Source organism: Bombina bombina, chromosome 10, assembly GCF_027579735.1.
Source record: "Bombina bombina isolate aBomBom1 chromosome 10, aBomBom1.pri, whole genome shotgun sequence".
Taxonomy (NCBI): Eukaryota; Metazoa; Chordata; class Amphibia; order Anura; family Bombinatoridae; genus Bombina; species Bombina bombina.
In genome coordinates this window covers 180,491,959-180,759,458 of record NC_069508.1, presented here as the reverse complement: position 1 = coordinate 180,759,458, position 267,500 = coordinate 180,491,959, and the positions used below count along the sequence as shown (strand labels likewise).

General features: G+C 40.5%; 3 protein-coding genes across 6 annotated transcripts in view; 2 read left to right on the top strand and 1 right to left on the bottom strand.

Annotated features, from left to right (window-relative positions):
• The window catches only part of ZSWIM5 (zinc finger SWIM-type containing 5), a 125,851-nt gene extending 103,714 nt beyond the window's left edge, over positions 1-22,137 (top strand). The window contains exons 12-14 of the mRNA XM_053693562.1: positions 11,373-11,536; positions 13,110-13,191; positions 17,411-22,137. Coding sequence (XP_053549537.1) covers positions 11,373-11,536; positions 13,110-13,191; positions 17,411-18,273 — 1,109 coding nt within the window. The 3' untranslated portion in view covers positions 18,274-22,137. The remainder of the gene's footprint in view (positions 1-11,372; positions 11,537-13,109; positions 13,192-17,410) is intronic.
• A 38,995-nt stretch (positions 22,138-61,132) lies between these two features.
• UROD (uroporphyrinogen decarboxylase) lies at positions 61,133-92,015 on the bottom strand. The gene is made up of 10 exons (XM_053693561.1): positions 91,988-92,015; positions 89,976-90,088; positions 87,973-88,052; positions 85,782-85,844; positions 85,427-85,624; positions 85,184-85,345; positions 84,973-85,110; positions 83,264-83,364; positions 75,246-75,312; positions 61,133-61,577 (listed from the first exon to the last, which is right to left on the bottom strand). Exons 1-10 carry the CDS (start codon positions 92,008-92,010, stop codon positions 61,419-61,421), a joined length of 1,104 nt encoding a protein of 367 aa, XP_053549536.1. The 5' UTR covers positions 92,011-92,015; the 3' UTR covers positions 61,133-61,418.
• Positions 92,016-99,349: 7,334 nt separating this feature from the next.
• HECTD3 (HECT domain E3 ubiquitin protein ligase 3) lies at positions 99,350-255,492 on the top strand. Of its 4 annotated transcripts, none has more exons than XM_053693558.1 (22): positions 99,350-99,401; positions 114,891-115,248; positions 115,564-115,724; positions 120,725-120,817; positions 121,992-122,127; positions 123,170-123,285; positions 125,814-125,927; positions 129,233-129,315; positions 156,097-156,262; positions 168,921-169,002; positions 183,212-183,394; positions 200,308-200,360; positions 205,331-205,395; positions 214,773-214,876; positions 215,157-215,276; positions 233,538-233,627; positions 233,957-234,163; positions 234,991-235,120; positions 243,607-243,681; positions 244,081-244,162; positions 245,265-245,339; positions 252,678-255,492. In XM_053693558.1, exons 2-22 carry the CDS (start codon positions 114,928-114,930, stop codon positions 252,760-252,762), a joined length of 2,541 nt encoding a protein of 846 aa, XP_053549533.1. In that variant the 5' UTR covers positions 99,350-99,401; positions 114,891-114,927; the 3' UTR covers positions 252,763-255,492. The 4 variants fall into 4 exon arrangements, with proteins under 4 accessions (XP_053549533.1, XP_053549534.1, XP_053549532.1 ...); XM_053693559.1 differs by having other exon boundaries at positions 99,355-99,397; XM_053693557.1 differs by lacking the exon at positions 99,350-99,401 and adding an exon at positions 103,956-103,984 and having other exon boundaries at positions 245,268-245,339.
• The last annotated feature ends 12,008 nt before the right edge of the window (positions 255,493-267,500 follow it).

Genomic DNA, 267,500 nt, shown 5'->3' with positions numbered 1-267,500 from the left:
AAAAAAGGGTATTTGCCCTTCGAGATAGGACTGGAGTTTTAAGTAGTCATGTCAACCTCTCAGTGAGAGTGTTGAGGAAAGTTAGAGTCTGGAGATGCAGGGAAAGTTTTTTTCTTTTTCTTTCTACGAAACCATCCAGACTACTGCTAACAGCTCCTAAGTAATCAGTGTTGACGAGTTTCACTGCCTGCTTTCTGTCACTCAAGTCCATGTCAGGAGCGCTGCTATAAGACTGTCACACTTGAGAAGCTGTGTTCTGTTCCACAGCATGGATCCCGGGGGTAAGATTGTTTCAATTTTTACACCTAAAACGCTACAACAGGATCTAGGGTTAATATCCTCTGAAGGGGGTTTATTGAACAGTTGGGGTTAATTAATCAGTGTATTAATTATTTACATGGGTTGTGTGATTTTTTTTTTTCTGGACTCATAGACTGAGTTTTTGGCTGGAACAAACAGGTTTCACTTTTAAGTTTCACTTTCGTTTTTGAAAGTGTTGCACAGCTCCTATTACTTGCTGTACTTGTAATAACAGGGAAAGCACTGTCTTGCACTCCATGTGACCGGGTGTGGTCTATGTTCATTTCCTCCATTCCGTCTGAGACTTGAACCTGAGGAGAGCGTTTCCTCTGTTAACTGTCTGGGTCTAGGAGGTGGTGAGTGCCCCAACCATTGGGAGTATAAAGGTGCAGTTTTCTATGATAAAAAAAAACATTTTTATTTGTGTCGTCCTGTGGGTATAACCTGAGCTATGGAGGACTCTGACATGTTGGAAGGTACTCCTTCTGTACCAAATCATACCTGTTTATATTGTGAGGCCTATGATTTCTCCTACATTGGTGTGTCCGGTCCACGGCTTCATCCTTACTTGTGGGATATTCTCATTCCATACAGGAAATGGCAAAGAGAGCACACAGCAAAAGCTGTCCATATAGCCCCCCTCTGGCTCCGCTCCCCAGTCATTCTCTTTGCCGCTCTGAACAAGTAGCATCTGCACGGGGATGGTAAATCGTATGTGGTGTTAGTATAAATTTCATAAAGATCGGATATTTCTTTGATAGTTTTTCGATCATTCAGAAATAAAGTGTGCTCTTTTTATTATTTAAAGAGACAGTAACGGTTTTGTTTAAAATTGTTTTTATTGCATTAAAAGCCTGCCTAAGTCTGTTTAACATGTCTGTACCTTCAGATAGCATATGTTCTGTATGTATGGAGGCCAAGGTGGTTCCCCCATTAAATGTATGTGCGAATTGTGCCATGGCGTCCAAACAAAGTAAGGACAGTACTGTCACATTTAATAATGTTGCCCAAGATGATTATTTAAATGAAGGTAGTGGGGATAGTTCATCATCCTCTCCTTCTGTGTCAACACCAGCTTTGCCTGCGCAGGCGATACCTAGTACATCTAGCGTGCCAATGCTTGTTACTATGCAGCAATTAACAGCAGTAATGGATAATTCTCTAGCAGCTCTCTTATCCAAACTGCCAGCATTTCCTAGAAAGCGTGATTGCTCAGTTTTAAATACAGAGGATGAGCAAGTAGGCGCTGACGATAATTTATCTGTTGTGCCCTCACATCAATCTGAATTGGCAGTGAGGGAGGGTCTGTCTGAGGGAGAAATTTCTGACTCAGGAAAAATTTCTCAGCAGGCAGAACCTGATATTGTGGCATTTAAATTTAAGCTAGAACATCTCCGCGCTCTGCTTAAGGAGGTGCTAGCTACCCTTGATGATTGTGATACTTTGGTGATTCCAGAGAAGTTGTGCAAAATTGACAAATTCTTAGAGGTCCCAGTGCACGCTGATGCTTTTCCGATACCCAAGAGGGTGGCGGACATAGTGACTAAGGAGTGGGAGAAGCCAGGTGTACCTTTTTGTTCCCCCCTCCTATATTTAAGAAAATGTTCCCCATTGTCGACCCCAGAAGGGATGCATGGCAAACGGTCCCTAAGGTAGAGGGGGCAGTTTCAACGTTAGCTAAGCGCATAACTATTCCTATAGAGGACAGTTGCGCTTTCAAAGATCCGATGGATAAAAAATTGGAAGGATTGCTTAAAAAGATTTTTGTTCAGCAAGGTTTCCTTCTTCAACCAGTTTCGTGCATTATTCCTGTCACCACGGCGGCGTCTTTTTGGTTCGATGAACTAGAAAATTCGCTCCAAAAGGAGACTCCATATGATGAAGTCATGGACAGAATTCACGCACTAAAGTTGGCTAATTACTTTATTTTGGATGCCGCTTTTCAATTGGCTAAATTAGCGGCGAAAAATTCAGGTTTTGCAATAGTGGCGCGCAGGGCGCGTTGGCTAAAATCTTGGTCGGCGGATGTGTCGTCCAAAACAAAATTGCTTAATATTCCTTTCAAAGGTAAGACCCTTTTCGGGCCAGAATTGAAGGAGTTTATTTCAGACATCACTGGGGGAAAGGGCCATGCCCTCCCACAGGATAGGCCTTTCAAGGCTAAGAATAAGTCTAATTTTCGTTCCTTTCGCAATTTCAGGAACGGACCGGCTTCTAACTCTGCAGCCACTAGACAAGAGGGTAACGCTTCCCAGCCTAAACCAGCATGGAAACCATTGCAAGGCTGGAACAAGGGAAAACAGGCCAAGAAGCCTGCTGCTGCTACCAAGACAGCATGAAGGGGTAGCCCCCGATCCGGGACCGGATCTAGTAGGGGGCAGACTTTCTCTCTTTGCTCAGGCTTGGGCAAGAGATGTTCCGGATCCCTGGGCACTAGAAATTGTCTCTCAGGGGGTATCTTCTAGAATTCAAGGAACTTCCTCCAAGGGGAAGGTTCCACATGTCTCGTTTATCTTTAGACCAGATAAAGAGACAGGCATTCTTACGTTGCGTAGAAGACCTATTAAAGATGGGAGTGATACACCCAGTTCCAACAGCGGAACAAGGTCTGGGTTTTTACTCAAACCTGTTTGTAGTTCCCAAAAAAGAAGGAACTTTCAGGCCAATTCTGGATTTAAAAATTCTAAACAAATTCCTCAGAGTTCCATCATTCAAAATGGAAACCATTCGGACGATTTTACCAACGATCCAGGAGGGTCAATATATGACTACCGTGGACCTAAAGGATGCATACCTGCATATTCCTATCCACAAAGATCATCATCAGTTCCTGAGGTTCGCCTTTCTGGACAAACATTACCAGTTTGTGGCTCTTCCGTTCGGTTAAGCCACTGCTCCCAGAATTTTCACAAAGGTGCTAGGGTTCCTTCTAGCGGTCCTAAGGCCGAGGGGCATTGCAGTAGCACCTTACCTAGACGACATTCTAATTCAAGCGTCGTCCCTTTCCAAAGAAAGGGCTCATACAGACATTGTTTTAGCCTTTCTCAGGTCTCACGGGTGGAAGGTGAACATAGAAAAGAGTTCCCTGTCCCCGTCCACAAGGGTTCCCTTTCTGGGAACAATAATAGACTCTGGAAATGAAGATTTTTCTGACAGAGGTCAGAAAGTTAAAGCTTCTAAACGCTTGTCGAGTTCTTCAATCTATTCCTCAGCCCTCCATAGCTCAGTGCATGGAGGTAATAGGACTAATGGTTGCGGCAATGGACGTGGTTCCTTTTCCTCGAATTCATTTAAGACCATTGCAACTGTGCATGCTCAAACAGTGGAATGGGGATTATGCAGACTTGTCTCCCCAGATTCAAGTGGACCAGGTAACCAGAGACTCACTCCTCTGGTGGTTGGCTCAGGATCACCTGTCTCAGAGAATGAGTTTCCGCAGACCAGAGTGGATCATTGTCATGACCGACGCCAGTCTCTTAGGCTAAGGCGCGGTCTGGGGCTCCCTGGAAGCTCGGGGTCTATGGTCTCGGGAAGAGTCTCTTCTCCCGATAAACATTTTGGAACTGAGAGCGATATTCAATGCGCTCCTGGCTTGGCCTCAACTAGCGAAGGCCAGGTTCATAAGATTTCAGTGGGACAACATGACGACTGTAGCGTACATCAATCATCAGGGAGGAACAAAGAGTTCCTTGGCGATGAGAGGGGTATCCAAGATCATAAAATGGGCGGAAGATCACTCCTGCCATCTATCTGCAATTCACATCCCAGGAGTAGACAACTGGGAGGCGGATTATTTGAGTCGTCAGACTTTCCATCCGGGGGAGTGGGAACTTCACCCGGAGGTCTTTGCCCAGTTTACTCAACTATGGGGCATTCCAGATATGGACCTGATGGCGTCTCGTCAGAACTCCAAGGTTCCTCGCTACGGGTCCAGATCCAGGGATCCCAAGGCGACACTAGTAGATGCATTGGTGGCGCCTTGGCCGTTCAATCTAGCTTATGTGTTTCCACTGTTCCCTCTCCTTCCCAGGCTTGTAGCCAGGATCAAACAGGAGAAGGCTTCAGTGATTCTAATAGCTCCTGCATGGCCACGCAGGACTTGGTATGCAGACCTGGTGAATATGTCATCGGCTCCACCATGGAAGCTACCTTTGAGGCAGGATCTTCTAGTACAAGGTCCATTCGAACATCCAAATCTAGTTTCTCTGCAACTGACTGCTTGGAAATTGAACGCTTGATTCTATCTAAGCGTGGGTTTTCAGATTCGGTAATAGATACTCTGGTTCAGGCAGAAAACCTGTGACTAGGAAAATTTACCATAAGATATGGCAAAAATATATCTGTTGGTGCGATTCCATGGGTTACTCTTGGAGTAAAATTAGAATTCCTAGGATACTTTCCTTTCTCCAAGAGGGTTTGGATAAAGGTTTGTCAGCTAGTTCTCTAAAAGGACAGATATCTGCTCTGTCTGTCTTGTTGCACAAACGTCTGTCAGCCGTGCCAGATGTACAGGCGTTTGTACAGGCATTAGTTAGAATAAAGCCTGTCTACAGACCTATGATTCCTCCATGGAGTCTAAATTTAGTTCTTTCAGTTCTTCAAGGGGTTCCGTTTGAACCTTTGCATTCCATAGATATTAAATTACTATCTTGGAAAGTTCTGTTTTTGGTTGCTATTTCTTCTGCTAGAAGAGTTTCCGAATTGTCTGCTTTGCAGTGTACTTCACCCTATCTGGTATTCCATACAGATAAGGTAGTTTTACGTACTAAGCCTGGTTTTCTTCCAAAGGTGGTTTCCAATAGGAATATTAACCAGGAAATAGTTGTTCCTTCTCTGTGTCCGAATCCAGTTTCAAAGAAGGAACGTTTGTTACATAACTTAGATGTAGTTCGTGCTTTCAAATTCTATTTAGAAGCAACAAAGGATTTCAGACAGACATCTTCTTTGTTTGTCGTCTATTCTGGTAAGAGGAGAGGTCAGAAAGCTGCTGCTACCTCTCTTTCCTTTTGGCTAAAAAGCATCATCCGTTTGGCCTATGAGACTGCCGGCCGGCAGCCTCCTGAACGAATTACAGCTCACTCTACTAGAGCTGTGGCTTCCACATGGGCCTTCAAGAACGAGGCTTCTGTTGAACAGATCTGTAAGGCAGCGACTTGGTCTTCTCTGCATACTTTTGCCAAATTTTACAAATTCGATACTTATGCTTCTTCGGAGGCTGTTTTTGGGAGAGAGGTTTTGCAAGCTGTGGTGCCTTCCGTTTAAGTTACCTGACTTGTTCCCTCCCTTCATCCGTGTCCTAAAGCTTTGGTATTGGTTCCCACAAGTAAGGATGAAGCCGTGGACCGGACACACCAATGTAGGAGAAAACAGAATTTATGTTTACCTGATAAATTTCATTCTCCTACGGTGTGTCCGGTCCACGGCCCGCCCTGGCTTTTAGTCAGGTTTAAAATTTTAATTTTTCTGTACACTACACTCACCACGGCACCTTATAGTTTCTCCTTTTCCTCCTAACCGTCGGTCGAATGACTGGGGGGCGGAGCCAGGGGGGGCTATATGGACAGCTTTTGCTGTGTGCTCTCTTTGCCATTTCCTGTAGAGAATGAGAATATCCCACAAGTAAGGATGAAGCTGTGGACGGGACACACCGTAGGAGAAAGAAATTTATCAGGTAAACATAAATTCTGTTTTTCCCGTCCACTCAATTATGTTCCACAAGCCTTTACACCGTTATAAAGTCTAAGAAGGTAGACAAGCCTGCTAAGGCTCTTAGTCCTTCTGAGCCGCCTACCTCTCAGGACTCGTCATCCCATGAGATTACTACCCTTGCTACATTATCCACTCCACATGCAGTTCCCCATAGCACATCTAATCCTTCATCCGGAGGGGGCCTTCTTCCTGCGGACTTTGTTGTGCAGTTACAAACTGCGGTGTCTGCTGCCCTCAATGCATTACCTCGCTCTAACAAAGGCAAGAGAGAGGTTAAACATAGCTCTCCTGACCTGGAGTCATCTAAATATTTATCAGATTTAGCTATTATGTCCCATTTATTCGATGATGAGTTAATCTCTGTATCTTCAGAGGGGGAACTTTCTGGGTCAGAGTCCTTAGCGTCTAAGCCTCCTGCTGCGGAGGAACCATCCTTTAGATTTGAAATTGAGCAGTTTTTTATTAAAGGAGGTTCTGTCTACGTTAGAGGTTCCAGAGGCTGCGCTGCCTAAATAACCTATGATTCCTAAATTAGACAGAGTTTACGAAGACAGAAAAGTTCCTTTGACTTTTCCTGTGCCTGTTAGGATGGCGAACATTATTAAGAACGAATGGGAAAGAATTGGTTCTTCCTTTCCCCCCTCGTCTACTTTTAAAAAGTTGCTCCCGGACTCTCAACTGGATTTGTGGGGCTTCATTCCCAAGGTGCTATCCCTACCCTAGCTAAACGTACTACTATACCTCTTGAGGATAGTTCTTCGTTCAGAGAGCCAATGGATAAGAAAATAGAAACCTTTTTGAGAACGATGTTTCAGCATACAGGATTTTTGTTTCAACCAGTGGCTGCGGTTGCTGGAGTGGCTACCTACTGGTGCGACTCTTTGTCAGAACACATTGAGGTGGAATCTCCCCTTGAGGATAGTCAAGACAGAATTAATGCTCTGAGAATTGCTAATTCTTTTATCTGTGATGCGAACATGCAAATTATTTGTCTAACTGCAAAGGCCTCTGGCTTTGTGGTCCTAGCCCCGCTGGTCGCTCTAGTTAAAGTCTTGGTCTGCGGATATGACTTCTTAGTCCAGACTCCTTTCTCTTCCCTTCAGGGGAAAGATTTTATTTGGTCCAGTCCTGGACTTCATTATTTCTACCGCAAGATAAGAACAACAAGTCTAAGGGACGACAATCTTCTATTTTTCGTTCTGACAAATCCCAATGACAACAATCCTCCTCCAAGCGCGAGCAACCCAAGAGTACTTGGAAGCCTGCTCAGTCCTGGAATAAATCCAAGCAGAATAAGAAGCCCGCTAAAAACAAATCAGCATGCAGGGGCGGCCCCCGATCCGGGATCGGATCGTGTAGGGGCAGACTGTCTCTTTTTTCAGATGCTTGGTTCAAGGACATACAGGATCCATGGGTCCTGGAGGTGGTATCTCGGGGATACAAGATAGGCTTCAAATCGCCAAGGGGAAGATTCCTTATCTCGAATCTCTCTACCAGACCAGAAAAGAGGGATTCCTTTCTAGGGTGCATCCAGGATCTATTCTCCTTAGGAGTTGTTGTCCCGGTGCCTATCGAAGAAAGAGATTTGGGGTTTTATTCAAACTTTCCACCCAATTCTGGATCTAAAGTGCTTAAATGACCAGTAAACACAGTAGATTTGTATAATCGACAAATGCAAGATTAACAAGACAATACAATAGCATTTACTCTGAATTTCAAAAGAGTAGTAGATTTTTTTTTTTTGTAACAAATTTCAAAGTTATGTATATTTCCACTCCCCCTGTACCATGTGATAGCAATTAGCCAATCACAAATGCATATACCTATAGTCTGTGAATTCCTGCACATGCTCATTAGGAGTTGGTGACTCAAAAAGTGTAAATATAAAAGACTGCACTTTTTCTTTTTAATGGAAGTAAATTGGAAAGTTGTTTAAAATTACATGCTGTATCTGAATCATGAAAATTTAATTTGACCTGAGTGTCCCTTTTAAACAAACTTCTCAGTGCCCCTTCCTTCAAGATGGAAACATAAGGTCCATCCTTTCTTTAGTTCAGGAAGGCCAGTTTATGACCACTATAGATCTGAAGGACGCTTCCCTTCATGTTCCAATCCACAGGGAACACTTTCAGTCCCTGAGGTTAGCGTTCCTGGACCAGCTCTTCCAGCCCTTCCGTTTGGCCTAGCTACTCCTCCAAGAATCTTTATGAAGGTTCTTGGGGCTCTTCTAGCCATTGCCAGAACTCAGGGTATTGCAGTAACCCCATACTTGGAAGATATTCTGGTGCAAGCACCATCTTTTCGTCTTGCGGAAGAATTCTCGGAGTCCCCTCTCAGTCTTCTTCAATCACATGGATGGAAGATAAACTTGGAAAAGAGTTCCCCTATCCAGGGTGGAATTCCTGGGTACTATAATAGACTCCATATCCATGAGGATATTTCTAACAGACCAGAGACATTGCAAGCTAACTTCGGCATGTCTTGCCCTCCTTGAGTCCCTCTGTTGCTCAGTGTATGGAGGTGATTGGTCTCATGTTATCCTGCATAGACGACATTCCTCTTGCCAGGTTCCGTCTCAGACCTTTACAACTGTGCATGCTCAGGCAGTGGAATGGCGATCATTCAGATCTGTCTCAACCGATTGTATTAGACAGCCGGTCGAGAGAATCACTCTCTTGGTGATTCTATCCAGATCATCTATCCTGAGGGACATTCTTCTTAAGACCATCCTGGGAGATTGTGACTACGGACCCAAGCCTATCCGGATGGGGAGCTGTTTGGGGTGCCAGGAAGGCAATCTTCAAGGCCTTGAAGGCTTGGCCACTTCTGGGTTCGTCCCAGTTTATCAGATTCGATTCAGACAATATAACCTCGGGGGGGGGGGGGGGGGGGAGCGAGAAGTTCCTTGGCGATGAAGGAAGTATCTCAGATTCTGGAGTGGACGGAGGCCCACAGCTGTTCGCTGTCAGCTATCCACATTTCAGGTGTGGACAACTGGGAGGCGGATTTTCTCAGCAGGCAATCCTTCCATCCAGGGGAATGGTCTCTCCGTCCCAAGGTGTTTGCAGAAATATGCAGCAAGTGGAGGACACCAGAGAGAGATCTCATGGCATCCCGTCTCAATACCAAGCTACCCAGGTACGAGTTGAGGAATCCCCAAGCGGATCTAATAGTTGAACTAGCAGTGCCCTGGAGGTTCAAACTCGTATATCTTTTTCCTCCATTACCGCTTCTTCCTCGAATGTTGGCCCGCATCAAGCAGGAGCAGGTATCAGTATTCCTGATTGCACCATCGTGACCGCGAAGGATGTGGTTCGTGGATCTAGTGGGGATGTCCTCATCTCCTCCGTGGAAGTTACCTTGTCACAGAGACCTGCTGATACACGGTCCATTTGTTCATCAAAATCTAGATTCTCTGAGGCTGACCGAGTGGAGATTGAACGCTTAGTCTTAGCCAAGAGAGGTTTCTCTGGGAGTGTCATTATTCAAGCTCGTAAACCAGTTACTCTGCATATCTACCACAAGGTGTGGAGGGCCTACTTATTCTGGTGTGAAGATCATGGTTTTTCCTGGCACAGAGTTAGGTTACCAGGATCTTATCTTTTCTTCAGGATGGGCTGAAGAAGCGCCTTTCTGCTGGTTCCCTGAGGGGACAGATTTCGGCCCTGACGGTTTAATTGCACAAGAGACTGGCTGAGCTTCCAGACGTGCAGTCCTTTGTTAAGGCTCTGATTAGGATCAGACCTGTGTTTAGATCTGGGGCTCCTCCCTGGAGCCTAAATCTTGTTCTTCGGGTTTTGCAACAGGTTCCGTTTGAGCCTCTGCATTCCGTTGATATTAAATTGTTATCTTGAAAGGTTCTCTTTTTATTGGCTATTGCCTCTGCGCCCAGAGTTTCTGAGATCTCTGCTTTGCAATGTGAGCCCCCTTATCTGATTTTTTTTCTTTTCATGCAGATAAGGCAGTTTTACGTACTAAATTATGTTTTCTTCCTAAGGTTGTGTCAGATGGCAACATCAATCAGGAGATTGTGGTTCCTTCCTTGTATCCTAAACCTCCTTCATCGAAGGAACCCTTACTTCACAATTTGGATGTGTTTGCGCCTTGAAGTTCTATCTTCAGGCTACTAAGGAGTTTAGAGAACCTTCCTCTTTGTTCGTTTGTTTGTTGTCTATTCGGGGAAGCGTAAGGGGCAGAAGGCTACTTTGACTTCCCTATCTTTTTGGTTAAGGATTGTCATCTGCTTAGCTTACAAGACCAGCGGATCATCGTCCTCCTGAGAGGATAACGGCTCATTCCACTAGAGCAGTGGCTTCCTCTTGGGCCTTTTAAGATTGAGGTCTCTATGGATCAGATTTGTAAGGCGGCTACCTGGTCCTCCTTACACACTTTTTCAAAATTTCACAAGTTTGATGTTTTTGCTTCGGCTGAAGCAGCTTTCGGGAGAATAGTTTTGCAGGCTGTGGTGCCCTCAAAATAGGGTCTGCATCTTCCTTTTTTTTCCCTCCCGTTATTCATTCAGTGTCCTCTGGAGCTTGGGTATAGCTTTCCCAACAGTAAGGAATGAAGCCGTGGAATCTCCCTATCTTAGGAAGGAAAACATAATTCATGCTTACCAGATAAATCCCTTTCCTTCCGGATAAGGGGAGTCCACGGCACCTGCCCGTTTTTTCTTGTCTATGGGTGGTCCCCTATTTATTTATTCTTCTAGCACCATTTATACCCTAATGTTTCTCCTACTTTTCCTTATTCCCTCGGCAGAATGATTGGGGTTATGAGGAAGTGGGAGGGATCTTTAAGCCTTTGGCTGTGGTATCTTTGCCTCCTCCTGGTGGCCAGGTGTTGTATTTCCCAACAGTAAGGAATGAAGCCGTGGACTCTCCCTATCCGGTAGGAAAGGAATTTATATGGTAAGCATAAATTATGTTTTTAAAGTTGCCAGAAACCATATTCATTCATTTTAAAATAACTTTGTTGCTATTCCTGCTGCATGATATAGAAAAGGTGCAGGAGACTGTTTGCAACTTAATCTAAGGTAAGACTTTAAGATGACCAAGGTGTAGACTGTCCCTTTAAATTGCAAATTACAATATTATCTTTTTTTGGATACATGAATTTGTTTTGCATTGAATCAACAATGGTCATTTTTTTGTGTAATATTTAGAGTTTAATTCCCTTTGTTTTTATTTGTCTGTACATCTGTTGTATTGTAAAAATAAAGGGAGAATAATCCCTATGTAAATCATTCTTTTGTTAAATGTCATTATCAAAATGAGTTAAGTTCCCCAAGTTAAAGGTGCCCTGCTACTTGCTGATCAACCTTAGTGGTTATTGTTCTGACCTATTCTCTGTCCTTCACGTAGGTGACATGCTGCGTCTGCGCACGGTGCTTGAAGCCATACAGAGAAACATTCATTCCTCATCTCTGATATTTAAACTGGCGCAGGATGCTTTCAAAATTGCCACTCCAGCTGACAGCGCTGCTGATACAACTTTGCTTAACGTAGCTCTAGAGCTAGGACTTCAGGTAAGGATATTTGTGGGTACACTCATGTGAGTGTATACTTATAACTGGGGATGTAGCTGTGTTCAGAATTAAGCAATCACATGCAAAATCATGTTAAATAGGAGTCAGTACACAGCTGCCATCATTTAAAGTGCTTCTGATTAACCTCAAATAAAGCTCAGCTGTTATTTAAAGTGCCTCTGATTAACCTCAAATAAAGTTCAGCTGTTATCATTTAAAGTGCCTCTGATTAACCTCAAATAAAGTTCAGCTGCTCTAGTAGGTCTTTCCTGACATTTTCTTAGTCGCGTCCTACACAAAAGCCTTGGTCCGCAGAGAGCTTCTAAAGCATCAGAGGGATCTCATTGTTAAAAGGTATCAGTCAGGAGAAGGGTACAAAAGAATTTCCAAGGCATTAGATATACCATGGAACACAGTGAAGACAGTCATCATCAAGTGGAGAAAATATGGCACAACAGTGACATTACCAAGAACTGGACGTCCCTCCAAAATTGATGAAAAGACGAGAAGAAAACTGGTCTGAATTATGAACAGTTCCAAATACCAGTCAACATTGGCACAAAACCCTCAGGCTTCTGCTAGAAAGCTGAACATGAAAGGAACTTCATCTTTCAACATGACAATGACCCAAAGCATACATTCAAATCAACAAAGGAATGGCTTCACCAGAAGAAGATTACATTTTTGGAATGGCCCAGCCAGAGCCCAGACCTGAATCCAATTGAAAATCTTTGGGATGATCTGAAGAGGGCTGTGCACAAGAGATGCCCTCGCAATCTGACAGATTTAGAGTGTTTTTGCAAAGAAGAGTGAGCAAATCTTGCCAAGTCAAGATGTGCCATGCTGATACTCATAACCAAAAAGACTGAGTGCTGTAATAAAATCAAAAGGTGCTCCAACAAAATATTAGTTTAAGGGTGTTCACACTTATGCAATCATATTATTTTAGTTTTTTATTTTTATTTCCCTTTACCTAAAATATATCAGTTTGTTTTTCAATTGAGTTGTACAGTTTATAGGTCACACTAAAGGTGGAAAAAGTTCTGAAATGATTTATCTTTGTCTTATTTTGTTACATCACAGAAACCTGACATTTTAACAGGGGTGTGTAGACTTTTTATATCAACTGTATATGTGTGTGTGTATATGTATGTATTGGGTACTTGTAAAGCGCGGCTAATCGCCTGCAAGGGTCTCAAGGCGCTGCTTATTTTATCGACCTTGGAAGGATGAAAGGCTGAGTGGACCTCGCCAGGGATCGAACCTGCAACCCCCCTTGGGTTGCTACAGAGCTCAGCCACAGTGCCTTAGCATGCTGAGCTATCTGATATAGATATATATATATATATATATATATATATATATATATATATATATATATATATATATATATATATATATATATATATATATATATATATATATATATATATATATATATATATATATATATATATATATATATATATATAGAGAGAGAGAGAATGAATGAATTACCTTTTCTGTCAATGATTTTGTAATACTTTTGGTAAGGCTATGCAAGTTCTTATATGCAATGTGTTTTTCATGCTAGGTCATGCGGATGACTCTCAGTACCCTAAACTGGAGAAGGCGAGAGATGGTCAGGTGGTTGGTAACCTGTGCCACAGAAGTTGGTACGTATCCAATGGCTTATTTTATCACCTGTATAACATGCTTTTGCTATTCACATAATCTAATACATGCACTTGTATGTCCAGGCTATATTCTTATTAGACAGAGAAACATGGTCATTTTTTCTCTGAGTGATTAATCTAAACTAAGCAGATAACCCCTTCACTGCCAAGCTGTTTCACGTACTTGTGCCAGAGCCGTTGTTTGGTATCAATTTCAGTGCTTTTTCTGTGTCTGCTTTTTCTCTCTGTTCTGGTGAGATTCTATAAGCTTGCCTTGTCACTATTACGAGGTTCCTCAGGTGTTGTTTTAAAGGTAATTTTTACCCTGGGAACTGTGTTTCTCATTAAGGGGAGATCACTAAAGAGCTTCATGTGAAGGAGACACAATATAATGCTCAGTAAAATAAATGCAATTCATTTGTACTTTGGATAGCTTGAAGGGACACTAAACCCCCAAAAAATCTTTAATGATTCAGCAATTTTAAGAAACGTTCTAATTTACTCCTATTATCAATTTTTTTCCGTTCTCTTGCTATCTTTATTTAAAAAGCTGGAATGTAAAGCTTAGTAAGCGGTCCATTTTTGGTTCAGAACCTGGGTAATACTTGCTTATTGGTTGCCTTAATGTAGTCACCAATAAGCAAACGCTATCCAGGGTGTTGAACCTAAAATGGACTGGCTCCTAAGCTTTACATTCCTGCTTTTTTTTAAAATAAGATAGCAAGAGAACGAAAAATTGATAATAGGAGTAAATTAGAAAGTTGCTTAAAATTGCTCTATCTGAATCATGAAAGAAAAAAAATGGGTTTAGTGTCCCTTTAAGAAACATTTATAAATCACAAAAAAGGTTATAAAATGACACGGTCTCTGACTACTTTATATCGTCGCCCGGCTGGCAAATCTTTGTGTAGAACACTGCGGAAATCAGAAGAATGTCAATTTTGTTTTTTTATCTGTCTTGTTGTTTGTGCAGAAAATGTTTGATTCAAATATCTAACCATAAAAATATATCAGATTGTTTTAAAACTACACATAATTCTGATTTCACAAAGGAGTTACCTCTGCCCAAATTCACTTGGTGAAGAAAAGAAAACAAAATTACCCTCCAATTATAAAATATGTGCACCAAAAAGCATCCTATATAGAATTAAAAAATATTGTATATTTTTACAGTCACCCATTTATTTTGATACCTGATAGATAGATAGATAGATAGATAGATAGATAGATAGATAGTTTAGAGGGACATCTATGAGCCCTAACAGCACAAATGAGGTCTCTCATCCTCTCTTATTAAATCTGTAATAAACTCCATCTATTAAAATATACCTGGTGTGGTGATTACCGTTTTAACCAGTGATCGCCTGCATCATAGAAAGCCATGAAGTTTAAAGGAATATAAAAGTGCAACAAGAAAATGCTCTTAGTTAAACCATTTTATTATTGCACTATTGGTTGTATAGAACTGTGTATTTAACCCTTGCAAATAAACACATAGATTAATTCAGCTCCAGAGCTAGCTGTACACATCTTAGTGAGTCAATGACAGGAGGCATGTGTAAAGCCACCAATCACCAGCTAGCTCTCAGTAGTGTAGGATATGTACGTATCTGTTTTTAACAAAGGATAGAAAAAAAAGTTTAAAATTTACTTCTAATATCAAATTAGCTTTTTTCTCATGCTATTCTTTGTTGAAGAGATACCTAGGTAGGTGTAGCGTGCGCATGTCTTTAGCACTGCATGACAGGAAATAGTGTTGCCATCTAGTGCTCTTGCTAATGTATAACGTTAGTACTACATGACATGAAATAGTGCTGCCCTCTAGTGCTCTTGCTAATGTATAACATTAGTACTACATGACAGGAAATAGTGCTGCCATCTAGTGCTCTTGCTAATGTATAACATTATTACTACATGACAGGAAATAGTGCTGCCATCTAGTGCTCTTGCTAATGTATAACATTATTACTACATGACAGGAAATAGTGCTGCCATCTAGTGCTCTTGCTAATGTATAACATTAGTACTACATGACAGGAAATAGTGCTGCCATCTAGTGCTCTTGCTAATGTATAACATTATTACTACATGACAGGAAATAGTGCTGCCATCTAGTGCTCTTGCTAATGTATAACATTAGTACTACATGACAGGAAATAGTGCTGCCATCTAGTGCTCTTGCTAATGTGTAACATTAGTACTACATGACAGGAAATAGTGCTGCCATCTAGTGCTCTTGCTAATGTGTAACATTAGTACTACATGACAGGAAATAGTGCTGCCATCTAGTGCTCTTGCTAATGTATAACATTAGTACTGCATGACAGGAAATAGTGCTGCCATCTAGTGCTCTTGCTAATGTATAACATTAGTACTGCATGACAGGAAATAGTGCTGCCATCTAGTGCTCTTGCTAATGTATAACATTAGTACTACATGACAGGAAATAGTGCTGCCCTCTAGTGCTCTTGCTAATGTATAACATTAGTACTACATGGCAGGAAATAGTGCTGCCCTCTAGTGCTCTTGCTAATGTATAACATTAGTACTACATGACAGGAAATAGTGCTGCCATCTAGTGCTCTTGCTAATGTATAACATTAGTACTGCATGACAGGAAATAGTGCTGCCCTCTAGTGCTCTTGCTAATGTATAACATTAGTACTACATGACAGGAAATAGTGCTGCCCTCTAGTGCTCTTGCTAATGTATAACATTAGTACTACATGACAGGAAATAATGCTGCCATCGAGTGCGCTTGCTAATGTATAACATTAGTACTACATGACAGGAAATAGTGCTGCCCTCTAGTGCTCTTGCTAATGTATAACATTAGTACTGCATGACAGGAAATAGTGCTGCCATCTAGTGCTCTTGCTAATGTATAACATTAGTACTGCATGACAGGAAATAGTGCTGCCATCTAGTGCTCTTGCTGATGTATAACATTAGTACTACATGACAGGAAATAGTGCTGCCATCTAGTGCTCTTTCTCATGTATAACATTAGTACTGCATGACAGGAAATAGTGCTGCCATCTAGTGCTCTTGCTAATGTATAACATTAGTACTACATGACAGGAAATAATGCTGCCATCTAGTGCTCTTGCTAATGTATAACATTAGTACTACATGACAGGAAATAGTGCTGCCATCTAGTGCTCTTGCTAACGTATAACATTAGCACTACATGACAGGAAATAGTGCTGCCATCTAGTGCTCTTGCTAACGTATAACATTAGCACTACATGACAGGAAATAGTGCTGCCATCTAGTGCTCTTGCTAATATATAACATTAGTACTACATGACAGGAAATAGTGCTGCCATCTAGTGCTCTTGCTAATGTATAACGTTGCAAAACTGCTGCCATATAGTGATGAAGACACGTGCACACTCCTGAGCTTACAGCCCTGCTTTTCGAGAAAGGACAGCAAGAAAACAAAGAAAATGTAATAATAGAAGTAAATTGGAAAGTTGTTTAAAATTTTACTCTCTGAATCCTGAAAGAATTTTTTTGGGTTTTGTGTCCCTTAAAAAGTATCTTAAAATGACATGCCCCGTCTGAATCATGCAATTTAAGACTTTCCTATTGGGGATGTGCATTTGTATCCTTTGTAAAAGATCGAATGCGGAAGTTAGCAGCTGCAGCAGTTGGTGCCCTTCGGATATTTTCGCATTCGGATTGATTTGTGTAAAAGATCCAGACTCTAAGATCCTGTTTTTGCACAGATCTCAGTGTGGGGATCTTTTACAGGAATCAACCCGGCTCGAAAAATATCCGAAGGGCACCAACTGCTGCAGCTGCTAACTTCCGCATTTGGGTGCTCTTAAAGGATACAAATGTACGTCCCTATTTCCTATCCCTTTAACTGCTGGTGCAAGTGGCCACCATTGTTACACTGCTTGTCTGCATTTTACAATATCAGCCCCCTCTTTCAGACAGACAGGGATCCTTTGTCTCGTGGAACAGAAGTAAGGTTCCCTTATTCTGTAACACAACATCCTGACTGTTCACACTATTTTTGTCCTTCTCCTTTGCTTGTTATCTGTGAAATAAGTATGTACAAATAAGTTCTATCCACACGAGAATTGCCAGTCTGTGTTGTCTGAATTCTGTTTTCTCATTATTTTACTTACAAGGGATCATTTTGCTCCTTTCCTGTTGCATAAAAGTAAAAACATAGTGCTTTACCCTAATCTTCCTTTTGTGTCCCCAGGTGTGCGTGCCCTCGTCAGCATCCTGCAGAGCTGGTACTCTCTCTTCACACCCACAGAAGCCACCAGCATTGTGGCAGCTGCGGCCACTTCCCACAGCACAGTGCTAAGACTCAATCTGGACTACCCGCAAAGGGAGGAGTTGGCCAGCTGCGCACGGACTTTGGCCTTGCAGTGTGCAATGAAGGACCCGCAGAACTGTGCACTTTCAGCTCTAACCTTGTGCGAGAAGGATCACACAGCTTTTGAGACAGCTTATCAGATTGCAGTGGATGCAGCATCTGGGGGTATGACCTATTCCCAGTTATTTACAATTGCCCGTTACATGGAGCACCGTGGCTACCCACTTCGGGCTTTTAAACTTTGCTCACTAGCTATGAACCACCTTAACTTGGCATACAACCAAGATACTCACCCAGCCATTAATGATGTCCTGTGGGCTTGTTCTCTTAGTCACTCGCTAGGCAAAAATGAGCTGGCAGCACTGGTACCCCTAGTGGTAAAAAGTGTGCACTGTGCCACTGTACTGTCGGACATACTTCGCAGATGCACCCTGACTGCTCCCGGCCTGGCAGGCATCCCCGGACGACGGAACTCTGGCAAGTTGATGTCAACAGACAAACCTCCCCTACGGCAGCTGCTAGATGCAGCAATTGCAGCCTATATAAATACCACCCACTCCCGCCTCACTCACATCAGCCCTAGACACTACGGGGAATTCATTGAGTTCTTGAGTAAAGCTCGAGAAACGTTCATGCTTGGACAGGACGGCTTGCTACAGTTTGCCCAATTCATAGACAATTTGAAACAGATCTATAAGGGCAAGAAAAAACTGATGATGTTGGTGAGGGAGCGATTTGGCTGATGCGCCTAATTAACCTAATTCCATGCCTCCGTTTCCTGCTCACAATTGTGAAGTACTCCCTCTGCTCCCTTAAGTACCTCAGTCCTACGGTCTAGGAGCCTGAGCCATGACAGCTTTACAAAGAGGTCTCATGTTGCATTAGATCTTGCCAAGCATATACTGTCATTCTTGTTTGCCCTTCATTGCTGGAGAAGGTTGCTGATTCTCTACAATAAAAAGCAAGTAAGGGATTGAAAATTAGTTAGTTCTTTGCAATATTTATGGCGTCTTGTTTCAAGGCTGCTTGTGGCTTGAGTAGTAGTACTAGCTGTTATACGTTGTAGATTATTTCAAACAAAGTGTGGTGGGATTTAGTACATTCTAAAAAAAATGTAGCGTCCTGTACAAGGAATTTGATCTACAGCACACGGTACTGTCCAGGTTACCTATTGAAGGATGTTCACATTGTCTGTAAATGTGAGTAGACTAGTTGTTATTACTTGCTGAAGTGAATGAGTTGGTCTTCTCCAGCACTGAAGACAATACATATATTTTCAACAACAACAAAGAATGTTATTAGGCTAATTTCTCAGTAGTTGTAGTGTTTGAATTAAAATTGATTAAGGTCCAGCGGTCATTTTGAAAACACGTAAGTGAAAAAAAAAAAAAAATCAAAAAGTTTAGAATCTGATTCTAGAGATTGCAGGACCCAAATGGTTTATTCCTATCCATAAAATGTATAATCTATGTGGATGCACTTGCAGAATAAGGATCAGTGCAGTTCTTTCACCAAAAATCTCCACAATTTTTAGACTATTTGTAGATATTAAGGCTTTCACCAATCCATACATTTATATTTGCTTTAAGGTCCCCCTACAAATAATAAAGGAAACACAATTGTTGCGTGTGTTAAAGGACAAAAGGGAGGCTTGCCAGAAAGGAAAACTAGAACTAGCATAGGTTCTGCCAACTATTAATCCAAAGGCAAAGCAAATCCTATCTGTAAGGAGTTCCTGGCACATTCCTTTTACAGAGCCTTCCAGCTAACAAGTGAGCCTGGGTAAACCATTCTTACTTACTACAGATTACTTCTATATTTGCTTTTGACTTCTACACAATAACTTGTAATCACATGACCTACGAGTAGAAATTGATGACCAATGCTTAATCCACCTTTTCCATGTTGTTGGCTTCTTGAGGGCATGAAAAGTCTTCTTGTGCATGATGGGCTATGTTTGCTCCAACGTAGATGAAATCCAAAACAATCTATTTGAATATTTTGCTTTCTGGAAAGTGTAAACTTGTAATGTTCAGATTTACTCTACAAAAAATAATACTTTCCTGAACAACCAGTGAAACTGGTCTCCGGATAAGCAAGAAGACGGTGCTTTTAAAATAGAAATTTTAACAAGGCAATTTTTTTTTATTTTATTTATGTATTTATTTTGTAGAAAAAGACTGATAAGCCAGTGATAATGCAGTGGACCTGAAGTCAACTAAAAGGACAGTGGTTTATATTAATTTAAAGGGACATTAAACTCAGGATTGATTTAACAATAACATGTTTAGTTATGCATAGTGCAAAAAAAAAAATATGTTTGAGGTGTATTTTCATTGTTTATTTTGGCTGCTTTTCCTGTAATTTACTACTAAAGTATTTTTAACTGCCCCCAGAGAGGATGGAGTACATCTTGTTAGATAAAAAAAAAATTGTAACCCTGCAAAATTCTACACGGGTATTACTTGTTCTGAGCAAAAGTTTAGTTATATTTGTCCTTAATTGGACACAGTGAACAAAATAGAACAATACTTAAGATTTTTCACAGAATATGTTCCTGGATTGCAAAACTGTGCAAATTTCACTAATATAACACTTTTAAATGTTTTTAATACATGTGTTCTGTACAGATCTTCTGCAACACTGTTGATAATACTATGCATATATTTTTTAAAAATCACTTTAACGTCCCTTTAAATTATGCGTTGTTTTCAGCACATGAAGGCAAATAGTATTCAGTAACACGTGAACGAGATCTGAGGGGTGATAGAAAATCATTAATGTGAACAATTTAGGTACCAGGTGTGAAATAAAGCTGCCGGTTGTTCTCTTCTCCTGCACAGACTGTACGCAGACTCTTTTGTCAGGGGCTTGACAACCTTGTTGGTAATTATTTAGGCTGTGGTACCAGGCGAAAGCTCTGATATAACAAAGCTTTACATAAACTGTAATGCCGATTCTTTTACTATGCCACTGTTTCTGTAACTTGCATACCCCAAATCTCTGCAAAATAAACTCCCAGAACATAATATGCAGGTCTTTCATGTGCTTGTGCAACTGTATTCTCCCGGCTCTGTTATAACTCTTATTAAATCTGACAGTGGAACATTAACACTTTACAGGAAGGTTCAAATAAATTGTGGTATCCTGCTAATGGCTCCTTACAAATCCCGGAAGACAGATCGATATAGTAATGGCACTGGGGTCCCCTATTCCTCTAGTTAGTTAGTGAGTGTATTTTTGTTAAAGGCTCGGCTGCTATTACCCACACTCAGAAACAGCCTCTCTGGCTTAGTCCAGCCCCTTCCGAATCATGAAGGGAAGCGTTTCCCTCCTCGCTGAACAGACTGCAAGCCAAACTCAGGGAACAAGTAAATTGTAATGATAAAGCATTTATCTACCTGTAAATAGATAATATATGTCGGTTATGTAAAGTTCTAATTATTTATTCTGTCTTTCTTTTCTGCAGGGCGATGGTATACTTGAATGCTTTTTTATTTTTTTTTTGCTTTATTTTTTCCTCGCTTGGCGCAGGGCTTTAAATGTGTTTCTTTCAGAGACCCTTCTCAGGAGGGAGGAGATCATATAGGTGTGCAATGAACATTATCTGATCAGGCAGTAAGCAGCTGTTAACCCTTTAGAGTGAGGAGAGTGCAGCACTGTGTCAAGGAGTTGAGTACAGATAAAATCTGGTTTCCCATCACTTTTGACTATTTTAGATTGTGATGGGAAACAGTCACTACTGCTTTGTCATAATTATTTGCAATAAAGTGTTGTGGTTATATACCGCGCTGATTAGCTCGGCCTATTTCAGGCCTTGTTAGTTACAAACCTTCTAAAACACTCAGATTTTACCTCCTCTGTAAATAAATATCACTTTTAAACAGTAAAAAGACCAAACCGAGCGCAGATCAGAGGAAAGCGGTTTAAATGATGACAGTGACTATAGCGTTTTTTTATTTTTAGCACAACTTAAATCCCCCTTTACCTATAAGGTTTGGCTAATGCAGCTTTAGCAGTTAAGACGGACACTGAGATTTAGCAATAAGCAACGTGTAGCAGAGAGCTGAGGATTCCTGGAGCCCAAAATGAACAATATCCTGTGAATGCTCTAACATTCGCTCCTCTACACCTTTTTTTTTTAACTTTAAAACTTTATTCCATACCGTTGTCCATCATCCCCATATTTACTAGTAAATTGTCCTCTCTGTATTTACTTTCTGTTTGTTGGCTTTACGAATAGGCTGAGTGCAACCCAAGCTTCCAACTAATACGAGGATGTTGGTGTAAGAGCCACATCTCTATTAAGATGTTGACTGTTTCACAATTTTTTTTTCTGTGTATTGTATCTGTGCAGCTTCTCTACACATCCCCAATTTAAAAAACACACCTGCTTTCCCTCAGTATTCATTGCCACATATGTATCATTGTTTTTATTTTTTACAGGATTTAATTTGTATGCTCTCTAATTTGATATTTTTGTGCAACCTTTTAATGTTAATATTAATTAAAAAAAAAAACCCTATTTATGTATTGCTGATACCATTTTATATGAATTGTGTTGAAAATTTCAGTGCTTTTTTTATGAATAAATTGTGGATCACAAAGATGTCTCAATCTGATTTAATCCGGGGACGGGGTATCTGGATAACTGTACAGGCATTGCAGATCATTTTAGAGCACTAGAATCCCAAAACTTTAGACATGGCGATGCGCTCATGACTGTGTACATGTAATTCAGTGGTTTTTAAACAATATTTCTCCAACATAGGTGTGTCCGGTCCACGGCGTCATCCTTACTTGTGGGATATTCTCTTCCCCAACAGGAAATGGCAAAGAGCCCAGCAAAGCTGGTCACATGATCCCTCCTAGGCTCCGCCTACCCCAGTCATTCTCTTTGCCGTTGTACAGGCAACATCTCCACGGAGATGGCTTAGAGTTTTTTAGTGTTTAACTGTAGTTTTTATTATTCAATCAAGAGTTTGTTATTTTGAAATAGTGCTGGTATGTACTATTTACTCAGAAACAGAAAAGAGATGAAGATTTCTGTTTGTATGAGGAAAATGATTTTAGCAACCGTCACTAAAATCCATGGCTGTTCCACACAGGACTGTTGAGAGCAATTAACTTCAGTTGGGGGAACAGTGAGCAGTCTCTTGCTGCTTGAGGTATGACACATTCTAACAAGACGATGTAATGCTGGAAGCTGTCATTTTCCCTATGGGATCCGGTAAGCCATGTTTATTACGATCGTAAATAAGGGCTTCACAAGGGCTTATTAAGACTGTAGACTTTTTTTGGGCTAAATCGATTCATTATTAACACATATTTAGCCTTGAGGAATCATTTTATTTGGGTATTTTGATATAATAATATCGGCAGGCACTGTTTTAGACACCTTATTCTTTAGGGACTTTCCCAAAGCATAGGCAGAGCCTCATTTTCGCGCCGGTGTTGCGCACTTGTTTTTGAGAGGCATGGCATGCAGTCGCATGTGAGAGGAGCTCTGATACTTAGAAAGACTTTCTGAAGGCGTCATTTGGTATCGTATTCCCCTTTGGGCTTGGTTGGGTCTCAGCAAAGCAGATACCAGGGACTGTAAAGGGGTTAAAGTTCAAAACGGCTCCGGTTCCGTTATTTTAAGGGTTAAAGCTTCCAAATTTGGTGTGCAATACTTTTAAGGCTTTAAGACACTGTGGTGAAAATTTGGTGAATTTTGAACAATTCCTTCATGTTTTTTCGCAATTGCAGTAATAAAGTGTGTTCAGTTTAAAATTTAAAGTGACAGTAACGGTTTTATTTTAAAACGTTTTTTTGTACTTTGTTATCAAGTTTATGCCTGTTTAACATGTCTGAACTACCAGATAGACTGTGTTCTGAATGTGGGGAAGCCAGAATTCCTATTCATTTAAATAAATGTGATTTATGTGACAATGACAATGATGCCCAAGATGATTCCTCAAGTGAGGGGAGTAAGCATGGTACTGCATCATTCCCTCCTTCGTCTACACGAGTCTTGCCCACTCAGGAGGCCCCTAGTACATCTAGCGCGCCAATACTCCTTACTATGCAACAATTAACGGCTGTAATGGATAATTCTGTCAAAAACATTTTAGCCAAAATTAACACTTATCAGCGTAAGCGCGACTGCTCTGTTTTAGATACTGAAGAGCATGACGACGCTGATAATAATGTTTCTGAAGGGCCCCTAACCCAGTCTGATGGGGCCAGGGAGGTTTTGTCTGAGGGAGAAATTACTGATTCAGGGAACATTTCTCAACAAGCTGAACCTGATGTGATTACATTTAAATTTAAGTTGGAACATCTCCGCATTCTGCTTAAGGAGGTATTATCCACTCTGGATGATTGTGACAAGTTGGTCATCCCAGAGAAACTATGTAAAATGGACAAGTTCCTAGAGGTGCCGGGGCTCCCAGAAGCTTTTCCTATACCCAAGCGGGTGGCGGACATTGTTAATAAAGAATGGGAAAGGCCCGGTATTCCTTTCGTCCCTCCCCCCATATTTAAAAAATTGTTTCCTATGGTCGACCCCAGAAAGGACTTATGGCAGACAGTCCCCAAGGTCGAGGGAGCGGTTTCCACTTTAAACAAACGCACCACTATACCCATAGAGGATAGTTGTGCTTTCAAAGATCCTATGGATAAAAAATTAGAAGGTTTGCTTAAAAAGATGTTTGTTCAGCAGGGTTACCTTCTACAACCAATTTCATGCGTTGTCCCTGTCGCTACAGCCGCATGTTTCTGGTTCGATGAGCTGATAAAGGCGGTCGATAGTGATTCTCCTCCTTATGAGGAGATTATGGACAGAATCAATGCTCTCAAATTGGCTAATTCTTTTACCCTAGACGCCACTTTGCAATTGGCTAGGTTAGCGGCTAAGAATTCTGGGTTTGCTATTGTGGCGCGCAGAGCGCTTTGGTTGAAATCTTGGTCGGCTGATGCGTCTTCCAAGAACAAGCTACTTAACATTCCTTTCAAGGGGAAAACGCTGTTTGGCCCTGACTTGAAAGAGATTATCTCTGATATCACTGGGGGTAAGGGCCACGCCCTTCCTCAGGATCGGCCTTTCAAGGCAAAAAATAAACCTAATTTTCGTCCCTTTCGTAGAAACGGACCAGCCCAAAGTGCTACGTCCTCTAAGCAAGAGGGTAATACTTCTCAAGCCAAGCCAGCTTGGAGACCAATGCAAGGCTGGAACAAGGGAAAGCAGGCCAAGAAACCTGCCACTGCTACCAAGACAGCATGAAATGTTGGCCCCCGATCCGGGACCGGATCTGGTGGGGGGCAGACTCTCTCTCTTCGCTCAGGCTTGGGCAAGAGATGTTCTGGATCCTTGGGCGCTAGAAATAGTCTCCCAAGGTTATCTTCTGGAATTCAAGGGGCTTCCCCCAAGGGGGAGGTTCCACAGGTCTCAGTTGTCTTCAGACCACATAAAAAGACAGGCATTCTTACATTGTGTAGAAGACCTGTTAAAAATGGGAGTGATTCATCCTGTTCCATTAAGAGAACAAGGGATGGGGTTCTACTCCAATCTGTTCATAGTTCCCAAAAAAGAGGGAACGTTCAGACCAATCTTAGATCTCAAGATCTTAAACAAGTTTCTCAAGGTTCCATCGTTCAAGATGGAAACCATTCGAACTATTCTTCCTTCCATCCAGGAAGGTCAATTCATGACCACGGTGGATTTAAAGGATGCGTATCTACATATTCCTATCCACAAGGAACATCATCGGTTCCTAAGGTTCGCATTCCTGGACAAGCATTTCCAGTTCGTGGCGCTTCCTTTCGGATTAGCCACTGCTCCAAGGATTTTCACAAAGGTACTAGGGTCCCTTCTAGCTGTGCTAAGACCAAGGGGCATTGCTGTAGTACCTTACTTGGACGACATTCTGATTCAAGCGTCGTCCCTTCCTCAAGCAAAGGCTCACACGGACATAGTCCTGGCCTTTCTCAGATCTCACGGATGGAAAGTGAACGTGGAAAAGAGTTCTCTATCTCCGTCAACAAGGGTTCCCTTCTTGGGAACAATAATAGACTCCTTAGAAATGAGGATATTTCTGACAGAGGCCAGAAAAACAAAACTTCTAGACTCTTGTCGGATACTTCATTCCGTTCCTCTTCCTTCCATAGCTCAGTGCATGGAAGTGATCGGGTTGATGGTAGCGGCAATGGACATAGTTCCTTTTGCGCGCATTCATCTAAGACCATTACAACTGTGCATGCTCAGTCAGTGGAATGGGGATTATACAGACTTGTCTCCGAAGATACAAGTAAATCAGAGGACCAGAGACTCACTCCGTTGGTGGCTGTCCCTGGACAACCTGTCACGAGGGATGACATTCCGCAGACCAGAGTGGGTCATTGTCACGACCGACGCCAGTCTGATGGGCTGGGGCGCGGTCTGGGGATCCCTGAAAGCTCAGGGTCTTTGGTCTCGGGAAGAATCTCTTCTACCGATAAATATTCTGGAACTGAGAGCGATATTCAATGCTCTCAAGGCTTGGCCTCAGCTAGCGAGGGCCAAGTTCATACGGTTTCAATCAGACAACATGACAACTGTTGCGTACATCAACCATCAGGGGGGAACAAGGAGTTCCCTAGCGATGGAAGAAGTGACCAAAATCATTCTATGGGCGGAGTCTCACTCCTGCCACCTGTCCGCTATCCACATCCCAGGAGTGGAAAATTGGGAAGCGGATTTTCTGAGTCGTCAGACATTGCATCCGGGGGAGTGGGAACTCCATCCGGAAATCTTTGCCCAAGTCACTCAGCTGTGGGGCATTCCAGACATGGATCTGATGGCCTCTCGTCAGAACTTCAAAGTTCCTTGCTACGGGTCCAGATCCAGGGATCCCAAGGCGGCTCTAGTGGATGCACTAGTAGCACCTTGGACCTTCAAACTAGCTTATGTGTTCCCGCCGTTTCCTCTCATCCCCAGGCTGGTAGCCAGGATCTATCAGGAGAGGGCGTCGGTGATCTTGATAGCTCCTGCGTGGCCACGCAGGACTTGGTATGCAGATCTGGTGAATATGTCATCGGCTCCACCTTGGAAGCTACCTTTGAGACGAGACCTTCTTGTTCAGGGTCCGTTCGAACATCCGAACCTGGTTTCACTCCAGCTGACTGCTTGGAGATTGAACGCTTGATCTTATCGAAGCGAGGGTTCTCAGATTCTGTTATCGATACTCTTGTTCAGGCCAGAAAGCCTGTAACTAGAAAGATTTACCACAAAATTTGGAAAAAATATATCTGTTGGTGTGAATCTAAAGGATTCCCTTGGGACAAGGTTAAGATTCCTAAGATTCTATCCTTCCTTCAAGAAGGATTGGAAAAAGGATTATCTGCAAGTTCCCTGAAGGGACAGATTTCTGCCTTGTCTGTGTTACTTCACAAAAAGCTGGCAGCTGCGCCAGATGTTCAAGCCTTTGTTCAGGCTCTGGTTAGAATTAAGCCTGTTTACAAACCTTTGACTCCTCCTTGGAGTCTCAATTTAGTTCTTTCAGTTCTTCAGGGGGTTCCGTTTGAACCCTTACATTCCGTTGATATTAAGTTATTATCTTGGAAAGTTTTGTTTTTAGTTGCAATCTCTTCTGCTAGAAGAGTTTCAGAATTATCTGCTCTGCAGTGTTCTCCTCCTTATCTGGTGTTCCATGCAGATAAGGTGGTTTTACGTACTAAACCTGGTTTTCTTCCAAAAGTTGTTTCTAACAAAAACATTAACCAGGAGATTATCGTTCCTTCTCTGTGTCCGAAACCAGTTTCAAAGAAGGAACGTTTGTTGCACAATTTGGATGTTGTTCGCGCTCTAAAATTCTATTTAGATGCTACAAAGGATTTTAGACAAACATCTTCCTTGTTTGTTGTTTATTCCGGTAAAAGGAGAGGTCAAAAAGCAACTTCTACCTCTCTCTCTTTTTGGATTAAAAGCATCATCAGATTGGCTTACGAGACTGCCGGACGGCAGCCTCCCGAAAGAATCACAGCTCATTCCACTAGGGCTGTGGCTTCCACATGGGCCTTCAAGAACGAGGCTTCTGTTGATCAGATATGTAGGGCAGCGACTTGGTCTTCACTGCACACTTTTACCAAATTTTACAAGTTTGATACTTTTGCTTCTTCTGAGACTATTTTTGGGAGAAAGGTTTTGCAAACCGTGGTGCCTTCCATTTAGGTGACCTGATTTGCTCCCTCCCTTCATCCGTGTCCTAAAGCTTTGGTATTGGTTCCCACAAGTAAGGATGACGCCGTGGACCGGACACACCTATGTTGGAGAAAACAGAATTTATGTTTACCTGATAAATTACTTTCTCCAACGGTGTGTCCGGTCCACGGCCCGCCCTGGTTTTTTTTTTTAATCAGGTCTGATAATTTATTTTCTTTAACTACAGTCACCACGGTACCATATGGTTTCTCCTATGCAAATATTCCTCCTTAACGTCGGTCGAATGACTGGGGTAGGCGGAGCCTAGGAGGGATCATGTGACCAGCTTTGCTGGGCTCTTTGCCATTTCCTGTTGGGGAAGAGAATATCCCACAAGTAAGGATGACGCCGTGGACCGGACACACCGTTGGAGAAAGTAATTTATCAGGTAAACATAAATTCTGTTTTTGCTCTGGGACACACTTGCTGTAGTTTTGAAATTTATGTGACCCCCTAAATTGGTTTCATTAAAGGACTAGTCAACACAGTAGATGTGCATAATCCACAAATGCAAGGTAACAAGACAATGCAATTGCACTTAATCTGAACTTTAAATGAGTAGTAGATTTTTTTTTTCTGACAATTTTAAGTTTTGTCTATTTCCACTCCCCCTGTACCATGTGACAGCCATCAGCCAATCACATGCATACATGTACCATGTGACAGCCATCAGCCAATCACACATGCATACATGTACCATGTGACAGCCATCAGCCAATCACACATGCATACATGTACCATGTGACAGCCATCAGCCAATCACACATGCATACATGCTTATTCTGTGAATTCTTGCACATGCTCAGTAGGAGCTAGTGACTCATTTAAATATAAAAATGTAATAATGGAAGTAAATTGGGAAGTTGTTTAAAATTGCATGCTCTATCTGAATAATGAGTTTGAGTTTGACTTGAGTGTCCCTTTAATGTAAAATGATGGTAAAACAAAATGCTGAAATATATATACTAGGCTATAAGCCTGCCCAGAGGGCAAAAAAACTACAAACCTAAAATTACACACAAAAAAAAATAAACAAAGCTAACTAAAATAAAAAATTTAAACCTAAACTAATACCCCTATAAAAAAATCCCCTAATCTAATACTAAACTACCAATAGCCCTTAAAAGGGCTTTTGTAGGGCATTGCCATAAGTTAAACAGCTTTTACCTAAACAAATTACCAATTACGCCCTAACAGTAAAAACTAACACTAAAAACTAAACTACTCATTGCCCCTAAAGGGGCATTTGTATGGGCATTGCCCTTAAAAGGGAATTCCACTCTTTTACTGCCCTTAAAAGGGCAGTCTGCTCTTTTCCAGTGGTGGGGCACTAGAAACCACCACTTGAAAAAGCCCCACCCCCAGATGACTCCACCCACTACACACAATTGTTTTTAACCCCTAAAAGCTATGTATGCTAGTGTGTGTGTGTATATGTATGTATATGTATGTGTGTATATATATATATATATATATATATATATATATATATACACATACATATACATACAGTTGATATAAAAAGTCTACACACCCCTGTTAAAATGCCAGGTTTCTGTGATGTAAACAAAATGAGACAAAGATAAATCATTTCAGAACTTTTTCCACCTTTAACATGACCTTTAAACTATGCAACTCAATTGAAAAACAAACTGAAATCTTTTAGTTGAAGGGAAGTAAAAATAAAATAATATGGTTGCATAAGTGTGCACACCCTTAAACTAATACTTTGTTGGAGCACCTTTTGATTTTATTACAGCACTCAGTCTTTTTGGGTATGAGTCTATCAGCATGGCACATCTTGATTTGGCAAGATTTGCCCACTCTTCTTTGCAAAAACACTCCAAATCTGTCAGATTGCGAGGGCATCTCCTGTGCACAGCCCTCTTCAGATCACCCCACAGATTTTCGATTGGATTCAGGTCTGGGCTCTGGCTGGGCCATTCCAAAACTTTAATCTTGTTCTGGTGAAGCCATTCCTTTGTTGATTTGGATGTATGCTTTGGGTCCTTGTCATGCTGAAAGATGAAGTTCCTCTTCATGTTCAGCTTTCTAGCAGAAGCCTGAAGGTTTGTGCCATATTGTCTGGTATTTGGAACTGTTCATAATTCCCTCTACCTTGACTAAGGCCCCAGTTCCAGCTGAAGAAAAACAGACCCAAAGCATGATGCTACCACCACCATGCTTCACTGTGGGTATGGTGTTCTTTTGGTGATATACAGTGTTGTTTTTGCGCCAAACATAACTTTTGGAATTATTGCCAAAAAGTTCAACCTTGGTTTCATCAGACCATAACACCTTTTCTCACATGCTTTTGGGAGACTTCAGGTGTGTTTTTGCTAAATTTAGTTGGGCTTGGATGTTTTTCTTCGTAAGAAAAGGCTTTCGTCTTGCCATTCTACCCCATAGCCCACACATAGGAAGAATACAGGAGATTGTTGTCACATGTACCACACAGCCAGTACTTGCCTGATATTCCTGCAGCTCCTTTAATGTTGCTGTAGGCCTCTTGGTAGCCTCCCAGACCAGTTCTCTTTTCGTCTTTTCATCAATTTTGTAGGGACATCCAGTTCTTGGTAATGTCATTGTTGTGCCATATGTTCTCCACTTGATGATGACTGTCTTAACTGTGTTCCATGGAATATCTAATTCCTTGGAAATTCTTTTGTACCCTTCTCCTGACTGATACCTTTTAACAATGAGATCCCTCTGATGCTTTGGAAGCTCTCTGTGGACCATGGCTTTTGCTGTGGGATGCGACTAAGAACATTTTAGGAAAGACCAACTAGAGCAGCTAAACTTTATTTGGGGTTAATCAGAGGCACTTTAAATGATGGCAGGTGTATGCTGACTCCTATTTAACATGATTTTGATTGTGATTGCTTAATTCTGAACACGGCTACATCCCCAGTTATAAGAGGGTGTGCACACTTATGCAACCACATTATTTTAGTTTTTTTTTTTTTTCCCTCCACCTAAAAGATTTTAGTTTGTTTTTCAATTGAGTTGTACAGTTTATAGGTCACATTAAAGGTGGAAAAAGTTCTCAAATGATTTATCTTTGTCTCGTTTTTTTACATAACGGAAATCTGACATTTTAACAGGGGTATGTGGACTTTTTATATCCACTGTATGTGTGTGTGTATATATATATATATATATATATATATATATATATATATATATATATATATATATATATATATATATATATATATATATATGCACACCACCCAACATTGTGTGAGCCTACACACACACACACATATATGTTTGTAGAGATGGTGTTTATATTTACCTAAAAGGCTTACAGAAATTATTAGTAAGGAGTGGGATAGGCCCGGTGTGCCCTTTTCCCCACCTCCTATATTTAGAAAAATGTTTCCAATAGATGCCACTACACGGGACTTATGGCAGACTGTCCCTAAGGTGGAGGGAGCAGTTTCTACTTTAGCAAAGTGTACCACTATCCCGGTTGAGGACAGTTGTGCTTTTTCAGATCCAATGGATAAAAAATGAGAGGGTTACCTTAAGAAAATGTTTATTCAACAAGGTTTTATTTTACAGCCCCTTGCATGCATTGCGCCTGTCACTGCTGCGGCGGCATTCTGGTTTGAGGCCCTGGAAGAGGCCATCCATACAGCTCCATTGACTGAAATTGTTGACAAGCTTAGAACTCTTAAGCTAGCTAACTCATTTGTTTCTGATGCCATTGTTCATTTGACTAAACTAACGGCTAAGAATTCCGGATTCGCCACCCAGGCGCGTAGGGCGCTATGGCTCAAATCCTGGTCAGCTGATGTGACTTCAAAGTCTAAATTACTCAACATTCCTTTCAAGGGGCAGACCTTATTCGGGCCTGGTTTGAAAGAAATTATTCCTGACATTACTGGAGGTAAGGTTCATACCCTTCCTCAGGACAGGGCCAAATCAAAGGCCAAACAGTCTAATTTTCGTGCCTTTCGAAATTTCAAGGCAGGTGCAGCATCAACTTCCTCTGCTTCAAAACAAGAGGGAACTTTTGCTCAATCCAAGCAGGCCTGGAAACCTAACCAGTCCTGGAACAAGGGCATCTAGTAGGGGGCAGACTCTCTTCGCCCAGGCGTTGGCACGAGATGTTCAGGATCCCTGGGCGTTGGAGATCATATCTCAGGGATATCTTCTGGACTTCAAAGCTTCTCCTCCACAAGGGAGATTTCACCTTTCAAGATTATCTGCAAACCAGATAAAGAAAGAGGCATTCCTAAGCTGCGTACAAGATCTCCTTGTAATGGGAGTGATCCATCCAGTTCCGTGGACGGAACAAGGACAGGGGTTTTATTCAAATCTGTTTGTGGTTCCCAAAAAAGAGGGAACCTTCAGACCAATTTTGGATTTAAAGATCCTAAACAAATTCCTCAGAGTTCCGTCATTCAAGATGGAAACTATTCGAACCATTTTACCCATGATCCAAGAGGGTCAGTACATGACCACAGTGGACTTAAAGGATGCCTACCTTCACATTCCGATTCACAAGAATCATCATCAGTTCCTGAGGTTTGCCTTTCTAGACAGGCATTACCAATTTGTAGCTCTTCCATTCGGGTTGGCTACAGCCCCAAGAATTTTTACAAAGGTTCTGGGCTCACTTCTGGCGGTCCTAAGACCGCGAGGCATAACAGTGGCTCCTTACCTGGACGATATCCTGATACAGGCGTCAAGCTTTCAAATTGCCAAATCTCATACAGAGATAGTTCTGGCATTCCTGAGGTCGCATGGGTGGAAAGTGAACGAAGAAAAGAGTTCTCTATCTCCTCTCACAAGGGTTTCCTTCCTAGGGACTCTAATAGATTCTGTAGAAATGAAAATTTACCTGACGGAGTCCAGGTTATCAAAACTTCTAAATGCTTGCCATGTTCTTCACTCCATTCCGCGCCCCATGGTGGCTCAGTGCATGGAAGTAATCGGCTTAATGGTAGCGGCGATGGACATAGTGCCATTCGCGCGCCTGCATCTCAGACCGCTGCAATTATGCATGCTCAGTCAGTGGAATGGGGATTACACAGATTTGTCCCCTCTACTAAATCTGGATCAGGAAACCAGAGATTCTCTTCTCTGGTGGTTATCTCGGGCCCATCTGTCCAAGGGTATGACCTTTCGCAGACCAGATTGGACAATTGTAACAACAGATACCAGCCTTCTAGGTTGGGGTGCAGTCTGAAACTCCCTGAAGGCTCAGGGTTCATGGACTCAGGAGGAGAAACTCCTCCCAATAAATATTCTGGAGTTAAGAGCAATATTCAATGCTCTTCTGGCTTGGCCTCAGCTAGCAACACTGAGGTTCATCAGATTTCAGTCGGACAACATCACGACTGTGGCTTACATCAACCATCAAGGGGGAACCAGGAGTTCCCTAGCGATGTCAGAAGTCTCCAAGATAATTCGCTGGGCAGAGACTCACTCTTGCCACCTGTCAGCAATCCATATCCCAGGTGTAGAGAACTGGGAGGCGGATTTTCTAAGTAGTCAGACTTTTCATCCGGGGGGAATGGGAACTCCATCCGGAGGTGTTTGCTCAATTGGTTCTCCGTTGGGGCAAACCAGAATTGGATCTCATGGCGTCTCGCCAGAATGCCAAGCTTCCTTGTTACAGATCCAGGTCCAGGGACCCAGAAGCGGCACTGATAGATGCTCTAGCAGCGCCTTGGTTCTTCAACCTGGCTTATGTGTTTCCACTGTTTCCTCTGCTCCCTCGTCTGATTGCCAAAATCAAACAGGAAAGAGCATCGGTGATATTGATAGCGTCTGCGTGGCCACGCAGGACCTGGTATGCAGGCCTAGTGGACATGTCATCCTTTCCACCATGGACTCTGCCTCTGAGACAAGACCTTCTAATAAAAGGTCCTTTCAATCATCCGAATCTACTTTCTCTGAGACTGACTGCATGGAGATTGAACGCTTGATCCTATCAAAGCGTGGCTTCTCCGAGTCAGTAATTGATACCTTAATACAGACACGAAAGCCTGTCACCAGGAAAATTTACCACAAGATATGGCGTAAATATCTTCATTGGTGTGAATCCAAGAATTACTCATGGAGTAGGGTTAGGATTCCTAGGATTATTGTCCTTCCTCCACGAGGGTTTGGACAAAGGATTATCAGCTAGTTCTTTAAAGGGACAGATTTCTGCTCTGTCTATTCTTTTACACAAGCGTCTGGCAGAAGTTCCAGACGTTCAGGCATTTTGTCAGGCTTTAGTTAGAATTAAGCCTGTGTTTAAACCTGTTGCTCCTCCATGGAGCTTAAACTTGGTTCTTAAAGTTCTTCAAGGGGTTCCGTTTGAACCCCTTCATTCTATTGATATCAAACTTCTTTCATGGAAAGTTCTTTTTCTGATGGCTATTTCCTCGGCTCGAAGAGTCTCAGAGTTATCTGCCTTACATTGTGATTCTCCTTATCTGATCTTTCATTCAGATAAAGTTGTTCTGCGTACAAAACCTGGGTTTTTACCTAAGGTGGTTTCTAACAAGAATATTAATCAAGAGATTGTTGTTCCATCATTATGTCCTAATCCTTCTTCAAAGAAGGAACGTCTTTTGCATAATCTAGACGTAGTCCGTGCCTTGAAGTTTTACTTACAGGCTACTAAAGATTTTCGCCAAACATCTAACCTGTTTGTTGTTTACTCTGGACAGAGGAGAGGTCAGAAGGCCTCGGCAACCTCTTTCTTTTTGGCTTCGGAGTATAATCCGTTTAGCCTATGAGACTGCTGGACAGCAGCCTCCTGAAAGGATTACAGCTCATTCTACTAGAGCTGTGGCTTCCATCTGGGCCTTTAAAAATGAGGCCTCTGTTGAACAGATTTGCAAGGCTGCAACTTGGTCTTCCCTTCATACTTTTTCCAAATTTTTCAAATTTTATACTTTTGCTTCTTCGGAGGCTGTTTTTGGGAGAGAGGTTCTACAGGCAGTGGTTCCTTCCGTTTAAGTTCCTGCCTTGTCCCTCCCATCATCCGTGTACTTTAGCTTTGGTATTGGTATCCCACAAGTAATGGATGATCCGTGGACTGGATACACTTAACAAGAGAAAACATAATTTATGCTTACCTGATAAATTTATTTCTCTTGTAGTGTATCCAGTCCACGGCCCGCCCTGTCCTTTTCAGGCAGGTCTAAATTTTAATTAAACTACAGTCACCACTGCACCCTATGGTTTCTCCTTTCTCGGCTTGTTTCGGTCGAATGACTGGATATGGCAGTGAGGGGAGGAGCTATATAGCAGCTCTGCTGTGGGTGATCCTCTTGCAACTTCCTGTTGGGAAGGAGAATATCCCACAAGTAATGGATGATCCGTGGACTGGATACACTACAAGAGAAATAAATTTATCAGGTAAGCATAAATTATGTTTTTGTACCAATACCGTTTATTCTGGAAGCCGCTCCAGCGCTTCCCCCGCCCATCGCAAGTCTCTTCATATGTCACCAATGACGAATCTGGCTTCCTCCAATCACGGTTCCCCTCAGTCAATGTTTGGCTCTGGGGGGGGGGGGGGAGCCGTGATTGGAGGAAGCCAGATTTGTCATTGGTGACGTATGAAGAGACTTGCGGGGGAAGCACTGGAGCGGCTTCCAGAATAAACGGTAAGTATTTGTACAAAAACAGGGAAATGTAAACTTTGATAACTGAAAATGCTGCTGTTTTTAATAGTATTTTTAAAAACAGGGCACTGATTCATCAAAGTTTACCTTCACTTTAAGTAGCTCAGTGCTTTAGACACAGCAATAAAGTGCTGTCAGGGAGGGAAGTATTCAGCTTGCTACGTACAGCTAAATAAACGGGCTGTGAGGGACAGGGCACTGATAAAAACATGGCACTGATTCATCAAAGTTTACCTTCACTTTAACCTCTTCTTATCTGAGCAGAGCTGTATCTAATCGTGCAGTGTGTACATACAGCTCCTGCTCTAACTGGGGAAATACTGTGCACACTTTATACACACTTTAATATCAATTAGACTGCATATAAATAAAACATTTATTTTAGCGTGCATGCTAGAATAAACTGTTTTATTTATATTACAGCAGCGGTGGTAGTAAAAAGCCCTGTTCCTAATAGTGAGAACTGGGCAGGACAGTGAAGCAGCTCTATGATGCGGAGCTGCAGCATGTGTATTGTTTTCCGGGCTGCACTATGAACACCATCCTTGAATTACTAAGTTCAAAATATTACCGGTGCCCCAGGCAGCTCCCAGTTTGCCTGCCACTTGTTTCAACTATTAGGAGGAAATAGATCATAATACCATTACCTTTTGGAGTTCATGCAGATGAGGCGCTTTAGGTTTGGGGAGATAAAAGCCTGGCTGGTGTTACCATCCTGATGATCTTTTTGCTTTCGGTTATACAAAACCCTGCCACTCAAGAAGCTGCCATCCAATGAGAGGAGTCCTTTGCTTTTTGTTTTTTAAGGACTCCTGGGCTTAGACGGCTGTAAGGAAAGTGAATTAGTCATGTGATAAACACCCAATAGGCACAGACTAAGCTTGTGTGAACTGGTCAAAAAACAGGGCAGATTTTTGAAACGCCGTTAGATTTCAATTATTTATTTCTAATGACACCGTGAGTCCACGGATCCTCTAATTACTATTGGGACTATCACTCCTGCCCACCAGGAGGCGGCAAAGAGCACCTCAGCAAAGCTGTTAAATATCACCTCCCTTCCCTCCCACCCCAGTCATTCTCTTTGCCTACGTTAAAGCAAGGAAGTGGTAAAGTTTAGGTGTTTGGAAAGATTCTTCAAGCAAGATTTTATTATTTTTCAGCAGTGCAAGATTGTTCTGCTTTATCTTAGGGTGTAGCCGTAGTCCATATCAGTCTCTTCAGTAGAGCAGTGGTGGCTTTCAAGCAATGGGAACTTGTGGGGTACAGTCCTCACTGCGCCTCCCATGTAGTTAATGCTGCCCTAATACTGAAAGCCTGAGTAAGATTACTCGGTCTTTATCTCTTTTTCCACAAATTCCATGTGAGGGAGAAGACCTCTCAAACCTAGTGAGCTGCTTTGCTGCCTGGCAGATCTATGAGGTAAGTGCTGAGTCTATTTTTTGTGGGCTTAAATGCAGGAAAAATTGGGCACTTTATTTCCATTAATAAATGGGACACAGGAATTTCTCCTATATGTTTGTGGAGAACATATAAAGGAAAGGCAGTATTAGTTATGGCAGGCACTGGGGCTGAGGAGTATTAGATACAGCTCATGTTTGGTGTGGTGTTCACTTCTCCCGGCGGCTTGACTTTATGAAACATTTTGCCGACTGGGAGGTTAATTTTTTAAACGCTCACAATGGGCGGGGCTAGCTGAGGTGGCAATGGCTGTTGCGCGCCTTTTCTCCTTCACTTCCTGATCGGAGGGGCGACTAGGTCAGTTAGCAGAGTTTCAGACAGAGGGAAGCGCAAGATAAACGCTTAATACAGCATTGCTAGACCGGACAGCTTTTCACTGTGCTTCAAGACAAGTTCTAGATTGCTTCTACTAAAGGGAATACTATCCGGTGCCAGCAGGGCAGGTAGGCTCCTCAGCAATGCTAAGCTGAGGTGTAGAGGTTGTCTGGAGTGTTTGTGTTTTTATCTATTTCCTTGCTACAAAAAATAAAAAAGTTGCATTTTAAATTTAAAGAGACAGTAACTTTTTTTGTTTTTTAATTTTATCAAAAATGTAAGTTTATTTAATGGTAATTTGTTCCATTGTGAGTTAAGATGGACCAAGAGGCCCTGCAAAATGTTACTTGTTCTTTGTTTTGATGCTAATGTGGCACCACCAATCCCTTTCTGTTCCTCATGTATTGAGAGAACTTTGAATAACAGGGATAGACTTTTTTCTGAGCCAACATTGTCTTAGGCGGATGCTGTCCAGGAGTCTAATGACAATGTTCAATATATGCTGCAGTGTTCTCAAGTGTCCCAAGTATCGCCCACACATGCGCTTCCTCTCTAACTCTGCCTGGAGTTACGTTGCAAGACATCGCTAGCCTCATGTCCTCTGCAGTATCTGATGCGTTAACTGCTTTTCCCATGCTGCAGGAAAAATTGCAAAAGGAAATGTAAAGAATCTGTGAGTAAGGCTTCTGACACAGTCGTGGCTATTGCGAATGTTCCCTCCCAGAAGTCTGAGGAGGAAGATACTTCGGTAGCATCTGAGGGTGAAATCTCAGACTCAGACAGTGTAACTCCTCCTGATGCTGAAGTTGTATCCTTCAGGTTTAAGCTGGAACACCTCAGTTTGTTACTTAAAGGGACAGTCTACCATAGAATTGTTATTGTTTTAAAAGATAGATAATAGATTTATTACCCATTCCCCAGTTTTGCATAACCAACACAGTTATATGAATATACTTTTTACCTCTGTGATTACCTTGTATCTAGGAACCTTCTTCCAGCCCCCTGATCACATGACTGTGACTGTTTATTATCTATTGTCTTAAATTTAGCATTGTTTTGTGCTAAATCTTAAATAACCCCCTGTGCCTGAACACAGTGTTATGTATATGGCCCACATGTACTTTCTGTCTCTTTGTGTTGAAAAGAGATTTAAAAAGCATGTGATAAGAGGCAGCCTTCAAAGGCTTAGAAATTAGCATATGAGCCTACCTATGTTTAGTTTAAACTAAGATTATCAGGAGAAAAAAAGCAAATTTGATGATAAAAGAAAATTGGAAAGTTGATTAAAATTAAAAGTCCTATCTGAATAATGAAAGTTTAATTTATACTAGACTGTCCCTTTAAGGAGGTTTTGGCTACCTTGGACAACTCCGACACTACGGTCATAGTCAATCCTAAGAAGTCTAGCAAGCTAAACAAGTATTTTGATGTAAACAGGGGAATGGTTCAGGTGTGTGCACTGTTGTTCCTTTAGGGGTATAACGAGTCTTTTGATATGAGGAAATATATGAAAATAATTTAGAAAAGCCGCTGCATGAATATGGCTGTTTAAATATAGAAATGTGACGGTGTTCCCCAAACTACCCTCACAATTCAGTTCACAAGGGAAACACTTTCAGATATCCATATGTCAAGTATTAATATACAAATTGACTCACCACTGCCTTGTCCCTTGGTAGAATACCTCCTTTTATTCGGATGCTGTGTCCAGTGTTGGTGGGAAAGTCAGGCCAATTTTTTTGCACCTCTTTCTTTCATTATCCAGGTATCCTCAATTTTTGCCTGGCGATTTTATTTGTTGGCGCTTGAAAATCCACATAAATCCCTTGGATATAAACACTCCAATGCAGCGTGCTGCAAGCTCACCAACCGCAGTATGTATCCATAACCTGTGCTCACTGTTTGGCCAAATAGCATACAAACTTCAGAAAAAATGTATAACAGGAGCACCAGGTGTGAGGATAAAACTTTAAACTTTATTTGAATTAAAGGGTATCATAACCCCTGGGTAAGAACATACACAAATATTAGTCAAACAGATGAACAAAGGGCTAACCCTTTGTTCATCTGTTTGACTAATATTTGTGTATGTTCTTACCCAGGGGTTATGATACCCTTTAATTCAAATAAAGTTTAAAGTTTTATCCTCACACCTGGTGCTCCTGTTATACATTTTTTTCTGAAGTATTTTGATGTACCTTCCATGGTAGAGGTTTTCCCTGTACCAGATCAGGCTACAGAGATTATAGCTAGGGAATGGGAGAGACTGGGTATCCATTTTCTCCATCCCCTATTTTTAAAAAGATGTTTCCTATAGCAGATTCTAGCAAGGAGTCTTGGCAGACGGTCCCCAAGGTGTAAGGGGTAATTTCCACTTTAGCTAAGAGAACCACTATTCCCTTAGAGGATAGTTGTTCCTTTAAAGATCCTATGGATAAGAAGTTAGAGTGGTTGCTCAAAAAGATGTATGTTCACCAGGGTTTGCAATGGCAACCTGCGGTGTGCATTGCTACCGTCACTAGTGTGGCAGCATACTGGTTTGATGCGTTGAGATTCTATTCAGACAGACACTCCCCTTGAAGAGATCCAGGATAGGATCAAGGCCCTTAAGTTAGCCAATTCTTTTATTACTGATGCTTCCCTACAGGTTATCAAGCTGGGAGCTAAAATTTCTGGGTTTGCCGTACTGGCCCACAGAGCCTTATGGTTAAAAACCTGGTCTACGGATGTGTCGTCTAAGTCTAAGCTTTTGGCGATTCCTTACAAGGGTAAGACCTTGTTTGGGCCAGGATTGGCAAAGATTTTTTCCGACATTACGAGTGTAAAGGGCCATTTCCTCCCTCAGGATAAGAGGAATAAGCAGAAGGGACGTCAGAGTAATTTTCGTTCTTTTCGAAACCTTCCTCTCCCTCTACAAAGCAGGATTAGTCCAAGCCTTTCTGGAGGTCCAACCAGTCTTGGAACAAGGGAAAGCAATCTAAGAAGCCTGCTACTGACTCAGTCAGCATGAAGGGTCTGCCTCCGATCCGGGACCGGATCTTGTAGGGGGCAGACTTTCCTTCTTTGCTCAGGCGTGGGTTCGGGATGTTCAGGATCCCTGGGCAGTGGATATAGTGTCCCAGGGATACAAGCAAGAGTTTAAGACCTTTCCTCCCAGGGGCAGGTTTCTGCTCTCAAGATTATCTGTAGACCAGATAAAAAAAGAGAGGCGTTCTTACGCTGTGTTCAAGACCTTTCCGCTCTGGGAGTGATAGTTCCTGTTCCAATGCAGGAACAGGGTCTGGGTTTTTACTCCAATCTGTTCGTGGTGCCCAAAAAAGAGGGAACTTTCAGACCAATTATAGACCTCAAAAGTCTAAAGTTCCTCAGAGTACCATCTTTCAAGATGGAGACTATTCGGTTCATTCTTCCCTTGGTTCAAGAGGGTCAATTCATGACAACAGTAGATCTAAAGGATGTGTACCTGCATGTTCCCATACACAAGGACCATCACAAGTTTCTGAGGTTCGCATTTCTAGACAAACACTTCCAGTTTGTGGCTCTTCCATTCGGCCTTGCCACGGCTCCCAAAAATTTTTCAAAGGTCCTGAGATCCCTGGTGGCGGAGCTCCGGTTGCAGTGGCGCTTTATCTGGAAGACATCTTGGTTCAGGCGCCATCCTTTCAACAAGCGAACTCCCACACGGAGATGTTATTATCCTTCCTGCAATCTCACGGATGGAAGGTGAATCTAGGAAAGAGTGCCTTAATTTCGGTGTTCTAAAGAAAATGGTATACCGCATAGGAATGTGTATACCACGTCACTTTAGGTCACGTGACTCAGCTGCTGGAGGGGTGTTGCGGTCAATGTGCACGCACAAGAGGCCCAACCTCCTCCAAACAGCTAATGTAAATTAAACAACGGGTCGAGGAAATATATGGCCCGTAATCGCTTTATTCAGTATAATGTAGACAGTGACAAATGTGACAGCATAGTGCTACTGTCATGATACCCACACCACAGACCCTCGCCTTCCCTACCCCACCCCTGGACTAAAATATTGGAGCAGTCACCGGACTTCATAGAAAAATATAGCCTTTATTCCAAACATAAGTTTCAAAATATTTTGGTGTAGTCGGCGGCGATAGTATGTGACCCAGAAGTTACACAGTGCCAGCTATAGATACAATCACTATGGATAGTATGTGACCCAGAGGTTACACAAGTTGGCGGCGCACAATGGATTACGGTCCATAGAATCCTGCGACCGTTATCTAATAAAGCTCCTTAAACGGATGTTTGGAGGAGGTTGGGCCTCTTGCGCATGCGCATTGAGCGCCACACCCCTCTAACAGCTTATTACACGTCACCAGAAGTGACGTAGTATACACATTCCTATGGTATACATGTTGCTTTAGAACATCGGCTACAAGAGTAGTATTCTTGGGAACCATAATAGATTCTCTTTTGATGAAAATATTTCTAACAGAGGTCAGAATATCAAAGATCTTAGACTCTTGTCTGGCCCTTCAGTCCTCTCCTCGGCCATCAGTGGCTCAATGTATGGAGGTAATCGGTCTGATGGTAGCTTGCCATGGACATAATTCCGTTTGCCCCTTTCCACCTCAGACCTCTGCAGTTATGCATGCTAAGTCAATGGAATGGGGATTATGCGGATCAGTTTCCGCAATTACAGTTCGATCAGGCAACAAGAGATTCTCTTCTTTGGTGGGTGTCTCAGGATCATCTCTCCCAGGAAACCTGCTTTTGCAGACCCACCTGGGTGATTGTAACAACGGACTCCAGCCTGCTGGGATGGGGAGCAGTCTGGGGTTCCCTAAAGGCTTAGGGGACATGGACTCGGGAGGAGTCTGTTCTCTCCATAAACATTCTGGAGCTGAGGGCAATCTTCAATGCTCTTCTAGCCTGGCCTCAGTTAGCTTTGGCCCGGTTTATCAGGTTCCAGTCGGACAACATAACTTTGGTGGCTTACATCAACCATCAGGGGGGAACTCGGAGTTCTTTAGCCATGACAGAGGTAGCCAAGATTATTTTGTGGACGGAAACCCACAACTGCTGTCTATCTGCGATCCACATCCCAGGAGTGGACAATTGGGCAGCGTTTTTTTTGAGCAGACAGACCTTTCACCCGGGGGATTGGGAACTCCATCCGGAAGTGTTTTCAAGCTTGATTCTCAAATGGGGACAGCCAGATCTGGATCTCATGGCATTTCATCAGAATGCCAAGCTCCCGAGGTACGGGTTGAGGTCGAGGGATCCTCATGTTGTACTGATAGATGCGTTGGCAGTCCCTTGGAATTTCAATTTCGCATACCTATTTCCTCCGTTCGCTCTCCTTCCTCGGGTCATTGCCCGAATAAAACAGGAGAGGGCGTCAGTGATCCTCATTGCTCCGTGGTGGCCTCGCAGGATCTGGTATGCAGACCTGGTGGATATGTCATCTCTCCCTCCTTGGAGACTTCCGCTGAGGAAGGACCTTCTACTTCAAGGGCCCTTTCTTCACCCAAATATAGTTTCTCTGAAGCTGACTGCTTGGAGATTGAACGCTTAATTTTATCTAAGCGTGGAGAAGGGATTATTGGCAAGTTCTTTGAAGGATCAAATATCTGCCTTGTCTGTTTTGTTACATAAACGTCTGGCGGATATACCGGACCTGCAATCCTTTTGTCAGGCCTTAGTCAGAATCAGGCCTGTGTTCAAACCTGTTACTCCTCCCTGGAGTCTTAACCTTGTTCTTAAAGTTCTTCAACAGGCTCCGTTTGAGCCTATGCATTCCCTAGATATTAAGTTATTATCTTGGGAAATGTTGTTTCTTGTTGCAATTTCTTCTGCCCGCAGAGTCTCAGAACTCTCAGCGTTGCAATATGAATCCCCTTATCTTATTTTTCATTCTGATAAGGTAGTTCTGCGTACTAAGTTGGGTTTCCTTCCTAAAGTTGTTTCGGATAGGAACATTAATCAAGAAATTGTTGTTCCTTCTTTATGTGCTAACCCTTCTTCCCATAAAGAGCATCTGCTGCACAACCTAGATGTGGTACGTGCATTGAAATTCTATTTACAGGCGACTAAGGAGTTTCGCCAGTCTTCGGCTCTGTTGTTTTCTTTGGGAAACGTAAGGGTCAGAAAGCTACGGCGACTTCTCTTTCTTTGTAAGGTTGAAGAGTATAATTCGATTAGTTTATGAAATTGCTGGACAGCAACCTCCTGAGAGAGTTACGGCTCATTCTACGAGGGCTGTTTCCTCTTCCTGGGCATTCAAAAATGAAGCTTATGTGGAACAGATTTGCAAGGCTGCAACTTGGTCCTCTCTTCACACTTTTTCTAAATTCTATAAATTTGATACTTTTGCCTCGGCTGAGGCTTCTTTCTCCAACATAGGTGTGTCCGGTCCACGGCGTCATCCTTACTTGTGGGATATTCTCTTCCCCAACAGGAAATGGCAAAGAGCCCAGCAAAGCTGGTCACATGATCCCTCCTAGGCTCCGCCTTCCCCAGTCATTCTCTTTGCCGTTGTACAGGCAACATCTCCACGGAGATGGCTTAGAGTTTTTTGGTGTTTAAATGTAGTTTTTATTCTTCAATCAAGAGTTTGTTATTTTAAAATAGTGCTGGTATGTACTATTTACTCTGAAACAGAAAAGAGATGAAGATTTCTGTTTGTAAGAGGAAAATGATTTTAGCAACCGTTACTAAAATCGATGGCTGTTTCCACACAGGACTGTTGAGAGGAATTAACTTCAGTTGGGGGAAACAGTGAGCAGACTTTTGCTGCTTGAGGTATGACACATTTCTAACAAGACTTGGTAATGCTGGAAGCTGTCATTTTCCCTATGGGATCCGGTAAGCCATTTTTATTAAATAAGAATAAAGGGCTTCACAAGGGCTTTAAAGACTGGTAGACATTTTTCTGGGCTAAAACGGCTGATTTATAAGCATTTTTAATAGTTTATAGCTTTGAGGAGTTATTTTATTCTTGGGAATTATGTTAAATAACCGGCAGGCACTGTATTGGACACCTTTTTCACTGAGGGCCTTCTCTAATCATAGGCAGAGCCTCATTTTCGCGCCTCTATTGCGCAGTTGTTTTTGGGAAGCAAGGCATGCAGATGCATGTGTGAGGAGCTCAGATACATAGAAAAAGCTTACTGAAGGCGTCATTTGGTATCGTATTCCCCTTTGGGCTTGGTTGGGTCTCAGCAAAGCAGATACCAGGGACTGTATAGGGGTTAAATATAAAAACGGCTCCGGTTCCGTTATTTTAAGTTAAAGCTTTCAAATTTGGTGTGCAATACTTTTAAGGCTTTAAGACACTGTGGTGAAATTTTGGTGAATTTTGAACAATTCCTTCATACTTTTTCACATTTTCAGTAATAAAGTGTGTTCAGTTTAAAATTTAAAGTGACAGTAACGGTTTTATTTTAAAACGTTTTTTGTACTTTGTTATCAAGTTTATGCCTGTTTAACATGTCTGAACTATCAGATAGACTATGTTCTGTATGTGAGGAAGCCAAGGTTCCTTCTCATTTAAATAGATGTGATGTATGTGACACAAAATTTAGAGAAAATGATGCCCAAGATGATTCCTCAAGTGAGGGGAGTAAGCATGGTACTGCATCATCCCCTCCTTCGTCTACGCCAGTCTTGCCCACACAGGAGGCCCCTAGTACATCTAGTGCGCCAATACTCCTTACTATGCAACAATTAACGGCTGTAATGGATAATTCTATCAAAAACATTTTAGCCAAAATGCCCACTTATCAGCGAAAGCGCGACTGCTCTGTTTTAGAAAATATCGAAGAGCATGAGGACGCTGATGATAATGGTTCTGAAATGCCCCTAAACCAGTCTGAGGGGGCCAGGGAGGTTTTGTCTGAGGGAGAAATTTCAGATTCAGGGAAAATTTCTCAACAAGCTGAACCTGATGTGATTACATTCAAATTTAAATTGGAACATCTCCGCGCTCTGCTTAAGGAGGTGTTATCTACTCTGGATGATTGTGACAATTTGGTCATTCCAGAGAAATTATGTAAGATGGACAAGTTCCTAGAGGTCCCGGGGCCCCCCGAAGCTTTTCCTATACCCAAGCGGGTGGCGGACATTGTAAACAAAGAATGGGAAAGGCCCGGCATACCTTTTGTCCCTCCCCCTATATTTAAGAAATTGTTTCCTATGGTCGACCCCAGAAAGGACTTATGGCAGACAGTCCCCAAGGTCGAGGGGGCGGTTTCTACTCTAAACAAACGCACTACTATCCCTATAGAAGATAGTTGTGCTTTCAAAGATCCTATGGATAAAAAATTAGAGGGTTTGCTTAAAAAGATGTTTGTTCAGCAAGGTTACCTTCTACAACCAATTTCATGCATTGTTCCTGTCACTACAGCAGCGTGTTTCTGGTTCGATGAACTAGAAAAGTCGCTCAATAAAGATTCTTCTTATGAGGAGATTATGGACAGAATTCATGCTCTTAAATTGGCTAACTCTTTTACTTTAGACGCCACTTTGCAATTGGCTAGATTAGCGGCGAAAAATTCGGGGTTTGCTATTGTGGCGCGCAGAGCGCTTTGGCTAAAATCTTGGTCAGCAGATGCGTCTTCCAAGAACAAATTGCTTAACATACCTTTCAAGGGGAAAACGCTGTTTGGCCCTGACTTGAAAGAGATTATTTCAGATATCACTGGGGGTAAGGGCCACGCCCTTCCTCAGGATAGGTCTTTCAAGGCTAAAAATAAACCAAATTTTCGTCCCTTTCGCAGAAACGGACCAGCCCCAAGTTCTACATCCTCTAAGCAAGAGGGTAATACTTCTCAAACCAAGCCAGCCTGGAGGCCAATGCAAGGCTGGAACAAAGGTAAGCAGGCCAAGAAACCTGCCACTGCTACCAAGACAGCATGAGATGTTGGCCCCCGATCCGGGACCGGATCTGGTGGGGGGCAGACTTTCTCTCTTCGCTCAGGCTTGGGCAAGAGATGTTCTGGATCCTTGGGCGCTAGAAATAGTCTCCCAAGGTTATCTTCTGGAATTCAAGGAGCTACCCCCAAGGGGGAGGTTCCACAGGTCTCAATTGTCTTCAGACCACATAAAAAGACAGGCATTCTTACATTGTGTAGAAGACCTGTTAAAAATGGGAGTGATTCATCCTGTTCCATTAGGAGAACAAGGGATGGGATTCTACTCCAATCTGTTCATAGTTCCCAAAAAAGAGGGAACATTCAGACCAATCTTAGATCTCAAGATCCTAAACAAATTTCTCAAGGTTCCATCGTTCAAAATGGAAACCATTCGGACAATTCTTCCTACCATCCAGGAAGGTCAATTCATGACCACGGTGGATTTAAAGGATGCGTATCTACATATTCCTATCCACAAGGATCATCATCGGTTCCTAAGGTTCGCCTTTCTGGACAAGCATTACCAGTTTGTGGCACTTCCATTCGGATTAGCCACTGCTCCAAGAATTTTCACAAAGGTACTAGGGTCCCTTCTAGCGGTGCTAAGACCAAGGGGCATTGCAGTAGTACCTTACTTGGACGACATACTGATTCAAGCGTCGTCTCTACCACAAGCAAAGGCTCATACGGACATTGTCCTGGCCTTTCTCAGATCTCACGGGTGGAAAGTGAACGTAGAAAAAAGTTCTCTATCTCCGTCAACAAGAGTTCCCTTCTTGGGAACAATAATAGACTCCTTAGAAATGAGGATTTTTCTGACAGAGGCCAGAAAATCAAAACTTCTAAGCTCTTGTCAAGTACTTCATTCTGTTCTTCTTCCTTCCATAGCGCAGTGCATGGAAGTAATAGGTTTGATGGTCGCGGCAATGGACATAGTTCCTTTTGCGCGAATTCATCTAAGACCATTACAACTGTGCATGCTCAGTCAGTGGAATGGGGATTATACAGACTTGTCTCCAACGATACAAGTAGATCAGAGGACCAGAGATTCACTCCGTTGGTGGCTGACCCTGGACAACCTGTCACAAGGGATGAGCTTCCGCAGACCAGAGTGGGTCATTGTCACGACCGACGCCAGTCTGGTGGGCTGGGGCGCGGTCTGGGAACCCCTGAAAGCTCAGGGTCTTTGGTCTCGGGAAGAATCTCTTCTCCCGATAAATATTCTGGAACTGAGAGCGATATTCAATGCTCTCAAGGCTTGGCCTCAGCTAGCAAAGGCCAATTTCATACGGTTTCAATCAGACAACATGACGACTGTTGCGTATATCAACCATCAGGGGGGAACAAGGAGTTCCCTGGCGATGGAAGAAGTGACCAAAATAATTCAATGGGCGGAGACTCACTCCTGCCACTTGTCTGCAATCCACATCCCAGGAGTGGAAAATTGGGAAGCGGATTTTCTGAGTCGTCAGACATTTCATCCGGGGGAGTGAGAACTCCATCCGGAAATCTTTGCCCAAATAATTCAATTGTGGGGCATTCCAGACATGGATCGTCGTCAGAACTTCAAGGTTCCTTGCTACGGGTCCAGATCCAGGGATCCCAAGGCGACTCTAGTGGATGCACTAGTAGCACCTTGGAGCTTCAACCTAGCTTATGTGTTCCCACCGTTTCCTCTCATTCCCAGGCTGGTAGCCAGGATCAAACAGGAGAGGGTATCGGTGATCTTGATAGCTCCTGCGTGGCCACGCAGGACTTGGTATGCAGATCTGGTGAATATGTCATCGGCTCCACCATGGAGGCTACCTTTGAGACAGGACCTTCTTGTTCAAGGTCCGTTCGAACATCCGAATCTGGCCTCACTCCAACTGACTGCCTGGAGATTGAACGCTTGATTTTATCAAAGCGAGGGTTCTCAGATTCTGTCATTGATACTCTTGTTCAGGCCAGAAAGCCTGTAACTAGAAAAATCTACCATAAAATATGGAAAAAATATATCTGTTGGTGTGAATCTAAAGGATTCCCATGGAACAAGATAAAAATTCCTAAGATTCTATCCTTTCTTCAAGAAGGTTTGGAGAAAGGATTATCTGCAAGTTCTTTGAAGGGACAGATTTCTGCTTTATCTGTTTTACTTCACAAAAAGCTGGCGGCTGTGCCAGATGTTCAAGCTTTTGTTCAGGCTCTGGTTAGAATCAAGCCTGTTTACAAACCTTTGACTCCTCCTTGGAGTCTTAATTTAGTTCTTTCAGTTCTTCAGGGGGTTCCGTTTGAACCCCTACATTCCGTTGATATCAAGTTATTATCTTGGAAAGTTTTGTTTTTGGTTGCAATTTCTTCTGCTAGAAGAGTTTCAGAGTTATCTGCTCTGCAGTGTTCTCCTCCTTATCTGGTGTTCCATGCAGATAAGGTGGTTTTGCGTACTAAACCTGGTTTTCTTCCGAAAGTTGTTTCTAACAAAAATATTAACCAGGAGATAGTCGTGCCTTCTTTGTGTCCGAATCCAGTTTCAAAGAAGGAACGTTTGTTGCACAATTTGGATGTAGTTCGTGCTCTAAAATTCTATTTAGAGGCTACAAAGGATTTCAGACAAACATCTTCCTTGTTTGTTGTTTATTCTGGTAAAAGGAGAGGTCAAAAAGCAACTTCTACCTCTCTCTCTTTTTGGCTTAAAAGCATCATCAGATTGGCTTATGAGACTGCCGGACGACAGCCTCCTGAAAGAATCACAGCTCATTCCACTAGGGCCGTGGCTTCCACATGGGCCTTCAAGAACGAGGCTTCTGTTGATCAGATATGTAAGGCAGCGACTTGGTCTTCACTGCACACTTTTACTAAATTTTACAAATTTGATACTTTTGCTTCTTCTGAGGCTATTTTTGGGAGAAAGGTTTTGCAAGCCGTGGTGCCTTCCATCTAGGTGACCTGATTTGCTCCCTCCCATCATCCGTGTCCTAAAGCTTTGGTATTGGTTCCCACAAGTAAGGATGACGCCGTGGACCGGACACACCTATGTTGGAGAAAACAGAATTTATGTTTACCTGATAAATTACTTTCTCCAACGGTGTGTCCGGTCCACGGCCCGCCCTGGTTTTTTAATCAGGTCTGATGATTTATTTTCTCTAACTACAGTCACCACGGTATCATATGATTTCTCCTATGCAAATATTCCTCCTTTACGTCGGTCGAATGACTGGGGAAGGCGGAGCCTAGGAGGGATCATGTGACCAGCTTTGCTGGGCTCTTTGCCATTTCCTGTTGGGGAAGAGAATATCCCACAAGTAAGGATGACGCCGTGGACCGGACACACCGTTGGAGAAAGTAATTTATCAGGTAAACATAAATTCTGTTTTTTGGGAGAAAGGTTCTTCAAGCAGTGGTGCCTTCCGTCTTGTCCCTCCCTTATCATCTGTGTCCTCTAGCTTGGGTATTGATTCCCAATAGTAATTAGATGATCCGTGGACTTACTGTGTCATTAGAAAGAAAACAAAATGTATGCTTACCTGATAAATTTATTTATTTCTTGACACGGCCTGCCCTGTTTTCTTAAAGACAGTTTTTTTTTTGTTATAAACCTCAGACACCTCTGCTCCTTGTTGCTTCCTTTCTCTCCTTTGCTTCGGTCGAATGACTGGGGTTGGAGGGAAGGGAGGTGATATTTAACAGCTTTGCTGTGGTGCTCTTTGCCGCCTCCTGCTGGGCAGGAGTGATATTCCCAATAGTAAATAGATGATACATGGACTCACCGTGTCAAGAAAGAAAGACATTTTGTTTGTTTTTTATGCTAAAGTACACGGATGAAGGGAGGGACAAGGCAGGTACTTAAACGGAAGGTACCACTGCCTGTAAAACCTTTCTCCCAAAAATAGCCTCCGAAGAAGCAAAAGAATCAAATTTGTAGAATTTTGAAAAAGTATGAAGCGAAGACCAAGTCGCCGCCTTGCAAATCTGTTCAACAGAAGCCTCATTTTTAAAGGCTCATGTGGAAGCCACAGCTCTAGTAGAATGAGCTGTAATCCTTTCTGGAGGCTGCTGGCCAGCAGTCTCATAGGCTAAGCGGATTATGTTTCTTAGCCAAAAAGAAAGAGAGGTTGCCGAAGCCTTTTGACCTCTCCTCTGTCCACAGTAGACAACAAACAAAGCAGATGTTTGACGAAAATCTTTAGTAGCTTGTAAGTAAAACTTTAAAGCATGAACCACGTCCAGATTGTGTAATAGACGCTCCTTCTTCGAAGAAGGATTAGGACACAAAGACGGAACAACAATCAATTGATTGATATTCTTATTAGATACCACCTTAGGTAAAAACCCAGGTTTGGTACGCAGAACTAACTTATCTGCATGGAAGATCAGATAAGGAGAATCACATTGTAAGGCAGATAACTCGAAAACTCTATGAGCCGAGGAAATAGCTACCAAAAAAAATAACTTTCCAAGATAAAAGTTTGATATCTATGGAATGAAGAGGTTCAAACGGAACCCCCTGAAGAACTTTAAGAACTAAATTTAAGCTCCAACGTGGAGCAACAGGTTTAAACACAGGCTTGATTCTAACTAAAGCCTGACAAAATGCCTGAACGTCTGGGACATCCGCCAGACGCTTGTGCAAAAGAATAGATAGTGCAGAAATCTGTCCCTTTAAGGAACTAGCTGACAATCTTTTCTCCAATCCTTCTGGGAATCCTGACCTTACTCCATGAGTAGCCCTTGGATTCACACCAATAAAGATATTTACGCCATATCTTATGATAGATTTTCCTGGTGACAGGCTTTCGTGTTTGAATTAAGGTATCAATGACTGACTCGGAGAAACCACACTTTGATAAAATCAAGCGTTCAATCTCCAGGCAGTCAGCCTCAGAAAAATTAGATTTGGATGGTTGAAAGGTCCTTGAATTAGAAGGTCCTGTCTCAGCGGCAGAGTCCATGGTGGAAAGGATGACATGTCCACCAGATCTGCATACCAAGTCCTGCGTGGCCACGCAGGCGCTATCAAGATCACCGATGCTCTCTCCTGCTTGATTTTGGCAATCAGACGAGGGAGCAGAGGAAACGGTGGAAACACATAAGCCAGGTTGAAGGACCAAGGCGCTGCTAGAGCATCTATCAGCGTTGCCTTGGGGTCCCTGGACCTGGATCCGTAACAAGGAAGCTTGGCGTTCTGGCGAGACGCCATGAGATCCAGTTCTGGTTTGCCCCAACGATGAACCAATTGTGCAAACACCTCCGGATGGAGTTCCCACTCCCCCGGATGAAAAGTCTGTCAAATTAGAAAATCCGCCTCCCAGTTCTCTACACCTGGGATATGGATAGCTGATAGGTGGCAAGAGTGAATCTCCGCCCAGCGAATTATCTTTGAGACTTCTAACATCGCTAGGGAACTCCTTGTTCCCCCTTGATGGTTGATGTAAGCCACAGTCGTGATGTTGTCCGACTGAAATCTGATGAACCTCATTGTCGCTAGCTGAGGCCAAGCCTGAAGAGCATTGAATATCGCTCTTAGTTCCAGAATGTTTATTGGAAGGAGTGACTCCCCCTGAGTCCACGATCCCTGAGCCTTCAGGGAGTTCCAGACTGCACCCCAACCTAGAAGGCTGGCATCTGTCATTACAATTGTCCAATCTGGCCTGCGAAAGGTAATACCTTTGGACAGATGGACCCGAGATAGCCACCAGAGAAGAGAATCCCTGGTCTCTTGATCCAGATTTAGTAGAGGGGACAAATCTGTGTAATCCCCATTCCACTGACTGAGCATGCAGAGTTGCAGCGGTCTGAGATGTAGGTGTGCAAACGGCACTATGTCCATTGCCGCTACCATTAAGCCAATTACTTCCATGCACTGAGCCACCGAAGGGCGAGGAATGGAATAAAGAACACGGCAGGAATTTAGAAGTTTTGATAACCTGGACTCCGTCAGGTAAATTTTCATTTCTACAGAATCTATCAGAGTCCCTAGGAAGGAAACTCTTGTGAGGGGGGATAGAGAACTCTTTTCCACGTTCACCTTCCACCCATGCGACCTCAGAAATGCCAACACTATGTCCGTATGAGACTTGGCAATTTGGAAGTTTGACGCCTGAATCAGGATGTCGTCTAAATAAGGGGCTACTGCTATGCCCCGCGGCCTTAGGACCGCCAGGAGCGACCCCAGAACCTTTGTAAAAATTCTTGGGGCTGTAGCTAACCCAAAGGGAAGAGCTACAAACTGGTAATGCCTGTCTAGGAAGGCAAACCTGAGAAACCGATGATGATCTTTGTGTATCGGAATGTGAAGATAAGCATCCTTTAAATCCACTGTAGTCATGTATTGACCCTCCTGGATCATAGGTAGGATGGTACGAATAGTCTCCATCTTGAATGATGGAACTCTGAGGAATTTGTTTAAGATCTTTAGATCCAAAATTGGTCTGAAGGTTCCCTCTTTTTTGGGAACCACAAACAGGTTTGAGTAAAATCCCTGTCCCTGTTCCTCCTTTGGAACTGGATGGATCACTCCCATAACTAGGAGGTCTTGTACACAGTGTAAGAATGCCTCTCTCTTTATCTGGTCAAGAAGATATCCCTGGGATATAGTTTCCAACGCCCAGGGATCCTGGACATCTCTTGCCCACGCCTGGGCGAAGAGTGAAAGTCTGCCCCTACTAGATCCGTTACCAGATAGGGGGCCGTTCCTTCATGCTGTCTTAGAGGCAGCAGCAGGCTTTTTGGCCTGCTTACCTTTGTTCCAGGCTTGGTTAGGTCTCCAGACCGTCTTGGACTGAGCAAAAGTTCCCTCTTGTTTTGCATTAGAGGAAGTTGATGCCGCACTTGCCTTGAAGTTTCGAAAGGCACGAAAATTAGACTGTTTGGCCCTTGATTTGGACCTATCCTGAGGAAGGGCATGACCTTTTCCTCCAGTGATATTAGCAATAATCTCCTTCAAACCAGGCATGAATAGGGTCTGCCCCTTGAAGGAAATGCTAAGCAGCTTAGACTTTGAAGTAACGTCAGCTGACCATGATTTAAGCCATAGCGCTCTGCGCGCCTGGATAGCAAAACCAGAATTCTTAGCCGTTAGTTTAGTCAAATGAACAATGGCATCAGAAACAAAAGAATTGGCTAGCTTAAAGGGACATTCCACCCACATTTTTTCTTTTATGATTTAGAAAGAGAATGCAATTATAAACATCTTTCTAATTGACTTATATTATCTAATTTGTTTTATTCTCTTGATATTCTTTGATGAAAAGCATATCTAGATATGATCACTAGCTGCTGATTGGTTGCTGCACAAAGAAGCCTCGTGTGATTGGCTCACCATGTGCATTGCTTTTTCTTCAACTAAGAATATCTAGAAAATGAAGCAAAATAAATAATGGAAGTAAATTGTAATGTTGTTTAAATTTCTATTCTCTATCTGAATCATGAAAGAAAGATTTTGGGTTTACTGGCCCTTTAAGTGCTCTAAGCTTGTCAAGTATGTCATCCAATGGAGTCGCTACCTGTAAAGCCTCTTCCAGAGACTCAAACCAGAACGCCGCAGCAGCAGTGACAGGAGCAATGCATGCAAGGGACTGTAGGATAAAACCTTGTTGAATAAACATTTTCTTAAGGTAACCCTCTAACTTTTTATCCATTGGATCTAAGAAAGCACAACTGTCCTCAACAGAGATAGTAGTACGCTTTGCTAGAGTAGAAACTGCTCCCTCCACCTTAGGAACTGTCTGCCATAAATCCCGTGTGGTGGTGGCGTCTATTGGAAACATTTTTCTAAAAATAGGAGGGGGAGAAAACGGCACACCTGGTCTATCCCATTCCTTAGTAATAATTTCTGTAAACCTTTTAGGTATTGGAAAAACATCAGTGCACACCGGCACTGCATAGTATTTATCCAGTCTACACAATTTCTCTGGCACTGCAATTGTATCACAGTCATTCAGAGCAGCTAAAACCTCCCTGAGTAACACGCGGAGGTGTTCAAGCTTAAATTTAAATGTAGAAATATCAGTATCAGGTTGCATTATCTTCCCTGAGTCAGAAACATCACCCACAGAAAGAAGCTCTCCTTCTTCAGCTTCTGCATATTGTGAGGCAGTATCAGACATAACTCTTAAAGCGTCAGTATGCTCTGTATTTCGTCTAACTCCAGAGCTATCTCGCTTTCCTCTAAATTCAGGTAGTCTGGCTAATACCGCTGACAGTGTATTATCCATGACTGCCGCCATGTCTTGTAAAGTAAACGCTATGGGCGCCCTAGATGTACTTGGTGCCATTTGAGCGGGAGTCAAAGGATCTGACACGTGGGGAGAGTTAGTCGGCATAACTTCCCCCTTGTCAGATTCCTCTGGTGATAAATTTTTTAAAGACAGAATATGATCTTTATTGCTTAAAGTGAAATCAGTACATTTGGTACACATTCTAAGAGGGGGTTCCACCATGGCTTTTAAACATAATGAACAAGGAGTTTCCTCTATGTCAGACATGTTTGTACAGACTAGCAATGAGACTAGCAAGCTTGGAAAACACTTTAAATCAAGTTAACAAGCAAATTCACATATTCTAGAAAAAATCTTAACTGCACATACCTCATAGCAGGATAACCTGCACGCCATTCCCCCGCTGAAGTTACCTCTCTCTTCAGTCATGTGTGAGAACAGCAATGGATCTTAGTAACAACCTGCTAAGATCATAGAAATCACAGTCAGATTCTTCTATTTTTCTGCCTGGGACAAAATAGTACAACTCCGGTACCATTTAAAAATAACAAACTTTTGATTGAAGCAAGATAACAGCTACCTTTCACCACTTTCCTCTTACTACCTCCATGCTTGTTGAGAGTTGCAAGAGAATGACTGGATATGGCAGTTAGGGGAGGAGCTATATAGCAGCTCTGCTGTGGGTGATCCTCTTGCAACTTCCTGTTGGGAAGGAGAATATCCCACAAGTAATGGATGATCCGTGTACTGGATACACCTTACAAGAGAAAAGGAAACTGCTTGCTCTGAAAAAATAAAATAGTAACCTGCTTGCCCCACTTCACAATGGCATTTTATTTGTTTGCTCAAAATACTTGTGGGGCACTGCCCATTCTGCCCTTATAGAGCAACCTCCACTGTATATATCCTATATAATAAAAGGCCAGGTATGTTTATCAGGTGCAGTCGAGACTGCGCAAGAACAAACATACCTGGCTTTGAGCAGCAACGATAGTGGGCTGTGGTGGAGGGGGGTGTACCGTGATGGGGGCGTGCGGTATGAGGTGGAATGGCCGGACAGGAGCGTGCGTGATGGGGCCGTGGTCGAAGGGGGTGCGTAACCAGGCTGGAGTGGGCATGGCTGGGAGAGAGCGCAAAAGAGGGGGGGGAGTGAGGAAAAGAGAGGGGAGGAGAGAGGAAAAGAGAGAGGGGGGGAGAGAGGAAAAGGGGAGGAAAAGAGAGGGGAGAGAGGAAAAGAGGGGAGGAGAGTGATGAAAAGAGGGGAGGAGAGAGGGAGAGATGAAAAGAGGGGAGGAGAGAGGGAGAGATGAAAAGAGGGGAGGAGAGAGGGAGAGATGAAAAGAGGGGAGGAGAGAGGGAGAGATGAAAAGAGGGGGGAGAGAGGGAGAGAGGAAAAGAGGGGGGGGGGGAGAGAGGGAGAGATGAAAAGAGGGGCGGAGAGAGGGAGAGAGGAAAAGAGGGGCGGAGAGAGGAAAAGAGGGACGGAGAGAGGGAGAGATGAAAAGGGGGGAGAAGAAAAAAGGTTAACAGGAATGAACCCTAGGTTTGATTTTTAAATCATTGCTTTTCTTATACCTGTAACGGTGCACGCTCCTGATCCTTCCTTGAGAATATCCTCACACTCTGGATGAATAAGGAGCGTGTACCGGTTAAAATCATTAGCACTAATAGGATCTTGGGGACCAGCTGAGCTGCCTGATACATATGAGAGTTTGCTGTGGAGCGGACTGTGCAGGCTGTTATACTGTGCCTTTAGGGGGTTAAATTATACCTTAAGAATAAGTGTGTAAAGAGGCAACGATTAAAGGCCCATTAAACTTGACATTTCAACAATGCATAAAATGTTTCATTATTGCAAGTGCAACATTATTGCAATATACAATTCGTTATTTTGCTGCCTTTTGTTGTAAAATACATCTAAAATTTGTGCTTGTTTTACTTTCTCCCAGGGAGGTTTGGGTTAATACTTTAGGCAATTTATGTAAGCTTTTGTTTACTTCACCCCCCCTCCCCCTTAGATTCTCAGCAGTCACATGTTTGTAAAGGGTGGATTATCAGTATTGCATCACCAATCATGATAGGAAAAACATTATTTGCAATAGTAACTAAGTTTAATCAGTGCTAAACCAAAGAGATAAAGGCAGGCTTCCCCTGTCTCTCTCAACTGAACAAGTGCAAACAGAGTTTGTGCTATATCTCAATATTAGTTTGTGATTGGTTAGCAGGGATTCTTTTGTTCTGGTGAACAGGGAAATCAGTGAAATGAACAAACATAAAACAATAAACTCATTTGTCAAAATAAAGCTGTTTTTTCATTGTAATATCCTCAGATATGAAAACTCAGAATCATGTAGTTTACAATTTGTATTTAGTGATCATTTAAAAGGCTATACCCGGATAAGTAAATGCAATGCTGACTTTCAAAATGTTTACTGCCCCTTTAATTGATGCTAGAGAAATGCAACTTGTACTTGAATTAAAAGATTGGATGAATATATCCCTAGAACCTGCAGGGTCTTATCAAGGACAAACTACAGGACTTGCACTAAATATCTATAAAGTTAATATAATCATTCAGTGGCAACAGAACACAGTATAACGGTGAGAGGAGACCATAAGCACTAAACGTGGATAAAACGTAGGTAGCTGCACGTCTTGAATGACAATGTATGAAATAAGAACGTACAAATGATAGATATTCATATATTAATACGGTGAGAGACAGGGATTACAGAAAACTACACATTAAAGGTAACTAACATGGTGCATCTCTGTAACATTATACAGATCTGATGCAACAAACTGAAGGAAGTGAAACCCTCTGTAGGTGTAAATATTCAAGGGCACAAACTGTCACACAGGTGGCCCATGGCCAATTCAGTTAAAAACAAAACAAATGTATCAAGAATGAAATGTATTGGTCATTGGGTTTTTGGTATTAAATCAAATGTCAAAAGCTCTTTCATATGATGGGAAAATTCTAGTGCCACAGCAGTCTATAGATAAAAGTGGCACAGGCAGGTTTGCAGATTTTGAGTGTATTGTAAGGGAACCATACACTGTAAGACCCAAGTTCAGATTAGTGTGTATAACCCATCAGTAATAACCTTAATGCAAGGGGTCAGGTGGTAAATCACCTGTAAGTATCACATTTTATTTGTTCTTTGGGTATCCTTTGTCGAAGAGCATACATAGTTTCAGGGGCGTCCATGTGCCGTGCCACTCTGGCTGCAGTGTTTGTAACAGTATATAAAATCACTACAAAGACTGTTTCAGACATGTATATGCTTCTGTGCCTATCTCAATGTGTTTTTCAACAAAGGATGAAAAGGGAACAAAGTAAATTTGATTGGAAGATCAATGAGTTCAATCAATCCAAGTGTCTGTTCATTTAAATAGGTCTTGTTTTTTTGTGTTAAATGGACATAAAAGAGCAAAAAGAAAAGGCTCTAATATGTAAGACCATTTTATTGCCGCACTCTTGCTTGTATATAACTGTTTAACACCTGCAAATGGATTAAACACATATTTAAAAACAGCTCCGGAGCAGCAATGCACTACTGGGCACTAACTGAACACAGGTGACCCAATGATAAGATACATGTGTTTAGACAACCAATCACTAGCTAGTTCCCAGTAGTGCACTGCTGCTGAGGATATGTGTATATGCTTTTCAACAAAAGGATAGAAAGAGAATAATGTACATTTGATAATAGAAGCAAATTTATTTTTCAAATTGCATGCTCTGTCTAAATCTTAAAAGTTTATAGGGACGTGAAACCCCAACATTTTCTTTCATGATTAAAATAGAGCATTCCATTTTAAAAAGCTTTTTAATTTATTTCTATTGTCAATTTTCTTCATTCTCTTGGTATCTTTTGTTGAAAAGCAGGGATGTAAGCTTAGGAGCCGGCCTATTTCTGTAGCACTATATGGCAGCTGTTTTGCAAGACTCTTATTCATTTCCAAGAGCACTAAATGGCAGCACAATTTCTTGTCATGCAGTGCTCCAGACACCTAGGTATCTCTTCAACAAAGAATATCATGGGAACAAAGCAAATTTGATAAAAAAAAGTAAAATTGGAAACTTTTTTTAATGTTATGCTCTGCCTGAATAACTAAAGAAAATTTGGGTTTCATATCACTTTAATTTTGTCCCATTTTAAAAGGGACAGTCTACAATATAATTTGTATTGTTTAAAAAGAAACATAATCCCTTTATTATCCATTCCCCAGTTTTGCATAACAAACACTGTTATATTAGTACACTTTTTATTTCTGTGACTAACTTATATCTAAGCCTCTTCTGACAGCCCCCTGATCACATGACTTTTTATTTATTATCTATTGACTTGCAGTTAGTACTGTGTTGTCCTAAATCTTAAATAACTCCTCGGGTGTGAACACATTGTTATCTATATGGCCCACATGAACTAGCAGTCTCCTGTTGCAAATAAAAAAGCATGTGACAAGAGGCTGCCTATAGCGGCTTAGAAACAGGAAGAATTTAAATGTTGGTTGTGCAAAGCTGGGGAATGGGTACTAAAGGCGTCATCTATCTTTTTAAACTATAACAATTTTAGTGTAGAATGTCCCTTTAAGTTTTCCTGCTAGAAATCACAGAGCAAGCATAATAGTGTGTTGTGTGAATATAGAGCTTCCCAAAGTTCCTTGGTTACTTGGGCAAATTCTTGTTAAAAGGATTAAGTACAAATTCTATGCCATTAAAGGGACAGTTCACCCAAAAACTTTCTCCCCTTTAAATTATTCCCAATGATCCTTTATACCTGCTAGAGTGTATTAAATTGGTTGCAAGTAGCTCCTTTACTCATATTTCATTTGAAATAGCTGATTTAGCTTGTGGTTTCCCAACCTATACAGAAAGTTTTGATACTGGCGTATACGCTATTGACAAGCCTAAGTAAACACAGCCAGCAGAAGAGATTACACCCTCAGTGGGGGGCATGATAGTTAAGTAATAAAATGATAATTTTCCATTGTTCTCTCTATGTATTGAGCTTTGGTGTTCCAGACAAATATAAGATAAGGAAGCAAGTCTGTGTACATGAAAGTGATAACATAATGAGATCTGATATTACCTGAAGCTCAACCCATTGTAATAGGCTGTGGTTTCAAAGCACAAAACCAGCTACTTCATATACACAAATAAACCTTACAATGCAATTTCTCAAATATTTTATACTCTGCAGTTGGTATAACAAGTCATTTAAAATACATTTATGGAAAAACAATTTTACAGTGTACTGTCCCTTTAACAGTGCACTAGTACAATACACTAATGCATCAGCGCGTTCCCTTCTTCCACTTTTATGTCCCTTGAAACCTTCTGTGCTGTTCTGAACCTATTAAATCGTGGTATAATTTGTCCAGTTATTTTAAAGGCATATAAGAAAATACTCTCACGCCTCCGCAATGTGCCTGTTGGGGACATTATTAAAGTGATAGCAAACGCCAAAAATTATATTGTTTAAAAATATAGATAATCCCTTTATTACCTATTCCCCAGTTTTGCATAACCAACACAGTTCTATTAATAGACTTTTTACCTCTGTAATTACCAAACTCTACCAACAATATATGGCAGCAGTTTTATAAATGTTATACATTTGCAAGTAGGTGGCGGCAGTGTTTCCCATCATGTGTTGCTTCAGAAATGTGCACGCTTCCTATCAAGATATCTCTTCAATAATGAAAACCATGAGAGTGAAGTAAATTAGTAACTTTAATTGTATGCTCAGGCTGAATCACAAAAAATAATTTTGGGTTTCATATTCTAAGATTACATGAATGTCAATTAAATGTTAGATATTTGCATTATTTCCTTTATTTGTTAATAAAATAAAGCCTGAAAATGGGTGCGGTCAGAAGCATTTGTTTATTTTCTGTGCCAGATTTATTAGATTAAAATTGCAACACACAAATATCTGTGCAAATGAACCGCCATTTTGTTTTACTAGTGAACAGCAAAGCTTGAAATAATGCACATGCCTGTTATATATCCGCAGTTAAAGGGAGAGTCTAATCAAAATTAAACTTGCATGATTCAGATAGGGCACTGGTTTTCAAGCCTGTCCTCAGGCCTCCCCAACAGGCCAGGTTTTCTGGATTACCTTGGATGAGAGCAGGTAAAATAATGTTTACTAATCAGCTGATTATTTCACCTGTGCTCCAGTTCAGATATCCACAAAATGTGACCTGTTAGGTAGGTCTGAGGACAGGTTTGAAAATCAGTGAGATAGGGCATGTAATTATAAACAACTTCCCAATTTACTTTAATCATCAAATTTGCTTTGTTCTCTTGGAATTCTTTGTTGAAACCCAAACCTAGGATGGCTCATATGCCAATTTCTAAAGCCCTTGTAGGCCGCCTCTTATCTCAGTGCATATGACAGTTTTTCACAGCTAGAGGGCGTTAGTTTGTATGTGTGCCATATAGATAACATTGTGCTTACGCCTGTAGTTACTTATGAGAGGGCATTGATTGGCTAAAATTCAAGTCTGACAAAAGAACTGAAATAAGGGAGCAGTCGGCAGAGGCTTAGATACAAGGTTCTGTGAAATAATACAAGTTTTACTATTAAATTATAGTGGAACATCTTGTCTATTTCAGTGACGATTGATTTCTCCAAATAAGGCATGGTAAGTGGTCTTTAGCCATTGAAAAAAACAATTGCATCAAAGTGTAGAACTATTCATACTTGGGTAGTATAGCAATACCTTAACATACCAGCCAAGTGTCTTTGGAGATTGACTGACACTTTACCCTCGCACAATAAATTCAATCTTTATTTCTTCAGATATTAGGTGGGGAAAATAATTGTAGATTTTTTTTTCTCATCCATTAACTTTCTACATCACACGTATAATGATTTTTCAAGTCTTAATATTTTTTATTATCAGTGAGCACAATTAGAGGCGTCACACAACATCAAATTTACATCTGCTTAAAATAAGACTGAAATGTTTTTGTGCAGAGACAGAAGCAATAAGGAAATACAAAAGTCTGAATGATATTTTTAGTCCATAATGTAACTAGGAGGATTTATTGCATCATTATCTGCAATACTGTTTCATGGTACAAAATCAGCACAGAGTTCAGGTATCTCTAATACCCTCTGGAGACAGCAGCGTGACACAGGACCAATCTTGTGCTTAGTTGTCCTTCACCTCAGAGTACTTGTGTACAGCAGCTATAAAGGCTCCAACATGCTCAGGATCCATATCTGGGTACAAGCCGTGGCCCAAGTTTGCAATATAACCAAGTCGGCCAAAAGCTTTTATCATATTCTTCACAGTTCCCTCAATATCCTCCTGCAATAGTCAATGGGAAAGTAAATAGCAGATCACAACCAGCAAACCTGTCCCAAAAGCTCTTAGTGGCTTTAAAACCAGTGATATGAATTCGCCAATACTACGCTTGTGTGTGTTGGGCTGATACATAACATAGGTGACACCTTGTCATAGTGACATTCTCGTTTCATTCATTTTCTAAGCCACCTGTACAAGACAATTACACCCTTAGTATCTTTCCTTAAAAAGTTTTAAAACTCAAAAATGAATTACCGTTGCAAAATACAATTTTTTTTGTCCCACATTCCCTAGAGAGCCCAAAAAGAAAAAAAATGTATGCTTACCTGATAAATTTCTTTCTTTCTGAACATGGAGAGTCCATGACATCATTCCAATTAATAGTGGGATATTCAACTCCTGGCCAGGCAGGAGGAGACAAAGAGCACCCCAGCAAAGCTGTTAAGTGTCACTTTCCTTACCCATAACCCCGTCATTCAGCCGAAGGGAAATGGAAAAAGAAGATAACACAAAGGTGAAAAAGGTGCCTGAGGTTTACTCAAAAAACTCTGCCAAATTATAATGAAAAAAAGAGGGCAGGGTCTTGGACTCTCCATGTCTGGAAATAAATAAATTTATCAGGCAAGCATAAAATTTTGTTTTCTTTCCTATGACATGGAGAGTCCACTACGTCATTCCAATTACTAGTGGGAACCAATACCCAAGCTAGAGGACACAGAATGAACAGGGAGGGAGAACAAGGCAGGAGAACCTAGACAGAAGGCACCACCGCTTGAAGAACATTTCTCCCAAAACAGGCCTCAGCCGAGGCAAAAGTATCAAATTTATAGAATTTGGAAAAAGTATGCAAAGAGGACCATGTTGCCGCCTTGCAAATCTGTTCCACAGAAGCTTCGTTTATGAAAGCCCAAGAAGAGGAGACAGTCCTAGTGGAATGAGCTGTAATTCAATCAAATCAAACGTCTTTAGCAGAGGGAAAGAGTAGTACAAGTGGCCTTCTAACCCTTTCCAGAAAAAACAACAAACAGGGCAGAAGATTGCTGAAAATCTTTAGAAGCTTGAAGGTAAAGTTTTAAGAGCATGCACCACATCCAAGTTATGCAAAAGATGTTCCATATGAAAAGGAGGAGGACAAAAAGACACAACAACATCCTGATTAATGTTTTAATCTGACAGTACCTTAGGGAAGAATCCCAATTAAGTACAAAGGACCTCCTTATCTGCATGAAAATCACACTGCAGAGCTGAAAACTCAAACTCTGCGAGCAGAAGAAATAGTAAGGAGAGACAAAACTTTCCAATATAACAACTTAATATCAACAACATGCATCGGCTCAAACAGAGCCTGCTGCAAAACTATAAGAACTAGGTTAAGGCTCCAAGGAGGAGCAACCAATTTAAACACAGGCCTGAATCTGACCAGGGCCTGAACAAAAACTTGAACATCTGGAAAATCTGCCAGATGTTTGTGGAAAAGAATAGGCAAAGGAGAAATCTGATCCTTCAGAGTACTGACTAACAACTCTTTCTCCAAACCAAACTGAAGAAACAACAAAAATTCGGAGAATCCTCACCCGACTCCAGGAGAAGCCTATAGCTTTGTACCAAAAAAGATATTTACATCATACCATTATGGTAAATCCTGGAGTAACAAGATTACGAGCCTGAAGCATAGTATCAATGACCGCTTCCAAAAAACCATGTCTAGATAGAACTAGGCGTTCAATCACTAAGTAGTCAGCTTCAGAGAAACCAGATTTGGATGGAGAAAAGGACCCCGAGTTAGAAGGTCCTTCTTCAGAAGAAACCTCCAAGGGGGAGAGATAATATTTTCACCAGATCTGCAAACCAGATCCTGCAAGGTCAGACAGGAACTATTAGAATCACAGACCCTCGTTCCTGCTTGATGAGAGCAATGACTCGTGGAAGGAGAGCAAATGGAGGAAAAGTTATGCTAGATTGAAAACCCACAGAACTGCCAGGGTAGCTATCAGGGCGGCCTGAGGATCTCTTGACCGTACTTTGGAAGCTTGGCGTTCTGACAAGACGCCATCAGATTCAACTTCGGAACCCCCCACATGAGGGTTATCCCGGAGAACACTTCCGGATGGAGAGCCCACTCCCTGGGATGAAAGTCTGTCTGCTCAGAAAATTTGCCTCCCAATCGTTCATTCCTGGGATGTGGATAGCACATAGGAAACAACAGTGAGCCTCCAACCACTGAGATTCCACAGAAGCTTCAATCTTGATGCGAGTCACCTCCTTCATAGCCAAGGAACTCTGAGTTCCTCCCTGATGGTTGATTTAGGCAACTGAGGTGATGTTGTCCGATCAGAATCTGATAAACTGGACTAAAGATACTGAAGCCAAGTTTTCAAGGCATAGAAAATTACTCTCAACTCCAAGATGTTTATGGGGAGAGAAGACTCCTTTCCACAGGCCCTGAGCTTTTAGAAAACCCCATACTGCTCCACAGCCTAATAGGCTGGCCTCCGTAGTCACAATAACCCAGGAAGGTCTAGGAAGAAAGTGCCCTGAGCAAATCACCTACTTACATCCACCACAACACCTGTCAACAACCTGAACAGATGACAGGTTTTGCGTGAAATAATAGCAATTAGATTATCTGTATCACCTACAGAACTGAACGCAGTATAGTACTGCACTGAGGCGTATCCTCATACAGCGTTGTGCTGACACATTAACATGGCTAACAGAATTTAGAAACGGCTCCACAAAATAGGACCTTTAGCGTTATATACAAGTATATAATGAACAGCTCGCCAAAGAATACAGCAGTGCGTGCCAAAAACACCGCCATGAGGCGGGAAGTAAAAATGGCGCTGCCAATTATACAAGGGGAGCCCCTGCCATGCTAGCTACTGGGACAACTAAAGTCTAAAGAGTGCACATACCAAGCACTTACTTCATAAAAAACCCATCTATGAGCAATCCCAATATAAGAGCTCTAAGGCTGGGTCAAGATTAAACAGAAGCCTTAACAACATACCTAGTGCCGTTAATCTTTCTGTCTCTCTCATGTGGCTGCCTATAATGGCTCAACCACCAACACAAAGACCCAACGAGCAGTGACCTCCACATTAACAGAGGTGACGTCGCTAAAAAATAAAATCTACCGGCATTAAGAAGCTTCATCAACAAATGCCCTAAGGTATTCTGTTAAAGTACTTGCCCCTACGGACTATTAAATTAGCAAAAATCGGGGGCGGAGTTAACCACCGAACTAGTTGGTCGCATTTCTATAGAGCTCCGGTTCCAACTATTATAAAAGAGACTCATATGACTTATTTCATAGCTCAAACTCATCTGGATTGAGTCCCATTTATAGAAATCACTTTCAGAACGAGCTGGAGAAGCCTTTATAAGCCTTATAATACTTTATTGGACGACTATTGGCATAGTGGATAAGGCTTTCGAGATAATCAAAATAGCGGAGCCTTCGTGTGAACAGAGACTTATAGGTGTATTGGAGGAATGCTTTTCACATTTCAGGCAAGAACTTGCAAGAGTGTTTGGGCAGGAACCGGCAGCTGAAGCGACTTCTAAAGATTCTAAGAGAATACAGTGCTTCTCCAAGGGTAATCTGCAATATTGTTGTGTGACTCACCCTTGCGATATCGGAAGCAAAGCTGTCTTGAAGCGGGAATGGAGCCCTGGGTCTACACTGAACTATCTGATCTCGGATGTGGCAGATGTCCACCTGGATGGACACAAGGTCCGGAATTTGGGGCAGGCCCTGAAGGAGCACATGGCGGGGCCGTATCTAAACCTGACTAAACAACAAGAGGGTTTTTGGCCTAAACATATTTACTTTGAAGCTCGGGAGTCAAGCGTTGGAGAGACTTCAGCAGACAAGGGTAATCCTCGTGCTTTTAAACCAGGGCTCCTGGCTACCGTTCATACCGGAGAGTGACCCGCCCGTAAGTAAACAAAGTGCTGTCCTATCATTGAATGAGGGAAAGAGACCCTGTCCTAATGCACTGGAAACCTATCTTCTAATACTGGAAAGTGCAACACCAGAGAGATCCAGTGGTCCGGTTAGTCGATGGGGTAGAGTATCTATAGACTGGATAAAGGAACTGTGCACTGCAAATCTCTTATTGTTCTGTGGAACCGCTGCTTGGATTCTTGGCATTGGATTAGGATGATTTATAGATGTACCTCCACGCTGCTACTTGGATTAATGGCGTAGTTCAAAAAGTATACCCGTTGTTAATGCTGTGCAATGTTTTTTGTTTGGTCCGGTTATTATGGTATGTTTGCAATTGTTCTATATAAGCTAGTTTCTGAAGTCACTGTTTAGTTGATTTAATGTTTCAGGATTGCGCTATACACCATGTGCACTCATCCTGAGCAGACTGTAATACATTGTTTTGGGACATGATTTCTTTATGCAGTGAACATTGTGCAGAGTCCGGTGCATATCTGATGAGACTTTATGTTATTTTGACAGTTCACCTCAGTTTGCCTGTTTTACAGTTACCGGTACTGTTCTACACATGCTAATGCACATATACCACACGCTAGAGTGGAATTATACTTGCTGACTCTTAACATGTTGCCCTGTTTCTACCAACTCGCAGGGCTCTATATGTTCCATATGATCCTTGCTTTCTATGTCAAGCGACAGCTTAGTCTAATGTTAATGTATATTTACCTCTAGATATAATAGCAAAATGATAAGTGCCAATGTTTTACCATGCTCAGTTTGACATATCATTTTCTATTTACTTCATATGTTAGTTTTAATAGCAAGGTACTGTTGTAATGGCTTATCTTTATAAGTTATAAGAAGGTATTAGCTATACTGGTGCAACTTGGGTATGCAGCAATTAGCCGCCCATATATATTATTTTATATTTTTATTCCCCATACTTGTGGTTAGTTTCCTATTCATACTCTGGCGCGGGCTGATTATTTTCACATTTTTCTTCTTTTTTGATCTATATGTCTATACCGGACATGTCCACTAAATGGGAGTACAACCACAATTCTACATTCACTAGTGAAGTGGGGTTTTTATTTTTCTGTTTATATTTCTAGCGCAGCAGTAAGTTGCAGTATAAAAAAGCTTATGCTGAACTCCTAGAGAATTCTTAGATCGTATGAGACTCTGGTAAGACAGACTAAGTAGTAGCTGATCTTCTTCATTGTAAAATACTACAGGAAACAGGGTTATCCATATAATGTATGTATTTTCTGTAAAGATATTTGTATGTTTTATTTTTCAGAAATTATGTAAGTGCAAGGTTTCTAGTTGTATTATGTACATAAATATATTTCTATGGGTCTTTCTTAACCTATGGGATCATCCAGATTGTTCAACATGCTGTATATATGTTTTGAATTTAGCCTACCTCCTGGAATATTAACAGACATAGTATGGAACACAGCTCTTGCAGGTCTCTGGGTGGTTTCTGACAGGGTTGATAGATACCCAGAGGTTCTTAAGATAGTTAGGTATTTGGGGACTGGGCTGTCAGCGACCGAGATGGCCTAGTCTTGACTATGTAGTAAATGATATTGAGGATTCTCCTTAACATATTAACACCCAAGGCACTCCAGAATATACTTATATAAGTTAACCACTACTATTACTTTAACAGTGTGACCTGGGTTTCCTCATAATTTTCCCCCAAATAGTTCCGTATTTTAATTTACATACCGCCTATTCTTAAACTCTTTGTAGCAGTGATAAACATTTATTCAACATGCTTGCGAGTCATAAAAAAACGTGAGACAAACTGCCTGTAATTTTATTGACTCTTTAATGGGTCCTGTATAAGCAAGGAAGTTAAGCTTCTGTATACCTTTATAGAGAATATGATATACCTCCTTTGAAGACGTTAGAGTACATATGGTATGAGTCCTTTATATTATGACGAACTCTGTTCCCCCATCATATAGCTTAATGATTAAGCATAGGAGCACAGACCCCATATGAAAATCCCTAAACTTTGGTTAAAACTTATTATACATAGCAGTTGTTGATATAATCCCTCCTACCCTTTATGAGGCATGATTATAAATATTTTACATGTTCTATCTGGTATAGTCATGTTCTATTAGTTTCAATAGCACCCAAAAGGTCCATAGGGGACCTTATATTCTTGTAAACCTCCTTATATTCGCTATAATAGATGTGTTAATGGTCTGAAAGAGACCCTATTTTTGGTTAGGAGGCAAAAAACTTAGGATTACCACTAGATAATATTCCTATATTTCTTTTGGTTGTATCAAGTAGTTGTCACTTAGATAGTTGGTAACAATGTTGTACTAATCATATTTCTTCTGTTAAGTGTGATCAGTCCACGGGTCATCATTACTTGTGGGATATTAACTGCTCCCCTACAGGAAGTGCAAGAGGATTCACCCAGCAGAGTTGCTATATAGCTCCTCCCCTCTATGTCACCTCCAGTCATTCTCTTGCACCCAACGACTAGATAGGATGTGTGAGAGGACTATGGTGATATATTTAGTTTTTATATCTTCAATCAAAAGTTTGTTATTTTATAATAGCACCGGAGTGTGTTATTCCTTCTCTGGTAGAATTTGAAGAAGAATCTACCTGAGTTTTTCTATGATTTTAGCCGGAGTAGTTAAGATCATATTGCTGTTTCTCGGCCATCTGAGGAGAGGTAAACTTCAGATCAGGGGACAGCAGGCAGATTAATCTGCAAAGAGGTATGTAGCAGTTTATTATTTTCTGACATGGAATTGATGAGAAAATCCTGCCATACCGTTATAATGTAAACTCAGCCTTGAATGCAGTAGATGTAGCTGATATCAGGCTGTCATGTATGTATATTTTACACTTCAGTTTTCTGGGAAATGGTACTTCTCTGGCTTTTAAACTGTATACATAGACTTAACCTATTTTGCAGGGACTTGCAATAGGTTTTAAATGACAATTAATTATTGAGGTAAAACGTTTTTTTGCTGGCATGTAAAAACGTTTTTTTCTCTGAGGTACTGGGTGAAAAAATGTTTTGGGCACTTTTTTTCCACTTGGCAATAGTTTTGATTTAAATTAGAGCAGTTCACTGATCCCTCTCACTGTTATGTGTGTGGGGGAGGGGCCATTTTGGTGCTTTCACTATGCATCAGAAAAACTCAGTCAGAGGTTCATTTTCTTCCTGCATGATCCGGTTCATCTCTACAGAGTTCAGGGATCTCAAGAGTCTTTTTTGAGGGAAGTAATCATTCACAGCAGAGCTGTGCTGATTGTATTGACTGTGATATAAAAAACGTTTATTTGTGTATTTTTTTTCTGCTGCCTGGGTTAGTTATCATTTGCTGAGGGGAACAATCCTTTGCTAAAACTGTATATTCTGACAAAGATTGATGCTATAACTTAATTATTTTATCTGTTATAATATTTTCTGTGCTTCTTAAAGGCACAGTTCGTTTTCATATTATTTGTAAATTACTTTGAAAAGTATTTCCAAGTTGCTGTTTATTTGCTAGTGTGTTAAACATGTCTGATTCAGAGGAATATCTCTGTGCTATATGTGTTAATGCCAAAGTGGAGCCCAATAGAAATTTATGTACTAAATGTATTGATGCTACTTTAAAAAATAGTCAATCTGTACAAATTGAACATATTTCACCAAACAACGAGGGGAGAGTTATGCCGACTAACTCGCCTCACGTGTCAGTACCTGCATCTCCCGCTCAGGAGGTGCGTGATATTGTAGCGCCGAGTGCATCTGGGCGGCCATTACAAATCACATTACAAGATATGGCTACTGTTATGACTGAAGTTTTGGCTAAACTACCAGAACTAAGAGGTAAACGTGATCACTCTGGGATGAGAACAGAGTGCGCTGATAATGCAAGGGCCATGTCTGATACTGCGTCACAGTTTGCAGAACGTGAAGACGGAGAGCTTCATTCTGTGGGTGACGGTTCTGATCCAAATAAACTGGACTCAGACATTTCAAATTTTAAATTTAAGCTTGAGAACCTCCGTGTGTTACTAGGGGAGGTATTAGCGGCTCTGAATGATTGTAACACAGTTGCAATCCCAGAAAAAATGTGTAGGTTGGATAAATATTTTGCGGTACCGACGAGTACTGACGTTTTTCCTATACCTAAGAGACTTACTGACATTGTTACTAAGGAGTGGGATAGACCCGGTGTGCCTTTCTCACCCCCTCCTATATTCAGAAAAATGTTTCCAATAGACGCCGCCACACGGGACTTATGGCAAATGGTCCCTAAGGTGGAGGGAGCAGTTTCTACTTTAGCTAAGCGTACCACTATCCCAGTGGAGGATAGCTGTGCTTTTTCAGATCCAATGGATAAAAAATTAGAGGGTTACCTTAAGAAAATGTTTGTTCAACAAGGGTTTATATTGCAACCTCTTGCATGTATTGCGCCTGTCACGGCTGCAGCAGCATTTTGGTTTGAGTCTCTGGAAGAGACACTTCAATCATCCACACTAGATGACATCACACACAAACTTAAATTCCTTAAGTTAGCTAATTCATTTATTTCAGATGCCGTAGTACATTTAACTAAACTTGCGGCTAAAAATTCAGGATTCGCCATTCAGGCACGCAAAGCTCTGTGGCTAAAATCCTGGTCAGCTGATGTTACGTCTAAATCTAAATTGCTTAATATTCCTTTCAAAGGGCAGACCTTATTCGGGCCCGGCTTGAAAGAGATTATTGATGACATTACAGGAGGTAAAGGTCATGCCCTGCCTCAGGACAAGGCCAAAGCCAAGGCTAGACAGTCCAATTTTCGTTCCTTTCGTAATTTCAAAGCAGGAGCAGCATCAACTTCCTCTGCACCAAAACAGGAAGGAGCTGTTGCTCGCTACAGACAAGGCTGGAAACCTAACCAGTCCTGGAACAGGGGCAAACAGGCCAGAAAAGGCCCCTAAGACAGCATGAATTGAGGGCCCCCGATCCGGGACCGGATCTAGTGGGGGGCAGACTTTCCCTCTTCGCCCAGGCTTGGGCAAGAGATGTTCAGGATCCCTGGGCGTTAGAGATCATATCTCAGGGATACCTTCTGGACTTCAAATCCTCTCCCCCAAGAGGGAGATTTCATCTGTCAAGGTTGTCAACAAACCTAACAAAGAAGGAAGCGTTTCTACGCTGCGTACAAGATCTTTTATTAATGGGAGTGATCCATCCAGTTCCGCGGTTGGAACAAGGACAAGGGTTTTACTCAAATCTGTTTGTAGTTCCCAAAAAGAGGGAACCTTCAGGCCAATCTTGGATTTAAAGATCCTAAACAAATTCCTAAGAGTTCCATCGTTCAAGATGGAAACTATTCGAACAATTTTGCCCATGATCCAAGAGGGTCAGTACTTGACCACAGTGGATTTAAAGGATGCTTACCTTCACATACCGATTCACAGAAGTCATTACCGGTATCTAAGGTTTGCCTTTTTAGACAGGCATTACCAGTTTGTAGCTCTTCCATTCGGACTGGCTACGGCTCCAAGAATCTTCACAAAGGTTCTGGGCACTCTTCTGGCGGTACTAAGACCGCGAGGAATTTCAGTAGCTCCGTACTTAGACGACATACTGATACAAGCTTCAAGCTTTCAAACTGCCAAATCTCATACAGAGATAGTACTGGCATTTCTAAGGTCGCATGGATGGAAAGTGAACGAAGAGAAAAGTTCTCTCTTTCCACTCACAAGAGTTCCCTTCCTGGGGACTCTGATAGGTAAATCTTCATTTCTACAGAATCTGACAGAGGACAGGTTAACAAAACTTCAAAATGCATGCCGTGTCCTTCATTCCATTCAAGAGACCAGAAATTCTCTTCTATGGTGGCTTTATCGGCCACATCTGTCCAGGGGAATGCCATTCAGCAGGCCAGACTGGTCAATTGTAACAACAGACGCCAGCCTACTAGGTTGGGGCGCTGTCTGGAATTCTCTGAAGGCTCAGGGACTATGGAATCAGGAGGAGAGTCTTCTTCCAATAAACATTCTGGAATTGAGAGCAGTCCTCAATGCTCTTCTGGCTTGGCCCCAGTTAGCAACTCGGGGGTTCATCAGGTTCCAGTCGGACAACATCACGACTGTAGCTTATATCAACCATCAGGGAGGGACAAGAAGCTCCCTAGCAATGATGGAAGTATCGAAGATAATTCGCTGGGCAGAGTCTCACTCTTGCCACCTGTCTGCAATCCACATCCCGGGAGTGGAGAACTGGGAGGCGGATTTCTTAAGTCGTCAGACTTTTCATCCGGGGGAGTGGGAACTTCATCCAGAGGTCTTTGCCCAAATACTTCCACGTTGGGGCAAACCAGAGATAGATCTCATGGCGTCTCGACAGAACGCCAAGCTTCCGCGCTACGGGTCCAGATCCAGGGATCCGGAGCGGTCCTGATAGATGCCTTGACAGCACCATGGACCTTCAGGATGGCTTATGTGTTTCCACCTTTCCCGATGCTTCCTCGATTGATTGCCAGAATCAAACAGGAGAAAGCATCAGTGATTCTAATAGCGCCTGCATGGCCACGCAGGACTTGGTATACAGATCTGGTGGACATGTCATTCTGTCCACCTTGGTCGTTACCTCTGAAACAGGACCTTCTGATTCAGGGTCCTTTCAAACATCAAAATCTAACTTCTCTGAAGCTGACTGCTTGGAAATTGAACGCTTGATCTTATCAAAGCGTGGTTTTTCTGAGTCAGTTATTGATACCTTAATACAGGCTAGGAAGCCTGTCACCAGAAAGATTTACCATAAAATATGGCGTAAATACCTATATTGGTGCGAATCCAAAGGTTACTCTTGGAGTAAGGTTAGGATTCCTAGGATATTGTCTTTTCTACAAGAAGGTTTAGAAAAGGGGTTATCCGCTAGTTCCTTAAAGGGACAGATCTCAGCTCTGTCCATTCTGTTACACAAGCGTCTGTCAGAAGTTCCAGACGTTCAGGCTTTTTGTCAGGCTTTGGCCAGGATTAAACCTGTGTTTAAAGCTGTGGCTCCACCATGGAGTTTAAACCTTGTTCTTAACGTTTTACAGGGTGTTCCGTTTGAACCCCTTCATTCCATTGATATAAAGTTGTTATCTTGGAAAGTTCTATTTTTAATGGCTATTTCCTCGGCTCGAAGAGTCTCTGAGTTATCAGCCTTACATTGTGATTCTCCTTATTTGATTTTTCACTCGGATAAGGTAGTTCTGCGTACTAAGCCTGGGTTCTTACCTAAGGTAGTCACTAACAGGAATATCAATCAGGAGATTGTTGTTCCATCCTTGTGCCCAAATCCTTCTTCGAGGAAGGAACGTCTTTTGCACAATCTGGATGTAGTTCGTGCCCTTAAATTTTATTTACAGGCAACTAAAGATTTTCGACAAACGTCTTCCCTGTTTGTCGTTTACTCTGGTCAGAGGAGAGGTCAAAAAGCTTCTGCTACCTCTCTCTCTTTTTGGCTTCGTAGCATAATTCGTTTAGCTTATGAGACTGCTGGACAGCAGCCTCCTGAAAGAATTACAGCTCATTCCACTAGAGCTGTGGCTTCCACTTGGGCCTTTAAGAATGAGGCCTCTGTTGAACAGATTTGCAAGGCTGCAACTTGGTCTTCGCTTCATACTTTTTCCAAATTTTACAAATTTGACACTTTTGCTTCCTCGGAGGCTATTTTTGGGAGAAAGGTTCTTCAGGCAGTGGTTCCTTCTGTATAAAGAGCCTGCCTATCCCTCCCGTCATCCGTGTACTTTTGCTTTGGTATTGGTATCCCACAAGTAATGATGACCCGTGGACTGATCACACTTAACAGAAGAAAACATAATTTATGCTTACCTGATAAATTCCTTTCTTCTGTAGTGTGATCAGTCCACGGCCCGCCCTGTTTTTTAAGGCAGGTAAATATTTTTTAAATTATACTCCAGTCACCACTACACCCTTGGCTTCTCCTTTCTCGTTGGTCCTTGGTCGAATGACTGGAGGTGACGTAGAGGGGAGGAGCTATATAGCAACTCTGCTGGGTGAATCCTCTTGCACTTCCTGTAGGGGAGCAGTTAATATCCCACAAGTAATGATGACCCGTGGACTGATCACACTACAGAAGAAAGGAATTTATCAGGTAAGCATAAATTATGTTTTTCTCTTGTCCACATATTTGTGCCTTCTTGCTCTAATGTCTCTTCTATGCTAAGGAATATATTATATGTAAATTTTATACTGTTTGATTCGTTATAGTGGATTGTCTGTATGTATATTCTAATCCTCAATAAAAATATTTTAAAAAAAATAAATAAAAAAAAAATAGCAAAAATCCCCCACCCTTAGCCATCAAGCTGCCCCTCACGTAGATCGAGGGATAAGGGATCCAGGGACTCAACAGACTAGCAGCTTTATCAGCAGCCCGTGGTCTGGCAGAAGAAACTTCATCCTGACAGGGACCATGGGCTTCAGCAGCAGGGACAACCTCTTAGGTGTGTCAGAAACACAAAATCAGACAGGGACCTGTAGAACAAGAAAGGACAGAGTAACCAACTCTGGCTTTCTACAAAGGGGTAGCAAAGTGTTAAAAGTAAAGCAAAGACTACCTCGCCGCCTTTTAACTGCTAAAAGCCACCACTACTTTTACTCAAGTTATTGACGTCGACACAGCTAGACCCCAATCCTTGATTGCAGGGAAAAGTAACCATAAAAGGATTAATATCTTCAGACACCAACTTTGCACAACCTCCATTGACAGAGGCAAAAAGAATGACTGGGAATTATGGGTAAGGGAAGTTACACTTAACAGCTTTGCTGGGGTGCTCTTTGCCTCCTCCTGCTGGCCAGGAGTTGAATATCCCACTAGTAATTAAAATGACGTTGTGGACTCTCCATGTCATAGAAAAGAAAGCAAATTACACAACTTAAGTACACTGCTGCAAGTTACCTGAACATATCATCTTCATTTCTGGTGGCTAATTGTACATTGGTCTGTGCACTGCTCTAAGCAATCACAACGTAGTATATGAAGCTGGGTCAGACAACTTGCAGCATATGCAAGTGCAGAATTTCATCTACAGTCTCTCTAGGGAGTGTTAAACAAGCACAATTTTCATAACAAGAAATGTATTTATACACACACATATATTATATGGTGACCTAGACGTGCATTTGTCATTCATTTAGATAAAAGAATGTTGAATCACGGAGCAGCATTCATCATGTTTCAAAACTAAATTTAATTTGTGTAAAAATACAAAACACACAAAGATCTGGATTTGCACAGATCTTAGCGTGTTGCACATTCACACAAATAAATCCAGCTTCAAATGCTGCTACCCGCTGCAATATTCGCCTTTCATTTAAACATGTCTATGGTAAAGTCAGTTCTGAGTATATCCCATTAATGACATGATAATAAGGACACATTCATAGGGCAAACTGCTTAAATGCTGCTACCCACAGCAATCATATCACTGGTCGGACTTGGGTCAGGGCTTTGCTTTTGAGATAAGCACCTTTTCTCTGTTGGCATTATGGATAGCACCAACCTCTTTGATAAGGAGACTACACATCCCCTTGTGGTCAGACTTTGTCACATTCACCTGGGATGGTAATCTAACTCACAGTATTTGTTGCCCACCCAACATCAGAGCTACAACATGTGAATTATAACCAACCTCACTTTATAAGAGGACCAGGAATATTTATAGCATAAAGTAGCTTACCTTACTGGCATATAAGGCGCAAGGATCCATATTGCCTTGAAGCGTCACTCGCTTTTCTGTTCGCTCCCTAAGTAAACAATAAAAAAACTCTGAAAGAACGACTAAATACAGTAAATTTGCCTAATCAGCAAATACTTAAAGGGACAGTCAACACCAGAATTTTTGTTGTTTAAAAAGATAGATAATCCCTTTATTACCCATTCCCCAGTTTTGCAAAACCAACACTGTTATATTAATACACTTTTTACTTCTGTGACTAACTTGTATCTAAGCATCTTCTGGCCGCCCCTAATCACATGACTTTTAGTTATTATCTATTGACTTGCATTTTAGCCAATTAGTGCAGTGTCTGCCATTAGCCACGGGCGTGATCACAATGCTATCTATATGGCCTACATGAGCTTGCTCTCCCGTGCTGTGAAAAGTAAATAAAATAGAGGCGGCCTTCAAGGGCTTAGAAATTATCATATGCACCTTCCTAGGTTTGCTTTCAACTAGAATACCAAGAGAACACAGCAAAATTGTTGATAAAAGTAAATTGGAAAGTTGTTTAAAATTACATGCCCTATTTGAAAAATAAGTTTTTTTTGGACTTGACTGTCCCTTTAACAACAAGACAATGAAATAGCACTTGCTCTGGATTTCAAATGAGCAGTACACTTTTTTCTGTCAAATTTCAAAATGTGCTTATATTTGCTACCCCCTGTATCATGTGACAGCCATTAGCCAATCACAAAATACATATACAGTGGAGCATATGCTCAGTAGAATTTGGTGCGTCAAAGTGTGAAAATAAAAAGACTGGGCAAAATTTGTTAACGGAAGTAAGTTGTAAAGGTGTTTAAAACTGCTGCTCTGACTGATGAAAGTTTAGTTTTGTGTCCCTTTTACATAAAGACAAACCTAAAAGGTTTATTATGAGAATGACCAATATAGATTTCCTACAGTAATCAGATTTGCAATACAATAAGGCTCTCTCTGTCCCACAGCTAGGGTTGCCACCTTTCTTGGAAGAAAATACCGGCCGTGCTAATTAACAAATTTGCATAAATAATTTAACAGCATAACTCAAAAACTAAAGCTGATAGGACTGATTGTAAATGCTTGTTTGTTTATAACTAGTATGACAGGGGCTTTCTTTCTATATTTATTTGCTACATTGACATGAACCTTAAAAATACCGGTCGTGTCGTTAAAATACCGGCTAGGTGGCAACCCTACCCACAGCATGTGTGTACTTTTGTCTAGCGGTTTTGGATTCAGTGACTGCTATTAAACTTACAGCCCAAGCACAGCACATTTTGCAAACTATTAGTATTAAACCAATTCCATCCTTATCATTTTTGGCCCATGTTTAGAACTAAATGTATTAGGCTGCGTTCACAGCTTTTTCGGCTATGTGGAGCAGGTGCATAAGCGAGGCTGCAGCCACATAAGAAGAAACTGCTTATTTTTCCTCTCAGCCACCTCAGAAGTGATGAGATGAATCACCCTGACACTCGCTTGTTATCAGCACACAGATAATATATAGAGCTGCAGAACAGTAATACCCACTTTACTGCACATTTAAAACACTGAAGTTCAGAAAAAAGGTCCCTCTGTGACCCAGGTATCCTTCATTATACGGTCACTTTCTACCGTGCGTTGGTAGCTTTTTTTCCACCCTGATATTTGATATGAGACAAGTTATGAAACGCTATGACTTTCACAAGTTCTTTTAAATCCTACTCAAAATGTACGGAAGCCAGACAGCCTGCTCATAACCCTAACTCTGGGACATTTCCTATATAGGCCCCTAACTCTGGGACATTAGCTATATAGGCCCCTAACTCTGGGACATTAGCTATATAGGCCCCTAACTCTGGGACATTAGCTATATAGGCCCCTAACTCTGGGACATTAGCTATATAGGCCCCTAACTCTGGGACATTAGCTATATAGGCCCCTAACTCTGGGACATTAGCTATATAGGCCCCTAACTCTGGGACATTAGCTATATAGGCCCCTAACTCTGGGACATTAGCTATATAGGCCCCTAACTCTGGGACATTAGCTATATAGGCCCCTAACTCTGGGACATTAGCTATATAGGCCCCTAACTCTGGGACATTAGCTATATAGGCCCCTAACTCTGGGACATTTGTTTTACAGGCCCCTAACTCTGGGACATTTGTTTTACAGGCCCCTAACTCTGGGACATTTGTTTTACAGGCCCCTAACTCTGGGACATTTGTTTTACAGGCCCCTAACTCTGGGACATTTACTATATAGGCCCCTAACTCTGGGACATTTGCTATATAGGCCCCTAACTCTGGGACATTTACTATATAGGCCCCTAACTCTGGGACATTTGCTATATAGGCCCCTAACTCTGGGACATTTGCTATATAGGCCCCTAACTCTGGGACATTTGCTATATAGGCCCCTAACTCTGGGACATTTGCTATATAGGCCCCTAACTCTGGGACATTTGCTATATAGGCCCCTAACTCTGGGACATTTGCTATATAGGCCCCTAACTCTGGGACATTTGCTATATAGGCCCCTAACTCTGGGACATTTGCTATATAGGCCCCTAACTCTGGGACATTTGCTATATAGGCCCCTAACTCTGTGACATTTACTATATAGGCCCCTAACTCTGGGACATTTACTATATAGGCCCCTAACTCTGGGACATTTGTTTTACAGGCCCCTAACTCTGGGACATTTACTATATAGGCCCCTAACTCTGGGACATTTGCTATATAGGCCCCTAACTCTGGGACATTTACTATATAGGCCCCTAACTCTGGGACATTTACTATATAGGCCCCTAACTCTGGGACATTTGCTATATAGGCCCCTAACTCTGGGACATTTGCTATATAGGCCCCTAACTCTGGAACATTTGCTATATAGGCCCCTAACTCTGGAACATTTGCTATATAGGCCCCTAACTCTGGAACATTAGCTATATAGGCCCCTTCTATTGCATATCACAGTCCTTGGACTACTTTATTTTGCAACAGATCACTCCAAACTAGACTGGGGTTCTGAATCCGGGATACGCACTGTGGTTCTTATAAGGCCTGACTGACTGAACACAGCTGTCCCTGAGTACATTATAAAACAAGGTGCTACGAGTAGCAGAGAGGGACAAAATAAAACAATGAGCCCCTAGAGAAGATAAAAGAAAGAACATGAATCCAATGCAAACATAGAGGGGTAATGTAAAAGGTTTACCTGTGTGAAGTTGGCACCCCATGTTTGTAAAAACTGAATATAAATATACCATTTGTTTGTGCTGCAAAAACTAACGTTAGTGCCGGTTTGGTTTAGGAGATATTGCGCATTACTTTTTTATGAAACCCTGCCCACTTTGCACCCCATGTTATTACATTTTAAAAACAAATATACCATGTGTGCCGATTTGTGGTGCAAAAATGAACGTTTGTGCCGGTTTGGGTTCAGAGATATTGCGCATTATTTTTAATCAAACTCCGCCCACTTTGCACCCCATGTTATTACATTTTAAAAATTATTATACCATTTGTTTGTGCTGATTTGTGCCGCAAAAGCAGATATTTGTGCTGGTTTGGTTTCAGAGATATTGCGCATATAGTTTGCACCTCGTGTTATTAAATTCTAAAAACAAATATACAATTTGTTTGTGATGATTTGTGCCACAAAAACAAATGTAGTGGTATGGTGTAAATCATGAGCCAGGGCATTGGTTCCCAAATAAATGCCCTATGACATACTAACCATTTCGCTTTCACACAGATAGCACTTCCTGAACAGCCCATAATAATTCTTTCTGATACAAAATCAAAAAACAAAACTTTTAATAAAGTGAAAATAAAGGGGAGGGAGAAATCCCAGTTGTAGATTTCATCTATGGGTGTGCTGGATAAAATATATAGCAGTGATTGTGAACCTTGGCACCCCAGATGTTTCAGAACTACATTTCCCATGATCCTCAACTAGACTGCAGAGTGTATAAGCATCATGGGAGATGCTGCCTGTAGAAACATCTGGGGTACCAAGGTTCACCATCACTGATATATATTATTATTGGTTATTTGTAGAGCACCAACAGATTCCGCAGCGCTAATAGAGATGGGAGCAGGGGAGAAAAAAGAGTGAAATATATGCAAACACATTTGGCTTGCCAGAGCAATTTGTTATAAAAACATATTCATAATATTATAATAGCAAGAATATTTAGATTTGTCCTATTCTCAGCCAGGGGCGGTCCCAAAGTGATGTGTCGGGGGGGGGGGGCACTATGTTTCCCTACTGACACGGTGCCCATAATCAAAATGGCCGACGTCAGTGAAAGTACTACTGGCTACCATTTTGGTAATGGGCGCCTGACCTTATACACATGTGTACATGCACATTACATCAGGCACCCATTACCAAGATGGCTGTCGGTGGTAATTGCCCTATTGCTCCCCTGGATCCGCATCTTTAGTCAGCCCAGGTTTCCTTGATGTAATGCTCCGCCCCTGTACTGAGCACTGCATACTGTACTCTGGGAAAGGCACGAATAGAGCTTAAGCAACTACATGCTTGATGGTTTGAATTATAAAACTTTTGGGTACACAAAAGAACAGATGTAACTTACACACCAGAAAAAAATATTTAAAAAAAACATATGGGGAAGATTACATCCCTGGCGACAGTTTTCTATGCAGCGCAGTAGTGGTTACGCAGCGCAACAGTCTAGTTACGCTTTATACTAGACTGTTGTGCTGCGTAACTACACTGCTGCGCTGCGTAGAAAACTGGGTTCTTTTTCCCGTTGCTAGGAATGTAATCTCCCCCTAAATGTTTTTAAAAAAGCGACTAAAAAAGTAGTAACTTATATAAGAAAACTTGCTGGAATGCTTTTAAGCGCTTGTTAATATTGGGCTGTCTGTGGTTAACATGAAATTACAGGCGATAAACATGGCAACAAAGAGGTAAAGTGGCTAAAGGAGGTTTATTAGGCCTAATGGGATTGAAGAGGGCTATACTGCAATTTAATTGAAAACTTCCTTTTTCAATTAAGTAGTTAGTTTCGACTTATTTACTTTGCAGTTACATTACTTAAATGACCAATCACCACACACGTGTGCACAAAGTTATAAAACTTTTGAGAAGTACCTGTGTAAAATCCACATAATCTTAGAGAACGATTGTTTTGAATTTTTTTATGTTTTCCTCTTCCTCCCGGGTCACGTGGGTGATGTTTGCAAATGAAAACTGCATATACTGTACGTATATATATGCAGTTTTCCTCCACTACACAAGCCCAAATGATGTCACCTGTAAAACGGGACTGCGCTTCTGCGGTGGAACAGTGCACATAAAAAGATTGTACACTGCCTACATAGTCAGAAAAGCGCCTGCGTGCCGGAATACTGACTGACAGCTCTGGGTCAAGCTGCTGGTGAAGCTGGAGTGTGATCGATACGATAATAAATATAAAAAGTGTGATATAATATTGCTGGGTTTTTTTTATTTGCATAAAAAACTAAATATATTAGTTATACACACACTGATAACGTGTAATAAAATATATCAAGCAAGAGTGACTTGCAAGCATTCCAAAAAACTAATCGCACTATAAGTGTCATAGTTACTGCTAACGGAGATGCAAGTGACTATCATGAAAGGGAACAGCTCTGGCTTTAATGCCTGTACAGTGGAGCCGTTTCCTTTTATGTAGAACTAGTTGCCGTTATTGAGCTTGTGTGCTTGTGGGGGATTAAAGTGTGCATGGAAGTAGACGCAAGTGAGCGTGCACGAACAATAAGAAAAATAATGCTAATTAACGCTTATCCGATTGGCTGCAAAAGCTTGTCCATCACGATGAGGAACCGCCTCTTCAGGACAGGGGCAGTATTGCTGTGGCACAATAGTAGAATGCGGGGCAAATTAAAGGGACAGTATACACTCATTTTCATATAACTGCATGCAATAGACACTACTATAAAGAATAGGATGCACAGATACTGATATAAAATCCAGTATAAAACTGTTTAAAAACTTACTTAGAAGCTTCCAGTTTAGCTCTGTTGAAAAGGTAGCTGGAAAGCCCACTGCAAGTGGCAAATAAGACACTCCCCCCTCCCCCTTCTTTTGCATATGAAAAGACCCTTTACACAAACAGGAGCAAGCTGGAGAAGGTAGCTGACGGTATTCTCATAAAACTTTGGGGCTTGGTTAGGAGTCTGAAAATCAGAGCAATGTTTTTTAAAAATAAGCAAAACTATACATTTAAAAAAAACAAAAAAAACTTTATGGGCTATATAAATAGTGTATAATGTCCCTTTAAGTCATTTTTATCAACACTTTCCATTTTCTACTTTCCTGTACTATGCACAGGTTCTAATATTTTGATTTTGCTTTTTGCAGTTATTGAGTGGTCCTTTAAGCTATGGTTTGGGCTCCTTCACATCCATTAGGCTTCAATAACCCCACGTATGCCGTATAAACTGGCATGTTACATATTAATCCCTTAATGCCCAGGGCCGGATTTACATTTCGGGTGCCCGTAGGCACAGAGCGCACTATACAGAGTGCATTCATCCTTGTTTTCTGTGACCGGCGGCTTCCATGGGGGCAGGGAAGGAACCCGGCATAGGCTGCCCAATGAAATGCCTACCTGTGCTGGAGAGGCGTTTCAATGGGCAGCCTACACTGAGGTCTTTCTCTGCCCCTACGGAAGCCGCCGGTCATGGAAAAGGATGTGCGGTCTGAACAGGAGTTCTGTATAAAGTGACCCTTCCTTGTTGTTGCCTGTGTTCTGTCGAATTAGTTGACAGAACACCAGCAATTAGGCACAGGCACAGCGCCCCTCTATGGAGGGCACCTGTAGGAAAATGCATACTCTGCCTCATTAGAAATCTGGCACTGTTATCGCCACATTAACCTCTCGGGTGCAATGTTAACCATCTTACATTAAACTTTCTGGGGCAGTGTTAAATCACTGTTTTTTTATATTTCTCCTAAAAAACATCCACAAATTGTCTCTATCCAGCACAATAGTGAATTTTTATTTACAATTACTGGGTGCAGACTGAGGATACATGTCCTAACATATGTGTAATATCTCAGTAGGCAAAACTACACAGATGAACTAAAATATTATGTGCAATATCCACCAATTCGGTACTAACAGGGAACAAATGAATATAGTTGTATGTAAAGTGTAAAGTCAGTGGCGATTGATAACATATAATATGCAGTATCTTCTAAACCAAAGCGACACAAACGTTTCTTTTTGTGGCACAAATCAGCACAAACTAATGGTATGTTTGTTTTTTAAATTTAATAACATGGGTGCAAAGTGGGCGGTGCTTGAGGTTACATCATCTAAAAATCTTGAATGTCCATTATCTAAGAAACCGAACCGGCACAAACGTTTGTTTTTGCGGCACAAACAAAATGGTATATTTGTTTTTAAAATTGAATTAACATGGGGTGCAAAGTGGGCGGGGTTTCATAAAAAATAATGCGCAATATCTCCTAAACCAAACTGGCACAAACTTTTAGTTTTTGCAGCACAAATCAGCACAAACAAATGGTATATTTATATTCAATTTTTACAAACATGGGGTGCCAACTTCACCCAGGTAAAAGGAGTTGCCCATCTGAAATAATTTGAGCGCAGTGGAAAAGATTTTGCTTTCATGCTGAGAAACAAGCTCTCAATCAGCAAATGGTTCCTACTGGAGTTAAATAGTATTTGTACAGAAGATCATGCAGGATCTATCACCTCTCTAAAGAAATGTAAAGCCGTATCTGTAGGGGGAATCCAATATGGAATTATGTGTTCAAGTAACGCAGAGCCAATAATCAGACACTAATATAATGTGAGAGAAATAGATGAAGTGTCACCAAGAGTCCCCTCTGCATTTGCTCGAACATGGAATGTAAAAAATACACGGATACAGTGAAGAAATTAGTAACAATCTGCAATACAAACTTAGCTACGGTTTGTAGTTTACCTATGAGATTGCTAAATTTCCTTAAATCCAGCTTACCTTGCCTCCTGTGGCCGAATAGTCCAGTCCAACCCGACCACTTCATACTCTGACTGAGAGAGATCCTCCAGCGCATAGTGTGCGTCCTTAGCAAACACAATCTGCAAGAAAACAGGTGTAGTAGAGCGCCCTCTTGTGATGAATATTGAGAAATGCATTTTTGTTTCTTATATATCTCACTCAAATGACAGATCATACTGGAAACACACAATGGGGCCTAAAAACTTCTACAACAGCAGAGTAGTGCACAAGTTATATAATATGGGATATATCACACACTTGATGGCTGCTGCTTTCTCATTAATATGGCTATAAACTCCAGGCTCGATTTATCAAGCCTTCTTCTTCCCCTACTACTGCAGGTTCTCACAAAGAGAACCTGCAGTCAGTATTTATCAAGCAGTGGTCATCAGACCGCTGCTTCCTACCCTCTTCTCTACCTCTTAGGTGCAGAATTTCAATCTCCCTGGTCTCGCCAGACCGGGGAGTTTGACAGCTCCTGCCGAGAATGATTGGCTTTGCGCGGGAAGGGGGCGGTGTTTCACTCGAACACAAAATAGCACTTGCGTGCAATGGCAAATTCCAGCAGCGGATTGCTGCCCGCCAGTGGCTAGCTGGACAGACAGGTGTGAATATTTACTGTCCGCCCTTGCTTGATAAATCTAGCCCATTGTGTTTAATCCTTCTTACTTATACAAACTGATTTTAATAGCTCACTCTGCTTTAGTTAATGCCGCCCTCTCACACGTGAGGCCACTTGATGAACAGGTCACACACTGCCCATATTATACACAGCCCAAACTTCATGAGAATGCTGATCACATCTGAAGAGCAGCAAACCCGGATTCACTTCATTTCCTGCTAAATCACCACCTACAGGTGGAATCTGCACGTAATACCAATAACTCACACCTCTTGCTAAAGGGACGTGAATGAAAAAAAAACCTGATACCTTGTGATTCAGACCGAGAGAGAGTACAATAAAAATGTCTGACGTCTTATCAAATGGACCTTTTTTCTTTCTTGGTCACCTTTGTTGAAACTTACAGTAGCTCCATTCCATGAGAGCATACCTAGGTAGGTTCAGGAACATACGCGTATATGAAAACTATGTGGCAGAAGTTTTAGCAATATAATACATATAGTGCTAAAGACGTGAACGCTCCTGAGCCTACCTCTGTATGCTGTCATGGAGAGAAACCAAGTTTAAAAATGGACACCAAGATAAAGTAAATTTGCTTCTTTTTTTTTTTTTTTAAATTGCACACTATCTGAATCAAAAGTTTAATTTTTGACTGCTATCACCCTACACTACCACAGATATAATGAAACTATCAGTTTTTTTAATGTAAATAAAATCACACTTATATTAACCAAACTGTGCCATGTCTCATATGGAGATCACCAAAGTCACTGCTGCCTTCTGATTGTGACTCCCGTGCTTTACTCAGCTACTAGCTTTTGATTGGCTGTGATTGCCTGTGGCCAATCAGGAGCTGACACGGGAGCAATGCACTAGAGCCGTTCAGAGGTTAGTGATGGCTTTGGTATTTTCCAGAAGACGTACGGCAGAGTTTTGTTTGTTCTATATGTGAATCTCTTTATGTCCCTATAAATCCTTATTGTGCCATTATAAGCCTGTAGAGAATTGCCTTGTTTAGCATGATGACAGATACAGGAGCTCACTAAACACCCTCTCTATCACTTACCATGGGCACTTGCTCTAGTCCTTCTGCTTTTAGCTTATGCTTCACCCTGCGTGAGATTTCTCTGAGATACGGGAGAGAGAAGTCTTCAAACTGCTGGGGTCCGAGGCAGCCGGCATGAGATTCGAACACCTGAAGAGCCTACAGTGCAAACATAGGGCTGGTAACGTTCATGAGCTTTGTGTACTAAGCCAATCCTAATATCCTTTCATACCTGTGCACCTGCTGCGACTTGTCCCACCAGGTAGTCCACAATGATATCTGTAAGCTGCTGCAGCAGCTGGTGGCTGGCAGATGGGTACTTGTATAACCACCTCTTTGCTTTGGACATAGTATTAGAGCCACCACCCTCAATCATATAGGTCATGAGAGTCCACTGTAAGATAAAAGATTAGCATCAGAATGCGAACGGTGGATCCAAACATTCTTATTTATATAAAATGTACGGAATACTCACCGGAGCCCCAGTGAATCCAATTAGAGGCACTTTGCCTTCTAACTTGTGACGTGTCAATGTAATGGCCCGAAACACATAACCCAACTCCTGTGAAACATCAACAGCATGCTTTAATTTGTCCATGTCCTGTGGGTTCTGCAGAGGTTCTGGAAACACAGGACCCCTCCCCGGCTCCATCCGGATCTCCATTCCTAGTGCCTAGGGGAAATTATAAATGACAATTAGATACCACAGTGAATGTTGTTATTAATTCACAACAGTGATTATTAGTAGCCGGAATATATTCTCACTGCAGGAGGATACACATGTAACACCTGGGGACTTATTAAATGCTAAACTGAAAGTCTGTGCTTACCTGTGGAATCACAAGAATGTCAGAAAAAATGATAGCAGCATCCAGAGGAAACCTCCGCAACGGCTATAAACACACAAAATAAGAATAAACAAATTATGAGGCTGGACGCTTACAGATGAGGTTTGCTGCTAAACGGAGGCCAAATTCAAAGTAAAGGCTGGTCCGACATTTTCATTTTCTCTCTATATTACCGCAATAATCTCTGTATTAAACTTATTCTGTAAATTTACCAACGTTCTGTACTGAGCTGCTCCAAAAATAATCTTGACCTCTACTCTGTAATACACCTGCCTTACTGCCCTTTGTTAAATATCTGATGTCATTTCTTTCCTTCAGACTATCGACATGAGAAAAATGCAAGAATCACTGCGAGTTAAAAGGGACGTTCCAGTCAAAGTTGAAATGCACATAGATGAACTACATATTTGAACAGAAACATATTTGCAATATACTTGTACAGTATTGACAAAAATGCTTCTAGTAAAAGTTATCACCGTTTTCGTGTCAACATTTTTCTCTGCATGTGCATGTAAAACATAGCTAGATATTCTCAGTGCACCAGCACTTTAAATACTGCGGCTGCCCAGAGTGCCAGCAATTAACAAATTCAGTCTTTATAAGATGGTACAAGCACCATAGGCTCTCTGTGTGCTGTGCGGTGTTTAAAATGCTGGTGCATGTTGCATACTTAAATACACTTTTGAAACAGCTATAACTTTTATTAGAAGCATTTTTGCCAATACTTGTATATTACTAAAATGCTTCTGTTCAATAGTAAAATGCATCCTCGTGGATTCCAATTTTGGCTGGAATGTCCCTTTAAAATAATGTCCTTGTAAATCTTGGTCACTGTAAGAGAATCGCAGTTGCTCATCACAGACCTGGTGTGTTTACCTGCAGGCTCTAATTGTGCCTTTAACATAAAATATCCACAAGCAGCACACTCACCTTTCCCACCACTGTTGCCAAATAAATATAAATTGCAATCTTGTAGATGCATTTGTTTCCCCAGTAAAAGGTTTTTATTTTCACTAACAGTTTAACTACACCCCTAATCCATCACTACAAGGCTGCAATACACAGTGCTACGTCACCATCAAAATGCTTAAACCGCTTACAAATGTGACCTGGTGCCAAAACCAAAATGTTCTGTTCATGCTACACCAGTATACTTCTCTGTACACCATCAGTAGCAGCAATCTTTACCATCTTAGCCATGTTCCAAGCATCTTACGCGGCTAATCTGAGTGTGTGCGCCAGGAAGGTAACCCTGTTGGTTTTAATTCTAGGTTGTGTATGTGCTCCCAACACTGGAGGCTGGCGGAACAGCTGCAAATTGCTTGTGCACACAACATGCTTGGCAAGGCAACAACAACAACCCTTCAAAAGCTTCATTAGTGCCAGTTTATGAGAGACAACAGGAGAAAGTGCCCTGGAACCTTAAAGTGAATGTAAAGTTTAATGAAGAAGTGCCCAGTATCTAAAAATACTCCTAAAAACAGGGGCACTTCCATTCATTAAACTTTACATTGAAGCTTCTTTTATAAAATATTTACTTTTGCTTTATAGAAAGCAGACCGGCGATCCTCAATCTGCAGCTCCAGTTGTAGTTAACAGATCAATGACGAATCCGGTTTCTCCAATCGTTGCGTGCCCCCTTTGGCATCCAGCTTGTAAGGCCATGCAATGATTGAAGGAATCCGGATTTGTCATCGATCTGCTAACTACAACAGGAGAAGTGGGAGGAGGATTGTCTGTCTGGTTTCCATAAAGCAAAGGGTACGCGTTTTAAAAAAGAAGCTTCATTGTAAAGTTTAATGAATGAAAGTGCCCGTGTTTTTAAGAGTATTTTTAGATTCCAGGCACTTTTTTATTAAACGTTATATTCACTTTAAAAGTGTTTGCCACACACACTCCATGCAGAAGCTTAGGACACCGATCAGAAAGTGTGAAAACTGACCTGGGGATATCTATGTGTATATTCATACACGGCTATACTTGTGAACCACTAGATCACTGCTGTGTGGGTTTGAAAGGCAATTAAAGAATAAAATCATTGCTAAGAGTCACACACCAATGATTGCCCTGTTACATATAAACACATTTTATATATTCTAAACATAAATAACTAGTATATAAAAACCTAACAATGTCTGGTCCCTGCATTAGCAGCTCTTTATTCCATAATCACCTGTAGGGTAAGTTCACAGCAGATCTCAGGACTACGACAAGAAGCAAAGAAGTCCTGCCCAGCACGGGTCTCCCGAAATTCTGCAAGATATGACAGAGTGCAGTTAAATCTTCATAGATCTGCCATGCGTAAATATCTCTCTACACAGTGATTACTGAAATTACTTTGCCTGCAATTAAAGTGAAAGTAAATTTGGTCCCATTTGAACAAAGTACTGCATTGCCTAACTGTATAATAAGCAAATCGCTTTTTTTTTCTTCTAATAAATGTATAGATTTATGCCTTTTTTTTAATATATTCTTTTTATACAAATATCCTGCTGACTCCTCCCATCCACTTCTTCCTACTTTTTATACAGTGTTTGCGTATAGAGCGGTCCCACCCGCTCTATACGTATTAGAGAAGCGCATTCATATGGCCGATTTCACTTCTACAGGGCGATCAAAGCGCATGCGTGTATTTCGTTCACAACATAGTAATGAATGAATAACAATATTGTATTCATTCATTACTATGCGTTTTTAAAAAGAGACAAGCAGCATTGTTTTCATACCTTTCAAGCTGCTTCAGTTTATTCTCAGTCCGTCCCGAATGTCTGGGCATGCGCGTAAAGGGCACGCGCATTGAAGAAAAAAGTAGATAGTTGAGTTTACCGCATGCGCAGATGCCACAAGAGACCGATGATGTCGCTTCACGGCCGCCTAAAGGCCAGTATTTCAGTTGGCCCAAATAAGAACGTGACCAGGAAGCAATATGCAGCCAAAAAATTGGGTTGCATTTATCGGCAATAAAATTCAGTATTTATTTCAGGAAAAACTTGATTTGCAAACAAGTTATAAAAATTTGATGAATGAAAGTCCTATTCATTTAATACATAATATGTTATAACGGTGAGCAACAGAGGAAACTTTACTTTCACTTTAAAGAGACACAACTAAAATAAGAAAATGCTGATCTGTGTATTATACATTATTGCTTGGATATAAAGAGGTTAAGTACTGGAACAGTAATATAGACATGAACCAGGGGTTAAACACATAATATGCAAATTGCAATATTAGACATATTCTTTTTACACTTTTATGTCATTTTAAATTATGTCTACATTATTTTTAATGACCAAACGGCTAGTGAAAATCCTTAAAGGGACATTAAACCCAAAAAAATTATTTCATGGATTCAGGTAGAGAATACAATTTTAAAACAACATTCCAATTTACTTCTGTTATGTAATTTACTTCATTCTTTAGATATCCTTTGTTGAAGAAACAGCAATGAACATGGAGGAGTCAATCACACGAGGCATGTGCAGCCACCAATCAGCAGCTACTTGAGCCTATCTAGATATGCTTTCAGCAAAAGATATCAAGAGAATGAAGCAAATTACATTATAGAAGTAAATTAGAAAGTTGTTTAAAATTTCATGCCTTTTCCAAATCATGAAGAAAAAAAAATTGAGTTTCACCTCCTTTTAAAGTTACACCAATTTATATATCTGCATTGGACAAAATCTGTATACAACATAAACATTTTAGAATAATTACAACTGCCATTATATTAGTACCATTTACATTAATCTGCAATCTATGGACAAAGCCCTTGAAAAGCCTCTTGCGTATTTTTATCTCATCTTTACTGCGGTCAAATTAGGGGCAGATAAAGATGTATCTATATAGATCACGCAATCACTTTGTAGAATGTTGCAGGGTCAGTTTTTAAATCCTGCCTCTCTGTGGAAGTGGGAAAAAAAGAAAGGACGACTGGCAAAATAAATAATGAAAGCACATTACTAAAGGTTTTTACTACACATAAATATTTTTGTAAACTTACATTTTGAGTTGAATTGCTCTTTTAACCCCTTGGTTGCCTAATATGTATTTCTTTTAAGGTCTCTTCCGCAGCTAAAAGGTTCAATTTCACTAAGCTCCCTTTGGTCACATATGCCCTTTTTTTTTTAAGAAGACCACAAAGACATTTGGAAAATTGATCCACAGTTCACCTACCTGGAAGATACCTGCCTGCCTGCCTCATACACCAGACAGGAACATATCTGCACTCCTCCCCGCGCGCTGCACGCAGAAACGTGTCGTTCTTTAGCTCTGGAAACCCCTCAGGTCTAACAAAAGACAGCAAGAACATTTACACATGGATATTCAGGCACAGTCGTAAACAGTCTAAACTGAGCGCTCTATTTCATAATGAATACAAATTACACCCTTTTTTTCCCTTCATGTTAAATTGACATGAATCTCAACATTAAACATTCACATTTTAGATAGAGCATACAGGTTTAAGTTCCTATTTACACGTGCACACTCCTGAACCTACCTCAGTATGCTCTCATGGAAAGGATCTAACTGAAGTAATTTGGAGAAGAAAAAAAAATGTTTTTACTGTATACTCTTACTAAATCATAAAACAGTAATTTTGGATTATATGTCCCTTTAATTCAAAACCACAGACCATCACTGCACATCTGCACTTGTAGGGTTAGTTTCTGATCTCATATCTTTCTTCTGCACATCCAACTTTTAGAGTAGCTGAGAAAAGCGTGAAATGTCAGCATTTTTTTGCTATGGCAGAAAAGGCACTGCCCTTACATGAAGACAAATATGGTTTACACTTTCATGAACCACATTAAAGGGACATTATACACCAAAATTATTATGGTTTAAAAAGATAGATAACGCCTTTACTGCCCATTCCCCAGCTTTGCACAGCCAACACTGTTATATTAATATCCTTTATAACATTTAAACCTCCAACTGTCTGCCTGTTTCTAAGCCACTAAAGACAGCCTCTTATCACATGCTTTTTTTTATTAGCTTTTGCCAACAGGGGACTGCGAGTTCATGTGGGCCATATAGATGGCATTGTGCTCACGCCCGTGGAGTTGTGGATGACAACACTAATTGTCTAAAATGCAAGTCAATAGAGAATAAATAAATAGCGATGTGATAAGGGGGCAGTCTGCAGAGGCTTATATAGAAGGTAATCACAGAGGTATAAAAACATATTTATAGAACTGTGTTGTGTGTCATTGACAAAACAAAAAAAAAGAAAATAAATATTCAACGATGCAGAGTGTCATTGCCACTGTAGAATGCATCTGTAATCAGAGGTAGGTGGTGGGATACACACACAGTTATCTGTAATCAGAGGTAGGTGGTGGGATACACACACAGTTATCTGTAATCAGAGGTAGGTGGTGGGATACACACACAGTTATCTGTAATCAGAGGTAGGTGGTGGGATACACACACAGTTATCTGTAATCAGAGGTAGGTGGTGGGATACACACACAGTTATCTGTAATCAGAGGTAGGTGGTGGGATACACACACAGTTATCTGTAATCAGAGGTAGGTGGTGGGATACACACACAGTTATCTGTAATCAGAGGTAGGTGGTGGGATACACACACAGTTATCTGTAATCAGAGGTAGGTGGTGGGATACACACACAGTTATCTGTAATCAGAGGTAGGTGGTGGGATACACACACAGTTATCTGTAATCAGAGGTAGGTGGTGGGATACACACACAGTTATCTGTAATCCAGAGGTAGGTGGTGGGATACACACACAGTTCTATGGCCATTCTCTTCCAAGCTCCCTTATTTATCTGCTCTTAGATACACTTCTCCCTTATATTTTACCTGTAATTGTGTGCACTGCACTGTACTCATAGTAACAATTCTGATGTACCGTATATCTTTAGAATTCACAGGTTAGTGAATGAAGAGGATTTGTATGAAGAATTATGTTGTAAAAAACTTGTAAAATAACATTTGTTGTCTGTAACTTCTGTATAATTTGTTGTTTTCCTACGTGAAATTTGTCGATTCTTTAGACTCATTTATTTTCTTCAAAAAAACGTTGGTACCCCATAAACGTAAATAAATGACCCACGACCACACAGAATTGACTTTACGGTCAGTTGGAGTATTTATTTAAGTATATATAAGATGTAGGTAACCTGTCTCCTCTGGCCTCTTACAGTGACCCAGTGACTCACCGCAGCTGCTCCGCCTTCTCCATGCTGTTCCCTGTCAGGAAGTGTTAGCTCTGCGCTGTCACACAGCTCCCTACTGCTTCAAACCCCGCCCCCCACCAGCGCAGCCAATCACCACACAAGTAAAGTCTCCAAAAACTAAAAGGAGGCGTCCAACATGCATAGGTGATATTTTCCATTGGTGTTTCTTGTTCACCAATCAGAATCAAGCGCTGGAATCATTAGTTGTTGCTAGGCGACAGAAAAGGGAACCGCCGGAAGATTCATTCCGGAAGGAAGAACTGCTGGTTTTGTTACCGTATTAAAAGTAAAATGCTGCGCAGTTTCATCAATGGAATGTGTTGTTAAAAGGGTTTTTTAATATTTCAGTATAGGTCTGTGGAATGGTGTTTATATATAGTTATGTAGAGGGCATCCCCCTATATTAAAGAATATTGCCATAAGTCAAGAAGTATACATAAAAAATGTGTTACAGAGCTTTTTTTGTTTGTTTACAAATAATATATATAGCTAAATAAACTTTTATGTGTTTCAGTCAGTGTAGTTCTGTCAACTAATAAATATATATCTTTCTATCTATCATCTATCTATCTATAGATAGATATTTCTGAACCCCAGAAACTGATAGATGAATAAAGCCCAAAGAAGATACCCATAGCCACCTTCAGTGATATTTTTATTAATTGAATTATGTGCTCCACACTGTGCAACATTTTAATACAAATATTTAGTATTACTTAAAGGGACATGACAAATAAAGCTTGTCTTTCATGATTCAGATACATAGTGGAATTTTAAACAACTTTCTAATTCTATTATCAAATTATCTTTGCTCTCTTTGTATCTTTTATTGAAAAGCAAGTAATGTACGTTCAGGAGCGTGCACGTGTCTGGAATACTATATGGCAGCAGTTTTGCAATAATATTAGCCATTTGCAAGAGCAACTAGATGGCAACACTCCTGCCCTGTAATGCTCCATAGACCTATCTGGGGGAATTGTATGCTCTGAAAGAATCACACAATATTTGTTTTGGGTTGCTTTTATATAAACACATTAAACTGTAGTCACATAATTTACCATTTCAGCAACATAAGCTGTTATAGACTGTTAATGTTTTTCTGTACCAGGGCAGAGCGATTTGAATTGGTTTAGAAATACAGACACTAAAAGTAAAATAAATCTGAATTCATCTAAAATGAATGTTTCTTTTTAAGGCTGAAATATACAACTTTATATTTCTTTGTCTTCTTTTTAAACTTGTTCCACCCCAGGGGTAGAAAAAAAGGACGCAAGGGTTATTTTTTTATCTTACAGTATTATCACATTGAAGTAAAGTGAATAATTTGACTACCCACAACAGAGAGATTGATAGACACTCAGTGCACATGGCAGGGAGTGCCTGCACTGACAGTGAATTTGTGACTGATGATTGCTGTTTCTCCTTGATAACCGCTCATATCAATGGCAGCTGGTCTGGGTGGGACAGTAAAAAGCTAACCATGACAAAGACAAGAGAGCTACTTCCATAAACTGGTGAACAGGCAGAAATGTTAACCCTCGCTGTAAGAGAGTGGGTGACAGGTATACAATATATAATGTCTTACTTTTATTAATACATTATATAACAATGGGACAGAAACTCTATTACAGATCACCATTAGTACAGAACACACAAACACATATATTTCAGAAAGCTGACTTATTTTTCAGCCTCCTGGACTAGATTTGCTATACAAATCTAGACAACCAAAAAGCTCCCTGACATTGTTATACGAATATGAGTTTAAACTACATTGCAATGGCACATTTTGGCATAGGCCACTGGTTTTTAAATCAAGCCTTAGGCCTCCCTAACAGGCCAGATATTTAGGATTACCTTGGGTGAGATCCGGTAAAATAACCATGTTTACTAATCAGCTGATTATTTCATCTGTGCTCTAGCTCAGATATCCTCACAATCTGGTCTGTAGGCTAACTACGCCTGTGTGTAAAGCAGCAGGATTTAGTGGCAGCAGCAAATGTTGAAAGGTAGTTCTATTGCATTATTTATTCACACACCTATGTTCGTTCTATTGCATTATATATTCACACACCTATGTTCGTTCTATTGCATTATATATTCACACACCTATGTTCGTTCTATTGCATTATATATTCACACACCTATGTTCGTTCTATTGCATTATATATTCACACACCTATGTTCGTTCTATTGCATTATATATTCACACACCTATGTTCGTTCTATTGCATTATATATTCACACACCTATGTTCGTTCTATTGCATTATATATTCACACACCTATGTTCGTTCTATTGCATTATATATTCACACACCTATGTTCTCCAAATATTTTATTTATTCATTTTAGGAAAAATCAATAATTCCTGTTTGTTTAGTGGGTGTGCGTACCCCTCCAGATTGTTAGAATTTAAAAATCAGATGTCCCTTTAATAATATTTTGCTCACATTGTGTTCTATTTTCGAGAATGAAAATCATATGTTACAGCCATTATCTATTTAAAATAGCATTATAAAATGAACATACTAAAACATGCTCCATCATACAGGAAATCCTTAAAGTAATAGTCTAGTCAAAATTAAACTTTCATGATTCAGATAGAGCATGTAATTAGGGACAGTATACAGCAATTTTCATATAACTGTGTGTAATAGACACTACTACGAAGATGAATATGCACAGATACGGATATAAAAATCCAGTATAAAACCGTTTAAAAACTTACTTAGAAGCTCCCAGTTTAGCACTGTTGAAAAGGTAGGCTGGGACACCCACTGAAAATGGTTCTATAGCAAAAAAAAAATACACCCTCCCTTCTTCCTCTGCATATGAAAAGACTCTTTACACAAACAGTGGCAAGCTGGAGGAGGTATACATCAGTATACTTATAAAACTTTGGGGCTTGGTTAGGAGTCTGAAAATCAGCGCAATGTTATTTAAAAATAAGCAAAACTATACTTTTTTTTTTTTTTAATAAAACATGTATAGGCTATATATATATGGATCATCTACAAAACATGAAAAGAAAAATCTAGTGTACAATGTCCCTTTAAGCAGCTATTTAATTTACTCCTATTATAAATGTTTCTTTGTTCTTTTGGTATCATTATTTGAAAAGGATGGAATGTAAGCTTAGAAGCCAGCCCATTTTTGGTTCAGGACCTGGGTAATGCTTGCTGATTGGTGGCAAGCTTTAGACACCAATCAACAAGCTCTACCCAGGTGCTGAAACAATAAGGGGCCGGCTCCTAAGCTTATATTCTTGCTTTTTCAAATAAAGATACCAGGAGAATGAAGAAAAATGATAATAGGAGTAAATTAGAAAGTTGCTTAAAGGGACACTGAACCCAAAACTTTTCTTTCATGATTCAGATAGATAATACAAATTCAAACAACATTCCAATTTACTTCTATTATTTATTTTGCTTCATCTTTCATATATCCTTTGTTGAAGAAATAGCAATGCACATGGGTGAGCCAATCACATGAGGATTGTATGTACAGCAACCAATCAGCAGCTACTGAGCCTATCTAGTTATGCTTTTCAGCAACGAATATCAAGAGAATAAAACAAATTAGATTATTGAAGTAAATAAGAAAGTTGTTTAAAGTTGCATGTTCTTTCTAAATCATGAAAAAAAAAATTGGGTTTCATGTCCCTTCAAAATGGCATGTTCTATCTGAAACGTGAAAGTTTAATTTTGACTAGACTATGACTTCAAGTTACACACAGGATATTTGCACAATCTGATTGTGATACATTATGATCTTCAGAAGAAACTCCAAATACTGTGTCTCACTCATAGTTAGGGTTGCCACCTCAGCCATGTTTTCCTGGACACTTATAAGTTATACATGCTGCAAGGTGTGCAGGGAGGAACATGTATTGTGTTTCTGGACAGCACTATTCATATTCCTCCCTGCACACCCTACAGCATGTCTAACTTATAAGTGTTCTGTATTTTAAGGGACAGGTGGCAACCCTACTCATAGTGTTACAGCTCTGGGATTATTTAGAAACCAATGAATTTAGTGGCAAAATGTGGGTTGTACCACTTCATACACACGTGAGCATGTAACTGTCAGTGGATCTCGTTTTGTCATTAAACTGTTTTATATAGTTATCTATTGTGTGTGTGGTATGGTGTATGTTTGCTGTTGTGAATTTGCAGTGTGCTATGCATATTCATGTATCTGTTGTGACATTGTGTGTGTGCTATTGTGAGAGTTTAGTGTATTCATGTATTTGGTGTGATTGTGTGTGGTATTGTTAAAGTGTAGTGTAGTCATTTATGTGGTGTGATTGTGTGTGTGGTATTGTGAGAGTGTAGTGTATTCATTTATGTGGTGTGATTGTGTGTGTGGTATTGTGAGAGTTTAGTGTATTTATTTATGTGGTGTGATTGTGTGTGGTATTGTGAGAGTGTAGTGTATTCATTTATGTGGTGTGATTGTGTGTGTGTGTGGTATTGTGAGAGTGTAGTGTATTCATTTATGTGGTGTGATTGTGTGTGTGTGGTATTGTGAGAGTGTAGTGTATTCATTTATGTGGTGTGATTGTGCGTGTGGTATTGTGAGAGTGTAGTGTATTCATTTATGTGGTGTGATTGTGTGTGGTATTGTGAGAGTGTAGTGTATTCATTTATGTTGTGTGATTGTGTGTGTGTGGTATTGTGAGTGTGTAGTGTATTCATTTATGTGGTGTGATTGTGTGTGTGTGGTATTGTGAGAGTGTAGTGTATTCATTTGTGGTGTGATTGTGTGTGTGTGGTATTGTGAGAGTGTAGTGTATTCATTTATGTGGTGTGATTGTGTGTGTGTGGTATTGTGAGAGTGTAGTGTATTCATTTATGTGGTGTGATTGTGTGTGTGTGGTATTGTGAGAGTGTAGTGTATTCATTTATGTGGTGTGATTGTGTGTGTGGTATTGTGAGAGTTTAGTGTATTTATTTATGTGGTGTGATTGTGTGTGGTATTGTGAGAGTGTAGTGTATTCATTTATGTGGTGTGATTGTGTGTGTGTGGTATTGTGAGAGTGTAGTGTATTCATTTATGTGGTGTGATTGTGTGTGTGTGGTATTGTGAGAGTGTAGTGTATTAATTTATGTGGTGTGATTGTGTGTGTGGTATTGTGAGAGTGTAGTGTATTCATTTATGTGGTGTGATTGTGTGTGGTATTGTGAGAGTGTAGTGTATTCATTTATGTTGTGTGATTGTGTGTGTGTGGTATTGTGAGTGTGTAGTGTATTCATTTATGTGGTGTGATTGTGTGTGTGGTATTGTGAGAGTGTAGTGTATTCATTTATGTGGTGTGATTGTGAGAGTGTAGTGTATTCATTTGTGGTGTGATTGTGTGTGTGTGGTATTGTGAGAGTGTAGTGTATTCATTTATGTGGTGTGATTGTGTGTGGTATTGTGAGAGTGTAGTGTATTCATTTATGTTGTGTGATTGTGTGTGTGTGGTATTGTGAGTGTGTAGTGTATTCATTTATGTGGTGTGATTGTGTGTGTGTGGTATTGTGAGAGTGTAGTGTATTCATTTGTGGTGTGATTGTGTGTGTGTGGTATTGTGAGAGTGTAGTGTATTCATTTATGTGGTGTGATTGTGTGTGTGTGGTATTGTGAGAGTGTAGTGTATTCATTTATGTGGTGTGATTGTGTGTGTGTGGTATTGTGAGAGTGTAGTGTATTCATTTATGTGGTGTGATTGTGTGTGTGGTATTGTGAGAGTTTAGTGTATTTATTTATGTGGTGTGATTGTGTGTGGTATTGTGAGAGTGTAGTGTATTCATTTATGTGGTGTGATTGTGTGTGTGTGGTATTGTGAGAGTGTAGTGTATTCATTTATGTGGTGTGATTGTGTGTGTGTGGTATTGTGAGAGTGTAGTGTATTAATTTATGTGGTGTGATTGTGTGTGTGGTATTGTGAGAGTGTAGTGTATTCATTTATGTGGTGTGATTGTGTGTGGTATTGTGAGAGTGTAGTGTATTCATTTATGTTGTGTGATTGTGTGTGTGTGGTATTGTGAGTGTGTAGTGTATTCATTTATGTGGTGTGATTGTGTGTGTGGTATTGTGAGAGTGTAGTGTATTCATTTATGTGGTGTGATTGTGAGAGTGTAGTGTATTCATTTGTGGTGTGATTGTGTGTGTGTGGTATTGTGAGAGTGTAGTGTATTCATTTATGTGGTGTGATTGTGTGTGTGTGGTATTGTGAAAGTGTAGTGTATTCATTTATGTGGTGTGATTGTGTGTGTGTGGTATTGTGAGAGTGTAGTGTATTCATTTATGTGGTGTGATTGTGTGTGTGGTATTGTGAGAGTGTAGTGTATTAATTTATGTGGTGTGATTGTGTGTGTGGTATTGTGAGAGTGTAGTGTATTCATTTATGTGGTGTAATTGTGTGTGTGGTATTGTGAGAGTGTAGTGTATTAATTTATGTGGTGTGATTGTGTGTGTGGTATTGTGAGTGTGTAGTGTATTCATTTATGTGGTGTGATTGTGTGTGTGTGTGGTATTGTGAGAGTATAGTGTATTCATTTATGTGGTGTGATTGTGTGTGTGTGTGGTATTGTGAGTGTGTAGTGTATTAATTTATGTGGTGTGATTGTGTGTGTAGTGTATTAATTTATGTGGTGTGATTGTGTGTAGTGTATTCATTTATGTGGTGTGATTGTGTGTGTGTGTGGTATTGTGAGAGTATAGTGTATTCATTTATGTGGTGTGATTGTGTGTGTGTGTGGTATTGTGAGAGTATAGTGTATTCATTTATGTGGTGTGATTGTGTGTGGTATTGTGAGAGTGTAGTGTATTCATTTATGTGGTGTGATTGTGTGTGTGTGTGGTATTGTGAGAGTATAGTGTATTCATTTATGTGGTGTGATTGTGTGTGTGTGTGGTATTGTGAGAGTATAGTGTATTAATTTATGTGGTGTGATTGTGTGTGTGGTATTGTGAGTGTAGCTTGTTAGTGTGTTTTCAGTTATGTGTTGTTGTAATTGTGTGTGTGGTTTTATGACATTGTTTTGTGTTAGCGTTTATGCTGTTTTGCGTGTTATAGAACAAAAAGGATTAGTTATGGAAGCTGTTGTTTTTAGGACACCCGTGTGCACAGTGCTCTGTAGATGAACGCTAAGGTGAGCACAGCAACATCATGAATGATCTGTCTGTGATTTGTAACTAATTATTCTGATCGCGAATGGCTTTATACTGATGTCAGTCAGTGTGTGAGCACCAGCTCTGAGTCGCCTGCATTATATGAAGCACGCGTGACAGCAGCCTACGGTACTGCGCTTCTACACAAGTGAATACAGTGAACGGCCTGCACCCATTGGCACTTCCGGGATTCCCTCTTCCTGTACTGATCAGAACTAGAGGGGGCAGAGAGGCAGGTAACCGGGGCAGTAACAGCAGGGGGGAGGGAGTATTGGCACATACACGTCTGTTGTACACTGATAGTATACACACAAAGTGACACACCTGATAGTATACATATTATATACTATACTCAAGTCCTACCTGATCATAGTTGCCAACAGTCCCTGATTTCCAGGGACAGTCCCTGGATTTTGTTGTATGTCCCTGTATTTTTTTTGTCCCTGGAAATGTCCCTTAAAATCTCTTTTGCACTACATTTGTTGTTTGTGTGTGTGTGTGTGTGTGTATATATATATATATATATATATATATATATATATATATATATATATATACACACACACATACATATATACAGATAGATGATAAATAGATATAGTGTATTATTTAAATATAATTCATTCCTAATGGAATATTATTATTATTGAATGGGTTCACATATTATTTGTCTTTCTAATTTTGATGCTGTATTGTAAAAATAACCATATGCCCAGAATGTGTTCCAGAGACTGGGTAGGTGTAAGAGCTTGGTGCTGTAATCTATATAATAAACTATGGATAAGTCTAAATTATACTATTACTTTCAAATGGGTGCGTTTTGATTGCAGAACTCAGTGGGCGGAGCAATTGAACAGTAGGTCGTCAATACTCCAGTAACCCGCTTGCTTGCTCTGCTGCAAAGTGTCCCTGGAATTTTTTTTTAAATGTTGGCAACTATGCCTGATATACCTAACATAGACACTGTACACACCTGGTACTACATGCACTGTCATTATACAAACATACTGACACGCCTGACAGTATACATACACAGTCATACCATAAACCTTATATAGACAGTAGACACTGTACACACTTGATACTGCAATTGCATACATACACAACAGCACTGTGTACACTGTCATTATACATACACAGTGACACACCTGATCGTATGCACATGTACCATACACAAATTCATACCTTATACCTTACATAGACACTGTACACACCTGATACTGCATGCATACACACATAGCCCTGAGTGCACACCTGGCACTCCATACACTGTCATTATATAAACATAGTGACACTGTGCACACCTGACAGTATACACATGTACTGTACCCAAGTTATACTTTATACCTTACGTAGATACTGCACACACCTGATAATGCATACATACACACACAGCACTGTGCACACACCTTTATATACTGCCATACAAACATACTGACACGCCTGACAGTTTACACATGTACTGTACACAAGTCATACCTTATACTTTACATATACACTGTGCACACCTGATACTGCATACATACACACACAGCACTGTGCATACACCTGGCACTGTGCACACTGTCATTATACAAACAGTGACACACCTGATCGTATACACATGTGCCATACACAAGTTATATCTTCCAATAGACACTGTAGATACCTGGTACTGCATACATACATACATACATACATACACACACAGCACTGTGCACACACCTGGCACTACATATACTGTCATTATACAAACACAGTGACACACCTGATCCTATACACATGTGCCATACACAAGTCATACCGTATACCTTACATAGACACTGTGCACACCTGATACTGCATACATACACACACAGCACTGTGCATACACCTGGCACTGCGTACACTGTCATTATACAAACACAGTGACACACCTGTTCTTATACACATGTATCATATACAAGTCATAGCTTATACCTTACATAGACACTGTACGCACCTGATACTGCATATATACACACACAGCACTGTGCATACACCTGGCACTACACATACTGTCATTATACATACACAGTGACACACCTGATCGTATACACATGTGCCATACACACGTTATACCTTCCTGATCGTATACACATGTGCCATACACACGTTATACCTTCCAATAGACACTGTACACACCTGATACTGCATATATATATATACACACACAGCACTGTGCATACCACTGGCACTGCATACACTGTCATTATACAAACACAGTGACACACCTGATCGTATACACAAGTCATAGCTTATACCTTACATAGACACTGTGCACACCTGATACTGCATATATACACACACATCACTGTGCACTCACATGGCACTGTGTACACTGTCATTATACATACACAGTGATACACCTGATTGTATACACAAGTCATAGCTTATACCTTACATAGACACTGTGAACAACTGATACTGCATACATACACACACAGCACTGTGCACACACCTGGCACTGTGTACACTGTCATTATACATACACAGTGACACACCTGTTCGTATGCACATGTACCATACACAAGTCATACCTTATACCTTACATAGACACTGTGCGCACCTGATACTGCATATATATACACACACAGCCCAGTACATACACCTGGCACTACATAATGTCATTATACAAACACAGTGACACACCTGATCGTATACACGTGCCTTACACAAGTCATACCTTATACCTTACATAGACACTGTACATACCTGATACTGCATATATATGTACATACACCTGGCACTACATATACTGTCATTATACAAACACAGTGACACACCTGATCGTATACATGTGCCTTACACAAGTCATAGCTTATACCTTACATAGACACTGTTCACACCTGATACTGCATACATACACACACAGCACTGTGCATACACCTGGCACTGCGTACACTGTCATTATACAAACACAGTGACACACCTGATCGTATACACATGTGCCTTACACAAGTCATACCTTACATAGACACTGTGCACACCTGATACTGCATACATACACACACAGCACTGTGCATACACCTGGCACTGCGTACACTGTCATTATACAAACACAGTGACACACCCGATTGTATACACAAGTCATAGCTTATACCTTACATAGACACTGTGCACACCTGATACTGCATATATACACACACATCACTGTGCACTCACATGGCACTGTGTACACTGTCATTATAAATACACAGTGATACACCTGATTGTATACACAAGTCATAGCTTATACCTTACATAGACACTGTGCACACCTGACACTGCATACATACACACACAGCACTGTGCACACACCTGGCACTGTGTACACTGTCATTATACAAACACAGTGACACGCCTGATCGTATACACATGTACCATACACAAGTCATAGCTTATACCTTACATAGACACTGTGCACACCTGACACTGCATACATACACACACAGCACTGTGCACACACCTGGCACTACATATACTATCATTATACAAACACAGTGACACACCTGATCGTATACATGTGCCTTACACAAGTCATAGCTTATACCTTACATAGACACTGTGCACACCTGATACTGCATACATACACACACAGCACTGTGCATACACTTGGCACTACACATACTGTCATTATACATACACAGTGACACACCTGATTGTATACACATGTGCCATACACAAGTTATACCTTACATAGACACTGTACACACCTGATACTGCATACATACACACACATAGCACTGTGCATATACCTGGCACTATACATACTGTCATTATACATACACAGTGACACACCTGATCGTATACACATGTGCCATACACACGTTATACCTTCCAATAGACACTGTACACACCTGATACTGCATATATATATACACACACAGCACTGTGCATACACCTGGCACTACACATACTGTCATTATACATACACAGTGACACACCTGATTGTATACACATGTGCCATACACAAGTCATACCTTACATAGACGCTGTGCACACCTGATACTGCATACATACACACACAGCACTGTGCATACACCTGGCACTGCGTACACTGTCATTATACAAACACAGTGACACACCCGATTGTATACACAAGTCATAGCTTATACCTTACATAGACACTGTGCACACCTGATACTGCATATATACACACACATCACTGTGCACTCACATGGCACTGTGTACACTGTCATTATACATACACAGTGATACACCTGATTGTATACACAAGTCATAGCTTATACCTTACATAGACACTGTGCACACCTGACACTGCATACATACACACACAGCACTGTGCACACACCTGGCACTGCGTACACTGTCATTATACAAACACAGTGACACACCTGATCGTATACATGTGCCTTACACAAGTCATAGCTTATACCTTACATAGACACTGTGCACACCTGATACTGCATACACACACAGCACTGTGCACACACGTGGCACTGCGTACACTGTCATTATACAAACACAGTGAAACTGCACAGTTTTGCAACAATGTTACACATTAACAGGAGCACTAGATGGCAGCACTATTTCCTGTCATGCACTGCTTCAGGGATGTGCACGCTACCTATCTAGATATCTCTTCAACAAATAACATTTGATAATAGAAGTAAATTGGAAACTTTTTTTTAAATTATATTCTCTATCAGAATAATGAAAGAAAAAATGTGGTTTTATGTCCCTTTAAATTTTAGCCAGGTGGGCAGAAAAATCAGCCAGAGCGTGTGCCCATTAAATAGGTCCAGAGGAGAACACTGCACAGAGAAGGAAGTGATGTTAAAGATGCTAAACACTCTCACTCTAATATGCTTACCCTAAGGTCGGATTATCATCTGCCTATTTATCTACATATTATTTCTTTAGAGAACTGTTTATTGTATTTTTAACCCCGCCATTGGTGCCGGCACCTTCCAATACTTGCTTCTGTATTTTATTTTATATACAATTAAATTTTTACTGTTTTTATTAGACTTGGTGTACAATTATATATAGTCCCCACAGAGGTATAATATCCATTTAATTTGTACTAAACCTCCTACTCTTTGCCACATCACACTAATTGTTAACTCTGTGAGTACGGAGCACTGTCTCTACCACACCGGAACATTACAATATACTAAACTCTAAGCTATTTTAGCGCTACCCTTTTCTGTTTTTTCTAGAGAACACTGCACAGGCCTGGCACTGTGTACACTGACATTATGCACACATAGTAACACACCTGACAGTAAACACATGCACTTTACACAAATCCTATCTGATATTTTACTTACTGTACACACCTTATACTGCATACAGAAACACAGCACTGTGCACACCCCTGTCACTGCATACATGGTCATTATACACTCATGGTTACACACCTGGTAGTATACACAGATTGTGCATGATACCTTAAATAGATACTATACACACCTGCTACTGCACACATACGCACACATATTACACAAACACGCATTGTACATCACACAATATATAAATTAAAGGGACAGTCTACATCAGACATCCTCAAACTTAGCCCTCCAGGTGTTTTGGAACTACATTTCCCATGATGCTCAGCCAGCATATCAGCTGGCTGAGCAACATGGGAAATGTAGTTCCAAAATCTCTGGAGGGCCAAGTTTGAGGATGTCTGGTCTACACCAACATTTTTATTGCTTAAAAATATAGATAATCCCTTTATTACCCATTCCCCAGTTTTGCATAGCTAACACAGTTATAGTAATACACTTTTTACCTCTGTGATAAACCTTGTTTCTAAGCCTCTGCAGACTGCCTCCTTATCTCAGTGCTGGTTTATAATGAAGTCCACGGGAGTGAGAACAATGTTACCTATATGACACACATGAACTAGCAGTGTCTAAACACTTAAAATGCACTGAGATAAGAGACGGTCTTCAAGGGCATAGATATTAGCATATAAGCCTACCTATGTTTAGTTATCAAATAAGAATACCAAAAGCAAAAAGCAAATTTGATGATAAAAGTAAATTGGAACGGTTTTTAAAATTGCATGCCCTATCTGAATCATGAAAGTTTAATTTCAACTTGACTCAAGCCATCCGCGCTTGCCCACAAATTCAAAGAGTCAACCTCCATGGCATCACTCAAAAAAACTCTGTATTCGCGGTTGATCTAACCATACTCTCTTTAGATCCGACTACATCTCTCCCCCACCTATTCTCACTACTAGAAACATTTGCACAAATAGCCCTCTATAAACTGAATTTATCTAAAACTTAAGCATATTCCATTAAAGGAACAGTAAACACAGCAGATTTGCATAATAAACAAATGCAAGATAACAAGACAATACAATAGCATTTACTCTGAATTTCAAATAAGTAGTAGATTAATTTTTAACACATTTCAAAGTTATGTCTATTTCCACTCCCCTTGTACCATGTGATAGCAATCAGCCAATCACAAATGCATATACGTATAGTCTATGAACGTTTGCACATGCTCAGTAGGAGCTGGTGACTCAAAAAGTGTAAATATAAAAGACTGTGCACATTTTTTTTTATGGAAGTAAATGAGAAAGTTGTTTAAAATTACATGCTGTGTCTGAATCATGAAAATTTATTTTGACCTGAGTGTCCCTTTAATATCCCTGACGCTACTCTCTCCCAACTTAAAATTATATATGATTTCCATTGGTCAACCTCCAAAATTAAACAGTAGGTTAGTCTAGTAGTCTACCTATCATATGACCTTCCAACTATTCTTACAGCTAATTTTACTCCCCTACTAAATACCATTAAAGCCTCTGTTAACAAGTGGACCGTCTCCTCTCTATCTTGGCTAGGTAGAATTGAAGTGTTCAAAATGCACTTGCTCCCTAAGCTTACTTATTTGTTTCGCTCTCTCCCCATACCAATACCAAAGTCTCTAATAAACCAATTACAGCAACTTTGTAATAGAGTCATTTGGAGAAACACAATCACAAGGATAGCCACCAAGATACTGCAACAGCCCATCTTTTCAGGGAGAGCCGCAGCCCCTAATATCCATAGTTTCCACGAAGCAGCTAGACTGTCTCACATATCCCAATGGGGAGCAACCAACTGAACAAGGAAATGGTTGGAGTTTGAACAAGCTTCCTTACCACTGGGTGTAACGGAAGCTTCCGTTTACTTTTGTACTTGGAGAGGAATGCAGGCCAGCCTCATCCCCACCGACTATAGACCCTGGAACTTGAGGGGATTCTATGATTTGGGAGGCGGGTGTCCAGGGTACATTTGGAGTACTTTTACCCTGGATTCAGGTTTACCCCGTTTCCATGAATTCCCAGAGACTCGGAGAACTGAAAGGCCCTGAAGATCCCTGTGTTTTGTTGGAGTATAAGGTGACAGCCCAATCCAGCATTATCTGCTGCAACCCCCCCTAGACTCAGAGACTCAGAATGTTTGAGCTTATTGCAACCTCCTGCTTTAATGCTGAGACCTCCTGCTGTTATGTGTCTGTATATCTAGTCTAGGTGTGAGACACAGAGCAGGAGATTACACACAGCACAGACAATCTAATGCTGAGACCTCCTGTTGTTATGTGCCTGTATATCTAGTCTAGGTGTGAAGCGTCTTTCTGTTATTGTGTGAGTCATCCATTGTCCTTTTGTAAGTCAGGATGTGTTTAGAATCTTGTTTAACTAACCATTGTCTGATTTTTGTTTTATTGTATAATATTTGGTTCCATTAATTTTGTGGTAACTACGGTGCTCTGACAACATGCAGACGGACATTTGGCAGACAGCCTTCTGTCAGACGGACAATTGGCAGATGGACAGAATGCCGAAGAATGTTCCGATTTCGGCCGAGGGCAGATACGCTCCAGAGTGCTCTGTTCTAATCCGAGGCTCGGGCACCGCAACTGCCTCTGGGAACCTTACCACGGGGTCCCAGCCCGCACGTCTTGTAATTCTCTGTCTGGGAAATTATCTATCTATCGAATCTATCTAATTTATCTATCGCATCTATTTATTTATCTATCTATCAAATCTATCTATCTCGTGGCCGGACTGTTATCTGACAGCCACTTGTGTGTCGGCCAAATGTCCATCGGCCAAATGTCCATCTGCCAAATGTCCGTCGGCTAAAAGTCCGGCCACGGGTAACTACCCCCCTTTGTTGGAAATGTATAAAAGCTGTGTTTTCTGAGCAAAAAAGCAGTTCCTATTTTGATCCTCAAGCATTCAGTCTCTGCTAATGTTCTTGGGGGTAGCTATAACAACTTGCAGCGGCCGTTATTCTAATAGCGGCAGGTATCCAGTGGAGGTTCATGGGTTGGCGTTTGGTGGGAGGAAGCTGACTTTAGCGGGTATACCCAGTCTGGGGTACCGAGACCCGCTACAATTGGCTGGCAGCGGCGGGATCTGCTTCCTCCTTACGGAGCAGTTCCAAATTACCAGTGGGACCTCAATGGAAATGGAGGCTGAATTCCAGTGGAGATTGCAGGCAGGGCTGGTCGAGTTTGATGGCCCTGTCTTGGCAGAGGGCAAACTGGCCTGGAAGGATATAGTTCGAAGGAAACTCTGGCACGAGGCTCTCCAGTTCAAACAGGACTACCAGGGGAAGTCCCTTCCTACTCCAGAGCAGCAATACTGGCTCCAGATGGATCTACGAATGCCGTTCCTGGGAAAGCAGCCCCGGGAGGAATGGATGGCCGAATTGGACGGATTGATCCAGACAGAGATGGAGGTGGATGAAGGGTACCGGGAACTGCGGTGGCATGTGGCCTAGGTGTGTCTGGAGATGGAGACGGATGATCCTACAGAGGGCTATGACTACGGCGGCCCAGGATTGCTATTTGAAAGTCTCACACAGGACCCCCACTGCGGGAGTACGGCAGAGTGGCGTCAGGAGGACATACTGGAACACAGAGAGCTGAGGCTGAACCTTACAGAAGTACCCGGACTGAGAGACAATCTTTATTACCTAGCTGCCCACGAGTGGGAGCTAGAAAAGGCATATAAAAGGCTGTTAGATCTCGTTCAGTAGCATGCCTCAGAGCCTGAAGAGGGCTATGGTGCAGCAATCAAGGATTTATTGGACTTTTCCTCAGAGGAGTGGCAACCGGTAATGAGCTACCATGAGCTGCTAGACCATGATCAGCAGCCTGGCCCTGAGCTTGCCACACCAGTAGAAGCGCTGGCAACAGGGCAGGGCACCAATGGCCTCTGTCCAGCACCTGTGATATCTCTGGAGTCCCAGGGAGAGGAGGTAGTCAATTTCTCTACACAGCCACAGGCTCCAGAGATTGATAATTTAATAGACTTTTCCTCTGAGGAGGGACAGACCGGTAAACCTCCAGCAGAAGAGATGGCCACAGGGCAGAGCACCCCTGGCCTCTGCCCAGCACCTGCAGCAGCTCCGGGAAGCCAGGGAGAGGAGGTAGCCAAACTTTCTCCCCAACTGCAGAGCCAGTTCCAGGAAGAGGAGGTAGCTGACCTATATCCCCAGCAACAGAGCGGTTTCCAGAGAGAGGAGGTAGCCAACCTCTCTCCACAGCGGCAGAGCCAGTTTCAGGGAGAGGAGGTAGCCGACCTCTCTCCCCAGCGGCAGAACCAGTTCCAGGAAGAGGAGGTAGCTAGCCTCTCTCCCCAGCAACAAAGCAAGGCCTAGGGAGAGGAGGTAGCTGACCTCTCTCCCCAGCAACAAAGCAGGGCCCAGGTAGAGGAGGTAGCCGACCTCTCGCCCCAGCAGCTTAGCATGTTCCAGGAAGAGGAGATCAGCATTCTCACTCCCCAGTGGCCAAAAACAAAAATGGAAGAAAGTTTTGGGCTGGGCCATCCGACTAACACAGGTCCAAACCAGTGGGTGGTCTGGTACCTGGTTAGTCTACCCCAGGGGGGGAAGAAATGTAACGGAAGCTTCTGTTACTTTTGTACTTGGAGAGGAATGCAGGCCAGCCTCCTCCCCACCGACTATGGACCCTGGAACTTGAGGGGATTCTATGATTTAACAGGCAGGTGTCCAGGGTACATTTGGAGTACTTTTACCCTGGATTCAGGTTTATCCTGTTTCCATAAATTCCCAGAGACTCTGAGAACGGAAAGGCCCTGAAGATTCCTGTGTTTTGTTGGAGTATAAGGTGACAGCCCAATCCAGCATTGTCTGCTGCAACCCCCCCCCCCCCAGACTTAGAAACTCAGACTGTTTGAGCTTTTTTGCAACCTCCTGCTCTAATGCTCAGACCTCCTGCTGTTATTTGTCTGTATATCTAGTCTAGTAATTTTTAGAATTGAGCAAAACAAAAGTTTTAAAAGAGGTAGACTTTCACTATTTATCACTTTTTGTTATTCATTCTTTCACAAACTTTGCATTGAAATGCAAAACTGTCAAAATGACCACATGCTTCTGGCTAAGGCTGGCTCTCTTTTTGCAAGCTATATTGCCTGCAGCAAAGAAGAGACGCTCATATGGTGTTGAGGTGCCTGAGATGCATAAGTAGGGTTTTGCCAATTTCAGGAAGGTGGGATATTTATCATTGTTAGCTCTTTACCAATGCAAGGGGCCTCTTAACAAAGTGAGCCTGGACTTTATTCTAACATAAAAAAATATCTTTATCTATATGCAATGGTAAATAACCAGCTATAAGGTTAGGTAAAAACATATCTAGTCTGCTCTTAAAATAACAGATACATACTTATACAGGTTGAATTTGGTACATATTACAATTAAAAATATAAAAAAAACTATTAAAGTCAAAAGTGCTAAGGACTCTATATCAATAACAGGACAGCGCCTTACACGTTTATCTACAGTACATATAATCAGCAAGCAATCTGCTAATAATTTTTCAAACAGATAATAGTGCACATCAATTCAAATAACAACTCCCATCAAATTAGGGTTAGGTGTAAATAACAAGCTCGGCACTATATCATGCAAAGCATAGTGGCAAATTGCCTGATTTTAATATAAACAATCCTAATGATGACTCCTCTTTCATTTCTGGGTTGCAGATAAGCCAAGAGTAGTTGTAAACTTATACTGTCCTGAAAAAGTGAAAAGTAAACATCTGTAGATGTCCTTTAGTCTAAGGACATAACAATAAAACACAATACTATGTGCAGGAACTCATTGGAGTAAAGCAGCTAGTGCTGTACACAGACCAACTAATTGCAAACCAACTAATCGATTATGAGATTCGTTGACAACTATTTTAATAATCGATTATATTGATTAGTTGTTGCAGCTCTAGTCTTGGCAACACACACATAAACCACCTGTACAACTAAAGGCTGCTAGGTAATGTGGCTTCACACCTGAGGGCTTGCAAACTATTGGCTGAGGATAAATACGTAAATAGAACCTTGGTCTTGATGAAATAAGATCTGTCATTTATATGCAGAGTTAACTAATTGAATAATACCTCTTCCTACTGTACTGTGTATTGATCTCATGATCATGTGATTAGAGATTTAACATATGGTTACTGTTAAGAATGAAATGTTGAATAAACATCCTGTATTTTAAATGGATAAAGTATTGGAGATTGGTATTAAAGGGATATGAAACACTAAATACATTTTATAAACCTCCCTCTAGTCATGGGTGCCGCCTTGTTGAAATCTATCTTTCATTGCGTATCTTTACATTGCGTTCTATCTTTCACGTGCATCAACTCTCCATCAGATACCCACAGTGAAACCAAAGTTCCAAAATAGTGGCACTTATAGTTAGAGGGATGTGTAAGGAATGTATTATAGTGTTTAGTATACCTTAACTTTCATGGTTCAGATTGAGATATGCAATTGTAAGAGAAGTTCCAATTTACTTTGTTCTCTCTTTATCCTGTGTTAAAAAACATACCTAGGTCGAATTAGGAGCAGCAATACACTGCTGGTAATTGGTGGCTACATACATATGCCTCTTGTCATAGGCTCACCAGATGCACTCAGCGAGGTCCCAGCTGTGTGTTGTTGCTGTGGAGCTGATTTTGCTGGGGTTAATCACATAGTTAGAACATTTTATTAAATCATTATTGCTTAGAGCAGGGTTTCTTTGACTTTTTTTCCCAAGGCCCAGTACTATGATATCAAATGACCTTTGCGACCATATTTTTTTTTGTCTGAAGTAATATAAAACAAGATAGCTGTGATTTTTGGCAAAGTGACTAAAATATGTGCATACTTTATAACTGATTGTAGTCAAACTCTTATAGTGTTGTAAAAGGTAATAACAGACACACACACACATGCAACACACACACCACACACTTTCATACGACACACACTCGCATACACACCACACACTCGTATAACACACACACACCACACACTATTATATAACACACTCTACATAACATACACACTATACACACTCGTATAACACACACCAACCACACACTAATATATAACCCACTCCACATAACATACACACTCGTATAACACACACACACTACACACTATTATATAACACACTCTACATAACATACACACTATACACACTCGTATAACACACACACACCACACACTATTATATAACACACTCTACATAACATACACACTATACACACACACACACACCATACACACTCTTGTATAACGTGCACACACCATACACTAATATATAACACACACACACACACACCACACACTATTATATAACACACTATACACACTCGTATAACACACACACACCATACACACTCTTGTATACCGCACACACACCATACACTAATATATAACACACACACCACACTCTCATATAACACACACACACACACACACCATACACACTCTCATTTAACACACACACCATACACACTCTCATTTAACACACACACCATACACACTCTCATTTAACACACACACCATACACACTCTCATTTAACACACACACCATACACACTCTCATTTAACACACACACCAAACACACTCTCATTTAACACACACACCATACACACTCTCATATCACGCACACACACACTTTCATATAACACACACACCATACACACTCTCATATAACACACACACACACTATACACACACCATACACACTCTCATATAACACACACACACACAGGGCCGTCTTTAACACAGGGCAAAAGGGGCAGCTGCCCAGGGCCCAGTCTTTGTTGAGGGGCCCAAGAGGTTTTTTTTTTTGGTTCATACCAGACTGCTGATGTGACATGGGGAACACACACAGTCAGTCCTAATACTGTCGCAGTCAAAAGTTCTCTGCTTATATTTATTTGTGAGAAACTGTGCCAGACCGTGCCGGTGTCATGTGACATGCCAAGCTATTGCCATGTGCTGTTTTAGATGTGCACTGTGCAGCACTGAATGCAAAGCCCTAACTTGGCATCCAGCCATTCCCACTGCATCAGAAAAGGTCCTACTGGGGTTACCACTGTTACCAGGTAACTGCTCTGATGGTGGGGATTGTTTCTGGGTAGGGCTGACTGTAGGCGCATGCAGCAGAAAGCTGGAGTGGCAGGCACGTGAGGATTTGAGCATCTGTGCAGCTGCTCTCTTCAGTCTTGTGGCTGTGTGACTTGTCTCACACTGTATCCATGCAGCCTTGGGCAGCATACAGTCTGCTGGTCCCCTTAGCCCTGCTCTTTCTGCTGTGGCCCTAAGATCAACTAACTGAAGTTTGTTAGGGGAACAGTGCTTTGTAGAAAGGTGTCAGTGGGAAGAATAAGTGAGTGCATACATGCCCCTCCCCATGCAGCATTGTCTAGTACAGGGTGAGAGGGGACTTGTTCCTAGCAAAGAAGAGACATGTGCTGCTTTGACTGATGTATAGTGTCATGCTGATACTTCACACATTAATGTAAGATTTATTTTTATAGTTTTTGTTTTCTCTCTTTCTCAGATTTTACAGCTTCTCATAGTAGTTCTGCTGTTCCAGTCAGTAAACTTATATTTGTCTGCACCTCCATGCTTACTCCTCAGTCTTTACCTTTCTTTGCTCCTGTTGGCTGCCCTAAATCTCTTTAACAAACTAACCTCACACCAGAATCACATTCAAAAGCATATTAAATTAATCCACAGTGGAGGAATTTATATATTTATTTACTTATTAGCACTGCTTAGGTCCAATTTCACATATTGCAATTTATTTCATTTTTTAAAAAAATTATTAGCCAGAAGTGGATGATCCACTGCTGGGCTAATAATTTCTTTTTTATATAAAATAAATTGATTTAGTTGTTTTTTGGGATGTTGGGGTGGAGAGCGAAATTGCATGGGGTGGGGGGCCCAAGAACATTTTTGCCCAGGGTCCAGTCAATATTAAAGACGGCCCTGCACACACATTATACACACTTTCATATAACGCACACACCATACACACTTTTGATATAACACACACACACACCATACACACTCTCATATAACACACACTATACACACACACCATACACACTTTTATATAACACACACACACCATACACACTTTTGATATAACACACACACACCATACAGACTTTTGATATAACACACACACACACCATACACACTCTCATATAACACACACACACTCTATACACACACACCATACACACACACATTATACACACTTTCATATAACGCACACACCATACACACTTTTGATATAACACACACACACACTACACACACACACCATACACACAAACATTATACACACTTTTATATAACACACACACACACCATACACACTTTTGATATAACACACACACACACTATACACACTCTCATATAACACACACACACACTACACACACACACCATACACACAAACATTATACACACTTTTATATAACACACACACACACCATACACACTTTTGATATAACACACACACACCATACACACTTTTGATATTACACACACACACACACCATACACACACACATTATACACACTTTCATATAACGCACACACCATACACACTTTTGATATAACACACACACACACACCATACACACTCTCATATAACACACACACACATTATACACACTTTTATATAACACACACACACCATACACACTTTTGATATAACACACACACACACCATACACACACACATTATACACACTCTCATATAACGCACACACCATACACACTTTTGATATAACACACACACACCATACACACTAACATATAACGCACACACCATACACACTTTTGATATAACACACACACACCATACACACTTTTGATATAACACACACACACCATACACACTCACATATAACACACACTCACATATAACACACACACACCATACACACTCACATATAACACACACACACCATACACACTCACATATAACGCACACACCATACACACTTTTGATATAACACACACACACCATACACACTTTTGATATAACACACACACACCATACACACTCTCATATAACGCACACACCATACACACTTTTGATATAACACACACACACTTTTGATATAACACACACACCATACACACTTTTGATATAACACACACACACCATACACACTCACATATAACACACACACAACACACTCTCTTCTACAACAGACACACACTCTCCCAGTAAACATGGTGTTGTGACCCTGTAATGGGTCCTGACCCATGGTTTGAAGGACTCTGGCTTAGAGCATTTTGTTTGCACATTTATGTCCCTTATTAAAACACTGTTATATAGGAAATGAGCAGCCAGAAGGATAGAGGTATAGTGCTGCTTGTGATCAGATAAAGATTCAGTTACACCAATGCTAACAAACTGTTACTTTGTATTCCCATCAGGGCACAGCAGCTTATCTCTGGCTTTCGGTACCTGGTCATGCAGATCCCAGATAACCCGCACAGGCTGCTTGGCCAAATCCGCTGTGTTTTAGAATGCATCGATTGCTTCCGATATGCAAAACCGCTCCCTGATGCTCTGTGTTATGTCCCTGGGGAAGTGCAGTATAAGGTCTGCAAAGATCCCAGCGCCTCGACCTCGGGTCGCACTCTGCTTACCGTATGGGAGGCCCCTGGATACTTGAAACAGAATCTCAAGAAGCTCTCACGTGCGACTGTTGAGGTGCGCAAGGGCAGCTGTGTTAGAGCCACAGGGGAAGAGTACTGCAATGCCAACGGGCTCTGGGTGAAGCTGAGCAAGGTGAGAAGGTGCCACTGTCTGATCACACTTCAGTTGCTTATTTGTCTGCGTGTTCCATTATAGTTTAAATGGAAATTGCAATAGAATGTTGCCTATTTGACCAATATTACAATTAATTTATTATTGCAATTTAATCTATAACTCATTATGATCAAAAGTGTAAAACAGTTGATACCAATGTCATGGAAAAAAGTGACTCTAACATGTATGACTTTGTAAACCCTGTATTTTAACAGTGTATTGATTTCTTTGTTTCCTTTATTTGAAAATAATAATAATAATAATAAAAAAAGTGTTGCCATTTTATTTTTGCAGGATCAGATGGAGGAGTACAAGACCAGCTGTGAGTTAACAGAGGGCTGGGTCCTGCTCTTTAGACAGGATGAGGGGGGTGACAGGTTGGTTCCTGTGGAATCTCTGGACAAAACCTCCAGACAACAGCAGGTGTTGGGAGTGGATTTCAAACCCATCTGCAGGTACTGATTCTGGCTGCTTCTCTGATATAAAGCTAAGCGATTCAGTGCGTTAGATTTTTAGAGTAGCTTTATTTAGGGCAGAAGCATGAATTGAAAAAAAATCTGGCACACATTGTAAACTACAGTCTATAGACGAAACAAAGAAAAGAAAGGCGCCTACAAACATTATAAAGCCCTTAAAGGGATCTGAGTAAGACTGATTGATTCAGGGAACCTTTTTCTCTTCATCTTGTAAATACCAAGGGGTAGATTTATCATATGTCGGACGGACATGAGATGCTGCAGCAGATCATGTCCGCCCGCCATCGCTAAAAGTCGGCATTAAACATTGCACAAGCATTTCTGGTGAAATGCTTGTGCAATGCATCCCGATCGTACCTGATCGTAATCTCGGGGGTAGATTGCGGCATCTGTTGCTTGTTAAATCTACCCCCAAAAGTTAAACTAACAATTTTGAAGCCAGAAAAAATACCAATGAACTCTACAAACCCAGATGCCAGAGAGGCAGTGGTGCCTTAAAGGGACAGTGTACTGTTAAATTGGTTTCTCCTTAATGTGTTTACAGTGACTTGTTATACCAGCTATAGAGTTTAAAATGTATGGGAAATTTCATCTTTAGGTATAATTTTGTATATGAAATAAATTACTGCTCATTGAAGCCACAACCGAATGAAATGGGTTGAGCTAGCAAGGAAAGCTGTCTAATTAATTACACAAGTCTTCCTTATCTTCTTTTTTTTACTGTTTACTCAAAGGCCAGACACCAACTGTGAGCATTGTTTTATCTAAATCTTCTTGTTTACATGGTTTTTGTGTAACCAGAACCTAAGTTCAGTATGGGTGGGGAAATAATTGACAAAATCAGCTATTTGAAATGAGAAAATTAAGCTGAACAAGCTATTTATAAACAATTTAATACACTCCAGTAGGTAAAATAGCCATTGGGAACACATTTAAAGGGCGAAAATATTAGTGTATACTGTACCTTTAAAATTAGGCCCTGGCACCCTGCATTAGAGACCCAAGACACATAGTAACATAGTAGATAAGGTTGAAAAAAGACTGAAGTCCATCGAGTTCAACCTATACAAATCTAAAATACTTACAAAAAGCTCCAGTTAAGCTTAAATAACCCCATTAAAATGTGACCCATTTAATACTAGCAATCATATCCATGAATGCATGGGTGCCTATGCTCACCTCCATAAATTATTATATAATATCTGTGTGTATACAAATATTGGTACCAAATAAAAGGATAAAGTAACGGATAGTGCTGTTCTTTGGAACATTATATAAATATTAGTAGATAAAGACCTGCACTCCAGTCCTCAAATGTTGAGTAAACAGCCACCAGGGTGCGATATCAAAGATACACACAGAGTCACATAATAAGATAGCACTCACTGGGTAAAAAATAAAACTTAGCTTTTATTGTAGAATTTCAAAGGTTAATACGGTCCCATGACGTTTCGGTGCCAACCAGCACCTTTATCAAATGGATCAGACAGTTCCTTCAGGCAGATGACAAAGCCTGACATCTACAGAAAAACAGTGAGAAATAGAGTAAACCAAGTCTCTATGGGAGGTGCCCAAAGTTCAAAAGGATGTTCAGTATGAGGATGTTCCCAAGGTCTTCCGAAGAAGCGGGCAGCACTGTTGTAAAGTGAGGGTGGGTACCTGTAAATCAAAGAGAAAGAGAGAGGCGCCTCATGGGACAGTATCGAAACAACCAAATCAGGTATACAATGGGACAGCCCGTAATGGGGTATACTCACAAGGAGAGCGGCATATAAGGATGCCTAGTAGAGCGGGACGGGACTACAAGTCGCCCGACAGACGTGCACAGCAGTGCGTGGAGACGTCAGGTCATGGGGTCCGTTCAGCCAATCAGCGGCCAAGGAGAACCAGCATCGAACGTCACAGCTGTTCAAGGAGTAACCTATGCAAGGCAAAAGTGAGTTACTCAAAGTGGGATAGCACCTGGAAACAGAGGGATTTGCAGTATGTTACAGCAGGGACTCGATCCACATACCTTCACCAGCCTGTAGAAGCACGTGATATGCAAAGCCACGCCCACCCCTATCACGCTGAAGCCGCTGATTGGCTGAACGGACCCCGTGACCTGACGTCTCCACGCACTGCTGTGCACGTCTGTCGGGCGACTTGTAGTCCCGTCCCGCTCTACTAGGCATCCTTATATGCCGCTCTCCTTGTGAGTATACCCCATTACGGGCTGTCCCATTGTATACCTGATTTGGTTGTTTCGATACTGTCCCATGAGGCGCCTCTCTCTTTCTCTTTGATCTACAGAAAAAAACGAGTTAAAAACTATGGGAAAAATGCAGCTTTATATACTTTATATCTAGCTTGATTGCAAAATGAGTTCCACTGCGTATTTGCATGTCCGTGTGCACGTCACTGAGACTACGCCCCTTCCGAATTCATAGTGTGCTGTAATAGGTGCAACCAGCACGATCTAAGCTGAGATCCTTAGTAACGGAACTGCGTGTAGCACATGGCTAATTAGCATATCAACTGCTGCGTGACGTGTTACTCTGTGTAGATCTGCAGGAATCCCATATCGATGTTAATAACAAAGCACTGTTTGCAAAGGACACACTGAATCCTTAGCAAAAGATGTTTCCTATAAGGCTAGGAGTAATGTATAGTATAATACAGGTCTGAAGGGTATGATTAAACGTATAATATAGACACACAATAAATATTGGAATCTCCATATAAATTTGATCATATGTGCCAATCAGATATAAAAAATGACACTAATCTGATACAGAAGAGTGGGCATCAGTTAGAGACCAAAAGGCATCAGACCGGCATTCCATATGAATAGCAGCACTGCATAGTCCAATTTTTATGATATGAGACTTCATCCTATAAAGGGGCCATAGTCAAGTTGTATATTAAGTCCCCTGGGCTCCACCGTGTCCAAGGTGTAAATCCTCTTGGTTTCACGTTGAAGTAGGATTCTGCCACGATCACCTCCCCTGGTTAAAGGTGGTATGTGGTCTATGATCATGGTTCTCAAACTGGAGACACTGTGTTTCAGTTGTGCAAAGTGGTGTGCCACTGGTTGATCCGATTGTGTGTCTATATTATACGTTTAATCATACCCTTCAAACCTGTATTATACTATACATTTCTCCTAGCCTTATAGGAAACATCTTTTGCTAAGGATTCAGTGTGTCCTTTGCAAACAGTGCTTTGTTATTAACATCGATATGGGATTCCTGCAGATCTACACAGAGTCACATGTCAGGCAGCAGTTGATATGTTAATTAGCCATGTGCTACACGCAGTTCTATTACTAAGGATCTCAGCTTAGATGGTGCTGGTTGCACCTATTACAGCACACTATGAATCCGGAAGGGGCGTAGTCTCAGTGACGTGCACACGGACGTGCAAACACGCAGTGGAACTAATTTTGCAATCAAGCTAGATATAAAGTATATAAAGCTGCATTTTTCCCATAGTTTGTAACTCGTTTTTTTCTGTAGATGTCAGGCATTGTCATCTGCCTGAAGGAACTGTCTGATCCATTTGATAAAGGTGCTGGTTGGCACCGAAACGTCATGGGACCGTTTTAACCTTTGAAATTCTACAATAAAAGCTAAGTTTTATTTTTTACCCAGTGAGTGCTATCTTATTATGTGACTGTGTGTGTGTATATATATATATATATATATATATATATATATATATATATATATATATATATATATATATATATATATATATATATATATATATATATCTCTTACATACATACACACACATACATACATACATACAATTGGCAGACTTTTTGCAACCCAACTGACAAACTTTCATTTAAAACTAAGAACTCGAGCAGCAGAATGTAATTTTGCAAATGATTTCTAAGTAACGTTATGTATGAGCAGAAGAAAATCCAAATGAAAAAAAAACAACTTTATTTAAAAATAGAACATTAAAAGTAAACATGTTAATTCATCCTTTTAGATGCAATATGTATCTATCTATCTATCTATCTATCTATCTATCTATCTATCTGTCTCTCTTAAGAATGACCAAAAGATCCTGACTGCTAAATGTATGGGCTGTCTTCAAGGTTTTGAACAAATTTGTCGAGCCCTAATCTAAGTCATAGGCAACCACTTAAAGGGACAGAAAACCCCAATATTTTCTTTAGTGATTTGGATAGAACATACAATTTTAAACAACTTTCCAATTTACTTCCCTTATCAAAAAAACAAAAGACAAATGTGTGCAGGCTCTCACAATCTGCAGCAGCTCTCACTAGTGTAGGATATGTGTGTATTCTTTTTCAACAAGAGATACCAAGAGAACAAAGCACATTTGAAAAGAGAAGTGAATTTAAAAGTGTCTTAAAATGTCATGCTCTATCAGAATCTTACAAGTTTAATTTTGACTTTCCTATCCCTTTAAGCATATTAGAATAAAGTTGGTGTAGCAGACGTACAAAGCAGGCAGCAATTTGGAGTTCCGTTATAACATATCCCCTAGCTGTCTCCACATCCCATCAGTATTACAGCAGTGTATACTGCCATGATATAATGGTTAATAAACATATTTAATTGTTGATACATTCCTTGTTCACTATCAGAATGACGGGGCATAGAATGCTCATCTGGTGCTGGTGTTTTATAATGTAAATATGTCACTTGTCATGCTCTAAATTGCGCTTGCTTATCATGCTTTTCTTCTACGGTTAAACCTACTCTCTTCTATCTTTCATGTACCTTGTACAGAGACGTAAGGGACAGTGATGTTATGTGAGGGCTGCTAAGGTCTCTCTAGTTGTCCTGAAATGAATAACCTGATCAGTTACCATGCCATGTGCCGTCACTTTGTATAGGAACACAGGTGTATTTATTATAACTCATCAGAGACGTAGTCACCTGGTTTGTACTACGGAGCACCTGAGTATTTTATTACTTGATCAGGTCTGATGAAGCTTTTTTATTTTCTCTGTAAAGGTGGCAGGATGTTGTGGAAGTCACTTACTCTATGCTTCTTGGAGGACAATTCAGAATAGCAGAACGAGACGAGGAAGCGGTGCAGAAAATCCGGTAACAGTCTGAGACCCATATCTATAATACTAGGGATATGTATCACTGTAAGGGTTTTCTACCTCAGATGTTCATAAGGCATACTCACAGTTCACTTGCCTGAGTGACTACCCTCACACCTACGTCTCCCCTGTTATATACCCATGTGGTAATTACATCTTAATCACCTCACACCTGGCACTATACATGAGGAGCACTGAGCCCTCTACCACTGTCACTTGGGATATATACAAAGGAGGTTTTCTCATCTGACACCCACCAATGTTAACAAAAGCAAGTTTACCTCTCATTCAGTTCTCCTAAGGAATCCTTAACATTTTCACCAACCTTCCTACCTACAATGAGGTTCGCTCACAAAATTGACCCACTTACCTGGGCATAAATAACACCCACCTCTCGCCAACCCTTCTACTTGTAACACTAAGAAACCTTATATAATCAACATATCTCTCACCCATCCTCTACCTGGTACATTCCTGAGAATTATTTTTCACCAAAACCAGTTATACGATTCTTGAGGAACACTCATATCTCACCCCCTCTAATATGTCTTGGAACCTAAATTACACGATACCCAAATGTTGAAGCACTTGAAACTGATGCAGCATAACTGTAAATTGCTGACTAGAAAATATCACCTGAACATCTCTATATAAAAAAGGAAGATATTTTACCTCAAAGTTTAATCAGTGACCACATCCAAATGTAAAGGGACGTTAAGCAGCCAATCAGGATACTTGTCCCAGGACTTGTAAATGAGTGGGCATCTGGCATGTGCAGGCACAGTCATGTTATTTCCCTCTTCATTTTAAGGAAGTTTACTTTTAAATTTTGTGAGATTTCCCTGAAATCTCATGAGATCGCAGTAAATGAAAGTGTTACATCAGCACTGATGAAGCTGATTGTTTTATTTTTTTTGTTTACATGCAGCTGACAGTAGTGGAAAGATAACTGTTCACTGAGCACTTACTATTGTGAGATGAAGAAAATTATTTTCAGCCTTTTAAATAATTCTGCATCATTTTCAAGTGATTTAGCATATTGGTATTATGTCCCTTTAATAATCTCTTTGAAACTACTTCCTAACTGGAAAACATCTTTTTGCTCCTCATATTTGTATGATTTCCTTTTCCCCTTGAGTGTGACGAATGCATTAACCCTTTCATTTATGCAGCTTCCTTCCTCCTTCCTGGAGCTACGAATTTGATGAGGACTTGGTGCACTTTCTGTTTGAGCACACAGGGATGGAAGATGAGAGTTTGGTAAACGTAAAGCAATTTGTGGAAACCATCAATGTGTCCTCTGCTACGGTGAGTGACACAGACGCGTGGTACTTACTTTTTTGTCAAGACCTTTTTAAATGTTGGAAAAAAAATCTTGACATAAAAATATATGCACTAATAAAATATTATACTGTATGTGTTATTCCTATTAGTTAAAGCAAGAACAGCAACAAAATAGAACTTTGTGGATTTGACTGATTGTTTAAATGGCAGAAGTACCTAGTATTACTTACTGGGCAAATCAAATTCACTATATATCCTTCTAGATAGAAAGGTCTTGATTTAATAACCCCTTCTCCTACTCTTCAACTGCAGATTCTCACAAGAGAACCTGCAGTCCTTATTTATGAAGCATCGGTCATCAGACCGCTGCTTCCTTGACTCTTCTCCACCTCTTAGGTGGAGAATTTAATTTGCCCCGTCTCGTCCGACTGGGATGATTGACAACTTCTGCCCACGCAGGATTGGCTGTGCACGGGCAGGGTGCGGCATTGCATGCAAGCGCTATTTTGCAATGTTAAATTCCTCCAGCGGAATTCTGTGCGCCAGAGGCGAGCTTTGGCGGCCGTAGATTGATAAATCGAGCCCATAGTATAATCAATTCCTATAGAAGAGACATGCATTTTATAAATTGTGCACTAAATACAGTGAAGCTGCTCACAAAAGTCACGATGATCTAAAGCGCTCTGCTCTTGCGAGATTGTCTAAAATGTCTCGTCAGTACTGCAAGGTCACTCAAACAATTTTATAAAGGTAGATTTTAGATCTGTTTATCTCACTGTGCAGGTTATGGATGAGAAAGAAAGACACCACCATTGCAATATATTGCTTTAAAAAAGCCCCAAAAGATTTAGCAAAATTTCTCTTTATGCCAACGAGTTTTTGATCATCAGCCCAAAGAGTCAATTCTGTGTGTGTAAATCTGAAAAATGTGCTTTTGTCTCTTTTCTAATTACATAAGTTACAAACAGGTTGCTTAAATAATCTAGCAGACAATATATAAGCTATGAGTAACACAAGTTCTTTCGGCACACCTGTACCTGCAGACTAAAATTGCTTTTTGTACCAGGATGATAACAATCTGTGGTGCATGACGGACGGTTACCCGGACACTTACTGGGAAAGTGATGGGTCCCAAGGGCAGCACTGGATCCAGCTGCACATGAAGGAAGGCACTATTGTCAAGTAGGAGAATTTCCAATACATAGTATACAAGCTTTGTTTTGTGTGTGCGGTGGTTGCTATTGGCAGGCTCTGTGAATGATGTAATGCTGGTCATTAAACCCCAAGAGTGATGTGGTGCTAGAATATCCAAAGTATTCTATGTACAATACACTTGTGTACGTCAGTAGCAGAGAGCCTGTTTGATCAGGAGTAACCTGATTCTAGAGCACTGGGTTTTCAAACCTGTCCTCAGACCTCCCTAACAGACCAGATTGTGAGGATATCTGATCTTGAGTACAGGTGAAACAATCAGCTGATTAGTAACATGGTTATTTTACCTGCTCTCATCGAAGGTAATCTGGAAAACCTGTCCTGTTGGGGAGGCATGAGGACAGGTTTGAAAAACAGTGGTCTATACTGACGGTGGCATTGAGGACCCAAGGTCATAATTACACTTTTATTATGTAGATAGAACAATTTTAAAGGACCAGTCAACACAGTAGATTTGCATAATCAACAAATGCAAGATAACAAGACAATGCAATAGCACTTAGTCTGAACTTCAAATGAGTAATAGTTTTTTTTTCCTGACAATTTTAAATGTTATGTCTATTTCCACTCCCTCTGTACCATGTGACAGCCATCAGCCAATCACAAATGCATACACGTACCATGTGACAGCCATCAGCCATTCACAAATGCATACACGTACCATGTGACAGCCATCAGCCATTCACAAATGCATACACGTACCATGTGACAGCCATCAGCCATTGACAAATGCATACACGTACCATGTGACAGCCATCAGCCATTCACAAATGTATACACACTTATTCTTGCACATGCTCGGTAGGAGCTGGTGAATCTAAAAGTTTAAATATAAAAAAAACTGTGCACATTTAGTTAATGGAAGTAAATTTGAAAGTTGTTTAAAATGGCATGCTCTATCTGAATAATGAAAGTTTAATTTTGATTGAGTGTCCCCTTAAGAGGTTTTGTAATTTACTTTCCTTATGAAATTTACTATTTTTCTCTTGGTATCTTTTGTTAAAAAGCATACCTAGGTAGGTTTAGGAGCAGCAGTGCATTACTGGGAGGTAGCTTGTGATTGGTGGCTACGAACATATGCCTCTTTTCATTGTCTCACCAGATATGTTCAGCTAGTTCACAGTAGTGCATTGATGATCTGAAACTAACTTTAAAGGGACTGTAATATATTTTTTTTTATCATTATTTTACAGTATTAGACCAATCACTTAGGGGAGTTAGTGATTTACCATTCTGTTTTCTAAAGCAGTCCCCGATTCCTTCTTACATCACCAGTAACAGCTGCAGTTTCACTTTCCCCAATCTCTATAGAGAGAGAGATAGATATAGAGCAGCAATGTACTACTAGGAGCTAACTGGTGATGGTTACACACACATATCTCTTGTCATTGGCTCATCATCATGTGTTCAGCTTGCTCCCAGTAGTGCTGCTCTTGATATGGCTTTAACTTTGCAGAGGTTAAACACATAGTTAGAACATTTTGTTATATCACAATTGCTTGAACATAACCCATTAAAACACGCAAGCAATAACAAAAATGCTCTAATATATTATAACATCTTCTTTTTGCATTTTTATAAAGTTTGTTTTTATTTTTTCTCTTTATTATACAACAAGAAACAGTAAATGTAAAACATTTTTCAAAAAATATCTTTGAGATGCACCAAAAAATAAATAATTTAATAAAATAATATTCCATTGAAAACCAGCTGCAATATCTTATAGCCAGTGGACTGTATTAAAGAGAGGAAGGAGCGATGCATACATTTTAACAGGACAGTTATTTTTATTTTTACATCATGTATGACTAAGGGCCTATTGCAGGCTTGCAATGTTGTATGTGCTGTTTGTCATTCAAACTCAAAGTGATGATAATGCCACAAAATAGAGAACAGTTTTGTAAGAGTAAATAAAAACTCTATAATCTATTTATTTATTTATTTTTCCGCACAAACTTTGAAGATATTGAAAGTATTATTTACTGATTCTTGCAGCCCACTTGGGTATATTTAGCATTCTTATACAAAAGTAGCTATTATTCCTATAAACGGTTAAAGGTCTATAAACTAATACAAAAACAAGCGAATGGTACGGCACAATTACTAGGGGAATGCTGCGGGCCCTTACTTGTCTATTGGTGCTCAGGGACACGCCCCATAAACCTAAAAAGGAAAAAGTATTTTACTAAGTCCTGGAACATTGATTATTAATAGACACAAGGAAAACGGTATTACATGTTAAAAAAGCTTCTTCTAGATATGGCAAGGAAAAACAAGACTAATGACCGTCAGATTTTTTTTAAATCGTAAGCTGCACAGTCAACCTATTAATTTCTGCCAAGATGTAATTTACTTAATTTTATCTGTCTTTTGAAAGTAAATGAACCTATTAAAAATCATTCCCCCCCCCCAATTTGTGTTCATGTTTATTGTGAGAATCTTCTTGCACCTAATAGTTGAACATCAAATTCCTTTGCTGTTTTTTTCTGTTTTCACAGGAAGATTCTGCTGACAGTAGATTCCGCTGATGAAAACTACATGCCCAGAAAGATGTTGGTGTATGGCGGTGAGAGGGACAACTTGAAAAAAATTAATGAAGTGTCTATAGACGAGTAAGTTGGGGTGGGGATCTCTGTGTGCAGGTCTTTGTATGTGGAAATCAGTGGTGCGTGCCTGTGTACAAAAGGGAATCAGTAGTGCGTGCCTGTGTACAAAAGGGAATCAGTAGTGCGTGCCTGTGTACAAAAGGGAATCAGTAGTGCGTGCCTGTGTACAAAAGGGAATCAGTAGTGTGTGCCTGTGTACAAAAGGGAATCAGTAGTGCGTGCCTGTGTACAAAAGGGAATCAGTAGTGCGTGCCTGTGTACAAAAGGGAATCAGTAGTGTGTGCCTGTGTACAAAAGGGAATCAGTAGTGTGTGCCTGTGTACAAAAGGGAATCAGTAGTGCGTGCCTGTGTACAAAAGGGAATCAGTAGTGCGTGCCTGTGTACAAAAGGGAATCAGTAGTGCGTGCCTGTGTACTAAAGGGAATTGGTGGTGCCTGCCTGTGTACAAAAGGGAATCAGTAGTGCCTGCCTGTGTACTAAAGGGAATCAGTAGTGTGTGCCTGTGTACAAAAGGGAATCAGTAGTGCGTGCCTGTGTACAAAAGGGAATCAGTAGTGTGTGCCTGTGTACAAAAGGGAATCAGTAGTGCGTGCCTGTGTACAAAAGGGAATCAGTAGTGCGTGCCTGTGTACAAAAGGGAATCAGTAGTGTGTGCCTGTGTACAAAAGGGAATCAGTAGTGCGTGCCTGTGTACAAAAGGGAATCAGTAGTGTGTGCCTGTGTACAAAAGGGAATCAGTAGTGTGTGCCTGTGTACAAAAGGAAATCAGTGGTGCGTGCCTGTGTACAAAAGGGAATCAGTAGTGTGTGCCTGTGTACAAAAGGGAATCAGTAGTGCGTGCCTGTGTACAAAAGGGAATCAGTAGTGTGTGCCTGTGTACAAAAGGGAATCAGTAGTGCGTGCCTGTGTACAAAAGGGAATCAGTAGTGCGTGCCTGTGTACAAAAGGGAATCGGTAGTGTGTGCCTGTGTACAAAAGGGAATCAGTAGTGCGTGCCTGTGTACAAAAGGGAATCAGTAGTGTGTGCCTGTGTACAAAAGGGAATCAGTAGTGTGTGCCTGTGTACTAAAGGGAATTGGTGGTGCGTGCCTGTGTACAAAAGGGAATCAGTGGTGCGTGCCTTTGTACAAAAGGGAATCAGTAGTATGTGCCTGTGTACAAAAGGGAATCAGTAGTATGTGCCTGTGTACAAAAGAGAATCAGTAGTGCGTGCCTGTGTACAAAAGAGAATCAGTAGTATGTGCCTGTGTACAAAAGGGAATCAGTAGTGTGTGCCTGTGTACAAAAGGGAATCAGTAGTGTGTGCCTGTGTACAAAAGGGAATCAGTAGTGCGTGCCTGTGTACAAAAGGGAATCAGTAGTGCGTGCCTGTGTACAAAAGGGAATCAGTAGTGCGTGCCTGTGTACAAAAGGGAATCAGTAGTGCGTGCCTGTGTACAAAAGGGAATCAGTAGTGTGTGCCTGTGTACAAAAGGGAATCAGTAGTGCGTGCCTGTGTACAAAAGGGAATCAGTAGTGTGTGTTTGTGTACAAAAGGGAATCAGTAGTGTGTGCCTGTGTACAAAAGGGAATCAGTAGTGCGTGCCTGTGTACAAAAGGGAATCAGTAGTGTGTGTTTGTGTACAAAAGGGAATCAGTAGTGTGTGCCTGTGTACAAAAGGGAATCAGTAGTGTGTGCCTGTGTACTAAAGGGAATTGGTGGTGCCTGCCTGTGTACAAAAGGGAATCAGTAGTGCGTGCCTGTGTACAAAAGGGAATCAGTAGTGTGTGCCTGTGTACAAAAGGGAATCAGTAGTGTGTGCCTGTGTACTAAAGGGAATTGGTGGTGCCTGCCTGTGTACAAAAGGGAATCAGTAGTGCGTGCCTGTGTACAAAAGGGAATCAGTAGTGCGTGCCTGTGTACAAAAGGGAATCAGTAGTGTGTGCCTGTGTACAAAAGGGAATCTGTAGTGTGTGCCTGTGTACTAAAGGGAATTGGTGGTGCCTGCCTGTGTACAAAAGGGAATCAGTAGTGCGTGCCTGTGTACAAAAGGGAATCAGTAGTGTGTGCCTGTGTACTAAAGGGAATTGGTGGTGCCTGCCTGTGTACAAAAGGGAATCAGTAGTGCGTGCCTGTGTACAAAAGGGAATCAGTAGTGCGTGCCTGTGTACAAAAGGGAATCAGTAGTGTGTGCCTGTGTACAAAAGGGAATCAGTAGTGTGTGCCTGTGTACTAAAGGGAATTGGTGGTGCCTGCCTGTGTACAAAAGGGAATCAGTGGTGCGTGCCTGTGTACAAAAGGGAATCAGTGGTGCGTGCCTGTGTACAAAAGGGAATCAGTAGTGTGTGCCTGTGTACAAAAGGGAATCAGTAGTGTGTGCCTGTGTACAAAAGGGAATCAGTAGTGCGTGCCTGTGTACAAAAGGGAATCAGTAGTGTGTGCCTGTGTACAAAAGGGAATCAGTAGTGCGTGCCTGTGTACAAAAGGGAATCAGTAGTGTGTGCCTGTGTACAAAAGGGAATCAGTAGTGCGTGCCTGTGTACAAAAGGGAATCAGTAGTGCGTGCCTGTGTACAAAAGGGAATCAGTAGTGTGTGCCTGTGTACAAAAGGGAATCAGTAGTGCGTACCTGTGTACAAAAGGGAATCAGTAGTGCGTACCTGTGTACAAAAGGGAATCAGTAGTGCATGCCTGTGTACAAAAGGGAATCAGTAGTGCGTGCCTGTGTACAAAAGGGAATCAGTAGTGCGTGCCTGTGTACAAAAGGGAATCAGTAGTGCGTGCCTGTGTACAAAAGGGAATCAGTAGTGCGTGCCTGTGTACAAAAGGGAATCAGTAGTGTGTGCCTGTGTACAAAAGGGAATCAGTAGTGCGTACCTGTGTACAAAAGGGAATCAGTAGTGCGTGCCTGTGTACAAAAGGGAATATGTGGTATATGCCTGTGTACAAAAAGGGATTCAGTGGTATGGGCCTGAGTACATAAAGGGATTCAGTGGCATGGGCCTGTGTACAAAAAGGGATTTAGTGGTATGTGCCTGTGTACAAAAGGGAATTGGTGGTGCCTGACTGTGTACAAAAAGGGAATCAGTAGTGTGTGCCTGTGCACAAAAAGGGAATAGGTGGTGCGTGCCTGTATACAAAAAGGGCATCGGTGGTATGTGCCTGTATACAAAAAGGGAATCAGTGGTATATACCGGTGTACAATAAGGGAATCAGTGGTATATACTGGTGTACAATAAGGGAATCAGTGATGTAGTTAATGTGTAATTATACTTTTTTAGCTCATGTAGCTCATCTAATAGCTGATCAATCGTCTCTACCTTTCTGTTAGGAATCTAATTGGAGATGTCTGTGTGCTGGAAGATATGGCCTATCACCTCCCACTTATCGAGATACGAATCACTGAGTGCAAAGGTTAGTGATCTTGCTATCAAAGCCTGCACTGAAGTGTTGCTTAGTAATTTAATAGTTAAAATATTGTATGATATAAATATCTTGCACAGTACAGTAACATGTCCTGTTAAACTGCCAGAGACAATCTAGTATTTTGGCTAATTTAATGACCGGTTAAATATGGATCAGATTATTTTGGTGAGATGGCTCAGCTAGATGAAGAAACATTAAACTCAAAATAAATTTTTTTTTTTTTTTAAATTGCATATTGTGAAACTAACAGGATATGAATGTTTGTGCACAATTCTTCCCTAGGAGAGAAAACAGCTCACTGCCCTACAATTATTATAAGGGCGCTAATTGCAGATGCGCACAACACTTCTGAAATTCCAGGCAGTGAAGGGGTTAATCAGGTAGCTTGTAAGGTTAAAGGGACAGTATACACTCATTTTCATATAACTGCATGTAATAGACACTACTATAAAGAATAAGATGCACAGATACTGATATAAAAATCCAGTATAAAACTGTTTAAAAACTTACTTAGAAGCTGTCAGTTTAGCTCTGTTGAAAAGGTAGCTGGAAAGCCCACTGCAAGTGGCAAATAAGACACTCCCCCCCTCCCCCTTCTTTTGCATATGAAAAGACCCTTTACACAAACAGGAGCAAGCTGGAGTAGGTAGTCGAGCGTATTCACATAAAACTTTGGGGCTTGGTTAGGAGTCTGAAAATCAGAGCAATGTTATTTAAAAATAAGCAAAACTATACATTTTTTAAAAAAAAAAACTTTATGGGCTATATAAATAGATCATCTACAAAACATGTATGCAAAGAAAAAATGAGTGTATAATGTCCCTTTAAGTTTACCTGTAGTATGCAGATTACCCTCCCAGCTGACACTTCCCACCCTCTGATCCCTCCCAAACAGCTCTCTTCCCTCCTTCACCCCCCACTGGTCACCACCATGTTAGGTACTGGCAGACAGTCTGACAACGTGAAGTTTTTAATTTTTTTATTTATTGTTTGCAGTAACAATGTCCCCTTAACTAGTGTCTGCCATCTTAGGTACTGGTACCCAGTTTCTATAAAAACAATATTTCCAAAGCAAAAATTTTTTTTGTAGTGTAGCAGTTCACCCTCCCAGCTCCAATCAATCGTTTTTTAGGGCCCCCTCTCATAATATATTTTTGCTCCCTCCCTACCGCTCTCTGTGGAAATAATTTTCTGCAGTGCAGCGGTTCCACTCTAGGGTTGCCACTTCAGCCATGTTTTCCTGGACACCTATGAGTTGCACATTGTGCAGGGTAATTAGGGCAGAACATGAATAGTGCTAATGAACAGCGCAATACATGCAAAACAAGGCTGAAGTGGCAACCCCTCCCTCCCCCTCTCAGACTCTTCCAACAATGGTCCTCCCTCCTGACCCTCCCACACCACCAATGATTGGCACCACTACTACGCGATGCAGAGAGGGACACAGAGTGTCTCTCTCTCTGCCTCGGTTTCTCTGCACTGCTACTTTTGCACTGCCCCACTTGTGGGGCATGCATAAATAGTGAGATCACAGCAGAAAGAGGCTCAGGACTGCAGTGCCATACAGGGTATGGCGCTGATTCTTAAGGGATTAAAATGGTTTTGGGAACTCACCTTTTCTAACATTATTTTTATTCATATTTTGACCCCCAAAACTGCTTCTGTTCCCTCTTGAGAGCTTGCCTGTCAGCCAGGCTATTTTTTTAAGCACATTATAACCAAATCGCTAGTGCCATTCACTTTACAGTAGCGCACCCATGGTGGATAAAGCCATTGGCAACATTGTCTGTCTTTTTAAAAAACGTATCCAGCTGACCGGGGAGCTAGCATCAGAAAAGGTTAGTGCCCCCAAACCATCTTTAATAGTCCACATACTACACATGAATGTTAATGTAATATTAAATTTACTGTCCCTTTAACTACTGTTCAAACCTCCATTTTTAGTATTTTTTTTTATTTTTTTTAAATATTTTTCCTTTTGTACTATATGTCACAAAACCTAAAATTGCTTTGTCATATGAATGGTAAATGTGAACAACCATCCATATTTTTATAGCTTATCTACAAACCTGTGTTATTTAGGCCATGTATTATACTGCAGGAGCACCATACACAAGCCATTTGTAAGATACATTGTTATTTCTATGCCAATATACCACAGCTCGTGCTATCACAGTCTGGCATAGCAGTGTGGGTTAGTGTGAGAGCTGCAGAGATTATAAAAGGTTTAGACATGGAGGATCCATGAGATATGAGATATACAATCTTGTTTCTCAGTTGCCTTTGTATTTACATTATATGTAACAAGCTGATTTGCAATGAAACAAACCCTTATTTCTTTCTCTTACAAAGTAGTATAACGTCTCATTCTCTCAGTCAATGTTCAGTCTTCATAAGAACATATTGTGGTCTTTTTTGTCCTTTTCTTTTTTCACATTGTTTTATTCTATTTTTATGCATTTCAAACTTACATCAAAACATGTAACTGTGAATAAGAACGGGTGGGAAGGGGACATTGGATACCAGGTGGCGTTAACGTGTGTTAAAAAAAAAAAAAAAAAAAAAGGGGCGTGTCTCTGGGCAGCACCTTAAATGAAACACTGATAATATGCCTTTTATATGTGTCTAAGAGGACCATCCATCATGCAAACAATGGAAAATACACAGATTGTCGCCATAATAAGTTCAATCTTGGAGACATATAGGATCCAGATCTGTGGGGACATAGAGAGGCCAGCCCAATCTGATTTTGGAGGCCACATGAAAGCAGAGGAGCAGCCGCAAGTAGTGAACCCTCCTAACCATCGCCAGGAGGGGAGAAGAGCACAGCAGTGACCGGCCATAATTTAAAGACAGCAGTAATTCCTGCTCACTGCAGGGCGATGGCATTGCCAGGAATTACCAGCGCTTCTAAAGAAACCACATCCTATGCTCCTGGAGCTGCGCCTACACAGCAACGAGCCTTACTTAGACAGGCCCAAGCTGCAACATTCCTACCGGTACTAGGGAGAGAGTCGGACCATAGATCCCGCTGCACTGCAATGAAGCAAACGAGAGAGGCCATGGTGGGCACTCTTGGAAGAGCCCGGTATGAGAAAATACCATATACGCCACTAACGGGTGCTTCTCTGAAAACGCAAAGCCTGGATGGGTGCTACGACCATACCCAATATTTTCTGGAGCTTGGTAAAACGAAGAACGTTCTAAAACTATGGAACTCTAATGGGACTTTTGTAAAGCTACATGACCCTTCTTGTAACGCAACACTGAACATAAGGCTCTACAAAACAGGAATAGGTTAGACACACCGTTCCCCACTGCTACACAACTGAAGTCCCTGTATTCACCTGGGTATTCAGCTGGCGTCTTCTTGAGAGAAAATGCCCAAATCACATTCCAATAAGACACTCACCACACTGGGACATACACCAGATAAGATACTGCTTGAAACTTGCTTAGGAGCAATACTCTACGGCTGTAATTGACTGAGTACCTCTGTATGCCTCAGGAACTGTTTTATATTTTGCCTAAATCATTTCTTGGTAAGGGGTTATTGTACTGTTATTTACACTAGTTAATGTTTTCCTATGATGTTTATTGTGGGGTAATATCATGCTGTAAACACCTCATTAGTTCTCTCCAATAAACCACTTTTGGAGCATTACAATATCCTCTACCCATGCTGTAGGAGGTGATTAGTAGTACCACGCATAGGGTCCCTATAGTTCATTCTTTCTGTCTAGGCCCCCACAAATTCAACACAAGCAAGGCCCTCGAGAACACTTATACTAAAAGAATCTAACGAGTCGCAGGGATAAATATATATTTTGACTAGCAATGGACCTTTATTTTCCTTCTGATAGTAGCACCCTATATAGAGTCACCTAAGCCATTATGAGAGTTCCAACAGCAATACGATACCTGCTATATCAACCCACAAAGTTCATTATTACAAAAGGTCTATATAGATATTTGGTCATGTTGAAATTCTGGATCATAAATAATAGCAATCCTACATACTGCTCCACATTAATCGCTATGATCCTGCGGTACATACCCTGCTTTGCCTCATATAGTTTTTAGAATTCAAAGGCTGAGCTGCTTAACTCACACTTTGTTCTTTGCTCTTTAAGTATATGTAATTCACCACTGCGATTTCCTCACTTTACATATAACATAGTGAGACCCATTAGCAATATCCCACTTTCTAGCCTCTAACCCACCCTACCCACTCAGAGCTGAGTTATTTTCTCATATAGCTTATGTCTCTTGTAATCTTCACATTCATTTTATATAGCTTCCATTTTTGTATATATGTATTTAAAGGGCCAAAAGTGGCCCCTCCATGAGCTAGTAATCCTCTATTTTGCATCACAAATGTTACCAGGTCCAAGAGTGGCTTATAATATTCCTAGCGGATTCCACCATAATGTTAAACACAACAAATGGGGTTCATTTCAAGATGCAATATTAATGTTGCAGAATATGACTTTCTTTTATATTTGATATTTTGATGTTGATTCTTCCTTTTAACCCACCATGCTTGGCCATTAGGTTTAATCCCATTTGCTGTGTTAGCAATGGACGATATCTATGTATTTGATGGGATACAGTTTTAATGCAATCCCCTCTAGTAGACCTTCTGCCCTTTGATAACTAGTTGTCTGCCCAATGTTTACTTTAAATATGTACTTGAGTCAACATCTTTGTTCGCAAACCTGTGGTCATTGTTATCAGATGCATATTCATCAATGCTGTTGTCATTTATACAAACCTCGTTAATAAAACTTAAAAAAAAAAAAACAAGTATGTACAGTCACAGGTCATACAGTATTTGAAATTGAAAGGAATGACAGTAAAATATGTTCCAAAATATTTATTTAACCTCTGCAAATATTAGTGTGCCTGTCCAGAACATTAATCTATGAACATCTTACAGTAGCTATTTCCAGTCAGTCTGAGTTTTTTTCCCCTTGTTTGATTAAATTTGTATATAAATCCAAATGGAGGTTAAGCCAGATAAAATAATGATTGTTTTATAGTGTATAGAAAAAAGGTGAAGATAATTGGTTCATTTTTATTTATCAATGCATTTTTAATTTAGTGCATCATCCTCTTGTAGTGTGAAGGTTCGTAACACTTCCCGTATCAGGTTTAGTATCACTCATCCAGAATTGTAATCAACAGGTTCTTGGAAAGTGTAATATAAAAACCACTTTCCTGAAATATAGCAGAACTACCATCTCATGTTCCGATATACAGATGTGGCTGAAAGTACTGGTGCCGTCTACTTTGTTTAGGGAAAAACACAATCGTCTCTGATCTAAGTAAAAATTAACAAAATTATTTGGTATCCACCATTCTTTATTTCAAATGTAATAGATCAGAAACTTCACTTTTAATTTATGACTTAAAATATTACTTTAAACAGTAAAACAAATGAGAATGTTGCAGACAATAATAGTGGTACTCATTTTATATATATATATATATATATATATATATATCTTTATTTATAGACCATATCAATGTACAAGTCAAAAGCAAAGCAAAAATAGACAATTGGCATTTGCAAATAAAATAATTTTGAGAATACTTGTTAAAGCATCATCATGCCATATAACAAGCCATATCAAAATACAAAGGTACGGGGGGCGGAGCTAACTGTGGAGCTGAATGGACGTGTATCACAAGAGCTCCAGCTAAATTATGCTAAAAAAGTAACCTTAGCACCCGTTCAAGCTCATGTTTGACTTCTAAAAGAGGAACTCGGGAAGTCCAGGAGACCTGCACACCTAAGCTCCAAATAGGGAGTGATAAATAGACGGTTTTTCACTTTCACGAAGCAAGTTCTGCTGAAGGTAACCCCTGAGAGCGGCCATCTTTTTCAGCCTACGCAGCAATTAAAAATCCAGATCGCACCCAACTAAAGTCTAATCTATTACCTACAGCAGAAAACTATGGCTAATACAACACTTGTGGAAGTGATTTCCGACATATTTGAGAGCCACCTTTCTGATATGCTAGCAATAATCGCCAAATGGTCTGCAAGCTTCACCGCGCCATATATGTCCCAAGATGGTGCAGGACCGCTATCTACACCAGCTGAGAGTGCGGAGCCTCACGATATGGTGGTGTACACTTTGGCCGCAATTGGAAATGGAGAGGACACAGACGCTAGGCAGGCACTGAAGTTATATTCACCCCAACCACAGCAGCGGTTTGGTGTGCGCGGCTCTCCAACATCAGCACACTTTGTCTCTGCGGTGCTGATCAGACCTGTATCTGGTGCTGGGGAGCTGAAGCAGACTCAGGAGAGGAGAAGACGGACAGAACGATCAGAGAAGTTAAACATTCACCTGCTGACCTACGTGTAAGTCCCGGTCCTGGAGGGGTGACCGCAGAAACTGAGGACAGTTCTCCTGCATACACTTTGCCCAGGCGTGGAATAGGATAACCATTTCTTTACAGGGTGAACTCTACTGATATAGTCTTCTGATTAAAAGTGCTCAAGTGACGTTCCTAAATGTGAGACATTTTATTTAATTTTAAAACGATAAAGTATGGAGGCTACCAGCTGACTCTGCAAGTTACCCTATTAGATTGCTGTTTAAGTCTATATGTAGGTGCACTACTGTATTTAGTTATATAGGTATGATGTTATGCTTGCAATGCACAGTTATTTAACACCAGCTTCATGTAATATGCTTCTGGCTCTGGACTCATTCATGCTACAACCAAGGGTAACCTGATGTGATATCTCCTATACTGCTTATGCATATAGTTATAATGTTAAACCATATTTTGTATGCTATCTTTATTTGTCTTACTATATTTTTCACCCTGAATTTACAATTGTTAATACTCATTTAACTACCTACATTTTCGCTGATCCCATAGTAAGAAGGGATAAAGCTCCTTATGGAAGTATTTTGCGATCACCCCTCATCCCGGCTGTAGTGTAGTCCACCAATGAGTACCCATTTATTTTTACATGCTTAACATATTTCCTGCCTATTTGACATGTACCTCCTCAAGTTTAAACTGCTCTCTTTTCTATCATGCAGGTCTAAATTATTAGTCTATACAATTTGCTCTGAGAAAAAGTTAATTGTACGTATACTGTGTCTGTGCGTGATCCCAAAAAAAAAAAAAAAAAAATAGCCTATGTCTCATTTTCACCCAGGGTCTGGCTTTTACAGTATATCCTATAGATTGGATTGGATAGAAGTTGCTGCTATTATTATGCATAATGTCAATTGCACTTGATTATTGGGAGATGGTTCATGTTTTCTATCATGCTCTTAATTGTTTTTTGATTTCAATATAATTTATATAATAGCATATTTTCATATTCTATCTATTGTCGATTCCCCACTACTTACCCTGTGAAATCTATACGTATTGCAATTAGTGGGTGATGGTTATATATAGCAGGCTGAGGCTAATACACTACTTATTGTTGCACCCTCACATTATAACAAGCCAAGTGCTGTATTCTCATCTTTCTGTTTGTGGGTATAGGGCCCGTGCCCACATAACAGAATTATGGTAAACTAGATTTTCTCTCTTCAGCACACTATTAATACAGTCCCATAGATCACATATTTGCAACTAGTCAGTCATAATCTTTGTTATATTGAAGATACTTACACCTCATCTAATACTATTATCCAATTCAGCAATTAAGAATCTAAGCATTTCCCTTCTCCCATGTTAATATAACTGGTGGCAATATTCGACCTGTGAGAGGCCACAATCACAGTGAAGCGTTTAGCGTTGTTTTCAGTATCTATACCACACCTAGCTAGTTAATAGATTATCTTTAAACATGTGACATGTTAGGGCTCAGATTGTTTGAAATTGGGTCCCTCTCAGCTTGACCATATATTAGATTTGCAAATCTATCTGCATAGTTCAGTGTATATTTGCAAATTTATCTACCTGCCCTGATAGGTATTCCACCACTTGCTATGCCATAGGTTATAGCCGTGTGTATATATATTACCACATATCATAGTTTCAATAGCATCAGTGAACCAGTGTCTCTTGCTCAGTGCATATTTGCAAATTTATCTACACATTTATAAATCGAGCCTACTATGTATGTATATATTTTCCTAAGAGCAAAACTGATAGCCCTTAATTGTTTATGCCTGAGCTCCCATCAGCTTACTTAATTAGGTTAGTTGTTAATTTTCTCTCTTCTAGTATGTTTCTATACTACTAGACTCCGCCCCCCCCCCTTTTGGACGCAAATTTTATTTGTGTTATCCCCTTCTACGGGGACTGGAGAAGTCAGTTTCGTATCTAGATACACTTCTCCTCTTGGTGATCCTGCGGTTCACCATACCTGATAAAGTATTTAAAACCTCACCTGACTAATACTGGTACACTCGGTTCAAACCTATAAGACACCCATTATATTGTCTGAACTGAATAGTTGGTCTTTAGTGTTTTATTCTGATTTCTCTTTGTTCATCTGTTCAATATCTGCTCTTCTTATCATCCTCTAGGTGAAAATTGAAATCCTTATGGGAGATGACTCCTAAACTGACTTTATGAAGTCCCTAGAAAGTTGAGTTAATTGATAGTACTGAAGTACTAGTTTGCCCCTGTGTTTACAGTCTGTTCACACTATTTAAAAATGAGGTTTATATTCTTATTCAAAATAATTAAAAATGAGGTTTATGCGGTAGATATTTTATCTCATGCTTGATATGCCTGATTTATATGATCTGCATTCCCATTAACAGCTATATTTACTATGTCATTACAACAATATCATGTTTGCATATATGTACATTTTTTAGTCACCTGCGTTGTGACACCTGCTGTATTGCTTAATCCTCAATAAAAAAATATTAAATATAAAAAAAAAAAAAAAAAATACAAAGGTACTCATGAGAATTCTATAATCACTGTTCAGTAGCGGGATCAGCCTATAAGAGCCAATCTCTTCTGGGTCTTTATTTTTTTTGAGAATCAAAACTTTTAAGGAAGCAGTAAAATATCTAGAACATGTGGCACTATAAGTATAGTATTGATTAAATAAAGTTACTAGTATTGGTGCAACAGGATTTTATATAGTTCAACTGGAATCTGGTCTGGTCCAGCAGCTTTGTTGGCCGCTGCTTTCTTAAAGGGACAGTCAAGTCCAAAAAAAACTTTCATGATTCAAAAAGGGCATGTCATTTTAAACAACTTTCCAATTTACTTTTATCACCAATCTTGCTTTGTTCTTTTGGTATTCTTAGTTGAAAGCTAAATTTAGGAGGTTTATATGCTAATTTATTAGGCCTTGAAGGCCGCCTCTAATCTAAATGCATTTTGACAGTTTTTCACCACTAGAGGGCGTTAGTTCACGTGTTTCATATAGATAACATTGAGCTCATTCACGTGAATTTACAGAGGAGTGAGCACTGATTGGCTAAAGTGCAAGTCTGTCAAAATAAATTAAATAAGGGGGCAGTCTGCAGAGGTTTAGATACAAGGTAAGTACAGATGTAAAACGTGTATTATTATAATTGTGTTGGTTATGCAAAACTGCAGAATAGGTAATTAAGGGATTATCTATCTTTTAAAACAACAAAAATTCTGGTGTTAACTGTACTTTTAATAGCAGTAATTATTTCCATAAGGGAAATAGGACTAATTAGGTCATATAATCTAGTATTATCCAGTTTTGGGACCTGAATTTTTTTCCAGAAATTATCTTTAGCTTGCGTATTTATTGTGCTTTCTGAATATAACTCTTGAAAGTAACACAATATATGTTTGTTTATTTCCTTAAAGGGATAGTAAACCCCAAAATTTTCTTTTATTATTCAGATAGAACATACAATTTTAAACAATTTTCCAATGTAATTCTATTATCACATTTTCTTCATTCTCTTGTTATCCATTGCTGAAGGGACAGCATTGCACTACTGACAGGAAGCTGAAAATATCTATTTAGCCAATCACAAGAGACAAATGTGTGCAGGCACCAATTAGCAGCAGCTCCCACTAGTGTATGATTTGTGCGTATGCATTTTTTAACAAGGGATACTAAGAGAACGAAGCACATATGAAAATAGAAGTGAATTTAAAAGTGTCTTTAAATGACCTGCTCTATCTGAATCCTGCAAGTTTAATTTTGACTTTCCTATCCCTTTAATGTTCGTGGTTCTACCTGTTGGGATCTTAGAGGATTCAATCATATATTTCTTTTTTTTTTGGATTTTTTCAAATTAGCTAAAAACTTTCCCGATTTGCCACCATGTCTGTAGAAAAAAAACCTTGTTCTGAGGTCTTCTTTATTTTAAGATATGATTCCCATAATTTTCTAGATGAATCACTAATATAGGAATTGTATGCATTACGTAATTGACTAGAAAGTTGTATATCCCTAGCTACACTTTTACGTTTTTGAATTTCCCCTCTTATTACTGCCTTAAAAGTTTCCTATAATGTTTCAATATTAATTTCGGGTGAAGATTAAAGCGGATAAAAATCAATCCACTTTAGTCTTAACCATGCTTTAAACTGCACATTAGATGCAAGGTATCTTGGGAAAAAGAACCTATTAAACTTACTTTCCTGTGGATTACTAATTTTAATATTCAAGGTGAGGATATCGTGGTCTGATATAATTATTTCTTGAATATCAGTCGTCATTTCACAGCCCGACAGATACTAAAAAATAGTAAATTCTGGACATTGTTTGATGGGTATGGGATTCACATGACAGTTTCTTTAGTTCTGGATTATATTCCCGCCAAATGTCTTTGACATGGAGTAAATTACAAAAACATTTGAACAATTTAGATTCTTGCTTACCATTCCTATTCAAGGAAGGTTTTAGCTTATCCAATGCTAGATATAATGTTACATTAAAGTCACCTGCAATGATTAGGTTTTTCGTGAAAATAAGTAAAAGTTTCAACTGTAAATTTGCCCAGAAAATTCTGTCCATTTTATTGGGCCCATAAATATTACATTAAGGTAAAATCATTCCCTCGACCTCAACATGTATGATTTGATATCTTTCCTCTGGGTCTAGTTCAGTTCACATAATTTTATATGGAAGATTTTTATTAAAAAGGAAAGCGATTCCTTTTTTCCTATTTACACAAGGGGTGCCCACCACTTCCCCAACCCATCCCATTTTTAGCTTGGCCAGTTTATTTTCTTTTAAATGAGTCTCTTGAAGAAAGACTATATCAGGTTTATATCGCATTAATTGTGCTAAAATCTTTTTCCGCTTTTGGGGCAAGGAAATCCCACCTACATTTATTACATTGTGTGTATAATCAGGTATATAGAGAATATCCATATTTAAAATATGTCGGTGGTAAGGGGGGAGGGGCGAAGGGGCAAGGGTCGAGAAGAAAGAAAAAAAGAAAAGGGGGGGGGGGATACAACACCATCTGGACAACATCAGCATCCTTAGCCGATAAGTATTCAGGTTCAATACATTACATATCTTAAGAAACTGAAAGTACATCTTTCTTTTAACTAAAAAAAATCCCTGCAGTTTCATACATTAGAATTTTACAAAGTAATACCCTTATTTTTAGCAAATTCCCTAACCTCCTCTGGGTTGCTCAATGTCATGCGGTCACCGTCTGATAGGATTTTAATTTTTGCAGGGTAAATAACTGTGGCCTTTATGTATTAGTTTAGTACATAGATGTGCCATTTCTCTTCTCTTTTGTGATGTCTCAACTGAAAAGTCCTGAAACATTAGTATTGTTTTATCTTCAAATAAAAATGGGATCCTTTGTCTGTAGTGACACATGACATGGAGCTTGTCTTGGAAGTTGAGAAACTTTGTCATAAAAGGTCTATTCTTAAATGTACCATCGGGCAATGTTTTGGGTGTACCTATACGGTGTACTCTTTCCACTGCAAGGGGTAGTGTATTAGGTGCCATTCCTAGACTTTGTGGTCTAAATTTAAGTAAATCCTGGAACTCATTAGATTCCGGAATACCAAGGAATCTAACATTTATTGCGTCATGCTCGGTCTTCTATCTCATTTAATTTGTGTTGCATATTTGATATTTGTATAGTTTGCTCTCTGGATATTTGGTCTTATTGCACATTAGCGGTCTCTAAATCAGAGATATGTTGTTCTGCCTCATTTAATCTGTGTGTAAACTGTTTTTTTTTCTTCCTAATTGGAAAGAGTCCACAGCTGCATTCATTACTTTTAGGAAATAAGAACCTGGCTACCAGGAGGAGGCAAAGACACCCCAGCTAAAGGCTTAAATACTCCTCCCACTTCCCTCATCCCCCAGTCATTCTTTGCCTTTCGTCCCAGGAGGTTGGCAGAGAAGTGTCAGAATTTGGTTTTTCTCTTATGGAGGGTACAACCCCAGGAGGTTGGCAGAGAAGTGTCAGAATTTGGTTTTTCTCTTATGGAGGGTACAACTCTTCGCAATGGGACAGGAGTTTTAAGTAGCCCTATAAGCTTCTCACTGAGGGCCTAGGTGAAAATTAGAGTCCGGAGATGCAGAGGGAGCTTCCCTTTGCGACACCATCCCAACTCATATTAACAGCTCCTACAGCAATCAGCGTTGACGAGTTTCGCAGACTGCTTTTTCTCTCAAGTCCATGTCAGGAGCGATGCTATGACCTGTCACACTTGAAGGGCCGTGTTCCTGTTCCACGGCGTAGATTCTGGTAAGATTGTTTCATTTTTTATTACATAATGTTAACACAGAAGACAGGATCACAGTGTGGCGCCTTTTATCTTTATAGAATCAAGGGTTAATATCTCTTTACGGAGATTATTGAACAGGGGGGATACTAATCTTATATGTTTATTTGATTTTATGCTGCTTTATGTGTGAGATGTTATGGGCTCTTAGGCTGTTATGGAATATACAGTTTCACTTTCACTTTGAGAGCCATGCAGCTTACAAGCTTGGCGCGCTTTCTCTCATAGCAGGGACAGTCCTGCATTGTGCACTATGTGATTCATTCCCTCCTTCGTGACTATCAGAGAGGAGTCAAACATCTCTGTACTGTCTGGGTCATAGGGGGTGGTGAGTGCCCCAGCCATTGGGGTATAGAGGTTCTGTTATTTTATTAAAAAGAAAAAAAAGAGGATGTTTTATCTCTCTAGTTCTCCGGTTATTGCACTAGTGATGGAGGATTTGGTTTCTTTAGAGGGCACTCCCTCTATTCCTAAAGAGTAATTCCTGTTTATATGGGGATGAGGCCCTAGTTCCCCCTCTCAATTATGTTCCGTATGCCTTGATAATGTGATAATATCAAACATGTTTGATATCATGGAGCCGTCCACCTTTGAGGAGTTGTCTTCAGTGAGGTGCGTACCCTACATTGTTATCTCTATACATATGCAGTTTTCCCGTAGCATTGCTGATCCTCCATCTGGAGGGGGCCTTTTTTTCTCCAGACGTTACTGCGCAGTTCATACGGCGGTGTCTGCGGCCTTAATGCTTTACCTCGCCCTGCTAAGCGCAAGCAAAAGGTTACATATTGCACTCCTTCCCAGAGTACATCAAATCATTTTTGGATTTAACTGATAGGGTTATCCGAGGATGAAGTTCTTTCTGAGACTTCAGAGTATGAACTTTCTGGGTCAGAGTCTGCTGCCTCTCAACCTACAGCTGCGGAGGAACCAGGCTTTAGTTTTAGGAATTTGCGCTTCTTCTAAAGGAGGTTTTTGGCGAATTCAGTGGTTCAGAGGTCATATTGCCTGATGAACCTTTATTTCCTAAATTGAATAGAGTTTGAGGACAGGGTGGAGCCATCCCTTCCCTGCTCCTGTTGCCCCGGGTATTCCACCTTGGAGTGTACAGTTCCCTGCGGGTGCGACTGTCCCTGAGTGTTGTGCCTTTCGTTACAGAATTGCGCGCCTTCGTGTGTTACTCAGAAATGTTTTTTCAGTTATTGAATGACCCTATGGATACGGGAATACTCACTCTGCTCTTCGAATGGCGCACCTCATTAGACATGTGGGGATGATGTAATCTCCTGATTGTCCATGTATTGAGATCTGTTCCAGTTTTTTTGGAAGATCAGGGCTCTGTTTGGCTGGTCCTGCAGTAGGCCTGTTTCTTTTTGGATGTCCTGTCTGTTTTCCTTCTTCCCCTCTGAGGGAGGATTTATGTGGCTTGACAGTTTGGACCCAGATTGCAGGATGGTCCTGTTTGGGTTCAGTTCTGTCTGGTAGCCGCTCTGCTTGGCTGGTCCGGTAGAGGCGCTGAGTGCTCATGTTATCCTCTGTGTTCAACTAAGCATTCTAGAGGACCGGTGGGTCCGTGAGGCAGGAAGGATTGTCTCAGTCCTTATAGCTTTCAATTTGGATGACTGTCTCAGTGGAGTTCCTCTGCATCTCTCTCTCTCTTATGTCTGGGGTCGTCAGACTCTAGAGCTCCTTCCCTTCCCATGTAGTGGAGGGTTGGTGGGCTTGCACCCTCTTCCCGCCGAGTTGGGTGGTTTGGCCTTTTTTCTTTTGAGGCCCTGGGAATTGTCCTTCTGGACTTAGTCCTCAGCAACTAGTAGTTTATTGGGTAGTTCAGCTGCCTTGCAGCGGATGGGTTGCAGAATGTGACCAGCTGCAGCTATTGCACATTGACTGTGCACTGTCTAGCTGTTTTTCATGAGACCTTTTGGTCTTCCTCTGTTGTCTCCATGTGAGTTAGGTCTCCTTTTAGGGACCTGGGTTCCCCTCCGGGATATGGTCGTTCCCTGTTAGGGGCACTGGGCGTGGTCTCCTTGGGCTCTGCTCGGGGGGTGGAGATGCTGTGCGTCCTTTTCTCTCTATGATCCTCTGATTGTATGGAGATGATGCGGAGACCAGCCTTTGCTCGAGTGATTTTGGTCTCGGGGTATCCCCTTGCTTGTTGTCCTGCTGCTGTTTGAGAGTCTATGGGCTCTAGTATCGTTGTATGACTTTTAACGCCTTAGCTCCTTTGGAGCATTGGACTTTGGCAAGGGGTGGTCTCTTGCTTGGGTCAGGACTTGCGAGTTATCTTGTTATCCGGGTTGATCTGGATATTGCATTGATATCTCCCTGTGGTCTGGTTTTTTATATCAGACGGGGTGTTAAGTTCTCGGATATTGTTTGTTTGAACAATTGGGGGCTCAGATCTGTTTTCTCCCTGGTGCTTATGGTTGAGAAGGCTTCACTCAGTGTTTTCCTTTGTGGAGTTGTTGCTGGACTTTTTGGCTCTAGGGCTGGTTCGGGGTTCCCCAGTTCCTGGGTACTTATGTCTTTTTACTTGGACTAATTGACCTGGTCACGGTTGGCCAGGTTGTCTGAGTGCTGATGCTCATTGAGCTGGACTTACCCCTTTATGGTTGGTTTCCCATGGTCAGCTTGCTGTGGTAACCTTATGGATTCACTGCTCTGCAGGCGAATGGGTTTGCAGTGTCTCTGCTGCAGCTATTGCACATTGGATGTGTGTTAGCAAGCTATTTCCTTAGGGGGATTCCTTCAAAGTTCATCTACGTTGGAGATTGATCTCTCCTTTAGCCTGTGGCTTTGTGTCTTGTGGGCAGGTGCTCTGCCTTTTTGGCCCCCTCCCTTTTCTTAGGGTGGGGGGCTTATTCTCCTTCTTATGGAGGTGTGGTCCTTTTTCTAGGGATTCTCTTGGATTCAGGAGGTTGGAACTGAGAGTTAACCTTTCAGAGAGGGGTGTTTTTCTCTGGGTTGTTACGTACCATCTGGAATCTTGCTGGCTCCGTGTCGAGACTATGGTGGGCCTTTTGTTAGATTCCTTTGGGTCTACGGCCTTGTTGTCTGTTTCTAAGGAGTCGGGTTGGCACCCGTGCTCTGTTGGGATGGCTGTGGCCATTCTTCCGCCTGTTTTTGAGCTGGTGTTGGGGTTCATCTGTTCTGTTTTCAAGACCTACCGATGCTTGGGCTGGCCCGGTTCGGAGTGCGTTCTGAGATGCATTGTCATTTTCAGGATCTAGGTTGGCATTGTAGCTAGCTCCCTGGGTTTACCAGCTGAGGGTTCCGGGTTACCATTCACCTTCGGGTTCTGGGGGTAACCTCTCTCTCTCTCTCTCTCTCTCTCTCTTGGGGGTGCAGTGGGTCTCGTTGAGGTTATGTGCTTCCCTTTTTGGAGCCCTGTGTGTAGGTCTAGCGGCTTCAATTGCCTGGAATTGTGCCCTCTGTCTGGGAGTTTTTCTTTTGCAATCTTTTCTCTTGCTGGCTGCTTTTTACTTCTCAGCAAGTATTATTCTGTGTCATTCTCATGACGACTGCATGTTCTTGACTCAGGGCTTTTTGTCTGGGTCTGTTACACGTTCTTTTTTTTGTCTGAATACTATAGTATTCTTAGTTCTGACGATGTGAGGACTCCGTCTTCAGTTGTCTTTCGGTACTTTTGCACAATGTTGAGAGAAAGATTTCTCTGTCTCGAGGCCCGGTCCTAATCCTCTGGTTTCTGCTTGGTCTGGGCATAGCCTCCCCTTGTAGGTCAGGACCCATTTGGGTCTTTGTGAGCTGGGCTCGCTATTGGGGGTTTTCCTTTTAGGAATTTTGTGGTGAGCTTTCGGTTCCCCTTCGGTTCTTCTTTGCCTTATCCCTTGGTGAGGAACTGCCTGTTGGGCGATGGTGTCTCCTGGAGGACTGTTGGCTCAGCTGAGTCTGATTTTGCGGTCTCTCGTTAGACCTCTGGACTATCTGTGGGTCAGTGCCCTTGGGGCCTTTCATTTTCAAAGTTTTCTCGGCTTCGGATGAAGCAGGGTTTTTGTTGGGTAGTGGTTTCTGGCTTGGTGCCCTCAGAATGGGCCGCCTATTGTACCCTCCCGTTTTTGTATTCAGTGCCCTCTTTAGCTTGGGTATTGTTTTCCCAAAAGTAATGAATGTAGCTGTGGACTCTTTCCAATTAAGAAGAAAAACATAAATTATGCTTACCTAATAATTTCCTTTTCTTCCGTTGGAAAGAGTCCACAGCTCCCCACCCTTTTTCTACGTGGGGCGTCTTTTTTTTTTTTTTTTTTTTTTCTTCTGGCACCTTTTTTTCACCCTGATATTTTTTCTACTGTTCCTTTTTCCTCGGAAGAATGACTGGGGAATGAGGGAAGTGGGGGAGGTATTTAAGCTTTTGGCTGGGGTGTCTTAGCCTCCTCCTGGTGGCCAGGTTTTTATTTCCCAAAAGTAATGAATGCAGCTGTGGACTCTTTCCAACGGAAGAAAAGGAAATGATCAGATAAGCATAATTTATGTTATTTCAGAGGTTGTTATCTATATCTATTTTTATTTGTTCAAATTGAGGTATCATGAGTTCTGAAATTTGCTTGACTATGTCTTGTAGATCTGGGGTAGATGTATCTGAAGTAGTTGCCATTATAAGCATATTTGTGGCATTGTCATAGGCATATTTGTGGCATTGTCAGTATTACTTCTGTTTTTCCTTTCTCTATTTTTAGATGGCATGTTAGGTGATTGTGTTTTGTAATTAGTGATGAGATGTGAACAAAGTGAGAAAAAGAAAAAAGAAAAAACTGCAATACTGTGAAGGAGTGAGGCTCACCCACAGAAAGGGCATGAGGGGGGGTTACTGGTAATCAAGGCCCTTAGCCAAAAACAGGTGGGTCCTATGTGAGGTAGTGGTACATTTCTAAGGGGTGCTTATTCGGTTTCCCTTTGTTTGTGTTCCCCTTTTTTGGAAATATAATGTGGGGTTAGTTTAACCTCTGTGAATAAGTGTCTATAGTGATTAGGGTTATTCTGTGCATAGGTACAAAAATTAAGAAAAAAAATCATATAACGTCAACTGGTATCTATGCATTTTGGAAATTACGATATTAGAGACAGCAGCAAAAAACTTTTGTTACTCCACTTTTTACAGTTATTTCAGTGGGCTCATTTCTCCAACATAGGTGTGTCCGGTCCACGGCGTCATCCTTACTTGTGGGATATTCTCTTCCCCAACAGGAAATGGCAAAGAGCCCAGCAAAGCTGGTCACATGATCCCTCCTAGGCTCCGCCTACCCCAGTCATTCTCTTTGCCGTTGCACAGGCAACATCTCCACGGAGATGGCTAAGAGTTTTTTTGGTGTTTAAATGTAGTTTTATTCTTCAATCAAGAGTTTGTTATTTTAAAATAGTGCTGGTATGTACTATTTACTCTGAAACAGAAAAGAGATGAAGATTTCTGTTTGTAAGAGGAAAATGATTTTATCAACCGTTACTAAAATCGATGGCTGTTTCCACACAGGACTGTTGAGATGAATTAACTTCAGTTGGGGGAAACAGTGAGCAGACTTTTGCTGCTTGAGGTATGACACATTTCTAACAAGACTTGGTAATGCTGGAAGCTGTCATTTTCCCTATGGGAACCGGTAAGCCATTTTCTTAGTTTAGTATAAGAATAAAGGGCTTCACTAGGGCTTTAAAGACTGGTAGACATTTTTCTGGGCTAAAACGATTACTTTATAAGTATATTTAATGGATGTTAACTATAAATAGTTCTTTTAATCTTGGGGATGTATTAAAAAAAACGGCAGGCACTGTATTGAACACCTTTTTCACTGGGGGCCTTTTCTAGTCATAGGCAGAGCCTCATTTTCGCGCCACTAATGCGCAGTTGTTTTTGGAAAGCAAGGCATGCAGATGCATGTGTGAGGAGCTAAGAACCACTGAAAAAGCTTATTGAAGGCGTCATTTGGTATCGTATTCCCCTCTGGGCTTGGTTGGGTCTCAGCAAAGCAGATACCAGGGACTGTATAGGGGTTAAATGTAAAAACGGCTCCGGTTCCGTTATTTTAAGAGTTAAAGCTTTCAAATTTGGTGTGCAATACTTTTAAGGCTTTAAGACACTGTGGTGTAATTTTGGTGAATTTTGAACAATTCCTTCATACTTTTTCACATATTCAGTAATAAAGTGTGTTCAGTTTAAAATTTAAAGTGACAGTAACGGTTTTATTTTAAAACGTTTTTTGTGCTTTGTTATCAAGTTTATGCCTGTTAACATGTCTGAACCATCAGATAGACGATGTTCTGTATGTTTGGAAGCCAAGGTTCCTCCCCATTTAAATATATGTGATGAATGTGACATAGTGTCCAGACAAAGTAGGGACAATGATGCCACTGATAATGATGTTGCCCAAAATGATTCCTCAAGCGAGGGGAGTAAGCATGGTACTGCATCATCCCCTTCTGTGTCAACACCAGTCTTGCCCACACAAGAGGCCCCTAGTACATCTAGTGCGCCAATCCTTCTTACTATGCAACAATTAACGGCTGTAATGGATAATTCTATTAAAAACATTTTGTCCAAAATGCCTACTTATCAGAGAAAGCGTGATTGCTCTGTTTTAGATACTGAAGAGCATGAGGACGCTAATGATAATGGTTCTGACATACCCTCACGCCAATCTGAAGGGGCCAGCAGGGAGGTTTTGTCTGAGGGAGAAATTTCAGATTCAGGAAAAATTTCTCAACAAGCTGAACCTGATGTTATTATTTTTAAATTTAAATTGGAACATCTCCGCGCTCTGCTTAAGGAGGTGTTATCTACTCTGGATGATTGTGACAATTTGGTCATTCCAGAGAAATTATGTAAGATGGACAAGTTCCTAGAGGTCCCGGTGCCCCCCGATGCTTTTCCTATACCCAAGCGGGTGGCGGACATTGTAAATAAGGAATGGGAAAGGCCCGGCATACCTTTTGTTCCTCCCCCTATATTTAAAAAGTTATTTCCTATGGTCGACCCCAGAAAGGACTTATGGCAGACAGTCCCCAAGGTCGAGGGGGCGGTTTCTACTCTAAACAAACGCACTACTATCCCTATAGAAGATAGTTGTGCTTTCAAAGATCCTATGGATAAAAAATTAGAGGGTTTGCTTAAAAAGATGTTTGTTCAGCAAGGTTACCTTCTACAACCAATTTCATGCATTGTTCCTGTCACTACAGCAGCGTGTTTCTGGTTCGAAGAACTAGAAAAGTCGCTCAATAAAGACTCTTCGTATGAGGAGGTTATGGACAGAGTTCAAGCACTTAAATTGGCTAACTCTTTTATCTTAGACGCCACTTTGCAATTAGCTAGATTAGCGGCGAAAAATTCAGGTTTTGCAATTGTGGCGCGCAGAGCGCTTTGGCTAAAGTCTTGGTCAGCGGATGTGTCCTCCAAGAACAAATTGCTTAACATCCCTTTCAAAGGTAAAACGCTATTTGGCCCTGACTTGAAAGAGATTATTTCAGACATCACTGGGGGAAAGGGCCACGCCCTTCCTCAGGATAGGTCTTTTAAGGCTAAAAATAAGCCAAATTTTAGTCCCTTTCGCAGAAACGGACCAGCCTCAAATTCTACAAACCAGCCTGGAGACCGATGCAAGGCTGGAACAAGGGTAAGCAGGCCAAGAAACCTGCCACTGCTACTAAAACAGCATGAAGTGTTGGCCCCCGATCCGGGACCGGATCTGGTGGGGGGCAGACTCTCTCTCTTTGCTCAGGCTTGGGCAAGAGATGTTCAGGATCCTTGGGCGCTAGAAATAGTTTCTCAAGGTTATCTCCTGGAATTCAAGGAACTACCCCCAAGGGGGAGGTTCCACAGGTCTCAATTGTCTTCAGACCAAATAAAAAGACAGGCATTCTTACATTGTGTAGAAGACCTGTTAAGAATGGGAGTGATTCATCCTGTTCCATTAGGAGAACAAGGGATGGGGTTTTACTCCAATCTGTTCATAGTTCCCAAAAAAGAAGGAACATTCAGACCAATTTTAGATCTCAAGATTCTAAACAAATTTCTCAGGGTTCCATCGTTCAAGATGGAAACCATTCGAACAATTCTTCCTACCATCCAGGAAGGTCAATTCATGACCACGGTGGATTTAAAGGATGCGTATCTACATATTCCTATCCGCAAGGAACATCATCGGTTCCTAAGGTTCGCCTTTCTGGACAAGCATTACCAGTTTGTGGCACTTCCATTCGGACTAGCCACTGCTCCAAGGATTTTCACAAAGGTACTAGGGTCCCTTCTAGCGGTGCTAAGACCAAGGGGCATTGCAGTAGTACCTTACTTGGACGACATACTGATTCAAGCGTCGTCTCTGTCAAAAGCAAAGGCTCATACGGACATTGTCCTAGCCTTTCTCAGATCTCACGGGTGGAAAGTGAACATAGAAAAAAGTTCTCTGTCCCTGTCAACAAGTGTTCCCTTCTTGGGAACAATAATAGACTCCTTAGAAATGAAGATTTTTCTGACAGAGGCCAGAAAATCAAAACTTCTAAGCTCTTGTCGAGTACTTCATTCTGTTCTTCTTCCTTCCATAGCGCAGTGCATGGAAGTAATAGGTTTGATGGTTGCGGCAATGGACATAGTTCCTTTTGCACGAATTCATCTAAGACCATTACAACTGTGCATGCTCAGACAGTGGAATGGGGATTATACAGACTTGTCTCCGACGATCCAAGTAGATCAAAGAACCAGAGATTCACTCCGTTGGTGGCAGAACCTGGACAACCTGTCACAGGGAATGAGCTTCCGCAGACCAGAGTGGGTCATTGTCACGACTGACGCCAGTCTGGTGGGCTGGGGCGCGGTCTGGGAACCCCTGAAAGCTCAGGGGCTATGGTCCCGGGAAGAATCTCTTCTCCCGATAAACATTCTGGAACTGCGAGCGATATTCAATGCTCTCAAAGCTTGGCCTCAACTAGCAAAGGCCAAATTCATAAGGTTTCAATCAGACAACATGACGACTGTTGCATATATCAACCATCAAGGGGGAACAAGGAGTTCCCTGGCGATGGAGGAAGTGACCAAAATAATTCAATGGGCGGAGAATCACTCCTGCCACTTGTCTGCAATCCACATCCCAGGAGTGGAAAATTGGGAAGCGGATTTTCTGAGTCGTCAGACTTTCCATCCGGGGGAGTGGGAACTCCATCCGGAAATCTTTGCCCAAATAACTCAATTATGGGGCATTCCAGACATGGACCTGATGGCGTCTCGTCAGAACTTCAAGGTTCCTTGCTACGGGTCCAGATCCAGGGATCCCAGGGCGACTCTAGTAGATGCACTGATAGCGCCTTGGACCTTCAACCTAGCTTATGTATTCCCACCGTTCCCTCTCATTCCCAGGCTGGTAGCCAGGATCAATCAAGAGAGGGCTTCGGTGATCTTGATAGCTCCTGCGTGGCCACGCAGAACTTGGTATGCAGACCTGGTGAATATGTCATCGGCTCCACCATGGAAGCTACCTTTGAGACAGGACCTTCTTGTTCAAGGTCCATTCGAACATCCGAATCTGGCTTCACTCCAACTGACTGCTTGGAGATTGAATGCTTGATTTTATCAAAGCGTGGGTTTTCAGATTCTGTCATTGATACTCTTGTTCAGGCTAGAAAGCCGGTAACTAGGAAAATTTACCATAAAATATGGAAAAAGTATATTTGTTGGTGTGAATCTAAAGGATTCACATGGAACAAGATAAAAATTCCGAAAATTCTATCCTTTCTACAGGAGGGTTTGGAGAAAGGATTATCTGCAAGTTCTTTGAAGGGACAGATTTCTGCTTTATCTGTTTTACTTCACAAAAAACTGGCAGCTGTGCCAGATGTTCAAGCTTTTGTTCAGGCTCTGGTTAGAATCAAGCCTGTTTACAAACCTTTGACTCCTCCTTGGAGTCTCAATTTAGTTCTTTCAGTTCTTCAAGGGGTTCCGTTTGAACCCTTACATTCCATAGATATTAAGTTACTATCTTGGAAAGTTTTGTTTTTGGTTGCAATTTCTTCTGCTAGAAGAGTTTCAGAGTTATCTGCTCTGCAGTGTTCTCCTCCTTATCTGGTGTTCCATGCAGATAAGGTGGTTTTGCGTACTAAACCTGGTTTTCTTCCGAAAGTTGTTTCTAACAAAAACATTAACCAGGAGATAGTTGTGCCTTCTTTGTGTCCGAAACCAGTTTCAAAGAAGGAACGTTTGTTACACAATTTGGATGTAGTTCGTGCTCTAAAATTCTATTTAGAGGCTACAAAGGATTTCAGACAAACATCTTCTTTGTTTGTTGTTTATTCTGGTAAAAGGAGAGGTCAAAAAGCAACTTCTACCTCTCTCTCTCTTTTTGGCTTAAAAGCATCATCCGATTGGCTTATGAGACTGCCGGACGGCAGCCTCCTGAAAGAATCACAGCTCACTCCACTAGGGCTGTGGCTTCCACATGGGCCTTCAAGAACGAGGCTTCTGTTGATCAGATATGTAAGGCAGCGACTTGGTCTTCACTGCACACTTTTACCAAATTTTACAAATTTGATACTTTTGCTTCTTCTGAGGCTATTTTTGGGAGAAAGGTTTTGCAAGCCGTGGTGCCTTCCATCTAGGTGACCTGATTTGCTCCCTCCCATCATCCGTGTCCTAAAGCTTTGGTATTGGTTCCCACAAGTAAGGATGACGCCGTGGACCGGACACACCTATGTTGGAGAAAACAGAATTTATGCTTACCTGATAAATTACTTTCTCCAACGGTGTGTCCGGTCCACGGCCCGCCCTGGTTTTTTTAATCAGGTCTGATGAATTATTTTCTCTAACTACAGTCACCACGGTATCATATGATTTCTCCTATGCATATTCCTCCTTTACGTCGGTCGAATGACTGGGGTAGGCGGAGCCTAGGAGGGATCATGTGACCAGCTTTGCTGGGCTCTTTGCCATTACCTGTTGGGGAAGAGAATATCCCACAAGTAAGGATGACGCCGTGGACCGGACACACCGTTGGAGAAAGTAATTTATCAGGTAAGCATAAATTCTGTTTTCCATACAGGTCGTGCAAGTAAAAGTAAACTTTGCTATAACATTGTAAGTATTTTCACTTTAAGAAGGATAAATTTTTCCATACAGGTCGTGCAAGTAAAAGTAAACTTTGCTATAACATTGTAAGTATTTTCACTTTAAGAAGGATAAATAACTATAGACTATGCAAAATTATGAGGCAGGACAGTCAGATTTAAACACTTCACAGATTTTCAGATGTTTAATTTCTCTTAGAAATATAAACCTTTTTGCACTATCAATAGAGAACAAAAATTAGACCATTACTTCAAGAAAATTATTGCACAGATCTTACAGCCCTCTTAGAACAAAACAGATGATCGTTTGAGGACAACGCTCCCTATACAAACGTGTAAACACCTGCCATAGGTATTTATAACAGAAGACACTTTCTTTAGTTTGTAATAGGTAGCTGTGGCAGCATCAGACAAGCTGTATAACTCTCTTGAAAATACCTTATTCCAATGCAGTAAATATACAATAGATATTCTTTGAGACAGAGGTCAGGTCCAATAATTCACCAAACTGAAGACCTTAGAATAACTTCTGGAGCTACAGCTTCAGTAAGCTCACCATGTGAGGTTAGACAGGAACCGGGTACCGGTTGCTCACCGCGACCTAATAATTCACTACCTCCGGCAATGTTCAGGCCTCTAGTGCTTTTGCCTGCATTCTGAAGCTTAGGGATAAAACAAACACCTCCTCAGCTTGCTCACTGAGTATTTTGGTCGGTGATACACAGCCGTAAAGAGCTAGGTAGATCTACCCAGGTTTTTACAGACCACCTCTCAGCAATCTTTAACTGCAGCCACTCATGCCTCATACAAAGTGCAAGCCACTAGAGCCACTTACGGTACTCTGGGCATCATGAATCGCCTCTCCAACTTTGTTAGTCGGATCAAAGGGCAACAAAAGTTTAGTGTGATGCCGTCAATCATTTGTCCACTCTGGCTCTGGGGCTAGTCATGTCTCTACGTGAGAGTGTTGTTACGGCCCAACCAATTGCTGACAGGCTTTGCCTTCTGGGTGCCGGTTTGGCTTTTGGTGTCGACACCCCTTATGCAGTCTATCCAGGGCTCAATCCACCTCCAACTGCCTTGAAGCTTGGCTTGATGCCACCCTAGGATACAATAGTGTTCCAGTGACGCTGATACTGACCAGGTAGGCCTGGGACAAAGGCCTTCAGTTTCCTGTACGATGACCGGGGTTGCTGTTGCTCCTAGAATGGATATGGAGCACTGCTTGCAAGCTGCTCTGACCGTGAGCTTGGGAATCCGATGGCCGCACATAGTGTAAGGCCCCAAGCATATACTTGCTGGGTAGTAGGTATGAAGGGCTTAGCTCTGTCCCACAAGAGTTGTAACACAAAGCACCCGTTTGTGACTCCGCCCCTTCCGGTCAGAACATACCATGAAATATTGGTACTCTTAACCTATTTAGTAACACAGCCTTTAGAGACAATAACTGCAGTCAAGCACTTCCTGTAGCTCTGATTAAGATTTCTACATTATTTGACTATGATTTTGGACCACTCTTCTTGTGTAAACTGCTCCAGTTCCTTTAGGTTTGATGGGTTCCTTTTCCCAACTTCAAGTTTCAGCTCTTTCCATGGATATTTGATGGCATTCAGATTTGGACTCATAGAAAGCCACTTCAGAATGGTCCAATGTTTTCTGCTCATCCATTCTTGGGTGTTTTTTGAGATGTTGCGGGTCATTATCCTGCTGGATGACCCATGACCTGAGACTGACACACAGCTTTCTGATACTGAGCAGTACATTTTGCTTGAGAATGTCTTCATAATCTTCTGATTGTATTGTGCCCTGCACAGATTCTAGAGACCCAGTGTCAGAGGCAGCAAAGCAACCCCAAAACATTACTGAGCCTTCTCAATGTTTCATGGTAGGGGATGCTTCCCTTTTCTATTAAAGTTTCTTTTTTCCTTCTGTAATCTTGGAGTTTTTGTGATATGCCAAATCCTCCCAGAAGGACTGTAGCTTGTCAACGTGCATTTTTGCAATCTCCAGTCATGCTTTTTCTCTCTTAAAATGCAAGGGTACTGATGATTATGGCCACATCTGTATATAAAACATCAGAATGATTCAGACAACCTATTCCTTTTCCCCACTGCATGCTGTAGACATTAAATTACCAGCATAAAAAGTGACAGTGTTCTTTGTACAATGGACTTCAGAACTAGGTTTCGTGTTCTTAAATTCTTCTGAAGTTTTCAATCTTAGAGTATCCCAATGGTTCTCCTTAATATGGTTTCCAGTTTTATTAGATGAACATATTTCCATGAGTAGATGTTTATTTCATGTTTTTCTTATATTTTCTAGAAACAACCTATTTACTCAGTTTAGAACATGCTATTTTCTTACCCATATAGATCCATGACTGCTAATCTGTGATTTAATTATTTAGCGTTTAGGATTTATTGGTTTATATTTGCCATGACTAATGTACAAGAAAATAGATATTTTCTTATCAATAAATCTGTTCATATTGGATTACAGCTTCTGCCTTGCTATTAATATATATATAAAAGGGCCTAGGTTTACATCCATATCTGTTACAGTCCTTTTAATTTTTTTTTCTGCCAGTTTGACTGTATGTTTGGAACATATGCTGCTGTTGTGCTGTAAACTGGGATGTGTGAAGGGTTTGTTACATTGATTTATTTTTATCTATTCACATTTGTCTGTAGCTAGATAGAAAAAAAAACATTTATTTCTACCTGCCACGTGTTGTCTCTAAATGTAAAATACTTGTGGTCTCTGAATTTCTTTAACTACTGTAAATATATATTTTGCATATACTCATGTAATCTACTACCTTGTAATTAAGACCTTGAAATCTCTGTTCACTTTAATTAAATTACACAATATTTAAACCATTAATCTTTCTAATTTTTTTAAATATTAATTATGTTTTCATTGGAAGTGATATAAAGGGAGACACCAATGAGATAATAGGATTGTTGCCTGAAACATTTCTGTGAATATAAATCTATGTGGATTTCTCCATAGATGAGGGCATTGATGTTCGTATCCATGGGATAAAGATAAAATCTTCCAAGGAAAGAGATCTGGGGCTCACTGCTGATATGTTCCAGCCGGCCAACTTAGTGCGATATCCAAGACTGGAGGCCATTGACCCAGATGTTTTATATCGAAGAGCTGTGCTCATACAGAGGTCAGAAACTATGTAAAGCTATTTATTTATATCCATATTCTATATCCGCAAGTATGCACAGCCTTGCAAATCATATGCATAGAAAATGTATTGTTAGAAAATAATTTAAAGGGACAGTTAAGTCAACATTAAACTTAGTCCTAGATGAGCTCAGGAGTGTGCACGTGTCTTTAGCTATCTGGCAGCAGTGTTTGCAACAACATTTATAGCAATGTTATACACAGTTACAAACACAGAATGCTAAAAACATGTGCACGCTCCTAAGATCCTATCTGCTTACCTAGCTTTTTTTCTTCAACAAATGATATTAGAAGAACAAACAATTTTGATAATAGAAGTATATTGGAAAGTTGTTAATAATTGCATGTTCTAAGTGAATCATAAACGTTATTGACTTTACTGTCATTTTAAAATTGTAATTTTGTTAGGAAAATTGCATTGTTTTGCAGCCAATGGATTAACCCATTGAAAAAACTTTTGAATATTGTTTATTTTAGCTCCTGCACTTCAGCCATTTAGGGATAATTTGTATCAAGCAATCACTTTGTAGAATATTTAAACAGAGAAGGGAAATAAATTATTTAAAGGGACATTTTCTATGCACAAATGAAAAAGCAGTGACTAAATATATTAATCTTGTTTTTGTATTAAAGGGTCAGTAAAGTAAATTAAATGATTCAGTTAAAAATGTTCCACTTTACTGCTATTTTCAAACTTTCTTTGTTTTCTAGGTATTTTTTGTTGATGAGTAAATCTAGGTAAGCTCATAGGACCTCAGTATTGAGCATGTCTTTGGTATTCTATGGCAGCAGTGTTTGCAGCAATGTAGTTACATATGCTGCTGCCATAGAATACCATGTGCATACTCCTGAGGCCCTATGAGCCTACCTGGGTATCACAAAGATTCCAAGAGAATGAAGCAAATGTAAACTTGCACACTTTTTTCTTTGTAAACTATGAAGGTTTAGTTTTGACTTCACTGTCCCTTTAAGAAGGTTTAAGGGATAGTGTACATAAGAAAAAGCGGCACCCAAAGGCGCATAAAACCCCAAAAATGATTCTGATGGAGAATACAATTGAAAACAACTTTCCTATTTACTTATATTATCACATTTGCTTCATTCCTTCTGTATCATTTGCTGAAGGAGCAGCATCTCGCTACTGGGAGCTAGCTGAACAAATTACATCAGCCAATGACAAGAGGCATATATGTGTAGCCACCAATGAGCAGCTATCTCCCAGAAACGTATTGCAGCTCCTCAGCATACCTAGATATGATTTTCTACAAAGGATACCAAGAAAACAAAGCAAATGTGATAACATGTTTATCTGAATAATGAAAGAAAATTGTGTCCTGTCCTTTTAAATTTACCTTATATTCTATAATCACTTATGCACTTCCTGCTAATGATCATTTACTTCCTATGAAGGCTTTGATTCAATGTAATTTAAACATATTTGACTTCCCAGATTCCTCTTGGTAAGAAATAAACATGTTTATATGTTGCTCTTCCATTTGTAATTTCCCTTTAAGTATCACAGACTCACTCCCGCCTCTAGAGGGAGCCGTACACGTTCTGTATGTACAAGTACAGATGCAAACCGCTATCACAGACACACTCCCACCTCTAGAGGGAGCCGTACACATTCTGTATGTACAAGTACAGATGCAAACCGCTATCACAGACACACTCCCGCCTCTAGAGGGAGCCGGACACGTACTGTATGTACAAGTACAGATGCAAACCGCTATCACAGACACACTCCCACCTCTAGAGGGAGCCGTACACGTATTGTATGTACAAGTACAGATGCAAACCGCTATCACAGACACACTCCCGCCTCTAGAGGGAGCCGTACACGTACTGTATGTACAAGTACAGATGCAAACCGCTCGAGACAAGAGAAGGCTGAACTTTACAATATTTGTATATTTACATCTGTGAAATGTGGCAGCTTCGTAGGGAATAGGACCAAGTATAAACAATATCTTATGCAATGTAGGCAACATTTACATAATACAGATTGTACATGTAACCTAATACTTCTGTATACATAGCATCATTAGATAGTACAGTACTGTATTTACATAATACAACTTGTACATGTAACCTAATACTTCTGTATACATAGCATCATTAGATAGTACAGTACTGCATTTACATAATACAACTTGTACATGTAACCTAATACTTCTGTATACATAGCATCATTAGATAGTACAGTACTGCATTTACATAATACAACTTGTACATGTCACCTAATACTTCTGTATACATAGCATCATTAGATAGTACAGTACTGCATTTACATAATACAGCTTGTACATGTCACCTAATACTTCTGTATACATAGCATCATTAGATAGTACAGTACTGCATTTACATAATACAGCTTGTACATGTAACCTAATACTTCTGTATACATAGCATCATTAGATAGTACAGTACTGCATTTGCATATTACAGCTTGTACATGTAACCTAATACTTCTGTATACATAGCATCATTAGATAGTACAGTACTGCATTTACATAATACAGCTTGTACATGTAACCTAATACTTCTGTATACATAGCATCATTAGATAGTACAGTACTGCATTTACATAATACAGTTTGTACATGTAACCTAATACTTCTGTATACTTAGCATCATTAGATAGTGCAGTACTGCATTTGCATATTACAGCTTGTATATGTAACCTAATACTTCTGTATACATAGCATCATTAGATAGTACAGTACTGCATTTGCATATTACAGCTTGTACATGTAACCTAATACTTCTGTATACATAGCATCATTAGATAGTACAGTACTGCATTTACATAATACAGCTTGTACATGTCACCTAATACTTCTGTATACATAGCATCATTAGATAGTACAGTACTGCATTTACATAATACAGCTTGTACATGTCACCTAATACTTCTGTATACATAGCATCATTAGATAGTACAGTACTGCATTTACATAATACAGCTTGTACATGTCACCTAATACTTCTGTATACATAGCATCATTAGATAGTACAGTACTGCATTTACATAATACAGCTTGTACATGTAACCTAATACTTATGTATACATAGCATCATTAGATAGTACAGTACTGCATTTACATAATACAGCTTGTACATGTAACCTAATACTTCTGTATACATAGCATCATTAGATAGTACAGTACTGCATTTACATAATACAGCCCCCAAGGCAGAACATACAGTGATCTGAGATGTCATCGCAGAAAATGCAGCATGTCTGCAGAAAGAATAGGACACATGTAGGAACTCTTAGCACTTTCACTTTACAGCACTGCTCCACATTAGACTGTTCACTTCAAACAGAGCTTTGCTCTTTCTGCACTGTGTTAGTTTTCCTTAACAGTGAGTCCAGAGCAAAGTGCTGTTTGAAGAGAACAGTCAAATATGGAGCAGAGCTGCAAAGCACCAGTACATTTATTGTTGACTGGCTCTCCGGGTATCTTTTAACCCTCCCCCTTAGCCTTTCCTGACCTACAAAACTGTGGCTTCTGAATGCACCTTTTTTATTACTACATTTCTACCTTGTGATGTTAGATTAAAAGAAAAGTAAACATTTTTTATTTGAGAGATTTTAAAAACTTAGCTTTTCTCTCCAGTTAATCAACACATTGCACTTGAGCTGGTGCTTTAGTGTAACTGCCTAAGTTACAATTGAATTTTATTTGAAAATGACCTGCAGAAAAATGTTCTAAAAAAATCTCATCGCAGAAAGTGAAGAAAAGTTCTGCCTCTGGGAATACAGCTTGTACATGTAACCTAATACTTCTGTATACATAGCATCATTAGATAGTACAGTACTCCATTTGCATATTACAGCTTGTACATGTAACCTAATACTTCTGTATACATAGCATCATTAGATAGTACAGTACTGCATTTGCATATTACAGCTTGTACATGTAACCTAATACTTCTGTATACATAGCATCATTAGATAGTACAGTACTGCATTTGCATATTACAGCTTGTACATGTAACCTAATACTTCTGTATACATAGCATCATTAGATAGTACATTACTGCATTTACATAATATAGCTTGTACATGTAACCTAATACTTCTGTATACATAACATCATTAGATAGTGCAGTACTGCATTTACATAATACAGCTTGTACATGTCACCTAATACTTCTGTATACATAGCATCATTAGATAGTACAGTACTGCATTTGCATATTACAGCTTGTACATGTAACCTAATACTTCTGTATACATAGCATCATTAGATAGTACAGTACTGCATTTACATATTACAGCTTGTACATGTAACCTAATACTTCTGTATACATAGCATCATTAGATAGTACAGTACTGCATTTACATAATACAGCTTGTACATGTAACCTAATACTTCTGTATACATAGCATCATTAGATAGTACAGTACTGCATTTGCATATTACAGCTTGTACATGTAACCTTATACTTCTGTATACATAGCATCATTAGATAGTACAGTACTACATTTACATATTACAGCTTGTACATGTAACCTAATACTTCTGTATACATAGCATCATTAGATAGTACAGTACTGCATTTGCATATTACAGCTTGTACATGTAACCTAATACTTCTGTATACATAGCATCATTAGATAGTACAGTACTGCATTTGCATAATACAGCTTGTACATGTAACCTAATACTTCTGTATACATAGCATCATTAGATAGTACAGTACTGCATTTACATAATACAACTTGTACATGTAACCTAATACTTCTGTATACATAGCATCATTAGATAGTACAGTACTGCATTTACATAATACAGCTTGTATATGTAACCTAATACTTCTGTATACATAGCATCATTAGATAGTACAGTACTGCATTTGCATAATACAGCTTGTACATGTAACCTAATACTTCTGTATACATAGCATCATTAGATAGTACAGTACTGCATTTGCATATTACAGCTTGTACATGTAACCTAATACTTCTGTATACATAGCATCATTAGATAGTACAGTACTGCATTTACATATTACAGCTTGTATATGTAACCTAATACTTCTGTATACATAGCATCATTAGATAGTACAGTACTGCATTTACATAATACAGCTTGTACATGTAACCTAATACTTCTGTATACATAGCATCATTAGATAGCACAGTACTGCATTTACATAATATAGCTTGTACATGTAACCTAATACTTCTGTATACATAACATCATTAGATAGTACAGTACTGCATTTACATAATACAGCTTGTACATGTAACCTAATACTTCTGTATACATAGCATCATTAGATAGTACAGTACTGCATTTGCATATTACAGCTTGTACATGTCACCTAATACTTCTGTATACATAGCATCATTAGATAGTACAGTACTGCATTTGCATATTACAGCTTGTACATGTCACCTAATACTTCTGTATACATAGCATCATTAGATAGTACAGTACTGTATTTACATAATACAGCTTGTACATGTAACCTAGTACTTCTGTATACATAGCATCATTAGATAGTACAGTACTGCATTTACATAATACAGCTTGTACATGTCACCTAATACTTCTGTATACATAGCATTATTAGATAGTACAGTACTGCATTTGCATATTACAGCTTGTACATGTAACCTAATACTTCTGTATACATAGCATCATTAGATAGTACAGTACTGTATTTACATAATACAGCTTGTACATGTAACCTAATACTTCTGTATACATAGCATCATTAGATAGTACAGTACTGCATTTACATAATACAGCTTGTACATGTCACCTAATACTTCTGTATACATAGCATCATTAGATAGTACAGTACTGCATTTACATAATACAGCTTGTACATGTCACCTAATACTTCTGTATACATAGCATCATTAGATAGTACAGTACTGCATTTGCATATTACAGCTTGTACATGTAACCTAATACTTCTGTATACATAGCATCATTAGGTAGTACAGTACTGCATTTACATAATACAGCTTGTATATGTAACCTAATACTTCTGTATACATAGCATCATTAGATAGTACAGTACTGCATTTACATAATACAGCTTGTACATGTAACCTAATACTTCTGTATACATAGCATCATTAGATAGCACAGTACTGCATTTACATAATATAGCTTGTACATGTAACCTAATACTTCTGTATACATAGCATCATTAGATAGTACAGTACTGCATTTGCATATTACAGCTTGTACATGTCACCTAATACTTCTGTATACATAGCATCATTAGATAGTACAGTACTGCATTTGCATATTACAGCTTGTACATGTAACCTAATACTTATGTATACATAGCATCATTAGATAGTACAGTACTGCATTTGCATATTACAGCTTGTACATGTAACCTAATACTTCTGTATACATAGCATCATTAGATAGTACAGTACTGCATTTGCATATTACAGCTTGTACATGTAACCTAATACTTCTGTATACATAGCATCATTAGATAGTACAGTACTGCATTTACATATTACAGCTTGTACATGTCACCTAATACTTCTGTATACATAGCATCATTAGATAGTACAGTACTGCATTTGCATATTACAGCTTGTACATGTCACCTAATACTTCTGTATACATAGCATCATTAGATAGTACAGTACTGTATTTGCATATTACAGCTTGTACATGTCACCTAATACTTCTGTATACATAGCATCATTAGATAGTACATTACTGCATTTACATAATACAGCTTGTACATGTAACCTAATACTTCTGTATACATAGCATCATTAGATAGTACAGTACTGCATTTACATATTACAGCTTGTACATGTAACCTAATACTTCTGTATACATAGCATCATTAGATAGTACAGTACTGCATTTGCATATTACAGCTTGTACATGTAACCTAATACTTCTGTATACATAGCATCATTAGATAGTACAGTACTGCATTTGCATAATACAGCTTGTACATGTAACCTAATACTTCTGTATACATAGCATCATTAGATAGTACAGTACTGCATTTACATAATACAACTTGTACATGTAACCTAATACTTCTGTATACATAGCATCATTAGATAGTACAGTACTGCATTTACATAATACAGCTTGTATATGTAACCTAATACTTCTGTATACATAGCATCATTAGATAGTACAGTACTGCATTTGCATAATACAGCTTGTACATGTAACCTAATACTTCTGTATACATAGCATCATTAGATAGTACAGTACTGCATTTGCATATTACAGCTTGTACATGTAACCTAATACTTCTGTATACATAGCATCATTAGATAGTACAGTACTGCATTTACATATTACAGCTTGTATATGTAACCTAATACTTCTGTATACATAGCATCATTAGATAGTACAGTACTGCATTTACATAATACAGCTTGTACATGTAACCTAATACTTCTGTATACATAGCATCATTAGATAGCACAGTACTGCATTTACATAATATAGCTTGTACATGTAACCTAATACTTCTGTATACATAACATCATTAGATAGTACAGTACTGCATTTACATAATACAGCTTGTACATGTAACCTAATACTTCTGTATACATAGCATCATTAGATAGTACAGTACTGCATTTGCATATTACAGCTTGTACATGTCACCTAATACTTCTGTATACATAGCATCATTAGATAGTACAGTACTGCATTTGCATATTACAGCTTGTACATGTCACCTAATACTTCTGTATACATAGCATCATTAGATAGTACAGTACTGTATTTACATAATACAGCTTGTACATGTAACCTAGTACTTCTGTATACATAGCATCATTAGATAGTACAGTACTGCATTTACATAATACAGCTTGTACATGTCACCTAATACTTCTGTATACATAGCATCATTAGATAGTACAGTACTGCATTTGCATATTACAGCTTGTACATGTAACCTAATACTTCTGTATACATAGCATCATTAGATAGTACAGTACTGTATTTACATAATACAGCTTGTACATGTAACCTAATACTTCTGTATACATAGCATCATTAGATAGTACAGTACTGCATTTACATAATACAGCTTGTACATGTCACCTAATACTTCTGTATACATAGCATCATTAGATAGTACAGTACTGCATTTACATAATACAGCTTGTACATGTCACCTAATACTTCTGTATACATAGCATCATTAGATAGTACAGTACTGCATTTGCATATTACAGCTTGTACATGTAACCTAATACTTCTGTATACATAGCATCATTAGATAGTACAGTACTGCATTTACATAATACAGCTTGTACATGTCACCTAATACTTCTGTATACATAGCATCATTAGATAGTACAGTACTGCATTTACATAATACAGCTTGTACATGTCACCTAATACTTCTGTATACATAGCATCATTAGATAGTACAGTACTGCATTTACATAATACAGCTTGTATATGTAACCTAATACTTCTGTATACATAGCATCATTAGATAGTACAGTACTGCATTTACATAATACAGCTTGTACATGTAACCTAATACTTCTGTATACATAGCATCATTAGATAGCACAGTACTGCATTTACATAATATAGCTTGTACATGTAACCTAATACTTCTGTATACATAGCATCATTAGATAGTACAGTACTGCATTTGCATATTACAGCTTGTACATGTCACCTAATACTTCTGTATACATAGCATCATTAGATAGTACAGTACTGCATTTGCATATTACAGCTTGTACATGTAACCTAATACTTATGTATACATAGCATCATTAGATAGTACAGTACTGCATTTGCATATTACAGCTTGTACATGTAACCTAATACTTCTGTATACATAGCATCATTAGATAGTACAGTACTGCATTTGCATATTACAGCTTGTACATGTAACCTAATACTTCTGTATACATAGCATCATTAGATAGTACAGTACTGCATTTACATATTACAGCTTGTACATGTCACCTAATACTTCTGTATACATAGCATCATTAGATAGTACAGTACTGCATTTGCATATTACAGCTTGTACATGTCACCTAATACTTCTGTATACATAGCATCATTAGATAGTACATTACTGCATTTACATAATACAGCTTGTACATGTAACCTAATACTTCTGTATACATAGCATCATTAGATAGTACAGTACTGCATTTACATATTACAGCTTGTACATGTAACCTAATACTTCTGTATACATAACATCATTAGATAGTACAGTACTGCATTTACATAATACAGCTTGTACATGTCACCTAATACTTCTGTATACATAGCATCATTAGATAGTACAGTACTGCATTTACATATTACAGCTTGTACATGTAACCTAATACTTCTGTATACATAGCATCATTAGATAGTACAGTACTGTAACCAGACAAATATAGACTAGCATTTGCATGTTTCAAGACAGAAAAACAAAGATGCAGGTGTTCTATCAGATAAGCAAACATATCAGATCAGCAAACAGAAGTGACGTTTCGTCAGCTGTCTGATCGCAAATACTCACCGCGCATACGCTCCTCTTCATCATTGCATGCCAAGGCCAGCACGTCACAACCCATCAGATTCTTGGACAGTGTTCAAAGTGTATGCAGCCGCGTGCTAACAACATAGCCATCAGATTGTTATACACTTGTTAGAGCCCATGTGCGAAATACTAACACGTTTACAAACGCCTTTATATAGAACTAGGCGATAAGCCTGCCCGGAGGGCAGTCTATTAAAAAAAACTACAAACCCCAAAGCACAAATTACACAAAATAAAAATAAAATTACAGAAAAAAATAAACAAACCTATGCAAAATAAAAAAATTAAACCTAAACTAATACCCCTATAAAAAATAAAAAAATAAATAAAAAAACACCCCATAAACTAATACTAAACTACCAATAGCCCTTAAAAGGGCTTTTGTAGGGCATTGCCCTAAGTTAAACAACTCTTTTACCTAAACAAATTACCAATTACGCCCTAATAGTAAAATCCCCCACCCACCAAACCCCCCAAAATAAAAAAACCTAACACTAAAAAATAAATAAACTACCCATTGCCCCTAAAATGGCATTCAGCTCTTTTACTGCCCTTAAAAAGACAATCGGCTCTTTTCCAGCCCAAAAAACCCTAATCTAAAAAAAAAGCCACCCCAAAACATAAAAAAAAAGCCTAAGACTAGGCCCCAATTAGGTACTCATCGTTCCTGTAATCCGGCGGAGTAGCCTTCTTCCAGGCGGCTCCATCACCTTTTATCTTCATCTGGAAAGAAGGCGGTGAGGAGCGGAGGTGTGGAGCTGTCTTCCCCGTTGCATGGATCCTCAGCGGCGGCGGTCCATGGCGACGTGGAGGCTCCTCTTCATCCGATGTGAGTCGTACACTGAAGATTTGAATGCAAGGTACCGCATTTAATTTGGGGTACCTTGCATTCCTATTGACTGAAATTTTTAAATCAGCCAATAGGATTAGAGCTACTAAAATCCTATTGGCTGTTCAAATCAGCCAATATGATTTCAGTAGCTTTCATCCTATTGGCTGATTTCAAAATTTCAGCCAATAGGAATGCAAGGTACCCCAATAAATATGGGGTACCTTGCATTCAATCTTCAGTGTACAAGGTACCACATTCAATTTGGGGTACCTTGCATTCCTATTGACTGACATTTTGAAATCAGCCGATAGGATTAGAGCTACTAAAATCCTATTGGCTGTTCAAATCAGCCGATACGATTTCAGTAGCTCTCATCCTATTGGCTGATTTTAAAATTTCAGCCAATAGGAATGCAAGGTACCCCAATAAATATGGGGTACCTTGCATTCAATCTTCAGTGTGTGACGGACAATCGCATGAAGAGGGGCCTCCACGCCGCTGAGGATCTGTGCATCGGGGAAGCTAGCTCCACACCTCCGCTCTGCGCTGCCTTTGCTACGGATGAAGATAGAAGATGATAGAGCCGCCTGGAAGAAGACCTTCTCCGCCAGACTTCAGGAACGGTGAGTACCTATTTGGCGCTTAGTCTTAGGATTTTTTTTTTTTGGGGATTTTTTTTATTTTCAAGTTTAGAAATGTAATGGGCTGTAAAAGAGCTGATTGCTCTTTTTAGGGCAGTAAACAAGCTGAATGCCCTTTTAAGGGCAATGCCCATACAATTGCCTTTTTAGGGGCAATGTGTAGTTTAGGTTTTTTTAGTGTTTTTTATTTTTATTTTCGGGGGTTTGGTGGGTGAGGGGTTTTTACTGTTAGGGGGTATTTTTTTAAATGTAAAAGAGATGTTTAACTTAGGGCAATGCCCTACAAAAGGCCATTTTAAGGGCTATTGGTAGTTTAGTTTAGGGGGTGTTTTTATTTTTGGGGGGCTTTTTTATTTTCATAGGGATTTTTTTATTTTTGATAATTTTGTTTATTTTTTTCTGTAATTTTAGAGTTTATTATTCTTTGTAAGTTTAGATTATTTTTTTGTAATTTAATGTTAGGTTTTATTTAAGTGTAATTTGGTATTGGGGTTAATTTAGGGGGTGTTAGGTTAGGGGGCTTAGTAATTAAATTTAGTTATTTGCGTTGTGGGTGGTAGGCAGTTTAGGAGTTAATAGGTTAATTAGGTTTATTGCAATGTAGGGGTTTGGCGATTTAGGGGTTATTTAGGTTTATTGGGATGTGGGAGTTTGGCGGTTTAGGGGTTAATAGGTTAATTAGGTGTATTGCTATGTGGGGATTTTTCGGTTTGGGGGTTAATAGGTTAATTAGATTTATTGCAATGTGGTGGCGGTTTAGTGGTTAATAGGTTAGTTAGGTTTATTGCGTTGTGGGGGGTTAATATTTTAATGATGTTATTTGCAGATTAGGAGTTAATTACGTTATTATTTTGCTATGTTGGCGGTTTCGGTGTTTGTTAATACTTCATGCGGGATGTTAGGTTTTTTTGTTATACTACGTGCAGGCGGTTATGTTTTTTTTATTTCTTGCGGGCGGTTACGTGTTTTTTCGTTGTTTTGTATGGGCGGTTGTGTGTTTTTTTTTTGTTTTTGTTAAGGCTTCGTTTGCTAACGCTGCATCCAGGTGGATTCTTGTGGCTGCACGCGCAGCCAACATTCTTTTGGCTGCCTCACGCAGCCAACATTCCTTTGAGGATGCATGCACAACTGGTGACACCGATGGACGCGTTACAAACGCAATTATAGTATAGATAATTTAACCTGTCACTAACTGCAGCTACTGGGCATGTTTTTATAAATTATATTATAATATAATATATAAAAAAACATGAAGACTGTCCAAGAATCTGATGGGTTGTGACATGCTGGCATTGGAATGTGATGATGAAGAGGAGCGCTTGCGCAGTGAATATTTGCGATCAGACAGCTGATGGAATGTCACTTCCGTTTGCTGATCTGATATGTTTGCTATTCTGATAGAACACAGGCAAACAAGATTGTGATTTATTGGATGGAAAATTTGTCTTTTTTTTTTTTCTCATCAGAAAAAATCTAGATTCCAGCATAACTGCAGATTTTGGAATCCTGGATTTGGAAATTTGTACCTCTATTTTACTTCTGACAAACTAATGACTGTATATTGCAGTGCTGTTTTGTTGCATTTTCAGCTTGGTGTCATGTTAATAAGATGCTGTCTTTTCTGGCAGGTTCGTGAAGCTTCTGGATAACGTTCTTTACCATATAGTACCGGCCTGGGATTACAGCATAGGCACATTTAATAAACTTAAGGTAGGTGCTTTATTACTGGGGGCTGTAAGTTACTGTACAGGGCTGACACTGATCTTCCTAATGAGCAGTAAGGAAACTGCTTACACTGACAGTTTGTTTTATGAAACACAATGCTTCTTATCAGAGGCTCACCAGATGTGTTCAGCTAGCTCCCAGTAGTGCATTGCTGCTCCTGAGCCTACCTAGATATGCTTTTCAACAAAGGATACCAATAGAATGATGTACATGTACTAACAAAAGTAAATAACATCTTAAAATTGCATGTTCTCTATGAAACATGAAAGTTTAATTTGGACTTTCATGTTCCTTTAACACATTATATGCAAGTAGTAGTGCAATGATAAAATGTATTAATACAGTACATTTTCTTTCTGTACTGTAATGTCCCTTTAAGTCCATAGAGGTAGGCATATGTGCAAAAACAAAATGTTATTTTATTATTGCACTATAAGTCACTTTATTTCCATCTAAAGGGGAGGAGAGTCCACTGCTTCATTCATCACTTTTGGGAATTAAGAACCTGGCCACCAGGAGGAGGCAAAGACACCCCAACCAAAGACTTAAATACTTCCCCCACTTCCCTCATCCCCCAGTCATTCTTTGCCTTTCGTCACAGGAGGTTGGCAGAGAAGTGTCGGAAGATTCGGAGTAGTCTCTTATGGAGGTTAGTACTCTTCGCAATGGGACTGGAGTTTTATTTAGTCCTGTCAGCCTCTCAGTAAGAGCATGGGTGAAAGTTAGAGTCCGAAGATGCAGGGGGAGTTCTTCAAAACCATCCCGACTCATATTAACAGCTCCTTAAGCAATCAGCGTTGACGAGTTTCGCTGCCTGCTTTTATTCTCTCAAGTCCATGTCAGGAGCGACGCTACTAACTTGTCACACTTGAAGAGCTGTGTTCCTGTTCCACGGCGTTGATTCTGGTAAGATCGTTTCATTATATATATATATATATATATATATATATATATATATATATATATATATATATGATAGAGCAAAAAGACAGGGTCACAGTGTGACTCCTTTTATTTGTATAGAATCTAGGGTAATACCCTCAGAAGGGGGTTATGGAACAGGGGGGATTTTTATATACATGATAATGTTTATTGTGTTTTTTTTACTGAACTTGTCTGTCAGTGTGGAACAGTTAAAGAGAGTTTGATGCAGGCTTTTTTGGCGCATCTCTCGCTCAGTGCCGGGGCGGTCCTGCATGGTACTCCATGTGACCGGGTATGGCCTCAGTAACTTCCTCTTTCTCAACCTGTGTTCGGAGGAGACAAAAGCTGTTTCTTGTAGTCCGGGTCATAGGAGGTGATGAGTGCCCCGGCCATTGGGATATAAAGGTGCCATTTAATCAATAATCAAGTCCGTAATAAAGGCGCAAGCTATGGAGGACTCTGATATGTTGGAGGATACTCCTTCTTTATCTAAACCTACTAACTGTGTATACTGTGAGGAGGTGCCGGTGGAACCGCCGTTACAACTCTGTTCCACATGTTATGACAATATTATTATTTCTAAAAAAGTATTTAGTACAACTGAGCCGTCCAACTCTGAGGATTCTCCGTCCCGCGAGGTGCGTTCCCTACAAGCATCTCCGAATACACAAGCAGTTCCCCAGGGCACTACTAATCCCTCCCATGGGAGGGGCCCTTTGGCCTCCAGACTTCGCCGATCAGTTGCAGACGGCATTTTCTGCGGCCATAAATGCGATGCCTCTTCCTACTAATCGCAAGCAGAAGGTATGGCACTGCTATCCGTCTCAGGGGTCTTCGACTCCGCTGGATATCTCAGACAGATTATCCGCAGAGGAGGGCAACTCTGATTTTTCGGAGGAGGCCACTTCTGAGTCGGAATCGGCTACCTCTAGGCCTCCGTCAGCAGAGGAACCAGGTTTAAAATTTAAGATGGAGCATTTGCGTTTCCTGCTGAAGAAAGTGCTTGCTACTCTGGAGGTTCTTAAACTGAAACTACCGGAGAAACCTTTGATCCCTAAATTGTATAGGGTTTACGTCCAGGCCTTCCCGGTTCCTATCAAAATGGTGAACATTATTAAAAATGAATGGGAGAAACTGGGTTTGCCCTTTTCTCCCTCGTATTCTTTTAAGAAGCTTTTCCCCATTCCAGACGCACAGCTAGAACTGTGGGGAACCGTCCCTAAGGTGGATGGTGCTATCTCCACACTCGCTAAGAGAACGACCATTCCGCTTGAGGATAGCTCCTCTTTTAAGGAACCCATGGATAAAAAGATGGAGTTCATGTTGCAGAAGATGTTCCAACTGACAGTGTTTGTTTTCCAACCGGCGGTGGCAGTCACTGTGGTGGCTGGTGCGGCTACCTATTGGTGTGACGCTCTATCAGCAATGGTCAAGGTGGAGACCCCCCTCGAGGAGATTTTGGATTGAATCAAAGCCTTTAGGGTAGCGCATTCGTTCATCTGTGATGCCAACATGCAGATTATTTGCCTGAATGCTAAGGCTCTGTGGCTAAAATCGTGGTCTGCTGACATGACATCTAAGTCTCGCTTTCCCTCCCATTCAAGTGGAAGGTTTTTTTTGGCCAGGGCCTGGGTTCCATCATATCTACAGTCACGGGCGGCAAGGGTGCCTTCTTACCTCAGGATAAGAAAGCCAAACCTAAGGGATCTACTTTTCGTCCCTTTCGTACAGACAAGTCTCAGCACAAGCAATTAGTATCGATATAAGGTGGCGCAAATCAATGCAGTTCTGTCTTTAGTGGTGTGATTGGAGATATTCTCCCAATATATATATATAAAAGTACACTAGTGTTTTATAAATCTAATAAATAATTTATTTCTAAAGATATATACCTAGACATAGTAAATTCTCATAAATAGACATCTGTATAATAAACAGTAAATTAATTAAAATAAATTTAAAAAATGCTAAACACCAGTGTTGCTATTTTAAGCTAATAAAACAATAATAAAAAATGCAATTGCATAAAAATCATCGGAACCCCTATTTGCCATAGCACAGACACACAAGAAAGCGGACATATCTGTGCATATTTTCAAGTATTTGTCTATCTCAAACTGCATTTTATTCCGCTGAGAATAAACGGACATTTCTGTGCCATTTTCAACTGTCAGCCCACCTGTGACTGCACCACTGTTCCCTCTAAGGTGCGCGGCTGCGTGGCCGCGCACCTTCCCTTCTGGTGTAGCGCAGGCAGAATATCAGGCCGCGCAGCACCTGCTGTGAGCAGAAGCAGAGAGAGGAAAATGCCTGTAGAACTAATTTGCCAAGTGCCGCCTGCACTGCGCATTGGACCCAGCAATCTGTCACTCATCTAGCCTGATTCTGTGTTCCTGTATGCCAGCACCGAGCTAATGTACTCAGCTTAAAAGTATATTAGCTCAGTGCTGGCAGCAGCGCTGTATACAGGAACACAGAATCAGGCTAGATGAGTGACAGATTGCTGGGTCCAATGCGCAGTGCAGGCGGCACTTGGCAAATTAGTTCTACATTTTTGGGATCTCAGCTCTGCACCTGCCTGACTGCCTCCACTATCTATGCCTCCCAACTGTCCCGGTTTCTGCATTGCCACCACTAGCTCATAAGTGTTGCACACAGTATTTTTAATCTTAGTGCTAGTAGGAATGTTGGAGCCGGAAGTGGAAGAGAGCGCTATACATCCTGTATGCGCTACACTAAAAACCCCAGACTGACTGAGTAATAAGCAGTTACTGTCGCTACACTAATTTTGACTACAGACTCAGAGCCATAAGACCGGCTCCTTCTCTAGCTAAACTGATTGGCCTGCCCTGTTAGCATAGGACGCAGAGGGAAAGCTAAATGAGGCACAGCAAGGAGGGACCGGCAGTAACAGCAGTTACTATAGCCTTCATTCATAAAAAAACCTGACACTTGCCTCCAAAAACCCTTAATTTATTATACAATCTAAGACAGAGCAATCTAAGACAGAGGTCACCTGATCGCCCCCAGCACTGACTGCAGTCAGTAGTGCACACAGAATCATTTTACACTGCGTGCGTGCGTGCTGCTGTAGGAAGTATGTTGGTGGAGTTAGAGCAGGACCCTTTAGACAGCGTGAGTAACAAACTCATTCATTATTTGTTGTCAGTAGTGCCTTAGATGTTTGAAGCTGTTCACACTCCTTTACATGAATCTATGCTTCAAAGTAGCTGTGTCTGACTCTGTTGGTAGTCTCCCCCCTCCCTGCTCTCATTTCCTCAATTCCTTCTCAAGACTGTGTGGCATCTCCCCTCCTGCTATCTATCTCTAACCTACTTGTCATGAGGATGATGTCAATAGGTTATCAGAAAAAATAAATCACATGGGAAATGTGTTGCTGGGGGTTGGGGATTCCTATTTCAGAATAACTATTAACCCCTTCTTCAGACTTTGCCACATAGTGTGTATGTATGAGTGTATATCTGTGTATGTTGGTGTGCATTTGTGTATGTATGTGCATATGTATGTATGTATGTGTGTGTGTATATATATATATATATATATATATATATATATATGTATTATATATATATATATATTTTTTTTTTGTGTGTGTTTGTGTATGTTGGGGGGGGGGGGCAGCAGAATTTTGAGTGCCTAGGGCAGCACAAAACCTAAATACGCCACTGAGTGTCATACATATTTTATGACTAATTAATAAATTAATCTGTATATATAGGAAATGAGTGAACTTTCTAGCAATTATAATTTCTTCAAAATGATCCTCTATCCTATTTCTAACATACTCATGTATCCACCACGAGCTGATATTTTATTGCCATGTGCATAAAAAATAAGAAAAAGAAAAAAAGTAAGGGCAGGGGTAATTAAATATTTTTTCATAGAGTTAACTTGTTTTAATTGAGCCAATCATTTTTTTTTTGCAGTTTCAAAAATACCCCAATATTATACATAAAATGCTTTCAAATGTTTGCAAATTATTCAAATATTTCCACAAAAACATTTCATAATTTTAAAGAAATGGCACATATGTACACATATTTTCATATATGTTATTAGTAGAAATATAAGGCAGCTACAAGAACATCAAATTAAATCCCTTATTTGAAGAAAGAAAAGTACACATCATGTCCCTCTGTGTATTGTGGGTGGCACTAGCAACAGAGGGGCTGCTGTCTATACATAAAATATATATATAAACCCTGAGTCCTCTCAATGCTTCTAGATATTTAATCTTTTGTAAACTATTGTATATGTATAAGGGCTGGTTGATTATATATATATATATATATATATATATATATATATATATATATATATATATATATATATATATATATATATATATATATTTTTTTTATTTTTTTTTTTCTTCACTGTTGCCGCACATGGGCTTCTTCTTATGAAAATAATGTGGGGACACAATGCTGCAAGCAGGTCCGCTTTTTGGGTGGAGCGAGTAGGCTGCACTCATTTACACACCCACCGGCATGTTATCAGATCCCATAAGTTATTGGTTGTAATGCAGGTGGAAGCTTTCTTTGTAAGAAACTTGTCCAGGGATGCTCCTACATGGTGAGGCTAGAGAAGGAGTTAGGTGCTTGTGGTTTCCTGACATTAACTGGTGGATTGAGGCTGTGGAAGGTAACGGTTAGTTATTTGTTGTCTTGAAACTTTTTATTTTACAGAGTCTGTGAAGTAATTTTAATATTTCAGAACAGTAAGATTTAGTGTTTTGGGAAGTAAACTAGTTGCCAGGAGTAGCCTTTTATACTGCAAGGAGGCATAGGTGTGTTTGCAGTATTTATACAGCAGTCTGACTTTCAGGATATGTGCTTCATTGCAAAGTGATGTGTTCCTTTGGTCCCCTTTGTATTGTCGTGTTTGATGAAGCTCATGTGTGCATGTGTTTGTGGGTATGTGTATGTGGTGGGTGTGTATGTGGTGTGTATTTATATGTGTGTATGTGGCGTGTGTGCATATGAGTGTGTGTATGTGGTGTTTGTGTGTGTGTGGTGTGTGCATATGAGTGTGTTTATATGTAGTGTGCATGCATCGGAATTTACCTGTGATGTTTGTGTGTAAGTATGTATGGGAGGGCTGCTTTGCCTTAAAATGCCCGGGCCTATTTTTTTTTCTCAAAGATCTCATTTAATCTTATTTTTAGACTTTTTCTCTCTTCTATATTTGCTAAAATCAGTTAACAGCAATGTGATATATATATATATATATATATATATATATATATATATATATATATATATATATATATATATACTAAAATCAGTTATCAACAATTAAATAAAGGGGGCCTGTTTTTTGCACTAGAAGTCCAGTGTATTCACATGGACTTTAAGAATTGTGAATATTCCAACAAAATATTCTCACACCCCAGGTCTCAGGGTTATAATCGCCTTATAACAACATTTACTGTCTCCAGGTTTATTTCATTATGCTGTGTGTATATATGTATATATATATATATATATTTGTTTATATTTTAAAGCAGGAATATTTTATGTTAGGATGTTTTTATAGACGTGGTTAAAGTAAAACCGGTGTAAAAAGCTTGAAATATTTAATAATATAAACTGTAATAAAATGTTAAAAATATATATATATATATATATATATATATATATATATATATATATATATATATATATATATATATATATATATATTGCCGCACACAAGCGGTATCAAGCCCGCACACAGAAAAAAATAATTGCACGCACGGAAAAAAAATTAGAGGGAACATTGGACTGCACCTACCTCTGTGTACAAGAATATTAGTAATATTTATATTATTACACATTAAAGGTTTATTCGTATTCTTATGCGTGATTTTTATGCAATTGCATTTTTTATTATTGTTTTATTAGCTTAAATTAGCAACACCGGTGTTTAGCATTTTTTAAATTTATTTTAATTCATTTACTGTTTATTATACAGATGTCTATTATGAAAATTTACTATGTCTAGGTATATATCTTAAGAAATAAATTATTTATTAGATTTATAAAACACTAGTGTACTTTTTTATATATATATTGGGAGAATATCTCCAATCACACCACTAAAGACAGAACTGCATTGATTTGCGCCACCTTATATCGATACTAATTACATTCAAACCTTTTGGGAAAGTTTTGAAGGTGAGCATAGTTCTGCCCAACCAGGTAGATAATTACCTTTTCTAAACTATTTTAACTCTCAGCACAAGCAGCCTTCCGTAAAATCTGAGCAATCCAAAGGGTCTTTGAAGCCAGCAAACTCTTGGAACAAGTCCAAGCAAAACAAGAAGCCCATTGAGTCAAAATCGGCATGAAGTAGCAGCCCCCAACCCGTTCTTGGACCAGGTAGGGGGCAGATTATCTCTCTTTGAGGGGGCCTGGAGGGGAGACGTTACAGACCCTTGGGTCCTGGAGGTCGTCGCCCAGGGTTACATGATAGGTTTCAAATTGTATCCGCCTAGGGGCAGGTTCCTCCTTTCAAGACCAGAAAAGAGAGACGCCTTCCTGGCGTGTGTGAGGGATCTCACTGGGTAATTGTCATGACGACTATAGACCTGAAGGATGATTACCTTCATGTTCCAATTCACAAGGATCACGTCAAATTTCTAAGGTTCGCCTTCCTGGACCAGCACTTCCAGTTTGTGGCCCTTCCATTTGGTCTGGCTATGGCCCCAAGAGTCTTTACAAAGGTTCTAGGAGCTCTTCTCGCAGTAGCGAGAGACAGAGGGATTGTAGTGGCTCTGTATTTAGATGATATTTTGGTCCAGGCTCCATCCTACAGTCTGGTGGAGGATCATTTGAGAGCTCTCCTCCTTCTACTTCGATCCCACGAGTGGAAGATAAACAAAGGAAAGAGTTCATTAGTCCCCATCAACAGGGTGGAGTTCTGAGATACGATACTAGATTCTTCTGCGATGAAGATATTTCTGACGGACCAGAGACGTTGCAAGTTGGCGTTCAACTGTCTAGCCCTGCAGACATCCTGCAGGACATCTGTGGCCAGGTGTATGGAGCTAATCGGGCTCATGGTATCCAGCATAGATGTCATTCCATTTGCCAGGTTCCATCTCAGACCTCTGCAGCTGTGCATGTTGAGACAATGGAACGGCGATCATTCAGATTTGTCCCCACAGATATCTTTAGACAGATGGGTGAGGGAGTCCCTATATTGGTGGACCCGACCGGGGCAGCTGTCTCAGGGGACATCCTTTCTGAGACCATCCTGGGAGATTGTAACCACAGATGCGAGTCTATCAGGATGGGGAGCCGTTTGGGGTGCCAGAAAAGGCACAAGGCAGATGGATTCGAGAGGAATCGAGTCTACCTATAAATATTCTGGAACTTCGAGCGATATTCAACGCTCTGAAGGCTTGGCCCCCTCTGGGGTCGTCCCAATTCATCAGATTCCAATCGGACAACATCACCTTGGTGGCGTACATAAACTACCAGGGGGGGGGGGACGAGAAGTTGCCTAGCAATGAGGGAAGTATCTCGGATTCTGGAATGGGCAGAGACTCACAATTGTTCGCTCTCGGCGATCCACATTCCGGGTGTGGACAACTGGGAAGCAGATTTTTTGAGCAGACAGACGTTTTATCCAGGGGAATGGTCTCTCCACCCAGAGATGTTTGCGGAGATCTGCAGCAGATGGGGGACGCCGGAAATAGATCTCATGGTGTCCAGACTCAATTACAAGCTACCCAGATATGGGTCGCAATCCAGGGATCCCCAGGCGGAGCTGATAGACGCCTTGGCGGTACCCTGGGACTTTAACCTAATCTACATATTTCCACCGTTGCCTCTGCTACCTCTAGTAGTGGCCCGCTTCAAGCAGGAGCAAGCTTCTGCTATTCTGATTGCTCCGTCGTGTCCGCTGAGGACATGGTTTGCGGATCTAGTGGCGATGTCGTCATATCCGCCGTGGAAGTTACCTTGTCGCAAGGATCTGTTAATTCAAGGTCCTTTTCTACATCAAAATCTAGATTCTCTGTTGCTGACTGCGTGGAGATTGAATGCCTAGCCAAAAGAGGTTTTTCAGAGAGAGTGATCAACACTCTCATCCAGGCCAGGAATCCGGTCACTAGATGCATCTACCACAAGGTGTGGAGGACCTACTTGTCCTGGTGTGAGGAACGAGGATATTCCTGGCATTAGGTCAGAGTATCCAGGATTTTGGCCTTTCTCCAGGACGGGCCGGATAAGGGTCTTACCGCCAGTTCCCTAAGGGGACAAATTTCGGCTTTATCTGTACTGTTGCATAAGAAGCTTGCAGAGCTTCCTGACATTCAGTCCTTTGTTAACACTCTGGTTATGTCAGGGTTCAGCCTGGAATTGAACCTGGGACCTGTCTCTATTTCTGCAGCTGTTATTTCCCAGCCTGTTGTGTTACCACTATGCCACCAGATGGCTTGATCACAGGAAAGGAATATTGTGTTTTTCTGTTTGCTGCAACTTTGGCTCTCTGGCTCCACCTGCTTGCCAGCTGAAAGAAATCAATTAATCAGCAGCCTGCTTTATCTTGGTGGTTTGTTTGTAATTCTGGGCTTTCACATTAAGAGTGATACTCTCAAACACTCTCTGCTCCTGTTTCCTGTGAGAAATACAGTTATCTTGGATTTCCTGGTTCCTGACTTCTGTTTCAATTACTGACTTCTCTTCTGGATAATTCCTTGGTACTGTGTTTCATTTTTGGACTGAATTCCTGGCAATTGAACTTGCCTAAAACTTTATTTCCTAAGGACTGATTCAGGTACTTTTGCTTGCTTGTTTCCTGATACTACAAAGTTCCAATTGCAGTCTATGCAAATATCCTGTTTGTTTCTACAAAGTACCAGTTTGCAGTTTATGCAAGTTTCCTTAAAGTACCAGTTCTACAGCATATGCAAGTATCCTGCTTGTTATTACAAAGCTCTGCCTTCCTGAGTGTAATTACACATTCCAGTCTTCAGCATACGCAAGTATCCTGTCTGTTATACAAGCTCTGTTTTCCTGCCTGATTCTACTCGGCTCCAGTTCTACAGCATATGCAAGTATCCTGCTTGTTATTACAAAGCTCTGCTTTCCTGCGTGTAATTTCACTGTTCCAGTCTAGAGCATATGCAAGTATCCTGCCTGTTATTATAAAGAACTGTATTCCTGCCTAATACAACAACTTTTAGACTTTGTCTTATCTAATTGCATATCTCTGCATTGCTTTATCCTATAAATAAAACCATCTCCTTTATTTCCTAAAACCTTGTACCTGTTTAATTATGCCTAAAAGGAAAGACTCACGCAGACAAAACACAACATTAACCCCAAAACCTGACACCTCTGCACAACAGCTCCTTACTCCTGAACCTGCTCCCTTGCAGAGTATGACAGGTTAGGATCAGGCCTGTATTCAGGAGTCTGGTTCCTCCTTGGAGCTTAAACTTGGTTCTTAAGGTTTTGCAAAGGGCTCAATTTGAGCCTAAACATGCCCTTGACATTAAGGTTCTTTCACGGAAAGTCCTATTATTACTGGCTATTGCATCAGCACACAGAGTCTCTGAGTTGGCGGCCTTGCAATGTGAGCCTCCCTACTTAGTTTTTCATGCTGATAAGGCTGTTCTTCGCACTGGATTGGGATTCCTTCCCAAGGTGGTGTTGAGTCTAACATCAATCAGGAAATAGTAGTTCCTTCTTTGTGTCCTAACCCTTCTTCTTCGTAGGAGAAGTTACTTCATAATCTGGACGTGGTTCGGGCGTTGAGGTTTTATCTTCAGGCCACGAAGGAGTTCAGACAGACTTCATCCTTATTTGTTGTGTACTCAGGGAAGCGTAGGGGACAAAAAGGGCCTCTGCCACTTCTCTATCTTTTTGGTTGAGGAGTATGATCTGTCTGGCATAAGAGATAGCGGGACACAAGCCTCCTCAGAGGATTACGGCTCACTCGACTAGAGCTGTGGCCTCTTCTTGGGCCTTTAAGAATGAGGCGTCTATGGAGCAGATTTGTAAGGCGGCAACCTGATCTTCCTTACATACGTTTGCAAAATTTTTAAAATTTTACGTCTTTGCTTCGGCGGAAGCAGCTTTTGAGAGAGGTTCTGCAGGCTGTGGTGCCCTCAGTATAGGCTCCACCTCCTTTACCCTCCCGTTTTCTTCATTCAGTGTCCTCTAGAGCTTGGGTATTTGTTCCCACAAGTGATGAATGAAGCAGTGGACTTTCCTCCCCTTTAGATGGAAAAAATAAATGATGCTTACCTGATAATTTCATTTCCATTGTGGGGAGGAGAGTCCACTGCTCCAACCCGTTCTCCGGTGGGCAAACCTAAATTTATTTTTGTTCTTCTGGCACCATTTATACCCTGATATTTCTCCTACTGTTCCTTGTTCCCTTGGCAGAATGACTGGGGGATGAGGGAAGTGGGGAAGGTATTTAAGCCTTTGGCTAGGGTATCTTTGTCTCCTCCTGGTGGCCAGGTTCTTATTTCCCACAAGTGATGAATGAAGCAGTGGACTCTCATCCCCACGATGGAAATGAAATTATCAGGTAAGCATAATTTATGTTTTTATTTATTATCTGTTATTTGTAGAGCGCCAACAGATTTAAATATTTTTAATGTTTATTTTTTTAGATTGGATTGAGCCATATGTGATTAATTTAAAACAATACTAAACTTTGTCTAAATTAACCATATATTTAGTAACTAGTGAATACAATTTTAAAAAGTTTTGAATTTAATTCTATTATCAAATTTACTTTGTTCTCATATTATTCTTTGTTGAAGAGATATCTAGATAGGTAATGTGCACATGTTTTGGGTACTACATGACAGGAAATAGTGCTGCCAACTAGTGCTCTTGCTAATGAATAACATTAGTACTACATGACAGGAAATAGTGCTGCCATCTAGTGCTCTTGCTAATGTATAACATTAGTACTACATGACAGGAAATAGTGCTGCCATCAAGTGCTCTTGCTAATGTATAACATTAGTACTACATGACAGGAAATAGTGCTGCCATCTAGTGCTCTTGCTAATGTATAACATTAGTACTACATGAGAGGAAATAGTGCTGCCCTCTAGTGCTCTTGCTAATGTATAACATTAGTACTACATGACAGGAAATAGTGCTGCCATCTAGTGCTCTTGCTAATGAATAACATTAGTAGTACATGACAGGAAATAGTGCTGCCATCTAGTGCTCTTGCTAATGAATAACATTAGTACTACATGACAGGAAATAGTGCTGCCATCTAGTGCTCTTGCTAATGAATAACATTTGTACTGCATGACAGGAAATAGTGCTGCCATCTAGTGCTCTTGCTAATGAATAACATTAGTACTGCATGACAGGAAATAGTGCTGCCATCTAGTGCTCTTGCTAATGAATAACATTAGTACTGCATGACAGAAAATAGTGCTGCCATCTAGTGCTCTTGCTAATGAATAACATTAGTACTGCATGACAGCTGCCATCTAGTGCTCTTGCTAATGAATAACATTATTACTACATGACAGGAAATAGTGCTGCCATCTAGTGCTCTTGCTAATGTATAACATTAGTACTACATGACATGAAATAGTGCTGCCATCTAGTGCTCTTGCTAATGTATAATATTAGTACTACATTACAGGAAATAGTGCTGCCATCTAGTGCTCTTGCTAATGTATAACATTATTACTACATGATAGGAAATAGTGCTGCCATCTAGTGCTCTTGCTAATGTATAACATTAGTACTACATGACAGGAAATAGTGCTGCCATCTAGTGCTCTTGCTAATGTATAATATTAGTACTACATGACAGGAAATAGTGCTGCCATCTAGTGCTCTTGCTAATGTATAACATTAGTACTACATGACAGAAAATAGTGCTGCCATCTAGCGCTCTTGCTAATGTATAACATTAGTACTACATGACAGGAAATAGTGCTGCCATCTAGTGCTCTTGCTAATGTATAACATTATTACTACATGACAGGAAATAGTGCTGCCATCTAGTGCGCTTGCTAATGTATAACATTAGTACTACATGACAGGAAATAGTGCTGCCATCTAGTGCTCTTGCTAATGTATAACATTTGTACTGCATGACAGGAAATAGTGCTGCCATCTAGTGTTCTTGTTAATGTATAACATTAGTACTACATGACAGGAAATAGTGCTGCCATCTAGCGCTCTTGCTAATGTATAACATTATTACTACATGACAGGAAATAGTGCTGCTATCTAGTGCTCTTGCTAATGTATAACATTAGTAGTACATAACAGGAAATAGTGCTGCCATCTAGTGCTCTTGCTAATGTATAACATTAGTACTACATGACAGGAAATAATGCTGCCATCTAGTGCTCTTGCTAATGTATAACATTAGTACTACATGACAGGAAATAGTGCTGCCATCTAGTGCTCTTGCTAATGTATAACATTAGTACTACATGACAGGAAATAGTGCTGCCATCTAGTGCTCTTGCTAATGTATAACATTAGTACTACATGACAGGAAATAGTGCTGCCATCTAGTGCTCTTGCTAATGTATAACATTAGTACTACATGACAGGAAATAATGCTGCCATCTAGTGCTCTTGCTAATGTATAACATTAGTACTACATGACAGGAAATAATGCTGCCATCTAGTGCTCTTGCTAATGTATAACATTGTTGCAATACTGTTACCATATAGTGCTGCAGGTACGTGCACACTCCTGAACCTACCTTCCTACTTTTCCACAAGGGATAACAAGAAAACAAAGAAAATTTTATAATAGAAGTAAATTGGAAAGTTATTTAAAACTGTATTCTCTATCTGTATCAAGAAAGAAACCTTTGGAGTTATATGTCCCTTTAATCCATCTACTGAGTACTGTTCTTCTTGCAGCTGAATCACCAGCAGTTCCTTCAGCAGCATCCAGCGCTCATCTAATGTTAGAAAAGTGCATATGAGCAATAGGGAAGCATAGTGCAAATCTATTGAAATGGTTTTACTCACACAGTGTAACAGTGGCAAACAGTTCTTGCTATACAGACAGCAGAATCCCCCTGTATTGTGTAAATAAAATATATCAACAGATTTACACTATTCTCCGCTTATCTAATATTAGATCATTATTACTATGTTTTATTATTCCCCTCTTTTTTCCGCTGTCTTCATATCAGCCCCTATCAAATAATATAATGCAATAGGGCAGAGACACTTTATTTGAGTCCATGCTTGGGATGATCAGTTGTGTAATTGGACTTTTCTTCTGTTCCCATAATCAGCATGTGAAACAGTTCCTGCTGATCTCCAAACGGCGCTCGGCACTCATAGCCCAGTGCTTGAAGGACTCTGAGACCAGCAAACCAAATTTTATGCCTCGTTTGTACATAAACCGTAGACTTGCGGTGGAACATCGTGATAACCCCTTGCTGGACCCCACCTACAAGAAGACCGTCTTTAGTCAGGTATAATATAGTGTTAAAGGTTCAGTCAACACCAGAATTTGTGTTGTTTAAAAAGAAAGATAATCCCTTTTATTACCCATTCCCCAGTTTTGCATAACGAACACAGTTATATTAATATATGTTTTACCTCTGTAATTACCTTGTATCTAAGCTTCTACTGACTACCCCCTTATTTCAGTTATTTTGACAGACTTGCATTTTAGCCAATCAGTGCTCACTCCTAGGTCACTTCACGTGCATGAGCTCAATGTTATCTATATTATACAGATGAACTAATGGCCTCTAGTGTTTAAAATGCATTCAGATTAGAGGCAGTCTTCAAGGTCTAAGAAATTAGCATATGAACCTCCTAGGTTTAGCTTTCAACTAAGAATACCAAAAGAACAAAGCAAAATTGGTGATGAAAGTAAATTTGGAAGTTGTTTAAAATGACATGCCCTATTTAAATCATGAAGGTTTTTTTTGGACTTGACTATCCCTTTAAATATGGCTTCTGCACAGGGCGTAGCACAGAGCTTTGATGATACTTTCAGAAAGGAACCAAGATGTATGCCAACATTATCTGATAATCATATGAATAAATATCACAACATATTGACTTTGTCTGAAAAAATGTGAAGTAAATGCTGTTTAAAATCCTCATTAGTAAATAGGTGCATTATACTAATGCTAAATGAAAATTAGCTGGAAGTATTAGCCAATGCGCATTAATAGGAAGTGTCTGTTAGCCAATGCGCATTAGTAGGAAGTGTCTGTTAGCCAATGCGCATTAGTAGGAAGTGTCTGTTAGCCAATGCGCATTAGTAGGAAGTGTGTGTTAGGCAATGCGCATTAGTAGGAAGTGTGTGTTAGGCAATGCCCATTCATAGGAAGTGTCTGTCAGCCAATACGCATTAGTAGGAAGTGTCTTTTAGCAAATGGGCATTAATAGGGAGTGTTTGTCAGCCAATGGGCATTAGTAGGAAGTGTCTGCTAGCCAATGCTCATTATTAGGAAGTATCTGTTAGCCAATGGGCATTAAAAGGAAGTGTCTGTCAGCCAATGTGGATTAGTAGGAAGTGTATGTTAGACAATGGGCATTTATAGAAAGTGTCTGTCAGCCAATGCTCATTAATATGATATGTATGTTAACCAATGTGCATTAGTAGGAAGTGTCTGTTAGCCAATGGGCATTAGTAATAGGTACACAACTGATACAGGTGTATTAGGTTTAATTCATTAAAAAAATAAATCAACATGTTTAGACGCAGCTCTTTCATATGAATGACAGAAATTGTTTGTGTACAGTATCCCTTTAATGTTACATACACAGTAATCCTGTTCTCTTCTGCCATAGCAATGGGCAGCTAGGGCATGCTCCCATATTAAGTGTTACAGGTCCCTGTATTAGATACACACACACATTTTTTTTTATAAAATCCTTTCAAGTCTATTTAAATGTATGTTTAGTAAATATAATTTCCATCTTAATGGGAGGAGAGTCCACTGCTTCATTCATTACTTGTGGGAATTAAGAACCTGGCCCTTAGGAGGAGGCGGCAAAGATTAAATATCTCCCCCACTCCCCTCATCCCCCAGTCATTCTTTGCTTTTCGTCACAGATGGTTGGCAGAGAAGTGTCGGAAGATTCGGAGTAGTCTCTTATGGAGGGTAAGTACTCTTCACAATGGGACTGGAGTTTTAAGTAGTCCTGTCAGTCTCTCAGTGAGAGCATGGGTGAAAGTTAGAGTCCGGAGATGCAGGGAGAGTCGTCTCTGCGAAACCATCTTGACTCAAATTAACAGCTCCATAAGCAATCAGCGTTGACGAGTTTTGCTGCCTGCTTTCTGCTCTCAAGACTATGTCGGGAACGATGCTACTAACCTGTTCCACGGCATAAATTCTGGTAAGATAGTTTCATTTTTGTATACATGTATGATAACGCTAGAAGACAGGGTTACAGTGTGACTCCTTTTATCTGTTTAGAATCAAGGGTTAATATCTCCTGAGGGGGATTGTTGAACAGGGGTGAATAATTGTATATGTTTATTTGATTTTATGCTGCTTTTATGTGTGAGATGTTATGGGCTCATAGGCTGTTATGGAATATACAGCTTTCCTTTTCAGAGCCATGCAGCTTACAAGCTTGGCGCGCTTTTTCTCATAGCAGGATTGGTCCTGCATTGTGCACCATGTTATTCTTTCCCTCTTCCTGACTGGGTGTCTATCAGAGAGGAGTCCTAACTCTCTATCTGTCTGGGTCATGGGAGGTGGTGAGTGCCCCAGCCATTGGGATATAAAGGTGCAGTTTTTTTTAATAAAATAATGTTTTATTTCTATAATTCTCCGGTTATTGCACTAGCAATGGAGGATTCTGTTACTTAGAGGGCACTCCCTCTATTCCTAAATAGAAATTTCTGTTTATACTGTGAGGAGGCCTTAGTACCACCCCCTCAATTATGTTCTATATGCCTTGATAATGTGATCATTTCAAACATGTTTGATACCACTGAGCAGTCCACCTCTAATGAGTTGTCGTCCAGTGAGGTGCGTACCCTACATGCTTATCGCTCTACACATGCAGTTTCCCGTAGCATTGCTGATCCTCCATCTGGAGGAGGCCATTTTTCACCAGTCTTTACTGCGTAGCTCCGACGGCAGTGTCTGCGGCCTTTAATGCTTTACCTCGCCCTGCTAAGCACATGCTAAAGGTTACATATTGCACTCCTTCCCAGAGTACATCAGAGATAATTTATTGGCTTTAACTGATAGGGTTATCAGAGGATGAAGTTCTTTCTGAGACTTCAGATTATGAACATTCTGGGTCGGAGTCTGCGCTTTCTTCTAAAGGAAGTTTTTTGGCAAATTCAGTGGTTCCAGAGGCCAAATTGCCTGAGGAACCTTTGATTCCTAAATTGGATAGAGTTTGAGGACAGGGTGGTACCTTATCCTTCCTTCCTCCTGTTAGATGGTGAACATTATTAAGAATGAATGGGACTGGATTTTTCCTCTCTTCTCCCTTTAACAAATCGTTCCCGGTCCTGGACTCTCAATGGAGTTGTGAGATTCCGTCCCTAAAAGGGGGATGGCGCGCTATCTTCACCCTTGCTAAACGTATTACTATTCCGTTTGCGGATAGCTCTTCGTTTTAAGAGCCCATAGATAAAGGATGGAAACTCTGTTTAGAAAGTTCTTTCAACATACAGGATATTTGTTTCAACCGGAGGTGGCCGTTGCCGCGATTGCTGGAGAAACTACCTTTTGGTGTGACTCCTTATAGGATTGATCGGGGTGGAGAGGTCCCCTCGACGTTACTCAGGAAAGATTTATGGCCTTGAGGGTTGCTAATTCTTTTATCTGTGATGCTATTAGACAGATTATTCGCCTAAATGCTAAGGCTTCAGCTTTTTCTGTTCAGGCCCATCGGGCTCTGGTTTTAGTCATGGTCTTCGGATATGACTTCTAAGTCTAGACTTCTTTCCCTCCCCTTTAAGGGAATGATTTTGTTTGGTCCAGGCCTGGACTCAGTTATCTCCACGGTCAAAGGGGGCAAGGGTGCCCTTCTACCGCAAGAGAATATGAACGAGTCTAAGGGACAATTTTTGTTGTTTTCGTTTTTGATAAAGCCCTTGTCAGCAGTCCTTCGCTAAGCCTTAGCAAACCAAGAGCTCTTGGAAGCCGGCTTAGTCCTGGAATAAATCCAAGCAGAGCAAGAAGCCCACCGAGTCTAAGTTGGCATTAACGGCGGGCCCCGGTCCTCTTCTGAATCAAGTAGGGGGCAGACCGTCGCTCTTTTCAGTTGCTTGGTTCAGGGACGTGCAGGATCCATAGGTCCTGGACGTCATAGCTCAGGGTTACAAGATAGGTTTCAAGTCTCAGCCACCCAAGGGCAGTACCTCCTCTCGCTCCTGTCTTCCTGACCAGAAAGGGGGGAAGCCTTGCTGGGGTGCGTACGGGATCTGTCCCCTTAGGAGTTATTGTCCTGGTGCCTATCGCAGTGAGAGGTTTGGGATACTATTCAAACCTTTTCGTGGTTCCAAAGAAGGAGGGAAGTTTCCGTCCGATTTGGACCTGAAGTGCTTAAACAAGTTTTTATATGTCCCCTCGTTCAAGAGGGAGATAATAGGTCCATTCTGCCCCTCGTTCGAGACGGGCAGTTCATGACCACGATAGAGTTGAAGGATGCTCCCTTCACGTACCAATCCTCATGGACCACTTCCAGTTCCTAAGGTTTGCATTCCTGGACCAGCACTTCCAGTTTATTGATCTTCTGTTAGGTCTAGCTGGTATAGTGGTGAGCATAGCTGCCTTCCAAGTAGTTGACCCAGGTCTGATTCCCAGCCTACGCAACATTCTCCAAGACATTTTTCTGAGAGTGGACCATTCGGAATCTCTCCTCTGTCTTCTTCGATCCCATGGCTGGAAGATAATCTAGAGAGAGAACCAGGGTAGAATTCTTGGGTAATATAATAGTCTCCATAGACGTTTTTCTCTAAAAATAGAGAAGAGAAGAGCGCGGACTCAAATGCAGAGTAACATCAATTTAATAATACACACGACAAATGGCCACTTACAAAATAAAAATATAAAATCGGCATATAATTGAAATAAAACCATAGACTTATCGTCTCATGCCAGCATTCATCTGTGTTGATGAGGTGTCAGAGTAAGCTTGTCCCTTTGTATCTTCCTTAGTATTGCCAGATTCAGGTATATCAAAGTGGGTCCTTGAGGAATTACCTCCAAGCAAAGTTCATAAAGCCACAATCATAAAGCCAATTGTGGACCAAAGTTCTGAATCGATATTAAAACAGGTGCAAGTGATATGGCAAGCTAAGTGTGCGTTGTAGCTGAGAGTACAAAGCGTTCCTCGGCTCTTTTAACCTCCAAGCTCGTAGCTGCAGACTTAGAGCTGGGGCGGCTTCACAGGAACGATTAGCTCAAAGGGTGGGCGGGCAGTGGGCGGTTCTCTACGCGTTTCGTCACGTCTCGGCGTGACTTTCTCAAGAGTGCTATGTGAAGGGGGCGGGGAGGCTCTTATGAAGAGGAGTGTGACTGCACACACCCTCTTTTTTAACCAATCATATACGGTAAAACACGATAAAATTTGGTAAAAGATAACTGCATAGTGTTATAACGAACAAGAATTGATTAATATACAATATCACAATAATACATTCCTAATACATTATCATATCAACTAATATAAAAAACACAAACATATACATAGTACCAAACGATAAAAACATGACAAATTATAAGTTCATACCAAAGTACTAAAAATAACAAATGAACAACCAAGTGCTAAAAAAGCTATATAAATATATATATGAAACAAAGTGAATTACGCATCCACACATAATAAATGCATCTAATATATATATATGTATATCAAAGATAAAAACACACAATTGATATTAAAAAATAGTGTATGAATATATTAAAATTATATATTATAAAAAAGCCTGCAAGTCAATTTCTATATTAAGTCCATTAGGCTCCAAACAGTTGAGACTTTTAATCCAATACGTTTCCTGTTGTCTGAGTTTTAAAAGCCTATTGGTATCCCATACATTAGGTTTTATCCACTCTATAATTTTAACTGAGAGATCTTGGGGATTTTGATTATGGTGGGTTTTGAAATGGCGAGACACACTATGATTATCAAAGCCAGATATGATATTATTTACATGTTCTCTAATTCTATACTTAATTTTCCTTTTTGTGCGCCCTACATAGATATGGCCACATTTACAGACCAATTGATAAACCACATATGTGGTGTGACATGTGTATCTGTCTTTACAAGCATACTGTTTACTGTGGTTGTAGTTGGAAAAATGGGTGCTGTCTTGATCTATTAAAGGGCACAAGACACAATCAATCTTTTTGCATGGATATAGGCCATTTTTCCCCCCACACCATTTGTTAAGAGAAATGGGATGTTTTTTATTATTTCTTAATTTTGTGGGAGCAATATAGTTTTTAATGTCTTTACTTTTCTTAAAAATAACCTGTGGTTTATCTTCCAAAATATGATTAAGAACGGGGTCTAGTTTTAATACATTCCAATGTTTTCTCAAAATATTCTTTATTTTGAAATGCTGATTATTGTATTGTGTTACAAATTTAGGTTGATTACTTTTAATTGTATTTTGGTATTTGGGTACACTGGTCTTATTCAAAAGAGAATTCCTATCCATCATATCTACTTTCGCTTTACTTTCCTTAAGAAGGTCCATACTGTAACCCTTTTCTCTGAATTTATCTATTAGGATGTCTGATTCTTTATGATAATCTTCTGTAGTGGTGCAATTGCGTCTTATTCTTTGGAATTGACCCAAAGGAATATTATTTTTCCACTGTCTCAAATGGCTACTTTTAATGTTTAGTAGACTATTTCTCTCAGTAGGTTTCCGGTAGTTTCTAACAGCTACTTTCTTAGTGGATGCATCGTGATAGAGAATAAGATCCAGAAAAGAAAGAGAGACAGGTGATTGTTCCAATGTGAAATTGAGATTATATGTGTTGGTATTTATATAATTTAAAAAATCATCTATCCTATTTTGAGGACCTTGCCAGATAATGATAATATCATCTATGTACCGATGATACTTGGCAATGTCATCTTTAAATGGATTGTTATTCCAAATAAGATGATCCTCAAAATGAGATACATATAAATTGGCATAGGATGGGGCGAAGGTTGTCCCCATCGCTGTGCCTTGATGTTGACGATAGTAGATGCCCTCAAATAAAAAATAATTATGATTTAAAATAAATGATATTCCTTCCAATAAAAATTCTATCTGTTTTTCTGCAAATTTATTCTTACCCAACACATCTTTAATCGCTGCCAACCCTTTAGTATGGGGTATGCTCGTATAAAGGGAGGATATATCACACGTGATCCATATGTAATTATCGACCCAAGGGGTGTCTTCATATTTATTTATCACGTCAATGGTGTCTCTGAGATAGGCTCTGGTGGATTTAACTATAGGTTGTAAATAGTTGTCAATAAATTTGGATAGGTTATCGCACAGAGAGCCTATCCCAGAGACTATAGGTCTACCAGGGGGATTCAGTGAATCCTTATGGATTTTTGGCAGATGGTAAAAGCATGCAATTTTAGGTGCAACTTCATATAAGTAATTATATTCATTAGTGTTTAAAATTCCCTCTAATTTTGCCAAGGATAAGAATTCAAACAATTCTTTTTTGTATTTTTCCGTTGGGTTGAAGGTTAACTTCTGATAAGTTTTAGAATCAGAGAGTAGGGTGTTAGCCTCTTTTAGGTAGTCGCACCTATTTTGTACGACAATGCCTCCCCCTTTGTCCGCCGCCCTAAAGACGACGTCTGTGCATTTACTAAGATTATTTAAGGCCGCTCTTTCTGCCTTTGTTAAATTATCTCTTATGTTTGAAACGTATGGTACTGATTTGTGTGAAAGCGATTCTAAATCTTTACAAACTAATTTGTTGAATATTTTGATATACTCAGATTGTGTGTGTTGGGGATAAAAAATCGATTTTCTTTTCAAATCACAGTGTTTTATGGGAAAATCTTCATCATCTTCATACATAGAAAAGTCTGCCCAGTCTGAGTTATCACTTGAAATATCATTGCTTTGGATATTAGTATTATTATCTAAGCTCATTATGGTATCCAATATCTGTAAATCGTTCTGGTCTAATGTAGATCCAGATGAATAGGCATCAGTATCTATTTGTTTATGAAAATACCTTTTTAAAGTGAGATTCCTAATGAATCTCTGGACATCTATATATAAATCAAACTGGTTAGGACTATTTGAGGGTGCAAAATTCATGCCTTTAGCTAGCAGATTCAATTCAGACTCATCGAACTTTTTATCAGATAAATTGAATATCATTTTAGCCCCTTGTTCTAGTTCCATACTTCTTTGTTTCTTTTTTCTCTGTTTGTGTCCCCCTCTGCTCCCTCTATATTTTCCTCTTCGTATGGTCTCTTTGGGTTTCTCTGATTTAGGGGTGGAGGGATAGATAATAATGGTACTATCTCTCCCCCTCCCTCCTGTTGTCTCCAGGGAGGAACCCCTAAAAAAGATTGATTATTTGTAGATGGGGGATGGTTGAAGTTCTGTTGAACTTTATTGTGGTTATTACTATAATGTGGACGATTATGGAAAGTATTTCTAGGGGAAGGATTACTTTTATAGTGGGGACTATTCCATCTAGGTTTGGCCCCTTGTTTGTGCCAATGAGGGGATTGTGGCTGTGTATCTAATGCAATATACCTGTTTTCTGACTGAAAGTTGTGGTAGGAATTGTTTGTTGAGCCAGTCCTCATGTGTTGTTTTTCTTTATAAGTATTTCTTTCTTGTGGGTAACTGTTATAATTGTGACCTTGTATGTAGTTTCTATCACTGTTATTTGTTCCATTCAGTGTTTTATTATAAACTGGACCTATGTTTTTATTTTTATTAGTATAATGTACTGGAGGTTTAATACCTGTAAGATCAGAATTGGGGGTAGGTTCATCCCCTGGGGCTTGTCTTTTGTTTGGGCCCTGATAAGTTCCTATATTCTTTTTGTATGAATAGACCTTATCAGTCTCCATAGACATGAGATTATTTCTAACAGATCAGAGACATTGCAGGCTAGCTTCAACATGTCTTGCCTCCAGACCTCCTTAAGGCCATCTGTGGCTCGGTGTATGGAGGTGATTGGTCTCATGGTGTCCAGCATGGACATCATTTCCTTTGCCAGGTTTCACCTCAGACTGTTGCAACTGCGCATGCTGAAGCAGTGGAACAGCGATCATTCGGATCTGTCTCAACAGATTTCTCTGGACAACTGATTGAGAGTATAGCTCTCTTGTTGTTTTTGTCCGGATCACAAGGGATGTCCGTCTCAAGACCATCCTGGGTGATGTGACTATGGTTGCGAGCCTGTCAGGATGGGGAGTTGTTTGGGGTGCCAGTAAGGCACAGGGCCTATGGACTCAGGAGGAAAAGCTTCTTCCCGATCGCATTTTGGATCTTCGGGCAATATACAATGCTCTGAAGGCTTGGCCTTTGATGGGTTTGTCCCAGTTTATCAGATTCCAATCAGACAATATATCCTCGGTGGATTACATCAATCATTAGGGGGGAATGAGAGACTCCCTAGATATGAGGGAAGTATCTCGGATTCTGCAGTGGGCGGAGACCCACATTTGTTCACTGTCAGCAATCAAAATTCCGGGTGTGGACAACTGGGAATCGGTTTTCCTCAGCAGACAATACTTTAATCCGGGGGATTGGTCACTCCATCCCGAGTGTTTGCGGAGATTTGCAAGAGGTAGATCTTATGACGTCTCATTACCAAGTTGCCCAAATATGGGTCGAGGTACAGGGATCCTCAGGCGGAAAATAACAGATACATTAGCGGTGCCTTTGAGGTTCAATCTAATTTATCTTTTACGGCCGTTACCACTTCTTCCTAGTTTAGTGGCTCGAATCAAGCAGGCGTCCGTGATACTAATGGCTCAGTCTTGGCCTCGAAGGATATGGTTCACTGACTAGTGGGGATGTCGTTATCTCCTCCATGGAAGTTACCTTGTTGCAGGGATCTGCTGACCAAGGTCTCTTTGTTCATCTATGTTTAGATCTCGGAGGCTGACTGCGTGGAGATTGAACGCTTAGTCCTAGCCAAGAGAGGGTTTTCTGAGAGTGTTATTTTTACTCTCATTCAAGCTCATAGCTGGTTGCTCGTCGCATCTATCATAAGGTGTGGAGGACCTACTTATTCTGTTCTCCAGGATGATCTGTAGATGGGCTTTTCTGCAAGTCCCCTGAGGGGACAGATTTAGGCCCTGGCTGTATTACCGCACAGGAGTTTCGCTGAGCTTCCTGATGTGCAGTCACTTGTTAAGGCTCTGCTAGACCTGTGTTTAGATCTGTTGCTCCTCCTTGGAGTTTAAATCTTGTTCTTTAGGTTTTTCACGGGCTCCGTTGGAGCCTATGCATGAAGTAGACATTAAATTATTGTCTTGGAAGGTTCCTTTTCTACGGGGTATTGCATCTGCACGCAGAGTATCTGTGATTACTGCCTTGCAATGCGTCCCTCCTTATGTGGCTTTCCATGCTGGTAAGGCTGTTCTACGAACCAAGTTAGGTTTCCTTCCTATGGTTGTGTCAATTCACAACATCAATCAAGAGATTGTGGTTCCTTTCAATGTAATTCTGGATGTGGTTTGTGCCTTGAAGTCCTATCTTCAGGCCACCTAGGAATTTAGACAAACTTCTTTCTCTGTTCTCTTTCTGGGAAGCGTGGGGGTCAGAGGGCCTCTTCGGCTTCCTTATCTTTTGGCTGAGGAGTGTCCTCCATTTCGCATTGAGACAGCGGGACATAAGCCTCCTCTGGGGATTACGGCTCATTCAACTAGAGCTGTGGCCTCTTCTTGGGCCTTTCAGAACGAGACTTCTATGGAGCAGATTTGTAAGGCGGCTATTTGGTCATCTTTACCTACTTTTGCAACATTTTACAAATTTGATGTTTTTGCTCCGGCGGAAGCAGCTTTTGGGAGAAAGGTTTTGCAGGCTGTGTAACCCTCAGTATAGGGTCCGCCTCCTTTTACCCTCCTGTTTTTTTTCATTCAGTGTAATCTAGAGCTTGGATATTTGTTCCCACAAGTAATGAATGAAGCAGTGGACTATCTTCCCATTAAGATAGAAAACATAAATTATGCTTACCTGATAATTTCATTTCCATCTGTGGGAGGAGAGTCCACTGCTCCCGCCGTTTCCTGTGAGGGCGGACCTAAATTTCATATTATTCATCTGGCACCATTTATACCCTGATATTCTCCTACTGTTCCTTGTTCCTGGGCAGAATGACTGGGGGATGAGGGGAGACGGGGAGGTATTTAAGCCTTTGGCTGGGGTGTCTTTGCCTCCTCCTGATGGCCAGGTTCTTAATTCCCACAAGTAATGAATGAAGCAGTGGCCTCTCCTCCCACAGATGGAAATGAAATAATCAGGTAAGCATAATTTATGTTTTGTTCTCCTGTAAATCATATTGTCACTCAGTGAAATCTAATGCAGTCTGGAAATTCAATGCTCCTCTAAGTGTTGATAAACCTTGATTTTCTAATTATTTCTCATCGAACAAAGTTTACTTTTCAGATACTTTGTATCTACATCTTTTACCAACTGTTACGGTACCAACTGTGTACCAAGGGTTAATACCAGATGAACAATGTCCTGCATAGACAATCAGCAATTCACAACCCAGCCAGTTTCAGGTTTAAAACAGAATAACAACTTTATTTGAAGGCAGCACACAGATTTATACAGGTTTTTGACCCCCCCTCAGATGGGGGTTGAAAGAATGTTGTACATTAGATAAAAGGGAGAAGCGCCCTTGACATGATACAATAGGATTATATTACTTAAACACTTCAACCACAAGACACTCTTGACTCTTCTTATCACTTTCTCTCTGGAGGTGATCAAACAATAGAATGCTAAGCATTAATTAGATTGTAGCTGGAGCCAGCCACTTGTGGTTAGAAAATAAAGTTAACACTTTCAGTCCTGACAGAAGGGTCTGTCACATAGCTCCCCCCTTGTGGAACACTCCGGCAGACCCGGCTTGACCCTTTTGCGGGTCAACCTGGGGATGACCGGACTAGGAGGTGGTAGGCATGTCAGTTTGCTGGGACAATCCATCTGTATTCCTGTTATGAGAGAGAATCCCTGTCTGTATAAATAAGGGTTCAACCTCTTCAGTGCCCCGACTAGGGCTAAACAGTCCTTCAAAATATCATCGGCTTCTTTACGTGGTTTTTGTACCTGCTCTTTATAGGTATCCACAATCCCTTCATACTGACATAGGGTGCCCTTGAGTTGCTGCACCTCCCTATGAGCCAGCGTCAGCTTCTCCTCCAGTGTCACTAAGTTTGTCCTTAATGTTTCATGTTCCACTCTCAAGCTGGTGTTTTCTGCAGTCTGTCGGTGCAGCTTGTCTAGCAGAGATTCCTGTTCTAAACGTGCTTTTTCCTCTGCACTCCTCTTCTCTCCCGCTAGCACTGTTACATGATTATTTAACGTGACCATTTCATCCTCTACGTGACTCTTCTCCTTCATCAGCGCATTGTAACGGGACTTCCACGTATCAATAGCGGATAGAGATTTACTGAGCTCAGCGTCCTGGGGCTTAGCAGCAGGGGGGTCAGTCTCTGCTGCACGGATCTGAGCACGGGTAGTCACAGGGTTAACATCAGCGGGACCCATGGGAGCATAGGCAGAAACAAGGGGGACCAAGGTATTTCCAAGGAGAACATCAGCTGGTAAATCCTTCATGACCCCCACATTCACAGGTCTAGCGCCCCCTCCCCAATCCAAATGCACCCTGGCAACAGGCAGGCGGAACACAGTGCCCCCTGCTACCCTCACAGCCACAGTGTCTCCTGTGTGCTGTTTCTCAGACACCAAGTTCTTTCGAAGCAAGGTCATGGTAGCACCAGTATCCCATAGACCACTGACCTCCTTCCCATTCACTTTAACCAGTTGCCGGTTATTCCGGTGGGCAGCTTGCACAAGGTCTGCCTCATGTAGGATGCCCCAGCATTCTTGCGCCTCTACGTAGCGGGCCGCAGGCTGAGGGTTACATGTGATTCCACCGGCAGGTCTTCTCCAGGACTGTGCTTGGTTCGCTGCATTTAGGGGACACTCTGGTCTTTTGTGCCCTAGTTGCTTACATCCAAAGCACCGAATCGATTGTGAGTAGCCCCGCGAATTGAACCGGGCTCTCTGAGGGTAGTTCGTGGCCAGAGGCCGTGTGGTATAGCGGTGCGCCGGGGGTTGGTAACTGGCAGCTGCTGGGGTGACTGGGGGTCTGTACTCCACTCTAGCAGGGGGCTTAGTGGTAGCAGTGTCCAGTTTGCGGGCATCCGTATACTCATCTGCCAGGCGAGCAGCTTCATGCAGGGTGGAGGGTTTACGGTCCCGAACCCACTCTCGAACTCCTGCGGGTAACTTGTCGAAGCAATGTTCCAACAGGAATAGCTGCAGCACCTCTTCCCCAGATACGGCTTGGCACCCCGCTATCCAGTGAGCTGCTGTGCGGTGCACCTTACATGCCCACTCAAGGTAGGAATCACCAGCTAATTTAACAGTGTCTCTGAACCGCCTCCGGTATGCCTCCGGTGTAACCGCATACCTGGAGAGCAGAGCCTCTTTTACAGTATTATAATCCCCGACTTCCTCATCTGGAATGGCCCGAAAAGCCTCACTGGCCCGGCCGGATAATTTTCCGGATAATATCATGACCCAGTCCTCTGCGGGTACCTTGTGTAGTGCACATTGCCTCTCAAAATCCGCAAGGTACCCATCAATCTCTCCTTCTGTTTCCAGGAAGTTTTTAAAAGCTGCAAAATTTACTTTTCTCTTTTCCACTGGGTTTGCTGCAGCGCCGCTTTGGCGAAGTAGGTTGGCCTCCACAGCTGCTATGACCCGGTCGATAATTTCTGCAGATGGGTTGGGGCCATAATATGCCAGTCTTATTTTAACCGCCCGATCAAAGCTTGCTTCTGCGGGGGTTCTGTCTGCTATGCTGGGCCCATTGGTTCCTTCTGTCCCTGGTACTCCTTCCATCTTAGTCAGTATTGTAGTAATCCCCCTCTTGCTGAGGTTACTGGCTTGTGTAGTTGCTCTTCTGGGCGATAAGGTTCATTCCGTCGCTTGCCACCAATGTTACGGTACCAACTGTGTACCAAGGGTTAATACCAGATGAACAATGTCCTGCATAGACAATCAGCAATTCACAACCCAGCCAGTTTCAGGTTTAAAACAGAATAACAACTTTATTTGAAGGCAGCACACAGATTTATACAGGTTTTTGACCCCCCCTCAGATGGGGGTTGAAAGAATGTTGTACATTAGATAAAAGGGAGAAGCGCCCTTGACATGATACAATAGGATTATATTACTTAAACACTTCAACCACAAGACACTCTTGACTCTTCTTATCACTTTCTCTCTGGAGGTGATCAAACAATAGAATGCTAAGCATTAATTAGATTGTAGCTGGAGCCAGCCACTTGTGGTTAGAAAATAAAGTTAACACTTTCAGTCCTGACAGAAGGGTCTGTCACACCAACGTTATTCCAATCCTTCAGATAACACTTTACAAAACTACTGCCATAAAGTGTTTCAGGCATGTGCCCGCTACCTACCTATGCATGATTAAGGGATTGTGATCCCGAAACGTTGCATACTTGTGCTGTTGTTATGCTTCAATAAAATACTTTTTATCAAGACATATGGTGCTGTGGAATATTGAATTGCTATATGGTGGGCTGGAGGTCGCCAGCTTGTCCACTGTGCACCATACCCACAGAGGATATTACCCTATTGCCGGTCTTACCTTGAATTGCCCGCTACCTACCTAGGTATTCTCTTCAACAAAGAGTATCATGAGATGGATGTACATTTGATAATATAAGTAAAATTAAAACTTTTTAAAAATTGTGTGATCTACCTTAATCATGAAAGAAAAGAAATTACATTTCATGTCCCTTTAAACAGTCAGTGTGTAATATAGAAAGGAACAGTGTATTGTACAAATGTCTCCCCTTTAAATTGTTCCCAATCATCTATTTTACCTGCTGGAGTGTATTGCAGTGTTTAAATATAGCTCCTTTACCTTTATTTTGTAATTTGAAATAGCTGTATCCCCACCTATACAGAAAGTTTCAATACTTAAGTATTGGCTACAGAGAAGCTATGTAAACATAGCCAGTGGAAGAAATTACACTCCCAGTGGAAGGTAGGAGAAATATGTAATAACATTTTCATTTGTTCTCTCTAAGGCCCCGATGATCAAAATTGCAAAATATTGAAAAGAGATCTGTCATGATGTCGAGAAAGCTGGCAAAATTTTCAAAAGGGCTTACAGTACTGTTTTAAGGCAGCTTCAGCGAGCAGTGTTTTACCGTACATTTCAGTGAGTGGCGATGCCTCTCTGATACTGGCGATATATTAAACGCAGCATTGCCACCTACATTCAAGTTGTAATGTAAATGATCCTTTTACACAATAATGTATGACAATATTATTTACATTTGTCAATAGAAACTCAACCCCTGTTCTTACAATACAATAGCTAGTTAAACATATCGATAATACACCTGTAGGAGCTGGGGATTGTGGGTATGTGATGTGTATACATTGTTTAATGTAAGAATATTGTACTAATCTTCTATTGTGTCCTTAGGCGTGGTTTTTTACTTATTTTAAGTTTGTTATTGTGTGATCGCAATATTATATATAAAATACGATCATGCAATCGCATTCTTAATATTATGAAATATGAAAAACGCAACATTGCGATCACAATTTGTTTAAATATGAAAATTCTGATCGCACATACTCTTTATAATATAAATATGAATATTGAGAACGCACTTTCGCAATCTTCAAATAATTAAAATACATAACATTAGCACAATCACAGTTTACATTCTCACATTATACTATGCAATCCCTTAGCTATAGTTTTAATAGAAGTTTTTTGTCTTTATTAAAAAAGTAAATCGCAGACATGATGAATGTATAGGGGTTCTGTGGGAGTTTAATGGGCGTTCCATGAGAGTAACCTGTATTTTAATGGGGAAACATCACTGTGGGTTTCTAATATTCAAAGCACTGTCCTCCATAGCTATTCCCTTTGAGCCACAGTCAGTGGCGATATTTCCCAGTGTAACAAATCTAGTGAATGTAAAGTGAAACTGAATGTGCATATGAGGAATCTGAAGTGTTACTACAGAGAATTTTTTTTTTTTTTTTTTTGCAAATGCACAATCTATTTTGTGTAAAACGCTTTAAAGACAGACCCCACACCCCTGCTGCCTACATCGCAGCTCAGTGGTGATGTTGGTGGACTTCTGCTGAAGTTGCGATCCCAGTTATATCCTATGGGAGACACATCGCCATTCATCAGCACTACAAGTTTCAGCCCACTTTTTTAGAATATATATTAACAGACCCAAACAGCCTGTTTCTCGACGGTCTGACAATGTTTTGGACATCGCAGCCAAAGTGTTGGGCTTTATTATACAGACAGAGATAATATAAAGAAGAATGTGTGTGTACAGAAAGTGATACAATCAGGAGATATGATTTCCCTGCAAGATCAGCTGATTTTAATGAGCTGTAGTGTCAAAGAACAAAACCAGCTATTTCATATGCAAAACAATCCTAAAAGAGCCATTTGTCATACATTTTATACTCCTGCTTTTATAACGAGTCATTGGAAACACATTGAGAGGAAACCAATTTTAATTTCAAGTTTTTTTCTTGGCAAATTCTAATGTGTGTAATTGACCCCACAGATAGAGCTGTATACATGTCTAACATAGCGCATTGTAGGTCACCTGCTCCTTAATCTGTTCCCCCTAGAGTCTTATAAAGGTAAAGACCAATTAGTATGTAGTGAGCTGTCCAGTTAAGTGGTTCTGTGGTCACCTGGTCAGCACCAGTTTAGTGAGCAGCCCAGCAGTGAAACAGTTAATAAGAGAACCATACCTTGCAGTCTGCATTGTGCAGTGTTTGCTAATTGCAGGGTGTGGTTCCCTAATTAACTGTTTCATTGCTGGGCTGCATGCAAAACTGGCCTTATAGGGAGCACTGGTCAGCACATCTGCCTTGTACAGATGTTTAGAAAAGGGTGGTGTTTTGGTTTAGAGCAGCAGGATTTGTAGGGGGGGGGGGGTTACAGCACATTTTGAGGGGTTGAGCTATGGCACGGCGCAGGTGTGCCAGGTGTTTTATGTATTACTTTTTATTACAAATCAATGATCCTTGGTTGTCAAATGGTGGTGAATGACACCTTCATGTGTCTTTAATAAATATAAATGGCACAAAAACTAAACACAATCCCTATGTGCGTTTTATCTTTCCTTACAGGTTTATGAAGGTTTGAAGCCTACCGATAAAGCAGAGAAGCCCCTGGATTATAGGTGTGCAACAATGTTTTTTTATTTATTAATAAACAGCACTTATAGGTGAAGCCCAGTAGGGCCACATTTACCTACAACATTCCAGTGCACAGCGCTAGGACGTGTGTATCAAATACAGCTTTTCTCCTCAAGTGGACGCAAGCACTTTAATGCAAAGCCTAAGACTTAATTACGATCAGTCTATATATTGAAATTATGTTTAGTTTTTTACTGAACCTGATACATGCTGCACAGTAATTTCTTAGATAGGGGTATGGGTTATTTACATCTGGCTTCTAGCCACAGCAAAGGAGACCATCTAATCATACTTAAAGGGCCATTATACACTCATTTTTTCTTTGCATAAATGTTTTGTAGATGATCTATTTATATAGCCCATAAAGTTTTTTTTTTAAATGTATAGTTTTGCTTATTTTTAAATAACATTTCTCTGATTTTCAGACTCCTAACCAAGCCCCAAAGTTTTATGTGAATACCGTCAGCTACCTTCTCCAGCTTGCTCCTGCTTGTGTAAAGGGTCTTTTCATATGCAAAAGAAGGGGGAGGGGGGGGGAGTGTCTTATTTGCCACTTGCAGTGGGCTTTCCAACTGCCTTTTCAACAGAGCTAAACTGGAAGCTTCTAAGTACGTTTTTAAACAGTTTTATACTGGATTTTTATATCAGTATCTGTGCATCTTATTCTTTATAGTAGTGTCTATTACATGCAGTTATATGAAAATGAGTGTATACTGTCCCTTTAAAGGTTAACCTCCCTCTAATTGTGGGTGCTGCCATTTTGTAACCTATGTTACACTGCAGGTATCTAAAGGAGAGTTACTGCACGTGTGCAAACACGTCAGCTCTGGAATGTAGTGAAAGCTCGATTTCAACATGGCGACACCCATGATTAGGGAGAGGAGGGCAATAACTTCAATACTATGTTAATAAAATGTATTTAGTGTTTGATGTCTCATTTGGGGGTTTTCAATGGCTGTAATCCTGAATTTCTATGGAACAGCAAACCCTGCAAATGATGCTGTGCAAACTATCCTGAGGCTATGTAGCCCTAACATAGTTTGCTAAGCAAGTTTGTTACAGCTTAGTTTTTGTTGTTGTTTTTTACTCTGAGACTGGTATGGAAGAGCTCACTAGATGCCAGTTTCATATCATTCAGACCTTCTTACTGGTTTAGTTTGTGCTGGATTGTCCATTTAATGGTAGGTCTTGGTCTATGATAACTAAAGGATTTTACAGTGCTCCCAATTGTCAAATATTTTACAGGACACTCCAGCATTTTAACTGGCTGTCTAGTAAATCACTGATTAGATCTCATCTGAGGTACAATGTAAAAATATAATTGACAGAGGCTTCTCCTCTTGTTAGTGACATTGACAGATGAATAACAGGGGATGCTGGGTAGTGGGTATAAGACTGGCATGAGCCGTATGGTGATGGGGTATGACAAGGTTTAATCTGGATCCATCTACCACTTTCACATGACCATGCACTAGTAGCCCAGTACTTTTGTGACAGTCACCTGACATCCCTAAGTCTACATATAAATACATATTCAATACTAGATACATTAGGTGGTTAAATGGAGGTTCACAAAATTCTTCTTTTTAAATATAAATACAAAGCAAGATAATGCTTTTGCAAAAAGAAATAAAACTATTAGTCATTTATTCGTCCTGCATCTAAAAGAGGTTCCCTCTTTAGAATGTAATAAAGTATTTTTGTTTTTGGAAAAACAGACGTCCTCAATAATAATAATTTCTGTCCTCATGCTGAGGAAGAGTTCCCTGCTAGCCAATAGCAATGAGGAATCTCCAATAGCACAAAGCAAAAAGGAGAGAAGGCGCCACAATAGTGCAATATCACTCGGGTAAGAAAAAGATATGCAGTATAATGTGATTTCTCTTGTGCATATCTTTTTCTTACCCGAGTGATATTGCACTATTGTGGCGCCTTCTCATTTGTGCTATTGCAGTCCTTTTGGCTCCCGTCCTGTTGGAGTTTGGAGAAGTTAGCAGCCGCCCAGAGATACCGCCTAACGGCCCAGAGAAAGAGAAAGAGAGACAGAGAAAGAGAGACAGAGAAAGAGAAAGAGAGAGACTGGTTGGACTTTGGTTGAACTCTTTTCATCACAGTCCCGGCTAATACCGTCTGCAATCTGTAGGACCGGTGACATTTTTTATCACTCTTTTTCACTACTTTGATACTTGTTTTTTGATTTCCGTATGTTATGTGTTTTAGAGTAATATCACTATCTCTGTGACACTTTTATGATACATCATTAGCACTAGTTGTTTGTATCGCACTAGGAGGCGCATTCAGTTTTTTGTGATCTTCCCTTACCAGCCGCTGAGCAGCCAGTTGTGTATTTATTAGTTTTTAAAACGATTTAATTTTGCTGTACGTTAACGTAAAGTATTTAACCTTTTTCTATATAGCTGCTCATTCATATACAGTTTTTTGTTTGCACATATACATATCTTTAAAGCGACATGAAAACTACATTTTTCTTTCTTGATTCAGACAGAGCATGGAATTGTTGTCAACTTTCTAATTTACTTCTATTATTAAATTTTCTTTGTTCTATTGGTATCTTTAGTTGAAATGCATGGACGTAAACTCAGGAGTGTGCACGTGTCTGGAACACTATATGGCAGCAGTTTTAAAAGAATATTATCAATTTGTAAGAGCACTAGATGGCAGCACTATTTCCTGCTATGTTGTGCTTCAGATGCCTATCTAGGTATCTCTTCAACAAAGAATACCATGGAAACTGAGAAAATTTGGTAAAAGAAGTAAATTGAAAAAGAAAAAAAAATTGTCTGCTCTGTCTGAATCACAAAATAAATTTCTTTCATGTAATTAGCAAGAGTCCATGAGCTAGTGACGTATGGGATATACATTCCTACCAGGAGGGGCAAAGTTTCCCAAACCTTAAAATGCCTATAAATACACCCCTCACCACACCCACAAATCAGTTTAGTGTCTTCTCATCATTTTTCCTGGCATTCTTTTAGAATTCCGAGAATTTTACAGTTTCTTCAGGATGGTTTAGATAAAGGTTTGTCCGCAAGTTCCTTGACAGGACAAATCTCTGCCCTTTCTGTTCCTTTTCACAGAAAGATTGCTAATCTTCCTGATATTCATTGTTTTGTACAAGCTTTGGTTCGTATAAAACCTGTTATTAAGTCAATTTCTCCTCCTTGGAGTTTGAATTTGGTTCTGGGGGCTCTTCTAGCTCCTCCTTTTGAACCCATGCATTCATTTGGACATTAAACTTCTTTCTTGGAAAGTTTTGTTTCTTTTGGCCATCTCTTCTGCCAGAAGAGTCTCTGAATTATCTGCTCTTTCTTGTGAGTCTCCTTTTCTGATTTTTCATCAGGATAAGGCGGTGTTGCGAACTTCTTTTGAATTTTTTCCTAAGGTTGTGTATTCTAACAACATTAGTAGAGAAATTGTGGTTCCTTCATTATGCCCTAATCCTAAGAATTCTAAGGAGAGATCATTGCATTCTTTGGATGTTGTTAGAGCTTTGTAATATTATGTTGAAGCTACTAAGTCTTTCCGAAAGACTTCTAGTCTATTTGTCATCTTTTCCGGTTCTAGAAAAGGCCAGAAAGCTTCTGCTATTTCTTTGGCATCTTGGTTGAAATCTTTATTTCATCATGCCTATGTTGAGTCGGGTAAAATTCCGCCTCGAAGGATTACAGTTCATTCTACTAGGTCAGTTTCTACTTCCTGGGCATTTAGGAATGAAGCTTCGGTTGATCAGATTTGCAAAGCAGCAACTTGGTCCTCTTTGCATACTTTTACTAAATTCTACCATTTTGATGTGTTTTCTTCTTCTGAAGCAGTTTTTGGTAGAAAAGTACTTCAGGCAGCGGTTTCAGTTTGAATCTTCTGCTTATGTTTTCATTAAACTTTATTTTGGGTGTGGATTATTTTTCAGCAGGAATTGGCTGTCTTTATTTTATTCCTCCCTCTCTAGTGACTCTTGCGTGGAAAGATCCACATCTTGGGTAGTCATTATCCCATACGTCACTAGCTCATGGACTCTTGCTAATTACATGAAAGAAAACATAATTTATGTAAGAACTTACCTGATAAATTCATTTCTTTCATATTAGCAAGAGTCCATGAGACCCACCCTTTTTGTGGTGGTTATGATTTTTTTGTATAAAGCACAATTATTCCAATTGCTTATTTTATATGCTTTCGCACTTTTTTCTTATCACCCCACTTCTTGGCTATTCATTAAACTGATTTGTGGGTGTGGTGAGGGGTGTATTTATAGGCATTTTAAGGTTTGGGAAACTTTGCCCCTACTGGTAGGAATGTATATCCCATACGTCACTAGCTCATGGACTCTTGCTAATATGAAAGAAATGAATTTATCAGGTAAGTTCTTACATAAATTATGTTATTTTGGGGTTTCATATCATTTTAAAGAGACAACAAACCCGTAGACATTTTAAGTAAAATGTTAAGTTAGGAGTAATGAAGCAACTTTGCAATATATTTTAATTATTTATTTGTCCCCTTTACATATAATTTAGCTTGTAAGAACTTGCAATGCAACATGCTGACTTCTCAAGGCTAACCCTGCTACACATCTGCCCATAACTGGCTTATCAGATAGCAACTGCAAAACAATTTACTTTATACTAACATTATGACAGTGACTAAAGCCCAGATCGGCTCCTACAAATTAGGCAAATAGTGGGCAGAGTTTGACTATTGAAAAGTAACTGCAGTAAAAAGGATGTTAATTTGTTTAAAAAAACATTTAGACTTGGCTGATATGTTAATCTACAGCAACACAATAAATCTGTCCTGTAATTACAAGCTGTTTACTGTCCCTTTAATGTCACTGGAGCTCATAGTTAAATGACATTTCGATCCCAGCTCTTATTGCTTTGCTTTAAAATGACCAGTCAAAAGATATGAACTAATCCAGCTTTCTGTGCCCTGTCAGGTGGCCTGTGCGCTATGACCAGTGGTGGGAGTGTAAATTCATTGCTGAAGGTATCATAGATCAGGGTAAGTCATGTTCTCTCTGGTTATCTTATTATTTGCATTGTTAAAATGACAGACAGGAGTGGTCAGTGCCCTTAAAGGATACAGTTACTTTAGATTAAATAAATTAAAGGGACAGTCTACTTGCATTTTTGTTATTGTTTAAATAGATAGATTACACATTTATTACCTATTTTCCAGCTTTGCACAACCAACATTGTTATATTAATATACTTTTTAACCTTTAAGTTTGCTTGTTTCTAGGCCCCAACAGGCCGTCCCTTATCACATTGCTTTTTAAATCTTGCATAACAGCCAGACAGTGCTAGTTCATGTGTGCCATATAGATTACATTGTGCTCTCTCCTGTGGAGAATGATAATAGTTATGCAAGAATCAGCATTGATTGGTTAAAATGCAAGATTCTTAAAAGCACTGAGATAAGCAGCAGTCTGCAGAGGCTTAGATACATAGAGGTAAAAAGTACATTACTATAGCAGTGTTTCTTCTGCAAAACCGGGGAATAGTTTTATAAAGGGATTATCTATCTTTTGAAACAATAACAATTTTTAAGTAGACTGTCCCTTTAAATCACATTACATTTTACTAGAAGACGACAAGACAAAATCATCCAGCTATCCCAATAACCTACGGGGCGAGATACTGAGAGGTGACCTTGGGGAGGGTTTGACCTCTTTTAGTAAGATGTAGTATTCTGAGTATAGAGTCATGAATTTACCGTCGTCTTCTTGCTCCTCTCATTTACGACTCGTCATCCAACATAATCTTCTGTGCTCTCCCCTCACCTCCCCCTTTATTTCTTTCTGTTTTTGTTTGACCTTTTGTTCTCCCCTTCGTACCTGCACATTCTTCAAGTTCATGACGTCTTTTATGTGAAGCTGTATTTAGTATGATTTAATGATGTGCTTAAAGGGACAGTCAACCCAAATGTTCAAATATGTAATTCCTATAAAGTTGCTAACGATGTTTAGTTTGCACTGTAGCCTAATTCATTACCCTAAATCGTTTATAAGCATTTACTACTTACTTGTTTCTTCTTTGCAGTTTAAAATGCCCGCCTGCCCCCTCCCATATTTCGTCATCAAGATCCTAAGGTTGCTCAGTCTCCAGCTCTATATCGGCTACTTCTCGTCAATCCACGCTCCTGGTTTTTTGCGCATTGCGTTGCTAACACTAGGGGGAAAGAGCTCAAAATACTTTCTCAAGTTCCGACACTCAGACGTACCAGTGTGCTGCCAGTCATCTGTGAACAGTCTCCGGCAGTGGGTACTAATAGTTAGTCTAATAGAGGGTACATAGGAAGCAGCTAAATGATGTCTAGAGCTCTATTATTATTATTTAAGTGACCTTCCACCCGCCTAACAGGGAGAGAGGATCAGCAATATACACTTGTCCTGTAAATCAATGGGACGGGCAGGTGCTACATACTCTGGTATTTATTGCCCACCACCGCATCTGCATGTATTAACCATTTAGCTGTCAAGAAATAGGGCTGCAACGCATCGCGTAGCAGTTCTCTGGTAGCAAAGAATGTGTTACGTCTTTTCTGTGTAACAGAGACGGCTGTTTACTGGCAGCTGAGTGTTCTTTCGATAACTGAATAAAATATGTAATTACCATTCCTTTGAAAAAAGAACACTCAGCTGACAGTAAACAGCCGTCTCTGTTACACAGAAAAGACGTAACACATTCTTTGCTACCAGAGAACTGCTACGCGATGCGTTGCAGCCCTATTTCTTGACAGCTAAATGGTTAATACATGCAGATGCGGTGGTGGGCAATAAATATCCCGCTAAAATACCAGAGTATGTAGCACCTGCCCGTCCCATTGATTTACAGGACAAGTGTATATTGCTGATCCTCTCTCCCTGTTAGGCGGGTGGAAGGTCACTTAAATAATAATAATAGAGCTCTAGACATCATTTAGCTGCTTCCTATGTACCCTCTATTAGACTAACTATTAGTACCCACTGCCGGAGACTGTTCACAGATGACTGGCAGCACACTGGTACGTCTGAGTGTCGGAACTTGAGAAAGTATTTTGAGCTCCTTCCCCCTAGTGTTAGCAACGCAATGCGCAAAAAACCAGGAGCGTGGATTGACGAGAAGTAGCCGATATAGAGCTGGAGACTGAGCAACCTTAGGATCTTGATGACGAAATATGGGAGGGGGCAGGCGGGCATTTTAAACTGCAAAGAAGAAACAAGTAAGTAGTAAATGCTTATAAACGATTTAGGGTAATGAATTAGGCTACAGTGCAAACTAAATATCGTTAGCAACTTTATAGGAATTACATATTTGAACATTTGGGTTGACTGTCCCTTTAATATAAGACATTGGAAACTCTACACAAAACAAACAGTGAAATGTTGTCGAGGAGTCATTTGCTCTGTGTTATCGCTGGTGCGTCCTCCTCTATATGCCTTAGACGTTAAAGGGCCATGAAACCCAATTTTTTTTCTTTCATGATTTAGAAAGAGTGTGCAGTTTTAAACAACTTTCTAATTAACTTATATTATCTAATTTGCTTCCTTCTCTTGCTATCCTTTGCTGTAAAGCATATCTAGATAGGCTCAAAAGCTGCTGATTGGTGGCTGCACATAGATGCCTCGTTTGATTGGCTCACCCATGTGCATTGCTAATTCTTCAACAAAGGATATCTAAAGAATTAAGCAAATTAAATAATATAAGTGAATTGGAATGTTGTTTAAAATTGTATTCTCTATCTGAATAATGAAAGAACACATTTGGGTTTAATGTTCCTTTAACTTTGTATATGACAAAGAGTGGACTTTTTTATAATTATTGTTGACAGATACTTTGATATAATTTTTGAGTGTTTATTGTTGTCATGTTGTATCTCCTAATTGACTGCAACGCACAACCTATAAAATCTTAATAAAAAAATAAAGATATAAAAATTGAGATACAGAAATGATTTATGCATAAAATGGATACAAAAGTGCAATAACAATTTCCAAAATTGATAGAGCTGTTGTTTATTCAGAACCCTAAGGTTAGTAAGGAGTGACCTTGGTGTCAGATGCTGTAAAAGGGGCAATAAAGGGATGGCTTAAATAGAACACGCACCTTTAATTAACTCGTCAATTTACTTCTGTCAAATTTGATTTGTGCTCCTGCTGTCCAATGTTTGTTGAACAGTTTTTCTAACACTGTTAAAAACACTTCTGTTACAGAGGGTTAAAGACACGTGCACACTCCTGAGGTCCTATGAGCCTACCTAGATTTACTCATTAATAAAGGAAATCAAGAAAACAAAGAAATGTGATAATAGAAGAAAGTAGTCAAGTAGTTTAAACTGACATGCTGTATCTGAATTGGGAAAGTTTAATTTACTTTACTGACCTTTTAATGCAAAAGATGTATGAAAAGGTTTAATTGCTGCTTTTTCAGAAGCACATAGAAAATGTTTGCTTTCAATGTGAATTGGAAAGTTGTTTATATCTGAATCGTAAAAGTTTAATTTAAAGGGACATACAACAAGTTGGGATAGAGACAAAATATAATATGTACTTTACCTGCAAATTTATACTGCAGTGCCTCACCATTAACCCTTTCTTTCCTATGGCATGGAGAGTCCACAATTGCATTCCAATTACTAGTGGGAGTTCAACTCCTGGCCAGCAGGAGGAAGCAAAGAGCACCCCAGCAGAGCTGTTAAGTGTCACTTCCCTTACCCATAACCCCCAGTCATTCTCTTTGTCTCTATTACGGGAGGATGTGCAAAGATGGTGTCTGAAGATATTTAATCCTTGTATGGGTACTTTTCCCTGCAAGCAAGAATTGGGGTCAAGCTGTGTCCATGTCAATCTCTTTAGTAAGAGTAATGGTGGATCTTAGCAGTTAGAAGACGGCGAGGTGGTCCTTGCATGACTTCTAACATCAATGCTACCCCTTTGTAGAAAACCAGGGTTGGTTAATCTGTTTTTCTTGTCTACAGGTCCATGTCAGCTGTTGTTCTATCTGTCACACCTAAGACGTTGTTCCTGTCCTACACTGCAGCTGAAGCTCCAGGGTCCCTGACAGGAGGAAGTTTTTTTCTGGAACACCAGGGGCTGCTGAGAAAGTCCCTGATCCCCTTATCCCTCCATGTCCTGGTAACCGTGTGGTCTAAGTGAGGGGGACTTTTACTGTTTTATTACTTAGGGGGCAGAAATATCTGTAAATTACAGAAGTGCAGATTAAACGTTGGTTTATGGCTTCTTCACTATTATGCACTCTGATACTATTATTGGGGCGAAAGAGTCTCTGTTTACTTCATTGAGAGTCACAGCTCGCTGTTGTCTGTGAATTTAGACCTCTAGCATCCAGTGTAGTTATGCTGGTAACAGAGGTACGGGCCACGGAGCTATCTCTCCTAAGGTAGTGTTTGAGATTGTGTTTGCTGCATGTCGGAGCCTTGTAGCTATAGTGGCTTCAATTAGAGCTCTAACGGCAATCCGAGAAATCAAAGTAACTGTTGGTTTACAGCTTATCTGTGTTCGTTATGAGGCTCTATGAATAGGCAGAGTTAATCCTTTCTATTTCCTCGAACAGAGTTTGGTCTCTATGTATGGTTACGGGTTTATCCTAATGTTACCGTATGTGGGGCTTATATCAGGATTCTCGGGTGTATTATTGGTTAACACTGGAGTCCCTGTTCATGTGTATGGGTATTAAGTTTTTATTTATCCTTGTGAGACTGTGTTGCCGTGGTCCTCTTTATACGTTAAGCTTCTACTCTCCCCTCTGGCGCTAATCATTTCTATTAGCGGATCTCTATAGCAATAGTCAACACCATTTTTTTATTTTCTAGTACAGCGTCCCTTCCTGCCAATGGCGGTGTGTTTGGCTCGCTTTTATTAAGAGAATTTAGGAGCTTAGGTGATAAAGGCTAACTGTGGCTCAACAACTCGGTAATAGAAGCCAACAGTCCCGGGTTTAAACCCATGTAAGCTGCGACCTTCTATATAGTTTTATGGTGGCAGCCGCCTATCCTCAGAGAGATCAGGTTCTTTCTGCATTGCTGGCAAGCATTTTAACTCAGAGTTGTCTAGGGACAGGTAAAGGTGTTTCACTTTTATTTCCCTATAGATGGTTTTCTGGCATATGAAGTTTATTTATAGTGGTAGACTGCCGGGTTTTTTATGTTAAAAGGACTGGTCTCTACTTTCACTGTATTTCCCTATATTTCTGCAGTATCCTCGTGTCTGCTTCCATCTAGTGGATCTTTTTTTATTACTGCACCTTATGAATTTTCAGTTTTTCTGTATCCTCATTAGATACTGATATAAAGGACTCAGACATATATCTATTATTTTGTCCTTGTCTGACTGTTATGCACTCTGAGATGTTGCTGAGGTCAGGTGTATGCATCTTTGCAGGGGATGACTGGGATATATGTATTCCTATACCTTTCTCCTGTTATTTCTGCTATGCAGATGTCTCTGGGATTTCATACATGCTTCTTGGTGCAAGATGTAATATCCTGAGGACTATTTTTTTGTAGTTATGCTTGTCCTCTTTATATTTGGGAAAATTGTATTTTCTCAGTACAGAGACTGTTTTCATGAGTATGTTTACTTATTTTCTTGGTGAATGATTTGTCACTCTAGCTGTTTGAGTTTAACAGCGCAGGTGTTTTTCCTTTGATTGTGCCTAATATAACGTCACTCTTATAATTCTGGAGTTTATTTCTATAGGATCTCCCTCCTGTTTGTGACCTTTCATGAGGTCTGAGCCTGAGATATAGCATAAATTTAGGGATTATTTTCTGTGTTTTGGTTTATCCCTACCTTTTGAGTCTAGTATCTCTGAATTCTGTTTTAACATAATATCTGCTTCTCCTTCTTTGGTCTTCCAGACATTTTTTATAATCCTATATTTCTGCAGTAGAATATATGATGGCCCGTATCATATGCATATTTAGCATATTTAAAGATGTTTTAGGGATATAAATTGTATCCATGTTCTTTGTGCAGTATTGATGTAGACGGGAGATTGTTATAAGCATTATCTGCTTATTTTTGATGTGAATAATTCTAAATGTATGTTTTGGCATTTTATTTTTCATGATTTATCTTGCCTCTATGCAGTAAACCATAGGATTGAGATTACTTTAAGCATTCTATTTGCTTATTTTAATCATTTTCTGCTGTGTTTTTGCAGTATTCTGCTGTGCAAGTATATGCTTAATTTTAGGTATGTCTTCTTTCAATAGAAGCGACAAATGTTTACATGAATAACAATCTTCCCTGGGAGAGGAATAGGCTCAAGGATTCTATTCAAATCTTTTTGTGGTTCCCAAAAAAGAGGAAACTTTCCATCCCATTTTAGACCTAAAGTGTCTCAACAACTTCCTTGAGGTTCCGTCCTTCAAAATGGAAAATCTGACAATGGAATGGAACATTCTGCCCAGAGGGTCAGTTCATGACTACCATAGATCTGAAGGATGCATATCTTCATGTTCCCATTCACAGGGAACATCTCCAGTTTTCTGCGGTTTGTTTTTCTGGACAAACATTTACAGTTTGTTGCCCTTTCCTTTGGCCTGGCTACGGTTCCTCAAATCTTTCCAAAGGTTCTAGGGGCTCTCTTGACGGTGGTCAGATCTCAGGGAATAGCGGTGGCTCATTACCTAGACGTCATCTTGGTTAAAGCACCATCTTGTCAGCTAGCAAAATCTCATACAGAGATGTTGTTGTCTACCCACGGGTGAAAGGTGAATCTGGAAAAGGGTTCTCTAGTATTAGATTCCAGGGTGTATTTTTTGGGAATAATTATAGATTCTCTACCCATGTACATTTTCTGACAAATGTCAGAAAATACAAACTTCTTGCTTTTTGCCTTTCACTTTAGTCCTCTGTCCGTCCATCAGTGGCTCAGTGCATGGAGGTATTTGGTCGGGCAATTGCTTCCTTGGACATAATTCCATTTGCTTGGTTCCATCTGAGACCTCTACAGCTATGCATGCTTAGTCAATGGAATGGAGACCATTGTTTTCCTGTTTTCTCCATTTGCTCTCCTTCCACGAGTCATTGCTCATATCAATCAGGAGAGAGTGTCCATAATTCTAATCGCTCCTTCTTAGCCTCGCAGGATCTGGTTCACTGATCTGGTGAAGATGTAATTTTTTCCATCTTGGAGGTTTCCTGTGAGGAAGGACCTTATACTTCAGGGTCCCATCCTTCTCCCAAATCTGGATTTTCTGAAGCTGATGACTTGGAGATTGAACGCCTAGTTTTTGGCTAGGCGTGGCCTTTCGAGGAGGTCTTTGAGCCTATGCTCAGGCTCGTGAGCCGGTTGCTCATAAGATTTACCATATGGTATGGCGTATATACCTTTTTATTGGTGTGAATCGAAGGGTTTCTTTTGGAGCAGGGTAAGGGTACCCAGAATTTTATCTTTCTTCCAGAGGAACTGGAGAAATGTTTGTCAGTCAGCACTCTGAAGGGTCAGATTTTTGCACTGTCTGTTGTTTGTTCAAATGTCTGGCAGATCTGCCAGATGTTCAATCTTTGTTCAGGCTTTGGTCAGAATCAGGCCTGCATTTAATCCAGTTGCTCCTCCTTGGAGCCTTAATCTTGTTTTTAATATTTTGCAGCAGACTCCGTTTGAGCCGATGCTTTCGGTTGATATCAAGTTGTTATCTTGGAAAGTTTTGTTTTTTCTGCTCACAGAGTCTCCGAGCTTTCGGCTCTGCAGTGTGATCCCATTACCTTATTTTTCATGCGGATAAGGCGGTCCTTCATACTAAGCTGGGATTTCTTCCTATGGTAATGTCGGATTGCATTATCAATCAGGAAATTGTTCTTCCTTTTTTTGTCCCAATCCATCTTCTCAGAAGGAATGCCTGTTGCATAACCTGGACATACTGCGTGCTCTAAAATTTTACCTTCAAGCAACGGCAATCTTCTGCTCTGGTTCGTTGTTTTCTCTAGTAGAGTAAGAGTCAGAAGGCCACTTCTACTCTTTTTCTCTCTGGTTGAGAAGTGTTTTCTGGTTAGCTTATGAGACAGCTGGACAATAGCCACCTAGGTGACTTATGTCTCTTTCCACTGGAGCTGTCTCTTCTTCCTGGGCTTTCAAAAATTAAGCTTCTGTGGAGCAAATCTGCAAGGCGGTCACATGGTCCTCATTGCATTCCTTTCCAAATCTACAAATTTGATACTTTTGCCTCGGCTGAGGCTTCTTTTGGGAGAAAGGTTCTTCAAGCGGTGGTGCCTTCTGTTTAGGTCCACCTGTCTTGTTCTCCCTCCCTTTCATTCTGTGTCCTCTAGCTTGGATATTGGTTCCCACTAGTAATTGGAATTAAATTGTGTACGCTCCATGCCATAGGAAAGAAAACAACATTTATGCTTACCTGATAAATTTCTTTCTTTCTGGGCATTTCTTTCTATGACCCGCCTTTATTTAAATTTAAGACTGCAGTTTTTTTTTGTACAAAACTCAGGCACCTCTATACCCTTGTGTTATCTTCTTTTTCCATTTCCTTCAGCCGAATGACTGGTGGTTATGGGTAAGGGAAGTAACACTTAACAGCTCTGCTGGGGTGCTCTTTGTCTCCTCCTGCTGGCCAGGAGTTGAATTCCCACTAGTAATTGGAATGAAATTGTGGACTCTCCATGCCCGGAAAGAAAGACATTTATCAGGTAAGCATACATTTTTTTTTTTAGTTTCTGAGTTGTAAAGCTCCCCCACACATTTCCTTCTATGGCTGTATCTATATCTATTGTTCTTTTGATAGAATGCAAAAGTGCATAGGGATTATCTGCTGAAGAATGCATAGAAGCTGTGAACTCAGTTTAAACACTGATAAGAAGGGTGGAGTTGGCTGCTCCAGGCGGCTAAGCTATGTAATTCATTTTGCTTATTTTTGAAAATTATTTTAAAATACTTGCCAGCAATTTTTAAACTATTTTTTATGCAAACTATTTTTAATTAATTGGCCCTTTTAGAATCTGCACATATCTCAACCTGTTTTATGTTCCTTTAACTTTACTCTCCCTTTAAAACCATTTGTAAATAACCAAAATCAACGAAACAGTATTGTAAACACAAAATGAGAAATGTGACATAAAATACTGTGCACAATTTAATAGAAGCTGCGCTGCACCATATATGGAAATCCGATATAGTAGGAAAATGTTCTTAGTTTGCTCCTTTTGGTTCTTGACTAATCAATTTAAACTAATTCACCCGGACAAGCTCTCTTCATGAGCTGCTATAGCTCTCAGACAAACAAATGTAATGTCCCTTACAATAAATAAGCAGTGTCAGATATGCATCTGGGCTTAGTATATAACCCAGATAATTTAGTTAGATTGCAAGTTCTATTGTGCTGAATCGCATTTTCTGATCTGTATTCTGCACCTGGTCCAGGAGGAGGATTCCGGGACAGTTTGGCTGATATTTCGGAGGAGCTTTGCCCTAGCTCTGCCGAGACCCCTGTGCCTCTCCCGTTTTTTGTACGCACTTCTAACCAGGTATGGACTGTCCTGTTTTGCATGTGAATATGTTTGTGTGTTAATAAATAATTGTGAAACGTTTTAGTGCAAACTGCTTCCATTTTTAGTACCATTTTATTTTATTGTAGTGATGTGCAAGAGAGTGACTTAATGTTTTATTCTGCAGCTGTATTTCTATCTTATTTGGTTTTTAACTTGGTTTGAAAACATGCTCAACTATTTCTTTTGCCTTTTTTGTTGTTGTTGCTTTTTATCACAGGTCTGCGGGGACATCCACTAATAAACCTTTTTGTTATAGGGTAACGGGACAGGGGAAGCACGTGATATGTATGTGCCAAATCCATCCTGCAAGGACCTTGCAAAGTATGAGTGGATTGGGCAGCTTATGGGCGCCGCACTACGAGGCAAGGAATTCCTAGTAAGAGAACATCATTACTTACCCTGCGTCTTGCACCTGTGTCTGCATAAGAAACGCAAGTAGTCCTGATCACAATCAGACACTATAGTCACACCCTCTACCCTACAGCAGCATCTTCATGCAATAAGGGAACTTACACATTTATACATCAACGGTCAGAGCCTAAAAGGACTTTACTGTATTACTGGTTTCTTTCTTAAAGGGACCATATATGTATAGTATTTAGCCACAGTTGAGCAGTGCATTGCAAAAGAGCTGCATACAAAATAAATTATTTATAAGCATATGAAACTGACATTTCTTTCATGTAATTAGCAAGAGTCCATGAGCTAGTGACGTATGGGATATACATTCCTACCAGGAGGGGCAAAGTTTCCCAAACCTTAAAATGCCTATAAATACACCCCTCACCACACCCACAATTCAGTTTTACAAACTTTGCCTCCGATGGAGGTGGTGAAGTAAGTTTGTGCTAGATTCTACGTTGATATGCGCTCCGCAGCAAGTTGGAGCCCGGTTTTCCTCTCAGCGTGCAGTGAATGTCAGAGGGATGTGAGGAGAGTATTGCCTATTTGAATTCAATGATCTCCTTCTAAGGGGTCTATTTCATAGGTTCTCTGTTATCGGTCGTAGAGATTCATCTCTTACCTCCCTTTTCAGATCGACGATATACTCTTATATATACCATTACCTCTGCTGATTCTCGTTTCAGTACTGGTTTGGCTATCTGCTATATGTAGATGAGTGTCCTGGGGTAAGTAAGTCTTGTTTTCTGTGACACTCCTAGCTATGGTTGGGCACTTTGTTTATAAAGTTCTAAATATATGTATTCAAACATTTATTTGCCTTGACTCAGAATGTTCAACTTTCCTTATTTTTCAGACAGTCAGTTTCATATTTGGGATAATGCATTTTAATTTAACATTTTTTACCTTAAAATTTGACTTTTTCCCTGTGGGCTGTTAGGCTCGCGGGGGCTGAAAATGCTTCATTTTATTGCGTCATTCTTGGCGCGGACTTTTTTGGCGCAAAAATTCTATTTCCGTTTCCGGCGTCATACGTGTCGCCGGAAGTTGCGTCATTCTTTGACGTTATTTTGCGCCAAAAATGTCGGCGTTCCGGATGTGGCGTCATTTTTGGCGCCAAAAAGCATTTAGGCGCCAAATAATGTGGGCGTCTTATTTGGCGCGAAAAAATATGGGCGTCGCTTTTGTCTCCACATTATTTAAGTCTCATTTTTTATTGCTTCTGGTTGCTAGAAGCTTGTTCTTTGGCATTTCTTCCCATTCCTGAAACTGTCATTTAAGGAATTTGATCAATTTTGCTTTATATGTTGTTTTTTTCTTTTACATATTGCAAGATGTGCCACGTTGCAACTGAGTCAGAAGATACTTCAGGAAAATCACTGCACAGTGCTGGAGCTACCAAGCTAAGTGTATCTGCTATAAACTTTTGGTATCTGTTTCTCCAGCTGTTATTTGTATTGCATGTCATGTCAAACTTATTAATGCAGATAAAATTTCCTTTAGTACTGTTACATTACCTGTTGCTGTTCCGTCAACATCTAATTTTCAGAGTGTTCCTGATAACATAAGAGATTTTATTTTTTAAATCCATTAAGAAGGCTATGTCTGTTATTTCTCCTTCTAGTATACATAAAAGTCTTTTAAAACTTCTCTTTTTTCAGATGAATTTTTAAATGAACATCATCATTCTGATACTGATAATGGTTCTTCTGGTTCAGAGGTTTCTGTCTCAGAGGTTGATGCTGATAAATCTTTGTATTTGTTCAAGATGGAATTTATTCGTTCTTTACTTAAAGAAGTGTTATTTGCATTAGAAATAGAGGATTCTGGTCCTCTTGATACTAAATGTAAACGTTTAAATAAGGTTTTTAAATCTCCTGTAGTTATTCCAGAAGTGTTTTATCTCCCTGATGCTATTTCTGAAGTAATTTCCAGGGAATGGAATAATTTGGGTAATTTATTTACTCCTTCTAGACGTTTAAGCAAATTATATCCTGTGCCATCTGACAGATTAGAGTTTTTTGGGACAAAAATCCCTAAGGTTATGGGGCTGTCTCTACTCCTGCTAAATATGCTACTATTCCTACGGCAGATAGTACTTCATTTAAGGATCCTTTAGATAGGAAAATTGAATCCTTTTTAAGAAAAGCTTACTTATGTTCAGGTAATCTTCTTAGACCTGCTATGTTTTTAGCGGATGTTGCTGCAGCTTCAACTTTTTGGTTAGAAGCTTTAGCGCAACAAGTAACAGATCATAATTTTATAGCATTATTATTATTCTATAACATGCTAATAATTTTATTGGTGATACCATCTTTTGATATCATTAGAGTTGATGTCAGGTATATGTCTCTAGCTATTTTAGCTAGAAAAGCTTTATGGATTAAACTTGGAATGCTGACATGTCTTCTAAGTCAACTTTGCTTTCCCTTTCTTTCCAGGGTAAATAATCATTTTCGTTCCTTTCCTCACAAGGAACAAAAGCCTGATCCTTCATCCTCAGGAGCGGTATCAGTTTGGAAACCATTTCCAGTTTGGAATATATCCAAGCCTTATAGAAACCTATAGCCAGCTCCTAAGTACCTATGAAGGTGCGGCCCTTATTCCAGCTCAGCTGGTATGGGGCAGATTACGTTTTTTTCAAGAAATTTGGATCAATTCCGTTCTTAATCTCTGGTTTCAGAAACATTGTTTCAGAAAGGTACAGAATTGGCTTCAAGTTAAGGCCTCCTGCTAAGAGATTTTTTTCTTTCCCGTGTCCCAGTTAACACAGCAAAGGCTCAGCATTTCTGAAATGTGTTTCAGATCTAGAGTTGGCTGGAGTATTTATGCCAGTTCCAGTTCTGGAACAGGGGCTGGGGTTTTATTTTATCTCTTCATTGTACCAAAGAAGGTCAATTCCTTCAGACCAGTTCCGGATCTATCATTATTGAATCGTTATGTTAGGATACCAACATTCAAGATGGTTACTGTAGGACTATCCTGCCTTTTGTTTAGCAAGGGCATTATATGTCTACAATAGATTTACAGGATGTGTATCTGCATATTCCGATTCATCCAGATCACTTTTAGTGTCTAAGATTCTCTTTTTAGACAAGCATTACCAGTTTTGTGGCTCTACCGTTTGGCCTAGCCTCAGTTCCAAGAATTTTTTCTTCTGTTATGTGTGATCAGTCCACGGGTCATCATTACTTCTGGGATATTATCTGCTCCCCTACAGGAAGTGCAAGAGGATTCACCCAGCAGAGTTGCTATATAGCTCCTCCCCTCTACGTCACCTCCAGTCATTCTCTTGCACCCAAAGACTAGATAGGAGGTGTGAGAGGACTATGGTGATTATACTTAGTTTTTATAACTTCAATCAAAAGTTTGTTATTTTACAATAGCACCGGAGCGTGTTATTACTTCTCTGGCAGAGTTTGAAGAAGAATCTACCAGAGTTTTTCTTATGATTTTAACCGGAGTAGTTAAGATCATATTGCTGTTTCTCGGCCATCTGAGGGAGGTAAAAGCTTCAGATCAGGGGACAGCGGGCAGTTGAATCTGCATTGAGGTATGTAGCAGTTTTTATTTTCTGAATGGAATTGATGAGAAAATCCTGCTATACCGTTATAATGACATGTATGTATACTCTACACTTCAGTGTTCTGGGGATGGTATTTCACCGGAATTACTCTGTTAAAATACATTACACCTTTTAATAGGTATTTAATTCATGTTAAACGTTTTTGCTGGAATGTAGAATCGTTTGCATTTCTGAGGTACTGAGTGAACAAATATTTGGGCATTATTTTTCCACTTGGCAGTTTGCTTGTTTTGATTATGACAGTTTCGTTTCTCTCTCACTGCTGTGTGTGAGGGGGAGGGGCCGTTTTTGGCGCTCTTTGCTACGCATCAAAAATTTCCAGTCAGTTACACTTATATTTTCTGCATGATCCGGTTCATCTCTAACAGAACTCAGGGGTCTTCAAACTTCTTTGAAGGGAAGTAGATTCTCTCAGCAGAGCTGTGAGATTTATATAGTGACTGTGTTTTAAAACGTTGCTCTGTGATTTTTATGTTTAAAATTTAATTAGTATTGCTTTACTAATGGGAACAAACCTTTGCTAACAAGTTATGTTGTTTTTAAAGAGTGATGCTATAACTGTTTTTCAGTTCATTATTTCAACTGTCATTTAATCGTTTAGTGCTTCTTTGAGGCACAGTACGTTTTTGTTAAATAAGATTGTAACCAAGTTGCATGTTTATTGCTAGTGTGTTAAACATGTCTGATTCAGAGGAAGATACCTGTGTCATTTGTTCCAATGCCAAGGTGGAGCCCAATAGAAATTTATGTACTAACTGTATTGATGCTACTTTAAATAAAAGCCAATCTGTACAAATTGAACAAATTTCACCAAACAGCGAGGGGAGAGTTATGCCGTCTAACTCGCCTCACGTGTCAGTACCTGCGTCTCCCGCCCGGGAGGTGCGTGATATTATGGCGCCTAGTACATCTGGGCAGCCATTACAGATAACATTACAAGATATGGCTACTGTTATGACTGAAGTTTTGGCTAAGTTACCAGAACTAAGAGGCAAGCGTGATCACTCTGGGGTGAGAACAGAGTGCGCTGATAATTCTAGGGCCATGTCTGATACTGCGTCACAGCTTGCAGAGCATGAGGACGGAGAGCTTCATTCTGTAGGTGACGGTTCTGATCCAAGCAGATTGGATTCAGATATTTCAAATTTTAAATTTAAATTGGAAAACCTCCGTGTATTACTAGGGGAGGTCTTAGCGGCTCTTAACGATTGTAACACTGTTGCAATACCAGAGAAAATGTGTAGGTTGGATAAATACTTTGCGGTACCGGCGAGTACTGACGTTTTTCCTATACCTAAGAGATTAACTGAAATTGTTACTAAGGAGTGGGATAGACCCGGTGTGCCGTTCTCACCCCCTCCAATATTTAGAAAGATGTTTCCAATAGACTCCACCACACGGGACTTATGGCAAACGGTCCCTAAGGTGGAGGGAGCAGTTTCTACTTTAGCTAAGCGCACCACTATCCCGGTGGAGGATAGCTGTGCTTTTTCAGATCCTATGGATACAAAATTAGAGGGTTACCTTAAGAAAATGTTTGTTCAACAAGGTTTGATATTGCAACCCCTTGCATGCATCGCGCCGATTACGGCTGCGGCAGCATTTTGGATTGAGTCTCTGGAAGAGAACCTTAGTTCCGCTACGCTGGACGACATTACGGACAGGCTTAGAGTCCTTAAACTAGCTAATTCATTCGTTTCGGAGGCCGTAGTACATTTAACCAAACTTACGGCTAAGAATTCGGGATTCGCCATTCAGGCACGTAGGGCGCTGTGGCTAAAATCCTGGTCGGCTGATGTAACTTCTAAGTCCAAATTACTTAATATACCTTTCAAGGGGCAAACTTTATTTGGGCCCGGTTTGAAAGAAATTATCGCTGACATTACAGGAGGTAAGGGCCACGCTCTACCTCAAGACAAGGCCAAAGCTAAGGCTAGACAGTCTAATTTTCGTCCCTTTCGGAATTTCAAAGCAGGTGCAGCGTCAACTTCCACTGCACCAAAACAGGAAGGAGCTGTTGCTCGTTACAGACAAGGCTGGAAACCTAACCAGTCCTGGAATAAGGGCAAGCAGGCCAGAAAACCTGCTGCTGCCCCTAAGACAGCATGAACCGAGGGCCCCCGATCCGGGACCGGATCTAGTGGGGGGCAGACTCTCTCTCTTCGCCCAGGCTTGGGCAAGAGATGTCCAGGATCCCTGGGCGCTAGAGATCATATCTCAGGGATACCTTCTAGACTTCAAATTATCTCCCCCACGAGGGAGATTTCATCTGTCAAGGTTGTCAACAAACCAAATAAAGAAAGACGCGTTTCTACGCTGTGTACAAGATCTATTATTAATGGGAGTGATCCATCCGGTTCCGCGGTCGGAACAAGGACAAGGGTTTTACTCAAACCTGTTTGTGGTTCCCAAAAAAGAGGGAACTTTCAGGCCAATCTTGGATTTAAAGATCCTAAACAAATTCCTAAGAGTTCCATCGTTCAAGATGGAAACTATTCGGACAATCTTACCCATGATCCAAAAGGGTCAGTACATGACCACAGTGGATTTAAAGGATGCTTACCTTCACATACCGATTCACAAGGATCATTACCGGTATCTAAGGTTTGCCTTCTTAGACAGGCATTACCAGTTTGTAGCTCTTCCATTCGGATTGGCTACGGCTCCAAGAATCTTCACAAAGGTTCTGGGTGCCCTTCTGGCGGTTCTGAGACCGCGAGGAATTTCGGTAGCTCCGTACCTAGACGACATTCTGATACAAGCTTCAAGCTTTCAAACTGCCAAGTCTCATACAGAGTTAGTTCTGGCATTTCTAAGGTCGCATGGATGGAAAGTGAACGAAAAGAAGAGTTCTCTCTTGCCTCTCACAAGGGTTCCATTTTTGGGGACTCTTATAGATTCCGTAGAAATGAAGATTTATCTGACAGAAGACAGATTAACAAAGCTTCTAAATGCATGCCGTGTCCTTCATTCCATTCAACTCCCGTCAGTAGCTCAATGCATGGAGGTGATCGGCTTAATGGTAGCAGCAATGGACATAGTTCCCTTTGCACGCCTACATCTCAGACCGCTGCAATTGTGCATGCTGAGTCAGTGGAATGGGGATTACTCAGATTTGTCCCCCACTCTGAATCTGGATCAAGAGACCAGAAACTCTCTTCTATGGTGGCTTTCTCGGCCACATCTGTCCAGGGGGATGCCTTTCAGCAGGCCGGACTGGACAATTGTAACAACATCTAGGTTGGGGCGCTGTCTGGAATTCTCTGAAGGCTCAGGGACAATGGAGTCAGGAGGAAAGTCTCCTGCCAATAAACATTCTGGAATTGAGAGCAGTTCTCAATGCCCTTCTAGCTTGGCCCCAGTTAAAGACTCGGGGGTTCATCAGGTTTCAGTCGGACAACATCACGACTGTAGCTTACATCAACCATCAGGGAGGGACAAGAAGCTCCCTAGCAATGATAGAAGTATCAAAGATAATTCGCTGGGCAGAGTATCACTCTTGCCACCTGTCAGCAATCCACATCCCGGGAGTGGAGAACTGGGAGGCGGATTTCTTGAGTCGCCAGACTCTTCATCCGGGGGAGTGGGAACTTCATCCGGAGGTCTTTGCCCAAATACTTCGACGTTGGGGCAAACCAGAGATAGATCTCATGGCGTCTCGCCAGAACGCCAAACTTCCTCGCTACGGATCCAGATCCAGGGATCCGGGAGCGGTTCTGATAGATGCTTTGACAGCACCTCGGAACTTCAGGATGGCTTATGTGTTTCCACCCTTCCCGCTGCTTCCTCGATTGATTGCCAAAATCAAACAGGAGAGAGCATCAGTGATTCTAATAGCGCCTGCATGGCCGCGCAGGACTTGGTATGCAGATCTAGTGGACATGTCATCCTGTCCGCCGTGGTCTCTACCTCTAAGACAGGACCTTCTGATTCAGGGTCCATTCAAACATCAAAGTCTAACTTCTCTGAAGCTGACTGCTTGGAAATTGAACGCTTGATTTTATCAAAACGTGGGTTTTCTGAGTCGGTTATTGATACCCTGATACAGGCTAGGAAGCCTGTTACCAGAAAGATTTACCATAAAATATGGCGTAAATACCTATACTGGTGTGAATCCAAAGATTACTCCTGGAGTAAGGTTAGGATTCCTAGGATATTGTCTTTTCTACAAGAAGGTTTAGAAAAGGGTTTATCGGCTAGCTCATTAAAGGGACAGATCTCAGCTCTGTCCATCTTGTTACACAGGCGTCTGTCAGAAAATTCAGACATCCAGGCCTTTTGTCAGGCTTTAGCTAGGATCAAGCCTGTGTTTAAAACTGTTGCTCCGCCATGGAGTTTAAACTTAGTTCTTAACGTTTTACAGGGTGTTCCGTTTGAACCCCTTCATTCCATTGATATAAGATTGTTATCTTGGAAAGTTCTATTTTTAATGGCTATTTCCTCGGCTCGAAGAGTCTCTGAATTATCAGCCCTTCATTGTGATTCTCCTTATCTGATCTTTCACTCAGACAAGGTAGTTCTGCGTACTAAACCTGGGTTCTTACCTAAGGTTGTCTCTAACAGGAATATCAATCAAGAGATTGTTGTTCCCTCCTTGTGTCCAAATCCTTCTTCAAAGAAGGAACGTCTGCTACACAATCTGGATGTAGTTCGTGCCCTCAAGTTCTACTTGCAGGCAACTAAAGATTTTCGCCAAACTTCTTCCCTGTTTGTCGTTTATTCTGGACAGAGGAGAGGTCAAAAAGCTTCTGCTACCTCTCTCTCTTTTTGGCTTCGTAGCATAATACGTTTAGCCTATGAGACTGCTGGACAGCAGCCTCCTGAAAGAATTACAGCTCACTCCACTAGAGCTGTGGCTTCCACTTGGGCCTTTAAGAATGAGGCCTCTGTTGAACAGATTTGCAAGGCTGCAACTTGGTCTTCGCTTCATACTTTTTCCAAATTTTACAAATTTGACACTTTTGCTTCTTCGGAGGCTATTTTTGGGAGAAAGGTTCTTCAGGCAGTGGTTCCTTCTGTATAATGAGCCTGCCTATCCCTCCCGTCATCCGTGTACTTTTGCTTTGGTATTGGTATCCCAGAAGTAATGATGACCCGTGGACTGATCACACATAACAGAAGAAAACATAATTTATGCTTACCTGATAAATTCCTTTCTTCTGTTGTGTGATCAGTCCACGGCCCGCCCTGTTTTTTTAAGGCAGGTACATATTTTTTAAATTATAATTCAGTCACCACTACACCCTTGGCTTCTCCTTTCTCGTTGGTCTTTGGTCGAATGACTGGAGGTGACGTAGAGGGGAGGAGCTATATAGCAACTCTGCTGGGTGAATCCTCTTGCACTTCCTGTAGGGGAGCAGATAATATCCCAGAAGTAATGATGACCCGTGGACTGATCACACAACAGAAGAAAGGAATTTATCAGGTAAGCATAAATTATGTTTTTCAAGGTTCTCGGTGCCCTTCTTTCTGTAATCAGAGAATAGGGTTTTGGTATTTCCTTATTTGGACGATATCTGGGTACTTGCTCAGTCTTCTCATTTTCGAAGAATCTCATACGAATCGACTTGTGTTGTTTCTTCAAGTTCATGGTTGGAGGATCAATTTACCAATCAGTTCATTGATTCCTCAGACAAGGGTAACCTTTTTAGGTTTCTAGATAAATTCAGTGTCTATGACTCTGTCCTTGTCAGACAAGAGAAGTTTAACATTGATATCAGCTTGTCAAAACCTTCAGTCACAATCATTCCCTTTGGTAGCCTTATGCATGGAAATGTTGGGTCTTAGGACTGCCGCATCAGATGCGATCTCCTTTGCTCGTTTTCACATGCGACCTCTTCAGCTCTGTATGCTGAACCAATGGTGCAGGGATTACTCAAAGATATCTCAATTAATATCTTTAAACCGATTTTACAACACTCTCTGACATGGTGGACAGATCACCATCGTTTAGTTCAGGGGGCTTCTTTGTTCTTCCGACCTGGACTATAATCTCAACAGATGCAAGTCTTACAGGTTGGGGAGCTGTGTGGGGGTATCTGACGGCACAAGGGGTTTGGGAATCTCAGGAGGTGAGATTTCCGATCAATATTTGGAACTCCGTGCAATTTTCAGAGCTCTTCAGTCTTGGCCTCTTCTGAAGAGAGAGTTGTTCATTTGTTTTCAGATAGACAATGTCACAACTGTGGCATACATCAATCATCAAGGAGGGACTTACAGTCCTCTGGCTATGAAAGAAGTATCTCGAATTTTGGTTTGGGCGGAATCCAGCTCCTGTCTAATCTCTGCGGTTCATATCCCAGGTATGGACAATTGGAAAGCGGATTATCTCAGTCGCCAAACGTTGCATCCGGGCGAATGGTCTCTTCACCCAGAGGTATTTCTTCAGATTGTTCAAATGTGGGAACTTCCAGAAATAGATCTGATGGCTTCTCATCTAAACAAGAAACTTCCCAGGTATCTGTCCAGATACCGGGATCCTCAGGCGGAGGCAGTGGATGCATTATCACTTCCTTGGAAGTATCATCCTGCCTATATCTTTCCGCCTCTAGTTCTTCTTCCAAGAGTAATCTCCAAGATTCTGAAGGAATGCTCGTTTGTTCTGCTGGTAGCTCCGGCATGGCCTCACAGGTTTTGGTATGCGGATCTTGTCCGGATGGCCTCTTGCCAACCGTGGACTCTTCCGTTAAGACCAGACCTTTTGTCTCAAGGTCCTTTTTTCCATCAGGATCTGAAATCCTTAAATTTAAAGGTATGGAGATTGAACGCTTGATTCTTGGTCAAAGAGGTTTCTCTGACTCTGTGATTAATACTATGTTACAGGCTTGTAAATCTGTATCCAGAGAGATATATTATAGAGTCTGGAAGACTTATATTTCTTGGTGTCTTTCTCATCATTTTTCTTGGCATTCTTTTAGAATACCGAGAATATTACAGTTTCTTCAGGATGGTTTAGATAAGGGTTTGTCCGCAAGTTCCTTGAAAGGTCAAATCTCTGCTCTTTCTGTTCTTTTTCACAGAAAGATTGCTATTCTTCCTGATATTCATTGTTTTGTACAAGCTTTGGTTCGTATAAAGCCTGTCATTAAGTCAATTTCTCCTCCTTGGAGTTTGAATTTGGTTCTGGGGGCTCTTCAAGCTCCTCCATTTGAACCTATGCATTCATTGGATATTAAATTACTTTCTTGGAAAGTTTTGTTCCTTTTGGCCATCTCTTCTGCCAGAAGAGTTTCTGAATTATCTGCTCTTTCTTGTGAGTCTCCTTTTCTGATTTTTCATCAGGATAAGGCGGTGTTGCGAACTTCTTTTGAATTTTTACCTAAGTTGTGAATTCCAACAACATTAGTAGAGACATTGTGGTTCCTTCATTATGTCTTAATCCTAAGAATTCTAAGGAGAAATCGTTGCATTCTTTGGATGTTATTAGAGCTTTGAAATATTATGTTGAAGCTACTAAGTCTTTCCGAAAGACTTCTAGTTTATTTGTTATCTTTTCCGGTTTTAGAAAGGCCAGAAAACTTCTGCCATTTCTTTGGCATCTTGGTTGAAATCTTTAATTCATCTTGCCTATGTTGAGTAGGGTAAGACTCCGCCTCATAGGATTACAGCTCATTCTACTAGGTCAGTTTCTACTTCCTAGGCATTTAGGAATGAAGCTTCAGTTGATCAGATTTGCAAAGCGGCAACTTGGTCCTCTTTGCATACTTTTACCAAATTCTACCGTTTTGTTGTATTTTCTTCTTCTGAAGCAGTTTTTGGTAGAAAAGTACTTCAGGCAGCGGTTTCAGTTTGAATCTTCTGCTTATGTTTTTCATTAAACTTTATTTTGGGTGTGGATTATTTTCAGCAGGAATTGGCTGTCTTTATTTTATCCCTCCCTCTCTAGTGACTCTTGTGTGGAAAGATCCACATCTTGGGTAGTCATTATCCCATACGTCACTAGCTCATGGACTCTTGCTAATTACATGAAAGAAAACATAATTTATGTAAGAACTTACCTGATAAATTCATTTCTTTCATATTAGCAAGAGTCCATGAGGCCCGCCCTTTTTTTGTGGTGGTTATGATTTTTTTGTATAAAGCACAATTATTCCAATTCCTTATTTTATATGCTTTCGCACTTTTTTCTTATCACCCCACTTCTTGGCTATTCGTTAAACTGAATTGTGGGTGTGGTGAGGGGTGTATTTATAGGCATTTTAAGGTTTGGGAAACTTTGCCCCTCCTGGTAGGAATGTATATCCCATACGTCACTAGCTCATGGACTCTTGCTAATATGAAAGAAATGAATTTATCAGGTAAGTTCTTACATAAATTATGTTTTTGTTAAAAGATTTTCTCCAACATAGGTGTGTCCGGTCCACGGCGTCATCCTTACTTGTGGGATATTCTCTTCCCCAACAGGAAATGGCAAAGAGCCCAGCAAAGCTGGTCACATGATCCCTCCTAGGCTCCGCCTACCCCAGTCATTCTCTTTGCCGTTGTACAGGCAACATCTCCACGGAGATGGCTTAGAGTTTTTTAGTGTTTAACTGTAGTTTTTCATTATTCAATCAAGAGTTTGTTATTTTCAAATAGTGCTGGTACGTACTATTTACTCAGAAACAGAAAAGAGATGAAGAATTCTGTTTGTATGAGGAAAATGATTTTAGCAACCGTAACTAAAATCCATGGCTGTTCCACACAGGACTGTTGAGAGCATTAACTTCAGTTGGGGGAACAGTTTGCAGTCTTTGCTGCTTGAGGTATGACACATTCTAACAAGACGATGTAATGCTGGAAGCTGTCATTTTCCCTATGGGATCCGGTAAGCCATGTTTATTACGATTGTAAATAAGGGCTTCACAAGGGCTTATTTAGACTGTAGACATTTTTTGGGCTAAATCGATTGATATTAACACTTATTTAGCCTTGAGGAATCATTTATTCTGGGTATTTTGATATAATAATATCGGCAGGCACTGTTTTAGACACCTTATTCTTTAGGGGCTTTCCCAAAGCATAGGCAGAGTCTCATTTTCGCGCCGGTGTTGCGCACTTGTTTTTGAGAGGCATGGCATGCAGTCGCATGTGAGAGGAGCTCTGATACTTATAAAAGACTTCTGAAGGCATCATTTGGTATCGTATTCCCCTTGGGTTTGGTTGGGTCTCAGCAAAGCAGATACCAGGGACTGTAAAGGGGTTAAAGCTTAAAACGGCTCCGGTTCCGTTATTTTAAGGGTTAAAGCTTCCAAATTTGGTGTGCAATATTTTCAAGGCTTTAAGACACTGTGGTGAAAGTTTGGTGAATTTTGAACAATTCCTTCATGTTTTTTCGCAATTGCAGTAATAAAGTGTGTTCAGTTTAAAATTTAAAGTGACAGTAACGGTTTTATTTCAAAACGTTTTTTGTACTTTCTTATCAAGTTTATGCCTGTTTAACATGTCTGAACTACCAGATAGACTGTGTTCTGAATGTGGGGAAGCCAGAATTCCTATTCATTTAAATAAATGTGATTTATGTGATAATGACAATGATGCCCAAGATGATTCCTCAAGTGAGGGGAGTAAGCATGGTACTGCATCATTCCCTCCTTCGTCTACACGAGTCTTGCCCACTCAGGAGGCCCCTAGTACATCTAGCGCGCCAATACTCCTTACTATGCAACAATTAACGGCTGTAATGGATAATTCTGTCAAAAACATTTTAGCCAAAATGAACCCTGTTCAGCGTAAGCGTGGATGCTCTGTTTTAGTTACTGAAGAGCATGACGACGCTGATATTAATATCTCTGAAGGGCCCCTAACCCAATCTGAGGGGGCCAGGGAGGTTTTGTCTGAGGGAGAAATTACTGATTTAGGGAATATTTCTCAGCAGGCTGAATCTGATGTGATTACTTTTAAATTTAAATTGGAACATCTCCGCATTTTGCTTAAGGAGGTATTATCCACTCTGGATGATTGTGAAAATTTGGTCATCCCAGAGAAACTATGTAAAATGGACAAGTTCCTAGAGGTGCCGGGGCTCCCAGAAGCTTTTCCTATACCCAAGCGGGTGGCGGACATTGTTAATAAAGAATGGGAAAGGCCCGGTATTCCTTTCGTCCCTCCCCCCATATTTAAAAAATTGTTTCCTATGGTCGACCCCAGAAAGGACTTATGGCAGTCAGTCCCCAAGGTCGAGGGAGCGGTTTCTACTTTAAACAAACGCACCACTATTCCCATAGAGGATAGTTGTGCTTTCAAAGATCCTATGGATAAAAAATTAGAAGGTTTGCTTAAAAAGATGTTTGTTCAGCAGGGTTACCTTCTACAACCCATTTCATGCATTGTCCCTGTCACTACAGCCGCATATTTCTGGTTTGATGAACTGATTAAGGTGCTCGATAGTGACTCGCCTCCTTATGAGGAGATTATGGACAGAGTCAATGCTCTCAAATTGGCTAATTCTTTCACTCTTGACGCCTCTTTGCAATTGGCTAAGTTAGCGGCTAAGAATTCTGGGTTTGCTATTGTGGCGCGCAGAGCGCTTTGGTTGAAATCTTGGTCGGCTGATGCGTCTTCCAAGAACAAGCTACTAAACATTCCTTTCAAGGGGAAAACGCTGTTTGGTCCTGACTTGAAAGAGATTATCTCTGATATCACTGGGGGTAAGGGCCATGCCCTTCCTCAGGATCGGCCTTTCAAGGCAAAAAATAGACCTAATTTTCGTCCCTTTCGTAAAAACGGACCAGCCCAAGGTGCTACGTCCTCTAAGCAAGAAGGTAATACTTCTCAGGCCAAGCCAGCTTGGAGACCAATGCAAGGCTGGAACAAGGGAAAGCAGGCAAAGAAACCTGCCACTGCTACCAAGACAGCATGAAATATCGGCCCCCGATCCGGGACCGGATCTGGTGGGGGGCAGACTCTCTCTCTTCGCTCAGGCTTGGGCAAGAGATGTTCTGGATCCTTGGGCGCTAGAAATAGTCTCCCAGGGTTATCTTCTGGAATTCAAGGGACTTCCCCCAAGGGGAAGGTTCCACAGGTCTCAGTTGTCTTCAGACCACATAAAAAGACAGGCGTTCTTACTTTGCGTAGAAGACCTGTTAAAAATGGGAGTGATTCATCCTGTTCCATTGAGAGAACAAGGGATGGGGTTCTACTCCAATCTGTTCATAGTTCCCAAAAAAGAGGGAACATTCAGACCAATCCTAGATCTCAAGATCTTAAACAAATTTCTCAAGGTCCCATCTTTCAAGATGGAAACCATTCGAACTATCCTTCCTTCCATCCAGGAAGGTCAATTCATGACCACGGTGGATTTAAAGGATGCGTATCTACATATTCCTATCCACAAGGAACATCATCGGTTCCTAAGGTTTGCATTCCTGGACAAACATTACCAGTTCGTGGCGCTTCCTTTCGGATTAGCCACTGCTCCAAGGATTTTCACAAAGGTACTAGGGTCCCTTCTAGCTGTGCTAAGACCAAGGGGCATTGCAGTAGTACCTTACCTGGACGACATTCTAATTCAAGCGTCGTCCCTCCCTCGAGCAAAGGCTCACACGGACATCGTCCTGGCCTTTCTCGGATCGCACGGCTGGAAAGTGAACGTGGAAAAGAGTTCTCTATCCCCGTCAACAAGGGTTCCCTTCTTGGGAACAATTATAGACTCCTCAGAAATGAGGATTTTTCTAACAGAGGCCAGAAAGACAAAGCTCCTGGACTCTTGTCGAATACTTCATTCCGTTCCTCTTCCTTCCGTAGCTCAGTGCATGGAAGTGATCGGGTTGATGGTAGCGGCAATGGACATAGTTCCTTTTGCGCGCATTCATCTAAGACCGTTACAACTGTGCATGCTCAGTCAGTGGAATGGGGACTATACAGACTTGTCTCCAAAGATACAAGTAAATCAGAGGACCAGAGACTCACTCCGTTGGTGGCTGTCCCTGGACAACCTGTCACGAGGGATGACATTCCACAGACCAGAGTGGGTCATTGTCACGACCGACGCCAGTCTGATGGGCTGGGGCGCGGTCTGGGGATCCCTGAAAGCTCAGGGTCTTTGGTCTCGGGAAGAATCTCTTCTACCGATAAATATTCTGGAACTGAGAGCGATATTCAATGCTCTCAAGGCTTGGCCTCAGCTAGCGAGGACCAAGTTCATACGGTTTCAATCAGACAACATGACGACTGTTGCGTATATCAACCATCAGGGGGGAACAAGGAGTTCCCTAGCGATGGAAGAAGTGACCAAGATCATTCTATGGGCGGAGTCTCACTCCTGCCACCTGTCTGCTATCCACATCCCGGGAGTGGAAAATTGGGAAGCGGATTTTCTGAGTCGTCAGACATTGCATCCGGGGGAGTGGGAACTCCATCCGGAAATCTTTGCCCAAGTCACTCAACTTTGGGGCATTCCAGACATGGATCTGATGGCCTCTCGTCAGAACTTCAAAGTTCCTTGCTACGGGTCCAGATCCAGGGATCCCAAGGCGGCTCTAGTGGATGCACTAGTAGCACCTTGGACCTTCAAACTAGCTTATGTGTTCCCGCCGTTTCCTCTCATCCCCAGGCTGGTAGCCAGGATCAATCAGGAGAGGGCGTCGGTGATCTTGATAGCTCCTGCGTGGCCACGCAGGACTTGGTATGCAGATCTGGTGAATATGTCATCGGCTCCACCTTGGAAGCTACCTTTGAGACGAGACCTTCTTGTTCAGGGTCCGTTCGAACATCCGAATCTGGTTTCACTCCAGCTGACTGCTTGGAGATTGAACGCTTGATTTTATCGAAGCGAGGTTTCTCAGATTCTGTTATCGATACTCTTGTTCAGGCCAGAAAGCCTGTAACTAGAAAGATTTACCATAAAATTTGGAAAAAATATATCTGTTGGTGTGAATCTAAAGGATTCCCTTGGGACAAGGTTAAGATTCCTAGGATTCTATCCTTCCTTCAAGAAGGATTGGAAAAAGGATTATCGGCAAGTTCCCTGAAGGGACAGATTTCTGCCTTGTCGGTGTTACTTCACAAAAAACTGGCAGCTGTGCCAGATGTTCAAGCCTTTGTTCAGGCTCTGGTTAGAATCAAGCCTGTTTACAAACCTTTGACTCCTCCTTGGAGTCTCAATTTAGTTCTTTCAGTTCTTCAGGGGGTTCCGTTTGAACCCTTACATTCCGTTGATATTAAGTTATTATCTTGGAAAGTTTTGTTTTTAGTTGCAATTTCTTCTGCTAGAAGAGTTTCAGAATTATCTGCTCTGCAGTGTTCTCCTCCTTATCTGGTGTTCCATGCAGATAAGGTGGTTTTACGTACTAAACCTGGTTTTCTTCCAAAAGTTGTTTCTAACAAAAACATTAACCAGGAGATTATCGTACCTTCTCTGTGTCCGAAACCAGTTTCAAAGAAGGAACGCTTGTTGCACAATTTGGATGTTGTTCGCAGCTCTAAAATTCTATTTAGATGCTACAAAGGATTTTAGACAAACATCTTCCCTGTTTGTTGTTTATTCAGGTAAAAGGAGAGGTCAAAAAGCAACTTCTACCTCTCTCTCTTTTTGGATTAAAAGCATCATCAGATTGGCTTACGAGACTGCCGGACGGCAGCCTCCCGAAAGAATCACGGCTCATTCCACTAGGGCTGTGGCTTCCACATGGGCCTTCAAGAACGAGGCTTCTGTTGATCAGATATGTAGGGCAGCGACTTGGTCTTCACTGCACACTTTTACCAAATTTTACAAGTTTGATACTTTTGCTTCTTCTGAGGCTATTTTTGGGAGAAAGGTTTTGCAAGCCGTGGTGCCTTCCATTTAGGTGACCTGATTTGCTCCCTCCCTTCATCCGTGTCCTAAAGCTTTGGTATTGGTTCCCACAAGTAAGGATGACGCCGTGGACCGGACACACCTATGTTGGAGAAAACAGAATTTATGTTTACCTGATAAATTTATTTCTCCAACGGTGTGTCCGGTCCACGGCCCGCCCTGGTTTTTTAATCAGGTCTGATAATTTATTTTCTTTAACTACAGTCACCACGGTACCATATGGTTTCTCCTATGCTATTATTCCTCCTTAACGTCGGTCGAATGACTGGGGTAGGCGGAGCCTAGGAGGGATCATGTGACCAGCTTTGCTGGGCTCTTTGCCATTTCCTGTTGGGGAAGAGAATATCCCACAAGTAAGGATGACGCCGTGGACCGGACACACCGTTGGAGAAAGAAATTTATCAGGTAAACATAAATTCTGTTTTTCATGGTTTTACACTCCATTGGCAATCCCTTGAAAAAGGAAAATGTTTATCTCTTTTGCTTTTTTGTAATTGGGGCATAAAAAATAAGCTCCTGCACTGATCAAACAATCACTGTGCAAAGAGAGGGATCTGGAACCTGCACTCTGAACTTTGTCTGAGGCAGTGGGAAAAAACATCGTTTTCAGAGGTAAATTGCAGACAAAGGGGACAAGATAAATAATTGAATTACCCTTTTTTCTTACTACACATATTTAAACATTTGAAGGGGAATTTGATATTGAGCTTGATGTCCCTTTTAAGCAACTATTTCACGTGCGCTGACCTCATCCTCATTTAACCAACATGTCTGACTCTCACCTTCTCTGCATCACCTGTAATCATACTCATATTGCTGTCATTAAAATGAAACCGCCTTTTGTTGTATAATACGCACCTATTCTTTTCCTGTAGGTCCTGGCCTTGCCAGGCTTGGTATGGAAACAGCTTACTGGGGAAGATGTCAGCTGGAGTAAGGATTTCCCCGCCATTGACTCTCTACTAGTGAGATCCTGTTTCAATTAAGTTTCTTTGTTTCAACAATGTCTGTTTTGTCTTATTTGCGTTTATCCGTTTAGGACTTGTGTAGTGATTTTATCCTTTGATTAAAATGACGTTCACAATCATCAATAAATATTGTATGATGATCTACAGGAAGTTAGACACACAGAATATATAAAAGTGGTCCTTCTCTTCACTTTTTTTCTTGCTACCTCTTTTGCATTTATAGAAACACAAATCTGTGTATCGAGTACAAACAGTAGTTTGTGAGCTAAGCAAGGGATCTCCTGTCTTTACAATACACTGAGGATGCTCTGTAATTCGCCCTTTAGGTGAAGCTCTTGGAGATGATGGAACAAATGGACAAGGAAACATTTGGTTTTAAATTTGGCGAGGAACTGACTTACACCACAGTGCTAAGTGATCAGAGGATGGTTGACCTTATCTCCGGGGGCAGCAACATCTCGGTGCGGTATGAGGATCGCATGGAATTTATTGAGATGGTGAAGAAGGCACGACTTGAGGAGAGCAAGGACCAGGTATGGTGGCACCTTGCTGTCCCATCAGTCCCTAAGAAAGTCATGTGAGTGTAGGTGGTGAAAAATCTTTTATCAGACCAAAAATATAAGATGCTTTGATATTTTAGTTTACTTATTGTAGAAACAAACCACAGCAGCTTCGGAAACTCCGTAAATCATCAGAATAACTTCCTGATTTACTAAAACTTCTCAACTATTTCTTACTTAACACAGCTACAAAATCCATCAGTTGATTCTTAATTATAAACTTTAGATTTCTGGTAATGGTTTCTCTGTGTGTTTTATTTCTGGGTAAAGTTAGTCTTAAAGGGATATTCCGGTCATAATTTAAATGCACATAGATGAATTAAATCTTTGAATAGAAACATATTTGCAATATACATGTGTTAGAAAAAATGCTTCTAGTAAAAGGTACCACTGTTTGAGTGTTTAGTTTTGTTCTCTGCATGTGCATGTGAAGCATAGCTGGATATTTTCAGTGCACCAGCATTTTAAATACTGCAGCTGCTTAGAGCACCAGTGGGGCTTGTATCATGTTAGCAATTAACAAACGGAGTCATTACCAGACTGCACAAGCACCTTAGGTTCTCTGAGCAAGTGCTGTGTTTAAAATGCTGATGCACGGTGCATACTTAAATACACATTTGATACAGCTAAAGCTTTCATCAGAAGCATTTTTTGCTAATACGTGTATGGTACAAAAATGCTTCTATTCAAAACTGAAATGCATCCATGTAGATTACAATTTTGGCTGGAATGTTCCTTTAAATTTCATAGAAGAAATTCCCTGACCATGTGACCTTTGGACTTTCTGGTGTGTTTCTCAGGTAGGTGCGATTCAGGCTGGGCTGCTCAAAGTGGTTCCTCAAGCTGTGCTGGATCTTCTTACATGGCAGGAGCTGGAGAGAAGAGTCTGTGGTGATCCAGAGATTAGTGTGGAAGCCTTAAAAAAACTAAGTACGTTATTTCACAATGTAGTAAAGATACATTTCTCGCCTCGTTTTTCATAACATATTTTAATTTTTTTTTCTTCTTTGTATTTTCCATGTATCTACCAGTTGGCTAGATTACGAGTTGTGCGTTAAGGTAAAAAAGCAGCGTTAAGAGGTCCTAACGCTGCTTTTTTACGCCCGCTGCTATTACGAGTCTTGAAGGTTTAGGATCACCGCACACTTCTTTGGCCTTACCGCAAAACGACTTACGTAAACTTTGTAAAGTCTTTTTTCTATGGGACTTCCATAGCGCTGATATTACGAGTCTGTCCTGGGAGGCCAAAAAGTGAGCTGTACACCCTACCCCGTCTGGAGTCCTAACGCATTTAAAAGTCAGTAGTTATGAGTTTTATGGTACAGCGCCGTAACATAAAACTCATAACTAAAGTGCTAAAAAGTACACTAACACCCATAAACTACCTATTAACCCCTAAACCGAGGCCCTCCCGCATCACAAACACTAAAATTAAATTTCTAACCCCTAATCTGCCACTCCGGACACCGCCGCCACCTACATTATGTTGATGAGCCCCTAATCTGCTGCCCCCAACATCGCAGACACCTACATTATATTTATTAACCCCTAATCTGCCGTCCCCAATGTCGCCTCAACCTACCTACACTTATTAACCCCTAATCTGCCGCCCCCACATTACCAACACTATAATAAACATATTAACCCCTAAACCGCCGCACTCCCGCCTCGCAAACATTAGTTAAATATTAACCCCTAATCTGCCATCTCTAACATCTGCCGCCCCCAACGTCGCCGCCACTATACTGAATGTATTAACCCCTAAACCTAAGTCTAAGCCTAACACCCCCTAACTTAAATATAATTACAATAAATCTAAATAAAATTACTATCATTAACTACATTAATCCTATTTAAAACGAAATACTTACCTATAAAATAAACCCTAAGCTAGCTACAATATAACTAATAGTTACACTGTAGCTAGTTTAGGGTTTATTTTTATTTTACAGGCAAGTTTGTATTTATTTTAACTAGGTACAGTAGTTATTAAATAGTTATTAACTATTTAATAACTACCTAGCTAGAATAAATACAAAAGTACCTGTAAAATAACACCTAACACTACACTATAATTAAATAAATTTACTAAATTAAATACAATTAAATAAATTAAATTAGCTAAAGTGCAAAAACAAACAAACACTAAACTACAGAAAATAATAAACAAATTACAGATATTTAAACTAATTACACCTAATCTAATAGCCCTATCAAAATAAAAAAGCCCCCCCCCCCCCCCCCCCCGGTCAGGGTTTTTTCCCTGTTTTGTTTGTCATGTGCTGCTGGCAGCCATTTTACTCACCTCTCTTCCTGACTATGGTGCATTATGGGGGATACTGCTCATTTCCTGCACTTCCTTTTATGGCCAGACTAGTATGCATTTTCCGTGTGAAACAGGATGCAGTCTCAGAATTGTGATGTCATCACTTATTATTTAAAGGGCCTCTGTTCAGTATGCTTTGCCTTTGCGTTGTCTCAGACCTGTTTGTGAGAGTTCCTGTGTATTACCTGGCTGCCTGACGTCCTTCCTGATTCCTGATCCCTGGCTTGTTCCTGACTCTGCTGTTTTCCTTGTTGCTGATTCCGGCTCGTCTGACTATTCGCTTTGGCACCTGACTTGGCTCGTCTGACTACCAGCTCTGGTTTTGACTCCTGGCTTGTTACTTGACTTGTGGACTTATTATTATTTTTTGCTATTAATAAAGGTGTGATTATGTTATGGTATAACCCTGTTATCGAGGGTTAATGCCAGATGAAAGATGCCCTGAATACGGGATCAGCAACACACAAATCCAGTTAATTTCCCCCCAAACACAAGACCAAGCTCCGTCTTGAGGGTAAAACAGAATCTACTTTATTGAGGGCTATATGCCCGGTATTTATGCAGGTCTCCCACCTGGTTGACACTCTCCTTCAACTCTCAGAGCTCTGTTTTTTCTTTAAAATCAGGTCCTTTTGCTCAGATACTTCTTTATAGTCCTTCTCCTGCTTACTTCTGGTTTAAAAACAACTCCAACTGTCTTAGACAAAACAGTTACTCAAAACTGAAGTTAACCCCTCCAGTACTGTTGGATTTGCACCCTGTACCTATAATGGGCACAGGGTGACTTAACATAATGCCCGAATCCATAATCCGTAGGGAGGTTGACAGAGGGGTCTGTCACAGATTATTTTTGCACTTCTCGTCTCAGTCTGATTCCTGGCACCCTGACATTACGCAAAGGCCATGAATCCTGATTGTGCTAATAATCCACCTTTACCTGCCATCATTTCCAGGATGGATGTACAGGATCACCGCTTGGATCAATTTGCAGTAGCCCTACAAACCCTGCTGACTCACACTGCACATTTGGACCAAAGTGTCCCGCAAGTTATGGCTGCTCCTGTTTCCGCTGCTGCACCTATGCCTACCAGGAGCATGTCCGGTTCTGCACCTCTACCTCAGCGATATGGAGGTGATCCTATTCAGTGCAGAGGGTTTTTGAACCAGGTGGGCATTTACTTTGAGATGTTAACTCAGGCGTTTCCCTCTGACAGAGCTAAGGTGGGATTTCTCATCTCGTTACTCTCTGACACAGCTCTTGCCTGGGCTAATCCCTTGTGGGAGACAAATAAACCTGTGATTTCAAATACCCTGAATTTGTGGCCTCTTTTCGAAGGGTATTTGATGTTCCGGCTCTGCTGCTAAACGACTCATGTCCATTCAGCAAGTTACAAGATCTGTTGCTCAGTATGCTATTGAGTTCCGTACGCTTGCCGCAGAGGTAGGTTGGAACAATGAAGCCCTTGTTGCTGCCTTCTTTCATGGGCTTTCTGATGCGATTAAAGACGAAGTTGCTGCCAGAGATTTACCAGAGGATCTCGAGGCATTGGTGTCTTTTTTTTTATGTTAATTAACATCAGACTCAGAGAAAGGCCCTCTTTCAAGGAGCGCTTGCGGAAGCCTCCTGTTCCGTTGTCTCCTACGTGTTCGTTCCCACCCATGCCTCCCTTTCCTCCCATGCCTCCTGGTCCCAGGTCACCAGGTACTGCTGAGCCGATGCTCAGGAGGAGGGAGGGGCTCTGCCTCTATTGTGGGTTACAGGGCCACCTTTTGAAGTCTTGTCCTACACGGCCGGGAAACGCTCACATCTAAGGTCCTGTCGGGGGCAGACCTTGGGTGGTTTATCCTCGCCCCCGGAACCGCTTAAGGAGAAACCTTTGGTCAGGGTTGTCCTTTTCTGGGTGGACTCCTCCATAGTCACTCAGGTTCTTGTTGACTCCGGTGCTGCGGGCTATTTCATTGACGGTGCTTTTGTATCAAAGCACTCCATTCCTGTTTTGCCTTGGTCCGTTCCGCTTGCTATTGAGGCCATTGATGGCAGGCCCCTTCAGCCCGCACTCATTACTCGCGAAACTGCTCCGTTGTCCATGGCTGTTGGGGCTCTCCATTTTGAAACCCTCCAGTTCCAGGTGATAAACTCTCCGCATTTTCTGGTTGTTCTGGGTTATCCCTGGCTCCAAAAGCACAATCCCAGTCTCGACTGGCACAGGTCCAAAATTTTGTCGTGGTCCCCGCAATGTATTTCCACTTGTCTTCGGAAACCAGTTAAAGTCTTGTGCACTTCTTCGGTATCTCAATTGCCAGAGGAGTACCGAGAGTTCCTAGACGCTTTTGATAAGGTGCGTGCCTCCTTACGATTGTGCCATAGACCTGCAACCCGGAGCCATTCCTCCTCGGGGTCGGGTGTACCCTCTGTCTGTTGCAGAGAATTGTGCTATGGAGGAGTATGTTACAGATGCTCTGTCGCGGGGGATCATCCGCAAATCCTGCTCTCCTGCAGGGGCTGGCTTCTTCTTTGTGAAGAAAAAGGGTGGCGAGTTAAGACCATGCATCAATTATAGGGGTCTTAATCGTCTTACCATTAAGAATGCTTACCCTATTCCTCTCATTACAGAACTCTTTGATCGCCTCAAGGGAGCTACGGTCTTTACTAAACTTGATTTGAGAGGAGCGTACAATCTCGTTAGGATTAAGGAGGGCCATGAATGGAAAAGCATTTAACACCAGGAGCGGGCATTATGAGTATCTTGTAATGCCCTTTGGCTTATGTAATGCTCCTGCTGTTTTTCAGGAACTTATTAATGATGTCCTATGAGATATGTTGCAACAGTGTGTTGTGGTGTACTTAGACGACATCCTCATACACTCACCCACACTTGAGGCTCATCGTTCTGATGTTACACAGGTTCTTCAGAGACTACGTGAGAACGGCCTGTTTTGTAAACTGGAGAAATGTGAGTTCCATCAGACTCAAGTAACCTTCCTAGGTTATGTTATCTCCGTTGCAGGGTTCTCCATGGATCCTGACAAGTTATCTGCAGTTCTGCAGTGGCCTCACCCAGATGGGCGCTATTTTTGTCTCGGTTTAATTATGTGGTCTCCTACCTGCCTGGTAGTAAGATTGTTAGGGCTGATGCCCTCTCTCGACAATTTTCGCCTCTGTCCTAGGAGGAGTCTCTACCTACTCCTGTTATACCTCCTGACCGTATTTTGGCTACCATACATACTAATTTGACTTCTCCCTTGGGGGAGGAGATCCTGGCTGCACAAACCAATGCACCTCCTGAGAAACATAGTGGTAAGTGTTTTGTTCCTGAGAATCTTCAAACTAAACTTTTGCACACTTACCACTATCCTGAAGCCGCAGGTCACCCAGGCAAGAACCAAATGATTTGGTCTGTCACTCAACAATTCTGGTGGCCTGGTCTTCGTTCTGATGTTGCTGCGTATGTTGCCTCCTGCTCAGTTTGTGCACAGAATAAGACTCCTCAACGTCTTCCTGTGGGTCTTCTTCAACCTATTGCTAATGGTGAGCGTGCTTGGACACATCTTTCCATGGACTTCATTGCCGAGCTCCCTGTTTCCAATGGCAATACTGTTATCCTTATGGTGGTTGACCGTTTTTCTAAAATGTCACATTGCATTCCCTTGATGAAGCTGCCTACCGCTCAGGAGCTTACTTCAATTTTTGCCCCGGAGGTCTTCCATTGACATGGGTTACCCAAGGAGATAGTGTCAGACCGGGGTAGCCAGTTTGTCTCCAGGTGTTGGCGTTCCTTTTGTGCTCAAATGGGGATCCAGCTTTCCTTCTCCTCGGCATATCACCCTCAATCCAATGGGGCTGCGGAACGGTCTAATCAAGCTCTGGAACAGTTCCTCCGTTGCTTTGTCTCAGATCACCACAATAATTGGTCTGAACTGTTACCTTGGGCAGAGTTTGCTCGTAATAGTGCTATTAATGCTTCCTCCAAGTTATCCCCGTTCATGGTGAATTATGGGTTTCAACCATCTTTGTTGCCCGATTCATTCATGTCTCAGGGTATTCCGGCTTTGGAGGAGCATCTCCAGCAACTCCGTTCCACGTGGGTGCAGATTCAGTATTGCCTTCATCGTTCTATGCAGCGCCAAAAGTTCCAGGCTGATCGTAGGCGTCTGCCCGCGCCTTCCTACCAGGTTGGTGAGAGAGTTTGGCTGTCCTCCCTCAACTTGAACCTTTGTGTGCTTTCCAATAAATTGGCTCCCCATTTTGTTAGTCCTTTTCGAATACTCCGACGGGTTTATCCTGTGGCCTACTCTCTTGAACTTCCTCCTGTTATGCGCATCTCCAATGTTTTTCATGTCTCCCTCTTGAAACCATTGGTTTGTAATCGGTTTACCACTGTGTTGCCTCATCCCTGTCCTATCTTTGTTGACAACCATGAAGAGTATGAGGTCAGCAGCATTAATGACTCTCATATGTCTAGGGGCCGTGTACAGTATTTGGTTCACTGGAGGGGCTACGGTCCGGAGGAGCGTTCTTGGGTTCCCTCCTCTGATGTTCATGCTCCCACCCTCCTCCGTGCCTTCCATGCCCGTTTCCCCAATAAGCCTTTTGTCCTCCCACGGGGGAGGGGTCGTGGAGGGGAGGGTACTGTCAGGGTTTTTTCCCTGTTTTGTTTGCCATGTGCTGCTGGCAGCCATTTTACTCACCTCTCTTCCTGACTATGGTGCATTGTGGGGGATGCTGCTCATTTCCTGCACTTCCTTTTATGGCCAGACTGGTATGCATCATCGGTGTGAGACCGGATGCAGTCTCAGAATTGTGATGTCATCACTTATTATTTAAAGGGCCTCTGTTCAGTATGCTTTGCCTTTGCATTGTCTCAGACCTGTTTGTGAGAGTTCCTGTGTATTACCTGGCTGCCTGACGTTCTTCCTGATTCCTGATCCCTGGCTTGTTCCTGACTCTGCTGTTTTCCTTGTTGCTGATTCTGGCTCGTCTGACTATTCGCTTTGGCTCCTGACTTGGCTCGTCTGACTACCAGCTCTGGTTTTGACTCCTGGCTTGTTATTTGACTTGTGGACTTTTTATTATTTTTTGCTATTAATAAAGGTGTGATTATTTTTGCACTTCTCGTCTCAGTCTGATTCCTGGCACCCTGACACCCCCAAAATAAAATAAAACCCTAGCCTAAACTAAACTACCAATAGCCCTTGAAAGGGCCTTTTGCGGGGCATTGCCCCAAAGTAAACAGCTCTTTTACCTGTAAAAAAAAATACAAACAACCCCCGCAACAGTAAAACCCACCAACCACACAAACAACCCCGCAAATAAAATACTATCTAAAAAAAACCTAAGCTCCCCATTGCCCTGAAAAGGGCATTTGGATGGGCATTGCCCTTAAAAGGGCAGTTAGCTCTTTTGCAGGCCCAAAGTCCCTAACCTTAAAATAAAACCCACCCAATACACCCTTAAAAAAACCTAACACTAACCCCCTGAAGATCGATTACTTTGGGGCAATGCTCTGCAAAAGGCCCTTTTAAGGGCTATTGGTAGTTTAGGCTAGGGTTTGTTTTTATTTTGGGGGGCTTTTTTTTATTTTGATAGGGCTATTAGATTAGGTGTAATTAGTTTAAATATCTTGTAATTTGTTTATTATTTTCTGTAATTTAGTGTTTGTTCATTTTTGTACTTTAGCTAATTTAATTTATTTAATTGTATTTAATTTAGTAAATTTATTTAATTATAGTGTAGTGTTAGGTGTTATTGTAACTTAGGTTAGATTTTATTTTACAGATACTTTTGTATTTATTTTAGCTAGGTAGTTATTAAATAGTTAATAACTATTGTACCTAGTTAAAATAAATACAAACTTGCCTGTAAAATAAAAATAAACCCTAAGCTAGCTACACTTAGGGTTTATTTTACAGGGAAGTATTTAGTTTTAAATAGGAATAATTTAGTTAATTATAGTAATTTTATTTAGACTTATTTAAATTATATTTAAGTTAGGGGGTGTAAGGGTTAGGTTTAGACTTAGGTTTAGGGGTTAATACATTTAGTATAGTGGTGGCGACGTTGGCGCGGCAGATTAGGGGTTAATAAATGTAGGTAGGTGGCGGCAATGTTAGGGACAGCAGATTAGGGGTTAATAATATTTAACTAATGTTTGCGAGGCAGGAGGGCGGCGGTTTAGGGGTTAATATGTTTATTATAGTGGCGGCGACGTTGGGGGCAGCACATTAGGGGTCAATAAGTGTAGGTAGGTGGCGGCGACATTGGGGGCGGCAGATTAGGGGTTAATAAATATAATGTAGGTGTCTGCGATGTTGGGGGCAGCAGTTTAGGGGTTCATAAGTATAATGTAGGTGGCGGCGGTGTCCGGAGCGGCAGATTAGGGGTTAATAAATATAATGCAGGTGTCGGCGATGTCGGGGGCGGCAGATTAGGGGTTAATAACTGTAAGATTAGGGGTGTTTAGACTCGGGGTTCATGTTATGGTGTTAGGTGTAGACATAAATTTTATTTCCCCATAGGAATCAATGGGGCTGAGTTACTGAGTTTTACGCTGCTTTTTTGCAGGTGTTAGACTTTTTCTCAGCCGGCTCTCCCCGTTGATTCCTATGGGGAAATCGATTTAAGCAGCGCTGGTATTGGAGTGCGTTAAGGAGCAAAATTTTGCTCAACGCTGACTTCTTGTCTTTTGACGGGTTTATAAAAACTCGTAATACCAGCACTGCATGTAAGTGAGTGGTGAGACAAAACTGCTCGTTAGCACCGCATAGCCTCTAACGCAAAACTCGTAATCTAGCCGAGTGTTTCTTCTAAGGCCAGTTTTGTGTGAAGCCGTTGGAGCAATTAGCAAACACTACACAATGCAGACTTCAAGGTGTGGTTCCCTTATTAACTGTTTCACTGCCGGGCTGCTCACAATACTGGCCTTAGAGGGAACACTGGTCTCTGCTTCTCTCTACAACTTTTTATTTTGTACATTTGTCCTCTTGTCTCGCTCTTCTTTGTTATAAACTCCACTCATCTCTTCTTGTATTGCTGCAAATCTCTCCTGTGTCTCATCAACTTTCTTTTTTTTTTTTAAATATTCTTCTTCAGCGAGGTTTGAGGATTTGGAGGTTACAGACACCAGAGTTCAGTATTTCTGGGAGGCATTAAACAACTTCACTAACGGTAAGTAAGGGTCCCCCATAGGGCCTCAGGCACATGCAGAGCAGAAGGAACAGGACAAAAAGACACAATAAGTTTTACTATAGTTATTGTCATACGGGGGGAACTTTCACAACAAATAAAATAGCAGAAGCATAAAAGACAAACAGTTGTTATGTACAGTGTGTGTATACTGTAAGGTACCCTGTTATTATTATTATCATCAGTTATTTGTAAAGCGCCAACAGATTCCGCAGCGCTAGACCCTGTAACCTCTATACGTGTTAAATCAGTGTATGAAATGTTATGCGCTACGCTTATCTCTCTGGTTTTACACATTAGATACGTTAGATTCTACTGATTGCTAAAAGAAACTGTTGTAATTTTCTCACTTATGCTGCACTAATCAATTCCACTTTTCAGAGGATCGCAGCCGTTTCCTAAGATTTGTCACCGGGAGAAGTCGGCTACCAGCGCCAATCTATATTTACCCGGATAAATCAGGGTGAGTAGCAAAGACTAAACTTACTGTAAAACTAATAAAAAAACAATTAGGTTTTTTTACCATTTGTTGAATGTAGAGAAGAAGATATGAAGATTTAGGGATAGTTTCAATACTGTTCTCAGTCTTTAAATAATAATCTAAAAGTGCCCGGCCCAATATAGCTATAATCATGTACAAAAAGACGCTATAATAAACATATTTTGTGTACAACCTGGACCTACCCTGACATTACACCCATGTTACTGAGAGCAGAAGATTTTAGTAACAACCCTGTGTGTAACTGTGAGAATCCCCAGATCTGTCTGACATCTCATCATTTGTGTAAGTGAACTTTACTAATATTGCTAACTTACTCCTTTCAGAGAAGACGTGTTTTGCTCTGACAAGTCTGATTGGTTACTTTAACGATAAAGACTCATATACAGCTGACATGCATTCACTAACTGTGTTTTTATTTACTTTTTTTTTCGTAACCTTTTAACGCCGTTATGCCGTTCTATTCCGTCATATTTACACTGGGCTTTAAAGCTGTTATGACGGAATAGAACGTCATATCAAACGGCTGTCCTGAAGCCTTCTGCGCTTCAAGGACTTGATCGCGGTCTGGAGGGCGTTCCTAGGGTTGTAGGGACGCCCCCCAGATGCGATCCAATAATTGAAATCTCGCGATCGTATGCACGATCGCGTAGTTTCAATTTGTCTACATCGGAACAGGTGTTCTGATGTAGACACTTTAACCCTGTCACGAAAGGGTTAAATCTCTTTTTTTGCCTCTTCTACCTCTCCTACCTAGCAGGATTGCGAGAGTCCAGTAATTTGCCAGGAAAGATGAAACACTGGTAGAGGACTTTTTTGGCATATAAGCTGTTGGCTTTATTTTGTGACTGGCTATATTACAAACTTGATTGGGAATGTTGCTCTATTATTAGCACAATCACTTTATTATCCTTTTAATAAAATATATAATAATAATATAATAAGTTTTTTTGCAGTTAGCGCACCTGGTTTCTTAGAGATTGTTTTACCATCTTATCATATCCCGTATAGCTTTATGGAACACAGCACCAAATAATGTAATTGTTATGTCTTTTCTCCCTGCCAGCAGCTTGGACACCACTGACTCCTTACCTGAATCCTCCACGTGCTCCAGCACTTTGTATCTGCCAAACTACCCTAGGTAAGAACTACTCAAGATATTTATTTGCTGTTACTTATGTGTAAAATTCCTACATCATTATTCAATCATTAAATCAGTTGCTGTTGAAATGTCAAATCAGTCTTCTTTTACTACAGTACTTAAAATGACACCTGTGAAGGGGCACATACTACTACAATTCTACATGCGATAGCGTAATAAGGAGACAACGTATCAAGAAAATAAGCAAAGCAACATGCCTTGTTTCTGTTATATTTCAATAAAGCTTTTATAACAATTGCCTTACAATAAGAATACAGGGATAAAGGGGCACTAAAGTAGAGATTTAAGAATAGACTAAGCCCTGAAGATGATGATACCCACCACATTGGTAGTGATGGGGGTTAAAAACTATTCGTGAAATGCTCTGACACAAAGGGTGGTTATAAGGAAAACTGAATTATTAAAAACGTTATTTTTAACATCTTATTGAATCTGAAGAGATGGCGTAGTGGAGATGTGAGTAATTTATTGTGCATCAAATGACACAAAGTTCTAAAGCACTTAAAGGGACACTTAAGTCAAAATTAAACTTTCAGGATTCAGATAGAGCAGCAATTTTAAACACTTTCCAATTTACTTCCAATAACAAAATGTGCACAGTCTTTTTATATTTACACTTTTTGAGTTACCAGCTCCTACTGAGCATGTGCAAGAAATCACAGAATATACTTATATGCATTTGTGATTGGCTGATGGCTGTTACATGATATAGGGGGAGTGGAAATAGACATAACTGACATTTTGTCCGAAAAAAATCTACTACTAATTTGAAGTTCAGACTAAGTGCTATTGCATTGTCTTTTTATCATGCATTAGTTGTTTTTGCAATTCTGCTGTATTTACTGGTCATTTAATATTAATATCTCACTGCCCCAGCACTTTATGTCAAATTATGTAACAACCAATGAGTTTTTGAAAATGCAATTCAACACAGTTATTTCTTTCATGTAATTAGCAAGAGTCCATGAGCTAGTGACGTATGGGATATACATTCCTACCAGGAGGGGCAAAGTTTCCCAAACCTCAAAATGCCTATAAATACACCCCTCACCACACCCACAAATCAGTTTTTACAAACTTTGCCTCCTATGGAGGTGGTGAAGTAAGTTTGTGCTAGATTCTACGTTGATATGCGCTCCGCAGCAGGTTGGAGCCCGGTTTTCCTCTCAGCGTGCAGTGAATGTCAGAGGGATGTGAGGAGAGTATTGCCTATTTGAATTCAATGATCTCCTTCTACAGGGTCTATTTCATAGGTTCTCTGTTATCGGTCGTAGAGATTCATCTCTTACCTCCCTTTTCAGATCGACGATATACTCTTATATACCATTACCTCTACTGATTCTCGTTTCAGTACTGGTTTGGCTTTCTACTACATGTAGATGAGTGTCCTGGGGTAAGTAAGTCTTATTTTCTGTGACACTCTAAGCTATGGTTGGGCACTTTTGAATAAAGTTCTAAATATATGTATTCAAACATTTATTTGCCTTGACTCAGGATGTTCAACGTTCCTTATTTCAGACAGTCAGTTTCATATTTGGGATAATGCATTTGAATAAATCAATTTTTTTCTTACCTTAAAATTTGACTTTTTTCCTGTGGGCTGTTAGGCTCGCGGGGGCTGAAAATGCTTCATTTTATTGCGTCATTCTTGGCGCGGACTTTTTTGGCGCAAAAAGTTTTTTCTGTTTCCAACGTCATACGTGTCGCCGGAAGTTGCGTCATTTTTGACGTTTTTTTGCGCCAAAAGTGTCGGCGTTCCGGATGTGGCGTCATTTTTGGCGCCAAAAGCATTTAGGCGCCAAATAATGTGGGCGTCTTTTTTGGTGCTAAAAAATATGGGCGTCACTTTTGTCTCCACATTATTTAAGTCTCATTATTTATTGCTTCTGGTTGCTAGAAGCTTGTTCACTGGCATTTTTTCCCTTTCCTGAAACTGTCATTTAAGGAATTTGATCAATTTTGCTTTATATGTTGTTTTTTCTATTACATATTGCAAGATGTCCCAGATTGACACTGAGTTAGAAGATACTTCTGGAAAAACGCTGCCTGGTGCTGGATCTACCAAAGTTAAGTGTATCTGTTGTAAACTTATGGTATCTGTTCCTCCAGCTGTTGTTTGTAATGAATGTCATGACAAACTTGTTAATGCAGATAATATTTCCTTTAGTAATGTTACATTACCTGTTGTGGTTCCATCAACATCTAATACTTAGAGTGTTCCTGTTAACATAAGAGATTTTGTTTCTAAATCTATTAAGAAGGCTATGTCTGTTATTCCCCCTTCTAGTAAACGTAAAAGGTCTTTTAAAACTTCTCATTTTTCAGATGAATTTTTAAATGAACATCATCATTCTGATTCTGATAGTGGTTCCTCTGGTTCAGAGGATTCTGTCTCAGAGGTTGATGCTGATAAATCTTCATATTTATTCAAAATGGAATTTATTCGTTCTTTACTTAAAGAGGTTTTAATTGCTTTAGAAATAGAGGATTCTGGTCCTCTTGATACTAAATCTAAACGTTTAAATAAGGTTTTTAAATCTCCTGTAGTTATTCCAGAAGTTTTTCCTGTCCCTGATGCTATTTCTGAAGTAATCTCCAGGGAATGGAATAATTTGGGTAATTCATTTACTCCTTCTAAACGTTTAAGCAATTATATCCTGTGCCATCAGACAGATTAGAATTTTGGGACAAAATCCCTAAGGTTGATGGGGCTGTCTCTACTCTTGCTAAACGTACTACTATTCCTACGGCAGATAGTACTTCCTTTAAGGATCCTTTAGATAGGAAGATTGAATCCTTTCTAAGAAAAGCTTACTTATGTTCAGGTAATCTTCTTAGACCTGCTATATCTTTAGCGGATGTTGCTGCAGCTTCAACTTTTTGGTTAGAAGCTTTAGCGCAACAAGTAACAGATCATAACTCTCATAGCATTGTTAATCTTCTTCAACATGCTAATAACTTTATTTGTGATGCCATCTTTGATATCATTAGAGTTGATGTCAGGTATATGTCTCTAGCTATTTTAGCTAGAAGAGCTTTATGGCTTAAAACTTGGAATGCTGATATGTCTTCTAAGTCAACTTTGCTTTCCCTTTCTTTCCAGGGTAATACATTATTTGGTTCTCAGTTGGATTCTATTATCTCAACTGTTACTGGAGGGAAAGGAACTTTTTTACCACAGGATAAAAAATCTAAAGGTAAATTTAGGTCTAATAATCGTTTTCGTTCCTTTCGTCACAATAAGGAACAAAAGCCTGATCCTTCGCCCTCAGGAGCGGTATCAGTTTGGAAACCATCTCCAGTCTGGAATAAGTCCAAGCCTTTTAGAAAACCAAAACCAGCTCCCAAGTCCACATGAAGGTGCGGCCCTCATTCCAGCTCAGCTGGTAGGGGGCAGATTACGTTTTTTCAAACAAATTTGGATCAATTCAATTCACAATCTTTGGATTCAAAACATTGTTTCAGAAGGGTACAGAATTGGCTTCAAGATAAGGCCTCCTGCAAAGAGATTTTTTCTTTCCCGTGTCCCAGTAAATCCAGCAAAGGCTCAAGCATTTCTGAAATGTGTTTCAGATCTAGAGTTGGCTGGAGTAATTATGCCAGTTCCAGTTCTGGAACAGGGGCTGGGGTTTTATTCAAATCTCTTCATTGTACCAAAGAAGGAGAATTCCTTCAGACCAGTTCTGGATCTAAAAATATTGAATCGTTATGTAAGGATACCAACATTCAAAATGGTAACTATAAGGACTATTATGCCTTTTGTTCAGCAAGGGCATTATATGTCCACAATAGATTTACAGGATGCATATCTGCATATTTCGATTCATCCAGATCACTATCAGTTTCTGAGATTCTCTTTCCTAGACAAGCATTACCAGTTTGTGGCTCTGCCGTTTGGCCTAGCAACAGCTCCAAGGATATTTACAAAGGTTCTCGGTGCCCTTCTGTCTGTAATCAGAGAACAGGGTATTGTGGTATTTCCTTATTTGGACGATATCTTGGTACTTGCTCAGTCTTCACATTTAGCAGAATCTCATACGAATCGACTTGTGTTGTTTCTTCAAGATCATGGTTGGAGGATCAATTTACCGAAAAGTTCATTGATTCCTCAAACAAGGGTTACCTTTTTAGGTTTCCAGATAGATTCAGTGTCCATGACTCTGTCTCTGACAGACAAGAGACGTCTAAAATTGATCTCAGCTTGTCGAATCCTTCAATCACAATCATTCCCTTCGGTAGCCTTATGCATGGAAATTCTAGGTCTTATGACTGCTGCATCGGATGCGATCCCCTTTGCTCGTTTTCACATGCAACCTCTTCAGCTCTGTATGCTGAACCAGTGGTGCAGGGATTACACAAAGATATCTCAATTAATATCTTTAAAACCGTTTGTACGACACTCTCTGACGTGGTGGACAGATCACCATCGTTTAGTTCAGGGGGCTTCTTTTGTTCTTCCGACCTGGACTGTAATTTCAACAGATGCAAGTCTGACAGGTTGGGGAGCTGTTTGGGGGTCTCTGACAGCACAAGGGGTTTGGGAATCTCAGGAGGTGAGATTACCGATCAATATTTTGGAACTCCGTGCAATTTTCAGAGCTCTTCAGTCTTGGCCTCTTCTAAAGAGAGAATCGTTCATTTGTTTTCAGACAGACAATGTCACAACTGTGGCATACATCAATCATCAAGGAGGGACTCACAGTCCTCTGGCCATGAAAGAAGTATCTCGAATTCTGGTATGGGCGGAATCCAGCTCCTGTCTAGTTTCTGCGGTTCATATCCCAGGTATAGACAATTGGGAAGCGGATTATCTCAGTCGCCAAACGTTACATCCGGGCGAATGGTCTCTTCACCCAAAGGTATTTCTTCAGATTGTTCAAATGTGGGGTCTTCCAGAAATAGATCTGATGGCTTCTCATCTAAACAAGAAACTTCCCAGGTATCTGTCCAGATCCAGGGATCCTCAAGCGGAAGCAGTGGATGCGTTGTCACTTCCTTGGAAGTATCATCCTGCCTATATCTTTCCGCCTCTAGTTCTTCTTCCAAGAGTAATCTCCAAGATTCTGAAGGAATGCTCGTTTGTTCTGCTGGTGGCTCCAGCATGGCCTCACAGGTTTTGGTATGCGGATCTTGTCCGGATGGCCTCTTGCCAACCGTGGACTCTTCCGTTTAGACCAGACCTTCTGTCACAAGGTCCTTTTTTCCATTAGGATCTCAAATCCTTAAATTTAAAGGTATGGAGATTGAACGCTTGATTCTTAGTCAAAGAGGTTTCTCTGACTCTGTGATTAATACTATGTTACAGGCTCGTAAATCCGTATCTAGGGAGATATATTATAGAGTCTGGAAGACTTATATTTCTTGGTGTCTTTCTCATCATTTTTCCTGGCATTCTTTTAGAATTCCGAGAATTTTACAGTTTCTTCAGGATGGTTTGGATAAAGGTTTGTCTGCAAGTTCCTGGAAAGGACAAATCTCTGCTCTTTCTGTTCTTTTTCACAGAAAGATTGCTAATCTTCCTGATATTCATTGTTTTGTACAAGCTTTGGTTCGTATAAAACCTGTCATTAAGTCAATTTCTCCTCCTTGGAGTTTGAATTTGGTTCTGGGGGCTCTTCAAGCTCCTCCGTTTGAACCTATGCATTCTTTGGACATTAAATTACTTTCTTGGAAAGTTTTGTTCCTTTTGGCCATCTCTTCTGCCAGAAGAGTTTCTGAATTATCTGCTCTTTCTTGTGAGTCTCCTTTTCTGATTTTTCATCAGGATAAGGCGGTGTTGCGAACTTCTTTTACATTTTTACCTAAGGTTGTGAATTCTAACAACATTAGTAGAGAAATTGTGGTTCCTTCATTATGTCCTAATCCTAAGAATTCTAAGGAGAAATCATTGCATTCTTTGGATGTAGTTAGAGCTTTGAAATATTATGTTGAAGCTACTAAGAATTTCCGAAAGACTTCTAGTCTATTTGTTATCTTTTCCGGTTCTAGGAAAGGTCAGAAGGCTTCTGCAATTTCTTTGGCATCTTGGTTGAAATCTTTAATTCATCATGCTTATGTCGAGTCGGGTAAAACTCCGCCTCAAAGGATTACAGCTCATTCTACTAGGTCAGTTTCTACTTCCTGGGCGTTTAGGAATGAAGCTTCGGTTGATCAGATTTGCAAAGCAGCAACTTTGTCTTCTTTGCATACTTTTACTAAATTCTACCATTTTGATGTGTTTTCTTCTTCTGAAGCAGTTTTTGGTAGAAAAGTACTTCAGGCAGCTGTTTCAGTTTGATTCTTCTGCTTATCATTTCATTTTTTTTTTCATTATAAGATTTAAACTTTGTTTTGGGTGTGGATTATTTTCAGCGGAATTGGCTGTCTTTATTTTATCCCTCCCTCTCTAGTGACTCTTGCGTGGAAGATCCATATCTTGGGTAGTCATTATCCCATACGTCACTAGCTCATGGACTCTTGCTAACTACATGAAAGAAAACATAATTTATGTAAGAACTTACCTGATAAATTCATTTCTTTCATATTAGCAAGAGTCCATGAGGCCCACCCTTTTTGTGGTGGTTATGATTTTTTTGTATAAAGCACAATTATTCCAATTCCTTATTTTTTATGCTTTCGCACTTTTTTCTTATCACCCCACTTCTTGGCTATGCGTTAAACTGATTTGTGGGTGTGGTGAGGGGTGTATTTATAGGCATTTTGAGGTTTGGGAAACTTTGCCCCTCCTGGTAGGAATGTATATCCCATACGTCACTAGCTCATGGACTCTTGCTAATATGAAAGAAATGAATTTATCAGGTAAGTTCTTACATAAATTATGTTTTTGTGTTGTTAATAAGAAGATTTATCATTGAGTAAGCAGCACAGTAAATGGCTCAGCATGAGCCTCTACGTATGCAAATATGTATCTATGCTACTGGGAAAATGTCTCTGGGACAAAGCAAATAGCCCCACTCATATTCTGCTGTGGTTACGTTACATTGATGATTTACTGATTTTGTGGGATTACGCTTCTGCTTAATCAAATAATTATTCAGAAAATTTACCACAAATCTGTATAACTTGACATATTGTAAGACTGCTTGTGCGCATGCACCGTGCTTATACACAGGCGCGAACATGTTTAAAGCTAAAGAAGACGTTTACTTTCTCTTTTGTTCTTTTCTATAACACTTTGCATTATAAAGCATTTTGCAATGATATATTATTGATTTCTGTCTGTTTATTTCACTGGATCGGTCGATTTATTACTATAATAATGATTATTTCCCAATTTATTTTCTGCTTCTCTATATTGTAATTTTTTTTGTCTTTCAGTGCCAAGATCTGTGAGGAGAAGCTACGTTATGCTGCATATAACTGCGTGGCCATTGATACCGATATGAGTCCTTGGGAGGAATAAGTTTACAGCGCTCTCACGCCAATATAAAAAAACCCTTAGATAGAATCCCCCACTAAAAATAAATAAATAACCTTCAAGTAAAAAGCCAGTGGATCCTTTTTTTAGCCATATTTGGTTGAATACAGTGATTCTATTTGTATAAAGATGCGGATACATTTGTTTGTGTTTGTTCTTTATCGCATATATTTGCATCTGGGATTTCAATCTCAGTGTAGTAACTTCCATTTCAGTTAAAAGGGTCCTGTAAAAAATAAAACAAATTACTGTGAGCTCTAATGAAAAGTTGATGTAAATAATAGACAAATGTTTTTAAATTAAAAATGACGCACACTTAAAGGGTCATAAAACCCATTTATTTTTAGTTTATGACTCGGATAGAGCAGTAATTTTATATAGCTTTCCAGTTTACTTCTATTATATAATTTGTTTTGTTCTCTCTGTATCCCTTGTTGACAAGTATACCTAGGTAGACTCAGAAGTTGCTGATTGGTGACTGCACATATATGCATCTTGCCATTGGATTTCAGTTTACTCCCAGTAGTGCATTGCTGCTCCTTCCACAAAGGATACCACAAGAATAAAGCAAATTAGATAATAAAAGTAAATTGAAAAGTTGTTTAAAATTGTATGATCTGTATGATTCATGAAAGGAAAAATGTGGGTCTCATGTCCCTTTAATGTAAATGCTGCACTTCCTGCGAAAAGCACTTCACTCTACAAACGTCAAACAACTACGTTAGCTCCATAGCCGTTCAGTAATAAATTTGCACTAGAAATGGGTCCTTTATATTTTCGAGATTAATCTACTTTTAAAATTATTTTATTGCATTAAAATATGCAAATGTTGGATATCTGAATAATCTACAGAAACACTTAAATATTAGAAATATCAAGGGAAATATTGATATTATTCAAATGTCAAAAAGTTTACCCCTCATTTCATTTTATTTATTTTTTTATGAAAAATAAATGGGAAATTTGAAACTTGTAAGTATAGAGAATTGAGTATCTATAATAAAAAAACAATTGGTACTGGGAATAAAGAATTTGTAATAGTGACCAATCTCTCTATATCTGTACTCAAAAAACTTCTTCAAGCATATAACATAGCAGCATCTAAACAGATTGCATTTTGTTCACGAAATAGATGTGAAATAAAAGTTTTATTACATTTTGATTGAAACATACAGCTGTATCTGGGTACTTCCTGCTTTTGCCCATTGGTTGATTGGCACAGCCTATGCTCACGTCCCTATAGGCCAGTTAACATTAGAATGAAGTGAACAACTGATAATGGTACATTTAGTTTAAATTCAAAGGGAATAAAGTCAAATTAAACTTTCGTGATTCAGATTGACAAGAGCATAAAAATTTTAAACAATTTTCCAATTCACTTCTATTAAAGGGACAGTTTAATCAAAAATGTTTATTGTTGAAAAAGATCGAGAACTCCTTTATTTTTCATTCCCTAGTTTTGCATAACAATCATGGTTATATTAATACACTTTTTAAGCTCTGTGATTACTTTGTATCTAAGCCTCTGCAGACTGCCCCTTATCTCAGTTCTTGTGACAGACATGCGTTTTAGCCAATCAGTGCTGACTGAGCCACGGGTGTGAGCACAATGTTATCTATATAGCACACAAACTAATGCCATCTAGCTGTGAAAAAAACTGTTGAAATTCACTCAGATAAGAGGCGGCATTCAAGGGCTTATAAATTAGCATATGACTGAGCCTAACTAGGTTTAGCTTTCAACAAAGCATACCAAGAGAACAAAGCAAATTTGATGGAAAAGGGTAAATTGTAAAGTTGTTTAAAATTGCATGCCCTAATTTTGATTGTATTGCCCCTTTGAACTGCTTTTTGGCAAAAATGTCTACATTGTAAATGCTGCTTTGTTTGAGCACAGTCTCCGCTTAATTAGGATTGCGGTTGCTATGAGCAACGAAACGCTGATATAAGCTCTGTATCTGCTGAATCTCACAAAACACAATTTGTCTATAAGTGTAGTGGATACTCAGTGTCTTACAACTCTCTACTTCCAGTTTATTATTAATAAATCAAGACAGGCTTCTTTTCTGCCTTATTGTGCTGACGAGACGCAGCGGTGATTACCCTGTGTAACTGCAAGAACTAAATTAAGGAAAATATTATAACAGTCTGGCTAATACCTGCAGCAAAGAAAACAAACAGTTAAAGGGACACTGAACCCAAATTAACTTTATAATTTACACCTAGTATCAATTTTTCTTTGTTCTCTTGCTGTCTTTATTTGAAAAAGATAGAATCTAAGCATTTTTTTGGTTCAGAACCATGGAAAGCACTTTTTTATTGGAGGGTGAACTTATCCACCAATCAGCAAGAACAACACAGTTTGTTCTCCAAAAATGGGCCGGCATCTAAACTTACATTCTTGCATTTAAAATACAAACAAACAAGAGAATGAAGACAATTTGCTAATAGGAGTCAATTAGAAAGTTGCTTAAAATTGCATGCTCTATCTGAATCACAAAAGAAAAAATTTGGGTTCAGTGTCCCTTTAATTATTTATATGCATTCTATAATTTTTTTATGGTATTTGTGCATGAAATTCTCAGGCATTTTTCTGTGTCACGTGTGCTATATAAATGTATGGATTTGGCAGGGCAATGTCCATGTGTTGTGGGGGTTTTTTTTCTAGCAAATCTTTGATTTTTGTATGATAAAATAATATGTTTGATGACAAAAGGTTTGCGTGTCTTCTGTTGTGTACAATCCATGACACACACACACACACACATATATATATATATATATATATATATATATATATATATATATATATATATATATATATATATATATATATATATATATATATATATATATATAATAATCGTTTGGTCCATTGTGATATGAGTAATTATTCTGTCGACACCTGAAAAATCAGTTGATGTTAGATCTAACGTCCTGATTAACATAAACAAACATATTCCGTTTTACAATCAGTCTGCTAGCTGCCTGGGTATATGTATTTTCACCTCATGTATTACTGTGATTCTTATTCATAATCCAGGGAACTGGCAAGTTTTGAATCAAAACATGTTTGAAGTTCAGGAGCCAGTATTCAGAATCAAGCAAAGTGACATCATTATTTTAACCATTTCCTGTAATACGCGATTGCATGAAGAACAAGCGCTTGCATTTTTTCAAGGTTTTGATTGCATTTTTCAAGCATATTATGTGAAATTGCTATTTAAAAAAGCAAGCGCTCGGGCTAATTCCAATCAAAACACACTACGAAAGTCCTCCATCTGCTAGTTGGCAAACACTGTTGTACGCAAAGGGGCAAAACAAGCCAGTAGAACACACAGAAAATGTATTGATATGTGTTTTGGCTCTGATTCTTCATCTGAGTAAAATGATGTTTCATATATTTTGTTAACCATTTTTATAACAAATCTGATTAAATGACAAAATACAAATGTTCATGTGGTTGACAAGCAAAGATACAAGCATTTGTATGGTTTATAAGCAAACATACACTCACCGGCCACTTAGGTACTTATTAGGTACACCTGTCCAATTGCTTGGTAACACAAATTGCTAATCAGCCAATCACATGGCAGCAACTCAATGCATTTAGGCATCCCGACGTGGTGAAGACGACTTGCTGAAGTTCAAACCGAGCATCAGTATGAGGAAGAAAGGGGATTTTAGTGACTTTAAACGTGGCATGGTAGTTCGTGCCAGACAGGCTGGTCTGAGTGTTTCAAAAACTGCTGATCTACTGGGATTTTCACGCACAACCATCTCTAGGGTTTACAGAGAATGGTCCGAAAAAGAAAAAATATCCAGTGAGCGGCAGTTGTGTGGACAACAATGCCTTGTTGATGTCAGAGGAGAATGGGCAGACAGGTTCGAGATGATAGAAAGGAAACAGTAACTCAAATAGCCACTCGTTACAACCAAAGTATGCAAAATACCATCTCTGAATGCACAACACGTCGGCCCTTGAAGCAGATGGGCTACAGCAGCAGAAGACCACACCGGGTGCCACTCCTGTCAGCTAAGAACAGGAAACCGATGCTATAATTAATAACTTGGAAATACATTGGAAAGAACCAATAGAAATATAAAAATGTAAAAATATTTTTTCAACAAAGGAAAAAAGAGTACTAAGCCAACCGATTCTATTCCAGTTTTCACTATAATTATTTACTCAATCTAAAGTGGCTTTTAAACATATTGAAACCACACACAGTATAGTACCAATATAAATATAAAAAATATCTTTTCAACAAAGGAAAAAAAGAGAACTATTCCAGTTTTTTACTAAAATTATTTATTTAGTTGTTTATTTATTTTATTATTTTTTTCTAATAAGAATACATGAATACTCTATAGCGGCTTTTAAGCATATTGAAAACCACACACAGAAATGATATTGGCTTTGACAATGCTTCAATAAAACAATTAAACAATTTACTCAATCAGGAACAAAGGTATAAAAGATAGGATTCTAAGCAGGTCTGACAGAAGCTTGAGAAAGGCTCTTTGGAGCTGAAACGCGTTGCTTTGGATACAGACTGCTTACTGATCACCTTGGATACAGACTGCTTACACTGCACTGGAGAAACCTTGCTCTTTACCTATCTGTCAATCTCGCATTTGGTGGGCGTGTCAAGACCGGACACGGAAGTGACAGAGGCAACTTTCACAGGAGACATACACGCTGCAACAAGCGCTCCTAGAAACTTTGAAAGGACAAAGAAAGTTTCTCATCTATACCTCATTTGGACACGCAAGAACCTTCTTATATGACTTGGAACTGCAAATAAGGTACCTTATTCAAAGTCTGTTGATTAATAATATCACAAAAGACAAGCTAAGTGTTCAATAACTATTGTGATATAATTACTGTGACATACAGAAAACGGCTCAAACACCTAGCCTAAATCTTTTGGTCATATCACAAAAAGGCTTATTTCAAAAAGGCTGAAAATAAACACCTATTGTTGAACCAGGTGTCAATAGTTGTCTTCAACAACGATCTCTAACAACTGTATTTCTACCAATTATACCTTATTTTCTACCTTTGGTGCATTTTATGAGCGAAAAGCCAAATCTTTTACAAAAAGTATTTTTAAATACCTACCAAGGTATAAACTGGACTTGCTAATTTTACACACATATATCATATACTAATTTTAGCTACACCTCAATACAATTGGTTGGTACCAACTTTCTCACATAACCACTTTAAGATTTCGACTGACTGTTTTATATTGATTCTAATAAAAGATTATTTTTAACCAATAATCTTTGTATATTTTTTTATTATTAATTTTTATTTTTGAATTAGAATTTAATAATTTTAAGATATTATTCTATGAAAATTCTTTAAAAACTAAAAAACGTTTTTTTTTATACATTTCTTTATATAGACATAGACATAGAAATACAAATACTACTAAGACCATTGTCATTTGGTAGATATTAAGCCAGTGTTTGCACACAGGCGCACACATATAAGACAATCATAACCGATGCTATAATTCGCACAGGCTCACCAAAATTGGACAATAGAAGATTGGAAAAACGTTGCCTGCTCTGATGAGTCTCGATTTCAGCTGCGACTTCAGATGGTAGGGTCAGAATTTGGGATAAATAATCTGAAAGCATGGATCCATCCTGCCATGTTTCAATGGTTCAGGCTGGTGGTCGTGGTGTAATGGTGTGGGGGATATTTTCTTGGCACACTTTGGGCCACTTAGTACCAATTGAGCATTGTTTAAACGCTACGGCCTACCTGAATATTGTTGCTGACCATATCCATCCCTTTATGACTACAGTGTACCTATCTTCTGATGGCTACTTGCAGCAGGATAATGCACCATGTCACAAAGCTCAAATCCTCTCAAACTGGTTTCTTGAACATGACAATGAGTTCACTGTACTCCAATGGCCTCCACAGTCACCAGATCTCAATCCAGTAGAGCACCTTTGGGATGTGGTGGAACGGGAGATTCGCATCATGGATGTACAGCTGACAAATCTGCAGCAACTGTGTGATGCTATCATGTCAATATGGACCAAAATCTCTGAGGAATGTTTCCAACACCTTGTCAAATCTATGCCACGAAGAATTAAGGCAGTTCTGAAGGCAAAAGGGGGTCCAACCCAGTACTAGCAAGGTGTACCTAATAAAGTGGCTGGTGAGTGTAGAAGCTTTTATTTGATTTTGTTTTTATTTTTGCTACCTGCCAAAATTATTATTATTATTATTCTTTATTTATAAAGCGCCAACAGATTCCGCAGTGCTGCCCATGGGTACAAGGATTAAAAGTACAATGGAGAAACAATAGAATGAAACAACATTTTACAGACAAATACAGGGAGAATTGAGGGCCCTATTCCCGTGGGAACTTACAATCTAGATGGGTTGGAGGATGGGAAACAGGAGGTGGAGACTGCAAAGGTTAGAATGATATTAGTGAGGAGATAATTTGAGGGCAACTGCTGGGTAAGTTAAGTTAATTTGTTAATCAAGTAATGTGCCCTCATTTGATTAAATTAAAGGACACTTTTTTTTCTTTATTTCTTGAAATAATTATTTAAATGAAATAAATTGCAATATGTGAAACTGGACTTAAGCAGTACTAATAAATTCCTCCACTGTGGATTCATTTCATATTCTTTTGAATGTTATTCTGGTGTGAGGTTAGCTGGTTAAAGAGATTTTGGGCAGCCAACAGGAGCAAAGCAAGGTAAAGACTGAGGAGGAAGCATGGAGGTGCAGACAAATATAAGTTTACTGACTGGAACAGCAGAACTACTATGGGAAGCTGTAAAATCTGAGACAGAGAGAAAACAAAAACTATGACAATAAACCTTACATTAATGTGTGAAGTATCAGCATGACACTATACATCAGCCACAGCAGCATGTCACTTCTTTTCTAGGAACAAGTTCCCTCTCACCCTGCACTAGACAATGCTGCATGGGGAGGGGCGTGTGTGCACTCACTTATTCTTCCCACTGACACCTTTCTACAAAGCACTGTTCCCCTGACAAACTTCAGTTAGTTGATCTTAGGGTCACAGCAGAAAGAGCAGGGCTAAGGGGACCAGCAGACTGTATGCTGTCTGCCCAAGGCTGAATGGATACAGTGTGAGATGAGTCACACAGCCTCAAGACTGAAGAGAGCAGTGTATGCAGCTGCACAGATGCTCAAATCCTCACGTGGTTGCCGCTCCAGCTTTCTGCTGCATGCGCCTACAGTCAGCCCTACCCAGAAACAATCCCCACCACCAGAGCAGTTACCTGGTAACATTGGTAACCCCAGTAGGACCTTTTCTGATGCAGTGGGAATGGCTGGATGCTGAGTTAGGGCTTTGCATTCAGTGCTGCACAGTGCACATCTAAAACAGCACATGGTAATAGCTTGGCATGTCACATGACAACGGCACGGTCTGGCACAGTTTTTCTTTCATGTAATTAGCAAGAGTCCATGAGCTAGTGACGTATGGGATATACATTCCTACCAGGAGGGGCAAAGTTTCCCAAACCTCAAAATGCCTATAAATACACCCCTCACCACACCCACAATTCAGTTTTACAAACTTTGCCTCCCATGGAGGTGGTGAAGTAAGTTTGTGCTAGATTCTACCTTGATATGCGCTTCGCAGCAGGCTGAAGCCCGGTTTTCCTTTCAGAGTGCAGTGAATGTCAGAGGGATGTGAAGAGAGTATTGCCTATTTGAATACAATGGTCTTCCTCTAGGGGATCTATTTCATAGGTTCTCTGTTATCGGTCGTAGAGATTTCTTCTCCTACCTCCCTTTTCAGATCGACGATATACTCTTATATACCATTACCTCTACTGATTCTCGTTTCAGTACTGGTTTGGCTATCTACTATATGTAGATGAGTGTCCTGGGGTAAGTAAGTCTTATTTTTTGTGACACTCTAAGCTATGGTTGGGCACTTTATATGTAAAGTTCTAAATATATGTCTTTGAACTTATATTTGCCATGATTCAGGATAATCAGTATTCCTTCATTCAGACTGTCAGTTTCATTATTTGTGATAATGCATATGATTAAATATTTTTTCTTACCTTGAAATTTTCAGTTGACTATTTTTCCCTGCGGGCTGTTAGGCTCGCGGGGGCAGAAAATGCTTCATTTTATTGCGTCATTCTTGGCGCAAACTTTTTTGGCGCAAAATTTTGTCATTTCCGGCGCCGCAGTTGACGCCGGAAGTTGTTTGTAGTTACGTCATTTTTCTGACGCATGTGTATTCAGACGTTGTTTTGCGCCATAAAATGTGGGCGTCGGTTTCGGCGTCAGAGGATGTGGCGTCATACTTGGCGCCAAAAAATATGTGCGTTGTACTTGGCGCCAATAATGTGGGCGTCATACTTGGCGCCAAAAATGTGGGCCTCTTTTTTTGTTCCACTTTTTCTCACATTATTTAAGTCTCACTTTTTTGTTGCTTCTGATTGCTAGAGGCTTGTTATTTTGCATTTTTTCCCATTCCTGAAACTGTCATTTAAGGAATTTGATAATTTTGCTTTATATGTTGTTTTTTCTATTACATATTGCAAGATGTCACAACCTGACCCTGGATCAGAATCTACTTCTGGAAAGACGCTGCCTGATGCTGGTTCTACCAAAGTTAAGTGCATTTGTTGTAAACTTGTGGTAACTGTTCCTCCGGCTGTAGTTTGTGTTAGTTGCCATGATAAACTTTCCAATGCAGATAGTGTCTCCATTAGTAATAATCCTTTACCTGTTGTTGTTCCTTCAACATCTAATGTTCAGGATGTTCCTGTTAATGTAAAATAATTTGTTTCTAATTCTATTAGGAAGGCTCTGTCTGTTATTCCTCTTTCCAGTAAACGTAAAAGGTCTTTTAAAACTTCTCATATTTCGGATGAATTTTTAAGTGACCGCCATCATTCTGACTTATCTGTTTCTGATGAGGATCTATCTGGTTCAGAAGATTCTGCCTCAGATATTGATACTGATAAATCTTCATATTTGTTTAAGATGGAGTTTATTCGTTCTTTACTTAAAGAAGTGTTGATTGCATTAGATATGGAGGAGTCTAGTCCTCTTGATAATAAATCTGCTAAGCGTTTAAATTCAGTTTATAAACCTCATGTAGTTATTCCAGAAGTTTTTCCAGTCCCTGATGCTATTTCAGAAGTGATTTCTAGGGAATGGAATAGTCTGGGTACTTCATTTACTCCTTCTCCAAGGTTTAAGAAATTGTACCCTGTGCCATCTGATAGATTAGAGTTTTGGGACAAAATCCACAAAGTTGATGGGGCTCTCTCTACTCTTGCTAAACGTACTACTATTCCTACGGCAGATAGTACTTCCTTTAAGGATCCTTTAGATAGGAAGCTTGAATCCTTTCTAAGGAGAGCTTATTTATGTTCAGGTAATCTTCTTAGACCTGCTATTTCTTTGGCTGATGTTGCTGCAGCTTCAACTTTCTGGTTGGAGGCTTTAGCGCAACAAGTATCAGACCATAAAGCATTGTTAAACTTCTTCAACATGCTAATAACTTTATTTGTGATGCCATTTTTTATATCATTAGAATTGATGTCAGGTATATGTCTTTAGCTATTTTAGCTAGAAGAGCTTTATGGCTTAAAACTTGGAATGCAGATATGACTTCTAAGTCAACATTGATTTCTCTCTTTTCCAAGGTAATAAATTATTTGGTTCTCAGTTGGATTCAATAATTTCAACTGTTACTGGGGGGAAGGGAGCCTTTTTGCCTCAGGGCAAAAAAATCTAAAGGTAAATATAGGGCTGCTAATCGTTTTCGTTCCTTTCGTCAGAATAAGGAGCAGAAGCCTGACCCTTCCTCTAAAGGAACGGTTTCCGTTTGGAAACCTTCTCCAGTCTGGAATAAATCCAAGCCTTTTAGAAAGTCAAAACCAGCTCCCAAATCCGCATGAAGGTGCGGCCCTCATTCCAGCACAGCTGGTAGAGGGCAGGTTACAATTTTTCAAAGATGTTTGGATCAATTCGATTCGCAATCTTTGGATTCAGAACATTGTTTCACAAGGGTACAGAATAGGTTTCAAGGTAAGGCCGCCTGTGAGAAGATTTTTTCTCTCATGCATTCCAGTAAATCCAGTGAAGGCTCAGGCATTTCTGAAATGTGTTTCAGACCTAGAGTCGGCTGGGGTAGATATGCCATTTCCAGTTCTGGAACGGGGTCTGGGGTTTTACTCAAATCTATTTATTGTACCAAAGAAGGAGAATTCCTTCAGACCAGTTCTGGATCTAAAAATATTGAATCGTTATGTAAGGATACCAACATTCAAAATGGTGACTATAAGGACTATTCTGCCTTTTGTTCAGCAAGGGCATTATATGTCTACAATAGACTTACAGGATGCATATCTCCATATTCCGATTCATCCAGATCACTATCAGTTCCTGAGATTCTCTTTTCTAGACAAGCATTACCAGTTTGTTGCTCTTCCGTTTTGGCCTAGCAACAGCTCCAAGGATCTTTTCGAAGGTTCTCGGTGCCCTTCTCTCTGTAATCAGAGATCAGGGTATTGCGGTATTTCCTTCTTTGGACAATATCTTGGTACTTGCTCAGTCTTTACATTCTGCAGAATCTCATACGAATCAACTTGTGTTGTTTCTTCAAAGACATGGTTGGAGGATCAATTTACCAAAGAGTTCCTTGATTCCTCAGACAAGGGTAACCTTTTTGGGTTTCCAAATAGATTCAGTGTCCATGACTTTGTCTCTAACAGAAAAGAGACGTCTGAAATTGGTTTCAGCTTGTCGAAACCTTCAGTCTCAATTGTTCCCTTCGGTAGCATTGTGCATGGAAATTCTAGGTCTCATGACTGCTGCATCAGACGCGATCCCTTTTGCTCGTTTTCACATGAGACCTCTCCAGCTTTGTATGCTGAACCAGTGGTGCAGGGATTATACAAAGATATCACAATTAATATCCTTAAATCCCAATGTTCGATCTTCTCTAACTTGGTGGTTGAATCACCATTGTTTAATCCAAGGGGCCTGTTTTGTGCGTCCAACCTGGACTGTGATCTCAACAGATGCAAGTCTTTCAGGTTGGGGAGCTGTATGGGGATCTCTAACAGCGCAGGGGGTTTGGGAATCTCAGGAGGCGAGATTACCAATCAACATTTTGGAACTCTGTGCGATTTTCAGAGCTCTTCAGTTCTGGCCTCTTCTGAAGAGAGACTCGTTTATTTGTTTTCAGACAGACAATGTCACAACCGTGGCGTATGTCAATCATCAAGGTGGGACTCACAGTCCTCAAGCTATGAAAGAAGTATCTTGGATACTTGTATGGGCGGAATCCAGCTCCTGTCTAATTTCTGCGGTTCACATCCCAGGTGTAGACAATTGGGAAGCGGATTATCTCAGTCGCCAGACATTACATCCGGGCGAATGGTCTCTTCACCCAGAGGTATTTCTTCAGATTGTTCAAATCTGGGGACTTCCAGAAATAGATCTGATGGCCTCTCATCTAAACAGGAAACTTCCCAGGTATCTGTCCAGATCCAGGGATCCGCAGGCGGAAGCAGTGGATGCGTTGTCGCTTCCTTGGAATTTTCATCCTGCCTATATCTTTCTGCCTCTAGTTCTTCTTCCAAAGTGATTTCCAAGATTCTAATGGAGCGTTCTTTGTACTGCTGGTGGCTCCAGCATGGCCTCACAGGTTTTGGTATGCGGATCTCATTCGGATGGCCAGTTGCCAACCTTGGACACTTCCGTTAAGACCAGACCTTCTATCTCAAGGCCCATTTTTCCATCAGGATCTAAAATCATTAAATTTGAAGGTATGGAGATTGAACGCTTGATTCTTAGTCATAGAGGTTTCTCTGACTCAGTGATTAATACTATGTTACAGGCTCGTAAATCTGTCTCTAGAAAGATTTATTATCGAGTCTGGAAGACTTACATTTCTTGGTGTTCTTCTCTTAAATTCTCTTGGCATTCTTTTAGAATTCCTAGAATTTTACAGTTTCTTCAGGATGGTTTGGATAAGGGTTTGTCTGCAAGTTCTTTGAAAGGACAAATCTCTGCTCTTTCTGTTCTTTTTCACAGAAAGATCGCTAATCTTCCTGATATTCATTGTTTTGTACAGGCTTTGGTTCGTATCAAACCTGTCATTAAGTCAATCTCTCCTCCTTGGAGTCTTAATTTGGTTCTGAGGGCTTTACAGGCTCCTCCGTTTGAACCTATGCATTCTCTGGATATTAAATTACTTTCTTGGAAAGTTTTGTTCCTTTTGGCCATCTCTTCTGCTAGAAGAGTTTCTGAGTTATCTGCTCTTTCTTGTGAATCTCCTTTTCTGATTTTTCATCAGAATAAGGCGGTGTTGCGGACTTCATTTCAATTTTTACCTAAGGTAATTCTAACAACTAACAACATTAGTAGGGAAATTGTTGTCCCTTCATTGTGTCCTAATCCTAAGAATTCTCTGGAAAGATCTTTACATTCTTTGGATGTAGTAAGAGCTTTGAAATATTATGTTGAAGCTACTAAAGATTTTAGAAAGACTTCTAGTCTATTTGTTATCTTTTCTGGTTCCAGGAAAGGTCAGAAGGCTTCTGCCATTTCTTTGGCGTCTTGGTTAAAGTCTTTGATTCATCATGCTTATGTGGAGTCGGGTAAATCCCCGCCTCAGAGGATTACGGCTCATTCTACTAGGTCAGTTTCTACTTCCTGGGCTTTTAGGAATGAAGCTTCTGTTGATCAGATTTGCAAAGCAGCAACTTGGTCTTATTTGCATACTTTTACTAAATTCTACCATTTTGATGTTTTCTCTTCTTCTGAAGCAGTTTTTGGTAGAAAAGTACTTCAGGCAGCTGTTTCAGTTTGATTCTTCTGCTTATAATTTCAGTTTTTTTCATTATAAGATTAAAACTTTTGATTTGGGTTGTGGGTTATTTTTTCAGCGGAATTGGCTGTCTTTATTTTATCCCTCCCTCTCTAATGACTCTTGCGGGGAAGTTCCACACCTTGGGTATCTGCTATCCCATACGTCACTAGCTCATGGACTCTTGCTAATTACATGAAAGAAAACATAATTTATGTAAGAACTTACCTGATAAATTCATTTCTTTCATATTAGCAAGAGTTCATGAGGCCCACCCTTTTTATGGTGCTTATGATTTTTTTGTATAAAGCACAATTATTCCAATTCCTTATTTTTGATGCTTTCGCTCCTTTATCACCCCACTTCTTGGCTATTCGTTAAACTGAATTGTGGGTGTGGTGAGGGGTGTATTTATAGGCATTTTGAGGTTTGGGAAACTTTGCCCCTCCTGGTAGGAATGTATATCCCATACGTCACTAGCTCATGGACTCTTGCTAATATGAAAGAAATTAATTTATCAGGTAAGTTCTTACATAAATTATGTTTTTTTAAAAAAAAATATATAAGCAGAGTACTTTTGACTGTGACAGTATTAGGACTGAATGCGTGTGTTCCCCATGTCACATCAGCAGTGTGGTTGACGGCCCTGACTTTGATACCTGTAAACTGCAAAACGATTTCTCTTCCTGACATTCACAACTGAACATCTCTTGGTTTGGGAAAATCCATAGTGTAAAAATTACTGTTTTCCCTCAAATGATTTATGTTTACCAGGCTACTACTACAAACGTCCAACCCAAAGAAAAGCCAACCCAGGGGATCCTTGCATTTCCTTTTGTCTTATAGCCGGAAACAATCCCACCGACTGATAGCACTGGTACAGCTTAATACAAAGATATGCAGTCTTCAAAATCCTTGTGAATGTATTCTAGACAGGTAACGTAGCATCCTGAGAGCGCTTCCAAAACATTTGTTTTTGTATTAACCCTTTCGTGACAGTGTAAAAGTGTCTACATCGGAACACCTGTTCCGATGTAGACAAATTGAAACTACGCGATCGTGCATACGATCGCGAGATTTCAATTATTGGATCGCATCTGGGGGGCGTCCCTACAACCCTAGGAACGCCCTCCAGACCGCGATCAAGTCCTTGAAGCGCAGAAGGCTTCAGGACAGCCGTTTGATATGACGTTCTATTCCGTCATAACGGCTTTAAAGCCCAGTGTAAATATGACGGAATAGAACGGCATAACGGCGTTAAAAGGTTAAAGCATAAATAGGGACATAGTACTCTATTAGTTCTAAATGTTTCTATCAATTATATGAAAGAGCAGCAGTTAAAGTGTTTATGTTTATTTTTGCATGAAAAAAGTTAAAGGCAGACTAAAGTAAATCCTTTCATGATTCAGATAGAATAGATTTTACAATAAACTTCCATTAATTAATTGTGTATTAGGTGAAACCGATTAACCCCCCTGGAAATGATTCAGTACAAGTATTATTGTATATTTGTGCCTTTATCATGCAGTATATAATCTATATAATACAGGACTATGTATTTATTAATGTTAAATTAGGAACATTATCCCAGAAGATTTTTCTCTGCAGAGAGTGATGTATCCAGTTGTGGTTGTACAGTCTTGTGTAGGGGGTTTTAGTGTATTTGTGAGATTGTGTTGTCCTGTGAAGGATCCCCACATCCCTGTATCTAACCAGCAGAGGGCGCCAAATACACTGGAAATGATAAAACTGAATGCTGGAAAAATATATATTAATCTGTTTCCATTCAGTTAAATCACAGTTGTTAAACCTTTTTAAAGCAATAGCCCCATTTAATTGTTATCTCGTGCACAGGGTCCA

What these genes read in the sequence shown, in the direction of transcription:
- HECTD3 (XM_053693556.1), top strand. An exon ending in TTGTACGCACTTCTAACCAG is followed by an intron (nt 214,877 to 215,156) that starts GTATGGACTGTC and finishes TTTTTGTTATAG; the next exon opens with GGTAACGGGACAGGGGAAGC. An exon ending in CCGCCATTGACTCTCTACTA is followed by an intron (nt 233,628 to 233,956) that starts GTGAGATCCTGT and finishes TTCGCCCTTTAG; the next exon opens with GTGAAGCTCTTGGAGATGAT.
- UROD (XM_053693561.1), bottom strand. Translation starts at nt 92,010, where the DNA reads ATGGAGAAGGCGGAGCAGCTGCG. An exon ending in GCTGTGAACTTACCCTACAG is followed by an intron (nt 85,845 to 87,972) that starts GTGATTATGGAA and finishes GTGTGTTTATAG; the next exon opens with CCGTTGCGGAGGTTTCCTCT. An exon ending in GACTAGAGCAAGTGCCCATG is followed by an intron (nt 83,365 to 84,972) that starts GTAAGTGATAGA and finishes GTTTTCTTGCAG; the next exon opens with ATTGTGTTTGCTAAGGACGC.